At 51.6% G+C, this 280757-nt stretch overlaps 6 protein-coding genes, 3 long non-coding RNA genes and 1 pseudogene across 18 annotated transcripts; 6 read left to right on the plus strand and 4 right to left on the minus strand.

Moving 5' to 3' along the window:
* The first annotated feature begins 25037 nt into the window (after positions 1-25037).
* On the plus strand, positions 25038-44593 carry SLC45A3 (solute carrier family 45 member 3). 4 transcript variants are annotated; one of them, XM_064593927.1, is made up of 6 exons: positions 25121-25178; positions 32606-32690; positions 37751-38126; positions 38971-39753; positions 40419-40684; positions 42809-44593. In XM_064593927.1, the coding sequence occupies exons 3-6, from the start codon at positions 37955-37957 to the stop codon at positions 43244-43246; spliced, it is 1659 nt and encodes a 552-aa protein (XP_064449997.1). In that variant the 5' UTR covers positions 25121-25178; positions 32606-32690; positions 37751-37954; the 3' UTR covers positions 43247-44593. The 4 variants fall into 4 exon arrangements, with proteins under 4 accessions (XP_045732906.1, XP_064449997.1, XP_064449998.1 ...); XM_064593928.1 differs by lacking the exon at positions 25121-25178 and adding an exon at positions 31400-32467; XM_045876950.3 differs by lacking the exon at positions 32606-32690 and having other exon boundaries at positions 25038-25178.
* A 10780-nt stretch (positions 44594-55373) lies between these two features.
* LOC123845977 (uncharacterized) lies at positions 55374-59856 on the minus strand. Of its 3 annotated transcripts, XR_008506239.2 has the most exons (5): positions 59634-59856; positions 58208-58501; positions 57382-57531; positions 56446-56748; positions 55374-55973 (listed from the first exon to the last, which is right to left on the minus strand). It is a non-coding gene; the product is annotated as an uncharacterized LOC123845977 (long non-coding RNA). The 3 variants fall into 3 exon arrangements; XR_010412204.1 differs by lacking the exon at positions 55374-55973 and having other exon boundaries at positions 55992-56748; XR_006791150.3 differs by lacking the exon at positions 55374-55973 and having other exon boundaries at positions 55993-56547.
* On the plus strand, positions 59043-79485 carry ELK4 (ETS transcription factor ELK4). The gene is made up of 5 exons (XM_045876951.3): positions 59043-59268; positions 66073-66288; positions 67360-68229; positions 69467-69583; positions 71329-79485. The coding sequence occupies exons 2-5, from the start codon at positions 66082-66084 to the stop codon at positions 71428-71430; spliced, it is 1296 nt and encodes a 431-aa protein (XP_045732907.1). The 5' UTR covers positions 59043-59268; positions 66073-66081; the 3' UTR covers positions 71431-79485.
* Positions 79486-83390: 3905 nt separating this feature from the next.
* Positions 83391-114090, minus strand: MFSD4A (major facilitator superfamily domain containing 4A). Of its 3 annotated transcripts, none has more exons than XM_064593929.1 (10): positions 113807-114089; positions 103416-103614; positions 102770-103030; positions 99579-99747; positions 99029-99144; positions 97152-97325; positions 91984-92131; positions 88115-88185; positions 86751-86773; positions 83391-85614 (listed from the first exon to the last, which is right to left on the minus strand). In XM_064593929.1, the coding sequence occupies exons 1-10, from the start codon at positions 114034-114036 to the stop codon at positions 85410-85412; spliced, it is 1596 nt and encodes a 531-aa protein (XP_064449999.1). In that variant the 5' UTR covers positions 114037-114089; the 3' UTR covers positions 83391-85409. The 3 variants fall into 3 exon arrangements, with proteins under 3 accessions (XP_064449999.1, XP_064450000.1, XP_045732909.1); XM_045876953.3 differs by having other exon boundaries at positions 85416-85614; positions 86751-86871; positions 113807-114088; XM_064593930.1 differs by lacking the exon at positions 102770-103030 and having other exon boundaries at positions 113807-114090.
* LOC135364706 (uncharacterized) lies at positions 113851-122212 on the plus strand. Of its 3 annotated transcripts, XR_010412206.1 has the most exons (4): positions 113851-113977; positions 116498-116667; positions 117277-117470; positions 118086-122212. It is a non-coding gene; the product is annotated as an uncharacterized LOC135364706 (long non-coding RNA). The 3 variants fall into 3 exon arrangements; XR_010412205.1 differs by having other exon boundaries at positions 117277-122212; XR_010412207.1 differs by lacking the exon at positions 113851-113977 and adding an exon at positions 114601-114733 and having other exon boundaries at positions 117277-122212.
* Positions 117229-131287, minus strand: LOC123845979 (uncharacterized). The gene is made up of 3 exons (XR_010412208.1): positions 130598-131287; positions 122212-122269; positions 117229-117363 (listed from the first exon to the last, which is right to left on the minus strand). It is a non-coding gene; the product is annotated as an uncharacterized LOC123845979 (long non-coding RNA).
* Positions 131288-143429: 12142 nt separating this feature from the next.
* On the minus strand, positions 143430-168209 carry CDK18 (cyclin dependent kinase 18). Its single transcript, XM_045876954.3, has 16 exons — positions 168049-168209; positions 151910-152059; positions 151602-151741; positions 150888-151013; positions 150034-150090; positions 148868-148982; positions 148583-148677; positions 148299-148361; positions 147507-147630; positions 147277-147397; positions 146394-146491; positions 146059-146164; positions 145885-145927; positions 145085-145175; positions 144705-144782; positions 143430-143926 (listed from the first exon to the last, which is right to left on the minus strand). The coding sequence occupies exons 2-16, from the start codon at positions 152031-152033 to the stop codon at positions 143892-143894; spliced, it is 1416 nt and encodes a 471-aa protein (XP_045732910.1). The 5' UTR covers positions 152034-152059; positions 168049-168209; the 3' UTR covers positions 143430-143891.
* Positions 168210-223147: 54938 nt separating this feature from the next.
* On the plus strand, positions 223148-223249 carry BLACAT1 (BLACAT1 overlapping LEMD1 locus). The gene has a single exon (XM_045876105.1). It carries the CDS (start codon positions 223148-223150, stop codon positions 223247-223249), a length of 102 nt encoding a protein of 33 aa, XP_045732061.1.
* A 20868-nt stretch (positions 223250-244117) lies between these two features.
* Positions 244118-269299, plus strand: LEMD1 (LEM domain containing 1). Its single transcript, XM_045876106.1, has 5 exons — positions 244118-244199; positions 244806-244928; positions 247798-247868; positions 267873-267949; positions 269101-269299. The coding sequence occupies exons 1-5, from the start codon at positions 244118-244120 to the stop codon at positions 269297-269299; spliced, it is 552 nt and encodes a 183-aa protein (XP_045732062.1).
* LOC123845339 (cilia- and flagella-associated protein 276-like) lies at positions 262548-263104 on the plus strand (annotated as a pseudogene).
* Positions 269300-280757: the final 11458 nt, after the last annotated feature.

Genomic DNA, 280757 nt, shown 5'->3' on the forward strand with positions numbered 1-280757 from the left:
AAGAGTGTGGAATGAAGAGGTGGTAGATTCCCTAACTTCTGATTATCAGGGGAGCACTGGCCTGGGTGCATGAGGATTCCTAGTTAGCATTTTCCTCATGTTCACATCCAAGGTTATGAAGTTGTAGAGGGCAAAATTGTTTCAACAATAATATATGGAGGAAGATAATATTTATACTCAAAAAACAGATATTTGCATTCAATTTCAGATACCCATATGAAGTACACTAACCTGCAATTTAGAGCTAAATATTACTTAGATACATGGTATAAGATCCTTCGTTAGAATTGGGCTGATACTGTAGCTATTCTTTTCAACCTTTCCCCTTGTTCACATTCTTGCCTTATCATCTAAATATTGTAATTAACATACCAATTCAGCTTGGCTTTGAAATTAAATGCTTTTGCGTGCTGTTACCGCTCAGTGACTAGATAACTTTATTTCGTGCTTAAGAGTTGTTTGGCCCAGGTCAAAGTTGACTTTGGAAGAGCCAGCCACTTTTCCTCAATAATCTCTAGGTGTTTCGGGGCGCCTGGGTGGCTCAGTCGGTTAAGTGCTCAACTCTTGATAGCTGTTCAGGTCATGATCTCGGGGTCATGAGATCGAGCCCCGGGGAGGGCTCCTTGCTGGGCATGGAGCCTGCTTTTTAAGATTCTCTTTCTCCCTCTCCCTCTGCCCCTCTGCCCTTTCCCCCTTCCCCCTCCGTCCCTCACGTGCTCCCACTCTATCTCAAAAAAAAAAAAAAAAATCTCTAGGCATTTTATGATTAACATACCAAATTTCTGTTTCAGTACAATGCTGGAGAAATGTAGTCTGGTATAAGGAATTTCAAAAACCATCAGGAGGACAAGCATCAGAGGCATAAACAGACCTGGCACTCCTTCCACTCTTGTCCATGAGCATTACCACCCTGTCATTTAACACTGTAGATATACAGCACTTCGCAATATGTGAAGAGTTTCTGTCTACATAATACCTCATTGAGTTTTCCCAACAACTGAGATTGGCCAGATGTTTGTTGTCCCTCCAATGTCATGGCGCATAAACTGGTTCAGGTAGGATGTGGTTTGTCGCAGCTGGTATTAGGATACAACAAGGCTTTGAAATCAGGTCGTTAGCTCTGTGTGCTTTGAGTTGTCGCAGCTGTGGTTTCTAAAACCAGCCCCCACTATCTTGTATAAATGGACCCCTTGAGCCTCCTTCCTGATAACCTTTGGACCATTTGGCTGTTCTTTAGCATCTCAGTAACACCGATTAATGTGAGTCAGTCCAATAACTAACATAAAAGATTTAAAAGGAAAAATTTCTTTTCGATAAGATATGAAAACTTATTGTTAATTTACCTGAGAGTCCTTGTGGCCCCTAGATATGAAGCTTCAAGTTATTTAAAAGCTTTTATTTTCTGATTATGTCTTAAGATAGTGACTATTGAGGAAAGTATTCGTCATCCTGACTATATACACGGGCCTTATCCTCTGCCACTAGAGGGCAGTGTCTGTCCTCCATATACTTAAAGGAATTGCAGCTCCCCCAGCTCATTTTTATTTATTTTTATTTTTCTTATTGTTATTATTATTATTATTTAGTAAGCTCTAGGCCCAACGTGGGTCTTGAACTCACGCCCCCCGGGATCAAGACTCACATGCTCTCCTGACTGAACCAGTCAGGCATCCTCCCAACTCACTTTTAGAGACTGTCCCCTCGTGCTCTCCTCTGTATCAGGACACCCTCCCGCCTACTTGCATTAGAACAGTTCTGTGATCTGTCTGCCCACTTCACACCCTAGTGTATGAGGCAGTCGTCTGTTCTGAATTCTAAGTGGGAAATGGGATCTCTTGATTTATGCACATCGGTCTGCTTATGTTCTCTTTTCACAACTCCCGAGACGTACATGGATAATATCCCAAAATGAAAGGGTATGTTGAGATTTCAAAATGCAACTGTGAACTCTCGGCTCTATTTTGAAACAGGTGTTGTCTTTTGAAATTGCCCTCCAGCTCAAAAGCCTTGTCTCTTGCACAAGCAGTACGAACACATGTTCGCATACAACGAATACTGAAACTTGTTTTCAAGGTACCGTGGTAACTTTTGTTCCTTTATCTTGATGGCATGCTTCTCATTCCCTCCATTATCTTAATAGAATGGACAGGTACCCATTTTGACATGTTTTGGCTAGGAGAAATCAGCATTACTCATGGGTGTGCCCCTGTTTCAGTACGAGAGTCCTGGACAAATATTGTGTAACAGATACCGTACTAATTCTGGGGTCAGGGAGTGAGAGGGTGCACCCAGAGTTTCCATCCTAGTGAAGCAAGTGATTACTTAAAAATACGATAACAAAATGTTGGAAATACTAGTTTGCCTTGATTTAGCTCTAAGGTAGCACCTAGAAATGATTTGTCTAAAATTTTGGCTTTAAGGAATGGGTTGTGGAAGATTGTGTATGTATTACTACTATTGGTAATGTATTAGCTATTAGTAGATAATAATATATGTAGTGAACACACTCGCAAGCCCTTTTAGTAGAATGTGTAAGACCACTTCCTTGGCCGATGTGAACTGTAACTCATTGAACAGGTGTACTCTTTCCAACTCGGGTAGAAGCAGGAATATGTAGTCTACATGTGGTCAGTGATCTCCCAACTGCAAGAGATGAGGGTGGATGTTTAGGTAAGGCTCTGAAGACGGTAGAAAGTAATTAGAGCAAGAACAGTGATGGCCTAAACTTCTAGGATAAGATTACCGATTTGGTAACTCCAGCTGATTGGTTAGGTGGCAAGAAGTGATTCTCGTCCACATTGAACTGAGTATGTGTAGTGATAGAATCAATTAAAAGTGTGCAGAGACAGTGACAATAGAAATCCATGCATCCTCACTTCGGTTCTCTTGTAGTTCACTCGTTCAGCCCTAGTGGAGTAAAATACTAAGCCTTTTTAAAATGTGGTCTTGGACGCCTGGGTGGCTCAGTCGGTTAAGCGACTGCCTTCGGCTCAGGTCATGATCCTGGAGTCCCGGGATCGAGTCCCGCATCGGGCTCCTTGCTCAGCGAGGAGTCTGCTTCTCCCTCTGACCCTCCCCACCTCATGCTTTCTCTCTCTCTCAAATAAATAAATAAAATCTTTGAAAAAAATAAATAAATAAAAAATAAAATGTGGTCTTACTTCTAAAGTTTTTAACAATAATGACATAACACAGCTCTTTTGTAAGACTGTCTTTTTGAGTTGAGGACTCAGGTGACATTCTTTTTTGTTTGTTTAAGTTTCATTTATTATATAGCACATACTAGTGTTTTAGGTTCAGTTTTGTTTGTTTGTTTTTAAGATTTTATTTATTCATTTGACAGAGAGAGACACAGCAAGAGAGGGAACATAAGCAGGAGGAGTGGGAGAGGGAGAAGCAGGCTCCTCATTGAGCAGAGAGCCCGATGCGGGGCTCGATCCCAGGACCCCGGGATCATGACCTGAGCCAAAGGCAGACGCTTAACGACTGAGCCACCCAGGCGCCCCTCAGTTGACATTCTCTGGAGATCTCAGAACCTAACCTGGGGCTTCAGTAACCTAACTTCGTATCTAATGCATGCCATGGCTCAGTTACAAGCTCCAAGCCCCGCCTGTTTACTCTTTTTCTCCTGCCCCTGACCTCATTTACCGCTATCTCTCTTTTCCTTCTCTTGTTTTTGTGAATGAATGGTTTCTATGGGTATACTGTTTCTGGGGCAAAAATATTGTTTATACACGAACCAGGTATGCCTAGAAGTGGTTGGGGAACCTGCTACCTTATGGACGGAGAGCCACATTGCTGGCTCAAGTACAAGACCAACAGCATTTCCTGGCAAACCTGGAACAGTGCAGAGCTGAGCTTCCAAAGCTTCATTGTAGGGAAGCGCTGGTGTGAATGCAGGTATGCAGGGTAAAGAGATCAGTTGTTGTCCTAGGCCTCTCACAATGGGCCAGTCTTGGGCCATCAGCGAAGCAGGCGGTTCCTCCATTCCTCCTCTCATCTTGCTTTCCCTCATTCTCTCCCCACACCCTCAAGTGAAGCAACAAGACCAAATATTTGGTTCAAGGGCCGCTCACTCTTCTCTAGGCATCACACCACTGAGCAGTCTAGAGAAGCAGATGCCCCTCTCTGGGAGACTCAAGTGTAAGTGCAGACAGTAATCATGCCAGACAGTGGAGGGGCACCTGGCTGGCTCAGTCAGTAGAGCAGGTGACTTGATCTCGGGGTCGTGAGTTCAAGCCTCACACTGGGCAGAGAGAGTACTTTAGAAAAAAAAATTAAGATATAAATAATGCCAGACAGTAGAAATGGGAGTTGCCAGAACACTTGTTGCTTCTAGAGATCCCCTCTGAATTAGCCGCAATATATATATGTAAGATATATATATATTTAAGATTATTTATTTATGGGGCACCTGAGTGGCTCAGTCGTTAAGCATCTGCCTTCGGCTCAGGTCATGGTCCCAGGGTCCTGGGATCGAGCCCCGCATCGGGCTCCCTGCTCAGCAGGGAGCCTGCTTTTCCCTCTCCTACTCCCCCTGCTTGTGTTCCCTCTTTCTGTCTCTCTCTGTCGAATAAATTTAAAAAATCTTTTTAAAAAAAAGATTATTTATTTATTTATTTATTTATTTGACAGAGAGAGAGAGAGCACAAGTAGGCAGAGCGGCAGGCAGAGGGAGAGGGAGAAGCAGGCTCTCGCTGAGTAGGGAGCCTGATGTGGGGCTCGATCCCACGACCCCCCGGGATCATGACCCAAGCCGAAGGCAGATGCTTAACCGACTGAGCTGCCCGGGTGCCCCTAGCCGGCAATATTTATTGACAATGAAAATTATGGTGACTATATCCCAAACCAAAAATTGGGACCTGTGGTACAGTGAAGACTTTTGTCCTACTCCCCGATAGGAAACCCAGTCAAAGATACAGTTTGGATCTCAGTGGCATTTCTGGGTTATTTTTATGGTTTAAGGAACGGAAGCATGAAATATTTAAAATTGGATTCTTCCAGAAACTGGACGCGTTCGGCAGCAGAGTTGAGAAGAACATGTCATGCCCACTCTAGCATGAGCAGTCCTTTGTTGTACTGAAACCCCCTGTCATCTTTCCTCCACTTGTGACCTGCTTCAAGAAGCTTTGTGGCTGATGGTGGCTGAAGCGGAAGATCAGTTCATGGGGTTATCTCAGGCAAGTCACCTACGCACCTGCCCCCCGCGTCTCCCCCCACCTCATGCCCGATTGTCCTTGTTATAAAAGGGGGATAATGAGGGCCCGATTCTCCCGTGCACCTAAGTTAGCCTGGGAAAGCGCTCGCCGTACTAGCGACCAACCAGCCTCAAACAAAAGCAGCAATGTACCTCTAGGCAAGGTATGTGGTGGTGAAAACCTTCCTGCAGAACTGAAATCCTTTTAGCTTTGTCTCTGAAGTACAAATGAGTTATTTATTAGCAAGAACACTCTTGCACAAGGGTAAACTTTAACCAACCCACAATACAGGGCAGCTTTTGAAGGGAGGGAAGAGTGACGGCGTCTCCCGAGTCACCTGCACTCCTAAAAGTGTGTTTTTAGTAATATAAGTACACAGAGCTGATTGCAGTTGAATGTTTCTTCAGCCTCTCAGAGGAAAAAAATTTTCATCCAGCGGTTACAAACTGTATGGGGACGTCTATTTCAATGGGGGCACACTCATTTGGATGAGAAAACTGATTCGAAATAGTGGTCGGTTGCATATTTTGGGGATATGAAATCAGCATTGTTTTGTGTCTTCCGTCTTCATACCAGAGACGAAGCCACCCAGCTATCCCCTGGCGTCATTATCAGGGACAGAATCCAGGGGCCTCAACTGAACAGTTTTAGTGATACAGTGTGGCCTCTCCTATGTTCTCACGATCCTGGAGCCTCACTCTTCTGCTTTTTTGGACGGCCCCTATCAGGAGAGCCTTTTATAGACGAAGCGCATCTTGGCAACTGAACCTCAGGGATAAGCTACAGCGACGAGATGGATGCCTCCCTCCTCCCCCGCAAATTCTCTTCAGCCTTGAGGAAGAAAGACCCAATTTCAACAGAGAGTGAGGAGGTCTTTAAAAAAAGTTTGGTTTATGTAAGTTCAGTAATGGTCAGACTATAAATTCTGACATTCTGGTCAGGAGCCTGTCATCTTGTAACAATCTCTTCCATCAGATTTTAAAGAACATCCCTTCTGCTTCTTGTATAGATAAGTCCCAGAAGTCGAAAGTTCCTCTTGTCATGTTATCTTGTTCAAGCAGCTAGAACTGGTCATTTTGGCTTTAGTAAAATTTTCACTTTTCTCAACCCAATTACCATCACTGAGTTCTGTGAAAGTACATGACACATGCTTCCTCCTCATTAGGCAGTTTGGACAAGTGTCAGCACTTAAGGTCGTGAGAACTGGATTTTTGTTCCCTCTTATATGAGTGTGGTATTAAGAAAACTTAGCTGTAAACTAGGAAAGTTGACAGCCTTCTTGTCTGGAAGACAAGGAAGTCACAGCCTTCTTGTGGAGTCAGAACATGAGCTTGGTCACAGAGAGGGACACAAGGCAAGGTTCTCCACAGGAAGGCATCCAATGGTGAAGGACTAGCATGACGAACACGGAACCCTGCCTCTTGAGGCCTTTTGCTCTACTCACTTGATAGTATGTCAATCAGACTTTCGAAAGAGATTTCTTCGCCTGAGTTTTTTTTTCTGTTTTCCACATAAAATTCTTTTTTTTTTTTTTTTAAGATTTTATTTATTTATTTGACAGAGAGAGAGAGAGAAAGCACACAAGCAGGGGGAGCAGCAGAGGGAGGGAGAGAAGCAGGCTCCCTGCTGAGCAGGGAGCCCAATGCAGGGCTCAATCCCAGGACCCTGAGATCACAACTTGAGCTGAAGGTAGACACTTAACCGAATGAGCCACCCAGGTACCCCTCAACATAAAATTCTTAATTGATAATACACATCTTTATTTTCTAATCAATGTGATAGAAGAGAGTAATAATTAATAACTCCATGTAACTGTTATATGCATTGGAAAGCAAGCTATTAAGGGTTCTGCAATTTGATCTGCTTTGCTGCCCATAGGAAAGTGCTTTCATCCAGTGGTCTCGAAATGTGATCTTGGGACCAAGAGTTTCAGCATCAGCTGAGAACTTGTTCAAAGTGCAGAATCTCTGATACCATCCCAGACCTACTGAATCAGAGACCGTGGGGGTGGGGCCCAACAGAATGGGTTTCACAAGCCATTGTGATTCTGGAGCATGCTGACATTTGAGAACCACTGGTGGTTTAAATCATGCCAAAGGATCAGTGGGACCAAGTCTTTGCCCTTTTCTCCTGATTGGAAAAGGCAACTTGGTCTAGGTGATGATATTGAGACAGAGCAGTTAACTGCATCCTTTTGGGGTTTGGCCCAAGAGCACCAATGAAATTCTATAGCTGAAACCTTATTTGCCTTTCCTGGAAATAATTGTCTTCATCCTTGGATGCTTCATCTCTCTGTAAGAGTCCCCGGAGACAAAACTGATCCTTTTCCCTTCGATGGATGCCACTGTCACAGACCTTCTCTGGCACCTCTGCTTTTTATCCTGTGACTTAAGGATGCTGCCTGCTATTGGACTCCAGGCCTTGGTTTTGAGGGTTTTTTTCATTCTCTTCCTGGAAAGACAGCTGGACCCTGAAAACGTCTTCGACAAACCACAGATGTTCATGTTCAAGAACGGAGCAAAGAGAACATACATGGTAACATCTTTTAATAATGTACATCTCACCCTGGGAAACTCATTTTGGCTGTCAACTTCTACTTCTTCTGACACTGTGTTAATAATAACAGTAACTCCTGTTTCTGAGTGCGAGGAACCGTCTTGAACATTTACCAGGACTTCTCTCCTTGAATCCTCGTGACAGTCCCTTCAGATATAGGTAATACCACTCTCCCCAATTTACAGAGGAAGAAACGGAGGTCTTGACATCCTCGAACCATGTACCCCGGATCCCATAGCCCAACAACCACGACACTCTGCAACCTTTTTACTAACTAAGGTCAATGCTGATCGATTGTATTTTGGTTCCTTTCATTGGCCTCCCAGAATATCCGGCCTCTAGTAGAAGTGTCAGGGAGCAATGGATTGACGGAAAACAGTGAAAAGAGAGATACAATGGAAAACAAACAAAAGCTCTTGACAGAAATTCAGGGACCCAGGCTTGAGTTCTGGTTCTCCACAAAGCAACCAGCTGGGCCCTTGCTTGACAAGACACTTGGCCTCCCTGGTCTGTTTCTCAGACTGTTAACTATGTCAGTAAGTTCTGCTTCTCAGAGTGGGAGTGAGGATCCTAAGTGAAACTGCCTAGTAGGAGGCCGCCCTGTAGTATTTCCACCCCAGGGGATGACAAGTTGGTAACACATCAGTAGCATAAGCAAGGAGCCCCAGCCGGGGAACTATAGGGCCTTCATCCTTGTTGCCAAAGCAAGTTACATTCCTCTGTGTTTTCTCTTGAGGGTGGGATGATGGTGCAATCTGTGTGAACACGGGGATGGGAGGAAGGGTTGGGAACCACCCAGCCTCCTTGCCTCAGCATCCCTGGCGCCCTATCCTCTGAGTCTCCTCAATGCCTTGCTTCAGGCCCTAGCTGTTTGTTTATTCTTGTCCTACAAAGTAGCTGGCAAACAACAGGCTTCTTATGTACATCTTGGTATTTGTGGATGGAGCCAGACAGGGTCTGTGTTGGAATGCTCGAACATTCGGGAAGGGCACGGGCCAGGCCTGCCTCAGAACGGCATTCTCCCGGCTAGTCAGATCTCCGTGGTTAGGCGGTGGTGGGTGGTGTGTGGTGCACACCACAGGTAACCAGTCCGCCTCGTGAAACGGTTCACGTGGGAGCTCCACCTAGGAGATAGGGCTGCACTAACGCGGGCTGAGGAGGGGGTGGGTTGGGAGTAGTGTGAGCCCCCACTTAGCCCTGCCTCTCTCATGCTGCAGTAGGTCCCCATGAAGGAAGGGGCGCTGGGTGCTGGGGAAGCCTGGGACTGCCATCCACACCTAGGTGGACATCCACACCTACGGTCCCGGGATGGCTAGCGTGAGTGGAGAGTGAAGGTGAAAGGTGGAGCAGGGAGGCCAGTCCCACACAGGACCACCCTCCTCTGGGGAGTGTGCCTCTGCCTGCCTCCCTCCACCCGGCACCCCCCACCCTTGGCAAAGGCAGTCAGTACATTCTAGGGCACCCAGAGTGTGGCCGGGGTGAGGGTCCAAGAGAGAAACGGGCAGAGGACCCAGTGTGTGTGTGTTTTGGAGGATGGGAGGCTGGAAGGGGGGCTTCTCATCTCTCTGCTGCCCCCCTCTCGTCAGAGTAGCCAACAGAGGCTCGGATGCTGGATCTCCAGGTTCCCATTTCCCTCAGGCTAATTACATGCCTCTTTGTGAAAGGAAATAGTTTCTGTTGAGCTGGGAAACCCCAGGCCCAGGTCAGTACCCCTCGACTCGTGGGTATCATGGGAGGGGCAAGAAGGAAGCAGATGTCCCTCAACCGTGCCTTCCACCACGCCCCCCCCCAGGAGTGCCGGCGGGCTGCACGGAGGACTGCTTCCTCCTGCCCCCAGAGGCCTGGGTTCCAACCTGCCACTGGGCTCGGCTGTGACATGGATGCTCTCAGGAAAGCCGAGCCAAGGATGAGATTAGGTGGTGGCTGTCGGAGAGTCCCCGAGGAAGAGGGGTTGTTTATCCCCAGCCCCTCAGCTGCTGCTCAGGAGTGAGAGGGAGTGTGGCTGGCCCACCCCTGCTGTGTCCAGCTGCTGGGTACCGGCCAGCTGCTTCCAGCTTGGCTGGGGGGGGACACAGCGGGGTGGCCAGGGAGGTTGGCGGAGGTCCCAGGCTGGGCGGCAGGCTCATTCCCTCCATACCGCCCCCGGGAGGCAGGCGGTGGTGGAAGCCAGTGCCACGTGGGACCATAGGTGAGGTGGCCGAGGAGGGAGCAGCGAGGGGGGGCAGGAAACAGCTGCGCTGCTTCCCTAGAAGGGTTACTCATGAAGTCTGTTCCAGGATGTGAGGGTTCTGGGCACCTTTCCTCTTTCCAGTGCGGGAGCGAGAGAGAGGGCAGGGCCGCGGGAACGGAGGGCGGTCTCGGGCCCTACAGGGGGGAGTCTGGGGGCACCGAGCCACAGAGAATTCTCTGGCCTCTTCTCTGTGGCCTTCCTCCGACACCCCTGATTTGGGGGGGCGGGCGACCCCCAAGGCTCTAGGTGATTTCCCCCTCCCAATTCTCCCTTAACAAAATGCAAAGTCCAGGAGCTTGGGATTGGGGAAATCAGGAAGAGGCTTGAAGATTAACCAGAATGGATGGCCCTTCACTGACCACACAGCGATTTCTTCCCCAAGAAAAATGAGAAAAATCAGACCACCCATTTATTATGTCTCAACAACGCTCAGCCCTGAGCCGGAGCGGGACTGAGGCAGAGAAAAGGAACAGGGGACACGCGGAGACTGTGAGGCCCTTGAGGGCAGGAAATCTCTCGAATCTTTTTTTAAAATTGAGATCACTGTAAATTCCCATGCAGTTAAAAGAAATAATATAGAGAGATTACTTATACACTTTGCTAAATGGTAACTTCTGGCAAAACTTAGTGTAATATCACAAGCGGGATATTGACACTGATATATTCCACCAATCCCATGCAGATGGCCCCTTTGACTCACCTGCAGCATGCGTGTGTGTTTGCGTGCGTGTTTACTTTCCTACAGTCTTGTCACCTATGTACACCTGAGCTGTCGCAATCCAGATTCTGAACAACTACCACCCTACAGAGAACAGGATCCCTCATGTTGTCCTTCTGTAACCCGGCTCGCCACTGCCCATCCCAGATCCTTGGCAACCACATGCTGTGCTCCGTTTCTCAAGTTTTATTGCAAACATGTTATATGAAAGGAGTCATATGGCATGTGAGTTGTGGGGTCGGCTTACCTCTCAGCACAATTCCCTGAAGATCCACTCAAATTGTTATGTGTATCAACAGTTCATTCCTTTTTATTGCCGAGTCATAATCTGGCGTGTTAGTACCAGAGTTTGCTTAACTGTTCACCTGTTGAAGGACATCTGTGTTGCTTCCAGTTTACAATGTCTATTACAAATGAGTCTGCTGTGGACATTGGCGTCCAGGTTTGATGTGAACATCAAGTGATTTTCTATCCAGTGACAGCATCCTGTGAGCACACAGTGGATGCTCAGTCCCTGTTCCTTGGTAATGACAGAGGACAAACAGCACTTCTATCCAGGTACAGGGGAAGGAGAACACAAGAATTACCATGCATGATGGCGTGACTTCCAACAACCAACCAAAAATCAAGGCACCTCTGAAGAAAGGATGGATCAGAAGATGCACAGTCATCATTAGCATGAAGCAGCTGGTACGACAGGAGAGAAACCAAAGGTAGGGCTCAGTCTACAGGTGGAAGAGAATGAGAACAGCTGACAAAAAGCACAGAAAAGTGTGCCCCAATAAACGAGGAAGTCACAGAGATGCCCAGGCGGCTCTAAGAGCGAAGATAAGCAAGCAGGGCTTTGGAAGCAGACCTGATTCAAATCCTGCTGGCACCACATTTTAGCTGTGTGTTCTGGGCAAGGTCCTTAACCTTTCTGTAAAAGAAACATAAATATTTTTCTCATAAGAGTCATAAGGAATGAATAAAACAGTATATACAAAGTTCTTGACTCCAAGTGACCCCTGAATAAATGTTAGTTTCCTTCTTCTCTCCCGTCCCAAAGGGGAAGGAGGGGCAATAGACGTCGGAGCCGGGCTGATCAGGAAAAGACTTCAGAAATCTGGTTTAAAGGAAGCCCATAGAGGTACAAGAGTAGGAGGGAGAGTTTGAGAAGGGCTGGGGCGGGGGGGGGGGATGTGCTGGGAGTGGGCAGCTGACTGGATTGGACGCAGGCTGCCTCTCTCTGCTTCTGTGGTTCTGTGGCGGGCGCATTGCCTCAGCGCAGAGCGGGATCCGGCCAACGGGGTTCCGCTCAAGGGGTCTTCAGTTTCACTACCACTCGGCTGGTGCTGTTTTTCCCACTTATAAGGTGTGCTCTCCTTGCTATGTTAGAGGCCTGAGGTGGACAGTGGTCGTCCCACTTTGGAATAGCAATGAGATTGTGCTGGGCAGGATCCCTTCCCTGCCAAGTGCAAGGGAACCATCCACCAACCCACCCCTCCCTTCAAATTCCAGACCCCAAGCTGCCAAAGTCCTCGATGCCTCCAAAGCCTCCCAGAAGCCGCTTGCCCCTGCACGGCCCTCCTCCCAGTTGAGACTTTGATCTGACGAAGATGCTTAACCTTTTGATCCCATCATGGGACTGTCCCCAGCCCTTGGTCACTGGAAAGGGAGAAACAGAACCTCCCTTACTTGTTCCCATTCTCGTTTCTTTTGAACAAGGGTTAGCTCCCTTTGGGTCTCTCCTCTGGAAGAGAAGGAAATGGCAGAGTCTTTTTTTTTTTTTTTTTTTTAAAGATTTTATTTATTTATTTGAGACAGAGAGAATGAGAGAGACAGAGAGCACATGAGAGGGGGAAGGGTCAGAGGGAGAAGCAGGCTCCCTGCCGAGCAGGGAGCCCGATGCGGGACTCGATTCTGGGACTCCAGGATCATGACCTGAGCCGAAGGCAGTTGCTTAACCAACTGAGCCACCCAGGCGCCCGGAAATGGCAGAGTCTTGACACCCTATTCCTTGTTCTTATCTCCTCCTCCTGCCTCTGGTGCCTCCCAGGTGCAGGCTGGGAAGAGTCCCCAGACTTTGAAGCCAGGCTCTGGGGTGGCAGGGGACAATAGGACACTCTTTTCCCAAATGCCTCCTTCTCTCTGCCAGTTCTCTCTCCCATCTCCCTTTGGGTCTCAGAGGGCTGGCCTCCTCAAGTGAGGGGGTGGTGGTAGAGGAGAGAGGAGAGGGAAGGTGGAGACAGAGTTCTCCCTGGGTGTAACCCCTAACCCGTTTAGGCCCTCCGCATGCTGCTCCAGTCCTCACAGCAGACATCCTGTTTTGTTTCAAACTTCTTTTTTCACTGAATTTATTGATACTTCTCCTTGGCAACTCCATACCACCAGAGTGACCTTTAAAAACATAAATTAGATATGTCCCTCCTCTGCTTGACTCCTTGTAGTGCCTTCCTGCTGTGCAAGAATGAAATTCCTATCATCTCCTTTCTGCTCACTTTTCCCGTCCCATCTCTGCCTCCTTCTCTTGCTCTGGCTCTCTTTCAATTCCTGGCACTTGCCTGCCTTACAGGCAGGTCCTGCCTCAGGGCCTTTGCACTTGCTGTTCCATTTTTCTAGGGCTTTCCTGTTAGATCTTCCAGGGGTGAGCTCCTCCTTAATTTTCAGGATCTAGCCAAATGTCACCCCCTTGAAGGGTCCTTTCTTTCTTGACCTCCCTCCCCCACCCCTCCCCACAGGCCCTCTAACTCATCATTTTGTTTTCCTTCCTTCACAGCCATCAGACATTATTTAGCCATTAAATCTGTGTGGTTTCCCTGCTAGAATGTATACTCTAAGACCTTGCCTGTCCTCTTCACCCGTGTGTCCCCAGCATCTAGAAGGGTCTTAGCCAGTATTTTGTTGGAGGACAGATGAATCCCCCTGAGGTTGCCCTGGGGCTGGAAAAGGCCCATGGACATGGGCAGAACGCTGGTTTCCAAGGCTCGATGATCCGGTGGCGGTGCCGTCCAGCTTTGCCATATATTAACTGCGCAACCGCAGACAAGTCACTCGGCCTCTCTGCATTTCATGTTCCTCAGACGTAAAACACAAGAGCTACCATTTAGCTGCCATGAGGACGAGAGAAGCATGTGAAAGCACAAAACAGGTATGGAATAAGCACCGGTTTAAAAATAAATCCACATGGTTATCCAAAGGCAGTAAAATAGCCCCTAGGTGCTGGGGCACACTAATCTCTTCTCCGCTCCTTTAATCAACATTATCGTCCTTTTTATTTAAGGAGGGTGACTCACAAGGCGATGGCAATGGAGGGACAAACAGAAAACCACCACCCTTGGGCCAAATCCAGGCCATCTCTGGGTTTTGTGTGGCCCACGAGGGAGGAAGGGTTTTTACATGTTTATGTGGTTGGGAAAAAACATAAATAACAAGACTAGTCCGTGACACATGAAAATTGTATGAAATTCAAATTCCAGGGTCCAGAAATAAAATGATATTAGACCACAGCCACGCCCACTCCTGTGCCGGCCGGCCCTTTATAGAAGAAATGTGTGGACCCTCGGCTGATGGTCAAAAGCGAAAGGGCTTGTCTTAGAGGCTGCTTGGCAGCCCGAGGACAGCACGGCCCCGGGGGACCGCCCGTCTATCAGAGCTCTGGAAGGCCTGCTTCACCGAACCCGGCCAGAGAAACGGAGGGGGGCTGCACACCGGCTAAGCCTTTTGGGGAAGAGGCCCCCGAAGCAGCGCCCCATGAGAGCCCCTTGCCTTGTTGCAGCAGCTAACCTCCCCCTTCCCCTTAGTTTTTCCCTAGAAGTGGGGGAGGCGGGGTGGGTCAAGTGGCTTAACCTCAGGCACAACAACTGTCAAAGACAAAGGCGGGAAGCCCTCGGCACCCTTTCTCCTCAGAAGCCGGTCCACGTCCACACCGCAGGCCCCGCCGTGTAGGAGGCAGTCGGTGAGAGCCCTGGTAGGTTCTTAGAAAAAAACCAGGAGAGCTAGCTGCTTCTAGGAAGTGGCAAGTCTGCTCCTAATGACAGGCCTCTCTCTCTGGGGAGCTTATAATCACCTTGGGAGGCTCCCCCTCCGTGTGGCAGAGACGGTGGCCTTGGGTGGGGGGGGAGGTGTGTGCAAGTTATCCAGCCTGTGGAGGGAAGGGAGAAGAAGAATCAAAATGCAAATGCAAAGGCTCAGTCCTTGAACAAGCTTCCGTCCTGGGGATGGACAGGCCGAGGGCTGGCGAGGGGCCAAAGCAGAAGCCTGCTGTCCCATGGCCTCATCCTTCTGCCCGGCCCCCCTCCACCTCTCTGGGATGTCTGGAGGGCAGGGCAGAGCCACCCCGCCACTGCCCTGTGCCCTCTTTTTGTTTTTTTAAAGATTTTATTTATTTATTTGACAGAGAGACCTGAGTCGAAGGCAGACGCTTAACGACTGAGCCACCCAGGCGCCCAGCCCTGTGCCCTGTAAGGAAGAAAAGGCCCATCCTACCAAAGACTTCTCAGGGAGCAGAGATAGAGCCAGAGCATGGTCCTGCCTCCCCCGGCCCAGGTCCCAGCACCCTCCACCCCCTTAGGTGGCCTTCCTTAGAAGCAGACATGGTCAGAGGGCTAGGGGTCGGGGCCAGGCTCCAACACTGAGCTGTGTAGCCCCAGCGAGTCACCTGCTACCTCTCCAAGTTTACAGTACCCTCTTCTAATAATACCTGTCTCCCAAGGTCATTGTGAGGACCAATGACATGCTGAGCATGAAAGCCATAAAGCCAGGGAGGGAACGTTCAAGGGAATGAGCTATGATCTTTGTGCCCACCCCGTGTGATAGACAGAGTGAGCCTACAGGCCCAAAGTGGCTGAGTGACTTTGAAATAACCAAGGCACAGCATGGCCCAAGCCCAAGCAGAGGAGGAGGCCGGCTGGAGGCTAAGACACTCTATACCATCCAGGAGATGCAAGTGAGGGGAGGGAGGCGTGTCTCAGAGCTGGGAGGCCCCAGGGATGGGGATGCTAGCAACTGCTCACATCCAGGCCGCCCCCCGCGTGTGGTCTGATCTCAGCATCTCTGATGGGGCCCAGGCTTCCGGCGCCAGCCCAGGCAGTTAGCTGGAGATAACAGCCCGCTTCCGGCCCCGGCTAGAACAACAGCGCCTCTGGGCCCTGGCTCTCCTCTGCTCCTCACCTGCTCTGGGCTGAGAGGGTGGAGGAGAGGATTTCAGGTGGCACCTGAAGGTGTTGGTGAAGTTCCAGAAACCCCCATGTGACCCCCAGGGCGCTCAACACAAAGGCGGTGGGCTGGGTTCTAGTCCAGTTCTGCCACCCTGTAGCCTTCGTAAGTCACCTCTCCAGTGCTGTGTCCTCTTCCTATAAAGGCAGAACTGATACCTTTCCTGTCTGTTGCTCAGAAAGGTCAGGAGCAAATGGGAGGTGTCTGTGCAAGGGTTTTGAAAACAGTGCCATTCACGTGCAAGGGACCGGGGAATGGGGACAAGGATACAGACTGGCAGGGTGAGGGGGACAGAACCTGGCAATGGCTCTGAGAAGGGGGTGGGAGGCAGGGGATGGGGGAAAAGGGACCAGGGCAGTGATTATTTACGGCTCTGTGTCAGGCCCTAAGCGAAGCACCCCGTACTTCTCATACAGCCCTGTGGGATGGGGACTACAATCCCCATTTTGCTCAGGGCAAGCTAGGCTCAGCAAAGTTAAATCGCTTGCCCAAGTTTACCGCGAGTAAGGGCACAGTCGGCCAGCAAGTCCAAGTCCCTAACTCCAGAGTCCATGATCTTTGCCCCCACCAAGTCTCTAGAGAGCCTATTCTGGGGATGGGCATAAGATTAAAAACAGGGGTAGGAGGACAGAGTGACCTGAAGCAGAGGAGGGGAGAGACAGGAAATATTCCTCGGAGCCGGGCACAGAGCTCGGTCCATCAAAGATGCCAGGGCTACGGCCAGTCTGTACAGAGCTTTTATGCAACGTAGGGAAAGGGCGAGGCAGCCATGAACCTTGCCTCCTTGTGCCCGGGGAGTAAAGAACATGTACAACTGTACATGGCAGCCCTGGGAGGGCCTCCAAAATTAATTAGAGGAAAGAAAGACCAGGGGCGCCTGGCTGCTCAGTCAGTAGCGCATGTGACTCTTGATTTTGGAGCCTTGAGTTGAAGCGCCCCACGTTGGGTGTGGAGCCTCCTTAGAAAGAAAAGGAAAGAAGGAAAGAAGGAAGGAAGGAAGGAAGGAAGGAAGGAAGGAAGGAAGGAAGGAAGGAAGGAAGGAAGGAAGGAAGGAAGGAAGGAGAAAGAAAGAAAAAGAAAGAAAGAAGAAAGGAAGGAAAGAAAGAAAGAAAGAAAGAAGAAAAAGAAAGAAAGAAAGAAAAAGAAAGAAAGAAAGAGAAAGAAAGAAAGAAGAAAGAAAGGAAAGAAAGAAGAAAGAAAGAAAGAAAGAAAGAAAGAGAAAGAAAGAAGAAAGAAAGGAAAGAAAGAAAGAAGAAAAAGAAAGAAAGAAAGAAAGAAAAGGGGGAGGGAGGAAGGAGGGAGGGAGGGAAGGAAAGGAAAACCAAACAAAAGCTAGGATATAGATTTTGTGGCTTAGCTCTCCCTTTCCTGGCCTTGGAGCGGAGCCCAGCAGAAGGGCCCTTCCTACCAATTCCTTCTGCTTCTCTGGGGCTCCAGAGTCTGGGGACTGGTGGCCCTGCCCAGACCTAGACTCAGTCCTGTGCCTCTCTTCCCCGTAGGCCTGCGGATGGATTGTGCAAAAGTGGTACCATACCCTGAGGCAAGAGGTTAGTTCACAATCTAATTACTAATTACTCACTTGCTTATTATACTGAGCATTGCATCAGGACCGTGAGAAGGGCTTTATAACCGCTTAAATTAGTACCAGCTCCCCTCACCCCGCAGACACGCACGCAGATCCAGGTACAGTAGTAAATCCTGCCAAAAGTCACTCCAACCCAGCCTATTCCCCACAACTGCTGGCACATTCAGGTCATCCCTCGCAGAACAAGAGAAGCTGCCCTGCCCACAGGACACCCCCCTATCAGATCCCCAAGATGGGGCCTGCCACGGGTCACCTCACCCATCCCTTATCCCTTCGCTGTATTGCTCTGGATTCAGCTTGAGGGGACACTGAGGGAAGGGAGGTTAGTAATTTCACACCTTACCTCGGCTGCCTGGGAAGTCCCTCCTCTGGTCTGACTCCCACCCGTCTTGCTGCAGTTCTAGTGTTTTCCTCCTCGTGTGGCCCTCCTTGCCTCTGTGTTGGAACACTTACTGGTGGGTATGGCTGAGCCCTCCTCCTTGTAGTCCTGCCTTGCTGTCCAGAGAGTCAGCTCCACAGGGAGGATGGAACAAGACCTTCCTTGGGGCCTCTTCCCTGGCACCCTCCTGCCCCTTGCTCGACGCCTCTATTTTCCACACTCTGAAGACCGTGGAGTCACAGCCGGCACCCAAATCCCCTTTGAGCTCCTTGGCTTCCTGGTCTGGGCTCTGTCTGGGCCTGCAGCCGCTCTTGCCCTCAAACAGCATGGAGGCGCGGAGCCGAAAGAGGGGGAGCGGATCCTGGGTTCTGCCGCCGCCGCCACCGGGCAGGGAAGGAACTCGGGGCTCTGAGCACACCCTGATGACGGGCCTCGGGCTCTCACTTGCTTCTGCTCTGCCACCTTGGGCGAGTTACTTGACCTCAGTTTCCCCGTCTATAAAAGGAGGTAGGCACCTGCCCACCATAGAGGGACCTGTGAGAATCAAACCCCATGTCTGCGAACGTGCTTTGTAAGCCGTTAAGTATAGCAGGAAACAAGTAATTATTCCCTGTCACCAGCATACTGGCCTCAGAACCCCAGCTCACGACTTGCCGGCTCTTCCCGGCTTCCCGGGATTTATCCCACTGAGCTCTGCGATCATTTCTGACCTCTGGAGTTGCTGTGTAGCCTGGAGGTTCTTGCGCTTGCTGATGTGTTGCTGCATCATATTTTTGTAGCACTTTCTATTCCCCCCCCGAAGACTGCCCCGCACGAGGGCAGAGAGCGCGCCGAGCCCGTTCTTTCCCACCCCGCGCGGCGTCACGGGTGGGATTCCGCAGGTAAGACTGGATGATTCTCCCCTATTTAGGCAACAACCTCCATTCTTACCGACAAGCTTTCTGCATCAAAATTGAGACTCCCAGGGTAAGTGACTTGCTTGCAGGCGTCAAATTACTACACCCCAGCACAGAGCCCGATTTGTAATTGTTATTTAATACATGTTTGTTGAATGAGAAATGAATGACGGGATGCCTGGTGAGGAGCCTTGGAGAGCCCACGCTTTTTCCACTGGAGACACAGCCTCTCAGAGACCAGCTGGTGGGAGAGCTCAGGGCGGGCAGGATGCCCGGAGCCGGGGAGCCGGGGAGCCGGGTCGCCTCTGGCTGTCCCTCCCCATTCTCCAACCCCACCTGGTAGTTGGCCCCTCAGGCGTCTGAGCTCCTGGAGTTGAATCCCTGGCATTCACAGCAACATAATCACCTCGTTGCTCCAGGCATTTTAGAACCCAGCCCAGTTAACAAGTGTCTTTCCCAGTTAGGCCCTTACAGGGAAGTTGTCTGGTTTACTCCTGAAATCCATTCCGGGAAGGAGACAGCGTTATCTTTCTCACCTCTGCCTCACTGCCCCGAAGGGGTCCCTTCCAGCCTCTAACCCCAGTCCCGACCAGCCTGTTGGTTTCTCAAACTGAGCCCTCTCCGCTCCAGTTCTAAGGCTTCTGGACTTGAACATTCTGCTGATGCCCCTAAAATATGGGGGAGGCTAAAGGACTCAGGTCTGGTCTTTGAGAGGAGAATGGGATGGGTTTCACTGGCTCACAGAGCTGGGAAGGGCCACTGTGCTCACCCAGGCTCACCCCTTACCTGGTACCTAAAAACCCTACAATGGCCCCACCATCTTTAACCTGCTTACAGCTGCGTGGGACCCCGCTCCCTTAATGAACTCATCTGTGATCTGGCTCCCGTGACTCTCTCCTCTGCTCTAGGTTGGCCCTCTGAAGCCATTCCTTTTTGACACTGACTTGGCTGCCAAAGTCAACACCTTTGCAAGGCACCTTGGGCAGGCACCACATTTCCCCACCTCTGCTCTCTGCTCCGCTGGATCTCTCTGCTTTGGAGGCAGTTTTGGTCTCTCCCTTGGCTCCCCAAGGGGCCCAGGTGGGCGTGTGGGGCAGAGAACTCAGAAGGAAGTTTAAATCCAGAGGAAAGTTCTCTTCGTAAAAGGGTTTCTGGTTTTCAAGGTCAGAGGGTAATTTCCTGAAGGAAGTACCCTTGAAGGTGTTTGTTGTTTTAAAACCTTCCCTGCTTGGGGCGCCACTCCAATTGGGCTGTCCCCTGCGGTGTAATGGGGGGCTGCATTGGCCAGCAATTCCAAGGCTCCGGCTTCTAGCAATGACAGTCCAAGGGGAGCATGAGTGACCTCAGGAACCGGAAGCTGTTGTCATCCCCAAGCTTGAGGTTTGAGAGGGAAGATGTGGTTGTCCAGTTCTTCTTTCAGTGGGTTCAATTTCTTCCTCTTCTGTGCCCACGACGTTTTTGTTCATGGTGGAAATATGGTCCAGGTGTGTGGGTATAATCCCTCCAGTTCTTTCTTCATTTTTCCTCAGGCTCTGCTCCACTTCATTTTCGCTCAAACCTCTCCGGTAAGGAGGCCCTGGGGCTGGTGTTCCCTCTCTCGCTGTCTCTCTCTCTCTAATAAATAAATAAAATCTTTTTAAAAAAAATGGTGTTTGAGGCGCCTGGGTGGCTCAGTTGGTTAAGCGACTGCCTTCGGCTCAGGTCATGATCCTGGAGTCCCGGGATCCAGTCCCGCATCGGGCTCCTTGCTCAGTGAGGAGTCTGCTTCTCCCTCTGACCCTCTCCCCCTCATGCTCTCTCTCTCTCTCAAATTAAAAAAAAAAAAAAAAAAAAATCTTTAAAAAGGAAACACGGAGATACAGAAGTTTCCCTAGTGTGCACCCCCAGATCAAAATCGCCTTCCCAATTATAGAAAACCAGTGTTCACCTTTTGGTTACTTATCTATGTTTTTTTTAGAAGTTTTTTTATTTATTTGACAGAGACACAGCAAGAGAGGGAACACAGCAGGGGAAGAGGGAGAGGGAGAAGCAGGCTTCCCGCTGAGCAGGGAGCCCGATGCGGGGCTCGATCCCAGGACCCCGGGATCGTGATCTGAGCCGAAGGCAGATGCTTAACGACTGAGCCACCCAGGCACCCCTTATTTATGTTTTTTAAGTAAGCTCTGTGCCCATTGTGGGGCTTGAACTCATGACCCAGAGATCAAGAGTCACATGCTATACCAACTGAGCCAGCCAGGCATCCCTGGTTATTATTTTTTTTAATAATTTCTTCTGCATAGACATATACTTAAGGTTTTTGTTTGTTTGTTTGTTTGTTTGTTTTAAAGTAGGCTCCAGCCCAACATGGGGCTTGAACTCACGACCCTGAGATCAAGAGTCCTCATGCTCTACCACCCCAATATATACTTAATTTTTAAAAACTTTTACTTTGGAATAATTTTATACTTACAAAAGAGTTGCAAAGATAATACAGAGTTCCCGTATAATCTTCAACTAGTTTCCTCTGACGTTAATGTAACCACAGTACAATTATCTAAACTGAGAAATTAATACGGGTGGAGTACTATTTACTAAACTGCAGATTTTATTCAGATTCTGCCAGTTTTTCCACTAATGTCCTTTTTCTATCCCAAGATCCAATCCAAGATGCCATATTGCCATATATACCTAATTTAAAAAAAAAAATGTATATCCCGCTGTGCATGCTGTTTTGTAGTCAGCTATTTTCATTGGTAATATATCATCAGTGTTTCCCTGTCAATTAAAATTCTTCTACAGGGGGATGCCTGGCTGGCTCAGTCAGTAGAGTATGTGACTCTTAGTCTCGGGATTATGAGTTCGAGCCCCACACCAGGTGTGGAGATTCCCTAAAAATAAAATCTTTTGGGGAGTCTGGGTGATTCAGTCAGTTAAGCAACTGCCTTTGGCTCAGGTCACGATGTTAGGGTCCTGGGATCAAGCACCCCCCTCCCCATTTGGTTCCCTGCTCAGTGGGGAGCCTGCTTCTCCCTCTGCTCCTTGCTCCACTTGTGCTCTTTCTCAAATAAATAAATAAAATCTTAAAAAAAAATAGAAATAGGGGCATCTAGATGGCTCAGTTGGTTAAGCGTCTACCTTCGCCCCAGGTCATGATCCCAGGGTCCTGGAATGGAGCCCTGCATTGGGCTCCCTGCTCACTGGGGAGCCTGCTTCTCCCTCTCCCCCTGCTTGCCACCCCCCCTGCTTGTGTGCTTGCGTGTGCGTGCGCTTTCTCTGTCAAATAAATACATAAAATCTTTATTTTTTTTAAGATTTTATTTATTTGAGAGAGAGAATGAGAGACAGAGAGCATGAGAGGGAGGAGGGTCAGAGGGAGAAGCAGACTCCCCACTGAGCAGGGAGCCTGATGCGGGACTGGATCCTGGGACTCCAGGATCATGACCTGAGCAGAAGGCAGTCACTTAACCAACTGAGCCACCCAGGCGCCCCTAGATAAAATCTTTAAATAAAATAAAATAAAATAAAATAAAATAAAATAAAATAAAATAAAATAAAATAAAATAAAATAAAATAAAATCCGTCTATGTTATCACCTTTCTTAATGGTGGCATAATGTTCCACTATAGGGATTTGCCATAAATTGCTTAGCCAATGGCTTATTATTCTGCCATTTAAACTGTTTCTAGTTTTTCACCGTTATGAAGAATGATGAGATGAACACCTTGTACATACTTCTGACAACTGTATCACCGATTATTTTGCCACAAGAGAAATCCCATAGATGGAATTACTGTGTCCAGGGGACACATCTCTCCGCCTTCCTAGTCCACAGCCAGGATTTGGCCCTGCTGGTGGCCTTTACGCTTAACAGACTGCTCACCCCTCATCCCTAGGCAAGCAGGGGAAGAAGCAAAGAGGCCTTTAAGGGGCCACAGTCATTGGGGGGTGGAGATGGCAGGACGAGATGGAACATCAAGGGGAGCCAGATCCTTCGTGCCTTCTCAGCCTTCTTCTAGGCTAACCAGCCCCAGTTGTGTATCTTATCTCTGTAGAAAGGATGATGCTTGTTCTGAGCCCAGGGATAATGGGAAGGGGCTGTGGGTGGGGGCTGGAGCAGAAGCTGCTAATGCCTTTTTGCCAGCATCTTCGGTTTCTCCAATATCCAGCCAGACTATTAGCCGTTCCCCAAGGATGGCCTTGCTCCTCACGTCATCCCCCATTTCCTATAAATGGGAAGTGGCTAGGGAATAGGCTGTGTGTGTGTGTGTGTGTGTGTGTGTGTGTGTGTGTGTGGTGGGGGCAGGGAGGAAGGAAAGGGACATGGCGGTTTTCCTACAGTAGACTTAAAGGGGAACTGAGGCCTAGAGAAGGGGCCACTTATGCAAAAGGACCCAGCAATGTGAGAAGTAGTAGGGTTGTCAGGACTTTCTCTAAGACTTTGAAGTCACTGGTGAGCCCCTGCCTTGTTTCTGGAGCGCAGAGACAATGGGTAGGTGTGGAGTCGTCACTGGACTACGGGAATGCCTCAGTCTCTTTATCCGAAAATGGTACCGGAGTCTTGAGCTGTCATAAGGAAGGAGTGAGCTAAGACACGGACAGCATGTAGAAAGTGCCTGGCACCATCAGTAATAGTTAATTATTATTATCGTGACATGAGGCTACACCAGCAGAAAGAGGAGGAGGGCGCATCTTCATAGCAGAGGGCCCAACCGTGCCCTGTGCCGGCTGGGCAGGCCCTGGAGAGGGCTTCTACCTGGCTTGGTAAAGAAGGGTCACCTGCACTTACTTACTAAGGTGGCCACTGCTGGATAGGGTCCAGGATCTCATACCACACTGTCTGGTCACTGCCCTGAGCCCTCCTCCCGCTTTCCCAGGTCACAAGGCATAAGGCATGTCGGCTCCTGGCTTAAAGTCAAGGGGGCAGAGAGGGGTTGCTACTCCGCTGAGGCAGGACGGACAAGTCCCTCCTGCTCCCAGAGTTCTTTCCCCAAGCCTGGAAAATACCATCGTCCACTCTCTCCTATTCTGTAATTTTCCAGCTGACCTGAGATTCCCTCTGACTCCTGCCCTCTTTTCTGGGGCAGGGGGGACACCAGCTCAGGGACCCAGGACTCTACCCTAGTCTCCCTGCTGGCCGCAACGTGGATATGCCAAAGGCTTGGGAAAGCCACTGTGGTGCTAAGAGGGTCACCTGTTGGAGGAGTGAGTGCTGAGACAGTTTCCAAGTGAAACTTGTTTAGTGACTCAGAAAGTTCTTGACTTTGCTCTGCTCCCTTCTGCACCTTACCTCCCCCCCAACCCACGGCCACCCCACAGGGGCTCCATGCTCCTCTCCCCCTTCTCTGCTTCCCTCTCTTCTTGGCCTCCCAGTTCCCGTGCCCTTAGAGATGCCCTGGCCAACTCCTTACCGAGGCCCAGGATATGGAAGGGGCTTGCTTCCCATCACACCTGGTTGGTGACAGGGCCAGCACTGGGTCCCAGGGACCCAGTGCCCAGTCCAGGGCTACAGCCAACGAGGTCCTCCCCTTCAAAGGCATCTTCTTGTGATGCTGTGGCAGTCAAGAACCCACATAGTGGGATTTCTCTACACCCCAATAAAACCCCATGAAGGAAAAAAGACACAGCTGGGCCTCCCCCACCCCAAGGCCAGCCTGGGCCTCCAGTTCTCCGATCTCTCACCTGCATTGTTCCACTCCTGTCAAAGGCATTCTGGAAGCACGGTATCTGTTGGGACCTTGCTCAACAGCTGACAAAGGGAACATTTTACTGGCAGCGCATCACTCCCTCTTCCCCATACACATCCTTCAGGGGACAACAAATTGAAATTCGGCTTTTAGCTTCAGACAGAGGGACTGAGTTCGCTCTAAGGAAGCTCCTTCTGTTTCAGAGGGTAGCAGACGGTAGGAAGAGTGACTGGGGGAGAACGTGCTCTCTCCTTGCAAGGGCTGGTCCTGGCTGGGGGCGGTGCAGCTCAGCCCCGCGCCAGGCGGGCGGCCAGGACAGCACGTGCGGGTGATGGTCGCAGACTGGCTCCGGGGACGGGAGGTGCCCCGCGGAGCAGCTTTTACCTAAATGTTTTGGCGGCGAGCGGCGAGCGGCGAGGGGGCGGTGCACGGCCCTAGGTAATGACAGGGCAGTCGGGGAGCCACGCGGGGGCTGCCCGTCTCGGTGGCGGCTACAAAGACCGCTCCGAGACCGCCCGCTCTTTCCCCCCGGGGACCAGCCCCACCCCTCCCCAGCCCTCGCGCACCCCCCACCCCCGCCCCGCCTCGCCCCGCCCCGCCCCCTCCCGCAGCCCCAGCGCGCATGCTCTCTCCCCCCGCCGAGCAACCTGGAGATTTAAAAGCGGCCGGCTGGCGCGCATTGGGAGGAGGCGGGGTGGGGGGCGGGGGACGGGCTCGCACGCGCCGGCCCCGGGTGACAGCCGCACGCCTCGGCCAGGTAGGCGCGCGCCCCCTCTTCTCCCGGGGGAGGGGACCCCCGGCGCGGGGGAGCGAGCGGCGCCGCGCGGCCGAGCTCTGCGGGGTGGCGTGTTCTGCGCCCCGCGGGACTCTCGGGGGAGGTGGCGGGCCCCGGGCGCGCCCCCCTGTCCTGCCGCTCGGTCCCCGCGGAGCGGGGCTTTCTTCCGCGGAGGGCGGGCTGGGCTGGAGCGCCGGGTGCCCCCGCTGTCCCGCGCCGGGCGGCGGGTGGCCGGGGAGCGGGCCCTCCCGGGAGCCCGGACCGGGCAGACGGCGGGCGGACCGGCCGCTCGCTCCCGTTGCAGCTTCAGCGTCAGAGTTTTCTTTGGAAAGTTGCATTTATTTTCTTCCCTTGTCTCGGCTTCACCGGAAAGGGACGGGATGAGTCACCGCGGCGCGCACAGTCCGGGGCTGGGGAGCCGGGATGCCGCGGGGTCCCCGGGCTCGGGCCAGCTTGCTTGGGCTGGAGTGCGGGGTTACGGAGGGCGGGAGAGGTGACCGAGCGCTCGCGGACGTTAGTCTTGGGGCCGGGCTCTGGGCAGAGAGTTGAGGCTGGAGTGTGAAGGTGTGTGGGTTCCTCTGCCCCCTGCCCCGCCGCCTCGGTCATCCTTCGGGGCGCGGGGGGAGAAAAGGAGAGGCCCTTTTCTCCGCGCCTCCCGGGGCCCTCAGGTAGGGAAGGTGACAATGCAGAGATCAGCAAACAGGTGTGATGAGATGGTACCTGGGCATCCGCTATGGCTTCTCGGGGCTCTGGGCTTAGGCAGCCGCATGGCCTGCTGGAGAAGCTCCCGGGGACCTGCGGCGTTTCTCCGGAGTGAGAGCCAGTCCTTCCCATAGTCTCCTGTTCCCCTCAAGCGCAGGAACGCCCCTGTGACTTGCTTTTGCCCTTGACCTCTGAATCAGCTTCCATCTTCCTCACAGACACTCTTGACTTGCTCAGCTTTTCCTCCTCCCCCCCGGGCTACTCCTGCCACCCTGCTTCCTCCTTTCTCCAGGGGCCAGAGTTGGGGCTAGGGAGGGGTTTGGCACCGGGGGTACCTGGTGAGGACTTGCCCTTCAGCTGTTACACAGACCTGATCCCAGTGGAGCGGACACTAAGAATAGCCCAGCTGCTGTTTTGCTGCCCTGCAGCCTGCAGCCGGGCATAGCCCGTGCCCCGGGGCCCAGAGCCACCCTTATTGCGCTCCTGGAAGCCTTGCTCAGGGGTGGGGGTGAGGCCCTGGGGGGCCTCTGGCTGCCTTTCCTGATGCACCTAGCAGATCTCCTTTCAGAACGAGACAGCCTTGGTGTGGGGCTTACCTGCCCAAGGCTTGGGGAGCGGACTGGCACAATGGGGTAGGGAGGGGAGAGCCCATGAGGGACAGGCTGGAAGGGAAGCCTGGGGAAATGCACAGAGCAGCTTCTCCTAGGGAGGGAGTGCTCCGGTATTTGAGGTCACAGGCCCTTCTGTTGGATGGGTCCCATCCCCTCATTCCTCCCTTATCTCCTCCCCCCAGGCCTGTCATAGAGCCAGGACTCTGTTTTTCTAAAAGTGCTCAGAAAAATGGAGCTTGAGTCAGCAGGATGAGTCTGAAGAGAAAAATACAGCTGTGGCTGAATGTACAGCTGTGGACATACAAGCCCCAGTTGGAGTATGTGTGTGGGGTGTGTGAGGGGAAGTTTCCCTGGGTACTCATGCAGGCTGTGGTGAACTCCCCTGTCCCTCCTGGCTCTCGGGTTATCCCGGAGGGGGCGGGGGAGGAGGAACCGCTCAGTGATTCTTGGTGGCCCACCCAGGTCCTTCCAGGCCGCCAGGTGGTGGCGGGATGGTGTGGTGTCCCCCCTCTCAGCCTGGGCAGGGCTCTGGAGGAACAAGGCAGAAGGGTGGGGATGGTCTGAGGACTCGGAAGGTGAGATTAAGTACTATCATTTGGACCATTAGAGCCCGACAACACAGCATTATGGGTAAGGACCTAGATGGGCAGAAAGACAGGCTTTCTATCCTGGCTGTTCTACTCGCTGTGGAATGTTGGGCAAGTTACTGAACGTCTTCAAAGCCTCCGTATCCCTGGCTGCACAATGGAGCTGATAATAATAATGATAATACGTTACAGCTCTTTTTTAAATTAATTAATCAATTTATTTAGGTAAGCTCTACACCCAATTTGGGGCTCAAACTCAGGACCCCGAGATCAAGAGTTGCATGCTCTTCCGGGGCCAGGTGCCCCGTACCTTTTTTTGTTTCTTAAATATAAATAGCTGATTGTATGTGTAATATGTAAAATATGAAAAGTGTAGAGCTTTATTAAATCATGCATACAGAGCACTGGACTTTGTGCCTTAGGTATTAAGTGGTCAATAAACGTTAGCTAGTACTTACTGTGTCTATCACCCAGGACCGAATGGACAGCAGCCCCTAGCCTGGGACTCTCTGCTTGGGTTCTGCTCTTGTATCTTTGGGAGCAAGGTCTCCCGGACCTTGGGGAGTCTGCATGACTAGTGAATAGACTGGCCTCCAGCACCCAGGTGCCCGAATTTCAACCCCATTTCCTCTTGCACAAGTTACCTCACTTCTCTGTGCTTCACCTTCCTCCACTATAAGATGAGGATAATAGTACCCACCTCACCGTATTGTGAGGATTAAAGGAGCAGATGCAGGTGAAGCTCAAGCACAGCAGGGGTGTGTAAAAAGAGCCTGATCAATGTCAGCGGCTGTTATTTGGTGACAATGGAGGCGGTCTTTGTGGTTTATGCTTAGAAACCAGAGTTTCTGAGTCGGGGAATTAGACCATATATAACTATATGTAAACTGTGAATGACCTACTTGCTGTTGAACCTGTGGTCTAGTGCAAAGAACACACCAGGACTGGACATCCTGGTCTCTCCTCCCTCAATACTGTGTGTGACTTGTTTTTTTTTTTTTTTAGAGATTTTATTTATTTATTTGAGAGAGAGAGAATGAGAGAGAGCGAGTACATGAGAGGGGGGAGGGTCAGAGGGAGAAGCAGACTCCCTGCCGAGCAGGGAGCCTGATGCGGGACTCGATCCCAGGACTCCAGGATCATGACCTGAGCCGAAGGCAGTCGCTTAACCAACTAAGCCACCCAGGCGCCCTTGTTTTTTAATCAGTCCGGAAACCCATGCCCTGCCTGTCTCCTCAAGGTGGAAGAGAATACCAGGAGGTAATAGAGGTGAATATGTATCTTGAAAGATTAAGAGGCTTCTATGCAGAAGGGTTATTTGCTGTGATTTTTAGGGAAACTATATGAGGAGGAGGGGGCATACTGAAGTCGGGGTTCTGCTCTGTCTGCCCCCCCACCCCCACCCCTCCGCCCCAGCCCTTGGGCTGCATTGCTTTCTGATAGCCAGAAGAAAAACCCAGCCTGGCTTTCTTTGAATAGTCAGAGGCCCTGTTTGCTGGACAGCAAGGACAGAGGCTGGACCAGTTGGTACCAGGCCCAGCGTCTCGAATGCTGATGGCACTTGACCCCCAGCATCAGAGCTGCCGTGTGGAGCTTTGTCTAGTGTATTAAGTGTCCCTGCTGGGGGGGCGAGGGCTGACCGAGCCATCACGGGATGGTCCTGATATCTGGCCAGAACTTCCTGTTTAATCCCTTTTCCTACTATGAGGTCTGTGTTTCCTCCTCCATGGGAAGAAGTCCAGTTTTGCCACTGACCCTGAATGACTTGTAGGGCTTCTCGCCTCTTATATCGGAGACGGGCCTGCCTCACCTGTTGGCCGTGGTGTTTGAGTCTGTAAAATGGAGAGGATGGTATTTTCACCTTGCAAGGTTACAGTGAGGATTACATGAGATAGGCATGTTTTGCAAAGTGCCTGCACAGGCCAGGTGCTCAGTGCATGGTTGTTCCCTTCTTTGTTAATTCTGGAGACCACTCTCTCTGGGAAGCCGGGATGAGCCAGCAAGAAAGGGGTTGGAGACCAGCCTCTGGTCCCCTGGACCCTCAGTCACCAATTTCAGGCCAGACCCAATGCCCAGCCGGATAGTTGCCCTCAGGAGCAGCCAGCCAGAGACAAGTCCCTCCTTCCCGAATGCTCTTTGTTATGTCTCACCCCAACCTCTAATCTCGAGTATCCTTTGAGCTGGCACAAATAGTTTCCGAGCTGGAACCACACAGCCCATCCCTAGGGATGTGACAATCTAGTTTCCCACTCCTGGCGCTGGAAAGAGCTGAGCACCCAGTTACCTCGAGTGTGGCCCTGCCTGGATCCCTGGCAGGCTGGTCACGTTGCATCAGACCGGAATCCTGATTCAGCCTCACCTGGAAAGTCTTCTGTTGAGCACTCGCCCTTCTAGGTCCTGGACGGGGACTGTGGTCCTTGCCTTCCGGGAGCTGAGGGCTAGTGGGGCAGGGGGGTAGGGAAAGAGGCCAGAAGGACCACTGGCAGTATGCAACCCTGAGGGCTGCCTGTTGAGCGCAGCAAGATTTGGAGGAAAGAGGGGATCCTTTTTTTTTTTTTTTAAGATTGTATCTATTTATTTGACAGAGAGCACAAGGAGGGGGAGCGGCAGGCAGAAGGAGAGGGAGAAGCAGGCTCCCCAATGAGCAAGGAGCTGGATGCAAGGCTTGAGACCTGAGCCAAAGACAGACGCTTAACCGACTGAGCCACCCGGGCATCCCTGAAAGGGGGGATCCTTGACGGCTTGGGTTCTAGGGAGCCCTAGAGGAGATACGGGACTTGAGCTGGACAGGGGTCAGGGGAATGAGGAGGCATCCGGAGGAAGTAACTGGAGCATGGCAATACTTGGGAAGGAAAATCAGGTCCAGCACTGATAAATTCCCCCATCTTGGGGCCAGATCTGAGATCGAAACTCATTGGCATGATTTGGGGTCTGGTGTTCTTTCCACCATGCCTCACCGGGGAGGGGCCAGAAGGAGAGGGAGGTGTGTGTAGAAGTGCCAGGCTCCAGTGGCTGTGCTTTGTGGATATTTGCCCTTTTCTGCATAGTTCCAACCTGCTCAAGGTTCCGCAACATGGCTTCTTCCTCCAGGAAGCCCTGGGAGAGCTGGTCATGCCCTACACCTTAGGCCCGCAACTCTAGGGACTTAGGTCTTAGCACTGCCAAAGGGGGCTGCAGGCATTATCTCCACATCCCCAGCACCTTCACGGTGGGCTTGCCCGCAATCGGATCTCAGCGAGTGTTGGATGGGTGGGTGGGTGAGTGAGTGAGCGAGTTAGTTTTAGAGCTCTTTGACATTCCTTTGGGGGAGCTTAGGTTGCGTGCACTGAGGCATACTTCCTCCAAGGGTGGGCAAACTAGGACTCTTTAATAAAAGAGTCCTTTTTTGAAACCCCTTGCACCCTGCTCACTACTGAGTGACTGGGGTTTTGAGAACACATTTCCATAGGGCTGGCTCTGGCTCAGAGCCCTCTGATGATAAATAGGATTGGTCACAGACCGTAGGATATCAGGGCTGAAAGGGCCCGAGAGACCGTTGAATTCGAGACCTTAGAGGTGGGACATCGCAGAGCTAGGACCAGCATCCTGCTCCTACTCTCAGCCCGAGGTTCTGCTCGTCGGTAGGTCTGTCCAGACCCTCCATCCCCTGCCTCTTTTCTGTGTGCTTGCACCTCCTAAGGGAGGCGAGTCTGCAGGAAGGGGGCAAGGGTTGGCTGTGCAGGATGGGGAGAGCTGCCCGGCCTGGCTGACTGGCAAAGTTCAAATTCACTAGGAGGGAGGCTGTTCAGGTTTCACTTCACAGGGGCAGTAGGAACTGAGAAGGCAGCAGGGGGAGAGAACTTTCCAGCAGCCTGGAGGCTGTGCCAGTGTCCCCATTCTCCTGCCCACCCTGGACCGAGGGATTTCTTGGTACCCCTACCCCACTTTGTAGGGAACCATTTATTGTGGCCCAAGTAGAGAAAGAATTTACCAATTTCTGCCCGGAAATTGGAGTCCAGCTCTGGGAGGGAGTAGGGAAGAGGGCAGCTCTGCCCTCAGATGTCTCGGTTACTTGGCTCGGTTTCAGGGGGCCACTAACCCCTGGCACTCTGTTGTACTTCAGCAGTGTGTTGGCAGGTGGAGGATGGGGTAAGTGCACCTGGGGAGCCCTTCTCCACCTGGTTCCCCGGGGCCTCTCTATCATAGAAGGCTATGAAACTCCCCTCCCCAGTGCCATGTGGCCTTGGCAGTGAGCACTTAGTAGGCACCTGTCCAGGGAGAGCACCGTACCTGAGGCTGGGGGAGGGAGTGGGGTGGGGGGGCAGGTGGGTGTGAGATCACTTAGCTGTACGGTTGTAAAGAACCTTAGACGGTATGTAGGCTAGTTCTCATCTTACATGTGTGAGTCCATGGTAGGGGTGTGTGTGCGCGTGTGCGTGTGTAAAACGGCTTGTCCAGGCTCTACAGCAGCAAAAGCCACTGGAACTGGACTGGACTGTCCTGGTTCCCAGTTCAGAGCACTTGGCAGCATTTTTGAATGGTTGGAATTGGAGAGGGAGGTATGTCAGGTATCCAGCTCACGCCAGACACCTTCTGGACAGTTAGCGGGTGTCAGCCACTATGATTCCTGTCCCTGGGGGTGGGACCCGCCATTGTCTCAGAACCGTGGGAGGTAGATTCCACCCTCCACTGGGTGCCTCAGCCCCTGGGCAGGTCCCCGCAGTGACCTCTCCTCACCTGTTGGGGCCAGCACCTGGGGAAGCATTTACATTCCTGGCATTCCTCTTGCCTCCGGGGGCGGGGCGCCAAAGGGGCGAGAGTGCTGGTGTGGGCGGCTCGAGGGTGTGGGGAATGCTACCCGAGAAGAAAGGCCGCTAGCCGCCCCCCTCTGATCCCTGCTGCTGCTGTTTGGGATGGAGAGAGCCCTCCGCCAGGTTTCTGGGCTGGGGAGGGGCCGCCAGGAACTTGCGCAAGCTGTCTCCAGGGGGTGGATCGTATTCATTTCCGTGTCCTCGCCTGGCAAATGGGTGTACTCGTGGTACCCGCCTCATGCGGGGTCGGGAGGGCCCCTGCCCAGGTCACCTGAGTGGGGGAGTTGGCACACGCAGACCCGGATCGGGCTGCCACCACCAGGGGCTCGCTGCTGAACCCGCCAGGGTGAAGAGGCTGGCGGCCCCTGGGGTAGAAGAGAGCTCCAGGGTGAAGAGGGCACTTGGTTCGGAGGGCACTTGGTCAAGGTGACCCAGTGTGACCTTGGGTCGCCACTGTTCTCAGAAAGGAAGTCTGGGAGGTCACCGCCCGGAGTCAGATGTGTGTCACTATGGGATTGCCAGGTGACCCCTTGGGAAGGTGCTTCACCTCCACTTAGGCTGGCCAGGACCGACGGGCCAAGGTGAGGGTCAGACCAGCCCCAGAACTCCAGTCACTGGATTGCAGAGGGGTGGGGAGAAGAGAGTGGGCTCCCGGGGACTGCCCGCCCCGCCCTTTCCCCTCCCCTCCCCCCAACCTCTTCACATTTGTTTCCTTTCAGAAGCTGGGCTGGAGCTCTCAGACAGGGCAACAAAAGCAACTTTCCTCCAAGCCACTGCCACCTGTTGGGTTTTCACACATTGGGGGTGAGTGGGGGGAGGGAGCCATTGCCCCTTTCCCAGTGTCTGCGGTGTGCCCCCTCTGCCCCCCAGGGCCTGGGATTCTCTGTGCTGCCCGAAGTGACAGGGCTCAGGAGCCGGAGGGGGTGGGGGGCCTGCGGCAGCTGGAAGGGGAATTGAGTGGGAAGAGGCCGGTGCTGGCGGCCGGGAGAGAGTTTGATGGATTACTCTGCAGGCCCAGAGGTTTCTCCCTAATCCCCCTTTGTGTCCAGGCCTGCAGCCCCCTCACTCTCTCTGACAAGCTGCTAAGCAGAAGGCTTCCAGTCCGAGTGAAGAAAAGGCAGCGCAGCAGGGCGAACTCCAAATCCCTGGCCTCTGGGCCCTGGGGGAGGCAGCAGCTAGGGAGCGAGTCTGGGGTGGGGGCGGGGGTGGGGTCCTCCTCCCCTCTGTCCAGCCCTTCTTCTTTCTGACAGTTCCCTCGAGGTGGAGAGGCTGCATTCTGAGCAGAGTGTTCAGGTGTCTGGGGGAGCCCTGCAAAGCGTGGGCCTGGGGTATTTCTGCAGATCACTGCCTTTTTTACAGCGTGGCGTTGTGGGGGGAGAGCAGACCCTCACTTCTTTGGAAGTTTGAGCCCGAGAATCAAAGACTGAATGTGGGTAGGAAGGCACAAACGGGGCGCAGTCTCCTCCTGTGCGCGTCCCCCCACCCCCCCAGGTGCCCAGGTCCCCGACCCCCCCTCCGACCGGGGGCTGTAATGGGAGTGACTGCCTCACAAGGATGCTCCTTTTCAGGTCTCCTGGCTGGCCAGCACTGCCTCTTTCTGGGGCGCCCCAGGGCCCCACGAGGGCAGAGCTCATTTCGGGAGTGCAGTGTGCTAGGTTTCACCGCGTAAGGCCAAGGACATTGGTCCTCTGGGACTGAGGCAAGGGGTTGGGTCACAGGGATGCGGGGCTGGTGAGCCCCCAGCCCTCTTGCCTGCCCCCAACCTAGAGGGCCTGGGGAGAGCTCAACGTGGCATGAGATCCTAGGATCCAGGCCGGTGTGGAGGAATGGGGGTCCCCCCCCCCTTTCTGCAGCCTCGTAGCCTCCACCTGGGGGTTTCTCCTCACCCGCCCTCCCGGCAGCCTCCCGTGAGGTGTGTGTTGGGGAGATTGGCCAAGAGTGACCCCACCCCCTTTCTGCAGCTGAGTCATTATTCCTGGAGGGAACCCCCCCACCCCGTTTCCTTCTCTGCGGGAGGGGCCGCCTGGGGGCTGTGAAGGGTAGAGGAGCGTGTGAGAAAGCCGGGCCGGCTTTGTGAGTGTGGAGGGAGGACGCAGGGTCGCTGAGCTGCTGGGGTCAGGGTGGGGGCCGCGGCGTTTGATGTGCCTGGGCGGGGTGGGGGGACGCCGGCCTGCATAAAGAGCCCATAGAATTGCTGCCTGACACTGGCCCGCGGCGGGGCTGCCCCCAGCCCGGCTCCTCCGGCCTCTGTCTGTCAGCAGAGGGAATCCGCTCCCCCCAGCTCCACCTCGGGCGTGAGGGTGGCAGTCGCCCCTTTGAAAGCCCTCAAAGGCCTCTTTATGCGTCCCTCTGACCCTCCCTTCCCGTAGGGAGCTACCAGAAGTGGGCTCTCGCCTTTCCTCCCACCTCCTTCACTCGGTCTTTTGAATTTTGGAGAATGTTCAGGCCAAGTTTGTTCTCGCTGCTCAGTTTCATTGCCCCGTGCTCGCCTGTGGCCTAACCCAACGTGGGGCATCCCGGCCCGAGGGCCTGTGCTGTCCCCTCACCACCTTTGAAACTTCAGGAGTTGCCCCCTCTGGGGGTCTGGCCAGGGTTTCCCGAGTGGGGGTGGGGATGGGAGCCCCTTCGGTCTTTCCCATCTCTTCCACCGCCCACCCCCACCCCCACGCTGCTTTCAGCCATGCATTCTATGGGTAGACGTTTCCCAGGCCCCTTGCGCGAGGGTGGGCGCTGGAGGGTTGGGAGGGTTGCCCACAGGGCTCCTGCTCTCTGGGGCTGGGCTCGCTGACTGGGCCCAGTGTGCTTGGGTTCTGCTCCCCAGGGATGAGGAAAGATGGCCTGGGGCAGAGCTCCATGGAGGTTCCTGGAGGACTTGGGTTTCTTCCAGCCTTCTTGCTGTCCTGTCATTGGAGGACAGATACTTGGAACTTGAGAGGGACTTGTCCTCCCCAAGGCTGCTGTCCTTGCTGGAGGTCAGGCTATACTTCCCGCTTTCGGTACCTCCACTTCCCTACCAGGTGAGCCCCTGGAGGCCGGCTCTTCAGGTTGATCTTCTGTTTGCCAGACAGGCCAAGTGCTCTGGGAGCAGTGGGACAGGAGGATTTGAGTCAGAAGCCCCTCTGACAGCGGAGGGTACTGAGGTGACTTGAGCTCTGTTGGCTGCATCCCTGAGGAAGACAAGGGAGTGCCCCCAAATGGGTGCCGGCAGTCATCCGTCACTTAGAGGCTTTGGTGGGCAGCGTGCCCCCAGGCTGCAGGAGGGAGTGGTGGCCACGAAGGGGTGTGGGGTGTGGGAACCGCTTGCTCCCCCGCCCCTCTGGGCCTGGGCACCGGGCAGGGCGTGGGCTTCTGTGATCGCGCCCCGAGGTGCCGGCAGGTGGCCGGTTAGCACTGTGGGTGTCCTTTGTGGTGCCTTCCCCCTTGAGGACCCCAGAGTGGGGATGTCGTGGGTGAGACTGGGGCTCTGGGGAAGGCCCGGGAGTGCGGGACTTCCTTGGGCAGTTCTGGGCTGGGAAGAATCCACTCTAGGGGTGGCAAGAGGGCCCTGGACCTTGGGGCACAGTAGAAGTCAAAAGAGGGAGGACGGGTCAGCAACCTAAGAAGAGAGGGGCACCGAGCTGGGCTTGGAGCCTGCCCACCTCCTTCCCAACTCCTTTCAGTGAATTCTTCACCTGGCCCAGCCCCCAGTTACCTGGTGCAGCAGCCGGGGAGGGGGCAGGGGGACGGCGGGAGAGAGAGGCAGCTAATGGGCTATCTGGACTGAAGGAGGATGAAGGGAAATTCCTCTCTGCACCCCCTTTCGTCTTCTTGTCTTTCTCATGGGCTCAGGAGGGTGTCCTGCCTCTTCCTGGGAGCAGGGGGCTGGGCTAGGGAAGTGAAGGAGGCAGGGGGGTGATGAGTGTTCTGCGGCAGAGCTCCGATTCACTTGAAACTACAGGGTGCAACAGGAGTTTGGGACTGTGGGCAGGTTGTGGGTGAGTCTGGGTCTGACAGTGTTTGCTCAGGGAGGATCTGGTTGCTTTACCCTCAGCAGGTGAGTGTCTAGGGCCTTGCCAGACTGAGGGTGGGGAGTAGAATGGGCTGGAAGCCTTTTGACCCAGAACCCCTCCCTCCAGGCTGGAGAGGACCCCTCTCTTGGTCTGTGTGCAGGCTCCTGCCTTCCTTGTGGGGGATGCTGTGGCAGGGGAGGGGCTTGGCTCAGAGACTGCTGTGTGGCCCCCTCCCAGCCCCTTTAGGGGCCCCGTGGCTCAGTATTTTACACTCCTACCCATGCCACCCCCATAGGAGTCCATGCCCTTTCCCAAAGTGGATGGTCTGGGTCTGAGCAGAACTTGGGGGAGGAGGCTGCTGGTTGCCCAGCCTTCCTTTCTGGTCTGCCAGCTGCAAAGGCTTGGAAAGTGGTTATGGGACAAACACATCTTACCCTGGATTGGTGGCCCTCTGATTTCTCTGTGCCATATTTCAGAGAGCACCTACCACATGCTTCGTAGCACACAAGGCCCTGGGAGGCTGAGTGTTACTTGAAAAGAAGTTGAAGTGGCGGATGATGAGATGCTGAGATTGGAGGGGAGTGAAGGAGGGCTGAGGGTGCCCCAGGTGCCGGGTGGGGGAGGGGCCAGGGATGGGGGCCCTCTGGACTGTGGACCATGCCCTTGAGCAGTGCCCTTCCACGCATTTATGGGTGTGAAGGCAGTCCAGATTCCAGCCAGGAGTAGCATGAAGCTCTGTCGTCACGTCTTTGGGATGAATGACAAGTTAGGGGACTCTTGCCTTTTCTCACGAAGGCCCACCTTCTATACTCCTCTTCGTGGCTGACTTGATTTTCCCTCTTTTGTGGTCACCCCTAAACAGAGCAAACTGTGTTGGGTCCTGTTGTCAGGAAGCAAGACCTGGATGCCGATTGCCTGGGGGTGGGGGGCGCAGGGTGGGGGCTCCCCCAGTCGGATCTCTATGCACAGGAGGCAGGCCTAGCAGGGAGGGCCGCGGGGACTTCTCTGCTGAGAATGGAGCCATTTGGGGAGCAGAGAAAGGCTGCCGGGAAAGTGGTGGGGCCTCCTGCCAGCCCCGGGTCACCGGGGTCATTATGGTTGCCACCAGCTGGTGCCGTTTTGTGCCCCCTGTGAGGCAGGGACCTGGGAACAGGCCCCACCATCCCGTGACACTTGGGCAATACACGTGGGAATGTTTCTTCCCCACGAACGTTGAGCGCGGAGAGAAACTCCAGGGAGAGGTTTGCAGGCCGAGGTTCCTCCAGGCGAGCCCTCTTTAAGTGGTTTCAGTGACAGGTTAAAACCCAACCCAACAAACCACAGCCTCCCCGCCCTTCCCCCCTTGTCCTTGTCCTTGGGGGCTCGGGTTCTGGTGGCTTGGGTTCTGGTGCAACGTGGCTTGTGGCCAGGCAGCGCCGCATAGGAAGTGCTATTCCTAACAAAGGGGAATTGAACAGCCCAGCTTTGGGACGAGGAGAGAGGAAGCAAACACACCAGGCCTGGCAGAGGGTCTCCAGGGGCACCTTGATAACAGGGCCTGGGGAACTGGGAATTCAGGTGGTTTGATTTTTTTTTTTTTTTTTTTTCTTTTTCTTTTTTCCCTACCAGCAGGCAAGGGCAATGGCAAAGATATTCCAAAACAGAGAAAAACGGACATCTGTTTGGCTCTGGAGTGTGCTGAGGTTTAGAAATCATATTTACCTTATTAGTTATGTCAGCCTTAGGCTAATATTAACATGCATTTCCTGATTGGCAGTAAGGGGTGGCACGGTCGTCAGCCTGGGAGTGAACAGGATTCAGAGAACTCAGCGCGAATCCTGGAGGCCTGGTTGCCAGGATTTCACAGGCTGGGTTTGACTGTGCCTGTCCTCCCAGGATCCCAGGGATGAGCTATGTCCCCACCGAGGCAGCCCGCGACCACCGGCGTTTAGCGCGGGCTGAGCAGCCCGACCTGCACGGGAGGCTGGCAGACATGGGCTCCCAGCCGAGGCCGGGGCGGTTGGTGGCGGCGAGGAGGAGAGGCCCGGGCGTCCGGAGCGGGGCTGAGCATCGGCAGCTGTGGAGCGAGTGAGGCCCGCCATGGCGCAGAGGCTGTGGGCCGGCCGCCTGCTGCGGCATCGGAAAGCCCAGCTGCTGCTGGTCAACCTGCTGACCTTCGGCCTGGAGGTGTGCCTGGCCGCCGGCATCACGTACGTGCCGCCCTTGCTGCTGGAAGTGGGGGTCGAGGAGAAGTTCATGACCATGGTGCTGGGTGAGTCGCCACATCCTCCTTCCCTCCTGCTCCAGAGCCACGACGCCCAGGAGGCAGGGCCACAGTGCCTCTGCCCAAAGCGGGAGAGGTGGCTGCCGCCCTTCCTGAGCCCGTGGAGCCAGCGGGTGGGCACTGCTGGGCGGAGGGGGCGCGGTGGGCTGGGGCGGGGCGGGGGCGCCGCCCAACAGGAAAAGAGCACAGGGACAGTCCGTGGTCACCTCCATACCCCAGACCCCTGCACAATGCCGGGCGCATGGGAGACACTGCTCTTCACCTTTGTCCGGCCCGTTCTAATTCCTGTTACTCGTTTAATCCTTGCAACAGCCTTTGGGGTCCCCCGTCTCACAGAAGAGGTCCTGGAGGCCAGTGAGCGGTTGGGTGACTTAGCCAGGCTGGAGGGCTAGCTACGGATTACTAGGATCGGGGTCTCCCAGCCAGGGCTCTTTTTTACCCCTAGGGCCCAGAGTGGGCCCCTGACTGCAGATGTGTTCTGCAAAAGCCACAGAAGGCAAGTGGTCACCCTGGGGTGGCTCCCAGGATCACAGGCTCTGGGGTCGGACTGCCTGCTGAAACTCTGCCTCTTGCCCTCCACCCCCACCTGGGTGCCTGTGCTCAAGGCTCACTTACCAGTTGTTCGGTGCATCAGTTTGCCCATCTTAAGCTGGGGCGTTAGTGATCCTAGCTGCGAGGACTAAACTAGAGTCTGTGATGTACTCTGCACTGTTTCCAGCACGGAGGGGGGGTCCTGCATGGGATAGGATCGTGGTCATTTCCGTCCTTGTCCAGGAGCTTGGTCCCCCTTCCCCACGGCCCCTCCGGCTCATACGACGTGTCCTTCCTACAGGCATCGGTCCAGTGCTGGGCCTCGTCTCGGTCCCACTCCTAGGCTCGGCCAGTGACCACTGGCGTGGGCGCTATGGTCGCCGGAGGCCCTTCATCTGGGCCCTGTCCCTGGGCGTCCTGCTGAGCCTCTTCCTCATCCCGAGGGCCGGCTGGCTGGCGGGGCTGCTGTGCCCGGACGCCAGGCCCCTGGAGCTGGCCCTGCTGATCCTGGGGGTGGGGCTGCTGGACTTCTGCGGCCAGGTTTGCTTCACCCCGCTGGAGGCCCTGCTCTCTGACCTCTTCCGGGACCCAGACCACTGTCGCCAGGCCTTCTCCGTCTATGCCTTCATGATCAGCCTCGGGGGCTGCCTGGGCTACCTCCTGCCTGCAATCGACTGGGACGCCAGTGCCCTGGCCCCCTACCTGGGCACCCAAGAAGAGTGCCTCTTTGGCCTGCTCACCCTCATCTTCCTCACCTGTGTGGCGGCCACACTGTTCGTGGCCGAGGAGGCAGCGCTGGGTCCGGCCGAGGTGGCGGAAGGGCTGGTGGTCCCCTCAGGGCCACACTGCTGGCCGTGCCACACCCGCCTGGCTTTCCGGAACCTGGGCGCCCTCTTTCCCCGGCTGCACCAGCTCTGTTGCCGTGTGCCTCGCACCCTGCGCAGACTCTTCGTGGCCGAGCTGTGCAGCTGGATGGCGTTCATGACCTTCACGCTGTTCTACACGGACTTTGTAGGCGAGGGGCTGTACCAGGGTGTGCCCCGGGCCAAGCCGGGCACCGAGGCCCGGAGACACTATGATGAAGGTAAGGCCTCAGCAGCGGGGGGGGGGGCGCTGTGAGAGACTCCCCCTCCCCCCACCCAGGGACAGCCTGCCGTGTGTGCCGGCCTGTAGCTGTGCGTCTGGGTTCCCGATTTCCCTGTCAGGACAATGGGCCCCGTCTCCACAGAGCCTTGGGCCACGGAGAGTTTGCTCAGAGTCATTGCCCCCATTTGCCAGAAGAAAAGGCTAAGCTTAGTTGAGGAACAGGGGGGTAGGGCAGTCAGGGCCGGGTCTCGGTCTGCCTGGCCCCAACTTCAGTGTGCCTTCTGCACCCGCTGTTGACTCGCCACATTCCCGGGCCAGACCTTCAGCTCAGGCCGTCCCGAGCTCTGTCCCGGGGCCCACGGCAGAGCTGTCTTGGTGTTCCCTCACACCCTCTTAGAGAGCCGAGCACTAGGCCGGGCCCCCCAAAAAAACCCATAGAACGTCTTCTTGTGCCCTTAGCCAGAGGCTTTGGCCACGTCGTCTAAGGGCAGTGGAAGAGCCTCGGCTCGGGCTGCTGCAGCCGGACGGGGATGATGCGGGCGAGCAGCTCTGGTCCACACAGCGAGGCTTGGACGGCAGGTGCCCCCGGTCCTGAGCCCTCTCCGGGTGTATCGGGCCTCTTCCTGCTCCGGGGCTGACTTCCTCTTCTACCCCACCCCGCAGGGGTCCGGATGGGCAGCCTGGGGCTGTTCCTGCAGTGCGCCATCTCCCTGCTCTTCTCTCTGGTCATGGACCGGCTGGTGCAGCGATTCGGCACCCGGGCCGTCTATCTGGCCAGCGTGGTGGCCTTCCCTGTTGCTGCCGGCACCATGTGCCTGTCGCGCAGCGTGGCCGTGGTGACCGCGTCGGCCGCCCTCACCGGCTTCACCTTCTCGGCCCTGCAGATCCTGCCCTACACGCTAGCCTCCCTCTACCACCGCGAGAAGCAGGTACTCACACTGGCCGCTGGGTGGAGCGGGGGTGGAGGGGAGACGGAGGAGCCCCGAACGGATCGGTTGTCGGGCCAGAGACGTGCAGGAGAAGTCATTCTTTGATGCGAGAGGAAGCCCATGTAGCCCAGGGCCAGAGACGTGGGCTGCGGAAGGAGGATGTAGATTAGATTCTGGGAATGACTTCCTGGTGTCAGGACTATAAAGCACTCGAGTGGATGATTGCAGGAAATGCTAAAATCCTTCTTTGGGAATCCTGAAGAATCAGGCTAGCGGAAGCCCTCAGTCTGGGCTGGGTAGTTCTAGGCAGAGGCGGGGCGTGGGGAGGGGATGGGGGGGGTGGGGCTGGGTCCGATGACCTCTGGGGCACCTGGCTCCAGCAGCCGGTGAGTGGGGGTGGTCTGGTGTTGGCGGCAGCTCTCTTTATTCAGGGAGGGGCATTGTGACCGACCCCTGTGCTGCTTTGTTCTCCAAGATGGGGAAGGCTCCTCACTACCCCTTCTCTTTCTGGTTTATCTTCTTTTTCTGCCTAATTCTCTCTTTTCTTTTCCTGCCTCACACCTTTGCCTCCGTCCCCTTCCCCCGCCCCCACGGCGGATCTCTGAGCCTGACGCGCCTGACACCGCTCGCCTGGCCACTGTAAGTTGGGGGCCTCCTTCCTGCTTGGCCCCACACCAGCCAGCCCCTCCGGGGGCCCCGTTCTGTGGGCAGCCTCCTGACCAAAGCTGTGTAGTCGCCCTTGTGCCCTTCACTGGCCTCAGTGAGCTCAGCCCTGGGTCCAGATCTCTGCCCGGAGGGTAAGAGGTTGGGGTGTCCTGAGGGAGGAGAAGCAGGCCTGCCCTCGGAGAGCTTGCAAACAATAGGGAGGATGTGATTGCCCCTTGGAGGGCATGAGTGATGTAGCAGAGAAATAGCTAGCTAGGAGGTGGGTAATTGAATAGGTAGCTGCAGGGGTGGGGGGTGTGGAGGGAGGGGCCAGGGTTTTGGTTGGGGTAGCCTGGTCCCCGAGGCCCCTGTCGGCACACTGATAACCTTCATCAGCCTCCATTCTGGTGCCGCCCCAGCTGTGGGCTTGGGGGCTGGTGTCCAGAGGCCAGGCGTGGGCATACCCATTCGCTTCGGGGAGCATGGCCGGACAGGTCCTCCCCTCGGACTGCCGAGCGAGTCTAGCCCTAGGGGCCTCTTGAGGGGGTGGCAGGCAGGGAGGACAGAGCCTGGGAGGCCCACTGGTGGCACACTTGGCCCCGTACACGGTGTGTACTTGCCTTGCCTCCTTCTGGCTGCACCAAGAGCTGTAGGCTTCCCTTCTGAGCTCCGCCACGGGTCCCAGTTCTAGCGCAGCCAACTCGAGAGCCCTTCCACGTGGGGCACTAGTAGGCACAGGGATGGGGGGATGAATTCTGGCCCTATCCTGAAACAGGGGCTTCTGGGCAGGGGCAGGCTACCCTGATCTAAGGCATATAGTGAGTAGGAAGCAAGAAGGGCTTCAACATTAGCACAGCTAGGCTAAAGGAGTCTGGAAGATTCTTCTCGCTCCTCTCTTCCTCCAGGCTGAGTCCTGTGGGCCTTCCCTGCCCTCATTCTGGGGCCATGGACCTCACAGTAGGGGCCTGGGACCTCAGTAAGAGCAGAGCCTCTCTGCGAGGTTGAGGCGGCTCTCCCAGGGCGAAGTGGTGGTGGTGGGGGGCAGGAAGTAGGAGGGTTAAGAGAGCCTGTGTGGGGGTTTGGGCCATCAGGGGCCCCACCTTTGGATTTTGTTCCTCTGTTCTTACACATCTCTCTTCTCACCTGTCTTCATTCTGTCTTCTTCCTTTACCTTGCGGTTCTGTTCTCTTCCTGACCTGCAGTCGGAGTTTGTCTGCCACTTACTGCTTCCAGGAGAGGCTAGAGGAGACCCAGACTTCTGAATTCAGATCTGTCCCCTCCCCATCCCCTGCCCCTGTGGGGCGTCCTAACTAGACCCAGACCAAGGAGGGTCTGCTTGGTTTTCTGACCTGCTGCACAGTTGTCATGCAGGCCCGTTGCCTGGTTTCTTCCAGCCCCCGGCGTGAATGCCAGGGGCTGTTCTCAGAGCTGGGGGGTCCTATGCTTGGATTCCTACCTATCCTTGTCCCCCTCTCCCAGGTTTTCCTGCCCAAATACCGAGGAGATGCCGGGAGTAGTGCCGGCGTGGACAGCCTGACGCCCAGCTTTCCACCGGGCCCCAAGACCGGATCCCCCTTCCCCAACGGACACATGGGGGCTGGAGGTAGCAGCCTCCTCCCTTCTCCTCCTGTGCTGTGTGGGGCCCCCGCCTGCGACAGCTCCATGCGTGTGGTGGTGGGCGAGCCGCCTGAGGCCAGGGTCATTCCGGGCCGGGGCATCTGCCTGGACCTCGCCATCCTGGACAGTGCCTTCCTGCTGTCCCAGGTGGCCCCGTCCCTGTTTATGGGCTCCATTGTTCAGCTCAGCCAGTCTGTCACTGCCTACATGGTGTCGGCCGCGGGCCTTGGTTTGGTGGCCATTTATTTTGCTACACAGGTGGTATTTGATAAGAGCGACTTGGCCAAATACTCGGTGTAGAGTCCTTCTGGCCCACCGAGGGAGGGTCGCAGGCCCTCCCCCACCCCCTCTCCGGGTCAGGGGCCTCCTAGCCTTCCAGTTTCTGTTGCTGCCAAAGTGGTGTGGCTCTCTGCTGCCACCCCGTGGTGGTGAGGTGCAGAGCTGCGCAGGTCGGGGCCTGGGGCTTCTCTCTCTCTCTCCAGTCTTCAGGGCTGGCTGACTGTTGGTCCGGACAGGCTTCAGTCTGGACTTCTACAGGGAGGCCAGAAGGGTAGGGCATTTCATTAGCTCCATGCACTGGAATGCAGGACTCTGCAGGGGGATTACCCAGGCAGGGTTAACAGCTAGTGTCCTGGTCAAGACTTAGCCAGAGAAGGGGTTTGGAGAGCAAGTAACCTCAACCATCTGGTGTCTCATCTCCAAGCCCCCTTATCCTATAGATTCCCTCCATGTTGCTCTTGCATGGAAGTTTCTAGTGTGAAACTCCGCAGGATTTGAGAATATGAAAGTTATTTGTGGGTAAGAGTCCGGTGGGGAGAGAGGAAGCCCCCTGGCCGCATAGCAGCATAGCACCGCCTTTCTCCCATCCCCCCACAACTACGTTTTATCAGGACATGGCTTGTTGGCCACTGTGTTGCCATCATAGGGACACAGGCCTTTAAATATTTAACTTATTTATTTAACTAAGTAGAGGGGTATCAATTCCCAGCTCTGCCATCTCGGTGTCTAAGAGGTGAGATCCCCGGTGGGCCCCGGGAGATGGCTGGTTTATTGGGCTGAGCAGTGCCAGAATCATCTTCCCTTGGGTGATTGGTCTGGTCCCAAAACTGCCTAACCGAGGAGCTTGGAAGCTCTGCTTACCCAGCTGATACCCCAAATCCTGTTACTCAAGGCGGGGGGAGCTGGGGGTAAGTGGAGGGTGGGGCTCCAGGTCTCAGCAGCCTCCCTAGCCTCCCCTCCTCTCTTCGCCCAGCCTGCCCCCCACCCCCACTCCCCTCTGCTCTCTCTAGGGGCTGGGCTGATGAAGGAGCTGCCCACCCCCCACCTTTCCTACCTGGCTCCACAGCCCTCTCCCTGGGGCTGTTGCAGGACCAGAAAGAAGCACGGAATGTGGCTCCTTGAGCTTTTATCCGTCTCCACCCCCAGGGCATACCTGTGCTTGGGGAATCTCGCACAGAAACTCAGGAGTACCCCCTGCCTGGGCTAAGGAAGTCTTATCTCTGGGGGGTTTAAGTGCCGTTTGCAATAATGTTATGTCTTATTTATTTAGTGGAGTAAATATTTTATACTGTATGTGAGCAATCAGAATATAATGTTTATGGTGATGAAATTAAAGGCTTCTTATATGTTTCATTGGCTTGTGTTTATCTTTCCTGATGGGGAAGGCTCAGATCTCTCTCAAATTACCCTCAGCTTCCTTCTCAATAGGGACCCTGTTTGGGCAGTTTCAGTTCCCAGTGTCACCAGCAGATGGAGCCATAGACCAGTACTCGTCCAATGTTTGGCGATTGGGCTTGGATGTGCTACCCCTTGGATTAGAGAGTTTGTTTGGGAATTTGGGGGTAGGGGGGCAGGAAAAACACGGAGTGCAGGAGAGTGGGGACATTTTCCTTCTCAAAGGGCTCACAATGTGGCCAAAAAGCTGGAACAAGCACCCTCGATCAACTACAGCAATAGGAAGTAGGAAGGAACCTGGCACGTGTAGGCTAGGATTTCAACATCACTGAGCCTTGGTTCCTGTCTCCTTCACCCTTCCTGCCAGGCTTAGGTCAGATTCAGAGTGTTCCCTGCCGTGCCACCTCTCTCACCCTTCCAAACTTGGCTGGCCTTCCCATTCCGGATTCTTGTGGTCCATACAGTTAACACCATGTGCAGGACTAGCTTTTTATTTGGGGCACCTGCCTGGCTCAGTGGTTAGAGCATGTGACTCCTGATCTTGGGGTCGGGAGTTTGCGCTCCACACTGGGTGCAGAGATTACTTAAATAAATAAAAAAAAACTTTTTTTTTAAAGGACTAGCTTTATTTTTAAAATGTTCTATATTTTGGGTGCCTGGGTGGCTCAGTTGGTTAAGCGACTGCCTTCAGCTCAGGTCATGATCCTGGAGTCCCAGGATCAAGTCCCGCATCAGGCTCCCTGCTCGGCAGGGAGTCTGCTTCTCCCTCTGACCCTCCCCCCTCTCATGTACTCTCTCATTCTCTCTCTCTCAAATAAATAAATAAAATCTTAAAAAAAAAAAGTTCTATATTTTATTCTAAATAAATACAATCTTTAAAAAGGTGGGGGGTGCCTGGGTGGCTCAGTCAGTTGGGCGTCTGACTTCGGCTCAGGTCATGATCTCAGGGTCCTGGAGCTCAGCGGGGGGTCTGCTTGTCCCTCTCTTCCGACCCCCCCCCCCCCCAGTTTGTGCTCTCTCAAATAAATAAATAAAATCTTTAAAATGTTCTATATTTAACTTTTTATTATGGAAAATTTCAAACATAGATGAATAATGAGCCTGGTACAATGAACCCAATTTTAACAATTACTAACATTCTGCCATTTTATCTACTCTCCCTCCCCACTGTTAAATTGTTAAAGCATATGGCAGACACAATTTCATTTCACCTGTAAATACTTCAGCGTGTGTTTTAAGAAGTAGGACTTTTTAGCAACTTAATCACAGTACCATGAACATATCCAACAAACAGCAATTCCTTATTATCACTGATTACCCAATCCATATATAATTTTCTCCAATTGCTCAAAAAATGGCATTTCACAGTTGGTTTGTTCAAATCAAGATCCAACCAAGATAAATTGTGTCTAGCGGCCATGTCTCTGGTTTCTTTTCAACTGTAACAATTTCCCTCTTTTTATTTATTTACTTATTTATTTTTTGCCATGCATTTGTGAAGAAAGAGTCATGTTTTCCTCCAGAATTGCCCATATTCTATATCGGGTTACTGTATCCTCAGTGTTATTGAAGATGTTCCTCTTTCTCTCCTTTTTTTCCCTTTGAGCTGGTGACAAGATCCAGAGGCTTGATTAGATTCAGATTTGATTGTCCCATCATAAGGACACAGGCCTTTAAATATTTAACTCATTTAAATTTTTTTTTTTTTAAGATTTTTTATTTATTTGCGAGAGAGAGAATGAGAGACAGAGAGCATGAGAGGGAGGAGGGTCAGAGGGAGAAGCAGACTCCCCGCCGAGCAGGGAGCCTGATGCGGGACTCGATCCCGGGACTCCAGGATCATGACCTGAGCCGAAGGCAGCCGCCCAACCAACTGAGCCACCCAGGCGCCCTATTTAACTCATTTAACAATAGCTCTCTATACTCCTACATAATTTTGAAGCAGATTTCATTCTATTCATTCATACTTCATTCTTGAGTACTTCAGAATGGTTTTGTTTTTTTTTTTAAGATTTTATTTATTTATTTTAGAGAGAGAGAGTGAGAAAGAGCATAAGAGGGGAGACGGTCAGAGGGTGAAGCAGACTCCCCATTGAGCAGGGAGCCCGATGCGGGACTCGATCCCGGGACTCCAGGATCATGACCTGAGCCGAAGGCAGTCGCTTAACCAGCTGAGCCACCCAGGCGCCCTCAGAAGGTTTTTCTACAAGATAAGGACTTTCAAACAAAAAATACATAGCCACATTACTATGATCAGACCAAAAAATAATTTCTTAGTGTAATCAAACATCTAGTGTTCACATTTCCCTGTCCCATAATTTTGTATAGTTTTTGCTCAAATTGGAACCTAAATAAGTTCCAGATGTTCCAGTTGGTTGATGTGTCTCCTAGATCTCTCGTAATCCGCAGGTACCTCCGCAGTTTTCATTTTTTTTCCTTGTCATTTCTTAAAGAAACTGGGTTGTTTTCCTATAGATCATCTACATTTTGCAGATTACATTCCCAGAGTGACATGTCACATGTTACTGCCCCTGTATTTTCTGTAAATTGGTAATTAAAGTCAGAGACCAGATCAGATTTGATTTGTTTGTTTTTGTAAGAATACCTAATAGATGTGTGTACTTCCTTAGAGGGGAGCACGTAATGTCTGCTTGTCTTTCTTTTTTGATGTTAGTAGTCACTGATATCTTTACTTATACCCATTATCTCATAGGCAGTGGAAAATTATATTTCTTCAAAAAGTGCTTGACTCTTTCCTTGTATTTACCAGTTTTCAAAATAATGAATGGATTCCCTAACTTCCCTGATGATGCCGGAGAGGTCTGTTCCCTTAGTGTCATTATGTGTTAATGGATTTAGACATATTTGATGTGCTTTGGTCCTTTGCAGATGTTGTTCATGCCTGTATCACTCCTACTGTCGGCCAGTGGGAGCCTCTTCAAGTTGATTTCTTTTTTTTTTTAAAGATTTTTTTAAATTTATTTATTTGACAGAGAGAGAGAGAGAGTGAGAGAGAGAGAGCACAAGCAGGGTGAGCAGCAGGCAGAGGGAGAGGGAGAAGCAGGCTCTCCGCTGAGCAGGGAGCCGGATGCGGGGCTCGATCCCAGGACCCTGGGACCATGACCTGAGCCGAAGGCAGACGCTTAACAACTGAGCCACCCAGGCGCCCCCAAGTTGATTTCTGAGTCCTTTTGACACCATCTTATTTGGTCCTTGAGAGCTTCTTTGCTTTCGGGCATGACTAGATGTCCAGGCTTATCTTGTGTATTTCCTGCTACAGACTCGGAAGGAGCTATTTCTTCTAAGGGTCTCTGATTGCTTTTTGTGGGGTAAGGTTTTTAGAGATAAGATCTGCGACAGGGGTGCCCATTACTGGGTATGTCACTGGATTTAGGCCTTTCCAGTGGATAAAGCTGGGAAATTTTTTTAAAACGTAAACACATTGTGAGTTTATACTGATACTTCCAATTCAATTTCAAGACTGTAAACACAAACACACACACACACACACACAGAGTTTACTTCTCTAATTTCTCTCACACTGGAACAGGCCTGGCCCAGAGGCTTTTAGTGTCTGCTTGTGTGTGTGGGATGTGGGAAAAAGCAAGTAAGAACCACCAGTCAACCATCAATGTCAGCCTGTCTGCCGCCAGAACATTGAACCTGGCCCACTGGGCCGGTAGCCCTCCCCCTCGCTGGTCCAAACCGTTTCCGAGTACGCCAGAGGAGACAGGGAACGCTCGGGGAACAGGAAGCCGGGGCTCACCCAGGCTTTTCTAACACAGGCTTTTGATGTCTGGGACCAGCTACGCTAGCTCACGGGCACTGGGGCCTTGTGTTGGTAGTTCCTCAGGTTTTCAGCTACATTCCTCATGGAAACACCAATTTGCTAAGGACAGGGGAGGAGAGAAGCAGGAAGAAAGGGGACTCTGGAGAGGAGGAGGAGGCCGCCAGTAGCCTCAAAGACCTCACAACGAAGGAACATGCTAGGGAGTCCTGTCCACGTGGGGTCTCAGACAAGCGCAGTCTAGCTTGTGCCCTTAAAGACCATTGAGGGGTGCCTGGGTGGCTCGGTCGGTCCCAGGATCCAGGGATCGAGCCCCGCGGCGGGCTCCCTACTCAGTGGGGAGCCTGCTTCCCCCATCTCCCTCTGCCTGCCGCTCCCCCTGCTTAGGCTCTCCCTGTCAAATAAGTAAATAAATAATCTTTTAAGAAAAAAAAGAAGACCCCTGAATTTAGGTGAGAAGAACAAGCATCTGTGAATCAAATGTACCAATATGTATGAGGCAGGGTATGAGTGGAAAATGCAGAGCAGAAACCGGAGAGTCTAGAGGAGGGAAAAATAAGATCTCTTCTGTGGTCGAGAGAGGAAGGGTCGGACTACTCCACAGCCTGTTCTGGCCCCATCAGGCTGGACCCTGCCCATCTCCCAGAGAGAGATGGAGCCCGGGTCCTAGCTTGTGGTTTGAGCCTGGGAATCGGAGAAAGGGGGACGGGGGTGGGGTTGGGTCAGGGGTGCCCCATCCTTTGTACCTCCGCGGGTCTTCTTTCCAGCCTGGGGTGCCTGTGGTTGCTGGGCCAGGTATAGTGGGATGGGGAAGCAGGGGGAGTGGAGTGGGGAACAGCCGGTGGGCAGCTGGGGTCTCGGCTTACTTGTGCGTTTGGGGAAAAAACCCTCGGTTTCCAGGGTCCAATTTGATTTCAGCAACCTGGCCGTCTCGTCGGCACTGGCTGGAGGACCGTTTGAGGCAGGGACTTTCTGACACCCAGCACTGTCACTGGATGTCTGCCCACATTAGGAGGCATGCCCTGGTGACAGGGTCGCCTGACCCCGGTCTGCCCCTTACCGGCATTTGACCTCTCCATCATTCTGTGCCCGGTGCCCCCACTGCCCCAGAAACTTTTGAGCACTTTATGGTCCCCAGGTAATGTTCTCTCCTCCTTTTCACCAAATAGTATTTGTCCACCTTCCCATATGCCGGAGCCTATGTTAGCCCTGGGGTTGTGCTGCCGAAAGACAGGGTGGCAGCTCAGATGGGGAGGCGAGGAGGCGCACTGGGCCCTGCCCCGCCGGCTGCCAGGAGCCCAAGGTCCCGGGGGAGGCGGTAGGCTCCGGGGGCAGCAGGCCGGACCCACAGACCACCCCACAGGCTGGCCTCATCCTAGTGACTTTATTCCAGTGACATGGGGACAGCGTGGGGGGGGCAGACACTCTTACCCCTCTTTGACCAGTGACAGGACTGAGGCCAACTGGGAGGATGTGACGCGCCCAAGGGCACACGGATTCAGGGCTATGTTTGCTCTAACACTGATTACAAAAGGTGCAGGTGCGGAGTCTACAAGAAGCCTCTGCGTTATCCCCGAAGCTTTTCTGTAAATCTGATGGTATTCCAAAATAAAAAGGTTATTATTATTTTTTTTAAGGTGAAGGATTTTTGATCCGTCTTTCCCCACCTTCTGATATGCACCAACTAATCAACCATTCCTGTTTACAGACAGACCGGGAGGCAGAAGGCACCACGGTGCGTACAACGAAGGGGGGGTTCTGAAGATGTATGAAGTGTGGTCCTTGCTCTCGAGTGCTCAGATTTCCCCATGGGAAAACATGACAGGTTTGGTGAAAGTTACTTCTAACAGTGCAGGCAGTCTGACAAGTACCAACCATACGTAGGAGTGTAAAGGAGAGGAGGAGAAAGCACCACCAGGACAAAGATTATTTCCTTCTACGAAACAAGTTCAACGTGGTTTTCACCTAATGAACACTAGAAATACATGAGCATTTCAATCAATCGTACATACATTTTCTTGGTCTTCACGCATTAGTCATAAAGAAAACCACTGAGTCTCGGGGCGCCTGGGTGGCTCAGTCGTTAAGCGTCTGCCTTCGGCTCGGGTCATGATCCCGGGGTCCTGGGATCGAGCCCCGCATCGGGCTCCCTGCTCAGCGGGAAGCCTGCTTCTCCCTCTCCCACTCCCCCTGCTTGTGTTCCTGCTCTCACTGTGTCTCTCTCTGTCAAATAAATAAAATCTTTTAAAAAAAAAAAAACAAAACCACTGAGTCTCATTGATTCTGCATCCTAAATGTGCCTCACGCTGATTGCCTCCTTGTTAACCTCACTTTCACTGTCCGGGGGCCTGTCTGTGGGACTGATCTAGTAACCACACCCTCTCCCTTTCTCCGCCCGCTTGCTGCCCTGCGGGCCTGCTCACAGCCTGAGTCCTCCCCGGCGCGCTGAACTCACTGCCCCACCCTTGAGGGGTGGCAGCCCCAGGTGACTCACCCGCACGTGGCAGGGAAGCTCCTTCACAGGGCTGGGGGCTCTGTCTACCTCTTTATGCCCTTCACAGCCACCCCAGCCTCAAACCTCAAACCGGCTCCGTCATTTACTTCCACAATTAATTTTATGTGTCAGTTTGATGAGGCCATGGGATGCCCAGACGCTTGGTCAAACATTATTCTGGTTGTGTTTGTGAGGGTGTTTTGGGATGAGATTAGCATTTAAATTTGAAGACTGAGTACAGCAAATGTGGGTGGGTCCTGTCCAATCAGTTGAAGGCCTGGACAGAACATAAAAACTGACCTTCCTCTGAGCAAGATAGAATTCCTTCTTCCTGGGCGCCTGGGTGGCTCAGATGGTTAAGCGTCTGCCTTCGGCTCGGGTCGTGATCCCAGGGTCCTGGGATCTAGTCCCACATCGGGCTCCCGGCTCAGCAGGGAGCCTGCTTCTCCCTCTGACCCTCGCCCCTCTCATGCTGTTTCTCTCTTGCTCGCTCTCTAAAAAATAAATAAAATCTTAAAAAAAAAAAAAAGAATTCCTTCTTCCTGAATGCCTTCAAGTTGGGACATCAGCGTTTTCCTGCCTTTGGACCCAAACTGAAACATCGGCTTTCCCTAGGCCTTGAGCCTGCTGGCCTTCAGACTGGAGCTACACCTCGGTGCTCCTTGTTCTCAGGCCCTCAGACTTGGACTGGAACTACCTGCTGGCTCCCTCAGGTCTCCAGCTCACCAACTCCACCTGCGCATCTTGGGACTTGTCAGTCTCTACAGTTGTGGGAGCCAATTCCTTGTAACAAGCCTTTCTCTCTAGGTGCTTTCTATTGGTTGTGTGTCTCTGGAGAAACATGACTAATACAAGGAGCTTTTACTAACACCCGACAAATCAACATCTCAGAGATTCCAGAGCCGGAAATCAAACACCCCCCCACTCAGTTTATAGGTGACAACACAGAAGCCCCAGAAGGAAGGTTCTTCCCGCTGCACGTTTTACCAACCACGTTTGCTTCTTAGCCGATGCTTGGAATCCCCTTAACTGGAGACCATAATTAGAAATAAGACATAAGAGGCAAATGTCCTCTTTGGACCCAAAGAGGGAAAATAAGGGACTGACATGAATTCGTAAGAGAATATAAGTGACTTGAAATGTTTTCTGAAGAGCGGTTGTTGAAGGAGGAGGGCAGGGGTATAGAATGAAAAGACAGAGCTGAGACTGCACACATCTGGGGGCACGGATGCATGGAGCTGGCTCCATCCTTAATTTCAGTGAGCTCACAGAAAACTTCTGAAAATACGGTTTTCTAGCAGGAGCGCTTGCATCTTTTTTTTTTTTTTTAAGATTTTATTTATTTTGACAGAGAGAGAGAGAGGGACAGCGAGAGAGGGAACACAAGCAGGGGGAGCAGGAGAGGGAGAAGCAGGCTCCGCGCCGAGCAGAGAGCCCGATGTGGGGCTCGATCCCAGGACCCTGGGATCATGACCTGAGCCGAAGGCAGACGCTTAACGACTGAGCCACCCAGGCGCCCCTAGAAACCATTATTTTTTGAAGTTTGATACTGAAGGGAAGGATAGGCTGATGATGGTTGAGGGGGAAAGTTTTCTTAGGATGGGTGAGACCAAATATGTTGACTGGCAGGATGGAGAGATGAGAGTCTAAGGACCCGAGGGAGGCAAGAGGGGATGGAGCGGGAGGAGGTGAGGGGCGGCTCAAGCTTTGGGCACCCCGCACCTCCAACCTCCCATCCTCGCCTCTGAGCTGTGCTGGGTGCCCCCCTTGGCCTCCCTGATCTAGTCGCTCCATGAGCACTTACTGAGCAGCTCCTGGTGAAGGAACGGCCCTGGACGTTGGGCTGTGAGGGTGACTGAGACCTAGGCTGTCCTCTCAAGGACTCAGTCTGAACGGTGGAACAGACAGAGAAGGTGAGCATGGTGAGCCCCACAAGTAGGGTGGTGCTGGGCTGGTGATATCTGAGCTGAGACATAAAGTCAAGTCGGCCCCAAAGTCAGCGGTGGCAGATGGCATGGGGGAGGGGAACAGGAGGAGCATCCCAAACAGAATGTTTCCCTACAAATCCCCTCCTGCTTCTTCCAAGGCCTGGCCCGCTCCTGTGGTGCTGGGCTGAGAGTGGGAGGACCCTCTCCCCTTCCTCCTTCCCCCTTCCCCCCAGCACAGTCCTCGCCTCTATTTAACTAACACTCCCTCCCTCCCCCCATATCAGAGTGGGTTTTAGCCCCTGTCTTTTAGAAAACTTCTACAGAGAAGAGACTGGTCTTAGTCATCTCCGCATCTCCTTAAGTATCCAGTGTAGTGCTCAGCACGTGGTTAATGCTTAAACATTACATATATATTTTAAAAAGCATTGCTTAATTCTTTTTTTTTTTTTGAAATAAACTCTACCCCCAGGGCGCCTGGGTGGCTCAGTCATTAAGCGTCTGCCTTCGGCTCAGGTCACGATCCCAGGGTCCTAGGATCTAGCCCTGTATCGGGCTCCCTGCTCCGCGGGAAGCCTGCTTCTCCCTCTCCCACTCCCCCTGCTTGTGTTCCCTCTCTCACTGTGTCTCTCTCTGTCAAATAAATAAAATCTTAAAAAAAGAAAGAAAGAAAGAAAGAAAGAAAGAAAGAAACTCTACCCCCAATGAGATCAAGAGTCACATGCTCTACCGACTGAGCCAGCCAGGCGCTCCCCAAAATATATTTTTTGCTCTGAAATTTTCTCAGGCCTGAGGACCACTATCACTGGTAGTAAATTCTCAAGGGGGCCACTGATGGGGTTAAGGCATAGAGGTAAAAAGGGAAAGGAAAAGTAGAGAAAAATAAGGCTGAAGGGGAGGGCTGGGGGTGGGTAGGGAGAAAACAAGAAAACAAAGATCAAGTCTACACACAGTGGGGAGGGAGACAGTTCCAAGCAAAGTCTAACCAGAGTTCTCTTTGCCGTGAAACCTTGCCATTGGATTCTCGTCCAGCCTGGGAGAACCCCCTCTTCTCCCTCCACTTCAGGGCGCTCCCACTGGGAGCTGATTTCGGGACATACTCAATCAGTTACAGGCATCGCCGGGGCATTTTTGGAGTAGCGGGGAGAAGCTGAAAGAAAGAAGTGGGGGGAAAAGCCCTGTCGACCCAACCATTTCCCCATCTTACGGGGTGAGCCTAGACAGAATTTAAATGTCCTTCCCTTGAGAGTCTGAAGGAGGGAAGCTGGTGGCTGTGTCACACTTCTGAACTGGGTATGAAACTCACCAGCTCCGCGTGCTTTCGCGTGGCCAAACTAATTTTGTTTCGCAGCTGGATAAATAAAGGCAGAAAAAAGCTGGCTTTACACATTTTTGAATTAGCACCAAGTCTTCCAAACTCCGCCTCTTTCAGGAAATGTTCCTGAATGCAGTGGGAGGTGGTAATTTCCCTCCTCTCCCTCCTCACCACAACATTGCAAGGCTCAGAGAGCTGCACGTACCCCTACATTTGTCAGCCTGACTCTTCCTTCCCCAACATCTCTGGATCCTTAGCTGAATTTTTTGTCTATGTCAATAGGATCCTAAGAGATAATGGGAGAGAACTGTAAAATTGATGGAAGTCCTGGAGAGGAGTGATGGTCTCTGAGGGTGTCAGTGTCGGTCCATGACTGAAAAGTCCTAAAAAAATAAAAATAAAAAATAAAAGAACAAAGCCTTTTGGTGTGGTTCCTGAGTTCATTTTAAGTGAAAAAAAAATTCCAGCCAGTTATCATAAAATTTACAAGAGAGGAAACAAAACTTCTGGCTTAAAATTCAGAGAAATACATATCCTATAATGTAGGATATGTCAAGCCCCCCAGAATCCACCCAGAATCTTACATGTTATCCACAAGGTAGATTTTCAATCAAGTTACATCTTTTCCAAAGGGCACTTAGGAAAGAAGTGATCAGTTCTGTCCTCTTTCTCCAATACATATTCCGCAGCAATTTTCACAACCCAGAAAAAGTATGTGTATCAAAGACCAATAAAATTGTTTTAAGTTAAAAAATATTAGTGGAGGGCGCCTGGATGGTTCAGTCAGTTAAGATCTGACTCTTGATTTCGGCTCAGGTCATGATCTCAGAGTTGCAAGATTGAGAACCACGTTGGGTTCTGTGCTAAGGTGTGGAGTCTGCTTGAAGATTCTCTCTCTCCCTCTCCCGCTACCCCTCTCCCTCCATCTCTAAATAAATAAATTAATTTTAAAAAAATCTTTAAAAAATATATTAGTGGAGGAGGAAAGAAGTAGACTCAGTGTAGATTCCAGTGAAGAAAAGCATATGAAGCTATTTCTGAGGTGTGTTTGGGACAGGTCATGAAATGTGTTAGATCCATAGTATGCCCCAGGCAGGTAACTGCAATAAAGTCATGTCTTGTCATGTCCTCTCTGGGAAATACAGGGTGTTTTGTGAAGATTACAGCTAGGGCTGAAAGATGTTTCCATGAACTTTCCTCATAGTCTAGAGGCCACAAACACCTTGTTCAAAGGCTTTTTCATGGGTTTTCTCTGGACCTGGAATACCCTCTGATTATAGGTATTATTGTTGGGGATGAAACTTCTTTGCCCAGAATAATAGTCTTGGTGTAAAGATATTTCTAACCATCACGCCACTGGTTGTCTTTGGTGAATTTTAGGGTCTTGATAGGTACTGGGGTTAGCAAATACTGTCAGATTCAGTATCCAGCTAGCCTGTGTTTTATTTTCAAAGGTAACTGCTCCTTTAACATTTCAAGCCCCACAAATGTAATAACTACAGAGTCCTTCAACAAGAATTCAAAGTCTACTTTGATCAACTGTTTTTTTCTTTGCCTCTATCCACCACAGACAAGTGAAAGGTATGAATAGCTTTTATTTTTAAAGATACTGAAAGTGAGGCCCAAAAGGGGTAAGTCATAAGGGTTTTCTCAGGAGGATCAAGCTTGGAGTTGAGGGAGATTGAAAGGCGAGAACTCAGAAATCCCCAAGTTTTATTCCCTCATGTCATACATGCTGCAGTTTGCTTCACATCTATTCCTATCTGGGACCGCCGATGCTTCCTCTGACTTAAAGCTATCTCTTCTTTACTTCTAGTGCTGCAAGACATTGCCTGGAAGACAGGACGGGCAATCAGATGGTTCTATGCTTGCTCAGTCAGAGTCCATGAAATATTTCTTTAGGAAAAAGGGATATTAACTTGGGGTAATGAAGAGGCAGCGAAATAGAAGAGAGGGAAGGGGAAGTTCCTTCGAGAAATCATCATAACCAGGTGTTATTGGGAAAGGAAATGTCATTAAATTAGGGGAATAGGGGTGGCAGGGCTGGGGTAACTAAAATGGTTGAAAAACACAATGGAGGGCAGTCCAGGCAGAAAAACAGACATGAAACCACTTAAATAAAATCTGTAAATTTTATTTGAGATAACCCTGAGTAGCCAAGGCTAGGACTGGAAATCTATCTGGAAATCTATCCAGTGGGAAAGTGACCAAACAAGATAACAAAAAAGCAACATAACCACCACGGAGTTTGCAAAAACAACCATCTGTTGTGTAAGGAACCGTGGAGAGAGATTCTGTACTTACAGAATCTTGCGTGGGAAAACCAGGCACATTAATAAACTTTTTCCCCCAGTTCACCAATCTGAAATCTGACTTTTCTTCTAGTTTCTCTGCTGTCAACATGTACTGTTAAAAAAAAAAAAAGTCCATTTAAAAACAGACAGACAAGGGGCACCGGAGTGGCTTAGTTGTTGGGCATCTGCCTTCAGCTCGGGTCGTGGTCCTGGGGTCAAAGCCCCGCATCTCGGGCTCCCTGCTTGGCGTGGGGGCCTGCTTCTCCCTCTCCCACTCCCACTGCTTGTGTTCCCTCTCTCGTTGTGTCTCTCTCTGTCAAATAAATAAATAAAATCTTAAAAAAAAAAAAAGACAGACAGACTTGCTATGACTAATTTAAGAACTCCCAAAGTAGGCTCTTTTCCAAAAATACATTGCAATTGACAAGACTGTCAACTCCATCTGAAGGAATTGTGATACCACTTGCAGACCCTGAGGCTGAATCAGAGGTTCTCTGCTAGTTTGGGCAGAGCAGGTTAGTCTGTTGAAGAGTTCCACAACGCTGAACTGTTCTTGGTCTAAGGCTTAAAATGAAATGTTTCTATAAACAAATGTTTCCAAGAGTGTATCTTAAACAGCCTACCTTAATAATTCTTATTTTTTTCCTCCCCTTTCTAAAATGGAAACTGTTGCGAGGAAACATTTTATATCAGAGGCCAAAAGTGCTAGTGTTTTTCAGTTATTGCACGTTTCCTCTTAATGAAAATATGTTTACATCCTCTTGTAAAATTATTTTTAAAAAGGTAACATCTTTCGGTAGTGTTGTTTTTACAGGAATACCTCTGTGTTATAATTACTGTCTTAGGGTGGAGGAGGTTGGAAATAAAGTGAAGAGCTAATTCTCTTCCAAAAGCCTACCAGGGTTAATAGGATCACACTTTACTCGGTGAGTTCAATTAATTTTACCTTGAATTCCGCTGTGCGGGTGAGGTGGAGGCAAAAATAAATGACATCACCATTTACTGGGTGTCTACTGTGTGCCAGGAAATGCACTAAGCACATTAGTCTTTATCTCATTCGATCTTTCCAGCAATGCTGCACATTATCATCTTCATTCTACACAAGGAACAGAGGTTCAGAGAGGTTAAGCAACTCCGCAGGTCTTAGAGGTAGTAATGGCCACCTAAAGGTAACACACACTGGCCTTCTGGTTTCTTGTTAAATAGAATATGCCATCTATTTCTTTGGGGTTTTGTTCAGCACTCCAGCTTACTGACTGCGCGTCTCTTCTGCTGCTAACTTAGTCAAGTAGTCTTTAGTACCAAGTGTGATTGGTTCCTTAAGAATTCTCATTAGGGCGCCTGGGTGGCTCAGTCGGTTAAGCGACTGCCTTGGCTCAGGTCATGATCCTGGAGTCCCGGGATCGAGTCCCGCATCGGGCTCCCTGCTCGGCGGGGAGTCCGCTTCTCCCTCTGACCCTCCTCCCGCTCATGCTCTCTGTCTCTCATTCTCTCTCTCTCAAATAAATAAATAAAATCTTTAGGGCGCCTGGGTGGCTCAGTCGGTTAAGCGACTGCCTTCGGCTCAGGTCATGATCCTGGAGTCCCGGGATCGAGTCCCGCATCGGGCTCCCTGCTCGGCGGGGATTCTGCTTCTCCCTCTGACCCTCCCCCCTCTCATGTGCTCTCTCTCATTCTCTCTCTCAAATAAATAAATAAAATCTTTAATAAAAAAAAGAATTCTCATTAATGAGAACCTATGTGCTAGAAACTCTACTCGGTGACTTGCGCACCTGATCTGCTTTAATCATCACAATTCTAAGAGACTGGGTTCTCTCCGTTTCAGATGATGAACGTTTTGGGAAGTAAAGAAAGTGACTAGGGTCTCCAAGATAGTGAGGGGTAAAGCCACGACTGGATTCCAGGTCCGACTCCATTTGTCAGTCGCCGGGCCAGTGAGCCACAGCGCTGATTTAATATCCATCGGGGGTGTTCGTTGTGTCCTGGGAGCCGGTACTTCGGTGAGCAAGCTGCGGCAGCACCAACTCCTCCGTCCACTCAGCCGGGAACAATGCAGGACAAGTGGCCTAGCAGAGAGAAGCCCTCACGCTTCAGCTCAGCAACAAGAGAGGTGGTCCCCTGGACCGCCGCCCAGCGAGCGCCACCCCCTCTCCCGGACGCGGGAGATGCGGAGAGGTCCCCAGCCGTCCGAGACCCCCGCACACAGATGGCAGCTTTGGTTCTGCGGACTCGGTCGGACGCTTCAGCAAAAGCCGTTGGCAGCCACTCAGTGGTCCGGCGGAGAGCGGCGAGTGCGGAACTCCAAGGGGCACCCGCCCTGAGCGCAAGCCTGCCCCCCGAGACCCCCCGAAAGCTGGGCTTGGGCGGCCGCCGCTCACCGCCCGACACCCACAGCGGCTCCGCCAATTCCCGCCCCCGGAAGTGACGCGTGGCGGCAACGGCGTCTGGGAGGGGCCCCGACGTAGCCGGGGGGTTTGAGAGTGGCGGCGGCCGCGGAGCGACTGGCAGGCCGGGCCCCGGCGAGGAACGCCCCGAGCGCGCGCCCGGCGGCTAGCGGCCCCACGACCCGCGCCGCGGCCGCCGCCGCCGCCGCGTGCGGGGGCGGGGAGGGCGGGGCGCGAGAAGCCGCGGCGGGCGCGGCGGCGGCGGGCGATGCGGGCGGCTGCGGGCACCCGGCGGGCTCGGCTCGGCCGCCGCCGCCTTCTTCGGCTCCGCCGCGGGGGTCGCAGCGGCTGCCGCGCCGTCCTCGAGCTCCCAGCGTGAGGAGGCGGCGGGCAGAGAGAAGCATCACGCTCCAGGCGGAGACCCAGAGGGAACCCCGCGGGCGGCCTCGGTGAGCGGCGCGCCCCGTCCACCCCGCGCCTCGTTCGGGCTCTCGCGGCCGCCGCCCCCCGCCGCGGGGAGCGGGGGGAGCAGGGGCCGGGGAAGGGGGAGGAGGCGGCACAACAGGAAGTGAGCGTGGCGGCGGGGGCGGGCGCGCGCTCCCCTGGGACCCGCCCCCGGCCCGCCCTGCCCTGGCCGCGGCCCCCGCCCCGCGGCGCGCAGGTGGACGGCGGAGCGCTCGGTCCCCCGCTTCGCCCCTCAGGTCCCTGGGGCACAGGGTGGCAGTGGCTCTTTGGCTTGGAGGCGGGGGGCGAATTCTGACTCTTTGTGGTGACAGGAAGTTGGGAAATGAAAGTACAGTAATTCAGAGCTTACCGAGGCCGCGTGAGGTTGCGGCTCTTCCCCGGACTTTGATCTGCTCTGGGGCACACGGTCACCGAAGTTTCTTCCTCTCCCCGAGCTCGCTGTTCATCCGGTGTCAATTTTCATTTCTTTTTCTACTTCTGTCCCGCGAGCCCTTTCCCCCCCTTGACTTTGCGTTTAATGTACAGCTGCCGCGAGGCTGGTCGCCTCTTGGTTCCTGGGAGGATCAATTGGAAACATCTTTTGGGGGCGGAATATTAATTAACTGGCCTTGGCAGGAAATAAGGGGTATTGTTGGCTGACGGAAGTAGTCAAAAAATACACAGTTGGCTTTCTCCCAGGCTGTGGAAGTTTAGGGCATTTGAAGTTGAGGGCATTCACATGAAGACTCCGGAGTCTCTTCCTCATCACAACAGTGGATCAGGTCCTCCCTTCCCTTTTGCCGGCTCCCAGCCACCACCCCACTGCGCGGAAAACTTGGTGCTTTAATATTTAGGACTGTTAGTGGTGTTTCCATTAAAATGTTGTATGATTCCGCCCACCTTCCCCCACCTCCCCGTCAGGAACTCCCTTCTCTTTGATTTTACTTAAACGTTAAAACTGCGAATGTGAAATCCATTACATTCTTAGGGAAATGCTTTCAAGTTTTACTGCAATGTAATTATACTTTTAATATATGTATATATTTTTTAAGATTTTATTTATTTATTTGACAGAGAGAGACAGGGAGAGAGGGAATACAAGCAGGGGGAGTGGGAGAGGGAGAAGCAGGCTTCCCGCGGAGCAGGGAGCCTGATGCAGAGCTTGATCTCGGGACCCTGGGATCATGACCTGACCCGAAGGCAGGCACTTAACGACTGAGCCACCCAAGCGCCCCAACTTTTCATATGTTCTTAATATAGGGTACTGTACTGTGTTAAGAGATTCCTGGTTACTTTTTGTAAAGAATGGTGATTTTAGTTCAAAACTAGTCTTGATACATAATTGTTTTTGTTTTTTTTTAAAGATTTTATTTATTTATTTGAGAGAGAGAATGAGGCAGAGAGAGAGCATGAGAGGGGGGAGGGTCAGAGGAAGAAGCAGACTGCCCGCTGAGTAGGGAGCCCAAGGCGGGACTCAATCCTGGTGATCCAGGATCATGACCTGAGGCGAAGGCAGCCGCCCAACCCAACTGAGCCACCCAGGGGCCCCTCCTTTTGTTTTATTTAAGCAGCACGCTGAATTTGGAGACCGTTAGTATTTGGGTCTTAGCTGCAGTTTCTGAAAAATAGTTGGGCTATGGGTCACCACAGCAACTGGACTGTGTGTATTATAAACATGTTTAGGGTGGAAAAAGTTTCATTTACTAGAGAGTTCCTTTCCCTAATAGGTTATTTCAACATGCTTTCTTTCAGTTTACCTCTTGGATTGACCTATTTTTGAGGTGTTAAGGTAGAATCAGTTACGTTTTCAACATTTAACTCCTCAGTCACGTTCTTTCATTTGCAACAGTTAAGTATTTCTCTCCCTCATTATACTTCTGAAAAGCTAATTTTAGAAAACTTGAGTTTTTCCATGAAGGAAAGTAAAGGTTTTTATTGATAAGTAGCTAGAATAAAAGTATTTGTATTTTTCAACTTGTCATTTCACCTTTTTAATAACTGTCTTCTGGAAGTTTTTTTCTTTAGAGCTCTTTTATGGCTGAGGAAATAATTGAATTTCGTGTTGATAGCCACTTTTAGGAACTGAAATGAAGAGGTTCAACTTGACTGTATACCCAGAGGTTCACCAGCTTTTCAATTAGAGTATGACCTGATTCCAGAATTGAATGAATAAAATACTCCTTTATTTTATTTATTTATTTATTTTAAAGATTTTATTTATTTATTTGACAGAGAGAGACACAGCGAGAGAGGGAACACAAGCAGGGGGAGTGGGAGAGGGAGAAGCAGGCCTCCCGTGGAGCAGGGAGCTCGATGTGGGGCAGGGAGCTTGATGTGGGGCTCGATCCCAGGACCCTGGGATCATGACCTGAGCTGAAGGCAGACGCTTAACGACTGAGCCACCCAGGCGCCCCTAAAATACTCCTTTAAAGTACCCACTGAAGATGTCCATTTTATATCCATGTTAGTTTTTTGCAAAAGAACATTCTTTTCCAGGGCTTCATTCCAAAACCACGATGCCCTTTGATTCTAAACAACCTTCTATCCCAGAGGCACTGAGAAGTACTAAAAAAGCATCAGCATTTTCCCCAACAGTTGGGTTCTGCCCTGAAGTAGCAGCGGCTCACCAGCATTTGACTCAGTCCGTGCGCTCCCCTAATAACCAGGAGGGAAGGTAGAAGTTAAAAGGTGAAACCTGAACCCCTATGGGTGCACACCCACACTTTGGGGACCCTCCCCTTTGCCCAGGATGGCACTGTGTGTTCACTGTGGAGATGGTGATGCTTATTTCTGTCTTTGCATCCATACCTTAGCCATTATAAACCCGTGGGGCTCAAGCATTATCTACATGATAGGTAGTAAGACTCTAGGATTTAGTTTGGGAATTTTCCCAAAAACAAATGGAATTACAGGCACCAAATTCGTAGTCATTTTGAGATTTCAGTTCTCTGTCCTTCATCTTCTCCCCTCCCTCTCTCTGTCCCCTACCTCCCGTTTCCCCTCTTTCCCCTCCCCCTGGTATTCTCCCTCTCCCTCTCCCTCTCTCTCTCTCACACACACAGACACTCACACCCCGACCCCTATAAGCATTTTTTTTTTTTTCAAGTAGGCTCCATGCCCAGCATGGAGCCCAGTGTGGGGCTTGAACTCAGGACTCTGAGATCAAGACCTGAGCTGAGATCAAGAGTGTAGACACTTAACTGATAAGCCACCAGGAGCCCCCCTAGGCATTCTTGATATGAAGATGATGTCTGGAAGTATGGAGACAGTTCTTCAGTTAAGCTAAAATTTACTAGGGAGTAGTTTTAACAGGTGTAGACTAAAAAAAAAAAAAAAAAAATCATTTAGATGGGAAACATGTAATTAAAAGTAGCCATGAACAGACATCATTAGAAGAAAGGGTCTCTGGTAAATTGAGAAAAATGGTATTCCTCCCCCCCCCCACCCCATACTTGATGGATCATAATATAAAATCACTTTTTTTTATTTAAAAGATTTTATTTATTTATTTGACAGAGAAAGAGACAGCGAGAGAGGGAACACAAGCAGGGGGAGTGGGAGAGGGAGAAGCAGGCCTCCCACTGAGCAGGGAGCCCGACGTGGGGCTCGATCCCAGGACCCTGGGATCATGACCTGAGCCGAAGGCAGATGCTTAACGACTGAGCCACCCAGGCGCCCCTAAAATCATTCTTTTTTAAGTAAGCCCTGTGCTCAACCTGGGGCTTGAACTCAGAATCCCAAGATCAAAAGTCACATGCTCTACTGACTGAGCCAGCCAGGTAACCCCTAAAACTACTCTTTTAACTCAGCTTAGGTGAGGCTGTGGGAAAGGTTAGTGGGTAGGGTTACTTAGCATCAAAGTCGCACTTCATATTTGTTAGGCCATTATCACTTAGTATCTTATTGTAATACTTGTTATAACCTACTGGTGATGTGAATGCAGTTATCCACCTAGGGAATGGTTCTGATGAACAGAGTTTGTGACTGTGATGAGAGAAACTTGGATTCATGGGCTCAGCTTCTCCATTAACTGTGATTGGGGACATCTCCTGCTTCCTGTTCTTTTTTATTTTCCCATCTCTACTTTTGGATGACAGTATCTGTAACCAGCTTCGAAGCAACGACTAAGGATTATTGGAGGACATTTTGAGTGTCTTGGAAAAGTTCTAGAAACCCAGCTATCTTCTGCTGCAGTTTCTCATCTGCCTTTTTTGGGAGCAGACATAGTTGACCCTTAAAGGATCCCATTCTTTGTGAGTTACACGTTGTTAGAATTAGGCTTCTAAGGCCTACGGTTTTGTAATATTTGTAGTGTTAGTTTGTTTTTAGCGTCTTTATTGAGATAAAATTCATCTACTTAAGTTGTACAATATGGTGGTTTTAGTATATTCAAAGATTTGTGTAACTACCACCACAATCCTAAGTTTAGAATATTTACATCACCCCATTAGCAGTAACTCCCCATTCGTCTGTCCACCCAGCCCCTAGCAACCACTGATCCACTTTCTGTGTTGAATGCATTTGTCTATTCTGGACATTTCATATAAATGGAAATACAATATGTGGTCTTTTGTGGCTGGCATCTTTCACTTAACGTAACATTTTCAAGGTTTGTCCATGTTGTAGCATGTACTAGTACTTTAGTCCTTTTTCTGGCTAAATAATACTCCACCGTGTAGTTATACCACATTTTGCCTGTCCATTCATCAGTTGATGGACATTTGGTTGTTTCTACTTTTTGGGTATTGTTATGGAATAATGTTGCTGTAAACACTCCTGTACACGTGTCTGCGTGGACATGTATTTTCAGTTCTTTTGGGTATGTACCTAGGAGTGGAATTGCTGGGTCATATGGTAACTCTGTTTAGCATTTTGAGGAACTATCACACTGGTTTCCAAAGTGGCTATACCATTTTCCATTCCTACCAGCAATGCATGAGGGATTCACTTTCTTTACATCCTAGCCAACACTTCTTACGGTCTTTTTGATTACAGCCATCCTAATAGGTGTGAAGTGGTATCTCATGTGGTTTTGATTTTCAGTTCCCTAATAACTAATGTTGAGTACCTTTTCATGAGCTTATTGTCAGTTTGTCTATCTTCTTTGAAGATATGTCTTTGCAAATCTTTTGCCTAGTTTCTGGTTTTTTTTTAATTATAAGAATTCTTTTTTTTTTTTTTTTTTTAAGATTTTTAAGTAATCTCTACACCCATTGTGGGGCTTGAACTCACAACCCTGAGATCAAGAGTTGCATGCTCCACTGACTGAGCCAGCCAGGCGCCCCTAATTATGAGAATTTTGGGGGCACCTGCGTAGCTCAATCGGTTGAGTGTCCGACTCTTGATATCAGCTCAGGTCATTTTCTCAGGGTCCTGGGATTGAGCCCTGTATGGGGCTCCACATTCAGTGGGGAGTCTGCTTGAGGATTTTTCTTTTTTCTTTTTTTTTTAAGATTTTATTTATTTATTTGACAGAGACACTGCAAGAGAGGGAACACAAGCAGAGGGAGTGGGAGAGGGAGAAGCAGACTTCCTGCTGAGCAGGAACCCGGATTTGGGGCTAGATCCCAGGACTCTGGGATCATGACCTGAGCTGAAGGCAGACGCTTAATGACTGAGCCACCCAGGCACCCCGAGGATTTTTCTTCCTCTCCCCCGGCTTGTGTGCCTTCTCTCTTTCTCAAATAAATAAATAAATCTATTTTTTTAAAAAAGATTTTGTTTATTTGAGAGAGAGCACAAGGGGGTAGGGGGGAGCAGCAGAGTCAGAGGGAGAAGCAGGCTCCCCACCAATCAGGGAGTCCAACTTGGGGCTTGATCCCAGGATCCTGAGATCACGACCTGAGCCGAAGGTAGACACCCAACCAATTGAGCCACCCAGGCACCCTAAATAAATAAATCTTTTTTAAAAATTCCTTTAGGAACAAAGAATTCTCTGGCCCAAAATGTCAGTAGAGCCAAAATTGAGAAACTCTGGCCTGAACAGGGAGATCCTAAAACCTGAGATATTGAATGATTTTTCATTTCATGTCTTGATAATCAGATAAAGGCCACTAATCAAATAAAGGAGGATCTATAGGGGCGCCTGGCTGGCTCAGTCAGTAGAGCATGCGACTCTTGATCTCAGTGTCATAAGTTCAAGCCCCACGTTGGGCATGGAGCCTTCTTTAAAAAAAAAAAAAAAAAGGAGTAACCCTGTGGGCAGAGTGGTGACAGAACTTGTAAATTAAATCAGGGAGCATTTTCTGAATTTTCAGTGCTGCCAATTTAAATGTAAATTAATTTATGAGAACAGAAACGATTTGGAGGAGAAATGCCAATGGAGCAAAAGTAGATTTATGCCCTACATCTTCGGGCCACCGTGAGACACACACATACTCCTGGCAAATAAACCAAGTTGCTTGATTTAAATGGTGGTCTCAGAGGATAGGACAAGGAGGTTTTCAGATAAAACTCAGGAACAGCGGTGCTCTGGTGACCTACAGTCCTCAGACTGCTCCTATGACTTACGGAACTCGCTTTCTCTCCCAGCAAGGCTTTTCTTAAGCAATGTGGCTTGCTCAAGAGCAGATTGCCTGGGTTTAAATGTCAGCTCCATCATTTAGTTGCTTGGCCTCAGACAAGTGACTTAACTCTTTTCTGAATACGTTTTTTCAAATGTAAAATGAGGCTGCAACAGTATCTGTTTTGTAGGATTGTTGTGGGAGTGAAATGAAGTAATACATTTGGAGCATGGTGCCTGGCATATGGTGTCCTGTACGTGTTGGCTGTTAATATTATTATATGTCTTATCTGTACGCCTCTTTCAGCTCATTGCTATGGACAGTGCTATCACCCTGTGGCAGTTCCTCCTCCAGCTCCTACAGGAGCCTCAGAACAAGCACATGATCAGCTGGACCTCTAATGATGGGGAGTTCAAGCTCTTGCAGGCAGAAGAGGTGGCTCGTCTCTGGGGGATTCGTAAGAACAAGCCTAATATGAATTACGACAAACTCAGCCGAGCCCTCAGATACTATTATGTAAAGGTAATACACATCCACCTCAAAACAAGAGTTGTTTCTTCTGTTGAGGTTATAAGGTACTAATGTCCTTTTTTATTTGAGGTATAATTGACATAAAACATTATATTAGTTTTAGGTGTACAACATAATGAATTGATATTTGTGTACATTGCAAAATGACCACTGTCCTGGTTTATTTTCATCCAATTTATTTCATAACTTCAGCAGTTTGGAATTAGGATGAAACATGTAAATGTCCCAGCTCTATTTCTGCAGTCCCACTGCTCACGCATATGTTGTTCCTAATTGCAGTTGTCTGTAAAGAAAAAGTGAGTATAGGGTTGGAATAAGGAAAAGAAAATTTGAGATTCTTGAGGACAAAATAAAACATATATATCATAATTTAAAAGTTGTCACATATATGCTTTTATTTTTAGCTTTATTTTTTAATTTAACCCAGAGAACACAAGTTAATACTTTAAAGAATAGCTGTTAATACACAGATTTGATTTCTTAGTTAAAATTTATTTTTTGCTTAATTTCATATTATTTTGGATACATTCTTGGGCTCTGAGGTGAAATGAATGGCTCAAATGGATAGAATTAGAATGAGAGGCTGAGATCTTAATTTCTTTCACTTTTAAGTGGTTGGTCTTACCAGTTCCCCCCAAGGTGGGTGTGAGGTAAGAAAGAACTGGAACTTCGGAAAGAAGTAGAAGGCCCAGCAGAAGTAATGTTCTCTTCCTTTGTGCTTACTCAGGATGCGAATGGCTGGTACCTTTGGAATTGTTTGAGACCACAGTTCAGTGATCTTTGACTTAATACAAATAATTTGGTTGAGGGTGTTAGGCAATTGAAAACCTCTCTTTTACGTAACATGTCATTTCAGTTGTTCATAAGACATTTAAATATGCTCAGCTCATGTTCCATAGCGCTAGGACCTGGGTTTGGTATGGCTAGATAAATGAAGGTGATTTTGAGGCTCTCAAGTAAACTACTTGCCAAATAGAGACCCTTATGAAGTCAGCTTCTTCCTGAGCTGTGAGAGGTACATTTGCAAGAAAATATAAGCATGCTTATTTTATTTATCTACAGAATATCATTAAAAAAGTGAATGGTCAGAAGTTTGTGTACAAGTTTGTGTCTTACCCAGAGATTCTGAAAATGGACCCACTGACCGTGGGCAGGACTGAGGGAGACTGTGACGCTGTGAGCTGCAGTGAAGTCGGCGGCAGCTGCAGGGACCCTGAGAGTGGGGGCAGGGAGAAGCCCCCGCAGCCCGGGGCCCGGGCCTCCAGCCGCAACGACTACATACACTCCGGCTTGTATTCTTCCTTTACTCTCAACTCTTTGAACTCCTCCAGTAAGAAGCTCTTCAAACCTATAAAGATTGAGAGTCCAGCTGAGAAGCTGGCAGAGAAGAAGCCGCCTCAGGAGCCAACACCGTCTGTCATCAAATTCGTAACAACACCTTCCAAAAAGCTGCCAGTTGAACCTGTTGCCGCCGCCCTGTCAGGCGGCCCAAGCATTTCTCCATCTCCGGAAGAAGCGCTCCAGGTGTTGGAGACTTTGGCTTCCCCCAGACTGCCTTCCCTGGAAGCCCCGGCCTCTGCAGCCGGCGGCACCCCCGCCTTTGCCACGCCCCCCATCTCCGCCTCCCCTTCTGTGCAGGAGCCCCCCAGGACCCCTTCACCGCCGCTGAGTCCCAACCCCGACATTGACACCGACATCGAGTCCGTGGCCTCGCAGCCCATGGAACTTCCCGAGAACTTGTCACTGGAACCTAAAGACCAGGATTCAGCTTTGCTGGGAAAGGACAAAACAAGTAATTCCTCAAGATCCAAGAAACCCAAAGGCTTAGAGCTGGCGCCCATCCTTGTGATCACGGGCAGTGACCCGAGCCCCCTGGGAATATTGAGCCCGTCCCTCCCCACAGCTTCTCTTACACCAGCACTTTTCTCACAGGTAACCGCCTCTTGCTTTCTGGAGCCACCGATGTTTGCACTGACCCCCCCTTTTAAAACAAATCCAGAATCGACCACCGCCCGTTCTCATGCTGCTACTTAAGTCTGTCTTAAAAAGGTGGGCTGTGACCCCATGAAAGTAACCCAGTTCCGCACCTAATCGGAACTACTGCAGGCGAGGTTTGGAGGAGCGTTCTAAAAGAACTCATTGTCTCTGCAAGCCAAGAAATATTTGTCAACTTCCTCCTCAAACTCTTCTCGCTTGCTCTCTTTTTTGGGGGGGGGGGTCGTCTTATAAAACTCATTGGTATCTTATACAAAAATACCGATAACGTCAAAAGCTAGAAAACAAATCCTGAGAACCTTAAGAAAACCAACTGGTGTGATGTTGAGAAACAAGTTTGTACAGTTAACATTAGCTATTTCTTAACTTGCTCATCTCCTATAACATTTATTTATTTATTTAAGAGAGGGGGTGGAGAGGGAGAGAGAGAAAATCTTTTTTTGTTTTTAAGATTTTATTTCTTTGACAGAGAGAGACACAGCGAGAGAGGGAACACAAGCAGGGGGAGTGGGAGAGGGGGAAGCAGGCTTCCCGCAGAGCAGGGAGCCTGATGCGGGGCTCGATCCCAGGATCCTGGGATCATGACCTGAGCCGAAATCAAGAGTCCAACTCTTAACTGAGCTACCTAGGCACCTCCCCTGTAACATTTAAATAGGTGAATCCAGACCTCCCATTACTAAGGAGAACTGTGTTTGTGACTTTAGTTACCCGTTATTTCTCTGCACTTGACCAGATTGGTTTCTCTATTTGGGAAAGACCCTACAAAACACAGGTTAGAAAATATTTTGCCCTTTATCTTTCTTAGGTTGTAAAAATAATTTCTGAGCTTTTCCTCATGGTAAAATTTCAGACATACTTAGTGGAGAAGAGGACAATATTTGGGTTCAGGGTTGGGGCACCTGGGTGGCTCAGTCGGTTAAGTGTCTGCCTTCCGCTCAGGTCATGTTCCCGGGGTCCTGGGATCGAGCCCTGCGTCAGGCTCCCTGCTCGGCGGGAAGCCAGCTTCTCTCTCTCCCTCAGCGCCCCTTCGCAACCCCCCCTTGTGTGTATGCTCTGTCTCTCTCAGATAAATAAATTAAAATATTTGGGTTCACGGCTATTGGTGTATTATTATAAGGTTGAAACATAATCCTGGTGAGTCACTTAGTGACCATCTTTGTTCTGCATGTTGCAGACGCCCATCTTACTGACGCCGAGCCCCTTGCTCTCCAGCATCCACTTCTGGAGTACTCTCAGCCCTGTTGCTCCTCTGAGTCCAGCCAGACTGCAAGGTGCTAACACACTCTTCCAGGTGAGTCACCTCCAAGCCTGTCTCTTGCAGTTGGGGCCTGGCACATGAAGAAAGAGAAAGGCCGTGTCTTCACTCTTCAGTCTCCTCATTATAAAACTTCTGTTTAATAAATACGCTCTACGAGGGTTGATTGGCCAGCCGGCAAACGACTCCGACAGATACAGCCACGCTTCCTTTTCATTCTTTATTGTTACATACATTTCAGTTAGACCCGTTAGTGTTCAGTACTGTAGTAGATTTTGAACCCACCCAGTTTCTTTGTCATTTTAAATGCTAGAAATCCTCTTTTTTTTTTTTCTTGGAAAAGAAAATACACACGTGTGAAAATTTGCGGGAGAGTCTGCACATAGGTCTCCTCTTTTACCGAGGATTTTTAAAAAAGAAAACTTTTGAGAATGGTCTATCAAATACTCCCATTTCTCACTCACTTAGAATTGATACTTATCAATATTTTAAATATATGTTTAAAAAAATGGGTATTGTAGTATCCCTTAACTGAGATCATAGGAAAGTCTCACAGCGTTTTTTTTTTTTTTAAGATTTTATTTATTTATTTGAGAGAGAGAGAATGAGAGAGAGAGAGAGCACATGAGAGGGGGGAGGGTCAGAGGGAGAAGCAGGCTCCCCGCTGAGCAGGGAGCCCGATGCGGGACTCGATCCCGGGACTCCAGGATCATGACCTGAGCCGAAGGCAGTTGCTTAACCAACTGAGCCACCCAGGCGCCCGGTCTCACAGCTTTTAACCATTATTTTTCCCCAAGCATCTAGACTTTATAAGTTACAGAGTTTATTTTGGTTGATTCATTCACTTATTTAGGGGTAACTCACTGGGAGATTTCTTATATTTTACAATTTAGTTTTTCATTTGTTCTTTTGGAAATGAAATGGAAAAGAAAATGAAAAAATGAAAAAAAAATTTTTTTTTTTAAGATTTATTTATTTATTTGACAGAGAGAGACACAGCGAGAGAGGGAACACAAGCAGGGGGAGTTGGGAGAGGGAGAAGCAGGCCTCCCGTGGAGCAGGGAGCCCGATGCGGGGCTCGATCCCAGGACCCTGGGACCATGACCTGAGCCAAAGGCAGACACTTAATGACTGAGTCACCCAGGCGCCCTGACAAATCTTTCTACTTCTGCATTTTTTTTTGCAAAAAGTTCTAAGTTACCGAATGGAAAGAGTGTTGAGAATGTTTCATATTTTATTTTTACATTTTTCTTTGCCTCTCACAGATAATTGAGTTGTAGAGAGATCTGAGACCTTAAAGGCACAGTGCTCGTGCAATTTCAGCGTGGACTCTCCCTATAGAACTGGTCTTCGAATACATGATGGGGAGCTCTGTTCTAGGATGAGCACCCTGTAACTATTTGCACCAGTTATAGAGTTCATAGATGGGCATCTCTTTCTGGACCTCTTTTTGACTGTGATTTGCTTTGTAATTGGATTATATTCTATAGTGTATGAACTTTCTAAAACCTTCGTGTGAAGTTAAACATAAACCTGTATACCTTAGGCTATGAGGGAAGGTAGGCCAGAGAGTGTTAATATTTAACATGTAGGACAAGCAGTTTTTTTCTTTAAAGTTTTTCCTGTGACATCATATTCTTCCACGATAAATGGTTCCCACCTTCGTCCCGTGAGTCACTGCAGGCAGCTCTCACATTCTGCCTCAGGGACTGTAGTGGGGACAGAAAGTGAAAGTTGGGGTTGAGTAATAGGATGATAATGTGTTTTATTTTCTTTCTCAGTTTCCTTCTGTACTGAACAGTCATGGACCGTTCACTGTGTCTGGCCTGGATGGACCACCCACCACCCCTGGCCCATTTTCCCCAGATCTACAGAAAATATAACCTATGCACTTGTGGAATGAGAGAACCAAGGAATAAAGAAACAGAGTCGTTCAACATGATTACATTTGAAGTGAGCAGTTAATAGTTCTACAATGCTAATAATAGACTATTGTGATTTTTGCCATTCCCCATTGAAATGCCTTTTTAAGATTCCCTTTGAATATGACTCAAGTTGGACTGTATATGAAAATGCCTTAATTGGAGTCCAAACTCCACCTCCCTCTTCCTTCCTTCACTCCTTCCTTCCTTCCTTCCTTCCTTCCTTTCTAAATATTTTGAGCTTTGTGTTAAAGAAATTTTTGGTGGGGTTTAGCAGCTAGCTATGCTTTGCAAGAGCAGTTAAGAACAAAGTTACTCCTGCCTTATTGGGACCCTTTGGCCAGGAAAACAGTGATGCTTTGAGTGTATTATTTGGAGAAATGTGAACTGCAGTTGGCCGTATCTTCAGGACTAAGTGTGTTCTGTGGAATAACTAAAAGTGAGCTGTGTACAAGCAGTGAAGGAAAAGGAATCCTTCCTGTTCACACAAAGTAAGATTGGAGCAGTATTATCAGAGAGATTCTATTTGGCTGTAAAGGGGAACGTAGGTAGGCAACTCCACAGAAAGACATCTTCCTTACCTTTATCACATGGGTTTCTTAGCCATAAGTGTGATCTTGTTTGAACCTGTGAACAGAGCATGGAGCCTAGTCTGTTTCAACATAGGAAGATATTTTAAACTTGGGGTTTAAGATAGTGTTTGCAGCAACCAGTGAGAATAGGGGACCCCATCTCCAGCACGGAAGTGCCGTCAACTCTCTGGGTGGTATGATTATACCCCCGTGGTACACAGCCTGGTAAGTGATGGTTTTTAGGATGAAGCTGGGTTTTGGAATCTTGAGGCATCTCTGAATGAAACGTTCAACTGAATGACTTGAAACAACATGTGGGGCTGTCCCAGTTAGAAGAGACTTTTTCTTTCCTGTTCATTTTACCCTATTTTCCACTGCATATTTACCTTCTTTTAAATTTAAGGTTGTTAGGGGTTGTGATAGTTTTAAAGATGTTATTAGGAAGATGAAAAGCAAAGCGAAGCCTCCAAATCTCAGGTGAGGTAAAGATGTGCTTATTTCTTTGACAGAAAAATTTTTTTAAATTAGAGAGCCGCAGAATTTGTTTGGAAATGCTCACACACAGGGATTGGATTGTTCACATCAGTAGTGAGAAATGTAGGCCTTCATCTCTACGTTAGCACATTTATAAAACGTTACCATATGGTAATCAGTGCCAGGTGCAGACTGAGCTGTGGAGCCTCCAGACTGATACCAACATCACAGTGGACTCTTCTGAAGAACTTGGCTTTGAAAGTCTAGGATTAGATTATATGCCACCACCACAACACTGCCCATTAACCTCATCTTTTAACTCTAGAAACAGTTCTATAATTGAGTCCCATAAACTAAAGGGAAAGAGGGAGTAAGCATTGGAGGGCTCAGAATGACACTGAGACAAACCAGCGTCTTCCAGATGTAGAATACTCACTTTAAATGTTTCTGTACAGTGTAGAGAAGCTGTAGTGTGAGACGTCCATGCTAGGTTAGTAGGAGTGGAGGGACAGTATTCAGGGAGCTGTCTTTATATTTGTAGTGTTGAAGACCTGTTCGTGATTCATTTGTGGTCACCAGCTGAAAGATCTGTTCTTGGGGTGTTCTGGAGTGATGGGGAACAGACGGTGGGACTTGTCTCCCACACTGAGTCATTTACTTGGCATGCTTGTTTGAAATCAGACCTCTCAGGAGCACTTTGGAATAGTTATTAGGTTAATGAATATTTTGTACTTTAAATGTAAGTATTGATGGCTTGATTTAACTAGATATTTTAAATTTTGAAAGCACAAAAGTATTTTATCTCTTTGAAGTAAGGGAGAAAAGCCATTGGTTGTTTTCATAGACAATATCTTTGAAGATTACCTATCTCAGCACAGGGGTGCCTGGGAACCAAGGGCACCATTAAAACTCAGTCACAGCACCTTCCTAGGAACCAGTTTTCGTGAGTCCTCTGTCTGTAACCCTACCCCGGAAGCCTCCAAGAGGTGTGGGCCTCAGGAGATTGATGATCTGCTTTCTCTTTGAGATCAACTGATGTGGAGAAGTGTGTGTGTGTGTGTGTATTTCCTTTTTTAAATGAAAGTTTACAACCTTAGCTCAAGTGTATGAGGCAGACCGTTCTGTTTGTAAACTACCTCCTTCCTGGAAAAGTCTCAGCTTCATGTTTTTTGAACATCCAGAGTTCTTAGCATCAAAAGGTGACCTACCACTTAAGCTCGGTATTCACCGGGGAGCCTCTGTTTGGTGTCTGTAGCTGGTATCCATCACGAGTCATTTTGCCGGGATGATGGCTGGTGGGCCAAAGTCGCCCAAGTTAAGGGAAGGGAGCGGGTTGGATGAGTTTTTGAGGTATCTGTCATTATCTTAGCTTTTCATCTGCCCTGGCCCATATCTACTCATCTGTATGCTGGGGAATGTTTAAAACAACCAGGCTCTCAGAAGGGGAAAAAAAGCCCTTAAATCGTAGCGTTTGCTGATTCCCGTGATGCAAGCGACTCCCCCTGGGGCTCGTTTGAGGCCACTGCCTTCGAGTTGAGGGTGGGTGGGCACAGCGCTGCTCTCGTGGCCGGCCGTCGCCACGCCACTCCAGGCCTGGGTGGGCTTCCACATAATTTCCAAAGTCATTCTCTTCTTGTTCCTACGCTGGTTTGTTAAGATACAAAATTAAAATCACATGTCTAACTTCAGTAATTTTTTTTTTAATGGTTTGTCAATGCTTTTGTGATGTAATATTCCTCATGGTGTATTTTGTGTGTTCTAACAAAGGTGAAGACTTCCATTGATTTTTAAAAATACATACTTAAGGGAATAATCCAGAAATCCTCAAAAAGTCAGTGTAAGCTTCTTAGAACTAAAACATAGGTTTAATTTTTCCACATTTTGATGGCTAAAATAGGAGTATAAATTTTTTCTTCAGATTTTGACAGGAAAAAGTAAGCCCATGAGCCCATATATATATATACACACGCGCGTACATATATATGGTGAAAGGGTACTGGATTTTTTTAACTGGAAGAATTCCTTGACCTTTTACATACTGTATTAGAGATCCAAAAAGGCAGGTCTGTTGAATCTCTTTACCTGGCACAATTTCTAGTTTTCTCCATACTGTGCGTCACTCAGGCTTGGAGGGGAAAGGAAGTCAGAGGCTTGGGATGCTGCGGCCGTCAGAGCAGCCTCTGGGTAGTAACACGGCAGGCCCGTTCTAGCAGGCGTTGTGTGAGGTCTGGCCCAGTAACCTTGTCTTATCCTGATCTCAGAATATTTGTTAGGATGGTGAAGTTCTAAAGGCAGTTTTGTAGGTTTCTAGGGAACGTAAGCCCCTGGACGCACCCCCTGACACTTCAGGAAAGCGGCCTCCAGCCTTTCCGAGCACACACCTTGCTCAGTAAAAGTTTTTGAACACCAGTTTCCTCTTGCAAGATCATACATGTGTAGTTGTCAACCGCTGTGTGAAAGTCACATGTACATTATAAGACAACACAAAAATCGGAATTAAGGATGGTGTAAAAAGGAAATCTTGACTGGAAGTTCCACTATTTTCTTCTTGCCCCCAGGAGATTGTCTTGTGCACCTTCTGGCAGCACGTGCTCTCTGCCTTAAAGACCACTGACTCAGGATATTGTTTACAGTCTGATCTTGAAAACGAGAGGTGGATGCTTTTGTTGTGATCCATGCAAAAATCCTTTACATGTTTGACCTGATTATCATGTCAAATCTCTAGAAGTTCAGTTTTGTTTTTTTTTTTTAAAGATTTTATTTATTTATTAGAGAGAGACAGAGTGAGAGGCAACACAAGCAGGGGGAGTGGGAGAGGGAGAAGCAGGCTTCCCGCTGAGCAGGGAGCCCGATGCGGGGCTCGATCCCAGGACCCCGGGATCATGACCTGAGCCGAAGGCAGACGCCCAACGACTGAGCCACCCAGGCGCCCCTCTAGAAGTTCAGTTTGGAAATCTTCAGGAAAGGTTGTCTTCAACTTCCTGAAGTGTTATATTAATTCTTTTTCATACATGACCCATTACCGAGTGTTTTCTAGAGCTTCACGCATAGTATTTTTGACAGCCTGTTGTGTCTTTTCTCTCCAAATTAGGTGTGACTCTGTAATTGACTTTTATTTTACTAGTCTGCTTACAAACTTCTTTTGGCCTTATTAGTGTTATGTTTTACCAACAAATTCTGAATTATTTTAAGTTGCTTTATGCAAAACTATATAACATCCTCCATTTTCTTGCTGCATTCATGAGTTTTGATTTTTTATTTGTTGGAACATTTCAGCATCTGAAGAAATACTTTCCTTGATGGGCCAGTGCTAGTTATCACTTCCCTAACTTGTATATATTTTAGTTATCCATGCCAGAAATGTAGAATTGTGCTCAGGCGCCGCTCTTAGGCGTATAGACGAGTCTGGAGAGGAGTGTGTGTGTCTTTGTGCAGAAACCTGGGGCTCCGAGTGAATCACCAAACCAATGGGGAAGTTAAAAAGACTACTCACCGTGTTATCTGAGGGAGGGACAGAACATGTTAGTTTTAAATGGAGCTGAGGAGTTAATTGTTCCCCCCATAGGGAAGTGGAGGTCAACATTAATTTTCTTTCTTTAGCAGGTACCCTGACCGGAGAAGGGTTCTATGGAAAACATTTTTATGAATTATCTTCTTGGTTTTGGGTCAACAAATAAATGTTATTTTTAATGCAGGAATTACACAAAACAAGGTGCCCTGTTGTTCCTCTTAGGTCATCAGAATTCTGCTTACTGGAGTTTGAAGTTTTAATCTTAGAATCTAGAATTCTTGTGGGTGGTAGTGTATGAAGCAAGAAAAGAAGGCGGTTTGATTTCATTTCTCGTACTTGGTGGAACCTGTTAGCACAAAAGTCATGTTTTGACCTGTAAACAGAGCAGTCTGAAAGGTGAGTTGTTGATGTGGTTTAAATGTTCCATTTGAAGGTGCCAGTTTCTTCAGGCTTTTCCGAAAAAAAAAAAAAAAAAAAAATTGCGGTAGATTGACAGCCTGCCAGAAAATGGCAGCTGCCGGGATGCTGCCATTCATCGTGAGAGCGGGAGGCCCAGAGTGGCTTGTGTGAGAGGGGAGGCGCGTTGGCTTTCCGGCTTGCTGCAGAAAACCAAGATGTTCAAGCTGTTGTTAAGGTCGTTTTAAATGAACCCCCTAACAAAACTCAGGAGGGATACAGTCAAACACAGTAAGGCTCTTGAACTCTAGTTTTTTTAGTTATAATACACATCAGAAAGTTTTGTGAGATTTAAAATTTTATTTTTAAAGATGTAATTGGAAGACTAGAGCATTTCCTTCCAAGTCATTCTGGTGTATCGGCTGAGTACCTGTGTACGTGTGGATATGCTGATGTGCTGAGTGTGTGCGTGCGCGTGCGTGGAAATAAATCTTTCAGAGGGAACATAGAGTTTTCATCCTCTAGGATGGCTCCTAGGCTATTTTATGCGAAAATTTAAAAGAAGATTGGCCGCACTTTGCAGTTGCTACTTTTAAAAAACAAATGCCTTGCACATATATTTTTAAATCCCTAGAATTCATCGACCTTTAATTGCTTGCCACCATTTTAGAGCTAGAAGGCTGCCATGTGCTGAACAAAGCCGCGTTGACCCGCTCTCCTGCGCATGCATCGCTGCCCTTTCCTAACATTTCTACACTTCTGCTTTTGTGTAGAATCCTCATTTTGGTGGGGTCTAAATTTCTCAGAGAGGGTGTTTATACGAAGTAGTATTTCTAAAGTACAGATTTGACCGTGAATTGATGAAATGGTGGGGGAGTTCTGGCACCGTAGCCTAGTTTATCCTTCTAAACTGTACCGAAGAGCATTAGCAGAAACCTCAGAGTACCTTGGGCTGAATGTTCTTCTCAGCTTTGCCTTGTTTCCCATCTCATAAGGGCCCATTCTGACTCTTGTCCCTCCAAGGATTATGAGCTGTGCTAGGACAAGCCTGGGACCTTCAGGACAAGGGTGGGCGCGCCCTGTGGCCAAGCCAGAGTTCTAGCCAGTAGAATCATTCGAGTATGCCTAGAATAGAGTTCAGAGGTGGGAATGCCATGTACTGGTATTAAATCACTTGGCACTTTTGGGGGCGCCATTATTAGCACTGTTTTGTTATTAATAACTGGAAGCACTTAATGATTATTTTGTTTAATTTCGACCTAAGGATATTGAGGGTCAGAGAAGTAATGTTTATTTCTCGTTTATGTTTTCTGGAATTAAGACTCTTTGGAGAAGAGACAAATGGATTACCTAATGAGCCATTCTTTCAGGCTCTGTAAGGTATGCTTTTTTGGCTAGGATATTTTAAAATCATTTACAAGCTTTTAGTATTGTGCTTTGTAGAAATGTATGACTTTTTAACTGATTTGCAATTGATGGAATACACTCAGCTTTGTAAACTATCCACTTTTCTGTTTCTTTCCTGTTTACTCGTTGTTGCTTATTGTCTATTAGACAAGGGACACGGTCCCTTCTAAGACATTTCATATTTTCTGTTTTTGAGGGCAGTATTACCAAGGCCTTTATATGTACATTACATTCAGTGCTTATGTGAGAAGTAGCAATGTCTTACGACCTTCCCTGTTCACGATTAGTGAAACTAACTAATATGCATATATGTAAAGATAGAAATTAATGCAATTAAGTTTTTTGATCACTCGCGGCCTATTTATTCAGTCCGGCCATTTGATTTTCCTAATCACAGTCATATCGGTTTCTGCACTTTTGCCTTCATGTAGTTTCACTGACCTCTGTGGGTAGGGAAGATTAAATATGAAACACTCAGTCCAGTCATTCTGCTACTGGTAGCTTTGGTTTGAGGTGAATACAATTTTTGACTAAAATTAGTTTCTTAGAATTATACCCTTCATTGGCCAGATAATTAAATTGGCTTAAAAAAAAATGTATATTTTTGCATATTGACAGTAATTTTTTATGAGCCTTACTGGATCTTCAGGTGTGGCTATCACATGAAAGTTGAATGTTATTAAATAGTAAACATTTGATTTTCATCCGCCCTGTGTCTGATGCAGAAGAAAAGCATTTGTCTGTTGTGGCATTAACACTGGAGAGAAGTATTCTTTTTTACGTCCCCGTCTTAGTTCGGGATATGCGGTAATAAGAACTTGTCAGGGTGCTTCCCTCCAGCCTAGATCAATTTTCCCCCTTGTTTGTTGAAATCGATCTCTCACAATATCTAGTTTCCACCACTTCTGTGTAATGCTGGCGCGCACTTACCCGAAGGAATGAATGACGGGTAATGCGTCACTATAACTTGGCTTAAAGTCAGTGTAATTTACATTAGGGAGACCTTCAAAGTATTAAAATTGCTTTTTTCTTCTTTTTCCTAACACTGCAATTGACATGATGGTAACCACTACCATTTATTAAAATCATACTGATTGTTGGTGCAGCGGGAGAGAAGCTGCCATGGCTTCTAGCTGAGCAGTCTGGCCTAGCCTGTTGGGAGGCAAAGGGGTGGTGTTTTAAGGTCGATTAGGATTGACTGTAGCCAGAGTTTCAAACTCTGTTTGAATGTGGCAAAGAACCTTCACACAGAGCGCAGGTAGGTGAGGACGACGATGCGCTAGCACTTTGGGGGCTTTATGATATGCTGCTTTTAAAAGAGAGAAGTGTAGCTGATCCTCAGTGCATCTCCAGACATAGCAAGGGGTTGCTCTGATAACCAATCCGGTGACCGTTTTTTCTGTCACTTCAAGTTGTATGCAAAACTTTTGTTAAATTCTGTAATGGTCTTTTTAGAAAGAGGGTATGTTAAAAACAACTATTTTTATGCAGGAACTGACAGAGGAATTTGCTTTGTATAATGGCAAGCTAGCTTTAAGAAAGCACTATAGCAAATTTACTGAAGTCCAAAACTATGTGGACATGTTAATAGATCTATGTGCAACTAGATATGGACAACAATTGTATTTTTTTAAATAAATATTTTTAACAAAATGACTTTCTGAGTTGATTATTCCTCTCACATCCATTGAGCTGGTCTGTGTGGATTCTGTGTTCATCCATGCTAAATAGATAAGTGTAAGTTAAAAGTTCAGTTTCCCAGTGGTTATCATTAAAACCCGCCCTTCAACTATTTGATGCGTATCTACATTAAAATATTTAAAGCCTGAGTTGGGATATAGGTGGTGGAAAGGGGAGACTGTAAAATGATCACTAATGTAAAAAGGAATTAAGAGAACTGCACGGGCTAGAAAAATTATTCACCATTTAAAATCTTTTTTTTTTTACTTGTGAATTTCCCTTTTTTTTTTTTTTTTAAAAAGATGTTATTTATTTGAGAGAGAGAGGAGAGAGTGCCCACAAGCAGGGGAGTGGAAGACAGAGGGAGAGGGAGAAGCAGGCTTCCCGCCGAGCAGGGAGCCCGATGTGGAGCTCAGTCCCAGGATTCTGGGATCATGACCTGAGCCAAAGGCAGACGCTCAAGCGACTCAGCCACCCTGGCGCCCCATGAATTTCACTTTTTAATTTTTTTTTTTTAAAGATTTTATTTATTTGACCAGAGAGAGAGACACAGCGAGAGGGAGGGAACACAAGCAGGGGGAGTGGGAGAGGGAGAAGCAGGCTTCCTGCGGAGCAGGGAGCTCGATACGGGGATCGATCCCAGGATGCTGGAAACATGACCTGAGCCGAAGGTAGACGCTTAACGACTGAGCCACCCAGGCGCCCCTCACTTTTTAATTTTAAAAAAATTAATCAGACTCATTCTAGCCCTTGCGAGAAGCATGTTTTGCTTATTTCTGCTCTAGACATTGTCTCCTCGTGTAGTCTTTAGCATAAGAAACCGGAGACTTGAGTTTATGAAGTAAATGAAATGAGGCCCTTTCAGAACTGAGTTGATACCATATCCATGGGGGAAAGCGGGAGGCACACTTTACATCACAGAGGTCTGCCTCCTATCTCCAGGTGTGGATGACAAGATGGAGTCACAGAGGATTCTTTGGGGGGAAGCAGTGAAGGTGGGGGTAGGCTGTGTTCAGGCGGTTGGGTAGGAACCACTTCTGATGAGTGCTGGATCCTCCTAAGCCACTGTGGTCAAAATATTCCCTAAAACAGGAGTCCCATGAGGTCGAATAAGTTCGGGAAATGGGGGCACCACCTCTTGGAGATGCAAAATACATATTAGGATATGAAAAGCTCTAAGAAATCCTTCAGTAAAAAAGCTTGTTTGATCCACCATTTTCTAAGCTTTCTGTGGACACATCCTCCTGAGAAGCATAAGGTCCATTTTGCAATCACTTTGAGTTTTTTTAGATGCCCCTAATGACAAAATACTAGCCTAACATTGGGTAATTTCCCAGGGCTTGTGTTAGAAGGTAGGAGAGACTCTAACGGCTGGAAGCTTTCATACCGATCGTCACTGGAAAGCACAGCACTTACTGTGATATGCCCTGTAACTGGAGTCCATGAAGGTGACTTCCTTTGGGATAACCTTCTGAGGACGGCGTGTCATGAAAACTGAAACCGGAAAGATCATTTCTACCGGATGGAAAGCCCTGGTGTCAAGGCGGTTGCTGGAGCATCACTTTGATGTTAGGATTCCCACGCACTTTGAATACATCGTCGTCATCATTGCCAGAAACCCTGCTCTCATCGAGGCCACCGTCCACGTTGCCCAGTCCAGCAGTTGATGCTCAGCCCTCATGGGAACCCCTGGTGGCATTTGTTATTTCCTCCTCCTCCTTGAGATACTCTTCACGATGCCTTCTAGGAAACCACAGTCCCTCCTGAACTTCTCTTTTCCTGGCTTCTCTCACTTGCTCTGCTGGATCAGATTCTTTCTTCAAACCTCTAGGTGTTGAAGAACCCCAGGGCTCAACCTTCCAGCCTCTCAACGTTCTCTCTCTCGGAGGTCTTCTTCAGTCCCAGGACTTCAAGCGCTGTATGTATGTGACCACGAAATTTGTATCTTTGGGCTTGACTTTGAAGCTCTCAGCTTTGAAACTTACCAGCCTTCTTGATATCCAAGATAGCATCAAAAAATGAGCATGTCCAAAACAGAACTCTTGCGTGCCGCCCCCTTCATCTTCCAGTGGCCAATGGCCTTGTCATAGGGCCAGTAACTCAAGTCACATGCACTAGGGTCATCCTAGATTCTCGTCTTCCTCACACCCACGCCCCATCCATCAGCAAATCCTGACTTTCGAAATATGACTTGAACCCAATCACATTCACTACTTCTGGTGCTGCCAACATCGTCCAAGCCATCATCCTGTCTTACATAGTCAAGGCAGTCATGCCCTTGCTGGTGTCCCGGTCTCACTCCTATCCCACCGTTTCTCCTCCACACAACAACCAGAGCATTACTCTTTTTTTTTTAAGATTTTTTATTTGGGAGAGAATGAGCAAGAGCACAGGAGAGGGGTTAGGGTCAGAGGGAGAAGCAGGCTCCCTGCCGAGCAGGGAGCCCGATGCGGGACTCGATCCCGGGACTCCAGGATCATGACCTGAGCCGAAGGCAGTCGTTTAACCGACTGAGCCACCCAGGCGCCCCAGAGCATTACTCTTAAGAGTGTAAATGAGGGGCGCCTGGGTGGCTCAGTCGGTTAAGCGACTGCCTTCGGCTCAGGTCATGATCTCAGGGTCCTGGGATCGAGCCCCACGGGGAGCCCACTTCTCCCTCTGCCTGCCGCTCTTTAAAAAAAAAAAACTTTAAATAAATAAAGTGTAAATGAGACCATGTGCCCTGCCTGCTCGCAACTCCCAAGGAGCTCACATAACCACAGGATCCGGACTCCTGCGGCGGCTTGTAGGATCCGGCCCCCGGCTGCCACTCCCACCTATTTCCTGCCTCTGTCGCCACCTTGCCCACTGCACTTAAGCCTGGCTGGCCTGTCTACTGCTCCTCAGGGACGACATGCCCATGCTGGCCGACACCCCTGTGCTCGCCCTGTCCCCCGCCCCACAGGCTTGTTCCCCGGTACTCGGAGTCCCTGCTTCTGCAGTGTCTAGGTTCCGGCACAAAGGGCACCTCCTTAGGAAGGCCTTCCAGAGCATCTCTGGTCAGTCTGTCTTCCCACTCCCTCCCCCCCTGCTTTATCTTCCTCTGTGGCACTCCGTTATCCTTCATCCGGCGGCCTGTTCTTGCTGCCCATCTGTCTTCCACCTCAGTGTAATCCGGGAGGCAGGGGCTTCTAGCTCACGCTCTGCTCTATTTCTGCACCTAATCAGTGCCTTGAACACAGCAGGTACTCCCATCATTCCTTTTAAAACGAATAAAGGAATCCTCTGAAAGACCTCTAGGTCATTCTGTTTTCCTTTAGTGAATCTGGGGTATGTATGGATTAGATTCCCGCCTCCAAGTAGCAGAGGGGCATCTGGGAACAGGATGATCCTGCCGCACTCTGAAATGTAAAAACTCTTAAAAGAGGGAGGATCAGGTAAAAAGCCCTACTTGCTCTGTAACTGATTTTGAAGTGTGGTATAAAAACCCGTCTGCCTGCCCTTATTCTGATTACGTTTAAGAGGGAACAGTGGTTCTCAGTCTTGAGAGTTTTGTTCTAAAATATCAGCTATGTGAACCTGGAGCTTGAGAGAGACCGCTTTTTTTTTTTTTTTTAAGATTTTATTTATTTATTTGACAGAGAGAGAGATAGCGAGAGCAGGAACATAAGCAGGGGGAGTGGGAGGGAGAAGCAGGGGGAGTGGGAGGGAGAAGCAGGCTTCCCGCCGAGCAGAGAGCCCGATGCAGGGCTCGATCCCAGGACCCTGGGATCATGACCTGAGCCGAAGGCAAATGCTTAACAACTAAGCCACCCAGGCGCCCCAAGAGAGACCAATCTTTGGTCATTTGTTTCTGAGCTTCATATAAAAGAATCCGTTGTCCATAATGGATAACACGCTTATTAAATTTAAAATATTTTATTTCAGGAAAGATACACTTAGATTCGTTTCAATCTTGTTTTCTATATTCTTAAATTAATCACGACACCTTAGGTAAAGCCAATGATTCTTCTTTCTAAATTTGTATAAAAAGGAAGGTTTTTTGTTTTTGTTTTTTTAAAACCACAAGAAAAATACAACTGCTTTCTTTTTTGTCCAGGTCAGTCACTCCCTCCAGCAGTGAGATTGCACATTTAAGTCTGACAGCCATCAAATACTTGTGAGTATTTACAGATCCAGTTAAAACGACACCCCTAAGACCGTCAGCTTTCAAAAAGAATTTGGATCTGTTTGACTTACAATAAATAGGTACCAAACATATGAACAATTTCGAAGCTGCTAATGAGGAGGTTTTAAAAATAAAAATTGCTAACATTGATTACGCTGTTTCTCTGTCAGGCATATAATCGTTACTTCAAACAAAGTCACTTCATTCTTTCAGAAGTCCTTTGAGGTAGGGTACGTGCTTTTAGAAATGTCACTTAGATTAAAAAAAAAAAAAAAAAAAGAAGCCAGGCCGGAAGAGCATCCGTGATCTCTCTGCCCAGGGCCACACACGGCTAGAGGGGGAGGCCAGCGCTCCCACCAAGCTCGCGCCCGCCGGGGTCCCATCAGCACACAGGGTGCCGGCAGACGGGACCAACGCTCAGATGTGGGAGACCCCTGTCCGTGTGGGGCACACCGCTTATACCCGTTGCTGAGAATGTGGATCCACTCTCCCTGTTCATCATACCTGTACGTTCGTACCTACACAGAGAATCTGCAGGTAAACGAATGTACAGTCACGGTGATAGCCGTTTCACTACTTATGGACGCCTCAGTGCTGTTAACGCTTTCCAAGCGGCCGGCTGGGGATTCCGTCTGTGTTACTAGAGGATTCGCTCTGGGCCGGCAGTATGCCGCACCGTTTGGATCGCTCGGCAGTCCCAGCTTTTTGTTAAAGGAAACAACTTGACATGGTATAAAGAGCTCTTTTTCCTCTATAAAAGATGGAAAGTTTAAATTAGATATTTTGGAGAAATTCTTAGTGCTGTTTCTACACCTTTTGTAACCGCAGTCAATGTCAGTCAAGAAAAACGGAATCTTCATCCCATTCTCCCAGAAACTTCTGGCCAGTTAGCATTGGTTATCAGCAGTGGTATGCAGGTGGATGTTTAACAATGGGCTCTGGGGGCGGGGGCAGGGGGAGAACAAAAGCCAGGAGGATAGCCTTTGCCGGTTTCTGTGGGGTGAATGCTCCCAGGTGGCTGATCTCCAGCCACCAAACACATTATCGGGGAAAGTGCTGTTGGAAAGAGATGCTCAGGAGCGCACCTTTCCACTCTACAGATACAATACACATAAAAAACCTCAAGGAAGTGATGAGTTTTGAGTGGTTATGACCTTTGTTTTTAATGTAATTAATTGTAAGTTTCTATAATTCCATTTTGAATGATGGCTGTGTTTAACAACCAGCTCTCGAAATGAAATTTTAACCATCGGCTTTTATAAGCGAGTCTGAGCTAGCCTAGCACACCAGTGAATTAGTGTCCCAAAGGTAGCAAGATGCAACCTTTCCTTTTCATGTTTTAGACGTTAAATGAACTACCGCTGGCAACAACTGGAATTTGAGGGACTTTGGACTCTCAAAAAGTAAAAAGCACATACATCCTTTGAGCATGCCAGGGAATAACTTGGGGTTTGTTTTTGGCCAATTTAAAATATATCTACATCTAGCCATGATCATTGAACTTTACAATTTCAACTTATTCTTCCAAACTCCAACTAAACGTGATCTTCAAACCCAGGTAGGGTGTGGTCCATGCAAGAGGTGGCCAATGGAGTGAAGCGTACGGCTGTCTTCTTCCTTCCCTTCTGGGTGTCCTGGACAGCTCTAACCAAAGATCCAAACCAGGGAAGAGGAAGGGAACTTGAATATCCATCCAGTAAACTTCTAATGATTTGCCCCGGGAGGATCCAGGTTCCCAGAAGTCAATTTAATCTCATCTACCCAACCAAGGATTAGCGGAGAAGATCCGAGCCAAGGCGTGGAGAGATGGGCCTCCACTGCCTCCCCTGATTGTCTCGAACACTTGGGTCTGTGCTGGAGCCCAAGAGCCTGGCGGTCTTCGCCGGCCCCCTTCACCCAGCTTTACCTCTGGTAGCACTCTGAGCTTTCCATTCCTAGGGCTTTGTCCTGGGTAGGAACTACGAAAGAAAAAACAGGTAGCGTGTTTTAGCAGCTCTGACCTGCAGCAATTATTCCTTCTGAGAGTTTACCAGGCTTTTGTTTCTCTGCCATTTTATGGCCCCGCAGGGAGCCAAGTCGAAAGTCAGACTTACTAGTTCTGGCAAACTAGTTGCCAGTTTGTTCTGACTAGTGTCTAGGGCTTGGGGAATAGAGGTTTCTTTTTGTCTCCCAGGAATAGGGAACTCAGTAGGTGTTACTCATTGCATATTCAGCAAACATTTCTCAAACCTAAATGAAGGCTCCGTGCTGAGTGCTACACTAGGTACCTACCACTTCGGGGAGCAAGGATATAGTCAGTGCAGACTGGGGTGGGGTAGGGGGCATTGTTCTTCTGGGCCTTTAAACTGAGTGGCCGCCTGAGAAAGAGAGGACTGCAGGTACCCGTTCCTTCCATTTTTTTGGTGATTTTTTTTTTTTTTTCTTTTATGGAAAGGATGAGGGCTCCGCCTGCACACCTTCTCTTAAGAACTGGCTCCATGCACAGCTGATCCGCTTGCTAGGACTTTGAGATCTCTGGGCAGAAAGGGAGGCAGGGAGGCTCAGGGGTATGAAAATAGCTTTGGGACTCCCCCTGCCTGGGGTCTCCAGGAATGAGACTATTCTTAGGAGGCATCTCTGCCCTGAAGGAGCTTTCCTTTGCCACTTGGCCTGAAGGACCTCTTTTTGAAAAAGAAATCTGGACTAGAGTCAAAATCCTAAACTGCAAAGAGATGGCCAATTAGGCTTCTGGGCGGCGTTCCAGCCAAGGAGGCAGACTCTGCCTTTCAGGGCCCCACACGGGCTGGAAAGAGATTCTTGGCCCGTGGTCCCATGGCATGGTGGGACGCAGGAAGCCAAGTTCACAATCCATGCCCCTCTCCTAATGGAGAAACCATGAGTCAGCCTATCCCATTCCCTCCTGCCCTAAGAGTCCAGCACAGACAATCGCATGGCAAAGCAGGAAGAGGGGAAAAGGAAGCCGTAGAAAAATAAACATTTCCTTGCATTATACTTGGAACAGAATAGCATTTGTGGTGTGCTAAGATCTATAGTATCTCCCCCCGCCCCCAGCTCTGTTTTCCTCCTCTTGTGTAGACACAGATTCTTTTCTTACCTGATGAGAGTCCAGGGTGCATCCTGTGGAAAAACAGGAGCAAGATATAGAAGGTGAAAGCCAAGCAACCAAAGATCACGCCACAGACCAGGAAACTATAGCTGCCCTGAGCCTGGAATATCTGCCAAAGGGGAAAACAGACACAGGCCATCAAAACCTCACATGAAGGTGTGTGTTGCAGGAAGCAGGTTTCTCTGACCCCTGGCAGGTTTCTCGGTCGGGTTGTGGCCCATCACACCGATAGGCAGGACCCTGGGTAGGAGAGACGTCGTGGCCTCGCTTCCAGGTTATGTTTCTGGAGGAGGCAGAACTCCTCCTCTGAGACAGGGGGCTGGACCCCATGACCCCAGCAGTCCCTGCTAGCTCTTGTCTGGAACCTTCTGAAAATCTCCATATCTTCCTCAAAACACTGAGCATACTGTTTCTATACCCACAAGGCGTAACCAGAACTTTGCAAAGGATTTTATATATATTATTTTATCATGGAAAATGAAAGTATAGGCCAAGGTGGCTTATGGAACCCCCATGGACCCATCACCTGACTTTAACAATTAGCACCAACTTCCTCTGTACCCCTCCCGCCCCCCCACTCCTTCCCTGCACTAGATCACACAGAAGCAAACCCCAGATATCACGTCATTTCGATGCAGCCCTTCCCCCTCAGGGCAGGGCACCAGAAGAGGGAAGGAGGGTTGTGATTAGGGGCATGCCGGAGATTGAGAGACCTAGGTTTGAATGTCCTGTCACTTATTAGAAGTAGGACTGACTGAGGGCAAGTTGCTAATTTATCTGACTTTCAATATCCCCCTTTGTAAAAAGGGGATTGACAATATATGCCTTAGAGTCAATAAAAAGCAGATGTATTTTTTTTTCCTGGTGAACAGATGAGACATGGGTCTCTCTGAAGAGAAGTGGGACGGCTGGCCCTTGATTGGGGCAGGACTTGGGCAGGACGGCTGGGCCCCGTGGAGGGTGGCCAAAGGCTAGGAGAGGCGGGGTGGGGATGGGAGGTTGAGAAGGGGTGGGAAATGAACTCCGGACTCCGCTCAATCCCATCCCAGGCTCTGGGAGCTAACGGACATTCCCACGGGGCCCTGCTGGCCCTGTTCCCAGACAGGCCTTGTGTTTGTATTGGACTGCACCATACATCCCTTCACATCTCCAAGTCCCCACATTCAGAAGCTCAGCTTTCAAAGCTGACTCAGAAGCAGAAACAGGTAACAGACCAAGGGGGCCCTGCTCCTGGGCGGGATCCTCAGGGAAGGGAGAGTGTGGGTTCAGAAGGTGGCTGGCTGCATCTTCCCGCCTGCTCGGAGGGGTGCTCCCCAAGTGCTGGCCCCTTCCCCTAGAGTTTCCCCACATACCGAACCAACCAGCATCTGGAGGACCATCTCGCCAATTCCTGCCCCCGTCACCAGCACCGTGGTCGCACAGCCTAACCCAAAGAGAAGGATTTGGGTTAGTAGATGCAAGTTAAGGAGACAGAAGTCAGCTGGTATCACCCCAGTTATTTCTGGGAAGACTCTGGAAAAGGCTATGACGGCCTAAGAGGGCTACTTCGAATTCCTTAGATTTCTCAGGCTCTAGTCCTTAACTTTGCTTTGGGAATGTTTAGGTTCTGCTGTCACTATGTTTGCACTGTTCTAGAACCTTCAAGTACTCAGGCTTGTCTTCAGAGTGGATTCCAAGTTGCTCAGGCTGGCATTAGGAAGGATCCTTCCCAATCTGACTGCCACCTGCCTTTCCAGAAAGCTTTCCTGACCTGCTCCAGGACTGACCCGGTGCTTCACTGCCCCGCTGCCCCTCTGCTCACTCCGGCATCGCGGCACAGACCTTCCCAGTCAGCCTCGGGTCCCGGGCCCGGCGGTGTCAGCTACTGGCCGTGTGACCTTAGGCCCCTTCTCCCCCTTCTCTAGGCCTCGGTTTCCTTCTGTAAAATGGACACGAACACCTTCTCCACAGGGTTACCCCGTGGGAAGTCCAATGCAGTACAGGGAAGTGCTTAGCCTCATGCAGGTGCACAGGGAACCCTCGAAACCCCACCAGCTGTCTGCCTCACCCCTTCAACGCTGCCTTCAGGATAAAGTCCCCAGGCTTTCCTGGGGTTTGCAGGGCCCTTTATAACCCTTCCCTGCAGAGAGCTCAGACGCCTCTCACCCCTGCTCACAATCTACCCTCCATGCCCTCCAGCCGGGAGAAAGCACCCCGCTTCCTGCCCCTGCACACTTCTGCTCAAGCCAGGTTCTGACGCCTGCGTTCACTGCCTCCTGAGCGTGCCTCCCCTCTCCTCTGCATCTGCCAAGCTCTTGTTCATCTTCTAAGTTCCTTTAGACCTCCTCCAGTAATCGCCCCCAGGCTCTAAACCTGCATTAAGTTGCTCTTTGCCAGTTTCCGTTGGCCCCTCCGCCTTTCTCCAGGTCCCCCACTTCTGTCTGCAGGGCAGCCTTCTCTGCGGGGCTACACGCCCACCAGACAGGACTGGGCCTTGAATTTTAGCTCAGTGGCCAACATATGGTAGGTGCTTAGTGTTTTTTGAATAAAGCAGAGATCAGGGGCACCTGGGTGGCTCAGTAGCTAAGCGTCTGCCTTCGGCTCGGGTCATGATCCCAGGGTCCTGGGATCGAGCCCTGCATCAGGCTCGCTGCTCCGCGGGAAGCCTGCTTCTCCCTCTCCCACTCCCCCTGCTTGTGTTCCCTCTCTTGCTGTGTCTCTCTCTGTCAAATATATAAATAAAATCTTTTTTTTTTTTTTTTTTAAAGCAGAGATCATCATTGCTGACTACGGGCTTCAAGATCTTCTTTTGGACTGGCTTACATTTCTCTCTCTCTCTGCCTTTGCTGTTAACATTGTTCACAGCCCCCGCCCCACCCTTCCCTGGAATGCCTTTCCTTTTTCCTTCTGCCTTTCCAAAACTTGGGCCAGCTCCTATCCCATCAACTCCGTGAAGCTACGTGTGGATTCAACATTGGTCACCCCCTTCTCTGAATTCTAGTAGCACCCATGTCTATTCCACTCATTCATTCAAAAACCCTCCAGTACTTTCTGTGCATCAGGTACTGAGCTGAACACCGAGAGTATTCTGATGACTAGAGTTAACATACAGATTGAGCACCTGTGAGGCTAAAGTCAAGTGTTCTACATTTCCTCCAATGCACAAACAATCCTACAGGTAGGTATGCGCGTCCCCATTTTGTAGATGAGAAAACCGAGGCTCAGAAAGGGGAAGAAAAGGGAATCGTGCAAGGTCACAAAGCCCGAAAGTGTGCAGGCAGGACTGACTTTCTGGTGCCCGCAATGGAGCACGTCGTTGAGGAGAGGACACAGATAACATAGGTACAGAAGCCTTGAGGCAGGTACAAAGGGGAGGGGTACAATTTTCCAGGGGCTTCAGAGAAGCTTCCAGAAGGGGTGGAGAGGGAGGGGTGGAGTAGAGTGGGCACTCCAGGCAGAGAATAGCGGGTCATTCACCATGGCTAGCAGGCCCTGAGTGGCAGTGGGGTGAGAGGAGGTGCGAGAAAGGAAAAGAGTCCCACAGGAAGGCTGTGACCGGCTCTGTGTTTCACGCGGACCCCTCTGCAGCAGTGTGGGGGACGGCCTCCCAAGTGGCCCCACCCTGGCTGCACTTCAGAGCCCCCAGCGCCCCGGTCCCGGTCCCGTTCCATCGGACGGACGTGTGGAAACAAAGCCCAGGCCTTGGGGTTTGTTAAAAGCGCTCCAGGCGATTGTAATGTGGGAGCAGCACTGAGAACCACAGAGGGAGGCGAATGCAGAAGGGACAAGCCAAGACCTGCCAAAGCAGGGATGGAGGTGATCAGAAACTGGGAAAAGCTGGGCACCTTGAAGTATTCCAAGCAGGCACATGATGGGAAAGGCCTGAACTAAGGCAGGGATGCCGAGAGAGAGGAGGATAGATTTGAGCGATCATTTGCAGGCAGAATCAACCAATACCAATTGTTATTATTATTATTATTTTTAAAGATTTTATTTATTTATTTGATAGAGAGAGAGACACAGCGAGAGAGGGAACACAAGCAGGAGGAGCAGGAGAGGGAGAAGCAGGCTTCCCGCCAAGCAGGGAACCCGATGCGGGGCTCGATCCCGGACCCTGGCATCATGACCTGAGCCGAAGGCAGACTTTCAACAACTGAGCCACCCAGGCGCCCCACCAATTGTTACTATTATTATTGTTATTACACTCTAACATTTGGCTTAGTTCATTCATTAATTTTTTTTTTAAAGTAGGCTCTACGCCCAAGGCGGGGCTTGAACTCACCACCTGGAGGTCAGGAGTCGCATGCTGTATGGACGGAGCCAGCCAGGAGCTCCTATACTCTAATCCTGGTTGACCACTTAGAACTCTGGGATCTTCCGTGTGACATGGGACGGCAACGTTATTTCACTGCTTCACTTACTCACTTGGGGTTTGGAGATCATCCTTAGATTTCAAGGATCCAGGCCTCCCGCCCCTTGTTACTGTGGGGAGCTGAGTTGGTTTTAGCTCTAATGGCTCAGCCACCCCCGCGCCTCCTACACCTATTTCCCCAACTCCTCCCCTAAAGAAATCACTCCTCTTCAACACTGGTTTTCTGACACCCTAGGGCACTCTAGTGACTTCTAAGGGTAATGTCAAATGTTCAAAACGTAATTATTTTTAATTAACTCATTTTAAAAAAGGATCTTTGCTATAGAAAGGGAGGGAGATTAGTGGAGAGAATTTGAGGTTTCTGACATCAAAGAACCCCATCGTCAGGACCCCAAGTCAAGTGTGGAGCCGCTGTTCTATTCCTCTAGGCTTCCAAAAACATCCACAGGCGCAGCAAAGCAAGGAGGTACTATTACTGATAAGGTATCAACCCCTTTCCTAGGCCATCCTTTTCCTGTGCCACTCGGCTGGTCTTTGGACTTGGAATTTCCAGCACACCGTGTTACACCAAATGCCAGCGCTGGGTCAGGGGACGTTACCACGGGGGGGGGTGGGGGGGTGAAGAAAACAGGAAAGAGAAGCTTACTGCTTCTCAGGGGCCTGAAATCACGTGACACAGGTGGAAAGCTGAATGGGGAAAGCCACGTGGGTCAGAAGAGGCCCACCTGTGAAGCGGTTCCCGGCAGGGTCAGGAGGGGAGCGTGCATTTCTGGGGAGGGGGCAGGGCAGTGATGGAGCTGGAATATACCACAGGAAGACCCGGGGCAGGGGCGGGGGGACCCTCGTGACCCTGCGCCCCTGCACACCCACCTTTGTACTGCAGAATGTCCTCCGTGTAGGCTAGCATGCTGGGGAAGGTGCTGCTGAGGAACAGGCCCAGGCTGGCTGTCCCCACGAACAGGAAGGCGACGTTGTAGGAGAAAACGAGAAGCACCAGGAACGTCATCACCACGCCGACCTTTAACAGCAGAGATGGAGGCTATTAGCAATTGGGAAAAGCTGGGCCTCAGGCTCCTGACTTGGAAAGGTCCACGCTGACCCCGAAGCGGCGCTGTTGTGACCAGGACGCCTCCCTGTGGACTATGTGGGGACTGCACCTTCCCCAGCCTCATCTCCGCGGAGGAAGCCCCGGAACGGACGACTGCGGACGGGGGTGGGCAGGGGCCGCCCAGCCAGCCAGGCAGATGGCCTTCCGTCCACACTTAAGGAGCAAGAAGCGCTTGGCCAGGCAGTGCTGCCTGTCCCCAAGGTCTTGTCTGTGAGCGCGGGAATCCCAGCCAAGCCATCAGCTCTCTGCCCTCCACTCCTCATGAAGATGAGCTGCTTTTCTTGCCCTAAAAGCCATGAGTTGGCAGAGGAAGTCCAGGGTAGCAGGAGAGGCCTCCAGGGCTGGGCGGGGGTGTGTGTGTGTGTGTGTGTGTGTGTGTGGCGGTGGGGGGCGGGGTCCCCACCCTCTGGGGATGCAGGCAGACCTCCCAGGGAGAGGGTCCGTGGCTGGGGCAGTCTGGCACCCCCCAGCTTCAGTTCAGACTCCAACCTGTGAGCAGATGCCAACCTGTGGTTAGAGGCCCCAGGATGGGCTCAGGGGCCAGAGATCTTTCTAGTTCGGAAAGGGTCTCTGTCACATGGGCATATTTTTGTTAAATCACGCTTTTCCTAAATTCCTTAAAAATGTTTTTATGTCAGCATTGAATAATTTTTATGCAAAACGCCTCTGGGAAGAAACTCAGGCAGCTGGGGTCTGGAGGCAGAAGACCCAGGTGTAAGTACCAAGTCTGGGGCTTTGAAGTCCTTGATATCTTTGATTCGAGCCCCCGAGTCTGCAAAATGGGTTACCAAAGCTACCAAAATGGAGAAATGATAGCAACGCAGGGGCTCTTAAACTGTGACTCTTTAGACAACGATCAGTCTTAGTGTTTGTGTGTTTTGAGCTTTCCTTAATGTCTCCAGACATAAGGATCTTCCACAGAAAACCAGGGCTTTCAGGTAAAAATCTCCTGGGTGAGTACCTCTGTTTCTAAAAAAAAAAAAAAAAAAAAAAAAAGAGGTAAACTTCTAGAGCAGAGAGCTAGAAGGTGTGAAAGAAACCACATCCAGGGGTGCCTGGGTGGCTCAGTCGTTAAGCGTCTGCCTTCAGCTCAGGTCATGAACCCCCAGGGTCCTGGGATCGAGCCCCACGTCAGGCTCCTCCCTTTCCCACTCCCCCTGCTGTGTTCCCTCTCTCGCTGTGTCTCTCTCTGTCAAATAAATAAATAAAATCTTTAAAAAAAAAAAAAAAAGAAAAGAAACCACATCCAGCCCCACCCACACCCTGGCCAATTGACAGATGAATGGAGCCCGAGTGGAGGGAGGAGGGAAGGGACGGTCACCCTCCCCGGTCACCCTCCCCAGTCACCCTCCCCAGCAGATCCCAGGGACCTGCTCTAGCTGGAGGAACGAAGCCAGGGATTGCAACCCGTGAGCCCCCTACCCTTCACCTTTCTTTACCAGCCCCTCAATCTCTGCTGGGAGATCTCTCCGTCTCAGACTGAGACTCAGAGGCCTTGTCAGCAAAGAGTTGCTGCCCTAGGGAGGGGGCCACGGCAAATGGCGGCTGAAGGGGACAAACGCTCTTCCCAATAGAGAAACAAAGCGAAAGACTTCTCTCATGCAGTAAAAATGTGAAAGCAGTAGACACATTTAAGATTCCAAATATAATGTATTTCTTTGGCACAGAAAATAATAGCCCCATAGCCTCACTGCTCTTTCTTCCTCCTCTGCTTTATCTTTAAATGTCGGCGTGGCCCCAGCCCCTCCTGGCTCTTTGTCTGCATTCCCTGTTGGTCCAGCGTCATGCTTTCAAATATCTCTATGCCCAGACTCTTAAATCCATCCCTTCAGCCACGACCTGTGTCCAGAGCTCCAGAGTTGCACGTAATACTGCCCCTTTGGTAGGTGAGAGGCTAACCGACACGGTGGTCCAGAGAGAACTTGGCCTTTCCTCCCCCAGAATGACTACCCCCCCCCCCCCCCCCCCCGTCAGTGAATGGCATCCCCACCCACCCAGCAGACAGGTCCTGTAACTAAGGTAGTCCTGATTCCTTATTCCCTCCCCTCCTACATTCAAGCCAAGGGCAAGTCCTATCCACTCCATCCACAAAATGTTGTAGACTCTTGTACTTCTCCAAACCCATCCTGAGCACCCTCATCTACCTCTCCTGCCTGGACTGCAAGAGGGGCTCCTCATCATCTTCCTGCTTGACTCTTGCCCCTCCTAGATCGACTCTCCCCCCAGGACAGGGGAGTGTGCTTTTGAAATACAAAGCAGAGGGGCGCCTGGGTGGCTCAGTCGTTAAGCGTCTGCCTTCGGCTCATGTCATGATCCCAGGGTCCCGGGATTGAGCCCCGCATCGCATCGGGCTCCCTGCTCTGCGGGAAGCCTGCTTCTCCCTCCCCCACTCCCCCTGCTTGTGTTCCCTCTCTTGCTGTGTTTCTCTCTGTCAAATAAATAAATAAATAAAATCTTAAAAAAAAAAAAAAAAAGAAAAGAAATACAAAGCAGATCATGTCCATTCTCTGCTTAACACCTTCTGAAGGCCTGCCTTTCTCCCGCTTTGAATACAACCCCAAACCTGGCTTACAAGACCTTGCCGGATCTAGCCCTCATATCTGCTGCCCCAACCTGTCTTCTTTGCTCCCTGTCGCTGACCCTGCCCACTGTGCTCCCACCCAGTTAACTCCCCCCGAGCGAGGGCCTTTCAACCAGCAGTGCCCTCTGCCCGGACCACCTCCACCCCTCATGGCACTGGAATCTTCTTGAGAGTCAGCTCCCAACTGATATGCCTGGGGCGGGACCAGGGCTTTGAAGATACTGCTCTGCTCCCCTCCTGCCGCCTGGCCACCCCATTTTCAAACCAGACATTTGCAGGCAAGCCATGAAGAGTCACCCTGAAAATCTCCAGACTTGGGGGAGTTTGAAAAACACCTTGCTTCTTTTAGCCTGGGTGACAGAAGACTGAGCATGCCCAGGGCCAACTGCAACTCCACCAAGCAGCCCTCCTCCCACTCAGCCTGCTTCCCACCTGCCCCCCAACCTCATCCTGACCCTCCCCTGCCCATCTTCTTCCCTAGCTGGCTGTAAGCTCCGAGGCAGAGACTCCCCCTGCGGCTCCCCACAGGCCCTGCACGAACTGCATATTCATTCACCAGGAAGTGGTTGTGGAGACCCAGGAGAACAGAGAGCAGGGTGACTGTTAATTTAAACATGAGAGGACGGCTCGGAAGAAGTCACAGTGACTACGAGACAGTCACCTGGCAGGTGCAGCACCAGGGAACTCACTCAGGGCTGTTGAACGGTAATCCTGGTGGGGTGCCCCCCAAAGGCAGCTGAAAAGCCCTGAAAACGATCCAGATGCCAAGGCTCCTCTCCGCACACCGAGTCAGAATCTCTGGGGGAGGGGCCTGGGAATCTGTATTTTCCAAAAGCTTCGCTAATATATTTGGGAGTGTCTAGGATAGTGTTTTCCCAGACTTGCTTGATGACACGAACCCCCTGGGGTGTTGGTTAAATATACAGATTGCTAGATTCCCTGCCCTGGACATTCTGGTTCATGAAGTCTGGGCTGGGCCCGGGAATCTGAGTTTCTTTTTAAAAAGAAGCAGTCCAGGTACATTTTTTATCATCAGTGCCTAAATCATGTGGGGGCTTCAGCTGCTCTTCTCCCCCCAGACACAGAGTCCCACCCCACCGTCCTCTAAGCAGCTGACCTTAGGTCCCTCGGAGGCTGGCCACCAGCAGTGCACGTGCCCTGACTCTTCTCCACCCCAGGACTTGAGGAGTCTTGCTCCTTCCCTGGGGCACCACCTTGGCCTCCTCTTCATAGCTTCACACTCCATTCTCCACTGCTCTCCATCCCCATTCCCATCCCGGGGCCTTCCTCTCTGACAATGGGATCTGCCCGGACCCCTCCTCCCAGACTTCTTCCCTTTCTCCTCTGCCTATACACAGGCTCCTGTCAGACAGAACTCTTTCCAGCTCAGAAATATTTGCAATAGTCATACCTCCACTTCTCATCTGCCTCTCCCTCTTGAGTTTGACTTCTACCCATACTATCTCCCATCTATGGTGAACCGAAATTTCTTAGAGGTCATTGACCAGCATAAGGCCAAGTATAAAGTCCTTTCTTGGAGCTCATGGTCTCTGATCTCTGTAGCCCCAGCATTATTTCCTGACCCCCTTTCCGCTGGAAACTCAACCCAAGGAAGTACTTTTTGACAGTGGACTGGGCTACCAGGAGAGGGAGTGAGTTCCCCATCACTGCAGGTATTTAAGCAGACTGTGGACTCCCTGGAGGAGACATTAGAGAGGTGATTGAAGCCCTGGAGGGAGGATGGGCTAGATGACCTTACAGGAATCTGTAATCTAGACCCTTTGTCTTAGATGGTGACATTGACACACATGAGGTTGAAGATCTGACCCTGCTGCTTGGGCCTTCCAGGCAGGCTGGTTCCCTGAGTGCCATCCTACATTCTAGTCTGGCTACTAAGAGTCATCTGGGAGAGTTTCCAAATGCAGATTCTGAGGCTCCAGCCCCAAGATGGTGATTCTGAAGGCCAGGGGATCCCTGGCCTCCGCTGGCCGTGGGGCTCTGACCAGCTGGGCGTCAAGGTGACACAGGAGGACCAAGGCCAGCACCTGCTTCACTTGTACTCTTGGCAGGTTGTGCACTGGGATCTGTTCCTCTCACAGCAGTAACCACCTCCTACAGCCCCTTTCTTTTATGGGTACAAAATCAGAGGCCCAGAGAGGAAAAGGACGGGCTCCACCTTCTAGATTTCCATCCCTTCCTCACCAGCATCTCTCGCTTCTGCTCTCCTCCCTCTACTACATTCCCACCCTGGTGGCAGAGTCCAGTCCTGAGCAAATGTCCTGGGGCAGTGGTAGGGTCAGGAGTGAATAGTCCTCCTGCGTTTCCAAGAAGAGAAAGGAGACCACTTACCACATTGATGAAAACCATGGTGGCTGGCTTCACTTTGGAGGAGATGGGAATGGAGATGAGCCGACCCAGGGTGATGAAGCCCCAGAAGAGGCTGGGGAGGTAACCAGCCACCTTGTGCCCCACAGAGAGCGGTTTCTCCACTGCATAGCTGTACACAAAGGCTGAATACTCCCCCTGTGGAGAGACAGGCCCTGCTGAGCACACCTGCAGGGCAGCTGGACCCTCAGAAAAGGAAACCCAGGTTGGGGGCAGGGGAGCTGAGGGCCGAGGACGGACTGGTCCTGCTCCGAGAGGCTCCATAAAAGGGGGGCTTGGAGCCAGGATCACACGACACACGCAGGCCCGAGCTGAGGATAGGACCTATGGTGCCACAGATTATAGACTGCGCCTGCCCAGAGGTGCAGGCCTAGGGATGCGGTGGTGGGGTCGGGGGAGAAGGGGTGTCTCTGGGTCTCCACAGGGGCCCCGAGAGGTCTGGGCATACGGGCACTGCTCCCCATCCCTCAGCCAGAGCAGACTTCTACCACATGTCTTATTTATGAGGATTCCACAGAAGGTTTATTGTTTTTGTTTTTGTTTTTTTTTAAAGATTTTTATTTATTTATTTGACAGAGAGAGACACAGCGAGAGAGGGAACACAAGCAGGGGGAGTGGGAGAGGGAGAAGCAGGCCTCCCACAGAGCAGGGAGCCTGATGCGGGGCTCGATCCCAGGACCCTGGAATCATGACCTGAGCTGAAGGCAGAGGCTTAACGACTGAGCCACCCAGGCGCCCCAGAAGGTTTATTGTTGAAGGAAGGGTACTACAGCTGGAAAAAAGGGGTGTAAGAGTGTCTCATTTGACGGATGAGGGAGCAGCGAGAAGTGAGCTGCCCGAGGTCACACCGAGAGTTGGAAGTCAACCAGTGCCAGCACGAGTATTTTCCACTGGCTCATCTGTTTCTTAGGGCCTTCTCTTTGGAGAGTCCCTGATATGGCCATCAATTAATCAATCAGCCATTCAAAAGGATCCTGATCTAATCCTAAGAGACTTCTGGGAAAAGACACTAACTAGCGTAACAGAGCTCACTAGTAGAATACAGAGCTGGGCCGAGGTCCTGCCTGTAGTTTGTTTACAACATGGCTTGAGAAGCCTGGGTTTGGAATGTGTTCCAAGAAGCGGAGTGCCCTCGGGTTTACATGGCAGGACCTCTACCTGGAGGAATAGGGCCCTGCCCCTTCACTTATTTTTTTTTAAAGACTTATTTATTTGAGACAGAGTGTGTGTGTAAGCGGTGGGAAGGGGGAGGGCCAGAGGGAGAGGAAGAAGCAGGCTCCCCACTGAGCAGGGAGGCCAACGAAGGGCTGGAACCCAGGACCCCAGGATCGTGACCTGAGCTGAAAGCAGACGCTTCACTGACTGAGCCACCCAGGCGCCCCTGGGCTCTGCCCCTTAAAAAAAAAATGTGCGTAGCCCACCCTTGGTAACAAACCAGAGAAGCCGCGAGCCACAGAGTTAAGGAAAAGAAAGACAAGGGGGCTGGGACAGAAGACCCTAGTACCAAGGGGCTGTGAACAACACTGCCGTCTCCCCCAGGACTTTTTTTTTTTTTTTAAATGAGAGAGAGCAGGAGAGGGGGGAGGGTCAGAGGGAGAAGCAGACTCCCTGCTGAGCAGGGAGCCCAATGTGGGACTCAATCCTGGGACTCCAGGATCATAACCTGAGCCGAAGGCAGTCGCTTAACCAACTGAGCCACCCAGGCACCCTCCCCCAGGACTTTTATTTAGCGTAAATGTTTGAATCGACTGTACTAAAGGTGAGGTCTCTAGGAAACCTGATGCCTCACTCTTTCTCTTGCTACCCCCAGCTGGAGTCTCAGGGGAGGAGGGCAGGCTCACCGTCATCCCGTCGGTCATGAACAGGACCAGGGCTGCTGTGATGTGGATGGCGAAGAATGAATAAGGGGCCCCTTTGAAGTTCTTCCTCTGGCAGCAGCTGAACAGGTCCTCATGGTCTGGAGGAGACACAAGGGCAGGGGTGAGTCTCAGCTCCTGCTCCCTCCCCTCTGCAGGCCCAGGGGAAGCGGCTGGCCCGTAGAGAGCCTGGCAGAATGGGGGCCACGTCCGCCTCCCACCTTCTCCTAGCTTCCAACCACCTGTTAGGGACAGCCCCCGTCCATCTCAGTCCCGGTGGAAGCAAGACTGAGAGATCCGGTAACTTGGCCCAGGTCACAGGCTGGCTTAGGCAGAACGGAGGCTGGAGCCAGAAACCTGCCTTCCCCACGCTTTCGGCCGGCTCGCTCCAGCCCCTGCCCTGCGAGACCATCAGTGCCCACGGCTTGTTTCCAGCCACCATTGCCTGGAATCTACGATCACCCTCCAGGGGAAGGGGTCACCAGGGAAGCCTCGGTGTGGGGCCGTGGGCAGGAAAGTTCACTAGGGCCCCCACCTGGGTGTGGCTGAAACTTTGGGGGCAGGGAGGAGGCATCTTCCTTCTCAGGAGGTTGTGTCTCCAGGGCGAGCTCATCTGCAGACAGCAGCAGGGGTCTCCTCTGAGGACAGCAGGCCAGCAGCCGCTCTTTGGACAGCAGAAACAGCACGGCCATGGGCACTGGGAGCTGCGGGGCGGGCAGAGGGTCAGGAGAGCCCTGTGGCCATCAGGCTGGCCCCTTCCCGTGCCCGGCCCACTGCAGACACCTCCACACGGTCGAACGGCGTGTGTCCGCCCAGTCCCGATGGAAGGCAGCTCTTTTCCAAGGATGTCCACCTAAGGGCTGTCCCTGGCTAATGCCACCAGGTGTATTGACCCAGGCTGACTGGTTGAATTGCGGCCCAACCTTAACCACATCCGTTTTCCTAAAGACAGCGCCTTGTCACATGCAAAACTTGGACTCACGCCAGGCCTCTGGAACAGGAGAGGTGCCCGAGATAAACTCGTTTCTAAGATCCTTATCCTGAACGGTGCCCCCACACTCCTTCATGCTGCTAGATCACGTGACACTTTACGACAGTTTGCTTTTGTTGATTATCCCCATTTTCCAGATGGGGCGACTGAGGCTCAAAGTTACCGCTTAGTCATAACCTGTTACAACAGGAGGAGACCGTTGTAAGGTAGAGGGCCTGGCTGAATGGGTCTGTAAGCTACAGACCCAGAGAGCGTTGGTGCCTGGGCACAGGGCTGACGTGGGGCAGAGCTGGACTGGAGCCCGGGCGCCCTGACTCTGTCCGGGGCCGACGCCCCCTCGGGGCTTGTCTGGGTGCTGTTATACCCGGGGAGGTGCAGAGCCTGTCCTCAGGCCTCGTGGCCAAACTGGAAAGCCGAGACATGCGCTGCTTTTGACCGCAAGATGTGTGCGCCGAGCCACACGCACGCACCAGCCCTGCCCTGCTAGTTACACTAAGCCGCTTGGGTTTGAGTCCCCAGAGCAATGACAAATGTCTCCTGCCTTTGCGGTTGCCTAGAGAAGCCTCTGCCGCCTCCCTCAGGTGCCTGGCCTGCATCTAACCACCCTCGCTGCCAGGAAGCTCTTCATCAAGCCCGACCTCTGCCCTTCCTGCCACAACTTCATCCCGGTTCCTTTCGCTCAGGAAAGAGAGGAAACCCGGGGAGCTGCGGAGGCTCCCCACACGCCCCCGGGCCCCACCGGCCTGACGGGCGAGGCCGCTGTGGACGTGGGAGGCAGCAGGGCCCGTGCGGTGCTGAGGGGGGTCTCCCCGTCCCTGGGGGCAGGCTGGCACACCGGGGCATTTTCCCGGGGGTCCCCCACCCCGAAATACCGGCCTGTGCTAACACCTCCCTGCGGGCACCTCCCTCCCCACTCGAAGATGCATCCAGGTCAGACACGCCTGGGCAGCACTGCACAGCAGGCCCGAGTGGGAGGAGACGACCCCCGCGGCCCTCAGGAGTCTGGGTCTGACGGGGGAGACCAGCCCTCCCTCCAGTCCGATGGGGGAAACAGGAAACCCTCACGCGGAGGCCTGCCTCGGCAGAGTGCCTGAGTGAAGGCCAAGGCGAAACAGCTGGAAAGAGCCTGGTCACTGCAAGCGGGGCTTTCCAGGGAGGCGGGTGGTGGGAAGGACTTCTTGGAGGATGGGCTGCTGTGGCCCGGTTAGAACACACCCTGCCTTTATAAGACGCCCAGTCGGAGGAGGCAAGCTCCACCTTCGAAGTCAGAGAGCGCTGGGTGGGGTGTGTGTGTGTGTGTGTGTGTACCCACAAGCATGCACAGCCCCATTCTCTTCTGTGGTGGACTGTTTATCTTCAGAAACAAACCAGTATAAAAAGTCCGGACATCCTGCAGCAAACAAAGTGCCTCCAGTCTGCACCTCGTGGGGCAAGAGAAAACAGACCTCCGCTTAAACTGGACCTTCCGGCTTCCCGGTCCCGGCGTCTCAGCTTCGACATTGTGCGGACAGTGCTCCTGCCCCTCGCAGGTCCCCCCTTGGCAGCCACAGGCCCAAAGCTGTATTGTTTCCAAAGCAATGATCGGCAGGGGCAGCAAATGGAAAGAGCACGAGAGGGGCGTGGGGTGTTGAGAGCCCCGAGGGAAGATTCTGGTACACCGAAAGTTAGAGGAGAAGAAAGGAAAAATGAGCACTGCCTCTGGGGCAGCAGGAAGGGGGTCTGTGCGGGGAGTCAGGGTTCCAGCCTGGCCAGTGTCTTCCTAGACACTTCTCAGGCCCTTGAGCCAGGGACGGTAAACCAGCCCCCACCCCCGCTCTGCTGCTCCGTGGGACCCCTCTCAGTGCGATATACGCCGCCTTGCTTTGAAGCCCAACGGCAGCTGGGTGCCTGAACCCAGCCTGCCCGCCTCTGGAGGGGTGACGAGTCTGCCCGGAGCCGACTGAGGCCCTAAGTCATGACAAACCATCTGGTGCCTCCACCCCACAGCCAGGCAAATGGTCCCTGGGAATACTCGGTCCACACCCCCAGCCCCCAGGCTGTGCTGGTGTTCCTGACAGGGCTTCCCAAGCTGGAGAGAGGGCAGGGATGTCTCCCCACCTGTGCCTCTGGCCCCAGCCTGGGCTCCTGGAGGGACGAGGGGGCACCTGTCTTGGGTTGCAGAGCACCAGAGGTTTCCAGCCAGAGACAGAGTCAGACTGACAGGGGAGGATGAGAGCTGGGGTGCAGAGCGGCCTCAGTAACTGACCCGGTCACAGTGAGTGGTCTCTCCACTCTACTCCACGGCAGTCTTGGTGTGGGCAGGATCCCTCTGAGGTGATCTTGTCCATGCCCTGGCCTCCACGGGAGCCCACCTCACAGCAGGGCACAGGGGAATCCCACCGGCGATTAAGGGCCCCAGGGAAGAATGTCTACTTCATCTGGCTTTGGAGGAAAAGAGCTAGTTTCCTGGGGAGCCTCAGATAGCTTGAAAGTGGACCCCGATTCCATTGTGCTAAACCTGCTCACGGCTTTATCTCCCTTGAGATCACCATCATGGATTGTCACAACCGAGGACCTTCGAGTCGATCTCCTGTGACCCCCTTCGCCTTCAGTTTTCCCATTCCCTTGCCATCCCGAGGGCGCCCTTCAGGCCAGCACATTGCTCCGAATCAGAAGACTCCACACTGGGAGCTGGTATGGACTGGCAGGTGTGACTGTCCACTTGTCCCCACCCAGCCTGCCCTCGTGGCACTCACATTGATCAGGGCCATGATCCAGAAGGCATACGACACGCGGGTCCCTGTTCCCTCCTGTGGAGGCAGCCTGGAGAGCGACTGGTTGGACCACCGCCATGCCTGAGCGTGGTGCTGGCCCAGGACCCTGGACGCATGGAAGAGGTGACTGCCGGAGGTGCTGTTGGCCGTGCCATTGGCAGGCAAGCAGCCGGCCTCAGACAGGAAGGGGTCGGCAATCAGGGGGCTCAGCAGAGCGCCGAAGCCCACAAAGAAATGGAGAACCTGGGGAGCGCAGAGAAGCGGTATGGGTGTGTGTGGGGGGGGATGGCTCAGGCTTCCTACCCCATCCCCCACTTCGTGTCCCGTCTGGGGACCCCCTGCGTGGCCCTAGAGTGGGGAGCAATAGGGAAGCAGGAGAGGTGAGGAGAGAAGTTCCTCTCAACCACCTTCTTGGCCTGAGATAACTTGGGGCTTGATAAAGGGAAGGGCTGGACAGGAAGAGGGGCAAGGAGACGAGAAAACAGCAAGCCCTCCCATCCTGCCATCACGGGCACTCTCAGTTTACAAAGACACCTAGCCCCGGGGAGGGGGCTGGGAGAGGAGGCCAGGGTCTAGGCAGCCCCTGTGGCCTCCCACCCCCCAGCCCCATGCCCGCGCGTGGGCTCACCTGGAGGAAGATGGCCGAGTCCTTCTGGTAGATCCTCACCAGCTGCATGTTGGCCACGGTGTCGATGCAGCCCATGGCTAGGCCCGCCAGCGCCATGACAGAGGCCAGCACCTTCACGTCTCGACATAAGGGGATGACAGCAAACACCAGGGAGATGGCCAGGGAAGACGTGAAGAGGGCCCATAGTGACTGGGCCAGGCTGCAGTAGCAGAGGGCTGAGCTCAGTGGAGGGGCCTGTGGCCTTCAAGTACAGAGCCCTCTCCTTGTCCTCCCGGCGCTGGGCAGCCTCGGGGAAGCCTCTGGTAGAAGCGGGGAGGGGCTGCGCAAGGAGCTCTGTCATTAGCTAGGGGCTTGCCGGCGAGAGGTCTCTCGTGCCCCCGGTCTTCTCAGGTAGCGATCCCTACCTCACGGCGGGGCTGTAAGAACTCCGGAGACCGTATGAGGTGACACGCGATATGCACTAAACAGAGAGCACTGCTACTGTTCAGCCTATAAGCAATTTTAAATTGTTTACTTAGAGGGGCGCCTGGCTGGCTCAGTCGGTAGAGTCATGCGACTCTTGATCTTGGGGTTGTGAGTTCGAGCCCCACGCTGGGTGGAAAGGTGACTTAAAAAGAAAATCTTTAAAATAATGCATAAATAGTTTACTTATAAACTATTGTATACAAAGATATTTCTGTCCATCTCATGGATGTGCGAGGGGCATCTGCTTTGAGCATCTCCAGGATTCTGTGTCATCTGCGCAGAACTGTGGAGATGGGACCCGGGCTGGAACCCGAACCCCTCCCCTCACCAACTGGGCTGCAATGCACTCTCCCCACGCAGGAATGGCAAAACGGCCAGACACTTCGCAGGTGCCAACTAAGCCACCTGAAGCAAAGCCCACAGCCAACCCGCCCCCCACCCCCCACCGCCCGCCCCGGCCCTTGGGCAGAGATCTTGGCTCTGCAAGTTTCTGGAAGGGAGGCCCTGTGGTTGTCCCCAATGAGGGGTGTCTGGGAGGTGAGCTTCCTGCAGAGGAGCTCAAAACAGGCAGGCTGAGGGCCTGTTCCCCGTGAGTGAGTGAGTGAGTGAGTGAATGGAACGTCTAGGGCTCTGTCAAGGTCTTCCCAAGCCTGCCGTTCCAGGCTCTGCAGACTCTGGTCTCCTGCTCCCTCCTGGCCGCCCCCCTCTCCGGCCTGGCGGGGTCTGTGGCCCAGCACCAGCCCTTTCACACACACACACACACACACACACACACACACACACACACACTCTCTCTCTCTCTCTCTCTCTCTCCCTCTCTCTCTCTCTCTCTCTCTCCCTCTCTCTCTCTCCCTCTCTCTCTCTCTCTCTCTCTCCTCCATGGAAAAGCAGCATGGCCTAGGGATTATCAAGACGAAGACCTGGGTTTGTTTGAGTCCAGAATGTCAGCTACTTTCTTAGGCTCTCTCAGCCTTAGTTTACTTGTGGGTCCAATAGGCACAGTTGCAAAGCCTTCCGCCTTGAGCCCTACCTAATAAACAGGCTCTGAGAAAGGATGCCTTGTGTTTCCTGGAACCACTCCGAAAGGCTAATGTGGGTGAGGGACACTGGGTAGCAAGAAGGTTCTGGGGATGCCTGGCTGGCTCAGTCGGCAGAACATACGACTCTTGATCTCAGAGTTGTGAGCTGAAGCATCACACTGGGCATGGAGCCTACTCAAAAAAAAAGGTTCTGGAAGAGAGAGGTTATACAGGAAATTTATCCGATCATGAAAAGTTGTTCTGGCAGCTAGACCTGGTGAGGTGGCAAGGACGTGTGGCAAGAAGACCTGAGTTACCAGCACATTAAGGAAAAGAGGGAGGCCCCCAGGAGAGCTCGCAGTTACGTCTTGCCCCAGAAGGTCTTGCTTCCGACCCCCGTGGCTCTCTGCTTCTCCTTTTGGCCCATCTTTGATTAAATCCTTTATCAGAAGGCCTCTGCTGATAGTAATAGTTCGTTATTTTCTCTTTTCTTGCTTCCAGGCTGATCTGCTGGGGAGATCACTGATCATGACCCCTGCCTGTTCCCAACTCTGTGTGAGCAGGGAGGGGGGACTCCCTCCACCGTTGCCACTAGGAGGAGGACAGGGAGGGTGGTGTCACAGGGAGACCTGTTCAGGTCTCTCCCGGCCCCCGTTCCCCCTGGCACCCTCGCTCTGTGGGTCCACAGAACTGACAGCCTGGGTGGCCCACTGGGCTTCATTCATTTCTGCCTCCTGCAACCTGGCCTCAAGTCTCCCTTTGCTCCCTGGCATCTGGCACAGAGGGGATGCCCACATCTCCACGGGTGATGAAAATGGCAAGCTTCTCATGACCGCTTGCTCTCTCTTTCCCTTTCCTTTGCCTGCACAAGATGGACTAGGCAGCCTAGGGATAGCAAGAGGGTCCTCTCTCACCCCCTCAACTATTCTCCTCATTGAGCTGGCGCATGGAATGGGGTGACCTTTCCACCACCTCGCTCACCACTCTGCGGTAAAGCATGGATGTCCCAAGTCAAGTGCTCAGACTCTCTTGAAGAGTTAACACATTATCATTGTTGCCCTGAAAAACCTGCAGGGCCATCCTGGTGGCTCAGTTGGTTAAGTGTCTGCCTTCAGCTCAGGCCCTGATCTCAGGGTCCTGGGATCGAGAGCCCTCTTCAGGCTCAGTGAAGAGTCTGTTGTTCCCCGCTCTCCCTCTGCCCCCCCCCCGACCCTCCCCCCACCACACTCTTGCTCTCAAACAACAACAACAACAAAACAGCCCTGTAGCAAAGTCCTGAGGGAAAGGGACCTGGGAACGGCAAGTGAGAACACGTGAAGGAAAGCTGTGAGAAAGGAAAATGACAACTAACATTTGTTTACAGGCCCAAGGCGGTAGGCTTTGCAACTGTGCCTATTGGACCCACAAGTAAACTAAGGCTGAGAGAGCCTAAGAAAGTAGCTGACATTCTGGACTCAAACAAACCCAGGTCTTCGTCTTGATAATCCCTAGGCCATGCTGCTTTTCCATGGAGAGAGAGAGAGAGAGAGGGAGAGAGAGTGTGTGTGTGTGTGTGTGTGTGTGAAAGGGCTGGTGCTGGGCCACAGACCCTGCCAGGCCGGAGAGGGGGGCGGCCAGGAGGGAGCAGGAGACCAGAGTCTGCAGAGCCTGGAACGGCAGGCTTGGGAAGCAGCGGTGAACAGCTGTGGTGGCTGGAACATGAGCCCCCAGGGGTCCCTCTGCGGGTGTTCCAGCAGCTCCAAACCCTTCCTATGATAACTGCTGGCTCCGAAGCCAGCTTCCCAAGGCGTCTGCGGCAGCCTGTTCACTGCGGGCCCCGTGCCTGGCCCCCGTGCTGGGCCCTGTGCTTGGTCCGGAGCTGCTGTTCCCTCCGGGGGTGCTGGCCATTGCCGCTCAAATGAGAAAAGCGCTTGAGGAAGGCTTGCCTCGTCACCCCACACGGGACGGCAGGGAGACTTAGGGGGCTGATGCGGGAGTCGTGGGGGGTGACACAGAGTCAGAGGCAGAGACAGAGGCCAGAGATAAAGCCTTAGTTTGGGCCGGGATGCCAGTGGAGAAGCAGGAGGCTGGGGAAGGGATGGAGAAGGGGCACGGTTGCGGTGGGCTGCCCTGTCTCGGCCTCTCCTCTCCCCCCATTTGCACCTTCTCACCTGGTCATTCTGGAGAAGACACTCGATGCCCACAGGGAAGATTTTTGTTCCCAGGCTCAGGGACAGGCAGGAAGGGATGAGAAAACAGAAAGCGGAGCCTGGAGGGAAACGGGCCGGGAAGGCCCCATCCTGCACCTCCTGCCAACCCCTGGGGCATGATTTGAACCTGCTGCCTACCAGCTGGGGCTGGGGAGGGCGAAGCCCATCTTGGGCCTGCAGCTCCTGGGCACCGGGGGATGGAGACGTGTTGTGTTTCCATCCCAGCAACTGCTTGCCCTCCCGTTGCTTCAGCAGGGCTGCACTGGGCATTCCAAAACTCAGCCTGAACACATTTCTTTAGAATGGCATACTGCTGCCAAGAGAAAAGAAGTCCCAGATACATCCCAGAGCCAGACTGAAATATACTAATTGGCTTGGTCACTTAATGGTTTGGTCAACGGCCCCTTCCAGGAATGTGGGTAATTGAAAATTAGGGAATAATCATGTCAAAACAGCTTTGGCAGCACAAATGTAGTAGGATGTATAATCGGACAGGTCCTAGAGCATAAAAATGTCAAATCACTATGTTGTACACTTGAAACTGATACAGTACGTATGTCAACTATACTTCAGCTGAAAATTAAAAATTAAAAAAAAAAAAGACAAGACTGGTCCTAGACCTAATTCTGCCACTTCCCAGCGGGTGGCTCGGGGCAAGGCATTTACACACAGCCCCTCTGAGCCTTTAGGGGTGAATACCTAGCTCCTTTATGAAATGGGGATAGTAAGCTCTACCTCCTGAGGCTGCCAAGTGCAGTCGGTGTGATATTACAGTCTTTTGCTCACTCCCTGGGATCTTCCCCTGGCCACCAGCAGCCCCCCTCCCCGATGCTCACCTCCCCCCTGCCAGCCACCAGGCCCCGGGAAGTATGCTCCGCAGCCCCCGGATTCCCCAGCCAGGTCCTGCCTCTGTTCCTACTGCAGAGCCTGCTGGTCTGGGGTGACCGTGGGAGGGTGGTCCAGGAACTGCTACAGTGGCAGCGAGGACCCACCCATCATTTCATAGATCAGGAGCCGAGCCCAGACAGGGGAAGAGAGTCAGGATCCAGTTTTTGACTCCGAGTCCAGGCGAAGGCCAGCATTGTGTCATTGATCTTCCTTCCCGTGGTCCTGGGCTCAGAGGTTAATTCAAGCCAATGAGAGAGGGAGGCCCCACTCCCCGCAAGGCCTGGGGAGGTGCAGGAACAGGTGCAGGAACAGCTCAGACAGTTTAAGGAACCCTTCCTGGGGGAAGCCTGAGAAATGTCCAAGTTACTCATTGATGGCCCCATGTGGAAGGTGAAATGGGGGAGGGAGAGCCTCGTGGTGCCTGTCCCACCAGTCTGCTGTGTGACCTTGAGCGTGCTGCTGACCCTGTCGGCCCATGTACTCTGCTTTACCCAGAGGGTACACGTGATCACCTTGACTTGGCCTTGCCGGGGTGCTGGCTCTGGCCCTCCTGGTTCCATGATAAGAGGAGGGGCTGCTTGGCTCCACACCAGGGAAAGGGCTAAAGCAGTAAGATGTCAGCCAGTCCATCCTGCCCTCCACTCCCTGGGGTGGGGAAAAATGCTGCTGAGGACCAGCCCCTTGCCACCTCGATGTGAGGGACCCCAGGGTAGGCACTGACATGCTCACAGTCTTGCCTCAGGTCATCCCCACCCTGATAATCTTCTTCCTGGAGGGGCCAGGGAAGAGAAGTGCCCAGAACCCAGGAAGAGTCAGAGGCACCCCTAGCCCCTCCCCACCCCAAAAGGAGTCAGGGCACCCCCTGGGAGCTTGGGCAGGCTGCAGACTACAGCTCAGGCTGCCCAACGGGGATGGGACGACTCAGACTGAGGGGGCCAGGGGAAGGCCCCTCTCTAACCGGTCACTCCCACAGTGACACCCCAGCTTGCTCAGGGCCCTGTGTTAAGGCTGGGGAGACTCAGAGGGAGCAGCAAGAAAGCCTGTCTTTGGGGAGATCCCAACCTAAGGCAGGACTCAGGCCCTGTTAGACTCAGATTGGGGCTGCACCCTGTATGTGACCACACTCCTGGCCCGCTGGGGTGCTAGCCTTGCAGGGAGCACGTCCCCTGCCTCCCATGCTGGATATTTGCAGCTCCACCTGCCTAGAACCCCTCTCCTCCAGTTACTCGCATGCATGGTTCCCTCCTGTCACTCAGGTGGCAGCTCAAATGTCCCCTCCTCAGAGCAGCCTTCCCTGACCCACCTGGTGAAAGTAACCTCTCAACTCTGTTACTCTCCATCCCCACCCTGCTTCATGTCCTTCATTTCACTGACATCTATTCAAAGTGTGTGATTCAATGGTTTTTCATATGTTCAGAGCTGTGAACCCATCACTACAATTTGAGTTTAGGGCACTGCCCTCACCCAGAGAGAAACCCTGTACCCACCGGCAGTCACTCGCCATTCCTTCTCCATATGCTAGGAACCTACTACTCTACTCTCTATATCTATAGATTTTCCCCTTCTGGGCTTTCACAGAAATGGAACCATATAGCATGAGGTCTTTTGTGGCTGGCTCCTTCCCCTTTGCATGATGTTTTCAAGGTTCCCCCATGCTGTAGCGTGCATAAGAACCTCATTGCTTTTTCTGGCTGAATACTATTGCACTGTATAGATGTACTACATTTTATTTGTCCATCCATCCATTGATGAACATCTGGTCGGCTTCCACTTTTTGGCTATTATGAATAATGCTGCTATAAACATTCCTGTACAAGGTTTTGTGTTGACATGTTTTCGGTTCTTTGAGGCATATACCTAGGAGTGGCTTTGCTGGGTCCTATGGTAACTCCCAGGCTGAGGCGAGTTTTTAAAGCAAGAATCCCGTCTGGGGCCAGACCCCCAGTAGGCTTTCAGCCCAGGTTTGCTGTACACTGAAACACAGACAAGCTGCTTCAGGGAGAGGCAGAGTCTTTCTAGAGGGGAGACCAACCAGGGCTCAGCTCAGAGGACGAAACTGTCTTTTGTATTGTTTTCCCGGTACTTCAGGGGGCCAGCATCTTGGGGAAGCAGGTTTGACAGCAGCCTGGGAAGCCTTGCATGGAAGGAAGACTGGGTTGCATGCAATAGGCAGGAGAGAATCAGAGCCAGGTCTTGGGCAGGGCAGGACTTGCAGGAATGAGGAAAATTAGAGGTAGAGAAGGAGACAGTGAGTAGCGTAGAGGGGAAGAACTCAAGCCTTCAATTAAGAGGGTGCATGCAGGGGAGAGGCCAAGGTGAGGCTGGGAGAAGGCTGAGGAAGGTCTGAAAGCCATTTATCTACCCCGATGTCCTTGAGATAAAGGGGTCTCCCGAACTGCCCAAGGTGGTTAGACAGGTCCCCAAGAAACTGGGGGAAAAAAAACACCTAACCTTTTATCTAAATACCCGTTTCTCTTTCCTATCTGGCAAAGCACATACCAATACACCCTGCCAACCAGGTGACTTTGTGTTCTTCTCTTCTCTGAATGGCTCCCTGCTCCTGATAAGCAAGATTTTTACTTATTTATTTGACAGACAGAGAGAGAGAAAGTACAAGCAGGGGGAACGGCAGGCAGAGGGAAAGGGAGAAGCAGACTCCCCACTGAGCAAGGAGCCCGATGTGGGGCTCGATCCCAGGACCCCGGGATCAAAACCTGAGCTGAAGGCAGATGCTTAGCCGACTGAGCCACCCAGGCACCCCAAGCAAGATATTTCTAAGGGAATCCTAGTCCAGATTCTTCTGACCCTAATTGCACTCCTCTCCCCCTTGGCCTGCACATAGTGGTTTCCTTCAAGATCTCTGTCTGTGCTGGAAGCTAGGGGTGGGGGGTGGGGGTGGTAGGGGGGACTGATCCTACCCTGAGCAGAGAGCTTCTGTCCTGTTCTGTCCCACTCTAACATCCAAGGCTGTCCACGCACAGACCCTTCAATGCATGTCCCTATGGAGGAGTCCAGAAACCCTCTTCAGCCCTGGTCCTCAGCCTGGGCCAAGCAGTAGGCAGGACGTGACTTGGGCTGCCCATGCCTCTCCCTCGAGTCTGTCCACAGCAGCAGGCTCTTGACATTTGTTAAAGCAACGCTGCCACCGCCCCCTCCCCCAAGTACCAGGCTGGTGCACCAGCACTAGCAGGTAATCACTTAAGCTGAAAAGCAGGTGGGGGTGGGGGTGGGGGTATTAGCATTTGAACTTGTAGCGAGGCGCCAAGGAGTCAAGCTTTAGTGGCTGCTTTCGGGGCTACTGGGGTTGCTGTTTGTTTTGAGAAATGGAGCTGTCCGGTCCTAGCTGGGTAGTGACTCCTGTTGACACACAGGCCACCCCTGCTGACACATCCTCCATTCCCCCTGAAGTCCACCTTGCTCTTAGCCAAAGGAAAGGGTTCTTTCTGACATTTTGTTTTGAGGGCAGGAGGCCTGAAGATCCGAATTTAAATGTGAACGTGAACTGATAGGACTTATGCCCTCCATCGCACCCTACCCCCACCCTCAGATCCCAGCAGGAAGTTCCAGAGGCCCTGGGTTTCCTTCCCAGGAGTGTCAGCTCAGGAATCCCTAGCTCATATGCCCGTTCCTGGTAAGGACAGGGTGTAACTTGCACCCTACACAGTTCAAGCTGACTACTCATAAAGCAAGAGCCATTTCCCACGTAGCTGGTTCTAGAGACAAATGCCTGGGTTCAAATCCTGACTTAATAGCTGTGTGGTGTGACCTGGGGCAAGTGTCTTAACCTCTCTGTGCCTCAGCTTCCTTATGCACAAAATAGAGATAAAATAGTACTAATCGGCGGTGAAGACAAATGAGTCAATACAAGGGAGGTACTAAGAACAGTGCCGGGCATTGAGCAAGAGCTCAGTGAAGTTAGTTGTTACTGTTACCAATATCATTTTTCTTTCCTGTGAGCCCGTTTCCTGCCCCACCACCCTTTCCACTGCCTGCTCAGAGCTCCTGGTTAGGTAAGGAGCTGTGAGGGAGGTTGCAGAGCAAGTGAGGAAGACAGGGCCCAGTTGGGTGTGGATCTCTGTTGTTTTCACAAAACCTGGCACGCCAACCTGCCATCCAGAATTATCCTCATCCCGCCTTCCTGTTCTTTGCACTACACACGTTCCTAAAAAATTCCAGGTAAGGGAGCTTTTGTAAGTCAAAATACTTTTAAAAAGAAAGAAAGAAAACAGAAAAATACCATGCTAGATTTCTAATTAAACCTCGAGGCAGAATCAGGAAGGATCTTGAGCTTTTTCTTAAGATTTTCTGAATCTCCCATGCATCCATCCTATATAAAACCCACAGAAAAACCAGTGTACACCAGACTTGCTTCTTAGGAGGAAGATTCTTCCATTTACAAGAGAATTTGATAATGGGGCTAATCACTCCCTAATTGGTAATGTTTCGTCAGCTGGGTGGCTTAAAGTGGGGTCTATCTATATGATACCTGTGTTCTCTCCATCAGCTCCAGAAGCAAGGTGGATAGGAAAACCCACCCTCATGGATACGTGGAGGAGTGAGCCAAAGGGGGAGAGCAATTGGCCCAGAATGCACCCCCCCCAACACACACACCCAGATGGTTCTCTGGGATAGCCTAACTATGGTTTTGTTCCCCGGCTGTCTGCTTGCTTGAGTCCATGCTGTCCAGAAAACCACCCAGCCAGGAGCTGGAGCTAGGGAAATCTCCAGCAGCCTCCAGCTTGCAAGTCATCTATCCCCTGCTTTGGGTCTGTTTTCCCAGCTGCACTAGGACAGCGAATCCTGCTGCCTTTCCAGAGGGCTCTGCGGGGGCGGCCCTGTCCAATTTAAGCCCAGAGATTGAGGCTCTGCAATGGTATACAAAGGGGCATCTCTGGGGCCATGGCAGGCAGAGACCAAGGAGGAGTAACGGCGAATGGGAGAAGTGGAGGGGGCCCCTGGCACCAGAGATGGAGGGTCACCTTACCAGGGTGTGCATGAGACATCCCACGCCTCCCCCACACGGCCCTAATGGTCAGGTCCTGAGTGTCTCAGAGGCAGAAGGGCTTCGCCTCCAGGGGCCAATGCAGGAACCCTGACTCTGTCTGAAGCAGGACCACACAGGACCCAGCAGCCCCGTGGCCACCCGGGGAGGGGGCGGGGGAAGGAATAGCGTGTGTCAGCTGAACTGGAGCTGACGGTCTGAGTGGAGCCCGCCCCAGGGCGCTCTGTCAAGCCGCAGCCAGCTCTGGCACCTAGCACGGCCCGTGAGGTGACACTCCCACTCTCCTTCCACCTCACTTCCAATTCCGCCCCCGGCAGCTGGGGCTACTGACCGACCTGGGGCCGCGGAGCAGGAGGGAGACTCTCCCACCGCCGCCAACTCCATCACCCCTGGCCCCGGGGCGCGCGGGCGGGGCAGAGGGTAAGAGCCGGGTTTAGCCCCTCACCCGGGCGAGCGAAGGCAAATAAATAATCCCGAAGTCACCTTCAGTCTCTGGAGAGACTTTTCCGGGGAGAGCTGGGGTGGGGGAGGGAGGCAGCCCTTCAGCCAAGGCGGGGCGCGGCGGGCGGCGCCGGGAGGGGTGGTCGCCGCCTGCCTGGAGGCTGGGGCGCCGGGCAGCCTCAGCCCCGCCGGGGCAGGGACGCGGCGGCGGGAAGGGGAGGGAAGGGAAGGAAGGGGAAAGAAGGGAAAGGAAGGGAAGGGAAGGGAAAGGAAGGGAAGGGAAGGGAAAGGAAGGGAAGGGAAGGGAAGGGCCGGCGCGGCCGTGCCGAGGAGCGGCGGGGGTGGGGGCTGCGGGGCTGCGGGGCTCCGGGCGGGCCGGGCACTCACGTCCTCTTGAAGACGCCCCCGAGGGCGCTGCCCAGCAGGAGGCAGAGCTGCTGCGAGAAGAAGACCCAGGAGATCTGGGGCAGGGAGCTGTGCGTCTGGCAGCGCAGGTCCAGCAGCGTGGGCCCCAGGAAGGCGATGCACAGGCCGAAGCTGAAGAAGACGCTCCAGTAGGTGAGCGTGGGCTGCAGGTTGCGGCGGAGCAGCCCGGACACGCGGCCGTCGCAGCCCATGGCCCCGGCTGGCGGGCTGGCGGGCTGGCGGCGGCTGGCTCCGCGCGCGGGTGCCCGAGTGCCGCGCCGCGCGCGGGAGGGCCGGCCGGGCCCGGGGAGGCCGGCGGCCGGGAGGGAGGGGCGGGGCGGGGCGGCCCGGCGAGGGGCCCCGCCCTCGGGCCCGGGCAGCGGCGGGGGCGCGGCGGCGGCGCGGCGGCGGCGGGCGGGCACGGCGTCGGGGCCCGCGCCCTCCTGGGGCGGGCAGGGCGCCGGCCTCCCCCCGCTTCCCGAGCCCACGCTCACCCTCCCCGGCTGCAGGAGACCGACCGGCTGCCGCGCTCGGCTCCCACCCCCTCTCCAGCTGCCCGTCCCACCGGCGTCCTAGCACGGCCCCCCGGGGGCGGCGGGGCCTGAGCCCCCTTGCAGAGCTGGGCGAACTGAGCCCGAGACGCCCTGGATGCTCGCACAGGCTGGAGGGCGGATCTTCCAGCGCTTCGCGTAGCTCGGGGCGCTCCGGTTTCCCCCCAGATCCAAGCTGGCCTAGGGCTTTAGGTGGAGGAATCCCCGAGCACAGCCCCCTGCACTTAGGGGCTTCACAGATGGACTTCGAGGGTCTGACAGCGCCCCCTTCTTCCCCCGGAATAGAAGACGAAATCACCTACATACATTTTTTTTTCCTTGGGAGAGTATTCATGGCTTTCGTTAGAACCTCAAGAGGGTAAGCACTTTAGACAGAGAACCTTAGAAACCTCCCATCTTCACGCTAAGCTCCGCCTGAGAGCTGGTCTTCACCTGCCGCATCTCATCTGAGCGCTGGACAGGTGTAGGAAGGAGGAAGATGTAGACTCCATCTCTCTCCTTCTTCCTGGTGGGGAGGGGGGAGGGGGAGGCGGGATGGAAAGGGCAGCGATCTGGAGGAATCCCAGAAGGAATGCCGAAATAGTTCTCTAGGGGGGTAAAAAAGAGTTCTGAGGAAAATTCCTTTTTTTTTTCCCCCTGGAAAAACCCGGGTGGGGTTGCGGGGTGAGAGGTTTAGTCTCCAGACTGGTAGTTCTTGGAGGAGCCTGCGGTTGGCACAGCCTGTCCCTCCGCCCAGGTGACCATGGACCTGGTGAGTCCTGTGTGACCCAGCCTCTGAGGGAGCCAGGGCTCCTGCATTGGTCCCTGGAGGCTGAGCAGTAAGTTCCAGCGTGTCACCTCTGCTCAGGTGTTCTAGCAGGGGCAGAAGCCATGACATCATGGCCACTGGCCCTCTAGGGGACCAGAGCTGAAGGGGCTGAGGAGGTAGGAGGGTGGGTGCTCTCATGACAACTCGGCATGAGGACAGGTAACCAACTTCTCTTGCAGGTACTGGATGCATCTGCTCCATTCCCCCTAGACTCTGGGCACCTGGGAGTGGAGTCCCATGGGGTCTCTCTGGCTCAGTGGGTTGGGGGGTAATAACAATTACTTATTCAATGGTGCTAATGGTGAGTCTGCAGAGTACTTGTGATTCAGTAACAAGTTATATTCTGGAAAACAAAAACAAAAACAAATCATAACGACAAGCGTTTGATTGGATCCTCTCTGCCAATCTTACAGACTTCTAGAACCATAGAAGCTGAAAGTTGGAAAGAACAATCTCCAACTCGAGTACCCTATTCCTGCCCCATAATTGCTGATAAATGCTTGTCAGTCCTGTTCTTGACTGATACCTCTTACTGTTGGGGACCTTACCTATCATTTCCTGTGGGTTTGCTTCCAATGTGAGTCAGCTCCAGTTGTAAGGAAGGGTTTCGAGCTCAACTGAAATGCCCCTCCCTGTGGCTCCCCACAGCCACCCGCAGGACAAGGCTGATTGCTCTGGGCATGTTAGTCCTTCAAGCACATGACCTTGCCCCAGCACTTGGCTTCTTCAGCCCAAACGCCTGAAATTCTTTCATGATTTCCTTAGATGGTACTCCCTAGATAGATCACCCTACTGGTTCAGCTCCTCCAGCCACAGTGGCAGGGACCCTCGTACAGTGAGGCATCCCACAGTGTCTGGGGTGCTAGAAGCATTCTGTAGCTTGATCTGGGTGCTGGTTACACAGCTATGAGCATATGTAGAAATTCATTTACGTACAAACATATGTACGCTTAGGATTTGTGTCTTATAAGCAAGTCATGGTTTGATAAATGAGTGGAAAGTAAAAATAAGTAGACAAAAACAAAGTGAGACCCTCTACTGTGAACACAATACCCAGCCTCCTTAGAGTCAAAGCCTTCCTTCCTTTCTTGCCTGCTCTCTGGCGTGCAGGGCCCTTGTGCTGGGTCGAGCAGGCAGGGAAATAAGTGCAGCAATGAGGTTCTTTCTGTCATGGGGATGCTTTCAGAGCCTGTAGCGGGGAGCATCTCGTTTTGCCTGGGAAGGCTTCTTTACTGGACTGGGTGTGGAAGGATGAGTATGGGAAAATGTTTCGTTTATTCTCTCTTATTCTTCTTTGTCTCCTCTATTTTCCAGTATCATCACCTTCAGGAAACTTTTCTGGAAAAATCCTATCCGACCCCCAAATACCAGCAAACCCCTGATCCACTCCTTACCCCCTACAATCCTCAGTGTCAGCTGTTATATCCAGGGACGGCCAGCTTCCTCTTCCTGCCACCCTGCCTCCCCTGCAGTCTGGTTAAATGGTGAGTTCTTAAGGGCTGGGACTATATTTACCATATTATATTATATTTACCAACTCTCCCCACCCCCATCCAGGTGCCTCACAGAATATCTTGCAGATAGCGAGTCCTGGATAAATAGCTGGGCAATGAATTATTTGCACATTGCCTTTATAATTATTTTTGTTTTTTCTTTTATATATCTTATCTCCCAATGATAACAAGTTCCCCGAGGAAATAGAGGCTGTCCTCTATTTCTTCTGTGTCGAGTATCCAAATGTCTAGCCCTCGCTGGGCACCCTGTGGTCATTCTTCAGTTTTAATGACAAAACCTTGGATGGTCCTTTAGCCACTCTCAGATTTCCTTCTGTGTACATTGGTAGGAAATTATCCCTGTCCCTCACTAGCTCTGGAAAGCAGTGGGGAGACCCGCAAATAAGGAAAGACGGACTAGATTGGCAGGGAAGATCTATGGGAGTGAAGAAGGGTCCTCAGGCTCTTGCTGACTGAAATCTGTTTATTTGCCTCAAGGGTCGCCTCCTCTGGGAAGCTTCCCCTGACCTTGTTAGGGTCCCTCCTTGGGGCCCCATCCGAAATCATTGCTAATCATCTGTGTACTGCCTCTCCTCCAAGGAAGGGCCATGGGCTTGGTTCTTCACTGAGTGCCAGGACTGGCTCCTTGCTGAGGGCGGTTTGCACCCTACTGACTCCTGCTTACACCTGGAAGTGAGAGAAATCCATAAATGGCCCATCTTGGACCATCGATGGGTGGCCTACATCCTGGAAATACTTGAGGAGCAACCAAACCAGATCTAACAGCGAGTGAAGTAAGAGCCAAGTAACCTTGCCACCATCCTTTTACATATGCATCCGAGCTGCCCAAACTCCTTAGTGCACAGAATCATGGGTACACTTTCTCTCCATTCCTATTTTTTTTTTAAAGATTTTATTTATTTATTTGAGAGAGAGAGAATGAGAGAGAGCACATGAGAGGGAGGAGGGTCAGAGGGAGAAGCAGACTCCCCGCCGAGCAGGGAGCCTGATGCGGGACTCGATCCAGGGACTCCAGGATCATGACCTGAGCCGAAGGCAGTCGCTTAACCAACTGAGCCACCCAGGCGCCCCTCTTCATTCCTATTTCTGTTAGAATTGAAAACCTTCGATATTAAAACATGGACAAAAAAAAATTTGGATGATCACAGCCTAGAGGGGGTCACCTGGACTTGGGCCTGATTTCATGTTTGGCAGAATCCTCTCAGTGACCGTGGGCCTGCTTTGGGTCCCCAGGACCCTCTGGTCTCTGCTTCTCAGACTTTGAGGAAGCCAGGCAGGAACAGTAGAAGAAGTCTCCAGTTCAAGGTCATGAAGCACATCTGCAGTTCCTCTGGCCATTCTGGGGAATGAGGCCGCCGCTCCCCTACCTCTGGGTTTTATCTTCACAGCCCCCACGTCATCGCCTTCCTAGCCAGAGTGTGCAGAGTGGACTGGCAGGCTCGGTCTGAGGTCAGCATGGGGTGAGTGGCAGACAGCTTGGTGCCAAGGACTGTACCCACATGACCCGGCCACCCTACCCCACATGAATGCCAACGGCAGAGATGGGTATGTGTACAAAAAGTCTCCTTTGCCAACTATCTGGATGAACCGAGTTATCAGCCTGCGTGGGTGGGGGGTGGTTACTGCAGGTGCCAAGAGGGACGGGAGAGACAGGAGCAGGTGAGATGGCCCAGAAGCATCTTAAGAGTGAGGCCAGTGGCCACATGCATCCTGGAGAGAATACTGCATAATACCTGGCACTTAGCTGGTGCTGAATACGTGTTAGAGCTTAATAGTGCTAGTTGAAGCTAGTCTAACTGTGAGGGTTGGAAGGACCCTCTGAAATTATCCTTTCCCTCAGAAACCGAATCCCATTTACAGCACTGCCCAGGGAGCCACTCGGCCTCACCTTCAGCATGCCCGGGCTTGGAGTCAAGCTGTGAGATGCGTGCAAAACTGAGCCTTGGTTTCCTCCTCTGTAAAATGGGGAGAATCGGGGCATCTGGCTGGCCCAGTCGCTAGAGCATGAGACTCTTGATCTCGGGGTTGTGAATTCAAGCCCCACGTGGGGAATAGAGCTTACTTAAAATAAAAATAAAATGGGGAGAATAGTACCTCCCTTACTGTGAGAAAATGTAGACAGGGTGTAATACAGAAGCTGGTACACCAGGTTCTCAATAAAATTCTCCTCCTCCTCCTCCTTCTTCACAACAACAGCACAAATTGCTTTCCTGGTTTATACACTGGTACGGTGGCTAGCAAAGTATGTCCCTGGACCAGCAACATCAGGATGTCCTGGGAACTTGTTAGAAATGAAGATTCTCGGGGCGCCTCCGACTCTTGAGTTTGACTCAGGTCATGATCTAGGCTCAGGTCATGATCTCAGAGTCATGAAATCGAGCCCTGCCTCAGGCTCTGTGCTGATTTTCTCTCTCTCTCTCTCTCTCTCTTTCCCTCTCCCTCTGCCCCTCCCCCCACCCCTCACTCCTGCCCGCACTCTCTCTAAAAAGAAAGAAAGAAAGATTCTCTAGGGGTGCCTGGCTGGCTCAGTCAGTAGAGCACGTGACTCTTGATCTTGGGGTTGTAAGTTAGAGCCCTATGTTGGGTGCGAAATTACTTAAAAATAAAATTAAAAAAAAAAAAGAAAGAAAGAAACGCAGATTCTCAGTTCTGCCCCAGACCTGCTGGATCAGAAATTCTGGGGGTGCGGCTCAATAATCTTTGGTAAGCCCTCCAGGGTACTGAGCTGCAGCTACAGTTTGCAAATGACTGCTTTAGAGCCACAAAGGAAAAGTCTAATTCCCATTCTACAGAGAGCCATTCACTATTTGAAGACATTTTTCATGTTCTTCCTTGACAAGTTTCATTGTCCCCAGCAACATCCTCTCCACTTCCTTCAGCCATCCTTCATTGGCCATGTATTCCAGACCCCTTGCCATGCTTTTCTCCATTCATGTCATGCTCTGACTGTTAATGACCTTCATAAAAATGGTCCCGAGTGGTCTAAGCAGCACCGAATGCAATGGGTTCGCTGCCTCCTCTTTTCTAGAAATTTTGACAGCTTTTTATTGAGTGCCCACTCTGTGCTAAGCACATGACCTACAATAACTTTTTGTTTATATTTTTTGAAGTAAGTTCTATGCCCAACATGGGGCTCGAACTCACGACCCTGAGATCAAGAGTCACATGCTCTACCAACTAAGTCAGCCAGGCACCCCTTGTTTACTTTTTTTTTTTTAATTGGGGTTAAACTTACATAGATTAAAATGCACAAGTCTTAAGTGAACAACTTGAATTTGTATATGTGTACATACCCAGGTGACCACCACCCAGATCAAGATACAGAATATTTCCAGCACCCACCCCGGAAATGGTAGTGTGGTTGTTTAATATTATGTCTGTGAGAACATAAGTTCATAATTCTTCATTGCTATGCAGTATGCCACCGTATACATACACATAATTTATTTGCATGCAATTTTATTGCATACAAATTTATACACACACAATTTATTTAGCCCATCTGCTATTGATGGACATTCAGGTTGTTTCCAGTTTGGAGCTATTATAAATAAAGCTGGTTTGGACATTCATGTACTTGTCTTTTGGGGGACATAAGCATTCATTCTATTGAGGATATGCCCAAAAGTGAAGTTGCGAGGCCATAGGATTGGTTTAGCTTTAGGAGATGTTGCCAAACAGTTATCCAAAGGGATTGTATCAGCATACCCTCCTCCAGAGTTCCAGTTGCTCCGCATCCTTGTCACCAGTCATGTTCATTTTAACCCTCATGTTGGGAGGACACTAGTTTCTTAGGGGTTTTCATCTGCGTTTCTCTAATAACAGATACTGTTCAGTATTTTTTTAATGTACTTATTGGCCACTTGTTCAACTTCTTTTGTGAAACGCCCCTTCAAGTTTTCTATCTACTTTTTTTTTAAAGATTTATGTATTTATTTTAGAGAAAGAGTGAGAGAGCGCTCAGGTGGGGAGGGTCAAAGTGAGGGGGAGAGAGAGAATTTTTTTTAAATTTTTTATTGTTATGTTAGTCACCATACATTACATCATTAGTTTTTGATATAGTGTTCCATGATTCATTGTTTGTGGATAACACCCAGTGCTCCATGCAGAACGTGCCCTCTTTAATACCCATCACCAGGCTAACCCATCCTCCCACCCCCCCTCTAGAGGAGAGAGAGAATCTTAGGCAGGCTCCATGCCCAGCGCAGAGCCCCACGTGGGGCTCGATCCCATGGTCCTGAGATCATGATGTGAGCTGAAATCGAGAGTCGGTCACTTAACCAACTGAGCCACCCAGGCGCCCCAAGTCTTCTGCCTACTTTTAACATTGGGTTGTCTGTCCTTAGAAAAATTATGTAGGAGTTTTTGTTATATTCTAGATATGAGTCTTTTCTCAGTTACACATATTATAAATATCTTCTACTTGTCTGTGCCTACATTATCTTTAATCTTCACGATGATCCTATGACGTAGGCATTATTATCCTTTTTTTATGGATGAGGAAACTGCGGCTCAAGAAGGCAGAGTAACTTGCCCAAAGTCACACAGTTAGAAAGTATCGAAGCTGAATTTTGAGCCCACTCCAAAGTCTGGATCCTCCCCATGACACCATCTGCCTCTCACATTCAACTCCTACTTACACACCCAAGGCTGGTGACATTTTCCCCCAGGAACTGCTATTTTTTTTAAAGATTTTATTTATTTATTTGTCAGAGAGAGAGCACAAGCAGAGAGAGCAGGAGAGAGACAAACAGGCTCTCCGCTGAGCAGGGAGCCCGATGTGGGGCTCAATCCCAGGACCCTAGGATCATGACCTGAGCCAAAGGCAGACACTTAACCGACTGAGCCACCCAGGTGTCCCTCCCCCCCCCACCCCCCGCCCCCTGGAACTGCCATTGAACTAAGTCTTCCTGTCTTGTCTAGGCACAGTTGATTTATTGAAATCCTATGCAGTATAGGACTTGGTATATGTGGAATAACGGGAAGAATGTGGAATCAGGAGCAAGACAGACCAGCACTAGGTTTTGGCCCCGCACTTGACGGTCAATTCAGGGCTGAACATTGTCAGCCCAATTCTCTTCAAATGCAAAATATCACATCCTTACAGCGTTGTGGTGGGCAGAAATGAGAGCACACTGGAGCCTCTGGTAGAACACCGAGTTCGGTGCCGCCTACACTTCCTTAGTTGCCTTCCCCTACCCTGAGCCTCATGTAATTTCCGTTTGGGTTTCTCTTCCCTGCCAGCACACTTTGGATCCCAGTTCACCCATGCCGCCGAAGGGCTATTCCTCCAGCTGTCCCAGATTAATGGCCCCTCACATTCCTAATGGATGGTGGATGGTTACTAATCGTCATCCAACTCATTGAGAAAAATATTGAACACAATGCACCGTTCTCCACCCTCCTAATTAACCTTTCATTTGGAGCTCAGGTGAGCTATTCATCCTGCGGGAGCTCCCCCACCCCCCATTGCTACCTGAGGTGCCTGCCTGTGTTCCCTCCCTCTCCACTTACCACACTTCCTTGTGATCACCAGCTGGAGTGTCCTTAATGCGGATCGGCTGTCAGCGCCCTGAGGTTAGAGAGTGGGTCACACATTAATCCTTCTGTCTCAGGCACTCGGCACAGCACCTGCCTAGTTCACAGCAGACATTCAGGAAATATTAGTACATGAATTTAATGTTTCATTGCTAGAAGCTTGAACTAACGAATAAACTCTGAGGCAAGAAATAATATTCATGAAGGATTTCGTGAGGGATGTACAATTCACCTATTAGTAATTCTCAGACCAGGCTATATGTTAGAATCACCTGGAAGCTAAAGAAAGTCAGACTCTCTGATTGATGGAGTCCTGTATTGGTGTTTTGCAAAAGCTCCCCAGGGTTTTCTAATGTACAGCCAAGGTTGGAAACCACTGCTCCAGAGAATCTACGTTTTACTCCCGGAGAACTGCTCACATACCCTGGCATACCATTTAGGCCCGGCATTAAAGTGCCCTTATTGAATTCTGCTGGGGCTTTATGCCTAGTTTGAGTGACCTTACGATATGTCACTGCAGTTATGGTGGGGATGTTGTTGCCAATGGACCCCTATAGGAAGAGGCACAGGAGAGATTCCTGTTGGGCATCGGTACCAAGAAAAGCTATGATTCTCCTGAACATCCAGTTCTTTTTTATCTTGTGGATGCTGGGAATCATTTAATTAGCACTCTTTCCAAGCTGATAGAAACTGCTGGAAAGCTCATGGCCAAAGTCATGGTCCACCTTTATCACCTGTACAGAATTATATAGTATATGTATCGCATGCTGACTTGGTTCCTCTTTATTTTCTGTCCTTTTTTTTTTTTTTAAGATTTTATTTATTTATTTGGCAGAGAAAGACACAGCGAGAGAGGGAACACAAGCAGGGGGAGTGGGAGAGAGAGAAGCAGACTCCCCGCCGAGCAGGGAGCCCGATGCGGGACTCGATCCCGGGACTCCAGGATCATGACCTGAGCCGAAGGCAGTCGCTTAACCAACTGAGCCACCCAGGCGCCCTATTTTCTGTCCTTTTACTCTCCTTTACTCATCCCTCCCTTTTTTAGTTGAGATATTATCCCAATACCATAAAATTCACTCTTTTAAAGTGTATGATTCAGAGGCGCCTGGCTGGCTCAGTTATAAGAGCATGTGACTCTTGATCTTGGGGTTGTGAGTTCGAGCCCCACATTGGATGTAGAAGATTAGTTAAATAAATTAATTTTAAAAAAACAGAGTGTTGGGACACCTGGGTGGCTCAGTCGTTAAGCGTCTGCCTTCGGCTCGGGTCATGATCCCAGGGTCCTGGGATCGAGCCCTGCATCGGGCTCCCTGCTCAGCGGGAGGCCTGCTTCTCCCTCTCCCACTCCCTCTGCTTGTGTTCCCTCTCTTGCTGTGTCTGTCTCTGTCAAATAAATAAATAAAATCTTTTAAAAAAAAAACAGAGTGTATGAGTCTGCAGTTTTTAGTATATTCACAAGATTGTGTGATCATCACCACCACCTAATTCCAGAACATTTTCATCACCCCTATAAGAAACTCTATCCCCATTAGTAGTCACGTCCCCTTCCCCCTTTTCTCAGCCTTTGGCAACCACTGTCTACCTTCTTTCCTTATAGATTTCCTTATTCTGGACAATTCATAGACATGGAATCATATCATATGTGGCCTTTTAGGTCTGGCTTCCTTCATTTAGCATGTTTCCAAGGTTCCTCCATGTTGTGACACACCTCAGTACTTCACCCCTTTTTATAGGTGAACAAGAAATTTCATCCTATGGATGTACCACATTTTGCTTTTCCGTTTATCTGTCGATGGACATTTGGGTTTCCACTTTTTGGCTATCATGAATAATGCTGAATTCATGCATAAGTTTTCATGTGAACGTGCTTCAGTTCTCTCAGGCATATACCTACAGTGGATTGGCTGGGTCACATAGCAACTCTATGGTTAACTTTTTGAGAATCTTTTCTCACAGAAAATTATTTTTTATCTTGTTGTACTGTACGCCTCTCTGTAAGCCTCTACAAGTCCTTCTTTCTGGAACAAGGCGGAGTATAAATAAATAAATAAATCCCAAAACACTCCCAAGCCATCTGTTTAATAATCTGTGCTAGAATTTTGCCAGGATTCTATATTGAGCCATTTGGTCCGTTGTTTCCAGAAATACCTTCTGTGTCTTTGTGAAAATCAGAACATTCTCTCATCTCCAATGTCCTCATCGTTTATCCTGGTTGCTTTTCAGTCCTACCTGCAAGGTATTTCATGACTCGGGTGTCTAATTCCTTTGAATCTGGCCTCCAGCTCTCACGTGAAGGTGCATGAGCTCCCACCGCCTGCCTTCTTGTCTACCTTGTGATACAATTAAATGTTTATATCCAAGTACTTCCTGCACTCGGCTAGAACTAAGGTTGAACAGAGGAGCCCATGGTGAACAGCCCCACCTCATTCCTTCTCTCCCCTAGTCTCCCTCCTCAGAGGCAACCACTTCTACCTCTGTTATTCTGGGAGTGACTTCCATGTCTCTAAATAATATGCTTATGCTGCTGTTTCTGGATTTCTCCATTTTAGACATCCTCTATTGATTTAACTGGGGAGGATGGGGATTTCGTTCACATACATCATCCATACAGCGCTCTTCCCACTCTCCTCCCAACATGGTTAAGAGAGCTGTTTTTATTCAGTTCCTCTCAATAAAATGAAAATAAATCTGTTGATTATGTTTGCTGTTTCAGGTAACATATTTATATCTTTATTTCTCATCCTGTCAGCTCTTGCTAGTTTGGACGCACTATTTTGTAGGCTAAGCCTACCCTCACTCCTACATTTCCCTTGGGCTCTCCTTTCCAACTTCTGTCTTCTGAACATTTCCTTGAAATGCTCAAGGTTGCTAACATTATGTTCTAGCTTTCTAACCATAATTAGGTCTTCATGCTTTGCCTATAGGTTGGTTCTAAAAGTTCAAGTTCAATAAATCATTTACATTTGTGACAATGTAAAAATTGTTTGTGGCTGAACCAGCGATGTCTTATAATTACCTTTCCTTTTATTTGTTTTAGTTTATCCTAGAGTTTGATTGACTCTCTTCTTCTCTTGACTTGACATTATCATTTCAAGTTTGTCTTCCAACTTTTCAGCCTATTGAGTATTTGGTTTATGAGGTACCCCTTTTCCCTAAGGACCCCCCACACAGGGAACTCTCTCTTACGCTCTAATTTGGACAAGTTGCTTTTTTGGTTTGTTTATTTATTGATTTAGTAATCTTTATGCCCAACATGGGGCTTGAACTCACAACCCTGAGATCAAGAGTTGCATACTTTTCTGATGAGCCAGGCAGGTGCCCTTGAGTGAGGTGCTTTTCTGTCACATAGCTGTCCGCCTGGGACTTCTTCCTTTCACAGATGCCCTGGCCTGGTCCCACTGTTTTCCCCTTCCTTCCTCCTTCTCTCCCTCCCTCCCTCTCTTTTTCTTCTTTGTTTACACTATCATTTTCCCCACACCCCATCTTCAAGTAATTTCTTAAGAGGGGGCTTATGGTACCTGGATTTTCTGAGTCCCTCATTTCTGAAAGTGTCATGGCTCCGCCCTCACACTTGAATCGTAATTTGGGTGGATATAGACGTCGCATTAAAAATTGCTTTTTTCGGGGCGCCTGGGCTGCTCAGTAGGTTAAGCGTCTGCCTTCGGCTCAGGTCATGATTCCAGAGTCCTGGGATGAAGCCCATCCGTGTGGGCCCCCTGCTCAGCAGGAAGCCTGCTTCTCTCTCTCCCTCTGCCTGCCCTTCCCCCTGCTCATGCTCTCTCGCTCTCTCAAATAAATAGTCTTTTTAAAAAAATAAAATAAAAATTGCTTTTTTCACACAATGTCAAAGGCATTGTTCTAGCCTTAGCTAATGGGAATCCTGAGGCCAGTCTGATTCTTTTTTTTTTTCCTAAGATTTTATTTTATTTTATTCTTTTTTACATTTTTAAATTAACATATTATGTATTATTTGTTTCAGGGGCACAGGTCTATGATTCATCAGTCTTACACACTTCACAGCGCTCACCATAGCACATACCCTCTCCAGTGTCCATCACCCAGCCACCCCATCCCTCCCAACCCCCTCCACTCCACTCCACTCCTCAGTTTGTTTCCTGAGATTGAGTCTTTTATGGTTTGTTTTAAGATTTTATTTTTAAGTAATCCGTACACCCAACATGGGGCTCGAACTCAGAACCCCAAGATCAAGAGTCGCATGCTCCACCTACTCAGCCAGCCAGGTGCCCCTGATTCTTATATTTTTAGAGGTAAATTTTTCCCCTCTAGGGATATCTTAGAATCTTGTGTTTACCATTGCTATGTTAAAAGTTCACCATGACAGTGCTTATGTGTGGGTCTCTCATTCACTTGTGATTCTTGGTGTCCCCTTTGCATTTGAAAATTCTGCTCTTTGGCTTTGGGGAATTATTTTGTTTTCTTATTTGAGAATTTCTTCCATTACATTTTCTTTGTACTTTTTTTTCTGGATAGACTTTTATCATAATGATTCTCTAATTCTCTACCTTCCAACACCTTTTACTGAAATATTTATTTCTATAATCCTCTCTTTAATTTCTGGTTGCTCACACTATTTTCTTTCTTTCTTTCTTTCTTTTTTTTTAGAGAGAGAGAGAGTGTGGCGGGGAGGGGAGGAAGTGGAAGGGGCAGAAGGAGAGGGAGAGAGGGAATCTCAAGCAGACTCCACACCCAGCACAGAGCTGGATGCGGGGCTTGATCTCATGACCCTGAGATCGTGACCTGAGCCAAAATCAAGAGTCAGACACTTAACCAGCTGCACCATCCAGGCACCCCACTCACACTATTTTCTGGTTGTTTCTTTCATAGGATCCTGTCCTTGTCTGGGGATGCAACACCCCCTTAAATCACCCTGAAAATACCCGTTATGGAAAGTTTTCTTGTATCTTCTGTGTCTGAAGTTACTTCTCTTTCTTGTGGAGCATTGTCCCTGCCCCTATGTACTTACCTTTGTTTCCTTTTCACACCAGAAGCTTTTGTCAAATGTCTGACGGTCTTTGACTTTCCATATTTAAGAGTGAGGCTGGACTGGTCAGTTGGCAGATTTCATTTCCTTTGGGAAGGGAGCCTGGGTCACAAGGGGTGGGGGACTCCAAGTAACGGAGGTGGCAGCCGCTTCTTTGGGATCGTTGAACCTTCTGATTGGGGATGGATCCCTGGCTGCCCCATGTGTTGCTTAGGGATCTGCTGTCCCTACGCTATTGGCCAATCCTTCTCTTGTCAGCCACAGCACCACCTCCGGCCTCCTCTACGCGGTCCAACCCTGTGGTCTCTCTGAGGCCTGAGCCCCGCTGTGGTTCTGCTGGGATGATGTGGGGGGCCTTCCCAGCCGCCTCCCACTCTGTCCTCCCTCTTCATCGGGGACCACTCTTCTCCATTTCCACCGCTATCTACTCGCCGAAAATGTTCATCAGTGCTGGCCTCCCTCCTGTTCTCTTCCTCATTAGGAGAGTGTACTTTTCAGGCACCTGGGTGGCTCAGTGGGTTGAGCGACGGTCTTCGGCTCAGGTCATGATTCTGGAGTCCCTGGATCAAGTCCTGCATCAGGCTCCCTGCTCGGCAGGGAGTCTGCTCCTCCCTCTGACCCTCGCCCCTCTCATGTGCTCTCTCTCATTCTCTCTCTCTCAAATAAATAAATAAAATCTTTAAAAAAAAAAAAAGGAGAGTGTACTTTTCTTCATTGCTTTATTGTCAGTTTAGCGGGGGTCACAGGAGGGATGACAAACGTGTGGCCAGTAGTCTGTCTTGAAATGGATATCTTCAATTCCCTCTTTCTTTTGGTTTTGTTTTTATTTATTTTTTTTTTTAAAGTAATCTCTATGCCCAATATGGGGCTCGAACCAACGACCCTGAGATCAAGAGTCACATGCTCCACTGACTGAGCCAGCCAGGTGCCCCTTCAATTCCTTCTTAATGTGTCTGTGTTTATGTTTGTCAGAACACAGGAGAATGAACCAAATTCCGTTTCATGCTCATAAATATCTCGACAGTTTGGGAACTGGAGGTTCCTGAAATCTGAGGGGCTCTTTCCTTCTGTTTGGCTGTTTTTATCCTACTTGTCCCTTCAAGACAGATGGGGCTTCCCCACCCACCCTGTCACCCCGTCACCCCATCGCCCCATCACAGACCTCCACACACTCACTTCCGAATGCCCACTCATGTCTCTGTCCAGAACGTGTTGGAGCTGCAGCTCCAGCTCCATCCACCCTCTTTGTTGGGCGGTTCTGACCCATGGTTTAGTCCCGGGTGGGTTTCTCCTGCTCAATGGCAGAGCCTCCTGGACCACCCTTCCTGTCCCCCTGCCCACAGCAGGTCCAGCCTTCTTGCCCTCCAAGTTCACACCTGCTTTCATCCCTCATTTACATCCAAAGAGGGACATTTAAAAAAAAAAGATTTTATTTATTTATTTGACAGAGAAAAACACAGTGAGAGAGGGAACACAAGCAGGGGGAGTGGGAGAGGGAGAAGCAGGCTTCCCGCCGAGCAGGGAGCCTGATGTGGGGCTCGATCCCAGGACCCTGGGATCATGACCTGAGCCAAAGGCAGATGCCCAATGACTGAGCCACCCAGGTGCCCCCAAAGGGGGACATTTTAAAGCAATTGGTGTCCCCTCTGCAGAGGGCTATTTGGCATCAGCCATCAACACTTATGACTGTACCTGACCCCTGACCTGCGATCCCTTCATCATCATGGTCATCATCATTGCACTTCTAGGAGGTTATCCCGGGATAGAGGTGTTCTTATGCAAAATGACGCGTGTCCAAAGTTATTTATTGCAGCACTGTTCATGTAGGCAGAAGATTGCGGGCCACCCGAATGACTAAGAAGAGGCAGAAATTAGATACATCCATCCATATCATGGAATATTATATAGTCATAAAAAATGAGAAAACTCTTTATATATTGATAGGAAATAGTATCAAAATATATTTAGTAAAAGCTGGGGGATGCAGAGTGAGCGCCTAACACTTGTGTAACATTTGTGTAACGGGGGAGAAGGTAAGATGTGCTTATCCTGTCTGCGCATAAAGTCCCTGGAAGTTTACAACATTCACTGACTCCAAGGAGGGGAGCCAGCTGCGGGGGGGATGGGGTGAAAGGGACATTTTCACTATATGTGCTCTTGGACCTTTTGAATTATGGAGCACGTGGATGTGTTGTCTATTAAAAATAAATAAAATTTAAAACTCCCCCTTTGTATAATCTCAATTTAGTTTTTTTAAAAGCGCACATAGGGGGGCGCCTGGGTGGCTCAGTTGGTTAAGCGACTGCCTTCGGCTCAGGTCGTGATCCTGGAGTCCCAGGATCGAGTCCCGCATCGGGCTCCCTGCTCGGCAGGGAGTCTGCTTCTCCCTCTGACCCTCCTCCCTCTCATGCTCTCTGTCTCTCATTCTCTCTCTCGCAAATAAATAAAATCTTAAAAAAAAAAAAATTAAAAAAAAAGAAACCAAAAAAATTAAAAGTAAAAAGCACACATATTATACTAAATTATTATAAAATGGGGTGCCTGGGTCGCTCAGTCGGTTAGGCATCTGCCTTCGGCTCAGGTCATGATCCCAGGGTCCTGGGATCGAGCCCCACATCAGGCTCCCTGCTCAGTGGGGAGTCTGCTTCTACCCCTGCTTGTGCTCTCTGTCAAATAATAAATAAATAATCTTTAAAAAATAAATTATTATAAAACAACTTGTATGTTAATCTATATTCTCTGAATTCAGAAGATGTTCTAATATAACATAATCTTTTAATATGAACTATGCATTTTGCTATAATTAATATGCCTGTATGTTACATATTATATTTATCATACATATCTTCTTTTTAAAGTTCTCTTTATAAAAAAGAATCTGCAGGGAAAACATCAAAATGTTAACAGTGGTTATTTCTGGGTAGTTGGCATCTGAGTGATTTTAATTTTCTTCTTTCTCCTTTTGCTATTTCTCCCCCAGTTTTTTATGATAAAGATGTACAGCTTCCAATAATCAGGACAAAGTCATGTATGTTCCTCCACCGCACTGTTTGCAGGATAAAGCTCAGTCCCTTTCTATAGGCCTGTCAAGGCCCCTGCCTGCATTTTCATCCTCCTCTATTGCTCCCCACCCCCCCAGGATCTGTGACTCATGAGCAAGTCCCCTTGGCTGTTCTCCCCTGTCCTTCAGTAACGTGACCCAGCCTATCCAGCTCAAATGTCCCCCCTCCCAGATAGAATGGGGGGCGCCCTCCTCTGTGCCCCGTAACCCACTGTCTCCCTCTGCACTGCATTCGTCACGTGTGTGGCCTTTGTCTTACGAGTCACTGTGCTTCAGTTATAGCCCAGCCCCTGACTCACCCGAGGGCCAGGAAGTTCAGGGCGTCACAGCTACTCCCTCGTGGCTCCTTCCGCCTTCTGCACCATGGAGGTGCTAAGAGAGGTACTGTTGGCTGCAGTCCCCCCTTCACTTTGGTGTCTCCTTTCTGTGTATCAGAGTTTCTGGGGTGTGAACTCGGTGTTCTGCCCGATCTGGCTGCAGTCCGAGCTCCCCTCCTCGTGAGCCGCATTCTCAGATAGGGCCGCAGCTTCCACGCCAACGGTGGGTCCTGGACCAAGCCGCGGTGGTCCCATGTGAGGAGAGAGGGCTCTCCCAGGATGACGGGTCTGCAGGAGGCGGGGGAGGCCCTTTTCTCATGTCCTTGGAGAAAGTGCGGCTGGGAGAGGAGGTGACATTTGGGGCAGAGACTTGCCCACTCCAGGAACCTTCCAGTCTTCCTGCCCGCCCCTTCCTGGACGGACACTGGCCAGAGGGGAGGAGATGGGAGCAGGAGGAGTGACCGGAGCAGGGCCCCACTGCCCATCTCCTTGCCTGGAGGACTTGAGTCTTCTTGCCATTTTGCAGATTCATGCAGAAGAAACCTGCTGCCGGAGAATCCCGCTCGTTCCCAGTTTCCCAGAATGCACAGACCCAGTGATTCACCAACAGTCCCCCGCGCCCCGCATCTCTCACACCAAGCTCCGCCCCCAGTTCACAGGGGAGCTGAACTTAAAGGAAATGGCAGAGGGTGGAGGTCAAGTTCCTTTCCTCTCCATTTATGCCCTGGCTTAAGGGATACTCTTACAGACTCGCCCCTCATCCAGCCACTGTCGCTCTCATCCTTATTCCCAAGGAGATTGCCCGAGAGGATGAGTCCCAGCCTGAGAGCCTGGACACTGGCATCCTTTGCAGCCCAACTCTCTGACAACAGCACCAGGGCTAAGGCTGGATGTGGCAGGCACGCGGCCCTGGGCAGACGTGGGCAGTTACCTATGAAGCCCAGTGTTCAAAATCCTTCCATTAATAAGCACTACTGGCTAATGTTTACCTAGACCTTAGTATGTGCCCGATGTGTTCTGAGTGCTTTCCCTGTGTTAAGGAAATGGGTACATTGACGACATCTCTGTTTTGCACACAAGGAAACTGAGACATGGCGAGGCAAAGCAGGTGGCCCAGGTCGCTTGGCTAGTGGATGGTCTAGCCAGGATTTGAACTCTCCAGCTCCAGAGCCTGTGGCCCTAACCACAAGGCTAAACTGCCAGGGGAGAGGCCCTCCTCCAGGCTGACTGTGCTTCTTATTTGCAGCTTCTTGTGAAGTGCACATATTCCCGGGGAAGGCCTGGGTATGCCTAGTTCACCTCCTGGCTATGAATTGGCTTAGCAGATCCTTCCCCAGGAAGGAGCTGGCTACGGGCCTGAGGATGGCCCCTGGGTTCCTTGCGGGGTAGGTGGGGAATGGAGCCTCTAAAGAGGGTGTGAGGGTCAAGGAAGAGAGGAGAGGGTCCTTGGAGTTGCCTGAGGGTGGTGGGGAGGAGAGGGGGAACAGTGAGGCCCCCCAGCTCAGCGGGGACAACAGCAGGGAAACAAGATGAGGAACAGTAAGGGTAGAATGGGGAAGGGCTCAAGCTGACCCTCAGAGCCCATGCTTTTGGTATGACCTCCTGAAGTGGAGTGAAGGGGCTTGAGAATGGACGGACCGGGGAGTGGACAGACGGACAGGGGGGTGGAGTGGTGGCAATGGCCCTCCAGGCCTGACAGGGGCTTCAGAGTCCTGTGGGCCACAGCCTGAGCCCTGACCCTCCCAGGATGCCCCAGGCCACTCCCTCAGAGTCCAGAGTCACAGTTCTGAATTCCAAACTCCCACACCCAACCCAGCTCTTGGCTCCCCAATGGAATGAAGTGGGTCTGTGCCTGCTGGATCCTGGATGCTGCCAGGAGCCTTCTGTTGGCATCGCCTAAGAACCTAGAGTAAGCTTCTTCCACCACACACCTGCTGCTGCCCATTCAGTGCCCACAGCATGCTCCCTGGGTCGTCACAGCAACGTGGGGAGGTGGTCTAGATGAACCTCATCTGGCCTGTGAGGACTTGAGCTCAGGGAGGTTATGCCTCGCCCAGGATTCAAACCCAGATCTGCACACACCGAGTGTGCCACTCCTTCCGCTCACCCACAGCTGCACCCGGGGCTTCCAGCCCGTGCTGTGGCTGCGGGGCCTTCCTGGGGTCCCCGTGCCTCAGGAGTTCCTTGCCTTCCAGACACTCTAAGCACAACTTCCCAAACCTCTATTTGCTTCAGAATTGCCTGGGGAGTGTGTTTTAGATGCAGATCCCTAGAGTTTACCCCCCAGAGCTTCTGACTATGGAGATCTGCGTTGGGGCTCAGGACTCTGAATTCTTAGCAAAGCCCAAATAATTCTTTTTTTTTTTTTTAAGATTTTATTTATTTATTTGTCAGAGAGAGAGAGAGAGAGAAAGCTCACAAGCAGGGGGAGCAGCGGACAGAGAGAGAAGCAGGCTTCCTGCTGAGCAGCGAGCCGGTTGTGGGGCTCCATTCCAGGACCATGGCATCCCAGGATCATGACCTGAGCGGAAGGCAGCAGCTTAATGGACTGAGCCACCCAGGTGTCCCAAAACCCCAAATAATTCTAAAGCAGGAAGTTCCTGCTTGCACCCAGCTCTGAGAAACCTGTACCCCTTGCCATCCAGGATCTCCGAGGGGTCTGTGCCAAGCTTTTACCCATGGCAGGGGTCCACAAACACTGTGGGGATGAACGAAGACCCCTTTATCCCTGAGTCTGTCACGCGGGTTCCTCTTGTGGGTAATGGGAGACTTTTCTAGGCTGCAGATTGGTTGTCTTCTTAGGTTCCAGGCTGCCTCTCCCGGGTTTCACTGCTCAGGCAAGAGACGTGTGAGGTGAGAGGGCACCCCTTGAGGTCTTGGCAGGGGCCTGGGGCTGCACCCACGTTTCCAGACCAGGTTGGGGCTCCCTTTGGCTAAAGTCATAGAATGGAGCCCAGACCCCAAGGCAATGTTTCTCAACCTGTGGCCCAACCACTTCAGAATCACTTGTGTTATTTGGCAAAAATGCAGATTCCTGCCACCCAACCCTGCTTTATTGAATGAGAATGGGGGATGGTGGGATGGGGGTAGTGTGGGGACAGGGTCCAGAACTCTGCATTCTTAGCTAGCACCCCAGCCAATTCTTTTTTTTTTTCCTTAAGATTTTATTTATTCATTTGAGACACAGAGATACAGAGAGAGAGAGAGAGCGTGAGCCGGGAGAGAGGCAGAGGGAGAGGGAGGAGCAGGCTCCTCGCTGAGCCAGGAGCCCGATGCGGGGCTCGATCCCAGAACCCTGGGATCATGACCGGAGCCGAAGGCAGACGCTTAACCATCTGAGCCACCCAGGCGCCCCTCCCCAGCCAATTCTTAGTCATGTGAATGAGAAATCCTGCTATAGAACATGGACTTCGCAGTATCACAGACATGGGTTCAAATCTCAGCTCTGCCAAGAAATAGCTCTGTGTGTGTTGGGGGGGGGGTTGGAACTAATTCCTTAACCTTTGCGAGACTCCATTTCCTCATCTATAAGAAGTGGGTTACTATGCCTGCCATTGGTCTCTTTTTTTAAAAAAGATTTTATGTATTTATTTGATAGAGCGAGGGAGCACAAGCAGGGAGAGTGGCCGGCAGAGGGAGAGGGAGAAGCAGACTCCCCGCCGAGCCGGGAGCCCGATGCGGGGCTCGATCCCGGGACCCTGGGACCATGACCTGAGCCGAAGGCAGACGCCTAACGGCTGAGCCACCCAGGCGCCCCTGACCATTGGTCTTGCTGTGAGGATTGGCTCAAACCGTGAGGGGACCTGGATACACAGCTGCGGGCCGCAGGTCCCCTCTGTAGCACACCCAGCTCCGCGGTAGAGAGAGGGACGCATTCACAAATGCCTTCCCTGGGAGTGGACACCCAGCATCACTCATCCAAACCCTGAGCTGCTTTAATAATTTCTGACCTTGCATTTCCTGTGGGGCGACCTCAGTGAGGCTTTTCAAAGTTGTCTAGATGGGTTCCCATCCTCAGGTGTGGGAACTCCAAGTTGGAGCCAGGTGATGTAAACAAAATAACCATTCAGTTTGGCTCCGCCTCTGTGCAAGCCTCCGTGTCCACCTCTACCCCACCCCCCCGCCCCGTTTCCCCTCCACTTGACATTCCCAAAACCCTCGCTCTGTGGGACAAAGCCCTCTTGGCAAACGGCAGGTGGGCCAGGAGCAGGGAGTCGTCTAGTCTTCCTTGCCTCGGCTCCCCCAGTCTGGCTGATCCAAAGAAATGCCAAGGCTTTTGAGAAGCTTCAGTCATTCCTAATGGGTCAGTTCCCTCCGGAAATATTCCCCAGCTCTGCTGAAAGCCTGCCAGGCGACTTGGTGACGTCCAGCTCTCGGCCCACACAATGGGCACGGGCCGAACAATGTGGAGTAGGGAAAACATCCCGCCTGTCCTTAGGCTCACATCCTCCTGGGACCCCACCCACGCCCACCCCAGGGCTCCCAGAGCTAGTGGGAGGGCCGGGGGAGGAGAAGGAGGGGTGCAGAGAGGGGGCCCAGAGCAGCTGTCGACGAGGGAAGGTGAGGAGTGGCTGCATTCTGAACCAGCTGGGCGAGTCAGATTAGAGGTCAAATCTGCTTATTCTGGCTCTCTTGCCAATGTTAGGAGCCAAGGGCTCAACAGCTCCAAGCTGGAATGAATTAAAATCCTGGCTGGCAAACAAAGCAGTTCAGAGGGCAGTGAGGCAGGTGGGCGTACCTGGTGAGAGGCCTTGCTCTGTCATTTAACTAACCATGTTAGTTAGTTTAACACCATGCAAGGTGTTAAACCTCTAGGGCCTCAGTTTCCACATCCACGGAATGGGGTCATCGTGCCTGCCCTGTCTACCTCACAGGATGTTGTCAGAGCAAAATGGGCTTCTGGGCATGAAAGTGCCACCATCGTTGCCAAGGGATTACTTGGTCACCAACTGGTGTCATGCCCTTAACAAAGCAGCTGGAGTGGGGTGGCACACCTGGGGGAGATCACACTGAAGACCACCCGGGGAGTTGAGGATCTGAACCCTGGAAAGAGACCTGACAGACGCTGGGAACCGAGTACTGAATACAGGCTGTGAGGGACGGTTGGGTGGCTCAGTCGTTAAGCATCTGCCTTCGGCTCAGGTCATGATCCCAGGGTCCTGGGATGGAGCCCCGCATCGGGCTCCCTGCTCTGAGGAGAGCCTGCTTCTCCCTCTTCCTCTGCCCCTCCCCTCTCGTGCATGCTTTCTTTCTCTCAAATGAATAAAATCTTAAAAAAAAAAAAAAAAGATTACAGGCTGTTAGACTTTCTAGATAGTTGGGCTTGGGGGTAGGACTGTTTGGAGGTGGGGGGTGTTGGAGGGCTTACCTAGAGGTCACATTTCCATACTAAGCTCCGTTTTTACTCAGGTTGTGTGTATTTGGGCGACCTTTTGGGCGACGGAGCTTATGAGGGGCTGAAACCCCCTAAGTCCTGGCATCAGCATGGGTATAGCCCAACCTGGCGCCTTCCAGAACTGAGCACATGGAAAGTGTTCAAGGAGTTGATTAAGGAAGGCTTCCTGGAAGAGGAGAGTTTGAGGCAAGCTTGAAAGGAGGGGAGAGGGAAATGACTCTTACAAAACACTAAAGTGAAAATCTGGAGCAGGGAGGATGCTCCAGGGCATTTGGGGCTTCCCTTCATGATAGGGACTGGGGCACTGAGTCCCAGCAAGGGGAAGGCACCTGCCCAAGGCCCAGTGAGTCTGACTGAGCTGGAGCTACTGAGGAGGTGGAAGAAGTCCAGACAGAGGGAACAGGGACAGATGCACTCTGGGGGTGCAAAGGCTTGAGGGAGGAAGCACCTCAGGGCAAGGTGGGTCCTTGGCCCTGCAGCAATGAGAGTGCAGAGCATGCCGTGGATGGTCAGATACAAGCCAGAGAAGGAGGGTCAGAGCTAGGGTACAAAGGGATACAAAGGGCTTGGGAACCTTGCCCTTGGGAGGGTCAGAGCTGGGGTACAAAGGGCTTGGGAACCTTGCCCTTGGGAGGGTCAGAGCTGGGGTACAAAGGGCTTGGGAACCTTGAGGGGGAGATGACAGTAGGACAGTCGATGGCTTGTTGGAGGCCCTCTGCACCCAGGGCCACGTTCCTCTGAGCATCCTGGGGGCGGGGGCGGAGGGAGTAGGTTCTGGAAACACCTAGAAACAAGACTGGCTTTACCTTGTGACTGTAAATGGGCACTTAAGCCTAAAGAAGTCTGAGCTCAAGGCAGGGGTAGCATGGGGTGGGGGGGCTCCCTGCTGCCAGAAAGGGAAGGAGGAACTGGGGAAGAGGGGATTCCAGCAGTTTCCTGATATATCAGGTGTTTCCTTTTTTTGTTAATTCATTTTTATTCACCACCACAAGCTGAACTGAGGGGTGCAGGTGCAGCTCTATGAGGCTTGCAAAACTCACAGGTACTGCAGAGGCTGAGGAAGGGGAGGGCAGGGAGGCTGACAGGGGCAAGGCCTCTGGGCTTATCACAGGGGCATATATGAGGTGCGGATAACCAAGCCCACTTCGAAGCCATTATTGTAATTTATGCAATCGCCTTATCTTTCCCTGACCAGATGGGAGTTCCTTGAGGAGAGAGCACTTTATTATTTCCAAATCTTTAGTGTTTCACAGACTTGCTTGGGCCAAGGAGATTTTTAATAACTGTCTGTTAAAAGTATTTTTTAGGGGCGCCTGGGTGGCTCAGTCGTTAAGCGTCTGCCTTCAGCTCAGGTCATGATACCCAGGGTCCTGGGATCGAGCCCCGCATCGGGCTCCCTGCTCCGCAAGGAAGCCTGCTTCTCCCTCTCCCACTCCTCCTGCTTGTGTTCCCTCTCTCGCTGTCTCTCTCTCTGTCAAATAAATAAATAAAATCTTAAAAAAAGAAAAAGTATTTTTTAAATTTAGGTAGTTTGTTAAGCTTACAGCACTTTGCGTAACACAGAGATGTGTTAGGATAAGGGACATGGGAGTTCTCAAACTCTGATGGCAGTTTGGGAGGACGGGTGTTCCCCACGGACAGAAGGGGTTTTATTCATTCCTGTGCGCCCCACACAACCCTTCCTCCCTCTAGTGAGAAACCTCTGACCTCTGGTCACAGCAGTCTCAGTGAAAACAGAGGGACGAGGATGCCTGTCGCCATTCTGGGAGACAGATAGCAAGGCTAATGCTTATGCAACACTTATGTGGAGCTTTCTATGTGGCCACTACATTCTGAGTGCTTTCCATGTGTTAACTCATTCATCTCCACATCAATCCTACGATCAGCCTATTTTACAGATGGGGAAACTGAGGCCCGCAGCAGCCACGTGATGTGGTCCCACAACCAGAAGTGATGGAGCAGGATCCAAGTGGAGGCAGCCAGGCTGTTGACCTCCACACCGCCCTGCTCCACTGCTCGTCCACCCCAGCCTTCCCCATTGCCTCGTAGGGTGGAGCTGGGCAGTCAACTCCATTACCAAGTTGAACTCTTGGCCAGAGGTGCACAATCACAGGTAGCTGAGGATAACCTCTCAAGGCAGGTGCCCACGGCAGGAAACGGTACTGGCCCCGAACCCCTGGGCCCGTCCCCTCTTTCCAAGGCAATGCTCCCACTCATCAGCTCCAGCTCCTGGAATCCCAGGTTTGTTCATTACCCACACCCCAGAGTCACTCCCTGGTCTTGAAAGGCCAAGGTAGTCTTGAGGTAGAGTGAGTGACGTCACTGGGAGGGTGGCCCAGCCTCCTGGAATCCAGGGGGGAAGGGGGTTTGTGGGCCACGGTAGGATGGATGCACTGCACACACACAGCCCCCTCTCTGATAGGAGGGATTCCAAGCACCGTGGGCCACGTTTTCCTCAGCTACTCTGAGCAATGCTTCTCACCTGTGGGCCATCCCTTGCTGCCCCGCCCGGCAAAGTGGAGCCCCATAGAATCCAGTCAGACCAGGTACAGATCCGGCTGACCCCAAGATGGCACCTTCCTCTGTAAGCTTCTCAGACTTAGCAGAGAGACAGGGCATGTGCCTGGGACTCCCAGTGGGTGCCGCCCCGGCGTCTGCCCCAGTGTTTCTAGAGACAGAGCACTCACTACTTCCCGAGGCAGCTGACCCGTTTTGAGTGACACCTTGACGCAATGCTTTTATTGTAGACTCTCTTCCATGATGACTTCCCCAGCTACATTTAAATCTCCATGGAGACAAAACGCTGGTTGAGGTCATCTTCTAAAAGTCTTGCAAAATCTTTTAGGTACAATGTGCTTAATACATTCTTACTAATGACTGAGATCTTATCAAGGGTCAAGAAAGCAAGAAAAGAAAAAGTGCCCAGTTTTAATGCCAGGACTGGGATCCCCGGGGGAAGGAGGGAGCTGGAATTCCTCCTCTCGGAGAAGGGGCTGTGTGTGTGCAGTGCATCCATCCTACCGTTTAACGAGCACTCGGTGCCCAACCCCTTGCATGAATCCCCGCAATCCTGAGAAAAAGGGTGTTGCTGCTCTCTCTGTTTTACAGAGAAGGCAACTGAGACACAGAGAGGTTAAGGAACATGCCCAAGGTGACCCAGCTTGCAAGCAGCAGAGGTGGGATTTGAATCCAGGTCCATGTGTTTTAGAGCCCGAGGAGGAGGCGAGACTCCTCCTCGAGAACCCAGGGCCCAGCGGACTCCTCCTCCAGGGAAAAGGTGGATGGCATAAAAAGGTTTTGTCGTCTCTGAAATGTAAAAGAAAAAAGAAAAGACCTCGGTAAATTTTAAAAGGACTAAAAGACAACTCCCCTTCCCCCAAGTAACTGAGATCTCATGAGAGGAAGCCAAGACCACATCCTAACTGACTCTGAGACTCTGAGCTCCCCCAAGTAGGCTCTAAGTCAGGGTCAAGTTTGTATCCCGGGTACTGGAAACAGCCTGGCACAGAGGCAGGAGCCCTCAGATGAATAAGGAATGAGGGAGGGAGGAGTCAGGAAGATGAGGCTGGAAGCTCCAAGCAGGGAGGAGCGCCGACTGCAGCCGGAGGGCAGAGCCACGCATGTGCCACGCTCCGGCTGAACCCTGCCTGCCCACGCAGCCGCGGCCACGGCGCCCCATGCCTGTGTTGGCCTCACCAGAAAACCCATGAGGGCGACAGACAGGATGACACTTGGCACCCAGAGGACTTCTCAGGGGTTGGAGGCTCAGGGAGGCTGCAGAATCTTGTTCCTGAGGGAGGAGGCCAGGGCTGATGGCCGCTCCCCAGGTATAAGTCCCCCCCCCCCCCCCCGCCGCCACCACCACCAGGAAGAGGAAGGGGGGCAGGGGCAGGAAGAGGGGGTGGTAGAGGGAAAAGGGCAGAGAGAGGTCCGAAGAAGGGAGGGAGGGAGAGGAGAAAGGGCTGATGGGGAGGTGTCCGAGGAGGGCGGGACCCTCCCTGGAGCCCAGCTCCGAGCACCAGAAAGCACCAGAAAGCACCAGAAAGCACGCCAGAGCACAGGAGCAGGACTCGCTGGGGTCCTAAGCTGCCCTTTCAGCTGGTGGATGGTGGGAGGTCCACGGGGTCCGGAGGAGGAGCTGGGGGATGCAGGGGGTGCATGGTGGAGTCGGGGGGACAGTGACTGTCGGCTAACCCTCTGGTGCCGCTGGTCACCCCTGCTTGTAGGTGGCCGGAGGGCCAGGGTGCTGCTCCCAGTGCCCAGGATCCCAGAAGTATATCCTCCGTGCGGACGAGTGAGGGGAAGCCTCCGTGCTAGCCGCCCACATCTACCTGGGAGGCAGGTGGTGTAGCACAGAGCGTGGTGCTGCGCCGGTGGGCACACCTGGGTTCAAATTCTGACCAGCCCGCTTACTCTCAGCGTGGCCAGGCTCACCCCAAAGCCTCAGCCGCTTCACCTGGGAAATGTGATGGCAGCCCCCACCTCACAGCACCCGTGGGAAAGAGGCTCCTCCCTCCTCCTTTTGCTCTGGGCTCCCTCCTTGGGCCTGTAGGGTGGGGGTGTCCTTCCCCTCCCCCTCTCACAGCACCCTCCTCAAGGGGCCTCCCTGAGCCTCGGAAAACAGAGATCCGTGACTTCCCATTTCACAATGAAACCCAGAGCTTCACTCCTCATGCCCCACAAGATGCCACATGAGTGGTTCACAACCCTGGCTACACATTAGGGTCATCTGGGGACCTTTTTCAAAACTGCGGGTGCCTGGCCCCACCACCACCAGATCTGAGCGTATGGATCTGAGCTGGAGCGGGGCATCCTTGCTTCCTCCGTGTTCCCCGGCGACCTCACCAGCCCGCTGGGCCTCGGTGCCCCAGCCTGCCTCCTCCTTGCTCACACACACACACACACACACACACGCCCTTCAGGGCCTTTGCTGGAATGCTCTGTCCTTGGGGGTCCACATGGCTCCCCCTCACAAGTCACTGCTCCCCCCTGATCTTATCAGAGAGCCTCCACCCCAGGCCATCACATCTCCCCTGACCCTGCTTGATTTTGCTTTATCACACTGCTGACCCCTTGATGTGCCTTGTGGTTATTTGGGTGACCGTCTCTCTAAGCTCTATGACAGCAGGGACATTGCTGGTTTATTCACTGCCCCATCCTCAGGGCCCAACACAGTGCCTGGCACACAATGGGTGCTTGACCAAAATCTGGGTAAAGAAAGGCCCTCTCTGCCTGTAGGCCTGAGCTCCTGGAAGGTGAAGGCGGACACATGCATCTGGGTGTCCTGGCGCCCAGCACAGGACCAACCAGTCTGTCCAATGCATGGTGCTGATGATTTGCTCTGGAGACCGAAGGTGGTGGAATGCTGTGGAGCGTCGCGACGGGAAGGAGGGGTCTGAGCAGATGGAGGTGGAAAGATGGGCCGCAGGGGCTGAGTTGCTTCAAGGAAGAAAAGAAGGAGGTCTGGCCTACCACTTGGCCGGCCCAGGCGGCCCGGTAGGGCGAAGGCAGTGGTGGCCTGTGGGACGTCAGCCCTGACCACCGGACCATACAGTAGGGGCAGGACAACGGGAACCCACAGGAAGGCAAGGGTGGGGCAGGGGAGAGCCAGCCCCAGGCCCCCCCCCCCCCCCCCCCGCAGCCATCACTGATTAGGATCTTTTGTCAGGCAGCTGCGGGCTCTTGCAAACCACAAATGCCTCCCCCCCCCCCCCCCCCCCCCGCGGCCAAGGCCAAGTGGGTGTGGTGAAGGGAAAGGCCAGCGGGGACCAAGGCTGCTGGACAGGTAGGGTCAGGAGGTATCATTTGGGGCCTGGCATTCTCACAGTGCTCTTGGGAAAGCAAACCTGGACATGGAACTGGAAAGCAGAGCAGGATGTGGAGAGCTTTGGGAGAGACAAAGGAGGCTGTGTGCCCCCAAGATAAGAGGCGGTCTGGGCAACAGAAGGTGGATTCAAAGTTTGTAGAAATTGCTGCTGGATTGGATTAGTGACATGTGCACCCTCCTTCTGTGCCCTGGCCTTGGCCATCCCCCATGTCAACCCTCTCTTAAACCGCCTCTCCTGCCCTCCCAAGAGGTCAGGGAGCCGTTGGGTTGGGGGAATGAGAGGGGCAGCCCCAGCAGCCGGCTCCTAGACCCCTCCCCGGGGCTCCCTCTGTGCTCTCCTGGCTGGCCCCACCTCTCAGGCCCCGTCCCTGGGCAAAGGCCGCCTCAGCTCCTCCCCACAAGGCCCAGAGCTGACTTCCGGCTCTGGAGGCAGAAACATCCGGAATATGGCAGGAAGGGTGCAGGGCACCCCTCCCATGCCCAGGGTGGGTTCAGAGATGCACACGAACCAAACTCTCTGTCCGCTTTATATATATACATATACAAGCAGGCCCCACCCACACTCATGAGGCCTGGAGAAGGGCCTTCCATCCTCCCTCTTTGGCAACGATCCGTCAAAATCAGCTTTTCTGTACAACATGAATTAAATATATTATCTGTCTTTGCGCTCAGTCACGGGACATTCACAGTACAGTGTGGGGAGGAGGGGAGGGACTCGTGGGGAGGCCAAGACCCTCCAGGACTGCTCCTCAGGCTGAGGGGTTGGGCTGGGCAGGGGGCTTGCGTAGAGAAGCCGGGCCTGGCCTCCCCTTGGCCTTGCCATTGGAGATTCAGCCAAGTGTCGAGACCTTGGGGATACAACAGGCGTGCTCGGAAGGGGTGGTGAGGGGGAGCCTTCTTCGGGGCTGCAGGCCCTCTGACTCCCAGCCCCCTAGGGCGGGGATCAAAGCCTGTGTGTCCTATCCCACCTTCCTCCACCTTAGACTGAGGCATTTACACCCTGCCCTCTGGGAGCCCGGGGGCATGGGGAGGCTGGTGCCAGGATAGGGTGGAGCATGGACCGGGTCCTAGGGGCCGGGAAGGAGGGAATAGGGGAGGCTCTGAGAGCCCCAAGGAGCTGAGGCTGGCCTGGCACCAGCATCAAGGTGACCCTGCCCATCTGGGTGTCGTCCCCCGGACCTCGGCCCAGGGCTGGCTTATCAGGACCCAGGCATGATAAGCAGGAGCCACTTTCGGGGAAGGGTGGACAGGTAGGAGCTTGGGTTAGAGCTCCAAGGGCAGTGAGTGCTCTACCACCTGCCAATTTAAGGCAATCCTGTTCAGAATGGCGAGATGGGCAGGAGCCAGCTGAGGTGGCAGAGTGCAGCTGGTGGGACCAGCCACCTCTGGACTCAGCTGGGCATCCAGCAGCAGATGGGGCCTCTGGCCAGGAGAAGGAAATGGGGACAGGGTGAGGATGTGGAGAAGTAGGGCTGGGCTCCTCTTCTCTGCTGCTCTAGGGACACCTGCCCTGCGGGTGGGGGGTGGGCTTTGGCACACACATGGGCATCCAGGATTCCAGGCTCCTAGACAAGGTGGCCCGAGCTTCCTGCTCTCAGAGGGGAAGCAAGTGAGTGACGTGTGGGCAGGCAGCCCCTGGCGGGGAGGTATGGGGGTACCCACGTTCGGGGCACAGTGCTCAGCCTGGCGCCTGGATTCTCCCGTCTGTGTGGGTCCCACGCTGGTGCCCAAGCACCTCAGGGTGAGAAAGGGTCTGCGGACCCCCAATCCCCACCTCATCTCCCCCCAGGAAAGGAGCTCAAGCCCAGCTCCAGGGCTGATGACAGAGGGGTTGGTGTCGAGGTGAAGGCCACAGGGGAGGCTTGTGGGAAGCAGGAAGAGGAAACAGCCGTGGCCAGCAGGGCTGCCAAGAGGTCTTCTGGGCCAGCCATTAGCCCTTGTTCCTCAGTCCTCCCAGGGCCACACAGGCCCCATCCTGCCCGCCGTTGTGCCCTTGTGCTCGCTGTGACCTCTCGTCCCTGGGGGTCCGGGGGCCGCAGCAGGGTGGGCGTGGCTCAGAAGATGCTTTGCCGCCGGCTCTTCCCTCGGCCTGGAGAACAGAGGGGAAGGGATGGGGCTGCAGAGAGGAAGCTGGACAGCAGGGTGTCCCGGGGACCAGGAGCAAAGGGCATCTTCCAGGGCTATTCTGCTCCCGGAAGCCAGTCGGTCCTGGGTTCAAATCCCAACTCGGTTACTTACCAGCTGTGTGAGATTGTGACCTAGCTCCCCTGTGCCTCAGATCCATTGATTACGAAATGGGGAGCCTGGATAGTACCTATTTCAGGGCACCTGGCTGGCTCCGTCAGGAGAGCCTGTGATGCTTGATCTTGGGGTCATGAGTCTGAGCCCCACACTGGGTGTAGAGGTTACTTAAAATACACACACACACACACACACACAAAAGGTACCAACTTCAAGGGGTGTTTTAGGATTATACGAAATAACACACTTGTCACATCTGAGGCCTTCAGCTGTTCTAGAGACAAGGTATGGTTCCCCCGGAATGGAGGCGGGAGAATTCAGGGTTTGCAAACAGAATGTAGCCCAGAGAGCGTGCCCCTTCCTCAGGGCTCTGTCAGATGCAGCGTTGTGTCTGGGCTGGGGGCTGACAAGGGACACACTGGAGGGAGGAAGCCTGGGCAGGAGATAGGGAATCCAGTTCCTTCCCTGCTCCCCATGGCCCCCCCACCCCCACCCCCGCCCCCAAAGGAGGCCAATGTCGGGGAGGGGGGCATGCTTATTCCTCACTCTGTTCTTCAAGAGGGAGGAGCAGCCTGCCCTGGTCTCCCCTAATTAGGGGAGGGGATGGGGGAGGCACGAGCCCCTACCTGGCTGCTGGAAGGCCAGGCCCCGGTAGCCCGGGTCCTTCTGGAGCTGGATCTCCTTCAGGGAGAAGATGGACGCCGCTGCGGGGAGAGAGGAGAAAGGTAGGGAGAGAGCCGAGCCCACAGGGGCCCCCACGCCCACAGAGCGCCCGCTGGCTGGGGAACCCCTATCATTCAGGGCTGGCCCAGGAGCCCCTAGCTGGGCCTTGCAGGCGGCTTCCCAGATCCCCCAGTTTTGCCCCTGAGTCACGGACGGGACGGCGAGGAGGGGAGGCCCAGGCTGCTGGGCCTCTTTGTCCCAGCTCCTCCCCCCACAGCGGCCGGCCCCTGTCTTCGGTTCCGGGGTGACCCCGGCCCCTCCCCCGGCCTCCCCGGACACTCACTATCTTCAAGCTGGTGCACGCGCTCGCCCAGAGACCGGAAGTAGGCGTGGCTCAGGGCTGCCTCTGCGGCCATACGACTCTTGGATTCGTACTGAAAGGCACAGGGTGGGCTATGGGGCCGTGGCTGGGGGCCTCTGGGGACCCCTGTGCGCGGTGCGCCCCCTACACTGAGTTAGACGGCCAGAATGAGAGGGGCCCGAGTCTAACCCAGGAGCCTGCAGGGGCCGCTGCCAGCCCCCACCTCCAAGCCAGCCCGAGGCCGACGGCGGGCTCGGCTCCCAGGTCTCCAGCCACCGAGAGCAAGCCCAAACTGGGACTTCCAGAGAGTGACCTCCTCTTGGGATGGAAACACAGAGGCTGAAGCCACCACGCTCATAACATTAACAACAGTAACATGTCACACCAGCGACTCCCCTGTGCGCTTCCTTCAAGACAGGCACCATACTAAGTGTGTTCCATAATCTCCCTTTGTCCTCGTGACCAGCTTATAAAATGCGAATTATTAATTCCTCTTTGCCGTGGAGGAAACGGAAGCCCAGGAAGGTTCTATAACTTGGCCAAGGCTACACAGCTAGTACGTGGGCTTGAGCTGGGGTTTGAGCTCAGAGTGCGCCCACTCCCACCGCAGATGGAAACCCGCGCTCCTCCTGGGCCTGGGGCTGGGGCGCCGGGGACGAATATGGGGGCGAGCGTGAGCTGTGAGCGCAGAGGTGGGGGGCGGGCCCAGGTGGGGTCTCGGGGCTTCAGCGCTGTTCGCTCTCCGGCTGCCTGTCCCTGGGCCCGGCTGGGGGCACACTCACCAGGAGGAGGCTGGTCAGGAGGTGGATGCCGTCCGTGTCCAACCTGCAGGACGGAGGAGCTGACACAGGCCCGGCCTGGGTGGGGGGGCCGGGGGCCGGGGGCGTGCGCGGCCACCTCCAGGAGGGACGGCGGGGACCGCGAGCAGGAGAGGAGGTGTGGGGCGGCAGGGCTACCTGGGAGCGTGGCTGATGAGCGGCTGGGGCTGGTACGGCGGGAAATTGTAGGCTCTGAACTCCGACAGGGCGGTCACGCCGGGCCACGTCTCTTCCGTAGGGGTCCCTGGGGAGATGAGAGGGCGCGGGAAGGGCAGAGTGAGGGGCCAGGGCCACGGGGCGACTGGGAAGGATGCAGTGAAGGGGGCGGGGGCAGAGAATGGCGGAGGCCACAGGGGTCGCCGCCCCGTTGAGAGCGAGTGGGAGCCCCTCTTCCCAGTCCCTTTATGCGCCTGGGCTGGACGGGGTTCTGGCGCCCCCTGGAGGCGAGCGGGAGGGGGCGGCCGGAGACTGACCCAGGAGTCGGAAGATGAGGTGCAGCTCCTCCTTGACCGTGGAGCCCGGGAAGAGGGGCCTCCCCGTGGCCATCTCGTAGTGGATGCAGCCCACGCCCCTGTGGGGAGCAATGCGCAGGGGCGGCGTCAGGCTGGGCCTCCTCGCACCCGCCCTTCCTAGGGCTGCTCCACCAGGGCACCTGTGATGCCCTGCCCCTGATGGCTACAAGAGTCCTGGCCCTGGGGTGGGCGGCCCAGGACAGGGGAGGCTAGCACAGCCCAGTCCGCCACGGGGGCCTCTCTCTGGGGCTCCTCTGGGCTCTAGGGCACTTTTGCCTCTGCCCTCACTCCGTAGAGTTTGGGTCTGCGCCCATGTGCCCGTTCCGCAAGCAGTGCTGTCTCAAACTCTGTCCCCACGGGAAGAGGGGAGTCCATAAATCCATTCTCTTGGGGACCCCCTAGCACAGAACACAGTGGTCATTCATCAGAAACCTGGGTTTCTGCTTAAAAATTGGACTGATTTTTTTCGTTCTACACCAAATCATATGCATGGTAATTTTAACACAAAAGTAATAAATCCTTTCCAAAGTTTTCAGTAGAAATGATGCTTGGGGAAGATTCATCACATTCACTGTGGCAGCCCTCCTGTCCCCTCTGGTAACCTCCTCGGGATCCCTGGGGGGAATATTTCAGAAGCAGAGCCTTGGAGGGTCTACTTAGAGCCAGGGGGACTCTAACGTAGTCCAGACTTCATTCTTTCCCATCCGGTTACTGCAGGAGGATGTCACCTGGCTTCTAGTTAGGCAGGAGGTTAGGCAGTTCTTTGCGGAGGGTCTTGAGGCAGCAAAAGGGAAGGTGGAGGTGTGGAAACCCCCCTCACCCTGGTCCCACGGCGCTCACTCACCACATGTCAATGGGGGTGGAGTACTCTGTGGACCCCAACAGCACATCAGGAGGTCTGTACCACAGGGTCACCACCTCATTGGAGTAGGTCTTCGTGGGCACTGACTTGGCCCGGGCCAGGCCTGGGGACAGACACATCACTGAGCCTCCCAACTCCCTCTCCCACAGCACCCACCTCCTGGGGAGACCGTGCCAGACCCGTCCCCTGGCCCCGGTGGCTCCGGCCCTCACCAAAGTCAGCCAGCTTCAGCTCCCCCCTCTCACTAATGAGCAGGTTCTGTGGTTTCAGGTCCCGGTGCAGGATTTTGCGGCGGTGGCAGTAGGCAAGGCCCCGGAGCAGCTGAAACATGAAAATCTGAGGGAGGAGGGGACAAGAAAGGTGAGCAGGGGAGGGGGAGAGTGTGTCCCACCCGGGAGACCCTATGTTTCTGCCCCATGGCTGGGAGGGGCGGTGAGGTCGCTGGGGAGCTACCCGTTCTCCACCCATGCTGCGCCCCATCCTGGGCTCCATCCATCCCAGGGAATCCCATCCACAGGGGAGGGCACCAGGTGTGCGGAAGAGGAAGCAGGGTGCTGGAGGCCAGAGCGTTCTCCGGTCCGGGAGCTGAGGGGGGCCATGCAGGGCCAGGAAGCCCACCAGGGTGGGGAGCTATGCACTTGGTTCTTTCACAGTGACCAGAAGGGGTCGTTCATCCCTTCAAGCTTCTTCAGAAGCCTCCTTTCATCCATGTACCCATTTGACAGATGGGCAAACTGATGCTCAGAGTTGGAGAGGGGATTTTATATCATCAGCTAGATGGTGGCAGAGGGTGTGTGCCTGCATTGGTGGGGTAGGGCGCATAGCACAGTTCCTGGTATTCCCTGAATGGCAGTGACCTTGCACGCCCTCATGCCTTTGAAGGTCTGAGCAACCTCAGCAGCTGGGATCCTGGTGGTGAGTGTGGGTTCCCATGCTGGGCTGGAGAACAGATGGGGGCCGAGATGGGGGCCCTGAGGGTAGGCGGCCCTTACGGACGCCCTCACCTTGACATTGTGCATGCTCATGAGATTTCCACAGTGGTCCAGATACTGCTTCAGGTCACTATCCTGGAACACAGAGCCTGGCTCAGCCCCGACCTGTCTTGACCCATGGCTGGAAGCCCCGCCCCAGGCAGGGCCCAAGGTCTGAGCTGCCTTTAAACTCCCTGGGCCCACTCCTGCATGGAATCATCTGAGAACCTGATTCTAGAACAAGGCCTGGGCTGCCCCCCACCCTGCCCCCACCCCCACCACAGAGGGGAGAAGCTGCTAGCCCCAGCCCAACTCACCAGGTACTCAAACACCAGGGTGAGAGACCGCTCCGTATGGATGAGGTCATGCAGGGTCACAATATTGGCGTGCTTTAGGTTCTTCAGGAGAGACACTGTAGGGGGCGACAGGCCCACCTGGGTCCCTGGGGCCCCACACACCCCTCGTACCCTCTCTTCCTGGGATCAGCCCTAGGAGCCCCCACTCCAGCAATGATCCTCTGCCCCTAGGCTCCCTCTGGGGCTCAGGTCAATGAAGCCCTCCTCCCGGGAGCCCCAGGGGCTCAGGACCCTAGGGTGCTGTACCCTCTCGGATGGCAGTGCAAGGCGCCCCCTCCTCATGCTCCAGCCGGATCTCCTTCAGGGCCACGAGGTTCTCCGTCAGCTTGCTGCGCCCTTTGAAGACTGTGGCATAGGTGCCCTGGGGACAAGAACCGCGGCAGCACCAGCCACACTCAGGGCCCATGGCCCTCTGTCCAGCACCCTCCTCTCTGTGCTTCTGCTTGCGCTGTGCCCTTCCCCCTTCTTCTCCTTTCACTGAGATTCTGTATATGCTCCAAGACCCATCTCTCTCTGACTCTGTCCCTCACTCCTCCCTGTGCACAATGGACTGTCCTCCCCCTGAGCCCCCAGCAGGTGAGGCGCGCTTCTATTGTAACACAGTTTTGTTCTTCCTTATGTTGATGTTTACAGGTAGGCCCCCTCTTTGGGTTCCTGGAGGGAGACGGCCGTGTCTCTCTCCTGTCTGTAAACCTTTGGCTGCCCCAGGGCCCTGACACAAAGCTTGGCACAGTGGTAACAGAAATAGCTAACCGCCCACAGCGCTTACTCTCTAAGCCTGTACGCGAGCTTCTTAGAGTAACCTAGTCCATCCCCATGACAGCCCTGGGGGCACAGCCATTACACCTCCATTTGACAGAGCAAGAAACTACGGCACAGAGAGGTCCCATCATTTGCCCAAGGCCACACAGCTAGTAAATGGTAGAGACGGGATTTGAATCCAGAGAAACACTTGCGGGAAAAGCAGACAGACAGACAAACTGGATTATGCCCAGGGGCGCCTGGGTGGCTCAGTCGGTTAAGCGTCTGCCTTCGGCTCAGGTCATGATCCCAGGGTCCTGGGATTGAGCCCCGCATCGGGCTCCCTGCTCGGTGGGAAGCCTGCTTCTCCCTCTCCCACTCCCCCCTGCTTGTGTTCCCTCTCTCGCTGTGTCTCTCTCTGTCAAATAAATAAATAAAATCTTAAAACAAACAAACAAACAAAAAACTGGATTATGCCCAGAGCCCACCGGGCCCCACTCCATCCTCATGCCCTCCTCCAGGACCTGGGCCTCCCTCAACACCTGCAAAAGGCTGGGCCAGATTGGACGGCCAAGACAGTATGCCTCTGGGGCAGGGGCGATGGGAAGGCAGGACAGGGTGGGCAGGGGAGACCCTGTCCCTGCTCCTCACTGTCCCACCCAGCCTCTTACCTCCCCCAGTTTGTCCAGTTTCACGTATGTTTCCAGTTTCCCAAAGCCGATATCTGACTGAGAGGGAAAGACATAGGCTCCTGTGAGCCTGAAGGCCCCACAGCCCCACATACGTGACACCCCCCCAGCCAGCCTCCAGGAGGGAAGGGAATGAGACCCCCATCAGGGAGAGGGAACAAGAGAGCCTAGCAGGGATGAGGGCAGCCACAAGTCCTGCCTCTTGGCCTCTCCCCTCTATCCCCAGGATAAAGGAAGGAACCCTAGGAGGTGTGAGTTTCTTCCTCTGCGGGCAGTGGAGGGGGCAGAGCCAGGGCTGGGGCACCTGGGATTGCCACACACCTTCAACACCTGTCTGTCTCCGCCTTGCTCAGACTACTAGCTCCTCGCGGGCAGAAACTGTGTCTTGTTCTCAACTGTACCTCAACTGTCCAGTTCAGAACCAGCCTCCTGGCAGTCTCTCTCATCAGCATACTTCCTCTAGTTCAGTGGTACCCGACCCTTAACAATATAAATCCCTGGGCCCCACCACCAGAGTCTGATTCTGTAGGTATCTGGAGTGGGGGCCAGAGTCCACGTTTTGCAAAATGCTCCCAAGGAAATATGATAAGCAGCCACGACTGGAAAGCACATGCCAGCTGGTCTATGGGGGCTCAGCTCCAGCCCTGGTGGGACTCACCTAGGGGAGTGGACGTTGACCAAGGACTACAAGCTTGCGAATTGGCTGAAGCCAGCAGGTGGCGCCAGAGGCCCACAGACTGCTGCAGGCGTCCGCCCGACAGGCAAACCCGAACTGATGTGTCCAGGCTGGGGGAGGAGGGTCTCCCCTGGTGACCTCTGACCCTCTTGGAACTCACCAGGGATGCTCGGCGGGACATGCGGCTGAGCGGCTTGGGCAGGTCTGGACTCTCCAGGTGTAGCTTCTGCAGGAATTCCTGGGGCAGGCGGATGTCCATGGGCAGAGACAGCCTCTTACTGATGTCCTGCAGTGGCCGGGATGAGACGGGGACACCCGCGTTTGGTCCAGGTTACCTCGTGCTGTGGGACCCTCACTTTTCACCCAGGGCCTGACTTTCCCTGTAGAGCAACCCCAGCAGGGCCAAACCACAGGCTGTGACCCCAGGCTCACAGCAGCTTCAAAGATGTGCTCAGAGACATATGTGAACACGCAGGGGTTGCTGTGTGACCTCAGGAGGTCCCTTTCCCTCTCTGGGCTGCCGTATAACCATCTATAGAATGAGATTCCAATGGATGGAAGCCTATTTTTCTGATACGTGGGCCCATGCAGACGAGTCACAAGAACAGTAGTCAAATTGTCTGGCTTCGTTATGTGCCAGGACTGTTCTAGGCACTTGGTATATATTAACTTGTTTAATCTTCACGATGACCATTTTAACACAAGGAGACTGGTATACAGAGGTTGAGACACTTGCTCAAGGTCACAGAGCTGATCAACAGCAGAGCTGGGATTTGAACCCATGGAGTCTGGCTCCCCGGCTGCCACCCTCCTTGGGCACACACTGTCGGGCGGGCCCTGCCGCGCCCACAGGGGAGAGCCCAGAGCCCCTCACCTCCATGGAGAAGCGCCGCAGGTTCTGCCGCCGGTACTGCAAGCCGGGGGACGGCTGCCCAGGGTCGTCCCCGCTGTCTGTCGGGGAGAAGGGGCTGGACTCTGGCTGGGGGTCTCTGCCGAGAGGCCCAAGCTGCAGGTCTGAGGGGGAGAGGCGTCAGCTGCCCACCCTGTCCCTCTGCCCCGGGGGGAGGGGCAGGAGTGTGCCGCCCCACCTCTGTCCTCCCCCAGCAGTGTGGGCCAAGTCAGGGAGGGCCAGGAGGGGCTGTGGGGGGCACCAGGGCGGGGGGGGGCAGCCGGACCCCTCACCCTCATCGCGCCTGTTGTGGAGCTGGCTGAACTGCTCTGTGAACTCGGCCAAGGACTCCTCGATGGTCTCGGTGCGTGGCACGGACAGGGAGAGGCGGCGCTTAAAGTTCTTCATCTTGTTCATGGTCAGCGGGGACCAGGCAGTGGGGCCTGAGACGGGAGAGGGGAGCAGCGCGGGTGAGAACCAGGCACCAGGCCCGGCTGACAGCAGATGCGAATTCTGGGTCTTGTCTCCGTCTGCCCATCGAGCTCTGGGGCCCCGCATTCGGGCGCCAGGGTTGCATCTTCTTCACCAAGGTTCCAGTACCTAGCCCTCTTCCTCCCTGTGAATCCCGCTCCCCCGGCCCCCCAGAACCCCCCCGTCCCGGCCTGGCTACTATGTACTAATCAGTATAGCGAAGTGCTGCTCCTAAGAGCAGTATGGCGTACCGGCAGGGGCCTGGGGGCCTCACCAGGCCCGACGGTAACCTTTGGGCTCCTGGAGGGCTAGAGAATTCTCAAGAGGCCTGGAGTGGCAGGGAGGGGACCAGAACTCGAGCCAATAGTTCTTCACCGGCTTGTGTGTAAGAGCTTGAGTATGTCAACAGCCAGTAAGCCTCACTGACGGACGCCCAGAAGCTGAACATCAGCTCAGCCTGCGGCCCCGTGACAGAGTCTGGTCCAAACCCCACTTCATCCTCATACTGACACCTGGAGGTCCCCCTCTGGCTTGTCCTAGGTCCCTGGGACCCAGAAAAGGAGAAGGTCAAGGGAGGCGATGTGTGTCTCTGAGCTGTGCCTCTCCAGCTGAAATGTAGGAGGTTAGGAGCAGCTGAAGGTCTCAGGGGACACACAGAAGCTTGCCGGAAAAAGAGAGCCCCAGGGACAGGAGGCTGAGCCCCTCTCACGCCAGAGCCCTGAGGGGGCAGGGTGTTCATGCCGCAGAGAACATAGTGGGGGAGAAGGGTGGGCTGCTCTGTTCACCTCAAGGCCCCTTCCCGAGCCAGAAAGGGTTCCCTCCCTGGGGCTCCCCAGCCCTTGTGCCCTCTGAGGGGGTACCCTGCTGGCCACGCAGTTAGACTGCTTCTTTCTGCAGACCCTTCCTTCTGTATCTTGCCCTGAACCACCCCCCCACCCGCCACTCCCCTCCATGATTTCATAAGTTCCCAGGTGTGGCTGCCCCTCATCCTGCTCTGCCCACACCTCCCTGGTGGAGCAGGGACCAGGAGGCCTCCCAAGTGCCCCACCGATGCCTGCCAAGAAGGCATCCAGGGCCGGTCCTGTGATGGGACGGGGCCACCCTGCACCCTCTCCCAGCTTTTACCCAAGCACCCAGCACTGCCCATTCCCAATCACTAGCCAGTTCCCTGTTGCCAAAGACCCCTCCTGAATCCCCCTGGTTTAAGGGATTCTGGGTCATAACATGTTTGCTTTGCTTCCTGGTCATCCTTCTGTCCTCAGCCAGCCTGGAGAGGGTCCCTTCCCTGGGCCAGCAGGCTCCTGAGCCCAGAGCTGGGGGGGGGGGGGAGCAGTGAAGGGGATGGGATGGGGGTGGGGGGGCGGCCAGGGCCTCTTTTCTCCGGCTGGCGCCAGCTGAGCCCATCTCTGTCCGCTGGGCCCTAGAGTCTCACTTGGTTCATTCAGCTCGACAGGTGAGGACCGAGTAGCTACTATGTGCTGGGGTCACGGTGGGGAGTGAAGTGTGGTCCCTATTCTCCAGGAACTCAGCGGCTGCTGATGCCTCCTCTGAGGAGAAGGTATCAGAAGCTGTTCTTCCAGCTTCCTTGGCAAAGCCGGCACCTCGGACTTTCCGGATTCCCCGTCCCTAAGCTCATTCCTGCCCTCCAACCTCCGCCGCTCCTCCCTGGCCCCCAGTTCTCTGGGGCCACCGTCTATAGGACGCATGGGTGGACATGAAGCTCCCAGCGGGCAGCCACCCCGCTTTACCCTGGAGTGTGCAGCCAGCCAGGGGCCAGAGCCTGTCCCATAACGGAAGCTTCGTGACAGTGGCATCATATGGTTTCCAGGGACAGGAGGACCTAGATGTGTCCTACCTGTCGCCTCACATTTCCCAGCAGGATAGGAGACTGGAGATGTCCCCATTGGACAGGTCAGTTGTTTACAAAGTTGGCTGAACATCAGTAGCACCAGGGAGTATTTTTAAAAATTTCAGATTCCTGGGTCTCACTCTCAGAGTCTGGAACTGAGAATGGTGACTGGGAAAATGAATTTTTTTAAAAAAGCATCCCCAGGGGTACCTGGATGGCTCAGTTGGTTAAGCGTCTGCCTTCGGCTCAGGTCATGATCCCAGGGTCCTGGGATCGAGTCCTGCGTCAGGCTTCCCGCTAAGCAAGGAGCCTGCTTCTCCCTCTGCCTGCCGCTCCCCCTGCTTATGCCCCCCACCCTCTCTGACAAATAAATAAAATCTTAAAAAAAAAAAAAAAAAAAGCATCCCCAGTGATCTGGACATGGAGCCACGGTGAGAAGCATCTGAGGTCTAGGTAAGGGATGGTAATCCACCCAGGATTCCAGATTGCCCTACTGTGCTGAGACAGGGAATCCTCTGAGCTGGGGAGGTGCAGGAAGGCAGAAGACAGAAGGCAGGCCGAGCGGAGCAGCAGAACCGCCCCCATACGCCCCCCAACTACCATACAGGGGAAGAAATGTCTGCCCTGCTGCAGACTGATGCCCCAGGCTAGGTCATGGTTAGCCTAGGGCTGTAGCGGGGAGCCAGGCACTTGGCTCCTTCAGGTCTGAGCTCTGCCAAGAGGGACTAGTCACGCCCCCTTCTAAAAACAGGGCTCCCCCATAAAGCCGTTCAGCAGTCTGGGATTTATGGGATGGCATGTTGGGTTTGTGTTCAGGAATCCACCAGTAGCTGCCATAAATCTTACGCCCTTGCTCTTGCCTGTGGGGGAAGGGGGCTTGTTAGAAGCCTTCTAGGAGGGAGGCCCCCGATTTCTGCAAAACAAAAGAGAACCAGCCCTGAGTGGCACCTGCTCGTGCTGTCCCCTCAGTTCAGTTAGGAGCAAGGAGCCACCAGCTTGGGTCTGGGGTGGGATGGAGGGTGGGCTGGGGAGCTAGAAGGAAGGTGAAGCTGAGGGTGGCTTCTCAAGCAGGAACACAGGGCCAGGCGATGCCGAGGGATGGGGACCGGCTGTCCTCCACCCACTTGAGAGAGACCCAGAGGAAGTGGTTGTCACTGAGCAGGAGGGACGGAGGTCAGATGTAAGGATGGACTTACTGGTGGCGACAGCGAGGCAGGCGGCAGGGGTGGTGACCGCAGCAGAGTGTGGACGCCTCGCTCTGCTGGGGACAATCGGGGCATTGAACCCGGCAGGGTCTTGGGTGTGACAGGGCAGACTGAGTAGTGAATGCTCCTTGTTGTTCCCTCGCTCAAGACATAAGATGCCTCTGTCACTTTTCCCTTGAGAGAATCAGCTCTTCAGATTTGGGGGGCCAAGGGGGAAGGGGGACAGGAAAAAGGCCTGTCACCTTGTTGCTGTCTGCCCCTCACCCCCATCCGGGGACAGAAGGGCTCAGTGTGACCCAGCCCGAGGCCAGCCCAAGGCCGTGCACAGTGTGGCCTTTGTCCCCGGGGCCAGGGAGCCATCTGGGGCTGTCCTCGTGCAACTGGTGCCAGGGCAAGAGGGAGCTGGGCACCCAGGGATGCTGGGCTGGGGGCTGTTGGAGAAGAGTCCCCCTCAGGAACTGTGGGCGCAGACCCCCCACAAGCAGACCCCTCAACCAGGCCTCCCGCCCCTCCTGCCTGCCTGCCAGGTGAGCCTAAAGTTCTCAGCCTACCTCCTGTCATTTCCTCCCAGGCACACACCAACCAGCCCAGAACTTCCTGCTGGTGCCCAAACAGCAAGTGGTACAGGAGGAGGGAGGAGCCAGGCCGGGAGGAAGCGGACACTTGCCCAGAGGCTGCCATGTGCCCAGTGAGAAAGGGCTGAACTTCGGGAACGGTAGCAGGAGAAGCACTTACAGATCCACCGTTCCATCCCCTTGCTGGCCCGTTGAGGACACCGAGGCTCCAGGATGAGACCCGACTTGCTCGAAATCATGCAGCAATTTCCTGCTTCTTACTAAGTGCACAAACCCTGTGACCACATTGCTCCCTGCTTCTCCTAAAGGGAGCCCCTCCCTGGGACCCAGGCTGTAAGAGCTGTTTCCTGTTTGAGGTCTCCTCCACCCCCACCCCGAATTAAAAGCCAAATTCACATTCTGGTGGCACTTCAGTTATATAATCTCTCTTAGCTTTGGCTCTAGTCTTTTGCTTGCCAAGTATTTATTAACAGCTACACATGCCAGGCACTGTTGTAGACCCTGAGAATCCACTTATGAAAGAAACAGACATAATTTCTGCCCTCATGGCACTTATATTTTAATGGTGGGGAGCAGCACAAACAAGAAAATAAATACATAAAATGCACAGGATGTTAGCTGGTGACAGGTGCAACAGAGCAAAAGAAAGTAGCAGAGAAGGATGGGGGCTGAGGGGGATGGGGTGTTGCAATTTTAAACAGGGTAGTCAGGAAGGTCTCTGTGGGAAAGTGACATCTCAGGAAGAATTCCAAGAAGGTGTAAGCAAAGGAGCTAGTCATGCGGAATCTAGGGGAAGCAGATCAGTGCAGGAATAGGCGATGCAAAGGTCCTGAGGCAGAAGTGAGTTTGGTATGCTCTAGGAACAGCAGTGTGGCTGCAGAGGAGGCCACAGGGGAACACAGAGCAGAGTGTCAGCCCCAACAGGGAACAGGAGGGTTTCAGCAGCTGAGTGATGTGATCCCATTTAGATTTCAACAGGCTCCCTCTGGCTACTGTGTTGAGAACAGACTGTGTGGGCAAGGAAGGAAGCAGGGAGCCTCATCAGGAGGCTACTGTAGAGATCCAGGTGACATATGGTGGTGGTGGCCGAGACCAGTGTGGGAGCAGCGGGAGTGGTTGGCTTCTGGATAGATTTTGCGGGTGGAGCCCAAGGGATTTGCAGAGGGGGTGTCAGAGAGGAGTCAAGCAAGACTCTGAAGGGCTCTGGCTGGAGCAACTGGGAGGATGGAGTGGCCACCGCTGGACACGAGGATTGCTGGAGCGGAGGTTCGGGAGAGAAGACCAGAAACTGGGTTTGGGGCAAGTGTTTCCTGTCCAGCGGACGCCTGAGTGCGGACGCCGGGTGAGCTAACACGACGCGGCACCAGCAAAAGGAGGCCGCCAGGGGATGTTAGCTCTTCCCTCCTCTTCCCCCAAGCTCCTGTTCAGATGCAAAGATGTGCCGGAAAAGAGCCCCAGATAAAGCTCACGAGACACGAGACACGTCCCTCACAGACTCCTGACAGCCTACGAAGTGCTCTGAGACCCCCGACGGAAAAGGGGCAGGAAGCAGGGCCGTGGGCATCTACCTGCAGGCCTGAGGCACCTGACTGAGCGGGAAAGACCAGGCGGGCAGGGTCCCCCCGACTTAGATGACACAGCTCTCCAGGGCCACGCAGGGCAGAGGACCCCGGCCTCCTGGCTGACCGCTCTCAGCCCCGGTCCTCGGAGGGGAGAAAGCTCCCCACGGCAGACCGGCCGGGCCCCCAGGCCCAGTGTCCAGGGAGGGCAGACACAGCCTGCTGCCCCCAGGACAGCCCCTGCCAGGCCCCAGACCTGCCACCTGCCCCGGGCCTGGGCCACCTGCCGGGCCCTGACTGGGAGACTACGGGGGCAGAGAAGGAGGTTGGCAGAGCATCCAGGGAAGCTGGGGAGCAGTGTCCACCCCACGGAAGTGAGGGTGGTGTGGAGGGCGGAGGGCGGCTTCCTCCCTGAACCTCCAGGGAGTCAGGCTAGGAGATTCCTCTCAGCAAACCCCTCTGAGAAGCCCTTTCCCTCCTCCCTGAATGAAGCCCCAGTTCACAGCCGGCACCCAAGGTCCTTCGATCCAGCCCCCTGCCTCCAATGACTTTGGTCTCCCCGCTCCCCACAACCCAAGCTCAGCTCCAGCAGCTGTACCCTGGCCCGCAGTTCAGGCCAGTCCAGGCCTGGGGTCTGGCGAGGCTTTCCCGACCCCCCAGGGCCACCGGGCGGCCCTCGGATGGGCACCGTCCGAGAAAGTGCATCCTTTCCCAGGGCCCCGGCGGGGACTTTTCAAGCGCCCCTCTCACCAGGGGCACTCTGCCTGGTGCTGGTGACGGACAGCCGACAGGCACACAGGGAGCACCTACTAGGCTCCAGGAACAAGTCAGGGGCTTCTCCAAGTCCCTCTTCTGCTTTCGTCCTGTTTTCTTTTCTTTTAGATCTCAGTCTCTGAGGGCCCAGGGGCAGGGCTTGCAGGCTCCAACTCGCAACTGCCCACTCTCTGAAGCCCAGAGGTTCTGAGCCTCGGTCTCGAAGGCTGATCACTGGCCAGGACACCCTCGGCCGCCCTCTCCCTGCCCCCCACCTCGGTCACTCTGCCACTTTGGGCGGGTTTCAAAAGAACAAGCAGCCACGGCTGACCAAGTTTGCGGACGTCATGAGCTGGGACTTCAGAGACACTCCCTCCTCCCAGCGAGATCTGTGCCTCAGGGACCCCTGTAGATAGCATCTCTTCCTCCATCCTCCAGCTGAGCCGGCCCTGCACAGCGTGGGGCTTCGGTTTCCCTGGCTTGCGACAAACCTCAGGGGCAGTCGGTCAGCAGTGGCCCAGAGCCCTCATCGCTGACCTCGCTCTGGCCGAGCTCTGGCCTGGAGGAGAGGCTGGGAGCCTGGGGCCTTCCAGGTGGCCAGAATCGAGGAGCACAGAGAGGCCTGCAGCTGGCCTGCCAGTGAGGAGATGCTTCCCACAGCCTCTGTTGGGAATGCAGGAAGCGGGCGGTGAAGGCCCTCCAGGAGCATGCAGGGCTAACCTGCAGGAAGCGTGGTCAGGAGGTGAAATGTCTGGGGCTCAGAGCCGCCCCTGCTCTTTGGGCAGATGTACCATTTATCCCTGCAGGGTCCTACCTGATGGAAGTGTCCTACAGTGAGGGCCACATGCTGGCCAGGCCGGCTCTCCAAAATTCTCTGCTGCTTGGAGTATGGAAGAAATCCCAGCTTTGCCACTTAACAGCATCATGACCTGGGAAAACGCCCCATGCCTCGGTTTCACTGTCTGCTAAATGGGGAGAATATCTAATCCCCGATCCAACTGCTAAGAGGCTACTGGATTTAACTTTCTTGGTTGCTTTCTGATGATGTCACTCCCCTCTTCAAAATCCTTCAACATAACACTGCCCTCAGACAGAAGTCCAAACTCCAGAGCCCAGCAGACTAGGCCTCTTGTGTTTTGATCTGTCTCCTTCTTGAGTCTCGGCTCTCACCGCTCCCTGGAGGGTCCAGTTTTATGGGGTGCATTTGGTGTTCCCAGAGTAAACCGCAGTCATGCCCCACAGCTTTGCACGTGCCGTTCATTCGGCCCAGGATGCCCTTCCTCATTGTTCCCTTGGTAAGAAGACTTCCAAACTCAAGTGTCACTTCCTCTGAGAGCCACACATGACCCCACCTCCTCCCTTTAGGTAAATTGGGATGCTTCCTCCTTGTCGCTTCCAGACCAGCCTGAGTACACTTGTCACTAGACTGTGATGTCCTGCAGGACGACAGCAGGGTCTCAGTGAGCTGTTCGCCCAGCACCTCATGCAGCGTCGGGAGCCTACGGGGTGCTCGGGCAGTGTTCGGGGAATGAACGGGGCCACCAGGCCACTGCGCCCCAAAGGCTTGTTTACAACTCTTTCCTCTACATACATCTGAGGCCCACTGAGGACAAAGACCGTTAGTCCCCGTGAGCCTCCGGCTGCTCTATATGTGTGCAGTATAGGCTGGTTCTCTTCCTCCTTTCAGTCCGGCCAAGGCTGTTTCTAGGTTTATCTCATGAGGCCAGCTCCATACTGAGAAGGTGGGCCTTGAGTACACCCGGGGTGGGCCCGGCCCTCTTTCTGGGCACCCAGAGCAAGGCCCGCGGTCCAGTGAACCAGCCCTAGACTCCAGACATCCTTGGTGCTTCTGACTCTCAGTGGGAACTCGGACATCGGCGGGACTGGTGGGCCAGGGACTAGGGAAAGCCAGTCGAGTGCTCCCATCTTCAAGGCTGCAGAAAGGCATAACCTCTTCCAAGAGGCCTTCTGCGATGACCGTCACTTCTCCCCTGGCCTGAAAGCCCACTGGCCTGAAAGCCCACTGGCCCCAGCCTATGGCATCCTGGACATCCCTGAGCAGGGTGTCTGGCTCCCTGGACTGCACCTGTTCATTTGTCTGCTTCCCTGGTTTGCCTGTGAGCATGTTAAGAGCAAGGACTGGGTCTGACTCATCATTACACCCCCAGGGCCTGGCACTGAGCGAACCCTCAAATGATCAGCTGTGAGTTCTGAATTCTAGGGGCTATTTGGAGACAAGAGAGAAGCCAGGAGACAGTCAGTTGCCCACTGGACTCGAAGCCTCAGCTGTAACCTAACCCGCCTTCTCTGGCCGGCTCTTGGCTCAGATGGCAGTCGCGGGGTGGGGAGAAAGGGAACCACTGAGGCACAGGGGTAAGCTGCCTGCCAGAGAGTGACTCCCTCAGCGAGGGCTGTGGAGGTCTCTGCTTGAGCAGATGACCCACAGTGAGGGATAGACTGGGGATGGGGAAAGTCTTAATGCTAGGTTCCCACCAAACACCACTGAGTTGGGGCCCACGGGGCTTGTCGGGAAGGGGTTTGACAGGGCCCTGGGGCCTTCCTCATGTGTTCCCATCCCTCTGGGGCAGATTCCCAGGCTCTCACAGGTCAGGTGCACTACCCTGGTCACACCTTGGCCTTGACCCCTACAGATGACCCTTCCTGACCCCCTGACTGCCCACTTCTAGCCCCATATCAGCCCTGCTGATACTGTTGCCCTCCTTGGCTTCCTAAGGCTCAAGGAACAGAGGCCCATACGTCATCTTCTGCTTCTTCTTTCTGACCCTTTTTGAGACCCAGCTAAGTCTGGTCTGCAGTCTTTGGAGAGGCTCTGGATTTGCAAGTGCTAAGATGGAAAAAGGCGCCCTTTGGCCAGCTCTGGTCCTGGCTGTGCAGAACATTCCAGACCAGAGGCTACAGCAAGGAGCAGTAAAGGCAAGACCCATCCCCACATCACCCTGCCTCCAGACAAGGCCCGCCTCCCCTCCCAGGCTGAGGAGACCCTTTCCCTGCTCCTTTTAGCAGGCTCCATTAAAGACCCCTGAGGAAGGTCCCTCAGCCACCTTGCCCAGCATTTTCAAAATCCCAAAGTCTGAAACCTTTTCTGAGGTCTTCCTTCAGTCCCAAAGGAAACAGCTCACACCTTTCTCCTCTCCATTTGCTTAAGTGCAGAAGCTGGTGCCCACCATCTTCCACACAAGGAAATGGAGGAGAAATAAGGAGGATCAAGTTTGCCCACCCTCTAGCTCTCCCTCATCCATGCAAGAGGCCCAGCTTTCTTGGTGGTCTGTCACAGGATCTTTGTTAACATCAAGTACTGGCATCCCTGGGGACCTCTCAGTCTCGGGAGCAGGGAGGGCAGGAGGGAAGGCTTTCCCAGCATCTCTAGACTGTATTCCTATTTATACTCCACTCCACTCCCAGCAGCCCCCTGCCTGGCCCCTCCAGTCTGGCCCACATTCCAACAGGACCCCCGTCAATATTTTCCAACCTTTAGGGCAAGCAGGCCTCCTCACGCTCAGCATGGCTTCCCTCCCACCAGGCTGGGTCCAGGTACCCACCTTGGCCCGGACCACCTCCTGCTCCTCCTGCCTCCAAGGCCCCCTATGAGAAACTTCTGAACACCTCACCGTTGTTCAGCTGTTCTCTAAATGCCCCCCTTCAGTGTCACTTGCTGCCCTGAGCTCAGTCAGGCTCCTCGGGGGAGGTACTGGTTTCTCCTAGTCACTCACTCATTCCACAGGTACCTGCTGGGGGGAGGGGGGGGCACTGTCCTAGGCTCCACGCCCTGTCTCCCTTCCCTTGGCCTCCAGGCTCTCCTCCTGCTTCCCTCTCCCTCCCCCATCTGCCAGACTCACTTCCTCTACCTGTCGCTCAAATCTGGCACTCCCGAGTTCCCTCTCCGGCCCTCTGTTCTTCCCCTCTGAGCGCTCTTCCTGGTGACCTCATGCACTCCCGTGGTGGGGACCGCCAGCCACGTGCTGATGACTCCCATACCCAGAGCTCTGGCCCCAGCAAGCCCCAGAGTGGCAATGAGCAGGTCCGACTGACTACCTGCTCTGCTGTCTACATGTCCCCGGTCGGCGGGGGGGGAGGTTGACAAACTAGAACAAACCTCACCGGGCCGGAGGGAGCAAATAGTTGGAGAGGTGTTTTTAAGTGAGAAGGGCAGATGTGTGCAACTCGCAAAGCTCCACGTGGCTAGATATTCACGTGCCACAGACGCACCCTTATAAACAGGGACACTCTACCTATGATCCAGAAAGATACGAGATCAATTGCTAACAGAAGTTGTCTGGGTGGTGGAACTGGGAGTGACTCTAATACCTTCTTTTTGCTTACTTGCATCCTCCGATACTTCCATAATGGCCACTCACTGCTTATGTTAAAAGAAGTAACACTTCTTTTTAAATGAAAAGAAAGTATTTTTAGATTGAGATTCCAAAACTCTTTAGTGCAAGCCTGGGGAGAACTATAATTATCTCGAACAGAGACTGGCAAACTTGTTCTGTAAAAGGCCAGATAGTCAATATTTTCGGCTTTGGGGGTCATATGGTCTCTGCCGCAATCACACGATTCCCCCCCCACCCCTTGTAGAAAGTGCCCGAAGACAAGATGGACACAAGTGAGTGGGGCTGTCTTCCAATTAACTTTTACTCATGGACACAAAAATCTGAATTTTATACCGTTTTCAATGTCACAGAATATTATCTTCTTCTGTACTGACCATTCTTGGCTCGCGTGCCGTACTGGAACGGGCGGGAGGTGGTTGAGCCCTCACTCGCGGAGGCTTGCCCCTGAGCGTCCAGTGTCTGTACGGCATTTGAATCCAGCACCCACTCCTTTGGGAGGTTCTTTTTCTCCTCTTATCTGACAGTGGGGAGGCCTTCCAGGGCTTCCTCAGTCATCCGAGCTGTGGCAGGGACTGGCTTCGCAGGCCTCGGCTGGGGGAAGCCCTTGTCTGTGCTCCAGAGTTTAAAGAACGGAGGGCAGGGTCCCTCCCGGAATCTCAAAGCACAGTTCACCTTAGCAGCAGGATTGTTAAAAGTTGGAACCACAAACCCGTCATCTTGGATGGAGCTTTAGAAATCCCTTGGTCTGTGCCCTCATTTTTCAGGCGAAGAAGGCAAGACTCAGAAAGGGGAATGACCTGCCCAAGGCCACTCAGGTTGAAGGGGCAGAGCTGGGACCAGAACTGAGGGCCTGTGACTGCGACTTCAATGCTCTCTTTGCTCCTTTGGGGACTGCAAGGAGCTGCCCAGAGATAGCACCCCCGCCACGGGGTGATGTCACCAGGGCAATCGGCAGCCCACTCAAGGACCACCTTACCTCGAGAAGAAGCAACGTGAGCTGTGGCTCAGCCCAGAGCATGGCACCGGGCCCAGCCACAGTGGGGGGTACCGCCAGCTGGGCTCCGGGCCAGTAACAGGGAGGGGCTCTGGGACCCCTCGTCTGGCCTCATCCCATGTCCTGCTTGCAGAGGTGGTCTGGAGACCCAGCATTGCTGACTTTATGAGTGGTACCCTCGGGCACAGGACCTACCTCCTACCTGCTTCCAGGCACTGAATCCTTTGCTGGATGCCAGGGCCGGAGGAGAGAAGCAGCCCTGGTTCCTGAAGGGACCCCCCCCACCCTCTGCCCCACAAAGGAAAGGAAGGGTAGGCTTCTTTAGGGAAGCAAGGGTGTAAAGACAGAAATCATTCTGGAATTTTGTCAGAACTTATCACAATAACAATAAAATGCAGAAGGTCCTTGGCATGAGGGAGAGTAGAAACGTTTTAAGAATAGTTCCCTTACCCCTTTTGAGGCCTAAGCCGTGGTTTCTACAGGGACCAAGCAGAAGCCAGGCTACTGAGAACTGCCGCGTGCAGCCCAGTGACTCGGGGGGCTACTGCCCGTCGCTAATGACACGAGGTGAGGCAAGAAGCTGGGAGCGCGGTGGCCACTGCCTTAATTGACATCCCCACGGCATGTGTGACACTCCCACTCTCCCCATTGTCTCACTGACGAAGCTGAGGCTTGGGTGGGCAAGGTCCTGCGCCAGAGGCCCCTCACTCAGCCGCAGGGGCAGGACTGGAGCCAAACCCCAAGTTGGTAAACCGCCCCCCATGCTGGACAGAAGGCGGGCGCTCGCATGTAAAGAATGAATGAATGCACCAGGCGGACATTATAGAGTCGCCTCGTCTGTCCCCACCCCGCCAATTCCAGGGAAGACTTGATTTAATGTCAGTGGGTGGGGTGGGAGCACAGGGTGAGACCCTGGTCCACCGTTCCAAGAAAGAGGGTCTCACCACCGTCCCTCTAAAAGTTCTGGCCAATGTCTCCTTTTTTTTTTTTTTTTTTTTAAGATTTTATTTATTTATTTGACAGAGAGAGATAGTGAGAGCAGGAACACAAGCAGGGGGAGTGGGAGAGGGAGAAGCAGGCTTCCCGCGGAGCAGGGAGCCCGATGCGGGGCTCGATCCCAGGACCCTGGGATCATGACCTGAGCCGAAGGCAGACGCTTAACGACTGAGCCACCCAGGTGCCCCGTGGCCAATGTCTCCTTACCCAAGGTGCCCTGTCTCACCAGGGACACTCATGCCTGCAAGGAGCTTTAAGACCCTTTCTGGTTGCAAGCCAAACCCCATACTTGCCTCCCCATCCCTCCTCCCCTGCAGATGAAACTGTGAAGATTTCAGAAGCAGATGGGCTCTCCTTCAGACAGCAGTCCTGGCTGAGATGCGCCTACAGCTTTCCCTCTTCTTGAGCCACCAACACCACTGGCCAGCTCCCGCCGGGCCCGGCCGCCAGCTCTATGGTGATCCTGGGCCCCAGGCCCTCGGCCCGAACTGCCATTAGCCCTGGCCTTAGAGTTGGGTTCTAGGGGTATGTATGCAGCTGTGGGGACCAGGACAAGGCAAGCCTAACGCTGGGGAGCTCCCACCCCTTGGAGATGGCAAAGCGCCCACTCAGCAGCTGAAGCCAGTGGGGCAAAGGCAAAGGGTCCAGGGTCGGGGAGAGGAGAGGTGAGGGCAGGACACGGGGCTACAAAAGAGAAATGTGACTTGTTCCCAACGAACGAGGTGAAGCTAATCAGTGAGTTTGGACCCAGGCCAGCCACTCCCTCACAGACAACAGGGCAGAAGAGGGACTGCAATTAGTTAAGTAGTAAGCAAGGGTCTTCTTACCCCGGGCAAGGAGGCCTGGCCGGAGGCCCCTTGGAGCCAGAGGCTGCAGGTTTTCCAGCTTCCAGTGCCCACCTCGCTCATGCTAGAAACTAGAGGGCAGAGTCCCCACAGCACAGATTCCTGGTCCCCTCCTGGCAGGTTTCCATCCACCCCTTCCTCCCTGAGCTGGAAGAGCAGGAAAGATGCTCAGGGCCCAGCCTGCTGGGGTTAGGAAAGCCGGCCTTTTTCTCTACCCCAGAGCCAGGTATGGTGTCATAACTGGGAAAGTTCCTTCCCAAATAACCATGCACGATTCAGCTAATCATTGGGCATCTGCTACATGCCAGGCACTATGTGTTATTTCATTTAGTTCCTCTAACAACCCGCCCTACGATGACTCCCATTTCACAGATCAGGGAACTGAGGCTCGGAGAAGCTCAGGAGTCTGCTGGGGAGAGGAGGGTCAGCTAGTAAGTTCTGGACCTGGATTCAACAAGACCCTGGTTCGCCTTCCCTTTAGGTCTCAAACTCAGGGAAGGAAAGGAATCGGGAGGGATGGATAGAGATGCTGGATGAAAATCCCAAACAGGGTGACCCCAGAAAGAAGAGGCATGGTTGGGGTAGAAGCTGGGAAGACCAAGCCAGACTCTGCCCTATAGCATGGGGCATGTTGGCAGATGACAGAGTCTGGGTCTACAGAGAAAACAAGTGCAGCCCAAAAGGCAGCATCATGTCCCCTGGGACCCAGGGGGTGGCTTCCCAGGCAGGCGGCTGGATCCCATGAGATCTCAGACCAAGAACCTACTTGTTCCTCGGATCTGGTGTCTCCTCTCCTGCGACCCACGGAAAAGCCTGGCTCTGCCTGGCACAGAACAAGCCGGAGCCTCCTTACCCAGAGCACCACACCTATCCTTCCTTCTCCTGAGGACTGATGTCGAACCAGAGAACTCCAGAGCGGGCCAGGATCTCCCCTGATGGGGCAGGGACTGTGAGCAGGGAGCTCAGGGTCGGATGGAAGTGGGCTGGATCCCACTTACATGAGACTTGGGGAAAGCTGGTCTCTCAGAGCCTCTGTTTCCTTGCCTATAAAATGGGACGGCAATGCCTACTTTATGAAGCTGTGGGACACACTGCTGGGCACCCAGCAGATATTCTATAACTGGTAACCACCCAGGCATTCAGAATTCAGATGTAACTTACTGAGTCCACTCTGGCTCTGGAAACCCCCATACATATGGGAAGAATGACGGCTCCCTTCTCCTGGAGGGGCATGGGTGGCCAGTGGGGAGAGTCCTAGGAACCCAACGGGACGGTGAGTTTGCAGGGGTTGGGGGAGGTCAGCCTCACAGGCTCATCAGCTGCACAGGAGGTGGCTGGGGCAGAGTAATCTGAGCCAGTAGCTTTGCTCTGGCAAGGTGCCCCTCTCTCCAGACCACCTTCAAGATGCAGACCCAAACCCAGAAGCCACTATTGCCTGGGACCAAGCCTGCCTCCACTCAGCCCTAAGCCATGTGTCCCAGCCCCCTCCCAAGGCTAGACTAAAGGTAGGGGATCTCTGCGGGCAGGGGAGCCTGTCAGCCAGTCCTCCCAGCATCCTCGAGGATTCTGGTCCCCCAGCCCAGTGTGCCCATGTGCTGTGTGCCCATGCCCAGTGGAAAATGCCACCTGCATCTCACAGGGTCCTGGGCGGGGGGTGGGGCAAGCTGAACATGCTGCATCTCTCCCAGGGTCCTGGCCAGGGTGGGCAAGCTGGCGCTGGCAGTGAGTCACAGTGCCCAGGCTGCCACTGAGGAACTGCAGAGGGATGGGCTGGGGGTGGGGATGAGATTCTGGGGCGCTGACCTTCACCCCTCACACAGCCCTAACTTTCCTACCCCTGCTGTCAGGAAAGGGTTCAGAGAGCATTAAAGAGGCCACTGGTGCCTAGGAGGGTGCTGACCCCACAGCACAGAAAACCGGTCACTGTCTCAACAGCCCGACGCCCACAGGGTCTGCAGACAACTCCGGCCGCCAACAGGGAGAGAAGAGAGGCCTCCAGCCCGGACCGATTTCAGATTTCAGATTCCTGATTCTGTCCCCCCCCCCCCCCCCCATACAGCAGAATCCTCAAGCCACACAGCGCAACAGGCCACCCGCCGTCCTTCCCCACCGCTCTATTAACCCCTGGCCTCCCGCTGCTGCGGGGTGGGGGCCGCGGCCCCTGCGGTCTCCTGGGGGGGTCAGAGGAGAGGCCGCAATCCCAGAGGCCCCAGTCCGCCTCCACCGCCCCCACGCTGGAACCTGCAGGGCTTCGCGTGTCCTTCCACCTTCACCCCAGGGCTCTGGTCTCCCACCTTCCAGCCTGTCCCTCTGGAAAGTTCACCGGAGCCCAGAAAGCCCTTCAAGGCGCGATCTGGCCGCACACTCGCGCGGGTTCTCCCGTCACCGGAGACTCCCGACCCTTGCCCTTCCCAGAAGGAAGGGCGACTGGAAAGCGCCTGGTCTGAACCTGGGTGGAAAACTCTGCTTCCTCGGGTTCAGACCGGAGCCCGGGGGCCGGAGGGAGTCCCGGCGGAGACTCCCCGGGGTGGGGGGGATCTGCGAAGGCAAACCGGCGCACCTGGAGCTGGGGAGGGGCCTGCTCGGGGCCTCACCCACCCCAGCACCCGAGCCCGCACGCCTCGTGATCTCCGAGCTCCCCGCGGCGCTCCGGCATTTCCCTCCAACCTCCCGCCCCAGGGCAAAAGCAGACCGGCGCCTTTAAGAGCCGCTCCGCTTACCTTTGCTCGGTTTACCCGGCGCCGCGGTGCCCCCTCCTCCGACCGCCCCCTTCCTCCCCCGGCGCGCCGCCCGCCCAGCCCTCCGGACACTGCGCGTCGCCCGCGGGACTCACCGCGCGTGGCCTGGGGGCCGCGGCGCGCCGGCTCCCGCCCGCGACAGCCGGGGTGCCGCGGGCCTGGGCGCCGTGCCCTGCGCCCTGCTGGGGTCCCTGCCCGGGCTCGGGGCTGCTTCCCCTGCTCCGGAAAGGTGAGCGGCTCCCCAGAGAAGCTGCAACCTGAGCTGGAGGAGGAGGAGGAGGAGGAGGAGGAGGAGGAGGAGGAGGAGGAGGAGGAGGAGGAGGAGGAGGAGGGAGAAGGGGAGGGGAAGGGAGAAGGGGAGGGGAAGGGAGGGTGGAGGAAGGTGGGGAGGAGGAGGGAGGGGGAGGAGGAGGAGGAGGAAGGGAAAAACCCGGCCCCCGCCAGAGTTTTTCACGTGTACAAGTTGACTCCTCCCCAGTCCCTCCCGCCCTGCCCACAGCCGCTGCCAATCCCCAGGGCTTCCTCTGCCCAGGTGCCCACCCCTTTCTCCCACTCTGGGAACCAGGGTCCAAGTGCCTCTTCCGGTTTTGTTCCTAGGCCTGGCCTCTGCCAGCCCTCTGGGGCTGGCCCAGAGAGCCTTAACTAGGCGATGAGCCCCTCTGGATCCGAGCACCCCAGGACTGGGGCCAGACCACCAGGGTTGATTTGCTGACAGTGCCTTTCTCTAAAGGTAGCTTTCCCACCTTCTGAGTCTGATCCTGGATCCCAGCACCGGGCACCCCAGGAGCTAATGCCCACAGGCCCGTCCTGTTGGCCATATTTGCCTTTAGTGCTCTTGCAACAGTAGCCCTAGGGTTCTCCCTCTGCCCTGTCTGGTGGGACTTGTCACTTACCTTTTGGGACCAAGCTCCCACCTGGTTGACCCCACCTCTCTGGGGCTTCAATGAAGCTTCACCACTAGCCATCACCCCCACTTCCTACCCTGAAGGGTAATTCAGTTTGTCCTTTTGGAATTAAATCCCACAGGCCAACTGAGAATCATCCAAGAAACCTTACAGAATAGCTAGCGCTGGTCCAGCTTTCATTTTACAGAAGGGGAAACTGAGGCCCAGGAAGGCGATCGGACTAGCCCAACGTCCCACAAAGAGTTAGTGGCAAACCACGATTAGGACCCAGGCTAATGGCCACGCCGTCTAACTTAAGAGATCCGAGAAGACTGGGAAGCAGTGAAGGGCACTGTGGCCCCACCTGGGCCCCGCCCAGCCCTGCTTCCTCCTGAAGGCTGTGAGGAGAGGGGGTGGTATCTCAGATCGTATGGGCACTAAACCAAAGAGGTCTGTGTCCTCTGCCTTGCCGGTGGGCATGACCTCTGCAGTCTGGGGGTCCTCATGGTGTGTGGGAGAGTGTGTCTTGAGAAGGGTGGTCCACAGTGTGGATGTGTTTCCTTTCTGGAAGCCATGGGCCTGAGGTCCATCTCTCAGGACCACCATCTGCCCTCCACCACCAGCCCGCATCCAGCCTACAACATAGGATCACTTCAGACTCCAGGAGGGCTGGAGATGCAGAAAGAAGGAAGACCCCAGGTGCTTGCAGGTGAGTAACTTGTGGGTAGGTCAGCAGGGGCACCCTACAAAGGGCCTCCCAACTCTGCTACCTCTGTTTTCTCTGCCAGGGCATGCAGATTTCCTGGGCACATGCCCTCTAGAAAAAGAAATCTGCCTAGTGCTGAAGAAGTGCAAAGAGTGGGTGGATCCAAAGCCTCCAGACTTTGGGGATAGTAGGCTGCCGGGCTCCATAATTCACGTGTATGATAATAACACAGGAGGCAGAGAGGCCGGGCAGAGGCAGGAAGGGACAGGGAGGGTAGGGGAGAGGGTTATGGCTAAGAAACTGTGGGTACTAGAGGATTCGAGAGAACGGGGCCAAAGGGTAGAGTTTCAAGGAACCAGGGGAATGGATGAGGTCAAGAGGTTTCAACAAAAGTTTTCTGAGCATGTCTTATATGCCCAACAACAGCCAGGATGCTGGGCACAAAGGATAGACCGAGCACAGTCCCTCGGGAGCTCATGGTCTAATGGGACAGGGAACAAGAGTTGGGATGTTGTAGGACCCAGCTTAGACCTGGGGCTGCCTTCTGCTGCTTGTACTGAGGGTCTCGGGATGAGAGGACAGTGGAGGGCAGGAAGGGGTTTCTGTCTTCCCAGGAAGCGTAGGTAACACCTGTGCAGAATTCAGGGATGAGAGGCCAGAGCTTAGAGAGGCTGGGACCAGAGGTGACACACAGAGGGAGGCAGGGGTTGGGTTCTGAAGACCCTTCTAACATTTGCTCTATCTGGAAACTACAGGGCAGTGTGGAACATTTCAGGGGAAAGAGAAATCACCAGGTCTGTGGTGTAGGATGATCCCCCAGCCAAGAGGAGGACTGAGGGTGGGGCACATCTGGAGACGGGAACCCCAGTTTGCAGGTTGCTCCCAGCGAAGGATGATGCAGGCTTAGGCTGGAGCAGTGGCAGCAGGGAAAGGGGAGGGGACTGACTCGAGAGAGAGTTTGGAGCCAGGATCACGGAACCTTGTGTCTGTTTGAATCTGGAAGATAAGGGAGCAACCTCTGGAGTGATAGACCAAGGTGGAAGCTTCTTAGGGACGCTTTGATTCATAGAACCTCCTTTTATTTGTTGTGTGACCTTGGGCAAATGACTTAACCTTTCAGAGCCCAGTTTTGCAATCTGTAAATACAAAGATACTAAAATTCATCTTGTGTGGTTGTTGTATATATTAAAGATAATGTATGCGAAAGCATAGGCTTAACTCATAATAGGAATTCAATAAATAGTAGATGTAATTACCGTTGTTTGTCCTTGCCACAAGCATTTGTTGAGGATCTGATACGTGCCACCAATTGTCCTTGATCTTTGGGACTTAAGTCTCAGTCCCTATTCTCATGTAGCTCCCCATCCAGTAGGGAAGAGATATGCAGAGGAACAGTCATAAAGCAAAGCAATAGGGACTGGGGCAGGGGAGGAAACTGTGCCCAAAGACTCAGGGACAATTCACAGAGGAGAGGTGACAGCTTAAGCAATGTAGGGCCAGCTGTCTCCTCAGAGATTGTCATATCATGCCCCCCAACCCCCCACTCCCTGACACGGGATTGAGTTTCACAATCTGAAATGTTCAGTTTTGAAGGCATTTGTCATGTTCCTTGGGGTTGGGAGAAGGGGATGGACTGCAGATGGGTGTCTATATGGAACCCAGGGAATGGTTTGCAGAACCTCGGCAGCCCCAGGGAAGGGCATGAGCAGATGGGCAGTTAGAAGAAGGGAACGAGGGAAGAGCGAACATGGCCATGTGGGCAGAGCTTGCTAGCTGGATGGGGAGCCTACGTGTGTGTGCTCTTTGGGCCATCCTAATTTTTCTGCTCCCTGTCTGTGCCCTTCTAAAAATTCCCTGCAAAACCATTTGGTGTCCCTCGCTGTGCTTCCCATGCCGATTTTCTTTCCACATATCTCTCAAGGAGCCCAGCTTAGTAGAAGCAGCCCTACCTGGTCCTCCACTAAGGAAGGACTCCTGCCCTCCTGCCCCACCGAGCAAGACCTTGGGCTTTACAGCCACATAGTCTGTGACCTCTCTGATTTTCCAGTCTGAAACGTGGAGATAGCAATAGTCCCTTTCTCTTGGGGCTGTTGTGAGGTTCCAATGTGATGTAAACTTGGCGCCCAATCAATGCTTGTTTCTCTTCTCTGCTCTATAACAGCCTCCTTGCAGAGGGTCCGACAAGAGACTCTCAGCTAGGGATGTCCCCTGGCACACCGGCTTCCAGGGCCCCTCCCCTATAGGCCCTGCAGACCCCTTCCCCTCTGCTAGCTTAAATAGTCACCAGGGCAGTGCTGGCAGGATGACAACGGGGGCCCAGCCGCAGCCCAGACCACTCCCCCGCTCCAATCCTTGCTGCCAATGACATGCCACTGCCCTGCAGATAGGACAGGCGTCCGCGGGTGCCCAAGGGCTGAGTGGGGAAGCTGGAAACAGCTCTCCCTCACAGACTGTGTGGGCAGTGCATTCAAATAGCTTCTGAAAAACCAAAGTTCAAGCCCGCCCCACTTTCCCCGAGGCGGCACAGCATCCAGACAGGGAGAGTTCAGCCAACAGAGAATCTCCTTTCTGCACGTTGCTGCAGGCTCTCCTCCCTTCTGGCCCTGTCCACACACAGGCAGCACAGTCTTCAAAAGCACTGCGGGGACGCTTGGGACTCCCAGAGATCTGACTCTGCCCCTAAGGTGCAAGAGTCCATTTCATTGATCTGGGCCTCCGTTTTCCTCCTCTGAAAAATGGGAATGATGTGAGAGGCATCTCCGGAGGGTTCAATGAGAGGGTGAATGTGAAGGTACTTTGTAAACTCTAAAAAGATCTGCATGCATATGAGATCATTAGTGTTTGGCCAAAGAGACCTTCTTAGGGTTCTTAGGAGACAAGTGAAGACCAGAGAAATGAGAAACGAAGTAAGAACACAGGGATGCTCTCCCCAAGAACCTCAGGAGCGAGATTGGCGGCAGGGACCTTAGCCCATGGACCAAACCCCAGTGGCCTAGCTCCTTCCAAGCATGCTAATCAGTCAGGACAGCGGGACGTGGCTGGACCCAGCCAATTCTTCCTCCTCCTTTGAATAAATCCAGGCCATTGTTTCCCAGTGACTTCTGGAGAGTGGGGACAATTAGGAGACAAATGTCATTTACCTGGTTCCAGTGTGATTCCACGACAGAGCCCAAAAGTTGCCACTTTGTCACTGCGCCGAGCATCACGTCCTCCCCTCGCTGCTTGTGCTAAACGTACAGGTATACATGTCCTTGTGCATGTGTGAGTACACACACACACACACGCGTGCGCACGCTGTGTACAACCACTCCAGACTTCAGATGGAGCAAAATCTACATCCCCAGAGGGTTCCAGGAGAGGGTGGGCACATAAACAGAGTAAGCCAATCACAGCCTTGCTGACCCTAGCAACCATCAAACCAGTTAGAGCCCCACCCCTGAGTCCAGCAGCGCCTCCCAAACACACCACAGACACACACAGGCACAACCTGCATTGCCATGGTGACGAAACCATCCCACAAGGCAGGGAAAATGGGAAAGTGGCCCTTAGCAACATGACCGGACCAGCCACTGGGGTGAGCATGCCGGCAACAACTGGCTAGCATTAAGTCGCTCTGGGGAGAGGGTCCCCATGCAGGGAGGGGAAGAAAAGAGAGTTGGTTCATCTGGGCTTCCTAAGTCCATTTGTTAGCCCTGGGCCTCACTTTGCTCACCTTAGATGGGGTCGAAGACATGCTCAGCATGTGTATTACAGAATGGGCTTGTATTATAATAAAGAAATTCCTTTCAATTGCTAAATAAGGATAGGAACTATAGGTTATCTTTTCAGAAAAGCTTAAGAATTTTGAAACTTCTGGGTAAAAGAAAGCTGGCTGATCCCCAGAAAGACCCTAAAATCCAGCTCATGAGCTCATTGTAGAGGTGGACCTCAATTCAGTTTGAAAACATTTCCTTGGTATCTACCACATGCCAGGTGCCGATGTGGCTTCAGCTGTGGCCAGGTGGACTGTGAGGGGCCTGCAGAACATGTTGGTGGAAACGTCTGGAAATGTTGGGGAGGTCTGTTGGATAGGTCTGGAACAGGTGCTTATAGGGGTGGCAGATTGCCTTGAGGAGATTTTGCTCAGGGCCAGGGAAGAGGGCTGAAGCTCAGACTGTGCGGGCCTCCCTGGCAAACTGGCTTCTGGCTTCCATACCTCATCATCCTCCCTTTGGTCAGCTACCAGAGAGATCTTAATCCAAAATGAAAATTTGACAAAGGGCTCCTCTGCCCAGCTCCTCCTTCTCATGACTCCCCAACAGTGGGCCTTGGGTCCCCTCCTTCAGAATCTGAAGAAAGCTGAGGGATTCCCTTCCTAGAATCAAAAATACACGTGCCTGGCATTTTCCATTCATTTTTGGGAGCTATGGGCCTCTTGAAGCTCATTCATGGACTTGCTCCAAGAGGCATGGCATAGGAAGCCCCATGTGGCTCGCTTCTGCCTCCCTCATCAGCTCACTTTGTAGCCCCCCGCCGCCCCCATCATTGGTACGTGCCGGGCCACATGAACTCTGTGCACTCGCCTTGCACGCACCTCCGCACTTCACTGCTTCATGCCTTTGAGCATGTCCTTCCCACCAACTGGAGAGAATTCTTCCTTTCACCTGTTACCTTGTAAACTCCTGTTCGTTCTTCAAAACCCTGTTCAGGAGTCAATACCTCATAGTCTTTGATGCTGGCCGGACAGGCTTGATCACTCCTTAGTGTGAAGAACTCCTCTCACTGCGTGTCTCCCAGTACATGGGGGATCCATGTCTTTCTTCTTTACTGGGCTTTCCCAAGACTAGACGCCACATCTTTAGTCTTTATATCCCTAGTACCTAGCATATAATAGGTCTGGAGAACCCAAATGGCAGGACAGAATTGGCAAGAGGAAACGGCTGACAAAGGAGAAGAATGTGCACACCTGGAGTTAGGACAGGAGCCAGGAGGAGAGAGGGTATCAAGGAGGAACGAGGTATCAGGAGGAGCCTGGAGGTCAAGGTGGTTAAGGACTGAGAGGCATCATTGAATTTGGCAACGAGGAATCCATTGGTGGGGTAACCAATTATCCCAGTTTGCCTGGGAGTCTCCCAGTGCTGGAACTGGAAGCCCCAGGCAAACGGAGGTGGTGGGTCAGCCTGGATCACTGACCCTAATGAGGGCAGTTCTGGAAGCGGGATTGGGGCAGAAGCCCACATGCGGCAGGCTGGGGGGCGACTGGGAGAACTGGTGACTGCTGAGCCCGTGGGCTGGGCCGGGGCAGGGGTGGGGGGCCGCGGGAGCCTGTGGATGGCACCAGCCTCCCAGCCCATCTGTCCCGATCCCACTGCCCCGCAGAGAAAGCAAACAAGGCTGGCGACAGGAGCATGGTGTACACCTTGACGACATCTTCCCGAAGGGCCCCCACCACTGCCACCCAACTGACCCTCCCCACCACCCCAGTGCCCACAGCACCAGCGGCCTTCTGTCCCGTGTCTGTAATAATTTGTCCGGTAAGCGCAATGGATCCAGCTACTGGTGGACTCTTCTCCTGAGCTGTTATTTAAAATCTTTAGTTTGTGTTTCTTGTTCAACTAATTAGATTCTGAACTTCTTAAAGGCAGGGGTCATGCCCTCCCTCCCTGCGTCCCTTGCTTCCTTCTTTCCTTCCTTCAGTAAACACTAAGTAAGCACTGTTTATCCGGTGGTCAAGGTGACAGGCACAGTTCCTACCCTCAGGTATCTCCATGTGGGTTCAGGCCTCCTACACGTGGAGAACTTCATACCCCTGAGCAGCTGGGTGGGGGGGAGTCCACGCAGGGCTTCAGGGGGCTGTGAACACCCATAACATCGTATGCAATAGAGACATTTGAACAGATCCCGGTGCCATTGAATGGTATGTCCGGGTTGGTATAACACGTTAGGAGAGACCAGAACTCCGTCTCTCCCAGTTAGACAGATTAAAGAGAGAGAAAAAGAAGAAGGACATTGCTCTTGATTGCATGGGAAAGCAGTAGCCCCCACAGCAATGATCACAGAGCCTGCCTCTGTCAGCTGGCGGGGCACCGTCTCATTAGCCAGGGTGCCGAGTCGCCGCCGCACGGCCTGCTGGGAGCTGCCTCCTTGCCAAGTGCCTGCTCCATAATTAAACACAAAATCCCTGGCTCTTCAAGGGGCGGCCTGCCCCTCCTGTGGGGGGGAGGGGGGGCGGGGGGGGGGGGGCTGGGGAAGGGTGAGGCCTTGATCTGACCCTGCTGGTGGAAGGGGAACGGAGGGCTGTGAGTTGTGAGTGGGGGTCCCCAGGACCCTCCCCTGAGCTGGGGAAGCAATTTGTGAAGTTCTCAGGGAAAGGAAGTGAAAGAGCTTGGAATGAGAGGAGGGACTGGGTCTTCTCCCCACCCGGACCCCCAGGACCCACGGAGGGCAAATGCGCCACACTGGCTTCTACAGAGACTTCTGAGCTGGGCACGAGGAAGTGAGGTCCTAGAAAGAGAGGTGTTGGAAAGTCTTCGCTCCAGGTTTGTCTGAGAACATCTAAGCACCCACACACCCTCCACATACACACACAGAGACATGCACACCATATAGCCCCCCACATACACACACCCACCACACCCACCACACACACATACACACACACACACACTCCATTGGTTTGTAACCAGAAGGGGGCTGACAGGGATGGATTCTGGGAGAAGAGGTTGGACAAGATGGCCCCCAGGGACTTTTGTAGCCAAAACCGGAGGAGGGAGTGGGCTGGTTGGCAGGTGCCCAGACCACCTCTGGAAATACAACAAGACGTGTGTAGGAGAAACCATTTGACAAGCCCTTTTAGGGTACAGGTGAGCTCTCCTCATGGTCAAGTCTGCTCTAGTGACAAGATGGTGGGGTTGGCAGACCGCAGTGTTTTTGCTCTGCTCAGTGGGGAGCGCACACTGACTGGGAAAGCCAGAGGTCTTCTGTGCCCACCCCCACCAAGCGCTTGTCCTCTCTGCTAAATCCACTTTGAATAAATACTGAAAAGGTATCCTGGGCACCCGTAAGTCTCTAGCCAAACATGATCTCCAGCTGAAGGGCAGAGACGGCGCACCCTACCAAGTGTGGCTGTCGGGGGGAGGGGTGCAGTGTGAGGATGGAGCTAAGGGAGAAAGGAGGTGGGAGAGAAGGCAGCTGGCTGGAGTCTGGGGATGGGGTGCCTACACCCCTCCAGAGTTAGCCGGTCCCCTCTGGAGTGGTTTGGGCCTCAAGGACTCGAGGCTCCAAGCTCCAAGCTCTAAGCTCCGGCTCCAGCAGCTGGATCCTGATGGAGGACAGAGCCACAGAGCAAATTATTCTACACAGGCCAGAAGGCAAGTTCACGGCGAGCAGAGACTGGGAGACGCAGAGGCCAGAGCCTCTGAAACCAGGGCACGGATAGAAGACGTGTGTGCTGTTTGGCATGCATTTGCAAGGCCTTAATTGTTAAAACAGAGCAGCTGGGTGGATAGCCAGTGCCCAGCTGCAGCCCAGAGAACTAACTCTGCCCACAGTCAGAAAAGTGCCCAGAAACCGCTCTGGCCCCTGCCCCCCCTCCCCGGTGGTTATCCTGACTCTGATTGACCCCAGGTCAACACTGCCACCCCCAGTCTGGGGAAAGGGGGAGAGGCCAGGACAGCCTTACAGTGGGGACTCACACGCTGGCCTCTGAGGCTAGCATGGCCCTGAGAAAGGCCTGGGTAGGATGTGCCTGTGGCCCGCTGGGATCAGCAGAGAGCCCTGGGCCACCACACCGCACCGTGTGAACCCAGCCCTAGAGTCACAGCTCATTTCCTGGGGGCTCCTCCCAGACCCACTTCCCCTTTTCCTGCTGCCTGGGGATGGGTGGGGGCCCCAGAGCCGCCAGGTGTGGCCCAAGGGATGAGAGTGGGGCCTGGCAGACGGGAGGGATCAGGAGGGATCAGGAACCAGAAGGAATCTGGACGGGCCCAGGGTTGGGGGTACAACTGGAGGAGTGAGGAAGGATTTACTCACAACCCTCTGTCTCTGGGCTGGGCCTGTGACCGGAGTGGTGTGATTAGCAGGGCCTCCCAGGAACACGCCCTGTGTGAGTGGTTGTGAGTGATGGAGCAGATACGGGGCCTGCTCTGGACAGACACACCTGAATGATCAGCTGGCGTTGGGGGGGCCCTCTACCTGAATGAACAGGTATGTCCCATCAGAATACATCTGACTACGTCAGGTACTACCAGGTGAAAATACACCTGAGCGGCCAGGCAGAGGTGATAAGTCAAGCCGAGTGAACAGGTATGACCAGGTACAATATCTGGAACCACCAGGCTGCCCCAAATCAGACCGGAGTGCCAAATGACCTGGCAAGAAAGACCCATTCCAGGGCACCGGCTGCTCCAGGTGACAGCCCCGCTTGCAGCCTGGTATCTAGCAGTGCCTGGCAGAGGCGGGGGTGGGGGGGAAGGAAAGGAATTGTGAACAGTCTGGAACCCCCAGGCCTACTGTCCGCCCCGGGGAGCTGGCCCACCGTCCCTCTGGGGTGTTAATACTGCCCAGCACTTCTTTCCCAGGATCCCAGCCATTTGTGAACCCACGACTTCGCTCTTAGTTAAACGGCTGGTGACTGAAGCTGATCCAATATTTACTCCTGGAGAGAGGGCAAAGGGGCAGGCGTTACCCCAGGCAGCCTGAGGCTGCAGTTGGCTGGGTTCTGGGGGAGGGGAGGGGAGAGGAAGGGAGAAGTTGCTCTGTGTTCCCAGGGACTAGAGTGTTTCTCAGACCTTAGGTATCTCCTAACCCAACCACCTACCTCCTCTTGCTGCCACGGGCTGGGAGGGACTCGAAGGAGACTTTGTCCCGAAGTCAAGGAGATGAGGGGCCTAAGCCAGGAGTTGCCAGAACTCCAAGCCCCTCCCTGAGAACAAGAAGGCACCCAGGTCCTGCCCTGGTACCCAGTTGGAGGCTTCCAGGGCAGGAGGCCTTCCTGCAGGAAGGGGACAGCTCACTTCCCCTGGAAGGGGATGGGGACAAGGAAAGGAGGTGCCCTGGACTGAGACCCCACTGAGGAAGGAAAGCAGGCAGGCACGCACAAGCATCAGGACCAGCAGCCACCACCCCCAAGAGGAGTCGGACCCGCCAGGACTCTGTAGGAATCCCGAAACTTGGTCATTTACCTACATTTACGTTCTGATTGTCCCTGGCATGATTAGCAATAAACCAATGCACCCTGCCACCAGGTTATTTAGGGGAAAAGTCGTTGAGGGGATCTCCCTGGCCAGCCAGGCCCAGAGGAGAAGCCCTAGGGATAGAGGGAATTGGAGCTGTTTCCTGGAAGGAGAGGGAACAGGTGGAGAGTGGGGCTTTCAGAAGAGAGAGGAAACGGAGGGAGTGTGTGTGTGGGGGGAAACCGTCAATGTGTTTATTTTCCTGGGGGTCTATTATGTGTCAGTTAATTCTCATGATAACATGAACTAGATATTGTTATCCCATTTGACAGATGAGACTGAGGCTGTAAGCGGCTAAGTGACTTTCCTAGTCACATACTGCAAGGCAGAGCTGACTACAAATCCAGGTCTGAGTTGGGGCCCGTGTACCGTCAGCAATGCCCTGATGCTCCTGCTTGGCTCCGGGCCCCCTGCAGACTCCAGCAGCCCGGCGTGGGGCAGGCCACACTGGGGCAGGGAGTCTCTGCCCCCACCTCAGGGCGCCCACACTCGAACTCCGTGATCCCAGCAGCCCCTTGATGCTGCGGGTCAGGGGCAGCACCACTCAAGAAAAGACACAGGCTCTGACCTCGGAAGAATCTGGATGAAGTTACCACTCACTAGCATGTGTGAGCTTAGGCAAGTGGCTTAACTTCTCTAAATTGTCTCATCCATAAAGAGAACCTAATCGTGCTTACTCCATAGGGTCGTTGGAGGATCAAATGAGAGAATGTATATAAAATGTCTAGCACACAGTAGGTACTTAATACATGATAGTTCTTGGCATGGTTGGCTTCACAGACACGCATTCATGCAGTGCCCAGGGGGTCCCACACACAGAAGGCCCCACACCTGGTTTAATGCTTTATTGTTGCCTTCTTCTTCTTCTTTTAAAAGATTTTATTTGACAAGAGCAAAAGAGCACAAGCAGGGAGAGCAGAAGGCAGAGGGAGAGGGAGAAGCAGGTTCCCCACTGATCAGAGAGCCAGACATAAGGCTTGATCCCAGGACCCCAAGATCATGACCTGAGCTGAAGGCAGACGCTTAACCGACTGAGCCACTCAGGCTCCCCATGTTGTTGCCTTGAAATTCTTCATGCTTTTTGAACAAGGGACCCTGCATTTTCGTTTTGCTTTGGTAAATTATCTAGCCAATCCTGCTTATCGGTTTGGGTTCAGTTCCCTGAATCCAGAAGGGACTGACTTTGCCCCAAATTGGAGTAAGCTACTGCAGCATCATTTCATGATTTTCCATGCCTGCAAAGTTTCTTGGCCTCTCCTCTCCCCATCTTGCTGTGGCTCACAAGAAATCAGAGAGCCAGACAGAACCACTCTCTCCTTCCACTTCTAGCACCTCCGTGGTGGAGGGAGAAGGTCACACTCTTGCTTGTTCTGACAAGAGGGCCTTTTGGGGGAGAACCTAGAGCCCTGGCTTCTGGCGAGCAAGGGTGCTCTCCCTGATGCCACCAGCCCCATGAGGTATCAAATACCCCACCAGCTTGGGAGCCTCCACCTCCCCCAACTCACTTCCTCCGTGGGGCTTGGCAAGGTCGTGGCCCCCTCGGCACCCACCGGGGGGAGGGCTGCAGGCAGGGGCAGAGACAGAGCTCTGAGCGATAAGGTCAGGAAATAATGGCCAGGGTAGGCACTCCAGACACTGACGTCCCAGGACTGGAACCAGAGGCGGAGCCCGAGCCGGACCCAGCCCTCCCTCCCTCGGATGCCAACTGCTCTGAGGCATCTGACCTCCACAGCGTCTGCCCCTTAGCTGTTTTTAGACTCCTGCTCCCAGGGGCCCAGTGTTTGCTAAATTGGCAGTCAGGGCCCACCTACTGACCCCTGAGAAGCATTGCTGCGGGGGAGATGGAAACTGATTGGCTGGGAGGCTGTCTCCCCTTATTTGCTCTCAAAAAAAGACTTATCCCATCTCTAGACCTAGGAGCCTTTTGCAAGGACGCCAGGTCGGGGAGGATGAGGGAGAAGACAGTGGAAGAAAAGTCTGGGATAGAGCTGCAGGACTGGGGGAGAGGAAGCATAAGCCCACCCAAAGACCATGAGATACCAGAGCCAGGAGGGACCTTTGAGAAACAGATCAGAGAGGGAAGGTAAGTCACCCAAAGTCACAGCGCCAGGATTGGAACCGGGGTCACTGATGCCCAGCCCAGGGGTCTTTGTACCTCATCATTTGACTTCAGGATCAGAGACAAAGTGGGGTAGCAGGGGAAGTGAGGGGTGGAGACATTGTCTTCCCCCCACCCCATCCTTCTCCGCGCGCACACACACACACCCCACGGTTCTAGTCTAGCTCTAATTCCTCCTGGAGACTGGTGGGGACCCAAGTCAGGTAAAAAGAGATCAGGGTCTGGAGGGATGTGCCCTCTGACCCTCCTATGTGCATGGCCTCTGAAATCTGAGGCTCCTGAGCTGGTAGGCCATGCTATGCTTCTGCTGGGACCCTTCTCCCAGGGGCTGATCTGACATGGCTGCTACCTTTCTGAGTCCCCAGGCTGAGACTGTGGGGCATCTTCATGGGAAGTAAGGGACCTGGGGGGTTCCCATTCGGTGTGGGATCTTAAAGTTAATGACATTAATTGCTCATTTTTAAGCATTTTCTATGTGCCAAGCACAATCCTAAGAGCTTTTAACATTATCAATTCATCCAATACTTACATAGCCCTATGGATATAGATACTATCATTGTTCCTACTTTATAGTTGAAGCTGAAACAGAGAAGTTAAGTAACTTGCCCAAGATCACACAGCTAGTAAACACCAGAGCTGGGATTTGAACCTGGGCAGCTTGGGAGTGGGTAACCCGTGCTCCCCCAGCCCTCTCCAAATGAGTGCTGCCCTTTGGGTTCCTAGGTCCGTGTTGCCGGCAATATAAAACCTGCTTGATCCCATCCAGTGAGTTTTTAGTTAGAAAAAGCTACCTATACTTTCTACCTAACATATACATGTACCTTCTGATTCAGCTCCCCTCCCCTCCCAAACCTGGGTGCCAGGCACTTGCCCAACAAGTAGGCAAATCTAAAGTTCGGGGGGCCTACCTCTCTCTCCTCAGCCCCTTTCCTGCCCCTCAGAAGGCTCCTTAATGGCCTATGCTGCCACCTCCTGGCCACAAAGTGTTAAGACTGGCCTTCTGGGTGTTTCTCAGGATTCTTCTCTTTTCCTCTACTTTCCCTCCAGGGATGTCATCCTCTCCCAGGGCTATGTGACCATCTATATGCTGCTGACTCTCAGATATATATATATAATTATTCCAGGTTTTGTTTTCCGATCTTTATTGAGATGTAGTTGACATATAACATTGTGTAAACTCATGGCGTACACATGACGATGTGATATCCGTATATATTGCAAAATGATGACCACAATAAGGTCAGCTAACACATCCATGGCCTCGCATAGTTAGGTTTTGAATGGGGAGAGTGAGAACATTTAAGATCTATTCGCAGCCCAAGTCTTCATCTCTTCTGAGAACCACGTCTGTGTGTCCCCATGCAAATGGCTCTAACACCCCAGCAGCCCGTGATTCCCTCAAGTTCAGAGCCGAGACCAGATGCCCGCTGTGCTGGCTCCTAACTCGGCTCTCAGGTCTCAGCACCGCACTGCTTCTCCAATGACAAAACATGAGACACGGACACAGGGAGAGCCCCGGAGAAGGACAAGGTAAGGATCACATGCCAGCTGGTGCCAGAGTCAGGATTTAGACCCCAGTCAGAGGGCAGCAATAGCGGGGCGCTTTCTGGAGCATACCACATCGCTGCTGGGGGTTTGGAGAAGGGAAATGCCTTCTAAAACGCACAGGTAAGGGAGTATCATGTAAGCTGGAGGGCTGGCCAACCCTCAGAGCTTTTACATCTTTAAATGGTTGAACACATTCAAAAGAAGGATATTTCATGACACCCCAAATTAAATGAAATTCAAATCTCAATGTCTGGAGATAAAGTTTTATTGAAACGCAGTCGTGCTCATTCACTCATGCATTCTCTATGACTGCTTCCTGCTACAGTGGAGGCTTAAATTCTAGCACAGACCCAATGGCCACAAAGCTTCAAATAGTTACTATTTGGCCCTTTGTAGAAAAGTTTGGGGATCCCGACCTTAGAGAAAAAGGGCCTTGAGCCCCAGGATCTGCCCCCATGTTGGAGGGGAAGCAGCCTGGCCGCTGGGTGGGGGCTGGGGTGGGGGTGGCAGATGGGGTCCGGGGTAAAGGATGGGGGCGTGTTCAGGCTGCAGACCGCAGGGGAGGGGTGGATAGGACCAAGGAGCTGAAGGAGGAGGTGGGCTCTTGGGAGGCCTTTGCCAGAACGAGCTGCCCTGATTCTCCCATGACAAAACTCCCCGATGATGAACCTGCATCTTGCCAGCTCCTAGTTAGCTCCCTAGGGGAATCCTAAAGGGACCTGGACCCCTCCACACAGTCTCCGGTCTGGAAATCCCGGCTCCACCATTATGAACTGCGGGGCTTACGCAATTCCATAACCTCTAAACCCTAGGATTTTGTAAGACGGGGATGATAACAAAGACCTTGGAGGAACTGTGGAGGATTCTTTAAGGTGACAAATCTCACAGCACAGCTCCCCGATCACGGTCGCATCCTGCAGTCCCTAGACCTTGCTGCTGTTAGGGTAGGTGGTTACCAAAGTGGGTGCACCTCCCAATGGCGCCCACTAGAGGGCGGGAGGGCCCTGCTGGCTGCCAGGCAGGTGTCAGATGGAGTCGGTCTGCAGCGTCCCTCCGTGGGGAGAGGTGCTGCCCCCGCTGTTTACAAGCCTGGCCTTTGATCAGCTCCTGCTCTCCCCACAGCCTGCTGAGGGCCAGACTGGCGCAGAGCTTCCTAATGGGGGCAAGTCAGGCTTCCTTCTTGCTCTTTCTCGGGCAGGCTGGGCTGAGACCAGACTGCTGGGTAAACACTCCTTCTCCCACCTCATGTCATCCTCTAGTGCCCCTGGATGCAGGCAGAGCAGATGGGATAATGTCATCCCAGTGAGGGAACTGAAGCTCAGAGAATGGAGTGACTTGCCCAAGCTCTTCCAGCTTGTTAGCGGGGTGGCTGGGATTGTAGCTCATAGTATGTCTTCCGATGCCAGGTGGGGCTCTCTCCTGGTCGGCGGGCTGTCCTTAATGGCCACACTCTCCCAGAGGCTCCACCTGCTGCAGCTTCTCTCCTTGTCCTGCTCCTGCTGGTCAAACCCCAGGCCACTCTTCCGTGGGGCTCGGGAACGTTTCAGGCGCTTCCACACACGTGAGCTCATTTCAGCTGAGACCAGGCTCTCCCCGGGGGTTTGAGGTAGCACCTATTCTGTGCGGGGGCTATGGATGCAGTTGGGAAGATGAGGACAGGCTGACACATACGCATGCAGACAGGAGGCTCAGCAGCAGACTGCGACAGAGAGGTTGCTGGGCTCAAGTGGTCAGGGAAGGCTGTCGGGAGGATGGCCTTCGGGAAGCTGCAGGAAGGAGAGTGAAGAGGCAGAAAGGCTCATGGTCTTTCAGGGTCTGCAGTGAACCAGATGGGGCCTAGAGCAGACTGCAGAGTGGAGGGCAAAATGGGAGCCCGTGAAGTTAGAGGAGGCTGCTTGGCGAAGAGCCTTGAATGCCAGGCTAAGGGGGGTGGATTTGGTCGTGTGGGCAATGGGGAGAACAGAGAAGGTTCTGGAGAAGCAATGGTGTTTCAGGAAGACTGAGACGAAAGTGATGAGGAGAGGGTGCACATTGGGAAGGAAGCAGAGGAGGGTGTTTCTATGGTGCAGGCTTAAGGTGACTATGGACACAGTGGAGAAGGCACGGGGTCCAGACGAACTGCCAGGGTGTGTCAAGCCTAAGAGGATATGGGAGGGAGAAGGAGAAGGACCAGCCCAAATTAGGACTAACCGGACAGTCAGGCGGTGTATATGAGTGAAGGGTCAATGGGAGGGAAAAGATGATTAATTCTTTTTATATGAGGATGAATTTGAGGACATCACGTAGAAATGCTCTGTGAATACCTCAGGATTCAGTAGCCCCCCTTGTCTGCAGTTTCAGTTACCCATGGTCCGGGAGCAGACGACCCTCCTCCTGAGTATCGTCAGCAGGTCAGTAGCTGCTCACGTGAAGTCCCAAAGCCTGTGTCATTCCCGCGCTTTGGCTCATCACGTAGGCAGTTTATCATCTTACACCATCCTAGGAAGGGTGAGTACAGTACAGGAAGAGATCTTGAGAGACCCCATTCGCATAACTTTTATTACCGTCTACTGTTACAATTGTCCTATTTTGTTCTTATTGTTGTTGATCTCCTACCGTGCCTAATTTATAAGTTAAACTTGATCACAGGTATGTACATACGGGAAAAAACACAGCATACTTAGGGGTCGGTACTCTCTGTGGTTTCAGGCATCCAGTGAGGGTCCGGGGATATATCCCCCATGGATACTGGAAGAGAGGGCTCGAGACATAGGTAGGAGGGAATCAGCCACATGGACCTGATCTCTGGAGCTGAGAGGGAGTATGGATGCCAGATGGGCAGTGTGGGGGGAGGCTGAGGCCCGGCAGGGAGAGGGGCGAGAAGGGGAGGGCCCCGAGGCAGGGTGTGTGTATGGGTCTCCCCAACAGTCAGCCCCCTTCCTCATTCCAGCAGCTCCGGAGTGGAGCACAGAGAGCCCCTCTAGCAACCACGAGTGGTCCAGGGGAATATTTGTCCTAAGTCAGGCCAATCAGAGAAGGACAGCACTTTGATGGACAGTGGAACAAAGAAGCTCTTTCCATCAGTACATGAACAAAGAGCCATGTCAGACCAAGAGAACTTGACCCTCATCTGGGACCCCCAGGGGAGCCAGCCTTAGGCTGAGGAAGACAGCGGGAGATGGAAAGAAACTTGGCCCTTTGTGACGTTCTGGAGTTGTCCCATCGATCCTTGCCTGAACCATTGGTGAATGAATAAATGTCCGCTGTGGTATAAGCCAGTAAGATTGAGTTTTCTGTTTCCTGCAAATGCAAGGTCCCTAATTCACACAGAAGAAGGAGGAGAACCTAAAGAATGCCACTTTTTGGTAATCAAGGGAGAAGATTTCAAAATGGAGGGAGAGGGGGCGCCTGGGTGGCTCAGTCGTTAAGTGTCTGCCTTCGGCTCGGGGCATGATCCCATGGTCCTGGGATCAAGCCCCGCATCAGGCTCCCTGCTCGGCGGGAAGCCTGCTTCTCCCTCCTCCACGCCCCCTGCTTGTGTCCCCTCTCTTGCTCTCTCTCTCTCTGTCAAATAAATAAATAAAAATATTTTTTAAAAAATGGAGGGAGAATGAATAGTATCAAATGCTGAGGGTGTCAGGTCAGAGATGTTTTTCCATCCAAAAATTGTGTGACAGAAGAGGAAACAGTGGGCCAGAGAGATTCCTGTAGTCAAACTCACACCCAGGACTCAGGACTCACACTCAAGTTCATTACCTCAAGGGGCAAAGGTGGGGGGGGGGGAGCTGAGTCTCGGAGAGCTATTCCTGGGGTTATTCCTCATCCACGGTTTTGATATAGCCCCCACCCCATCCCCACTCGACTCCTTTCCGGAAAGTTCTGAAGGCTTAATGGCCATCTCCCTGCCCTCTTGCCAAACCTCCACTCAGCTAACTTGTACCTCAGGCAAGAAAACATCTCATGCTTTCAAAACTCTTTAGACAAAGAGAGACCACATTGCTCCTTACTCAACCGCCCCAGCACTGGGCAGTTCTTCCTACTGTCTGATTCCTTTCAGTTGAGAGTGACCTGGCCGCCCTCCCACTGACAGGCGCCTGCTGCTGGGCGTGTAGGGCATCCGGAGGTGACACACTGGGCGAGGGGAGAAGGGACAGACGGAGGAGGAGAAGGAGGAGTGGCTGCACCCCAGGCGGGCTCCCTGCCCCAAACTCGGCCCCTGGGCTGGGCTGGGCTGGGCTGCGCCGTGGCAGGGCCGGGCTCTTCCTGAGCGGCTTACCGTTGTGGTCTAAGTGACTGAAGCTGCAGAGAATGCTATTGTAGCAAGCGGCTCACCGAAATGCACCCAACCCTGGCATGTCCCAACACACAGACGGGGAACTAAGCAGAATAAGCTCCCAGCTCTAGGCCGCTCTATTGTCCGGCTTGTTGCTAAAACACCCTGCCGAGTTTTCTGCCAAGTGCCCTGCCTCCCTCTGGAACAGCACTGTGTGGCCCTCTGGGCTCCCCCTCTCCTAATGGTGGGAGAGGGTCCCGACGACGGGGAGGTGAGGGCAGAGGTGTAGGGCCCAGAGCTCAGGTCGTGCAGCCACAGCGGTACAGAAGAGACTCGTGCAAGCGACTGTGCAGCCCAAGGTCGCATGGCGAGTGTGCAGATGGGTAGGAGAGCCTCTAGGTCTCCAGATCCCCAGCGAGAGGTGCCCGCCGTGCACCTCGGGTCCCCTCCAAGCACGGCCTGCTAGACTCTGCTCTTCCCCATCTCCCAGCACAGACCAGGGGGCTACCCTCTAGGAGCCCTGTGGCCACTCCCCCGGGCACCCTGGCGCGGGGTCTTCCTCAGTTTGGCGCTGGTTCAGTTATCGGGGGTGGGGTCCCGTAAAGGGAGATACCGTTCGCAGCTGCCAGGGGAAACCAGAGTGGAAAAGTCCCATCCCACCGTCAGAGGGCAGGCAGGAAGTGGGGGAAGGTCCGCGGTGTCCCCATCCGCAGGAGGCAGGGAGGGGCCCTGGGAACTGCAGGGCCCTGGAAGGGGCTTTCCAACAAGCTGGTGGCTCTGGGGCGCTCTGGAAGACTGAACAGGGGACGGCGGTTGGCTGGGGGAGAGGGCAGGGGGGTGGGAGGAAGTAGGGCCTGGCAGACAGCAGTGGGACTGTGGGACATCGCCACCTGGGTGTCCTAAAGGCTCTTCAGGGGTAACATGTCCCTGCCTGAGCTCTGGCGCTCCCCACCTTTCTCCTGGGTTCTATTTCCTGCCTGGAGGAGCACCAGCCCCCAGCACCCAGCCAGAAATCAGGAGATCCTCCTCCCCACCTCCTCTTTCTGACTCTTCACTTCCTGCCAGGCACCACATCGTGCCAAGTTTACCTTCTCAGCCTATCTCAAACCCAGCGCTCCTCTCCCACCAACCCGTTTCCCTCTCCTCACCTCCTACTGGCTCTCTCTGTCTCACCCCAAACCCATCCTCCACGTGGCCTCCAGGCTCATCCCCCAAAGGGCCGTGCTGAGCAGCCCTCTGTCCCATTTAAATCTGCAGGGTCTCCCCATCCCCTGTGGGATCATCTTGGGCCCCTTAGCATGACCACAAGGCGCCTAGGGTTTGACTCGGGCTGGCCAAGGCTGGGCAGTGTGATCAGAGGCACGGATGCTGGAGCCTGACTTCCTGGGTTCATATCCTGCCGGCTGTGTGACCAAGGGCAAGTTACTGAACCTCTCTGTGCCACCGTCTCCTCATCTACGAAATCAGAATTTTAAGAATACCTGCTTCATAGACTTGTGAGAACTAAATGAGTTTTTCTGACAACTGGGATTGTTGCCATCTCCTCCTCCAGCTCCCTCTCCTGCCCCTTCCTGCCTCACTCATTTGCTTCAGCCGCTTAGCTTTTCTTGTAATTCCCCGCGCCGCCCACCACTCCCCGCCACACACACCCTGCAAATTGTGTTATTTCTCATCTCTATGTCTGTGCCCCTCCAAGAGGTGACTTCCTCTTACCCTCCTCAGTACCCCCACCCCAGTGCTTGTTGCCCATTGGCTTGTGACTGCCTGTCCGTGTCTCCTGCTAGACTGGGAGTCCCTTGAGGTCAGGCCTGGGTCCCTGGTGCCTAGAACTGTGCATGGTACACCGTGTGCCCTTGATAAATACGTGTTGAGTGAATGAATGAATGAAATGATTTCCCTGAGAGTATGGGACATGGGTCTTCACTGCAGTGAAGGGGCTCATAGGAAGATTTTGCTGGTGTCACCATGGCCTCAGGGATCCGTGTTAATATTTGTGTCCCTCCACCAGGCTCATGTCCGGTTCACTGCAATGGACATCAAGAACACAATGACGAGCCAATCCAAGGGCAGGGACTGCAACCTTTTGGGGTCTATGGATGCACTGCTGGAGGAACCAACAGAGGGAGGAGGCAAAGAGGAAGGAAAATGGGACCTGGGGTGGCAAGAAGTCTGCTGTCCCCTGATTCTTGTGACACTGGGGATCTGCCTCTGGTGTGACCTAAAGAATTTCCCCGGCTGGAGTCAGACCAACACTATGGTCCGGCAATTCTGCCATGCCTCCACTCCGAACCCCATAAGATGGGGAGAATAATACCTACTCTACCTTCCTAGAGTGATTATAAGGCTCAGATTCATTCACTCAGCCATCATCCACCCACCCACCCATCCATTCAATAACTTCACTGTGTATCTTCCATACGAAGCAAGGGTGCTGGGAGCAGGGGCTATGACCCTGCTCCCAGGGAACTTGGAGAATTACAAGATAGACAGGCAATGAAACAGTGAAGTTCAAGTGTGGTGAATTATGACCAAGAAAGTGTAGAGTATAATGGCAGTGAAGGAAATCCTTGCTGGGGTCCCAGGACTGCCCTCTGCTCATGCAGTGGTACTGGCTGCCAAAGACATGGTGTCTTGTGGTCTCTCATGGTCACAGAGTCCATGACCCTGCCCCCTCCCTGCCCTCCTACACCAAGGACCATGTTGCTGCCCTTCAGTTCAGGAACAGTCTTTGACCATTAAGGGCTTAATATTGGGAGGCTCAGAGTCCCCTTTATTTATTTATTTAAGTGATCTCTACACCCAACGTGGGGCTTGAACTCAGGACCCTGAGGTCAAGAGTTGCATGCTTTTCCTCTGACTGAGCCAGCCAGGTGCCCCCCACCCTTGTGTTTAAAGCCAAGTTTAAGGTCGTTCACAGTATCCAGTAGTCCCTCCCTACTCCTCCAGGCAGCTAAGCTGGCCTGCCCCTGCGTGTCTCTCTCCTGTACTCATCTGGAAGCAATCTAACATTCTCTAAAAGTTACACTCTAGGGGCGCCTGGGTGGCTCAGTCGGTTAAGCGCCCGACTCTTGATTTCAGTTCAGGTCATGACCTCAGGGTCGGGGGATCGAGTCCCGCATCGGGCTCCGTGCTGGGCGTGGAGCCTGCTTAAGATTCTCTCTCTCCTTCTCTCTCTGCCCCTCCCCTCTCTAAAACCTAAATAAATACATAAATGAAAGTTCCACTCTGGAGGTGGATGGCGTGGGTGTGAATCCCTCCTCACTCCCTGTACTAGCGGATGACCTTGGACAGGTTACCTAACCTCTCTGAGCCTCAGCTTCTGTACTTGTAATAGCCATGCTATGGCGTTATTGTGAGATTTCCTGACTTAATATAGGCATGCTTGAAACAGTAATTGCGCAAACAGTGCTTGCATGCAGTAAGCGCTCATACAATGTTTTAGGAGCACCGTCCTTGCTCTTACCACGACATGTTCTGTGTTGCCTGTCTGCTCCTCCCGAGGTCCTTGAGGGCAGGGACCCTCCGACTTCCTCCCTCATCCTGGTCTCCTCGGGACCTGGCACAGTGCCTGGCTCAGAGCAGACAGGCCAAGAGTGCCGACTGACTAAATGGTCAGTAGGAGCACTGGGATGGGCTGGGGCGGAGAGCCTCTCTGTTGGGGGAGGGGTCCGAAGGAAGATGCCGGGGTCACTGGAGGCAACGTCAGGGCACGCCTGGTCCGGGTGCCATGCTTCTTCTTTCCCTGCTCTCAGCTCCCCAGGGCGCTGTGGCCATCTGCTGGGGCGGGAAGGGCAGGTGCCCAGGGAGGTAGAGTCCAGAGCCAGCCTAGAGGATTTAGTCTTCAGCCACTAAGCTCCTGGACCAGGGACAGCTAGAGGGAGAGTCCACATGGCCCTGCCGAATGTGATGGGGCAGCTGGTCAGGCACCCCTGGAACCGCCGGGGCGGGAAGAAGGAGGGGGTAGTCCCGGTGGCTGCCAAGGTGGCGAGAGGAGGAGGCTGTCCCGTGCTGCACAGGACTTGGAATGTCAGTGTCAGCAGACTCCCGGCCCCGTGCCCTTGCCACACTGGGGGGGCCTGCCCAGCACCTCCCAGGGCTCACACTCTGGTCACCCGTGGGCTTCCCACCCATCATGCAGCCTCGCAGGAGACACGGCGTGGCGCCTCGCATGTTAGGCCCCGAAGCTTGGCAGAGCCCTGGGTGGCCGGGGCAGGGGACTCTGAGGTCTCACTCCGTCAAGGGGGATGCTGAGTCACCGATAATCGGAAGCACATTCTTACGGGGATTGTCCTCTAAGTTGATCAAGAACTGGTCTTACTGTTAATGGACAAGGAAAGGTCTGAAATATTGGATTACGGGTGTGGAGGGCTCCCCCTGCTCTCTCAGTCTGCTCAGAGTTGGGCTCCTCTTTCCCCTCTCAGCCCTCCACCCCTGTGCAGGGGTCCCGCCCAGCAATGAGCCGCTGAGAATGTTGGCCAAGCCCTTGCAGGTAGGAACATCCTGCTAAAGTGACAGTGTCTGCTTCATGGGCCCAGAGGACACCCGCGGGGAGGAGGGGGAGGCACCCACTGGCTCTCAGCTCGCAGGAGGTGGTCCCTGCTGCTCAGAGCCTTCCCTCCCCAACAACCAGTGATTCCCTTGTTAGATTCCTGCCGGCTCCCACACTGACCCTTGCATCACCACACACACGCACACACACACACACACACGCACGCACACACACCCCTTTCCATCTTCACCATTTCATGGACACACATACCCACACCACTCTGTTCCCTTCTCGGGCTGAGATAATGCCAAACAGACGTGCCTGTGAGATTTGTGATGCGTTCCCAGGGGCACACGAGGGGTGGCTGCGGACGAGCTCGGGGGAAGAGCTGTAGCTCTGTTTGAAGTTGTGTGATTGGCATCAAGCCTTCGCCTGCAGCTCTTTCCCATTCGTTCAGTTATTCACGTGTATTTCTACTGATCGAACACCTTCTATGTGCCAGGCACAATCCCAGGTTCTGAGGACGTTACTTTGGGTTCCTTCAGAAGGGGGCCTTGAGGAAAGAAAGGGCTTTAAAAAAACTAAAAAGCTTTTTTTTTTTTTTAAAGATTTTATTTATTTATTTGAGAGAGAGAGAGAATGAGAGACAGAGAGCATGAGAGGGAGGAGGGTCAGAGAGAGAAGCAGACTCCCTGCCGAGCAGGGAGCCCGATGCGGGACTCGATGCGGGACTCGATGCGGGACTCAATCCTGGGACTCCAGGATCATGACCTGAGCCGAAGGCAGTCGCTTAACCACCTGAGCCACCCAGGCGCCCCAAAACTAAAAAGCTTTATCGAGATATCATTCATTTACTATACAATTCACTCATTTGCAGTGTGTACTTTGGCGATTCTTAGTATATTTACGGAGTTGTGCAACCATCGGCACGCTCAATTTTAGAACATTTTCATCACCCCCTAAAGGAACCCCGCACCCCTTAGCAGTCTTTTCCTGCTGTGCTCTCTCCCTGCCCCCCGCCCCCCTGGCAGCCGCGAATGTGCTTTGTCTAGAGAAACGCTTCTTCTGGACATCCACTATAAATGGAATCATACACCATGTGGCCTTTCGTGACTGGCTTCTTTCCCTGAGCACAGTGTTTGCAGATCCACCCACGCTGCAGCACATGCCAGTATTTCCTTCGTGTTTCTGGCTGAATAGTATTCCACTGTATGGATCTGCCACACTTTGCTTCTCCATTCATCAATTAGTGGTCACTGAGGTTGTTTCATGTTCTATTATAGATTATGCTGCTACGAACCTGTGTGGACATATGGTTTCAATTCTTTTGGGGTCTATACCTAGGAATGGGATTACTGTGTCATATGGTGACTCCATGTTTGACATTTTGAGAAACTGCCAAACTGTTTTCTAAAGCAGCTGGGCCATTTTACATCCCCACTAGCAAGGCATGAGTGTTCCAACTCTAGATAAGATTTTAACTGTAGGATTCTATTTGGGAAGTGATCCCAGGAAACACCAGTAGGAGCATAGGGGAGGGAGAAAGAGAAGGGAAGGCAGCCAATAAGGGATTATTATCAAGCAAATTACCACTGAGAATAATTGAAGCTTAAGGCCACTGCCGAACTCTGGGAGTCCGTGAAGAACTTGTACTTCGAGCCATCCGACCAGAGGAGAAGGGGGCAGGGGGATGTATAAACCAGTTCCCAGAGTCTTCTGTGTGTGTCTGCATCTGTGTGTTAATTTCCTGTTAGTTCCCTTTTGCTTGATGCAGATGCAAGCTAAGCAGGCACAGAAGGAGAAAGCCATCATGCAAAGAAATGCAGATGCTCGCAGCTGGAGTCAAATCTGCTGTGCACTGACTGTGGTAGGGCAAAGGAGGTGAGCTGGGGCACCAGCAGCACCTGCTACCCTGGGAGAACCAAAGTTCCTGCCTGCATGGAGCTTACAGTCTAATGAGAGAGAGATAAACGAAGATCCGTAGTATGTAGCCAGGTTGCATCTGGGTAAGGAGGTGGAGGGGGATGAGGGAGGCTGTGTTAGCTCAGGAGGTCAGGGCAGGCATCTCTTGGAGGAGATGACATTTCAGCTGAGACCCAGATGAAGTGAGAGACAGGCCGTCTGAAGGCCAGTTGAATGGGGAATGGAGAATAGCACTGGAATCAGGGCTGTGGAAACAGCAAGTGCTAAGACCCGGAGTGGCAACAACCTTGGTAGTAAGCTGGAGGAACTTCGAGAAGTCCAGGGTAGCTTTGGAAGAGTGAATGAGGCAGAGAGAAGGAAAGAACAGAGATAAAGCCAGAAGTTGCTAACACGCTGTTGCTGGGCATCCAGACCCAGTCCCCAGACATCCATTCATTCTACTTATTGGTTCGGGCACCGGTCTGGGCGCTGGGTGTGCCCCAGTGAACGCGTGTGATGGAGCCCTGCCCTCACAGAGCATCCATTCTAATAGGGGATGAGTAAACAGTATAAGTATGTACTATAGGCTATTAATATGTAACTCATATTAGAAAATGATCAATGCTTTAGACTAGAGAAAAATGAAGTAGACACAGGGAGTCCAAGAGTGTGAGGAGGTGCTTAGAAATTCCAAGTAGAGGGGTGAGGATGGCTTCTAGAAGGGGCTGACAACACTCAGCACCTCTCAGCGTGGCTGGCTCCCAAAGCCCCCTCCACACCCCCAGGACATGTATCCAGGGACCCCTGCAGCCCGGGAGGGAGGGCATGACTGGATCTCCAGAGGAGAGAAAGAAGAGCAGGGACCCCAGAGTGGAGGGCTGGGGTTGTGTGCATCGGCTGGTCCAGACCCATAACCTGGGAAGAGGAGGAAGAACCAGGGTGGGGGTGGGGGGGGATGAGTCTGCCAAGCCACAGGGGAATATTGATGAGTTTTCTGGCAAGAAGTGACGGAGCTGATAGGGATGGTGTAATGAAGACGGATGATCCCAGGCCAGCTCTGCTCATCTTCCTGCTGGAGGAGGGAAAGTCATGACGGGGTGTGTGGTATGGGGGGGGGCTTGTCAAATGCCTGGGTGCCCTCTGCTCTGGTACCCCCATCCTCTCTCTTTCTCCCCTGCCTCCCTCTCCCTGCTGCTATTGTAGGATCACAGAGGAAAAGGAGTGGAAATCCCCCCCGCCATTGTATCTGTCTTTCTTCCTAATTGTGGTAAAATACGCATAACATAAAATTTACCATTAGTGGCATTTAGTATATTCACAAGATTGTGCACCATTGCCACTTTTTAGTTCCAGAAATTTCATCACTCCAGAAGGAAGCTCCATACTCATTAACAGTTGTCCCCCCCTTGTCCCCCCAGCCCCTAGCAACCATTAATCTGCTTTCCGTGTCTATAGATTTTCCTATTCTGAACATTTCATATAAATGGAATCATACAATATGTGGTTTTTTATGTCTGACTTCTTTCACTCAACAATGGTTTCCAGGTTCATCCGTGTTATAGCACGTATTTGTACCTCGTTCCATTTTCTGGCTGAATAATATTCCACTGTGTGGTTATACCACATCTTGTTTATCCATCCATCCATTGATGGACACTTGGGTGGTTTAGGCACTGGATTTTGAGACAGAAGTCCTAGCGTTATGTCCCACACCACCTCCACCTCTGTGGCCTTCGGGAGCCATGCAATGTCTTTGAACTTTGACTATTTCACCTGCACAATGAAACCATAATGTTTTAAGTCTCTAGTGCCCTTTGAGAGCATCAGAGAAATTGGAAACTGCCTCTCCCCTCTCTCTTCCTGTACTCTCTTCCCATTTGCTATTGAATTTGGGATAAACATTCAATAAAAAGATTCATATGCCAAAGCCAGGTGGACTGATGTGTCGTGTTGTGTTCTCTGTCATTTATACCATTTCGCTGATCTTAATATGCGTTATTTTTCAAATTTTAGTATCTTTTAAAGCGTACCACTGGTGGTTGCATAGTAATTGGCAAAGCTCTTCATTTTCTTGGTGGTTTGTAAAATAATTGTGCTTTTATTGTCTGATCCGAGGTTTTTGTAACATGTTAGGCTTAGTTCAGTGACTATCACTATGAACCATAGGAGAAATAAAAACTGATTCCCTAATAAAACATTTTTCATGGTGGGATGGTGTGAGCTAACCCGTGTCCTGGTATGTGAACTCCCAGCTAAATGAGTCGGCTGAGATGGAAACACTGATTGACTTGAACTGACACAATGTCAACATCATCGTAAAGCCATGCGGGTGCACCTTGCTGGCACACACAGTTCTAAAATGCATGGCCCCAGGGGCGCCTGGGTGGCTCAGTCAGTTAAGCATCTGCCTTCAGTTCAGGTCATGATCCCAGGGTCCTGGGATCGAGCCCCGCGTGGGGCTCCCTGCTCAGTGGGGGGCCTGCTTCTCCCTCTCCCTCTGCCTGCAGCTCTCCCTGCTTGTGCTCTCTCTCTCTCTCTGTCAAATAAATAAAATAAAATAAGATAAATAAAATAAATAAAATTAAATAAAATTAAAAAGTGCACGGCCCCAGCGCTAGGGGGCAGAACTGCTGAGAAAGGAGAGGCTGTGCGAGTGAGCGGCAAGGTTATTACTACTCTCTCATTCTCCCCAAGAACCACCTCCCTGCCCTGCCCACTCCAACCCTCTCCAGCACAGGAGAAGCCACATACAAATACTGAATATGTTTGCCTTCATTAAAACAGGCCAGAGAGTGTAATTATGTCCCGCGGAGCAGAGGGCTCCATCTGGAGGGAGGAGGTGGGGGTGGACGAAAGCCAGATAACCTGGCAGGATTCATGAGTGTGGCTAATTGAGCACCTCCACGATGGAGCCTATCTTGGCTGCCTGGGGAGGAAAACTGTCCTCCTGACTGTCCTCACCCTGCCTGGACCTCGCCTCCCTCCCGGAGCTTCCTCCGACTCAGCCAGCCCTTTGCTAGACTCTCACAGCACATGGCATCTGTCAGGACCTGAGCACTAATTTCTCCCGTGGTATCTTCTTTCTCCTGCTGGACTGTGAACTCTTTGAGGGTGGGGCATTTTGTGAATTCTTCTTTTTTTTTTTTTTAGGATTTTATTAGTGTTTTTTTAAGTCATCTCTACACCCAACGTGGGGCTCAAACTCACAACCGGAAGATCAAGAGTCACATGCCGCACTGACTGAGCCAGCCAGGCGCCCCGAGGGTGGGGCATTTTGTAAGCTTCCTATGGTTTTCCCACAGGTCCAGGTATGCAGTAGGAATACAGACAGGAATCCCCAATCAGAGCACCGTTTCTCAAAATGTCCACCCAGACCGCCTGCATGCACCAGCAGCTGCTGGAGCTGGTTATAAATGACATTTCCAGCTATCCACCCAGGAGACTGTATTTCAGGTGGACTCGGGTATAACAAGCTCCCCAGGTAATTCTATGCTCGGTATTTTTAAACTTATTTATTTATTTATTTGAGAGAGAGCACGCGCGAGTGAGAGAGCCAGTGCAAGTCGGGGGGAAGGCAGAGGGAAAGGGAGAGAGAATCTCAAGCAGACTCCTTGCTGAGCATAGAGCCCGATGTGGGGCTCAACCTCCCGACCCTGAGATCATGACCTGAGCTGAAATCATGAGGCGGATGCTTAACTGACTGAACCACCCAGGTGCCCCCTTGCTCAGTATTTTTAGAAAACCACCGATGTGATGCTAAGGATTAAGCATCCAGTCTCTGCCCTCCTTGTTGAAAGCCTACTGTGTGTCTTGATCTTGCCCATGTAGGAGACTGATGCTCAGTCCAGGGTCAGGGAAATAGCCAAAGAAGAGACTAGCATCACTGTCCCTGCTCCCACCAAGAGAGGGAGGGACATTGTGGGTGAGGGGGCGAGATGGGGCAGTGAACCGGGGATGGGGAGAGACAGGACAGAGGGACTGAGTAGGCGAGCAGGAGGTACACTTGGACGTGGCAGTCGCGGGACCCCTGCTGGTCCCGTGTCCTCCACTGCCCTGTCCACCCAACCACCTGCCAGGCGAGCAGGGAGCGCAGCCGTCTAGACATCTCTCTGTTTTGATCATCAAGAGGGCCTGCCAGGCCACCCAGAATGGGCTGTTGAGGTTTCACAGGACTAATGTCAGAGGAACAAGACCCAGGGCCTTCGGATGCACTGGCCGAGTCCACAAAGCTAGTGGCTCTGGACAGATTGATGACGGCGGAGAGCCCTGTCCTTGGCCCTCCAGTGTGCCTCCCACGGCCGCCCTTGTCTGAGGGGAACAAGCTCAGTGTGGAACAGCAGCTTCCCTGGGTCCCCCAATTCTGCTTTCCTGCCCTGACATCTCCCATATCTGCTTAATCAGGCTTGACCTTAGTTACAAAGTGGAACGAAGAATTTCAGCAATGTGTAATCCAGCTCCTTTGTTGTACAGACGAGAAAAGGCACAGTCCCTCCTGCCATTCCTCTGTTGCTTCATTTTGTTCCGAAGTGGTCGTATTTTCAGCAATCAGATCGGCTGCGTTTCCCCCAGGGCAATCAGTGAGCTCCCAGCCCCAGCTTGCCAGATTTATGGCTCTCCGCCATCCTGCGGGGTCCTGCGGGGTCTGGGAGGCTCAGGAGTTATGGGCGACCAGAGACAAGGCGTCCAGTGCACTCGGCCCAGCTTGTCAGTCACCTCCTGGGGCTGGTTGCATGGGGAAAAAAATACCAGAGCCAATATGCTGACCACATTTTTACACTCCTCATTCAAATCCAAAAATTTCCCCATGAGATTTGCTGGAAACTATTTGGAGAGAAAAGGCAGAGATGACTTTCTAACTGGGCAGGAAAAGGCAGAGATGACTTTCTAACCACACGGGGAGGGTGCAGCGTGTCCAAGCACTTTGGGGTTCCTTCTCAGAAGGCATTGTGCTGGTGCGCGGTGGCGGCAGGAGGTGGATGGGTGGGGCTCTCATTGCCCTGAAATCTCCAGGAATGCCTCCAAACCAAGGCTAATAGTTATGCAACCAGCTTCAAGGCAATTCTCCCACCCTCCTCCTCCCACCCAAACCACCACCTTTTGCCTCTCTAATGCAGAAGTCCTGGGGTCAGCCCTCTGCCCAAGGGAAATAAGTAGCAGCCTACGTAGGATATTTGAGGCAGTTTTGTAATAGTGGGGAGAGATGTTGTGTAGCTAGCTTTGTTTCCAAGTAAGGAAAAAATACGTCATTTCGGGCGCCTGGGTGGCTCAGTCAGTTGAGCGACTGCCTTCGGCTCAGGTCATGATCCTGGAGTCCCGGGATCCAGTCCCGCATCGGGCTCCCTGCTCAGCAGGGAGTCTGCTTCTCCCTCTGACCCTCCTCCCTCTCATGCTCTCTGTCTCTCATTCTCTCTCTCGCAAATAAATAAATAAAATCTTTAAAAAAAATACGTCATTTCTTCAGATAAAGGACGTTCTAATACTAAAGGAGAGAGAAAGAAAGGGAGGGAGGGAGAGGGAGTGAGAAAGAGGACAGAATGCCAGATCGAAGGACAATCCTTTAAATTGACTTAATTTGGCCTTTATTAAAAAGTCACTAGATTGTCTTTATGTTTGCTTTTCACTGCAGTGCAAGGAGCCCTGGGCCTAGAGTCAGAGATCTGGGATTTAATTTGGGGTCTGCCACTTGGCAGGGTGTGACTTTGTGTGAATTAACTAACAGACTCAAACATCGATAGACTTGCCTTCAGTTTCTCCATTGTAAACCAGGAATGAAACACTTATCTGGGGCGGTGGGGGTGGGGGTGGGGGACAGGGAAGGGAAGGGAATGAAACATTTATTAAGCATCGATGAAAAGGCAGGCAATGTGACAGAGGATGTTTGTTTAATTCTCAGGACAACCTAATGAGGCTGGTGTTATCATGACCACTTTTCCAGAGGAGGAAACTGAGACTCAGAGGTTAAGTCATTTGCCACATCTCCCTGCATGCAAAGGCCACACTCTTTCCAGAAGGGCAGACAGGAAGAAGAAAAAGGAAGGAATAAAAGGTGGGCTGAGGAGTTTCTGGTCTGGACCTCAGTTTTCTCTGTGAAATAGAAAACAAGATCATCTACGGAGATGAGGAGGCAGGGAAATGTCAAGAGTGGTGTAGGGTCAGAAAAGCTTCTGTGGCTAAGAAAGTGGGGGCTTATCCATCCTCAGAGGCAGTGTTGCTACGAGGTTGGTCAGGAGCTGGTTATCCCTGTGACGTGCTGTGCAGGGGGTCAGTCCCTGTCCGATTCACGGAGAAGGAACAGATTTTGTTTGTCGCTCATCGTCGAATCCCCAGGCCCTAGTACAGTGCCCGGCACATAGTAATAAGCTCATTTATTTAGTAAACATAATGGAGCACCTACGATGTACTGGTTCTGTTGTAGGTGTTGGGGATTTGGTAGTGGCAAAGGCAGGTCAGGGGCGCCTGGCTGGCTCAGTCAGTACAGCTCGCGACTGCCGATCTCCGGGTCATGAATTCAAGCCCCACGCTGGGAGCAGAGCTTACATAAAAAAGTTAAATAAATAAAAATGAAATTAAAAGAAAGAGAGACAGATTAAACCCTTGTCCTTATGGCATTTGCAGTCTGATAGGAGTCCGACAATAAACACAGGAACTAACAAATAGTAATAAAGTTATGAATTTAAAAAATAGAATAATAGGATAGACAGTGCCTGTCACAGGGGCGGCATTTTCTCAGGAGGTGACATTTGAGATATGACTGGAATGAGAGAAGACGTTGTTCTTGCCAAGATGGGGGAAGGGTGTTCCGGACAAAAGGAACAGCAAATGCAAAGCCCTGAGGCAGGAACAAGCTTGGAATGTTCCAGGGAGACAGAAAGAAGGGTGGTGCAGTTGGAGAGGAGGCGAGAGTGGGAGAGAGTGGTAGGAAATGAGAGAAGAGGGGTCAGATCCTATAAAACCTCATAAGCCAAGTTAAGAAGCTTGGATTTTATGCTAATTCCAGTAAGAAGTCTTTGGAAGGTTTTAAGCAGTGGGGGGGATGTGATCTGATTTATGTTCTAAAACAATCGCTCTGGCTTTTCGATGGAAAGTAGACTGTGGTGGGAGGGGGGTAGCGAGTGGAACAGGAGGCTGGTGCAGCCGTCCAGGAGGGAGGGGAGTTTACTAGACTCACATAGGAGCAGGGGAGACAGGAGAAGGACTTGGATTTGGGCAGTGGGTCTTGCTGGTAGGTTAGAAATAGGGGGTGAGGAAAAGAGAGGAAGCAAGGATGTTCATTCTCCAGGCTTTTGGACTGAGCTGATGGTGCTGTTAACTGATGGGGGAAGGTAGAGGAGGAACAGTCTGGGGGCAAGGGGTAGAGAAATCAAGAATTCCATTGTGGACATGTTAAGTTTGAGATACCTAGTTGACATCTATTATGGGTTGACTTATGTGCCCCCCCAAAAGATAACATTGAAATCTTAATCCCAGTACCTATGAAAGTGATCTTATTTGGAAATAGGATCTTTACAGATGTAATCAAGTTAAGATGAAGTCATTAGGGTGACCCTAATAATATGACTAGTGTCCTTAAAAGAAGAGGAAAGGGGTGCCTGGCTTCCTCAGTCAGTGAAGCACGTGACTCTTGATCTCAGGGTTGTGAGTTTGAGCCCCACGTTGGGTGTAGAGATTACTTAAAAAAAATGAAATCTTAAAAAAAATGAAAGAAAAGAAGAGGAAAACTTGGAACTCACACACAGAGCACACGGTGTGAAGACATAGAGGGAGGATGGCCGGGTGAGGATGGGAGGCAGAGATTGGAGTGGTGCTGCCACAAGCCAAGGAACGTCTGGGAGTCCCAGAAGCTGGAAGAGGCAAGCAAAAAGGATCCTCTCCTAGAACCCTCAAAGGAGTGTGGCCCTGCTGGCACCTTGATTTGGGATTTCTGGCCTCCACAACTGTGAGACCATAAATTCCTATTATTTTAAGCCACCCAGTTTGTGGTCCTTTGTTACAGCCGTCCTAGGGGACAAATACAGCATCCAAGTGGAGAGGTCAAGTTTGGATATGAAGGCCTAGAGCTCAGGGGAGAGGTTGGTCTTTAAAGCCGCAGGACTGGATGAGATTACCCAGAGAGAGAGAATTTTGAGAGAAGAGAGCCCTTGTATTTCAAGGGAAGAGTGTTTCAAGGAGGAAAGAGTAGTTGACTGTGTCAGAGACGGGTGATAAGTAAGTCAGACTGACTTTGGCCCTTGGATTTGGTAAGAGAGAAGCTGTTAAAAAAAAAAGAGGGATGTTGCTGATGATCTTGGCAGGAGATGTCAGCAGGTAGTGGAGAGAGAAGTCAAAGTGGAGTGAGTTGAGGAGAGACTGTAGGTAAGGAAGTATAGAGTAATGACAGAGAACTGTTTTGAGGCTCACTATGTAACAGCAAAGAAATGAAGCCTTACCTGGAAAAAGATGTGGGGGTCAAGGGAAGGTTTTTTAAAGGTGAGCAATATTAAGTCATATTTTTTATGTTAGTGGGTATGATCTAAGGAGAGACCAATGACTCAGGAAAAAGGGGATAATTGCAAGGAGGAAAGTCATGGAAGAAGTAAGAACAGATGCGGTCCAGTGCACAAATGGGGGGAGACTGACCCCAGAGAAGAACAGAGATTCTTTATCTGCAGGGAGGGCAGAGACTATGAGTAGAGATCATGCAGATGGGTTGCTGGGAGGATGAAATAGCTCTCATTCCTTTGCATTTCTTTGTATTTATTTTATCAGTGCAGCAGGAGGGAGGGGTGGTGCTGGAGGGTTGAAAAGAGAAGGAGAGAGGAGGCATGAAATAGTCCTTTGAGAGGCAGGGGAGGTGAATACACCATGGGAGTGTAGAAGGTTTGCAAGGTAGAGCTCAGTGCTCTCGTGAGATTCAAAGTCGCAAGTTTAGAGTGAGACCAGTCGACAAGCACTGTTGTGTGATTTTCCTCCGTAATGTTCACTTGCTTGGATACAGGTGAAGGGTACATGGCTAGCTGGGTTTAACCAGAATTAGGGTTTTGCCAGAAAAGTACAACAGAAGCAAGAAGGAGAGGCAACGTAGATGAGGGTGTTTGTAAGATAGAGATCACGGCAGTAATGTGACCATGAAGCTGGGTAAGGGATCAAAGTGTCACATGCAGGGCATGGGGACAATAAAAACTTGTTCAGGGTATCAGGTCTCTATGGGATCAAAGAATAGTTGGAATGGAGGTCTCAGTGAAAGTTAATGGGAACAAGAGGAGGCATTAGGGGCTGGGATGCCTAAAAGTGGGATTATTGGAGGTAAACATATTGGTGAGGGCTAGACTTAGGGTATGACCACGGAAGAGGGTAGAGAAGACAGCAAAAAGGTAGCATATGGGGGGATCTAACCCCATTCATACCAAACACGCTGATGTTTTTGCAGGAGAAGGAGGAGAAGTAGTTGGGAACACCTCTCTAGAACCTGAGCTATGTGGGGCACCAGAGAAAAGAACAACCTTCCCTGTTTTCTTTATTCTTCGCCCTTGCCTGTAGGCAAGGCCGTTGGGAGGCAGTATCTTCAGGGGACAGCCAGGCGTCAGTAGAGCAAGACAGTGAAGGGAATGCTCAGGGAAGGGTTCAAGGTTGGAGGGCCATCGGCCAGTGGCAGACTGAGTTCCAGAGGCTCCAGTGGCAAGGTTTGGGAATTGGAGACAGGCGGGAGATGGGATGCAGTCAGCAGCTACACAGAGTGGCTAGGGGATTTCAGTCTATGGGATTACGGGCGATGGGGGAGGCTAGGATTTGTGATAGGAGACACGATGGGGCATGTCCTGACATTGTCAGTAAAGGAGTGGGTGGTCAGGTAATGCTACATACCATCTGGGGTATTTAGCGTGGCACATAAGATGACTCAACTGAAGAAAAGGATGCATGACATTAATCCATGTATCCCTGAGGGGTCAAGTGCTGTGCCAGGCACAGGGCATATTCACTGATTAAAACTGCAAATAGTTGGGACGCCCAGGCGGCTCCCTGTGTTGAGCGTCTGACTCGATTTTGCCTCAGGTCATGATCTCAGGGTCCTGGGATCAAGCCCCGTGTTGGGCTCCACGCTCAGTGATGAGTCAGCTTGAGATTCTCTCTCTCCCTCTGCCCCTCCCCTCTGTTTGCCCTCTCACCCTCTCTCTCTCTCAAATTAATAAATAAATCTTAAAAAAAAAACAAACCCTGCATATAGTTGATGCCCTGGTGACTGGAATAGGGCAGGCCATAACCTAGTGCGCTATGTACAATAGGTACCCAGAATCCTGGGGGTGTTGAAAATCTCTAAGTACCTTTGATGGCTTAATATCTAAATAGCTTGCACCTTGTCCCTTCTGATGAAAATCATTCCTGTGTTTAAGACTGAACAGGGACTGGACTGTGGTTGTGTTCTGCCTTAATTAGGAAGAGGTGGACAGGAGGCAAAGGTGGGGACCAGGAAAGTGACCTGTTTAAATCCTCCGTGCCCTACCTCAGATGCTCAGTGCAGGCCCTTCTCTGGAAACTCATAGCAGAAAAAGGAAGAGCCACGTCCTTCCTTTAGGTGGAAAGATGGCCATTCCAGCCCTGGGCCTTTGACCTTACTTCCTTTTCTCCCTGACCTGCTGCTCCTCCAGAAGAAATGATTTCCACTTACTTTGACTCCTATTTTTCTAGCGTTTCTGATTCTGTTTGCCCTCCCATTGTTTCATTGAGGCTAGGGCCACTTTTTCTTTCCCTCTCCAGAATCTCCCATGACATGCTTCCTTCCTGTCCCAATCCCTCCCCCAATACTACTAGATGTGGGAGTCCAAAACTTTTCTAAAGAGGCCTCTAAAGTTCCCACTGATGTTACGCCCCAGTGTCTAAGTTGACCTGGCCTGGTCTCTATGCAGCTGAGAAAGTGTCTCTTTGTGTTGGCTGATGAATGGCTGCCCTGTCCTGCCCCAGGACCTCAATACCTGGAGGGTAACAGGAGAAAGCCCACTCCTCTCCTTAGGCTCTGCACCTGCTGCTCTCAGCTTTCCTTGGGGGCCATGGGGTACCTGGGCAGGTAGCTTGCTGGCTAAGCCGTGGAAGATCAATACTAATGGGGCAGGTCCAGGATCCCTTCCTGCCCTCGCCTCTCTGGACAGCATGGTGCCTGCTGAGGGGCTGCCCATACCCCTCAGCTTTTCCTTCTGCATTACCCCTGCTCCATCCTCTTCCATCTCCTGTTACTTCCTGGGAGTTGAGTCTCATAACAGAACAATGAGCCTGCTGGGATGCTGTTTCCCTCCATGATTAAAGGTTTGAACTGTAGAATTTCTGGGCTGGAAAATATCTCACCTGGTTAGACAGCTTCGCCTTCGCCTGTATACAGGGCAGCGTGCAACTCCTCAGGCCAGAGTCACAGGCGCATCCTGGGGTTTCAAATGGCAAAACTCAGTTCAGTTCAACAAATGTGTATAGAGCGTTGTTTTTATTGTTGTTGTTATGTTGCTGTGCATGTTATCTCATTAAAATATTTTATTACTCACTTTGATTACTCAGATACTACATGCACATGGTACATCACAACTACTAGAAGGTAAATCATGGAAAGTGAGTTTCTCTATATACTTCTGTGCCACATCCACTTGGATCCTCTTTCCAGAAGTAATTGCTGTTACCAATGTCTTGGGTATTTTTCCAGAGATATTCCACACATACATAATTTCACTTAATCTTCATAGCAGCCTTCTGGGGGCGAGTATTGTGATTCCTGTTTGGAAGACAGGGACCATGGCTCAGAAAGGCTAAGTAAAGTGCATGCACAGTGTGTTAGTAACAGTGGCGATTCCAATCGAGGCATGTGTAAGTCCAAAACGGATACAGTTTCTGCTATAAGTCGCTCCCAATCTGCTGTGTCAGCATCCCCCCCGCCCCCCCAGCAGTCACTCACTCAGCAGGGTTGGCTCCAGAGCCTGGGTGTGCAGGGCCCTGTCCTAGGTGCTGAAGGCTCTTGTAGAGGCAGGGGATCACTGAGCCCCTACCCTCATGGGGCTCACCAAAGAGCTGGGGAGACTGGCAAATCCTGAAGTCTGGTAGAGAGAAGACAGGGAGTCATACATGCTGCTTGGCCACAGCATTTTTAAGTGGCACTAGGCAGGCCACTCCCTTTTTTTGACTCTCAGTTTCCTCATCTGTCTGATGGAGATCACTCACAGGGCTGTTGTGAGAATCTAGGGATTACAAATGCAGAACTGCTTGGAAAGCATCCAATCCCAGCACATGAGAAGGAGTCTAGGCCAGTACTGTGGACAGCCTCCCCATGTGAGGGCCAAGGGTCACTGAATCACTGAATGACAGAGGAAACGGTGGTCCAAGCCTCTGGGAAGTGATACATTGAAGTAAGGTTGCCCTTCTATGTTCTTTGTTTTAGGGTTGTCTTTAGAAGGCACGGAGTTGGTCTGGTTGCAAAAGACAGGGACTAGAAGTAAAATGGGGGTAGGGTATGGGGTTGACCTAGAATAAGATGGAGCCTCTTCTAGAACATTCGGCTGCAGGACATGGGCAAGTCTGCCCTGGGTTATACCTGTAAATGCTACTCTGGGCAGCTCTCCTAGTTCTTCCCAGGCTCATCTCCCTCTCTGCAAGGTGGCCAACGCTTGCCTTCTAATGAGCCAGTTACCAGCAGCTCAAGGGCCTTTCTACGATCTGGCTGCAACATCTGTCACCCCATCGATCGCCAGGGTTGATTCGGCTGATCTGGCTGGCTAGGCGGGTGTCCCCTTCCTCCCTCACCACTCCATGTGCATCCCTCCTGAAGCTGCTCGCTCGGTCGAAGAGGACCACCTTCCCCGATAGAGGAGGACCATTCTTCTGTCAAAGGTATACGAGTAGCTGCGCTCCCCTGCTAGAACCTCCAAACAAGCTCTCAAGGGCCTTTCTAAAAATTTCCTTCTGCCCGGAACTCTTCCCTTGTCCCTCCCCATCCCATCTTCACCTAGCTATCTCTTTTTCATCTTTTAAGGCTGGACTTAGATCTCATTTCCTCAGAGAAGCCTTTCTGGATTCTCCAGAGTAGATTATGAGCCCCTGCTATTCTCTCCGCCCCCAAGCCTCTGATTAGCTCATGTCACACCAGTCGGTGCCCATCTTGTCCACCAGACTGTCTGCTCCAGGGGGGTGGGCACGAAGCCCACCTGCTCAGCACAGAGCCTGGCACTTAAGGCATGCTAAATTATTTGTTGAATGAATGGCTGAAGTTAGTCACTCCTGCCTCTGGGTTCAACCTTGCCTGTATATTGATAAAGCACCTCTTGTACAGTTGTTATTTTATTTTTACATGACTGTGTCATCTGAATCTTTTCCCTTTGTATTCCTGGTGCCTAGCCCTTGTCACGGCACAGGGGTGGTCCTGTGTATGGCTGGATGAACGAATGAATGAATGAATGAATTCTTGGCAGGGAGCTGCTTTGAACTAGAGAGCTTTTCCTTTGCAGGGAGTTCATGAACTATATTCCCGGGTGGGCCACGGAAAGGCTCAGGAAGTGGGGAACAAGATTGGGCTGGAGCTGGTGGGACTGGAGAGAGGAGAAAGCAAACAGCCGGAGTGCCATCTCCTCTTTGTCATTGCTGCCATGTGGAGGGCAGGAGATGACCCCAAAGGAGGGGACTTGATTCCGGGAGGGATCCTCTCTGAGAGCTCTCAAAACCCTCTGTGACTGAGGTGGGCTTGGCTCAGGCAGACCGACCCCAGCTGCCCCCCGTCATTCTCCTTGGAGAAGGGGTGAACAGAGGCGGGGGGAGGGTGGGACTCTGAGATTTCCATCCTCTGGGCTTCTCTTTCTCAGTCTCTTCGTCCCCAAGGCACCAGCCAGGATCGGGAGGGGAGAGGGGTCAGGCCGAGCCGGGCAGCGGGGGAGGGGCGGTGCGGCAGCCGGCTGGTGTCCTCTGGTGTCTGGAGCCAAGGCCCCGAGCTCTCGGCCCCCGCGAAGCGAGGCGAGCCGGAGCTGTGCGGTGAATGCAAAGAGCCGGGCGAGCTCCCAGCCCGGCGCCGCCGACGGCGTCCTCAGCCACAGCCCAATGAGAAGAGAGCAGATAATTTATTCTCTAATCCCGGTTCGGGTGCCCGGCGCTGGCGAGTGGCGGGGACTTGGGGGGGTGGGTCTCTCGTCCCCTCGCCCCCTCCCGCCGCCGCCCCCTCCCCGCCCCTGCGGGCTCCCGGCGCGCACACACACATTTCCTGACAATTAGCGAGCACACCTTGGCCGCGCGGCCTCCGGCGGCGCCGCAGCTTTTGTCTCCCGCCCCGCGGGGCTGCGAGGCGCGGGCGCCCGGGCGCGAAGTTGCCGCCCCGACGCGCTGCCCGGGAATGCCGGCCGCCGCTGCCGTCGGGCGGGCGCGGAGGGCGGGGTGGGTCGGGCACGCCGGCCCGGGGCCGGGGGGCGGCAAAAGAGAGGAGAAGAGAGAGAAAAGTAAGGCAGCGCTGGCCCCTCTTCCTTTGTTATAACCCTGAGTGTGTGCGGCCGTGAGCGCGCGCGGGAGTGCCTGTGTGTGCACATACGTGTGCATGCCTGCGTGTGCGCGCGCGTGTGCAAACGCGTGCCTGTGTGTGCGGGTCGGGACCGGCCGGGGGCGGCGGGACCCGAGGACGTGAGGCGGCGGGCTCTGTCGCGCTCCTCCCGGGACTCGGGCGTGCGGGCAGGTAGCCGTCCCGCCCCCGCCCGCTTCTCAGAGGACTGAGCGCGGAGTTTGTTCACCGACGGGCCCGGTGCGGCGGGGGGGTTGCGGCGCGGCGGCCTGGGCCGGGCCTGCGGGCGTGGGGGAAGGGGAGTCGCCCGCCCAAGGTCTGCCCCGACCGCAGGGGGCGCTCGAGGGGGGCTCCGGGGCCCGCAGCGCGGCGCGGACGCGGCTACGCGGCCCGCTTCCACCCGGGTAGGAGCTCGCTAGGGGCCACTGCGAGCCCCGGGAGGGCGCAAGGCTGTGGAGGTGGCTCGCGGGGCTCTGGAAGGAGCGGGGGGCGGCGAGACGAAGTCTGTCTAAATGCCAGTTCCCTGAAGTTCAGCTCATCGGTTGTCATTTCATACCTTAATGCATATTTATGCTGCGCCGAAATAGGCTTCATAATTAACTCCCGGAGTCATCCGCAGAGGTTAAAGGGACCCCGAAGATTTGTGCATTGATTGGGTACCACGGCGGTGTGTGTGTGTGCGCGCGCGTGTGTGCGTGCGCCCCGTGCGAACCCATTGAGAAGAATAATTATTTTTTCCACTGGAAGCTACAGCAGAGAATCAGACAAGGAGGCAAGAGAGAGAGAGGTTGGAGAGGGAGAGAGAGAGAAAGAGACAAAGGAAGTGAGTGCGAGAGGAGACGGCTTAGCATCCGAACTGTGAGTACTGAGCGAAACCAAATAGGCAGAAAGTGCTGCGAGTCGGGGACCCCTCGGCCGGGTTGGGGCCGGGAGCAGCTGAGGAGGACTCGCCTCTTCGCCGGGGGGTTTTGGCTGGACGCAGAGCGGTCCTTGAGGCAGGCGCGGACTCCGGGCTGCGGGTTCAGGCACTCACCTGAAAGCCAGCGCCGACCGGCCGCGGGTTGGGCTGCGTCAACCGCAGCCCGGGGTCCGCCACAGGGAAGCCCCCCACCCCGCCCCCATTGCCTTTGTTCCTTTTAAAGGTTTTTTTTGCATCTGGTAGGATTCGGGGGGGAGTAGGAGAGGGAGCTAGAGAGAAACCCGCTTTGGGTGCCCCCCCCCTTTCCCTTACCCCCTGGTGGGGGGCGGGTTGGGGAAGGGGCTATAAATGAGGCAGGGATCAGGACTTTGTGACACCTGTGCATTTGTTAGCACTAAGAAGGGAAAAGCAGAGGTGTCCGGGGACAGGGGTCTTCAGGAAACCCCAGCTTGGGAGACCGAGAGAAGCCATTTCTAGGAGCAAAACCACCAACTCTTGGCCCGGGGTCCTCCGCCCACCTCCCTCCTCGGCCCTAGGGCCCTCGCGCCCCGAAGAGGGGCTGGCGCTGGAGGCCCGCCAGGGAGCTGGAGCCCTGGCCTGGGTGGGGGCGGGGGGGGGGGGGAAGGCCGCTCTGGAGAGGGAAGCTGCTCCCTTTCCTGAGAAAGGGTCCATGACAGGGTGCCCCTAGGGAACGGGGCTGGCTACCAGCCCCTGGCTCTACCAGACCTGTCAGGAGAGGGCGCCTGGGTGCCCAAGGGAGAGCCCGCCCTTCCTGACCGACATTCCACAGCCTCCCTTTGAAAGCATAGTATCCTGCCCTCCTCCCCTCAACCCTCGTTAACAAATTCCTCTTCAGGTCTGATTTTACTCTCTCCTGGTGATTTTTCAATGTACCTCATCTGCCAGTCAACAACTTGGCCCGCCTTCAAGCCTTAAGAAGGGCTAACTTTAGAGGGAAATTCAGCTCTTTTGAGGCTGGGATGGGAGCCCTGGGATCACAGAGCTCTGAATTGGTTGTCCTCTAAGAGGCCCCCTTGGGGGTAGTTTTGGACGCCTTAAAACCCTGCTTGCATCCTCCAGGAGGTCAAAGCTGAGGCTTGGGACTGGGAACAGCTTCTATCTGTCACTCAATTCCAGCTCCCCATCACCCCACTGATGCCCATCCCAATCAGGAGAAAGAGGAAGATCTCTCTTACACACCATGCACGTGTGCACACGCACAGAGGAAGAAGTGTGTATCCAGCTGGGGCCCCTCCTAAAGGCATTAAGAGGAAGGAGGAACCCTCAAATAGGGAGAAGCAAGTTCAGTGTAACCCCCAGGAAGTGGTGTGAAGACTCTAGGTGGTGGGGAAGACAGGGATCAGGATGGTAGGCCAGCTCTGATTGCAATCATATGCATATGGGCCTGTCTTCCCACTGGACTGCCTGGCTGTGCCTTATTGAGTGCTGTCTCCCGGTGCCTAGCACAGTACCTGTCCCATTGTATGTGCTCAGTGCACCTTTGCTAAGTGAGTGGCTGCCCCCGCGGACCCTCTCCCTACCCTTGATTTCTGCCTGCCTCCTCCTCTGAGAGGTACTCCTATAGGGCTTGGGAGAGCCCAGCTGTGTGATTCTTTAGACTGGGCTGCCATTGCCTGCCCTGTGTGGGTTTGGGGGGGCAGGAGGGGAGGAAAGGAGTGGAGGAAGAATCAGGCCTGGGCAGAACATCAGAATATTTTGGTATTCATGAATTGCTCAGGTTGAAACGCATTGAGTTTGCCAATGATCGGTTACTGTATTTTTCTTTAACAGCGTAACTGCTCTGAGGGGCTGAACTGTGGCCCGGGTCCTGTGATGGGGGAGGCTGGATTCTGGTGATATAAGCACTTCCCTGGGTTCTTCTCCCTCCCACAGCCCAGTCCTGGAGCTTAGTAGAAATGCAGGGGCAGGAAGTATCAAGGCTGGAGAGACAACCCCCCTCACTCTCATCTCCCCAGCTTCTGTCTTTGCACTTCCCTTCTCCTTGGTCTCTCTCTGCCTCGATTACCTGAGACATCCCCAGGTCTCCCTTCTCTTCCCTTCCCTAAGAGCCCCGGGACCCTCCCAGGCTGGGAGCTCCCTGTTGGTCTGTGAGGGCTCAGAGCTGAGCCCTCCTGAGACAACAAGAGAAAGCCCTTGGAAAAAAGAGAATTCATGCCTGACCTCTCTGTGCTTTCTTGCTCAGTGGAGCCAGTGACTGAGAGGGAACCTGAGCTGGTCAAGCTCTGGAGTAGAGATGGAGCCAGGAGCAGTGGGAGTTCGAGCCATGGGGAAGGCTACCGAAGGGTCCAGAAATAGGGCGCTCATCCTGTTTCAGCTACAAGCACACCGCTAGTCTGGTTCAGGTCTGGAGGACCACGTATGGGAGACTGGCAGATCCATCTGGAACTAGTCTTCTCCTGGGTCAGTTCTGGGCCAGGGACTGCACCCGCTGATCCATCCTAATTGCAACTCCAAATCTAGACATCTGTTTGGGGCAGAAGCAGCAGAACCAAATCCCTGAGGCTCCTCTGAAGTTTCAGACGTGCCTCCCTTCTCATGGAGTGGAGCCAGATGCGTTCCTCATCCTCACCCACAACCTGCTGCAGCACAGGGACGCTCCTCCCAGAGAATGGAGGCATGAGGGAGCTCCAGACACACCAAACCTGGAACATGGGAGAACCTAGATCTTTTGCCCTTGTTCCAGGTTCATCAGCCATTCGTTCATTCATTCAGCAAATGCATACCTCTATCATTCAGCCAACATCCTTAGAATAATATGATATACTTCCAGCTTAATCTCCTCCAGGTTAGTGTGGGGTGGTGAGAGCCTCCTCCTATTCAGAATCTTCTAGCAGCCTGGTTTCCTTCCTTCCCCCCGGCCCCCCGTGGGCAAAGACGCAGGGTTGCTGGGCTCCAGGCTGCCCCAAAAGGTACATAAGTATGAAAAGCTCTGACAGGAGAAGTCAACTCTAACAGAGACTCATTAAATCCAACGACCTTGGATTTGATCTATCTAGCCTCCTTCCAGGTGCAAGGATCCCTTCTACACTAGTAGACCATTTATTGGGCGCCTACTGTGTGCCTGGCCGTGGGTCTGAGACGTGGTTGTGCACCCTGTGTTTGACTTCCTCTGGAGTCAGGGAGTGCACTGGCTCTTTCTGGAGCAGCTCTAGGTCTTCTTCAGTCCTTTCTGGAGCTGAGCCTAGTCTGTGCCCCTCGCCCCCTCCATCTTTGGGTTCCTCTCCCCCTCCATCTGTGGCTTTCTCTCCGATGGAGGGCAGGGCGAATGGCTCGCTAGCCTCATCCTCATTCCTCTTCTTGCAAAGGAGGGCTCCCCCATTTGGCTTACCCTCAGCTTGAGCCATCTCCAACCATCTCCAACCCCGGTGACCAGACTGAGGCTGAGGTTCAGGGTGACTGTGTGCCCTTGGAGGGACTGGTGGGACCAGAGGCTCCTAAAAAAGGGAGTTGCTGCCGCCTGTTCCCCAGGGGAAGAGGCTTCAGTGTCCAGGCTAGCCCTCCATTCTCCAGTCGGTGTGGGCACAGAGGGACTACCACTGGAGAGGGAGGGCATACAGCAGGGGCCGTGGAGTATCTGCCCTCCTCCTCCTGGCAGGCAGACCCTGAGGGGAATGGCAGGAGGTCAGGGTTTGGGTAACCCTAGGAGCAACACTGCCCACCCACCTCTGTAAGCCTCCGTTTTCTCATCTACTAAATGGGAATAAGAATAATAGGGTTTGAGTTCCTGAATGGTTGTTTTTTTTTTTTTTAAGATTTTATTTTATTTATTTGAGAGAGAGAGAGAGAGAGACAGCGAGAGAGGGAATACAAGCGGGGGTGGGGGGTGGGAGAGGGAGAAGCAGGCTCCCCGCGGGGCAGGGAGCCCGATGCGGGGCTCGATCCCAGGACCCTGGGACCATGACCTGAGCCAAAGGCAGACGCTTAATGACTGAGCTACCCAGGGACCCCCGAGTTCCTGAATGGTTATAAACAGGGGCCCAGCACAGGCATGACACACAGCTTTCACTCAAATATTAGTCCCCGTCCCTTTCTCCCCTTCACTTTCTCCTCTATAATTTCTTCTTAACGTGTCCATCTGCTGTCACCTCCTTGCCCCTTTCAAGCTTTCTTCCAGCGTTTTCTGTTCTGTCTGGGCCAGTTCCTGCCCCTCCCTCTGTTTTGTCCCCCACCTCCGTTCACTGCCTCCTGGTTGCCCCGCCCCTCCCCCACCTCCTTTCCCTGGTCGGTGGCAGGGCCCAGGCTGTGCTGACAACGAGACAGGGCGGGAAGGTGGCTGTCTTGGCTTCTCATTAGAGGCCCGAGAATGTGTGGAGTCATGACGGACAATGAGAGCCAGCAGCAGGAAGAATGGGGCCTCTGTCGGAGCAAGAGAACTTTCCCCAACCCTCAGCTCAGCTGAAGGGGAGTACCTGAGGGCCAGGAAGGGGTGGGGGCCACAGGTGGTAGGCATGGGGGAGGGGAGGGGTGGGGGCCACAGGCGGTAGGCATAGGGGAGGGGAGGGGAGGAGGCCACAGGCTGCAGGCATGGGGGAGCTGGCAGAGCCCCCTGGAGCCGGCCACCATGGGGACGAATTCTTCGCATCTGTTGGCATTTCTGGGGAGAGCTCAGAGCTCAAAGGTGACTGTCTCTCTCCCTAAGGACAGGGCCAGGGAGGCCATAGAGAGAATGTGCCAGGGGGCTGCCTGGGCCCCAACTCTCAGCCCCAGCAATGCTGCAGACAGTTTGGGGGTGACCGCAGAGGAGACAGGAATAGTGGGGATGGCCCCAGCTTGAGGAGGGTGAGTCCTTAGGGTCCTCACCAAGTGGTGACCTTGCATTAGAAAGCAGAGTCTCGGGATTGGAGGAAGCAGAGGAGGCCAGGGTAGCTGGTCTGCTTCCCCTTTCTCCACATCCCAACGAGGTCTGGATGGGCCATTGCCTGAGACCTGACAGATGTTCTTCTCGCCCCCCCAACCCTCCTCCCCCGTTTCTGGCCCCAGAAACACCTTGAAGAGACACGGCCCTTTCGGGAGCTTACTTGGGGCTTGTCGGGTGGGCTGGGGCAGGCAGGGCTGAGGCTTTCATGTGCCCGGGGACAGGAATCTGTGGGATCGACCAGGTGAGAGTGGATGGAGGGGCCAGATGTAGCTGGTGTGTGGATCTTCAAACTAGAAGGGCAAGTGCAGGAGCAGCGGAGGTGGAGGGACACAGGGTGGGGGCATGAAGGAGGGGAGGAACGGGTGCGCAGAGATGGGGAGGGGCAGCCAGGCAGGAGAGGGGGCCTCCAGGGAGCCGCCTCAGGTCTCCTGCCAAAAATTGAACCATAAAAAAGCTGGAGGGGAGCAGCAGGGGAAGGAAGGAGAGAAAGGAGATGGGGAGAAGGGGGAGGAACAGCCCCTCCACACCAATAGCCCGGCAGGGGGACGTGAGTAATACACGGCTGGTTCAGAGGGAGTGAGATCAAAAGCGAATAGATACAAGAGGTTTGTGCTTCACCGACCAGACAGCCAGAGGCTCAATGAGACCTTTGTTACCCAGGCCCAAGTCAGGGTTGAAGGAATACCTGACCTCCCCCGCCTGCCCAGCCCACCGCCACCCCCACTCCACTGGCCACCGGCCTGGGGGAGGGGCGGGCCAGGCCTTCTCAATGAGTCAAGTTGAGTTGGGCACCGCTCAGACCAGGCTAGTGGGTGGGAAGAGGGAGGAGGCCTGCCCTCGCTGGGCGTGGAGCTTCTGGGGGTAGGTGGGAGAGTGAGTAGCTGCCTGGAAGGCAGGAAGTGGCTCTGCGGGAATTCTGAGGGAGACTTCCAGGGCAAGGGGGCCCACCAGGTGAGCTGTCCCTGGGACCCCAGCCCCTGGCTCCAGTGTCCCTTGGGAGGGGACTGAGGGCATTCTGCTTGGAGCCCATGGGTTTTGGGATATGGGGACCCATGGGAGAAAGAGGCAAGGGAGAACCAGAGGTTTCTGGGTTTGGGGCAAATGCTAGAAGTTCAGGTGGGAAGTTGGAGGATGTCCAGCAGTTTGGCCTGCAGGTTGGAAAAGACACGCGTGTGTGTGTGTGTGTGTGTGTGTGTGTGTTGCATGTTGTGTGCATGCCCTGTGGTTGCTGGAGTGGGAAGCCCAGGTAAAGGAGGTCAATCCAGCCAGGGTCCTAAAGAAAACCAGTGCCCCCTGAGGTGAGGGTTGTAGCTGAGCCCTGATAGACACGGCCTGATCTGGGCCTACGGCCTCTTACTTTCCTGTCGGGATCTGAAGCCCCTGAGGCTTCCCTAAACCTGAGGTTCCCCGAACTCCTGTCTTCCGAGGCTGATGCTTGCCCACAAATGACCCATCACTGCAGAGGGGAGGAGGAGACAGTGCTTGTGTTTAGAACACATCTTTTCCAGGGTTCTGAGACCTTGGTTCCCCTCCACTCAGCAATTCCCCAAGTCCCTGGGTCCCCAATGCCTGTGCCAACCACCATATCCTGCCAAAGAGAGAGAGAGGGCAGCAAGCATCCCCTCTCACAGCATCACCCAGGGATGGGTCTGAAGCTAGCTGCCCTCAGCTGCCGAGGATTTCAAGCTCAGGCCCTTTCCTGCCTCCACCTGGGGCTGAAAACAAGGTCCTGCTTTCCTCTAAACCACATGAGAACGGGTATAGTTGGTGGATACCCTGACTAGTCTAGGATGTGTGGGCCAGGCCCCAACCTTGGGGGTACTCAAGAAGCTTGTTCACTCTTCTAAAGAACAGAACCTCTGGTTCTCCCTTAGCTTCCATTCCCAGCGCCACCACCGCCCCCCCGAATCCCATACTCAGGCCCTCATCTCAGCCTTCCTTTACCCAGACCCTCCTTTGCCCTCTCTGCTTCCCGTGGCTGGACTAGGAAGGGTTAAGTTTTGTAAGGAGAGCCTCTAATATGGAGCTGGCCCTGGGCCTTGGCAGCAGTACCATTGAAAAATCCGGCCTTACTCTCTAGAGGAGGGGGTAGTTAAGGACCCTGAGCAGGGGGCTGGAGGCTAATTAAGGGAATTAGAGGAGGTCCTTTATGGCCAGGAAGCCACCCCTCCTCATACCCTGGAGTGAGGCCCATTGTGTGGGGACTTTGTGGGACCAGAACTGGAAACTCATTACTGGGAAGGCTTTAATGCTGGAGCCAGGGCAGGTGGTGGGGGATGGTGAGAGAATGTAACCTGGGGGCCCAGTACCTCGGGGGGGGGGGGGGGGGGCTGGTGGTGGTGGTGTGGCAGGGTGGGTGGGAAGGGTTGGTGGGAAGGGGACTCCCCAGGTACCCCCAGCTCCCCGCATCCTTTTGAGATTCCCACCGCTGGACCCCCTCAGCTCTGCTGTGGCCTATGGCTTTTCATTCCTATGTGATTGCTGTTTCTAATTCATGTAGGGCTAAAAGCCATGGGCTACAGTGAGGGGCGTGCTCCTTCTCCTGACATCTGCACCTCCCTCCCCACAGGACCAGGCTGGGAGCCAGCTGCAAAGGGGGTACCAGGAGGGGTTTCCACTTGGGGATGGGGCATGCAGGGGATCTGGTAACGGAGGGTCTGGGGCCAGGCTGTGTGACCTTGGCCAAGTCACTTCCCCTCTCTGGGCCTGGTCCCTCACTCTGAAATGAAGAGGCTGGACTGGTGATTCCAGAGGGAGATTCCCTCTGAGGATGGAGACACATTCAGGGGGTGCCAAGGTCTGTAAGTCGGTTCCTTCCCCCCGTCCCTTGCCAAGTTACTGAGGACTGGCTCATGCTCAGAGGTTTGGGGGCCTGAGTCAGGGGCATGGGGCCACACAGCACTAGGGCCTTCCCTCAGTGCCCCCCAGGACAGTCCGTGCTTCTGGACCTCACTTCTCTGTGGTCAGCTTGAAAGCCATAGCCTTCTCTGTGTAAGAGAGACCTTGGGACTTCTCAGTGGCTGAAATGGGAGAGCTCAGGCCGGCCACTTAGGGAGAGGAGGTTCCACAGAGGGAAACTAGGAAGGCAGCCTCTCGCCATGGGCTGCAGGGTGGGGTCGGCGGTTCCTAGCTCCTGGTCAGCTACCTGGCCTAGCACTGGCCTCCCTCTCCCCGGGTCTGTGAAAGGTACCCGTTCTCCCTATTCCCCGCTGCCTGCCACTCATCTTGCCTGACTCCCCATGCCCGTTCCCACTCTCCCCTTCCTGCCCTACCCCTCAAGTCCATGCAAATCTGCCTAACTACATCCCAGGCAGTCTGGCTGGAGCAGCAGAGGAAGCACCCTCCCCTCCCCTCCCCTTCCAGCCCCTAGTCTGTCTAAGACAGACCACGGCAGAATCAGAGAGTATTATATTTGGTATTGAGAATCAGAGGCAAGTTACTTATAATGTCTCAGAGCCCTTAATCTCCCTGACCAACATTTATCTAGTGTCTGCTAGGTACCAGGCAAGATTCTATCCATCTTACCCGGACTCACTTAATCCTGGAAACAACCCTAAGAAAAAGGTACTATTACTATCCCTTTTTACTTTGGGAAATCTGAGGCACAAGGGAGCTAAGAAACTGGCCCAAGTTCAGATGGCTAGTAAGAGGCGGAGCTGGGATTTGAATCTGGGCTCTTAAACCGCATCATGCTGGATGCAGGGAAAGCCAACAAGCCAGCCCTTGGGGAAGCACTCTGGAAGCTGGAAATTGCTGGATGCACGTCCACGAACCGCACCCATGGCCCCACTCTAACCACCTTTTGTCCATCCTAGGTTTTCCTTTTCCAGCAAGAGCACAGGGGGAAGAAAAAAATCAAAACAATCGAAGAAGCAAAGAGAAAGCCCAAGCCAGCTGCATTTTTGCTGGGGCTACTCCAAGCCACTTCCCCCCTTGCCCCAGCTTGGGTGGTGCAAGGAACGGGGATGAGAATTGCCAGGCTTGGTCACTCTCCATTTGGGTTCTCTTGCCCAGAGATAAGAGGTGGCTAGAACATTCCCCCACCTCCCTCCCTGTCCAGCCGCCCCCAGCTCAGAATGAGCCTCTCTTGTATTCCTTCCTCTGCTCAGAGGACATCCAGATTTACTCCCCTGCACTCCCCGATCTAATTGGCAAGTCAGGCTGGAGCAGCACCCCCTTCCTGCCTCCGCGGCTGGGTCCCTAGCAGGAATCCCAATGCACAATTTGCCGGGAAGTCCCCCGCAACCCCGGGCTGGGCCTGGACGAAGGGAACAGACGACCAGGCCAGCTTTTGCCTCTCTAAAGCTCCAGCAAGGCAAGGCTCTGAGCAGGGGTTTGCTGGGTAAATGTTGGTTGAATGAATTGTGAGCCCGGAGAACAGGGACACAGAGCGAGGTGGCTTCGCTGGGCCTGGGCCTAGGGCACCTCTGGGGTTACAAGGTTGCAGTTTCTCTCTGTTCTTTGTCTCTTGGCCACTGCCAGTGTTCCAGTCCTGGAGGAGATATGTAATTATATATTTCACATAATTGTTCAACTGAAGTGAATAGGCAAGCTGGCCTCATGCCCTTTCTCCCTGGAGGATTCACGGATCAGAGGGCTGCGTCTATCCTGGTCCCTGCCTGCAGACAGCTGAAACCTAAAAACGGTCCTGAACCTCAGTCTTTGTCACAGTCCTCAGAGATACCCAGCGTACAACCTCCCTTGAGAGAGCCGGCCCATGTTGAACAACACAGAGATTCAAGTGAATCTCTCTGGTTGTGTGTATCCCATTATTTAGCGCAAGTGGAGTTTGCTGAAACTCTGCTCCTTGCAAATGCAAAGACTATTCAAAAAAAAAAAAAAAAATCTCTGCCCCATTGTTAGAAGGGGATGGCACTAAGGTTTGACCTCTGGGAGCCCTTCTGGCCCCGACAGTCAGGACCACTGTGTTCCCAGCTCTTGCTGCATGTCAGGCTGACGATGCTAGGTTATGCTTAGGATGACCATTAAGGTGGGCCGGCCTCTGCCAAGCGGTGGGCCTCCTGGAAGGCCCTGGAGGTCAGGGCTTCAAGATACTTCAAGACTGTTCCTGGTCTGACCCTTCCAGTTCCTGGGGCCCCTGAGTCCCTCAGAACCACTGCTAAATGCCTGTTTGTCCTTGTAGTCTTGAGAGGTAGGAGGAGCCTCCCCTCTTTCTCTGTAGGTGGGCAAGCAAGAAATGAGTGGGGGCTGGCCTGGAAGCATCAGAGGCCGAGAGGACCTTGGCTCCAGAGTCCAAGGAGCTCAGTAAGCCAGAGGCTGGAAGTCAGTCTCCAGCAGTCCAAGAAGGAGTTAATCTCCAAGGAGAATGAGGGCTACTCCCAGACTGGAGTCCTGTGCCCAGCCCTGCGGCTGCCAACTCTGGGAAGAAGTCCTGGGATCTGTAGTTTGTGTCACCACCCACCCTGGCCTGCCTGTTTATCAACACAGTCCTGGGGACTACAGTTCCCAGAAACCTGCAGAGGCCAGGCTTTGGGGAAGGGGTGGGGTGTGAGGCTCGGTGGCAGCAGGAGGGAGAGGGAGGAGGTGGGGAGAGAAAACCCAATTCACCCCCTTCCTTTTTAATTCTTTCTCCTGGTGTGTCTGCTCCACCGCCCGAGCTAATCCCCCAAATCCGGTCAACCAAGCCGCAGCTGCTTCCCTTCGCAGTGATGAATGGCTCGGGGAGGGAAGGTGAATTCATATTTTAATTACTGAGGCGCGGGGCTAAGGGGAGCTGGGGAGGGGGCTGAGGGCTCAGCATTGTTCTGGAGGAGTGAGGCGCTCCTCCTCACTGGGTCACTTCTCTTTTGCCCTTTACCTGGGGTGGGGGTGGGGCAGAGTGAGGCTAGGGGGGGCGCCTCGTTGGAAGCTACTCTGCTTCAGCTTTGGGAGGTGAGGGGATGGGGGTGGGAAGGAAAATACCCCCTTTTTTGTTTGTCAGAGGATTCCAGGCAAGTCCCAACACTTGTAAATATCTCCCCCCCCTTCCAGCCCCCCACTGCCATCCACTTTGATGGAGAACACCGCCAAAATTGGAGGCACCCAGGAGTTCCTGGTCTGCCAGTGTGGAGCCCTGGCTGTCCGCTCTCTTAGTTTCTAGCCCGCTCTGAGACCCAATTCCTCTTGATCCCTCCATGTGTTCAAGCGGTCTCTGACCCACTGCCCCATTTTGGCTGGAGGTGCCAGGGCTGGGGGGCCCTGGGAGGGTATCTGGTATAGAGAGGAGAAGCGGGGTTGAGGGCCAGGGGAAGGGGTCAACAGAGAGGCCGGGAACCCCCTGGTGTTTGGGCGATGATGAGCCGTGGGTTGGCAGCTCTTCTGCTTGGGCTCCCACAAAGCTGGCCAAGGGGAGGATCTTTCTCACCCCCGTACCCCAGATCATCTCTGCCCTGAGCTGGGGAAAGGCCAGAGGAGGACGGGGAAGAAATCTGGGCCACCAGCTTGCAGTCAGATGCAGCTAACTGTGAGCCAGCAGGGCTCTGTCCAGTGTCCACCTTCCTTTCCTTCCTGTTCTGAGTTTATGGGGCCCATCTTTCTATCCCTTAGCCCCTCCTGGGCTGGAGGCATGAAAGCTGAGGTCCGAGGGGAAGCTGCAGGGTGGGAGGGGAAGTTTCCATCATGAACACAGATAAGTGGGAGCTGCCTCCAGCCACTGGTCCACTTGTTTCGTGCAAACTCTGGACGCCGTCATTTCAAACTCCTTTCTCCTCAAGTAGACCTAGCAAGAGGAGGTTCACCAGGACCTGACTTCAGGGAGCCCTCCAGTTGGTGCTGGAACACTCTGCAAAGCATGAAGGGATGAAGGCAGAGGGGGCAACGCAGAGATGCAGACACACAGCTCTGGCAGACGGATGCTGAAGGATGCGTGGGACCCAGGGCAGGAGGGACACTGAAATGGGAAGGGCTTCTCTGCTCCACAGCTCTCCACTTCAGGGGCCGTTCCAGGGACCTGCATCATGCCCAGGGCCCACACTGCTTCCAGATCTTGGTAGGGAAGGGGCGGGGGGGCAACAAAAACACTTTATATCAGCGACCTGAGCACAATAAGCAGACTCTCATTACACACTCTGCCCGAGGAGCAAGGACCCAGAATCTCTGTGAGACAGTCCGCTCCTAGGACAGCTCTCAGGAGCCAGGTTGTAGCTTCTAGCCTAGCTCTTGATCCGTTTATTAATTAATTTATTTATTTTAAAGATTGTATTTATTTATTTGTCAGAGAGGGAAAGCACAAGCAAGGGGAGTGGCAGGCAGAGGGAGAAGCAGGCCCCTCACTGAGCAGGGAGCCCAATGTGGGACTCGATCCCAGGACCCTGGGATCATGACCTGAACCAAAGGCAGACGCTTAACCGACTGAGCCACCCAGGCATCCCTAACTCTTGAGCAGTTTGATTCAACCCTCCTGAAACTCTGATGTGTAGGTCCTGGTGCCTCCAACCTCTGCCCCCAAACTTTCCACAGTGAGCAAAACCCAGATTTTCTCATCTTTCCCAAAGGGCCTCAGGGAGGAACAGTCACAGGGGGTAAGTTTTGCTGTTTTTGTAGAACAAGCAGACATTGGAGGGGAAGTAGGGTGGAGAGGGAAGAGGATCTATGCACCTGGGGGACCAGAGACCCCAAGCTGCACCTAGACCCAGGCTTGGGGTGGGAGGGTCATGGTCAGAGCTCCTTGCCTGGCTTGTTTTAATTATAACTTCCTTCCCCAGATCAGCTTTGTTGTGCCTACCGATTTCTCCCCACGTCTTTCTCCTGTAATCTTGGAAATGCTTTGTTGATAGTACCCTTGATAGACATCCCCCTAGCCAGGAAAGTGTAGGTGTTACAATTACTAATTACAAGGAAATCTACCTGTTCTCCCTCCCTCCTTCCTGAGCAGATGAGGATCCCCAGTGCCCTGCCAGCCCCTTAGGTTTGGAGGCCATTAAACCTTGATTCACATCTTGGTACACTGAAATGAGGAAATGAAAGCCCAGGGAGGGACAGCCACTTGCCAGGGTGACACAGCATGCCAGCGTCAGAGCCAAGAATAGAACCCAGGCCATTGAAGCCCCAGTTTAGATCCCTATCTCTCTAGGTTTGTCACAGGAGGGATCTAGAAATATAGTAGTTGTGTCTCGGCTCTGTCTATATATATCCTGGAGATTGCTCTCTGCTCTCTATATATACTCCAGGAGAGTGGGTGTGTGGAGGATGCTGGAAAGTGGGTGATTAAATAACCAGTCTACCTACCCATGCTGACTCAAGCTGGGCCTCCTGCCCACCCAGCTGGCCGCTGGAAATGCAACACACCTATTAATTAGTCACTAGCTACATTAGCAGGACCCTTGGAGGGGATGGGAGGGGAGGATCCTGACCGGACCTGGCTCCACTGTAGACCCTGTGTTTGATGAGGGCCTGCCTGCTGGGCCCTCTGCTCTGCCTGGAGAAACATGACGTTTGTCCAAAGGAGCAAGGTTGGCCAGACCTGTGGAACTGTCCAGAGAGCCAGCACCTGGGGCTGGCCAGGTTCCTCAAACACAGTGGAACACTTGCAGGTGTGGTTAGCGTTTGGGGCCTTGGGGCCTGGGCCATCTGATGCAATCTCTCGGCCCGAGAGTCTGGGCCACGGTTAGGCCTCATGCTTCCTTATTCCAGACTTCAGCATCACCATGCACCTCCCTCCTTCCTCTCAGCATTTGGGCTGCATCCCCCGTCTTCTTTCTAGAGGGAGAAGTGATTCAAAGCAGGCCTCTGATGTGGGCCTGACCTCCATGCAAGGTGCTCCCTTTGGGCCCAGCTGCTCTGCTGGAGCAGGCTTGATTATATGTGTGCCCCCTCCAGGGCAGGCCAGGGCGGAGAAGTGAGCCGGAGGGACCTGCAGACTGAGTGCCGATCCCCTGAAACCCCCTCCCACCCTCAGCCAGAGCGCCCCAGCTACCACAGGCGGCCCTGCCTTCAGGGCTGAGTGCTGTGTGAGCCAGGGGGGGGATAACATGCCCAGCTGGGGCAAATCCAGCCTCAGCTTCTATCTCAGACTGACTTTTGTGCCAGGGAAGAAACTCTGTCTTTACCTTTACCTCCCAACCTCTTTGCCCAGCATAGGTGCTCAATAAAATAGCCTGTTGGTTGAAAGAACTCTGCTGTCTGTTCTCTGCATGAGGAGGACCGGGGTTTATGTTGCTCTGAGCAAAGTCCATTCTGTTTTCTGTAGATTTCCTTAAGGGTATCAGATAAACTGGGCCTGCTAGGGAAGGGCCCCCTCCCTCCACTCCCCGCCCATGACTCAGTTCCAGGTGTCAAGGTCAAGGCTGTGTTGGACGCAGGCCCATAAAGTCCCGCCTTGGGATCACTGGACTGTGTGACCTAAAGGGGCGAGTGGAAACCCCCACCCCTAACCCACGTCAGGTGGCACAGAGCTTACTTTGAGCCGCTTGCTTCCTGTCGCCCAAGCACAGGTGTGCGGCAGTGAGGTGAGGCAGAGGGGGCAGGAGGGGGACAGAGGTAGCAGGGGCTGTGGCTTTCTCTTCCCTGCCCTGGACTCACCCAGGCTCCAACTGGAGGAATGACATCAGCTCCCCAGAGATCAGGACACTCGGCTTTCACAGAGGCTGTTGTCCGGTGCCGCCACCCCCCCTTCCCCGGGCCTGTGAGAGGTTTGGCAGGGCTTTGCCACTCAGGGAGTGCCAGTGACTGGCCAGCCCCGGAGGGCTCTGGGAACGTTAACCCCAGCTTGCTTCTCTCTCCTGCCTTCCTCCTGCCCCTCTTCCTCCCCTGCCTCTCCCTGCAGATCTTCTCTGGTGAGGATCCCCCCAGCCTGGCCTAGGGCATGCCCCAGTTCACTTTCGCCTGCTTCTGTGGCCTCCACGGCTTCTGCAAGATGAAGAGGAAGAAGGAGGAAGTTCACAGAGAGCGGGAAACGGCAGTGTGAGCAGGACCCGGGTCCCGTCTCCGGCCTCCTCCGGCAGGTGCCAGACCTGAGGGCACCCACTTCTGGCAGGACCTGCCCGGCCCTCCAGAGACCGAGAAGCCCTGGGGCGGCCCCAGGAGTGAAAGTGCTTTCGGCTGAGGGCTCCAGGCACCCCCCCAGGGCAACTCCTCCACGGGGGGCAGCGGGGGGGCCATGCTCCGCCTTGGGCTAGGAGCACTGCTCCCGGATGCAAAACTGGCTGTTCTGCCCGAGGACCTCCCAGCAGCCCGGACCCTGGGCGAGGCCTCGGGCAGCCGGGGCAGGGCGCAGGTGTAAGACGAGCCCCCTCCAAACCCAGGATGGAGTCGCTCCTGGGATCCCAGTACCTGAGGCAGGAGCCTCTACAGAGCAGCGTCCCCGAGTCAGGACTGCTTCCCTATCCCCTCCTAGCATTCTCCTGGGCCAGGTGCAGCCAGGCCCAAGGTGGGCAGCCTGCTCGTGAGTCGGACGGCAGAGTCGGGACAGTGAGTCGCAGGCCATGTCCTGGTGGCAGGAAGCCGGCTGCGTGGCCCCTGCGCACCAGAAAGCAGCTTTCCCTCCAGCTGTGGCCTCGCGGACCCTCTCACTCCCACCATGCCTCCTCCCAGCAGCTCAGATGTGGGAGCCTGTTCCCCAGGCCTTGACTCCCCTTCTCAGGAATTGTCTTCCAGGGCCGGACTGTGGGACCCCTTTCCTGGACTAGACCGTGTCTCCCCTTTATTCTCCCGTCCCCCTGCCTCACCCACCTGCCTCTTCTTTCTCTTCTCAGAAGCCATAGAAAGGGAAAGGCTTGCATGTTGTGCCTTTAGGGGAATCTGGGCAGAGGGCGCCCTCAAGGACTTGCCTTGACTTTTCCCCTAATCTCTCTGCCCCCCTCAATCTTCCAGGGTCAGTCTCTTCCCCTCCCCCAGCCTATTTCCGGCCAGTAGGAAGCAAACAAAAACCTATCTCCTTCCTTCCTCCCTCCTCCCATTTGCTATAACTTACTTTCTGTCACTGTGCCTGAACCTCTTAGGTGCTAAAGGGCCATGCGGACAGCAAGGCCGGCAGCAGAGACACTTCGGGCCGATTCTGTAGCTTTAGCAAACCTGCCCTCTACTTCGCTACAGAACAGGTCAGCCCAGGAACAAAGTCAGATCCCCTGTAGCATCCAGGGACAGAATAACCTTTCTGACAGTTAACAGGTGGCCTGGGTAGAGGACATCAGGGCCCTAAGACAGAAGGAGGGGCTGTGTGCCCTTTTCCTTGGAATGCGCCTCTCTGGGCAGTCCGGGAGGGCAGAAGACCTCCTTTGCTCATTCACCGAGAACCTGGGAGAAGCAAAGGCACTTTCTATCCTGGCAACCTTCGCCTGTCCAGCTCATGCCCCATGCTCAGGGAGATTTCCTGAGCTTTTGGCAGATTTGGTGGGATCCGGGTCATCTTTGTGAAGCCGGAGCACAGCTTATGATTTCTTTCCTCACACCCCTTCCCTGGCCCTGACCACCCAGCCCCAACCTTATACAATCTGTTAGTTCCTTTTATATCCAAAGAATTATAAACAGAAGTCCTTCCCTTAAGGAAACAGCAATAAAGGCCAGTGGGGTCACAAGGGACAGAAGAAAAACTCCCCAGTTCTTTGGCCTCTTGGACAGTAGAGGCCTTGGATGAGGCACAGAGATGGGCAGAAAGGCTTTCAAGGGTACCTTGATCCCGCCACAGAAGAGCCCGCCTGGAGGGCATGTGTGTCCCTAGCGGTCACCTGCGAGGCTGCAGCCCCAGAGAAGTCACTCTTGTGGTGGAGGATGAAATTGTATCCCCGGAGCCATAGAGGTGTTGGGTGTTAGGTCCTGACCACAGAGGCTCACCCAGAGAAAAGGTCAGGAGGAGTGGTGAAGGAGAGTTTTGCCCCTGCGCACCTCTCTGGCCTTGGCAGGAATTTCAGCTGCAGGGGTTTGGCAGTGAGCCCGTTCAGAGAGCTTCTTGCCCCGGGGAGAACTCCTTTGGCTCCAAAGGGATACTGGATATCTGGAGCCCCTGCTATGGGAACATGGGAGAGGTCCCAAGGTCAAGGCATCTCTGAGTGGAGACCCAGTTATGCCTGCAGACAGCGGCCCTTGACCCCAAGCCAGTGGCCCCTTCTTCATCAGGGTGAAAGCTGGGGCCCATGCTGAAATGTGGGAGTAGGAGGACAGCAACAACTTTGAGCCAGACACACCCCACATTCTGCCGTCCCTCGGCTTCCGTCTCAGGGAAATGGCAACTTTGCTCTTCTCAGCGTCTCGAGAACCAGTCTGGAGGCCTGTGCCCTGCTCTCTGCCCCTGGGTGAGCCCAGGCAAGAGGTTTAATCCAAAAAGGCAGAAGCAGCCCCAGTGTCCCCAGACCATGCCCCCCAGGCCTCTGACTTGTAGTCCAGGCTTCTCTTCCTTCTGTTGCTTTTGGGGGGGCAAGGTCTGGCCACCTTGTTTCCTGCCCTTCGTGAGGCTCCTTCACAGCGGACAGGTGGGACAATGTTGCCCTCCCTGTTTCTAATTCTCTCCACTCCATGGTTCTCTCCCAGACTTCACCTCAAGGAGGGGGCCAGGAGCTCCTGGATGGAGGCAGGGGGCAAGAGAGGAGTTGATTCTGGGAGGGGGCGGGCCTCTCATTCTGGCTGTGTGGCACTGAGTCCTTGTAGGAGGGTGGGAGGCCTTGGCCTACCTGGGCCTCAGTTCTCCCCTCTTGTGCTGTGGGCCACCGAATGGGGGGTAAAGAAATATGAGGGGTGCTTGAGGTTCTTGTGCCTCTAATGTTGTCTGGGGGTCTGGCCCTCAGGGGTTCTTGTCTCAGGGCATTTTAATTAGAATGTCATTTCCTTCTCCATTCCCAGGGAAGGGCCTTCTGGATGTCACACAGGAGTCCATAGAAATATATAGGAAGATTGTTATTTTTGAAAAAAATAAAAAAAGCAATCATTTACCTGAAATATGCATGAGGTAGCACAGCGGGACGCAAAGGGCATTGAGCTGGGAACCGGATCTCCTGGGTTCTAGCCCTGCTTAGACACTGATGACAGTGTGACTTGAGGCTCGCTATCCTGTCTAACTTCTGGGACTCAGTCTCTTTCCACTAATGTCCTCGAAAGAGCCCCCTCCAGAGGCCAGGGCCCTGTGGCCCTGGGACGTTGAGCCTCAGTGGGGCTCGGGGCTGCCGTGGAAGTGCAGAGCTTGCAGGTGCTCCGTGCATGCCACACGTGTGTAGGCAGGGCGACAGCAGCGATACGGGAGATCCGAGAACTGCTGGGGGCGGTGAGAGGGAAGCCGAGGCTCCCAGAGCTTCCGCTGGAATCCTGCCCCAGCGCTCCTTGTAGTCCTGCCTCTCCTGCCTCCAACAGCCAGGCCTGTCGATGCCACCCCAAGTGCCCCCTCGCGCACATTCCTCCCCCCCACACACACCAGCCCTTGCAGGTGAGATGGGATCTCAGCGGCAGCTGCCTGACCCACCCCACCTCGTTGCCTTGCCTTCTGGAAGGGGAAGGATCCTCAGGCTGCCATCTGCCCTGTCTCCTGAATGAATGTGCAGTTGGCCCAGTGGTCTGGGATGTGCGTGTGGGGGGGTGGGCTGACGGCTGGATGGAGAGCGGCAGCCCCCAGGTTCCCAGCGCCCGCCGTGGCTGCCTCCTGACCTCAGCAACTTGCCTCCTCTCTCCCAGACTCTGTAAAAGGTGGTGACAAGACCCATTTCCTCCCTCCCTCACAGGAAGGCATGGGTCTCAAGGGCACTTTGTATCAGAGGCACCTAGATGTGGCTTGTGCTTTTGGAGACAAGTACTTGGTTTACAACTATGAAGATGAGCTTCCACCGGAGAAGGAAATCTCACCGCTGCACTGGCGGGCTCCTCGTAGGCTGGTCCAGAAAGCCTGGTGTTCACCCTGAAGGTAGCTGCTGTGCGCCCCAGGTGATGGGGCTGACAACAGCATCAGAACCAAGAGCCAGAATCTGTTCCCAAAGAATGAATGCTCCATCCCTCTGGCACAAAAACAAGAGCATGAGCAGCTGTCATCACCTTCACCCTGTTCCCAATGCAAACAGCACCCTCAGCCTCTGTGGCTAAACAATCTAGGATCGGGATGGCTGGCTGGTCCGAGTGAATCCTCTATCCCCCACTATCCGCCACACCACACCCCCCAGTCAGCGCCTACTGGGTCGGGCTGTTGTGGCCAGTCCAGCCTGGGCTCCCTTCTGTACAGTCCTGTGGGATCAGAGCCACAGATCACGAAGAGGAAACAGAAACCCTGGCTATCCACAGGGGAGCCAGGAGGTCAGGACCATCCAGCAGGAAGGTGAGGTTGGGGAGCTACCCAGGGCACCCCTAGAGGAACTTGTGATACTGAGGAAGGATATCCAAAAGCCAGAAACCCCCAAAACTGGGCAGCCCCGGCTCTCACACAGCAACTCCAGGCTCTGAAGTTCAAGAGTTTCTTCGTGGGTACTGGTCTGTCTCCCTGCCCTTCTTGGGCAGCCTTCCCCCCTCCCTCAGCTCATTCCTCTGTTCCATCCAAGAGGCAAAGGCGGGAGGAAGGCTGCAGGGGGAGATGGCAGGACCCAGCCAGATCCTCAGGACGCTCCCCAGCCTTCGTTGCCATGGCAACACTGCTATTTTTATCCCGTTGTTCATGATGCTCAAAGCTCTGACTTTCTCTGTTCCAGAGAGGCCAGGCAGGCTTCTGCCCTCATCCTTCAATGCAGCACCTTCTCCCAGAGGCCTGAGAAGGAAAAAGAGTAATGGAAGAAAGGGGGAACCCACTGGGTCTTGCCTCAACTAGAGGAACTGCTTGGCGGTGGGTCGCCTCTGCACTGTGAGCCTTGGGTTTTCTAGCTGGCTTAGGCACTCCGCTTCATATTTTCAAGGAGATCAAAACTCCCCATGGTCTCCCTGAGAGGCCACTCCAGAGAAAAAAAGAAGAGCTGCCACTCTAGATGAGTTTTCTCCACAGGGCTATGACACTGCTGGTGATTGGGGGGTGGGTAGCTGCTGCTCTTGGGAAAGCCAGACCTCATCCTGAAGAATGTCCTATTGGTATGAGCCAGCCCCCGGCCCCTTGAAAGGGGGTGGAGAGCAAAGTTTGATTAAATAGCAATCGGATACACTTAACATCCCTGGGAAATCTAAACCAGTATTTCCCTTTCCTCTGCCCCTCCACCAAAGAACCAGAGCAATTGGGCTTCGTGTCTTCGTCTAGGCTTTATGCCCAAAGCAAGTTAGCATACATCCTCCAGGCTGAGTTCCTCTCCTTCCTACCCCCGCCCACCCCCATACAGCCATGTTTCTCTCCAGGGGCTTGAGGTCTTAAATTTTGACAATGCCCTTGAAGTCAGGGTTTAATGAAAGGATTTCTTAGAGCTGATCATACTCTGTCCCTTTTCCTTGGCCCAGCCTCTGGTCCTCTCCCTATGTCCCCACCTCCACCCCAGTTGTACCCTGAGAGTCAATGATGCTAATGTTCCCCACCTATATGCTCTCATGGTCAGTGAGATTTGAACCCAGCAGCTGGGGTGGTTGGGTTGGGGGGAGCATTTCAGGCACATCCTCAAGACCATGACCCTGCAGATAGGTCCAGGTCTTAACCCAGCAAAGTGGCAATCATACTGTGCTGGCCTCCTACAGTGAGGTTCTACCTCAGCTGAACCGACTCGGGGATGGCTAAGTTTTCTAGGGTGGCTGGGAAGCATTTACTAAGCCTCTAATTGGTTTCATCTTGGCTCAAGTTGCATGGCTTCCTGAATCTATGCACCTGGAGTAAGCACTTTTCTGGTTGCCTCTGAAAAGCATGCCGGCAAATGCTGCTCTGTTAATTGCTGTAATAAACAGACTTTATTATATCCCTTTGCAGTCAATGAATTATGTTGTCAGGGTAGATGGGGCATCCGTGTTTATTTCGCACTGGGATACGCTCCAGCAGCAGAAGCTAAATATTTATTTCTACCAACTCTGCTGGGGAGAGAAAGGGGAATGGACACCAGGAGGAAGTCAGGAGTGTGGACATAAAGTGAGGTGATAGGGCTTAGAAGGAAGCTCTGGGAGACACACTGAGCCCCTAGAGCTGTGAGCTTCACTTGTGCTACCCATAATACACTGAGCGAAGGCAGGCCTCCTACCTCCTGGAGCCCCAGAGAAATAGTGGGATCAAGCTGGCTGGAGGAGGTGGGCTGGAAGCAGGGAAGTTTGTTTAGGATTATAATACGATCGCATAGACTGAAAAGTGCTTTTATTTTTTACAGAAAGAATAAAGACCTTTAAGTCAGGCTTCTCAGGACTACTGACAGAACAAATGGGAATTTTCAGATTTACAAGGAGAGCAAGATGCTACAAGACAGCATAATATTAAGAATAAGAATTATTATATGGTAAAAAAAAGAATTATTATATGGTATGTGAATTACATATCAATAAAAGTTTTTTTTGAAAGAATTCTTTGGGATGCCTGCCGGCTCAATCAGTAGAACATGACTCGATCTCGGGGTTGTGAGTTTGAGCCTCACATTGCGTGTAGAGATTACTTAAACATAAAATCTTTTTAAAAAAAACATTTTTTTTTTGGACAGCGAGAGAGACAGTGAGAGGGAACACAAGCAGGGCAAGTGGGAGAGGGAGAAGCAGGCTTCTCGAGGAGCAGGGAGCCCAGTGCAGGGATCAATCCCAGGACCCTGGGACCATGACCTGAGCCAAAGGCAGATGCTTAAAGACTGAGCCACCCGGGCGCCCCTTAAATCTAAAATCTTAAAAAAAAAAAAAAAAAAAAAAAGAATTATTATACCATGACTCCACTTTGATCGGTGGGACAGAAATTCCAAATTATCACTGAAACAGGGGTACCTGAGCAGAGCTCGGGGGGCTAGAGCCATGAGTTCTAACCCTAAAGCCAGCGATCTGTAGGCATGGAGTGGTTTGGGGCAGGATGACGCTAATCTATCGTTTAGAACAGTGGAGTTACTGCTCCTGAAAGGGAGGTGGCCACCCCTTCTCTTGCTTCAGCTGCCATGCGGCCTAGCACAGAGGCACTCAGTAAGTGTTTGTTTTGTCTTAAAGATCTATTTATCCATTTATTTAGAGAGAGAGAGAGAGCATGAGCAGGGCTAGGGGCAGAGGCAGAGGCAGAGAGAATCCCAAGCAGACTCCCCGCTGATCAGGGAGCCCCACACGGGCCAATCCCTCGACCCTAAGATCATGACCTGAGCCGAAATCAAGAGTCGGACGCTTAACCGGCTGAACCATGCAGGTGCCCCTCAATTAAGTGCTTTTAAATAGTCTGGGGCAGGTAAGAGCCTCACACTTTCAGTCTTCAGGAGTCAGCAGGGACTCGTGCCTCTTGTCCTTCTGCTGCGGGCACAGGTCCTTACCTCCTTGTGTGGGGAAAGTGTGCACTGTATTGCTGTCAATTCAAGCCTTTCGATCAAGATCGAGTTCTGACTCTGTGCAAAGTCCTGTGGGAGAAGCTGCCGGAGAAACAGGGAAATCAGACATTGCTCTGCCCCTTGCGGACCTCACAATTTAATAAAAAGCAACATGCCAAGGCTTGAAGGATGCAAGATGCCTTAGGGAGCATATAGAGCGAAGTGCTTTAAAGCCACAGGGGTCTGAGAGAGCAGAACTGTTTGGAAAGTGGGGAGAGATCAGGGAAGGCTTCACAGAGGAGGTGAATTTCAGCTGAGCCTTGAAGGATGAAGAGGAAAGAACATTCAAAGCACAGATCCTTGGGACCCTCTCTCCTTGCCAATCTACAGACACCTGCCCGTGGTCATATGCACAGCCAGAGCCAGCCTTGCAATGACCTTGCCAGCAGGTGCTGTCCATAGCCCCTTCCTTTGCAGGTGGGCCCTGTTGTTCCCCAGTTCCTCTCCTCTCCCAAAGAGTCTGATACCCGAAGTTTCATTAGTGCTTCCTCTCTTTAGCTTTAGGCTTTGATCCCCTCGGATTTGTAATCCAGGAGGAAGGCAAACACTGGTCAGTTGTCAGGCATTTGCCCTACTGCATCAGTTACTACATCAGATGCCCTCCTGAGGCAGGTTTCATTAGGATGGGGGGTGGGGCGTGCTGGCATCAACGGGTATCTAGCTGGGGATGACGTGGCGGGGAAAAGGGGACAAAGAAAAGTGTAGCTGGGAGGTCTGACAAGGAACTATCTCTACCTCATAGCTCTGCCCAGCCACGCTATGCACGGCTGTGCTCCTTCATTCTCCAGACCTCCTCCCTCCTCTTCCCTTCCCCTTCTTTTTCTCTCCAACTACCTTTTCCTCTACCCTCCCTCCAGAGAGACAGTCAGAAAACCTCAAAGACATCTTATGATGTCCCATCAATTCCCAGCATACTGCATGGGTCCAGAAGATTGAGGACAGAGGCATGGGCTGGCAGTCCCAAAGCTCCTGTGTTTTTGTCCTGGCTCTGCTCCAGCTAAGATGCTTGTTGATGGTCAGATAGACACCTGTCTTTGTCTGGACCTGGGCTTTCCTATTTGTAGAATGAGCGGATCTCTGCCTTCATCTCCCTTCCTCTGAATTGGCTATGGGGGAAAGAGCACAAGACTTGTGTTCTGATCTCAGTTCTCTTCACTAGCTGTGGCAGTCTGGAGAACTCACTCAACCTCCCCAAACCTCTGTTTTGCAATAATGCCCACCCCACCCCCAAGTTTTTGCGAGCATCAAATAAGATAGCGTGTGCTGAAATGCTTACTTAGCTAGCTCAGGGAGTAAATACGAGTTAACCGAAAGGGTCATTTGAAAGAAAAGTTGTAGATGGCAAAAGATTTTGGGTATCTCACATCTTCCACTGCCTCTAGCACAGTGTTGGGGGCACAGGACAGAAAGTCAGTAAACAGGTCAAACTGAACTGAAGACGCATATGGAGAGTTATTAAGTGAGCTCACAGGTATCCTAGATGACTTCTTTCTCCGGTAACAGACAAGAAATGGTGCATAGATATGCTGGCCCCTAAATGCAGTGCCGTGTGGCGTGGAGAAAGCGAGCTGGGGGATCTTCTAACTTCTGATTCTCCCCTCCCCTCCCCCCTCCGCCCCGCCCCCCCCCCCGCCCCCACCACGAGCCGAGCGTTCTCGGACCAGTCACTTCCCCCAGCTGCATGTTGGGGCGCGTCCTGCAGGCGGCGCCCTCCCATTATCTCAGCCTCGGCTGGGGCAGGGAGCGAGGGGGAGAGAAGTGTGGAGGAAAAACAGCCCCACGCGTCGCTCACATATTTACATCTGAACTGTCAAAATAGTTATTTTTAAGTCGAGTTCCGTCTGCTGCGGGCTGGGAAGCGGGCGGGGCGGGGGCGGGGGCGCCCCGCGGCGGCGCGAGGGGACGGGCGGCGGGGCCGAGCGCGCGTGCGCACGGCGGCGGCGGCGGCGGCGGCGGCGGCGGGGGCGCGTGGCTGCCGGCCCCGGGTGGGGGGGGCGTGGCTGCCGGCCCCGGGTGGGGAGGGGGTGTTCTGGCCGCGGCGCGCGCGAGCGGGGAGCCTGCGCCCCCGGCGGCCGCCCCTTCGCTGGCGGCTACGCTGTCCCCGGCTCGAGGGGGAACGCGCGGCCCATCCCAGCCAAGATGGAGCTCTGTGCACTTCTGTCCGCTGGAAAGGAGCGGCCACGACTGTGGTTCTCCCTGATCGCCCTCAGTCTGCAAGTTCTTCTCCTTAGCCCATCTCCGTAGCTCTTAGCTACACCGTGGGCCCATTCCAGATCCAGGTCCGATTTTGAGGGCCAGCCCCCCACCCACACACAGCCATCCCCACCATCAGCCCTTCCCGGGAGGGAAGGAGTTGAAGGATTTTTCAGGAGCTGGTCAGCGTTGGGGGGTGCCTGAAGATAAGGACCCTCGGGTGTGCAGGCAGTGGTGAGAATGACTTAGCCCTAGATGCCCGGAGTGGCAAGCATTAATTTTTCTCGGCAAAGTGAGGGGCCTGTGGGTTTGACACTCGTGACGCTTCTTGCTGGCTCTCTTGCTTGCTCTCTCAGGGGCAGTGGGATTTGAGACAGACGCTGGCTGGCCCTGCTGCCATCAATATGTGTCCCAGCCCTGTCCAGTGTCTGCTCTGTAATGAGTAGTGTTTGGGAATGTCACCTCTGTTAATGGGGAAGCGGCACCTGTGCACAGCCGGAACCACCTCTCTGTCTTCATTAGGCAGTCCGCAGCCTGGCTGCCGGGGGCCCTCGCTGGGTGACAGATGATGGGGATGAGGAGTGAGAGTAGCAACCTCCTGCTGTCCAGGATTCATTCCCAGACAATGACTCTGAATGCCCGTCCCTGCCCTCCGCTCCCCCCAATAGACAGCTGGGGGAAAAAATGCCCTTCTAGGGCAAAATGCAAGGACTGATGAAAATCAGGTGAAGGAGACTTGGAGGTGTCATTTCCAGAAACAGACACCTGCCTAGCCTCCATGGTCTCCTGTCTAGACTGCATTTTGGGGCATCCTCCTCCCTACCCCAGCTCTCTTCACAGGCCATCTTTTATGTCCCTTCTAATTTGTGCACCATGCAAAAGTCACAGGACTGAAATTCTAATGCTAGGCTTCCCTCTAGCGGGACCTGCATATTGCCTCCCAGCCAAATCCTGCTCCTTTTGAATCTCAGCCATCATAACCACCCGAGACAGGGGACATTGAAGCCCCAACATGGCATGAGACACAGACATGGCTTCAGAGGACCCCTGCTATGATGATAAAAACATCACCATGGAGACCATATTCCTCTGATTCAGATTAATGTTCCCACCCTCCCCCAGAGGCTGTGGCATCTCCTTTATCTCCTCCACTGCCCAAGCGAATTAAGCTGGACCCAGAAGCATCCTTCCATACTCTCTATGTGACTGGAAGTGGAGGTGGGTTAGTACCAACTTTGGAGGGTTAGGGGTAACAGTGGTGATATTTGGAATTTCCTGAGGCAACTGTCTGATCCAGAAGCTGCATAGATAGGTAGGAGTAGCTTCACTTTGCCAGGCCCTCATTTTGAAAAGCTGTGAGGGGGCTCCCTGGGGGTCTGAGCTCCTCCCAGTACCCCTCTTCTCTGTCTCAGTAAAGGGCACCCTTGTCCACCTAGATATTTGAGCCAGAAATCATCCTTTCATTCAAGCTGGAGAGTCATTCTTGACACCCCCCACTCTCCACCCTACATTCGATTCATCACCAAATCCTGTTGGCTCTCCCTCCTAAACCTCCCCCAAATATACTTACCTGTAGTGGCGCCTGGGTGGCTCAGTCATTGAGCGTCTGCCTTCGGCTCAGGTCATGATCCCAGGGTCCTGGGATCGAGCCCCGCATCGGGCTCCCTGCTCTGCGGGAGGCCTGCTTCTCCCTCTCCCACTCCCCCCTGCTTGTGTTCCCTCTCTCGCTGTGTCTCTCTCTGTCAAATAAATGAATAAAATCTTTAAAATATATATACATATACATATATATATACATATACATATATATATATATATATATATATATATATATATATATACACTTACCTGTACCTCCACCACTACCACCTGGGTCCGGGCCATCACCTCTTCTTGCCTTGCCTCTCTGGTCTTATCTCTCCCATGCTCTTGCTGATGTTGTTGTAGCCACCTGGCTTTCTTGTTCCGGGCACACGAGCATGACCCTCCCTGACCACTGAATCTGAATTAGCCCCCTGCCCCCCAAGTCCTTCTCTGTCACATCAGACTCATTGTCACACTCTGAAATGTTCACTTCATTTGCTTATTTGTCTGTTTTCCCCTCCTAGGACATGAGCTCTAGGAGGGCAGGAACCCCATTACTTTATTTACCCTTAAATTCACAGCACTAAGAACAGTGTCAGGCACGTGGTAGAACTCAGGAATTATTCGTTGAATGAATGAATGGTTGGTTGGTTGGTTGGTTTGCTGCAACCTAATGATACCCCTGTGTCCAGTTGTGTCCTCTTCTCTCAGAAGCATCTAGAGGCATCCTTCTCAGACTCAAATGCCTTCATGTAACTCCCTTGTTCAAAGCTCTTTGCTGACACGAAAAATGTTCACAACTGTTGAAGCAGAGTGAAGGGTATGTGTGAGTTTCATTAAACTTTCACTTTACTTGCTTATAATTTCCTTCTGCTTGAAACTTTTTTTTTATTCATTTGACAGGAAGAGAGTGAGCACAAGCAGGGGGAGTGGCAGGTAGAAGAAGAAGCAGGGTCCCCACTGAGCAGGGAGCCCAATGTGGTGCTCAATCCCAGGACCCTGAGATATGACCTGAGCTGAAGGCAGATGCCCAACCAACTGAGCCACCCAGGTGCCCCTGCTTGAAACTGTTTAAAATTAATTGGGTTAAAAAAATTATGGAAGGGCGCCTGGCGGGCTCAGTCAGTGGACCATGCGACTCCTGATCTCGGGATTGTGAGTTTGGGTGTAGAGATTACTTAAACATTAAAAATAAAATCTTAGGGGTGCCTGGGTGGCTCAGATGGTTAAGCATCTACCTTCGGCTCAGGTCATGATCCCAGGGTCCTGGGATCGAGCCCCGTGCATCGGGCTCCTGACTCAGCGGGGGGCCTGCTTCTCCCCCTCCCTCTGCCTCTCTCCCTGCTCATGTTCTCTCTCTCTCTCTGTATCTCTGTGTCTCGAATGAATAAATAAAAAAAACTTAAAAATATTTAAAAAATTATGGAAATACAAAATGGCTCCCACTGTCCTCAGGATAGAGCTGAGAGCTCCTTGTGTTTCCCAGCACCCCTCCCTCCCATGCCCCACCACTGCCCGTTCAGCCTCGCCCCTTAGCTGTCACCCCATTGCTCTACACACTCAGAGGTTCCCCAAGAAACATCCACACTTCTTAGTACCAGGAACAGATAGAATTCTCTGGAACAGTTTTATTTTTATTTTATGAGTATGGAATGGACTAGAGTTTTGTGTGCCTGCTGGAAAGCTGGGTCAAATTGGAACTCCTCCGGCAAGTACAGTAACTGTGTATATGGGCCATTAGGGTTTCCTTCTCTCTTAGCCTCGTTCTTGGCTCCGTTTTATGTTCCTACTTGTTCTTTCTTCTTTTGCTTCCACCTTGATTATCTTTCTGTGGCTGTCCTAAACTCTTTCAGAAGTCTCCTTTAAGCCATGAGAATTGATCTCTCCTGGGTTTTCAGGACAGGACTGGATCTCCCACCATGCCCTGTCCACCTGGTTTGTCTAGTCTTTTCTCAAATGTGGCGGCTCCTTAGTGAGTGTTCTGAGTGCTCCTCTTGCCGAATGAACACTCTCCCCTGACTGAGCTGGAAGCCCATCCCCTCCCCCCCCCCCGCCCCCGCCCCCGCCCCGGTGCAGGCCCTCTCTTAAAGTTTCCTTGGAAGAAAAGCAGATCCCTGACTGTTCTTTATAGAAGGACAAGCTGCTTTCAGTTTCCCTGGCTTCAGGAGGAAAGGTGGGGTTGAGGTTGAGAGATGCCCCTGTCATACCTGTGTCCCCTCCCCATGGACAGCCCTGGGATATGTCCCTAATGCATGGCATAATAATGAGGTTTTACTTACAACTCACACTTTTGAGCGCTTATCCACGGGCACTTATTGGAAATAGTGTTTTAGAGGCGCCTGGGTGGCTCAGTCATTAAGTGTCTGCCTTCGGCTCAGGTCATGATCCCAGGGTCCCGAGATCGAGCCCCACTTCAGCCCTGCTCGGCGGAGGGCCTGCTTCTCCCTCTCCCGCTCCCCCTGCTTGTGTTCTCTCTCTCTCGCTGTGTCTCTCTCTGTCAAATAAATTAATAAAATCTTTTAAAAAAGTGTTTTAAGCACTTGAGATGCATTAATTCGGTCCTCAGTAATTCCATGAAGAATGTACTATTATTATTATATTTCCACTGTAGAGATGTGAAAGCCAGGGCCCAGGGACACAGAGCTTATAGTAAGTGGCAGGTCCAGGATACAAATGGAGGCAATCTGACCTGAGAGCTTGTGCTCCTGACCACTCTGCATTTGCCTCCCAAGGTCCTCTGGTGGCTTCTGAGCTCGTGGTTGGGACTCTAGCAGGCCAAAGCCTCATTGCGTTCCCTCCACTACCATTCATGACCATTTCATGGGGAGACTAGGGCCAAGAACCCACGGCATCTCCCTGCTGGTGTCCCTTCCCCCAGGTGTCCCCAAATGCATCTTGCCCTGCACTCTCAGGCTAGTCTTCCTGATAGCCTTGCTCTCATCACTGAACACCCTCTGTCAGTGGCCTCAAGGGGCGACCCATCATTGTCATCAGAGGGCCCCAGAATGGGAGGAACCTGGAGGCACAATGGTCCTGGGGCCCTACACCTTAATAGGAAATCCTAGGGCTCTCTGGTTCAACCGCATCCATCCGCTTCTCTAAGCAAATCCTACTCCATTCCTTTGTTCATAATGTGTCCCTGCCTAGAATGCCCATCCTCCTGCTTCCTGCCTATCCAGATCTTGCCAAAGCGTTAGCTCACACTCTGAATTCCACCTCCTCCAGGAAGCTTTCCCTGAACACTTGCGACTCCCAACCTGTGCTGATTTTTTTTCTCTGCTTCTGAACTTCTGTGGCACTCATGGGTACCACTGTGTTGGTATTCGATTATGAACTTTGATTTACCTTTACCCGTGTGTGTTTTTGATTTCTCCATTTAGAACATAATCCCTTTGAGGACAAAAACCACATTTTAGATATCTATCATCCATGGATTATCCAAAATTTCTTGCAGGTTTATGCAGAATAAATCTCCATATGCAGGACTTATAGGACACCAGGAAGGAGGCCCTCAGGATCATAATTTGTCAGTATCTAAGGTTTGGTTTGTCTTCATAACACGACTAGAAGTCATTTTGGTTTTAAGAAGCAGTGCAGAAAACGGTCTAGATTAGTAGCTTCCTAACTTTGTGTAGTAGTGACATTCTCCCTTTAAAGGCAGGCTTCAGGGGCGCCTGGGTGGCTCTGTCAGTTAAGCATCCTATTCTTGATTTCGGCTCAGGTCATGATCCCAGGGTCATGAGATGGAGCCCCAAGTCGAGGCTCCGCTCTGGGCATGGAGCCTGCTTAAAGATTCTCTCTCTCCCTCCCCCTCTGCCACTTGCCCCCACCCCCACTCATGCTCTCTCTCAATAAATAAATAAATAAATAAATAAATAAATAAATAAATAAAACAGAGGCAGTCTTCATAGGAGCTCAATATGGAAAGCAGACAGGGGTGAGGTTTCTCTGGTTGCCCTTGAGTGGGGCTGCTCTGTGCCTCTACCCCTCCATGGTAGCTCAGAGGAAATCTTGGGGCCGAAGTATTATAGCTTAAAAATCATGAGGGAGCATCACATCTTACTTCACATAAGAGGAATTTACAAATTTGAGTTACTGAAAGAAAAAACTGTATGTACTCATTTTATTAAAAGCATATTTTAGGGGCACCTGGGCGGCTCAGTTGGTTGAGCGCCTGCCTTTGGCTCAGGTCATTATCTCAGGGTCCTGGGATCAAGTCCCCCTTGGGGCTCCCTGCTCGGCAGGGAGTCTGCTTCTCCTTCTGTCCTTCCCCCCTCTCATGCTCTCTCTCTCAAATAAATAAATAAAATCTTTTTAAAAAAGCATATTTGCTGGTATGCTTAAAAAACAACAATTAAGTGACTTTCTCCCCTTTGTTTCATACAAATTTGTTTTTGTTTTTTTCTCCATAAACCTTGTTCACGCCTTATTCTCTTGAGAAGGTGCTGCTGGAGAGCCCTGACTGCATTTGATTTGAACGATCTGTTTACTCCTCCATTGTCCCCATTAAACAGGCAGCTCCTTGACAGCAGAGACTCGCTGTGTTTGTCTTATCTTCAGGCTTAGCCAGGTGCTCAGTGCATAGTAGGTGCTCAGTGCCTGGACTCCCAAGGGATTTGAGTCTCTAGTTATAGGTGCCTCTCAGTGAGCTAGACCCAGCTCATGGCCCCCACGGATGATTCACCCTGAATTTTATTTTATTATTATTATTTTTTAAGATTTTATTTATTTATTTGAGAGACAGAGAATGAGAGACAGAGAGCACGAGAGGGAAGAGGGAGAAGCAGACCCCCGCTGAGCAGGGAGCCCGATGTGGGACTCGATCCCGGGACTCCAGGATCATGACCTGAGCCGAAGGCAGTCGCTTAACCAACTGAGCCACCCAGGCACCCTCACCCTGGATTTTAAATATGAAGTGGTTTTCTCCTGCTGCTCAGCCTGAGTCTGAGCAGCTACCCTGCCCTCCCCTTCCCCTGCTCCTCCCCTCCCCTGCCCAGCTGTTACAGGCTCAGAGAGTATTAGTTAATTTTAATATTAACCTAAGAAAGATTAATTAGGAAGGCAAATTTGCTCTAAAAGATGTAATTAATTCCAAAGCCAAATAGAAGAGAGTTTTGGATTATGTGCATTGCTGCTGCCTTCAAGTAGTGTGGATAATCAAGGGCTGACGAGACGAGAACAGGATCATTTCGGTGTCAGTGACGTGTAGACCACACTCCATATGGTTCCTTCTGTAACTGCGCTCATGGCTGAGACAAAAGATTTAGAGGGAGCTCATGCCCGCGCCACTGAAGTCAGGAGGAAACATCCAATCAGACATCCTGTCCTGGCTCTTCCAGCTCCTAAATCATTCACGAATCATGTATCTTCCTCTCCAGTCTTCCCTCCCGTTGGCCTGGTCCAAGTCTGAATCAACTCCTTTCTGGACTGTTGTAACAACTCCCCCAAGTAGCCTCCAGACTCTGCACCACCAACTCAGTCTCTGCTCAGAACCAAACCTAAATTGTATCAAATGCATGAACACAGAACCCCCCCAGCCAGTGTCAAACAGAAATTTAATCTTGTGGCGTCCCACTTCCAAACTTCCAAATGTGCCCAAAGGTGAAGGGTTAACCCTTCCACATGGCCCACAGGCTCCTTCACAAATTAGCCCCAACTTGTCCCCCAGCTCATTTCCCTCATTTCTCTTCTATCACTATGCTCCTAGAATGGCTGTCCTCAATCCCCTTGTTATAGGGCAAACTACTGCTCATTCTGGAAGTCTCAGCCTGAATGAATCTTTCAACACTTAGGGGCTTCCGAATCTGGGCTCTGGTAGCCCTCTGTTAACAGCTTACCTGATTTCCCCATCATTATTTGTTCTCTTTTTCTTAAAGGAGACAGTGAACACCTTAGAAGGAGGACTGTATCTTTGTATTCTCCTCTACCACTCTCTAATTTAGGCCAAGCCTGATGTCTGTCCCATAGGAGATGATCAATAAATATTCGTTGAAAGGGATGGAGTCAGTTAATGACTCCAGTGATGACGCCAACTGAATTTGCCCATTTGAAACCCAAACTTCCTCTTTTCCCCCTAGTCAATAGTAAATGAAGTTTGAAATATCTGGGAAGATGCCTCAGTTCTCCACTTCCTTTTGCCCGCCTCGCTGAGGCTCAGAGGCAGGTGCCTTCAGGAGGAAAGTCTAGGATAATGGCAAGTGATGCAGACTTCAGCCTGACAGCTGCTGATCTTTGCTTTAGTTGATTTCCCCCTTTGCAAACGGTTATTGGCAATTGAAACTGCAAATCTACTATCTGCTCCCCTATGTAAATTGCATTTACATTTAAATTGTGCATTCTTCCAAAGGATGGGGTTGGTAAATAACAGCAGATTAAACTTGAGGAGAGGAAATTGTGCCCCACGTCAAACCTGAGACCAAAGTGACATCTGGCTTTTACTATTTCCGTTATTTCAGTTTAATAACAGCATGTGGCATTAAGGGAAAAGAAATTGGATCTACATTTTAATGAAAAGAGGAAGCTCTCAGGGTTTAGATACCTTATCATGTTGAATACCTTCTCGATTGGCAGTTAAAACTTGCTTCCCTCAAGAAATGGAATAAAATATCTTTGCAGCCATGGAGAGAATCATAAACAAAAAACAAGCAAATGCCCAGGATTTCACAGATAAAACTGAGGAAAGGGGGTGCTGCAAACATCAAAACCAAGTATTTCTGGATCCTGCAGAGTATAGGAATTCTTAAACAGAATAATGCTGAGAACAGAATCATGGATAGGCCAGTGGGCTCTTCGGGAGAATAATTTCAGACAGAATGGTTTGCACATAATAGAAGGCTCAACCCAATCAGATCATCTGATTGAATCCTTTGTCAACCTAGCTTCCTTTAAACCGCAGAGGTCTAAGAAATTATTCTAGAAATGCCTGTTTCATCCTAATAGTCTGTTTAAATGCAAGCAGTTCCACCTGCTGGCTGCTTTTTTGTTGAAAGCAATTCTGGGAAATGTAAACAAAATGCTTATGCATCCTAATAACCCAAGCCTATCATTTATTTGCTTTGATTGAAACAAATGTGTCAATTTTCCAAGTCTTTGTTTGGTGAATCCAATGTTTGGATGTTGGCAAACGTTTGCATTACATGTTTGTTTGGAAACTGATGCTCTATTCAGAAACTCTGGAGCTATAGCCCTCGAAACTACAGCCTGGAATCAGTCAATGAGTCTCCCTGACGATACACACAAAGATGCTTAATCTTTTCCCAGAATCCTGATAATGTTGAAATGGTCAAGTCCCATGGGCAAGTGTAAATGGGATGGGGCCTCCTGAGGAAGAAACTAGATGTGGAGACTTTGAGGATATGGCTCACGAATAATTAGAATAATGGGAAACATTTATATCGTGCTTACTAGGTGCCAAGCATTTTATGTGTATTATAAACTCATTGCGACCCAGTAACAGTCCTGTAAGGTAGGTACCATTGTCATCCCCATTACAGATGAGCAAAAGGAGACACAGCGAGGTTAGTAACTTACCTTCCCGATGTCACCCAGCTGGGAAGAGACAGAGCTGCAATTTGACTCCAGGCAGGCTGGCTCACTGTCCCCTTAACCCTTTCAAGTGACTCCCTCCTATCCCTGGCACTTAATTAAGGCAGTGTGTTCTCCCATATTTACATTTCGTCTTGCATAATTGTTTCTAAAGTCTCAGCAGTCTTTTTTAAAAGACTCAAGCTAATAGTCTGAAGAATGTTCTTATTCTTCAATGAGCAATTCCTTGACAAGTTAATATAGCTGTCTTCTCCTTTCTTACTCTGCCTAGAGCCCGTGGCCAAATTACCCATCTACTACTATGGATCTTTTGAGGATGGCCGAGATGCTTGAATTTGTTTAATTTTTCCTTTATCTTCCCAGTTTCCTGGCACTGTTTGGTTGGGTAGCAGCACTTTCCCCCCACTTCCTGTGCATAATGATAACTTCTCTGCATCTCTTGACCTTTTATCATGGCAGGCTGCCTATAAAGTCAACCAGTGTCTCCTTCTGTCTGAACGTAGGTTAAATTAATCATCTGGCTTTCACATCAGTCTGTTGCTATGGGGTTTACTGATGTCACACTGTCAGTATTGTGATTACCATAATATCTAACAGGCAAAAAGGGACTGGTTGCTACTAGAAACCCTTGGGTGAAACTCCCCCAGCTTTAGTACCCAACCCAACTGCATAGCCTTTAGACAACCATGTAAAGGGGTAAGTGGATTAATCATCCAGTTGGATTCCATTTGAATACTTTTCTTCCATATGTGTGTTCCCTCTAGGCAGTTGTCTAGTGTCACTTGAAATTGATGAGGGTTCTTTTGGAGGTTATTTTGGAGAGGGCGTTGAAACAACAGACAGCTGTTCTCAGGAAGAAATGTCGCAGGATGGGCCTAAGCTAGCTTCTAAGGGTAATAACAGTAATGTATTGTCCTCTTCCTTTCTATATTAGGTCGTTTCCTAGGGGCCAAACATGTTAATTCAGCTTCCCCAACACGTAGAGAAGAAGGAAACTTCCATTTACTAAGCCTCTACTCTGTGCCAGAATGTGACTCTGGTCCAAGTGTAGCTTTAAGGAGGAGAACTGTAAAGCGAGGCGTTCTCCAACAACCCTGTTATACATGACAACTCACAGCTTCTTCCAGCTTGTATACAATGTTCTTCCTAATTGGACATTGATTGATCACCAATAAAGGCAAAGTCATGACTTAAAATTGGTCCAGATCCTCTGATGCTGAGTGATCTTCTTGCAGTTGTTTTCACTGCAATATTAAAAAGCCTGGAAATAGCAGTGAGGTACAATAAATAAACTTCTACATTACAAATCTCTGTTGAAAGGTGTAACAAATGTGTCTTTTTCAGGATTTTGTTAAGTAGGTGGAGGGGTCCTTTTAGGGGGATAAAGAGATCAAGGGCATAAATGTGATTGAACTTGAGGCTGGTGTAGGACAGGAAAGCCAATCAAGACTTGTGTAAGCCTATATAAGTCAATTTATGTGCCAGAGAATGAATAGCTGACTTTTTTTTTTTTCAAATGCCAATTCAGCAATTACAAAGTCTGCTGGCGGTTAATTAAAAACTACCATCTCGTTATGTTCCAAGTTAAATTACAAGTGTGAAAACTACTAGTGTTTGCAATAACTGAACACTCTGGACTCTCATCAAAAGGAGGGCAGGGATAAATAACTTTTATTTAACTCACTAGAAAATCTCTCTCAGCTCTTTCATATTTAATTAACTTCTTATTTTTTCAGTGCCTGAGTCTTACTCAGAGTTCCTAAGCAGTCATAGAAATATTTGTTCACGTGTTCATTTGGTGCAGAAGACTTTTCTCACATGAGTTAAGTAGAAAAGTTAGAAATAATTCAACCCCAGAGACATTGGGGAAAGTGACACCCACCCAAAGCCTTGCATTGAGGCAACCTAAACCCAAGAGAGATTTATTGCAGAGAATGCTGATTTGGGGGGTTATTGCCCGTGTACCTTCAAAACTGGAGAGATTGGGTTGTAAAGCACTTCTGTGGACTTTCGGGAAATTTTTAGTTCTTATTTGTAAGGCTGCTTTAAAGAACTTAATGTTTTCCTCTTTCATAGATTCCACTGTCTGAAAGAGACCAAACTCCTATTACGCCATGGTGGATGTGAAGTGTCTGAGTGACTATGAATTACAGCATGAACTTAGTAAGCTTGGATTTTCACCTGGACCAATACTACGTACGTATGAGGCAAATATTAGAGACTCGTCATTTATTACTTATAAACTACCTCCCAAGATTTAAAATTATTTACAGTGGAAGGAACATATGCAATAAAAAACATTAAAATGGAAATAGAAAAAATTTCTTAAAGCACAGAAAACCATAAAGGGGGAAGAAGTGATAAATACACCCAGATGTTACACACAGGTTACTAAGTATGGGGCCTGAGAGAAAGGATTGGTTTTTTCCAACAAGGAAAACCCATTTACTCTTGGTTGTATCACCCTGTTGGTTTTTTTCGTTTCTAGGATGTGCACTATGTTAACTGTTTATGTACTTATTGTTCATATTCCCCATAGATGGGAAGTACAACTTTGTCAGTCTTACTTTTGGATATATCCAATGCCTGCCTCCCTGGCTAATCCATGGAGGCCTCAACTTCATTGTTTGTGGAAGGATAGGAGCGCGTTGAATAGCTGTGGGGTGGACCTGATTGTAAAGGCCGTAATTAACCAACAGTGTAAGGTACACGAATAAGGATCCCGTGGTGAAATACCGAGCGTGCAGTGAGATCGCCTACACAAACGGGATAACTTAATCTGTTCTCCACATTCTTCTTCAGCTTCCACCAGAAAAGTGTATGAAAAAAAGTTGGTGCAACTGTTGGTCTCACCTCCCTGTACATCACCTGTGATGAATGGACCTGAGGAGCTGGACGGAGCTCAGGATGATGACGACAGTGAAGGTACCATTAGAAGCTGTACTGCTAGATAGCAACTGTGTGCTTATTCTTACCTTGTCTGGGATGATCTGTGTAGCTTGAAATGCTATGCAGGGTGACCTATGAAATGTCCAGATGGCCTGTTTGCACGCAGAGCCTGGAGAATAGGCCCCCGGGCTACAAGAGGAATCCGTTATTCCATGTCCATGTTCATGCCAGTGACCCCACTGGATGGAAAGTGGTGGTGGGGGGGGGGGGGGGACCTGGTCAATTTTCATGTCCTCTTATTAACCAGAGCCAAATCTGTGTTTGATTTCTAAAACCGGGAGTTCCTGCAGGTAGTTTCCACATCTCCTTTGAGGTCCCAACCTCTGTTTTGCCTCAATCAATAAATGGGACAATTATTTTCTTCAGATTAAATGATTTCAAATCCGTTCAGAAAGATGAACCAAACGGTACCTTCCGGAACTCTTATGCCTACCGCCCTCCTGACTTCATGGGAGCTGACCACAGCTGGTCTCTTGCGGGCCCCAGGGTAGGTGCAGAGCTGTGGGGATCCGGGGGCTTCTGTTCCAGTGGCCCCTGCCCCCACGGGCACCATTCTCCTGTAGGAGGTGGGCTTGAAGATTCCTATAATCCATTCCAAGGCTGTTTCATTCAATAAATATTTATTAGGAGTCCTCCATGAGCCACAGAAAAATAACAGGAACTACCATGCCTTGAAGGCCTCCAGTGCATGTCTGCCCTTAAGTGCAATATCTCGTTTAACCCTCACAAACTTTTTTTTTTTAAAGATTTTATTTATTTATTTGAGAGACAGAGAATGAGAGAGAACACATGAGAGGGCATAGGGTCAGAGGGCAAAGCAGACTCCCTGCTGAGCAGGGAGCCCGATGCAGGACTCGATCCAGGGACTCCAGGATCATGACCTGAGCCGAAGGCAGTCGCTTAACCAACTGAGCCACCCAGGCGCCCTAACCCTCACAAACTTTTAGCTGAAGTTCTGAGAAGCTGAGTGGCCCAACATCGAACACCTAGGAAGCGCCCCCAGAATGTGCCATGAAGAGCAAGGTCCGTCGTCTCTGTCACCATTACATGTCCAGCTCCTGGAACAGTACCAGACATGGAGCAGGAATGCAGGATGTGTTTGTTGAAAGAGGGTGACAGAACTGAGATTTGAACCTAGGTCTGGTTCTCATAACTGTGCTCTTTCCACCATATGCCTTACACTGTTCTCACAATTTCTATTGTGAGGATGAACACATTACCTTTTTGACCATGTTTGACCTACCAAAAAATGGCAATTTCATACAGCTCAAGTGAATAGTTTAACAAGTAAGATAAGTGTCTGGGGCCTTCTGAAAAATCCCCTGGTGATGCCTGGTATCGAGGTGGTGCAGTTCTGAGAGCTTTCCCTAAGTCCCGTGTGGCCGGCCTCATTTGAAAGAGCAGCAGGACTGGGATATGGACCCCACCGGCCCCTGAGCATACCCCAGACCCTTTCTGGATGGGGGATATGTTCAGAGTCCTGCCCCAGACCTGGGACTGCGTGTGTTTCCTGCCCTAGACAGGAGCTGAAGGGACTAGAGTAGCCCTCTAATGAAATGAAGGGCCAGGTTGGAAGATTCCAGAGAGGAAGCCTTGTGTCCTTACTGCTCACAGCTGCCCAGGACTGCGGGTCAAAGCTGCACAGCCAAGCTGTGGTGGTCCTAGGCCAAGCTCTCTTGCTTCCCAGCGTGCAGCCCTCCGCAGAGGGGCATGTATGCCCAGGCCGCGAGAATGGGTCCTTCAGTTTGTAAGCTTTGCCTTTGCCTTACAGACTGTATCCACCTGACGCCAGCCAACTTCAGGCAGTCAGGTCAGAGGAGAAAGCTCTGGGTCAGTCCCTCCCTTGTCATGCAATGCTACGGTGTCAGTGGACGGTGCTTAGGTCAAGTAGGCAATGACTGCTGTCTCCGGGTCAGGTCTGAATCAGAAGTTTGAGTCTGCTCATTGGAGGAGCCTCAGAGACCCCGGTGTCATCAGAATGAAGGGGTTGCCACGGGACTGATAAGGTCCTGGGGAGATTCAGCCTTGGGCGCTTCACAGAAACACCTCGTCCTGGGGTGGGGACACGGTGGGGAGCGTGTGACAGGGGCCCAGTGCAGACCTAAGGTGAAGCGGTAGGTTATCCAGACAATGGGTAGGTTTGATTTTTTTCTCATTTTCACTCATTGTTTTGGCACCGAGTGGACATAGCTTTAATGGTCGAACCTCTTTTCCAGCTTCCCAAATATTCTGGAGTTGGAGGGCTCCTTTAAAATCCCCTCCAACAGCTCTTCTGAGTGTGTAACAGCCCCTGATTGCTCCGAGTTTATCAAAATGCTTCTCCACCAGCTGAAGCCAAGGGTTGACGAACAACCACCTTTCCTGCTCCCAGCAGTTTCCCGATGTTAAAGCCTTTTAGCACAGGTCTGGCCTTCCCTCCTCTAGGGGCTTCTTCGGACACAGGAGAAAATCCTCCCGCCCGATCTAGACATTCAAGGATGCGTGAGGCTTGCAGCTGGTTCAAAGGGGCACTGACTAGACTGAAACCAGCCGCCCAGAGGAGCGGCCAGCTTGAGCTCAGCAATGTATACAGTGTATAGAATGTATACAGACATGACGGCCTTCCTGTTATGACGGCCTTCCTGTTAGGAGCCCTCCCGTGTCCCCCGGGGACAGGCTCAGCGCTTTGCACAACGGCCACTGCAGAAATGCCCTTTGCCCTCAGAAGGGCAAAGTGAATTTTCTTCCCCTCATGAAATTCTCCTGCCCTACAATTGGGAGAATTCACCCCGATGACTGGTGTTTATTTCCCTTTCTAGCTCGTATGTTCTCATGGCCTATTTTCCTTTTGTTTTCCATGATCCAGAGCTTAATGCCACTATCATTTTGAAAGGAAATATCATTCTCTCATCAGAAAAAAACAAGGGACCCAAAAAAGTATGTACAATTCTAATGCATGAATACTTTTACCCATAATATATTAAATATAGGAAATAGCACTCCCAAAGGTATTAAGAAAGGAAATAGCAAGTGACTCCATTCTGGTCTAGTGGTAAAATCCTAGTTTACAGCAGCTCGTTGTAATGCAGGTTTCTGTTTTGTGAAACTATTTCCATGTTCTGGCTCAAGACCCAGAGTCACCGTCCTCCTGCCCCTCCCTGAGATTGCGGCTACCCTGCTTTGCCCTCCGGCTGCCATTCCCCTCCCCTTTCCTGGGGCTCCAGGGTCCACATTGGCAGGGAGCCCTGAGCACGGTTCCAGACTCACCATGAGCGTGAGCGGAGAAGCAATGTGAGTTCCTGCTTCCTTGTCTTTCCCAGACATTGAGCTCTGGCTTCCACCCTCACTGCCGTGTTGAAGCTCATGGCCAAGTGTGTGAGGGTCAGAGGTTTTACAGTGAGGCCTCGCTGGCTTAGAGTCCCTGTCCTTCCCTGGGCTTTGTTCTGGGGCTTTGGGAAAGTCACTTAACAGATGTCAACTCCTTGTGCAGCTTCATGGCAATACCTACCTCACAGGGTGGGTGCGAAGGGAAAGCTCTAGAAGGAGGCATGTAATTAGTTCACATCATGAACTCTAAGACGCCAACCCCAAGGACTTTTTCCCAGTCTTCTGACCACTGTCCCTCCGTATTTAGAGACGCCTCTCTCTTTCCATTTTGACAACACTGTGCTGGCTCGGTTCCTGATTCTGCCCCTCGGACAGTTTCCATTCTTTTTTTTTAAAGATTTTATTTATTTTTTAGAGAGCGAGCGAGAGAGAAACAGCATGAGAGGGGAGAGGGTCAGAGGGAGAAGCAGGCTCCCCGCTGAGCCGGGAGCCCGATGCGGGACTCGATCCCAGGACCCCGGGATCATGACCTGAGCCGAAGGCAGACGCTTAACCATCTGAGCCACCCAGGCGCCCCGACAGTTTCCATTCTGACCCTGTCTTCTGGCCCCTCAATGAGATCTGTCTCTAGCCCCCCTCTCCTCCTGCTCTACATCATTTCCATTGGCCGCCTCCTTCCCTTTACCTCATGTCATCTTTCCACACAGAAGCCTCCACACGGGCTCCTTCCCCCTAGGCAGAGGCCTCCACATCCAGCCCCCTCCCAGAGAGCTCTTTACTTTTCCTTGTCTTTTCTTCCTTCCTCCCCTCCTTCCTGCATTCATGCAGCAAATGTTACTTATAATCATGAACATTTCATAGATTGCAGAAGTGTATTTATCTTTCTCTCTGTGGTGAGCTCTACCTCCCAGCTCCTCCCACTGAGGACATCCAGGACCAAGCTCATTTTTGCTCACCCCAAACCTGCATTTGTGGCCTCTGTTCACCTTGATGGTTTCACCACCTTCCCGCTGTCCAGGCTCAAGGCCTCAGAGTTATCTTGGAATACCCATTGCCCCTCACATATAAACAGTTGCCAGTGGATTTGAATTATGATTTTTAAAAATCCATCCCTCCTTTCTGCTATCCTAACTTGCACCCATATTATTATTATTATTATTATTTAAGTAGGCTCCCCGTTGGGCATGGAGCCCAATGCAGGCTTGAACTCAGGACCCTGAGATCAAGACCTGAGCGGAGATCCAGTCTGACACTTAACCGACTGAGCCACCCAGACGCCCCCATATTACTTTTTATTTTTATCGGAACAATTGTAATATCCTCCTAACTGACCTCCGCCTCTAACCTTTCCTGATTCCAGTTCAGATGTACAAGCAGAGCTTGAGCCATGACACTCACTTCGCCTGGAAACAAGGCGCAAACTTACCACGCACCACGAAGAGACTCCAGTATCTCCCTCATCACCCTATAGACTCTTCCCTGGTTTCCCACCTCTCTCACTTCCTTCCCATGTGCCTTTGCCTCAGCCGTTCCTTATGTCTGGCATGCTTTTCATCCTCCGCACCCCCATCCCCTGCCCATTTTCTTCTGGTTCAAATCCTGTGATTGTTTAAGGACCCGACTCCAAAGCCATGCCTGTGCATCCCCTTAAAATTGCCCTCCCTCCCCTGCAGTAGCTGTTACAGGCTCTCACACAGAGTAGGAGCCCAGAGCTCACCTCATCCCATCTGCCAAACCGCTCTAGCAACAAACAGGTTAGTTTGCCAATATGGTCTAGTGTTTATTTATTTATTTTTATTTTTTTAAAAGATTTTATTTATTTGACAGAGAGAGACACAACGAGAGAGGGAACACAAGCAGGGGAAGTGGGAGAGGGAGAAGCAGGCTCCTGCTGAGCGGAGAGCCCAATGCGGGACTCGATCCCAGGACCCCGGGACCATGACCTGAGCTGAAGGCAGACGCCTAATGGCTGAGCCACGCAGGCGCCCCAATATGTTCTAGTATTTAAACTCCTCGCTGAGTTTCAGCAAGTGAAAAGGAAACCCCGAGTACACATTCCTATAGTGGATGTAGCTTTGGCTTCCCATTTGAACAGAATTCAAATCTGATGAAGTAATTCTGATAGCTTATCAAACTTTCTAAAAGGATGTTTTAAATCTTCCAAATGGCTCATCAGAGGAATCCTTTCCATTCAAAAAACCTCCTGTGGGCAGAGCACCCCTTTGTCTAGATCCTGCACAGACACGGAGGGGGGAACAAAGCAACCTGAGTATTTGCAGTGCAGGCGGGCGGGACCAGCACCCTTCAGGTCTTTGCTTTCCATAAACCTGAAATAAAACCACATCAATATTTTGAATTGGCAATAGAATTCAACCGAAAGTTTGTGAGGGCCCGAAATGTTTGGATCTGAAGGATTTATATAAGCCGTTCTGATTCTCAGAAGGGCCTCAAGACATCTGTTCAACATTAAATTCTGAAGGAAATGTAAATAAGCATTTAAATTTCCATGTAAAAGGTGGTAAAAAGTGTGTTTATGGAGTCACTTGTCTAACACCATAGACTTTAATTACTTAAGAGCAGTGTTGTGTACCTAACTGCCCTCAGAGTAGCTGGAGAGGCAGAATTTGCATTTTTTTGAAACACCAAGGAACACCTATTCCCCTCTCATCCTAGCAGGGTTTCCAGTGGAATACAAACTACTTTGAGATTTTCATTAAGTCCATTTCCAGACACTTTGTAATCCTGCATGTGTGTGTGTTTTATCAGATCACGAATGCAGCCCACTGCTTTGGAGATTAAGATCACTCAGGAAGTCAGGCCAATATATATTTTTTAATTGGGGATTTTTTCATCAGATGGACTCGGGGCACAGCGGGTGCCTCCTGTGATGGAGAAGGCAGGAAAGCCAATGTGTGTAATGCAGGCTCTAAGTCCCTTCTACCAAAGAGGGGGAGATGGGATTTGGGGTGTTGGGGAAGCAGAATGATCTGCAATGTCAGGCTGCATAAAGTGGCCTCTGAGTAAGGTGACCATGTCATTTACACCCCCGGCAGGATGCTTTTGAGAATGAAAGGGGACACTTCTAGAAGAAACGCTGGAATAACAGGAATCAAACAGGACTGTCCTGGCAAACCAGGGCATCTGGGCACCCTGGGCTTAAGAGTGGTTCCAGGGGTGGAGATGTTTGCACGTGCACTCCCGTCTCTGGATGGCTGCTTGTCCAATCCCCAGAGGGCTGCTGGGCCTGGGAGCTGGGTGCTCCGGAGCGCCCCTGGCCCCTTCGGTGTCTCCTTGTTCACTCCCAGACACGCATGTTCGTTCCTGCCAGAATCCTGGTTCTCCTGTTCTCCCTGTTCTCCCAGCCCGGAAAACTCTTCTCATCTTGCCACCTATGTGACACATTCCTCCAGGAGCTTCTAAAAATGTGTTCTGTGGGTCTGGGTCTAGCAATCTGCCCTTTCAATCCGCCCCAACTCCCACCCTCTGCCTAAGAGCTTTGGCTTCAGGTTGTAAAACTCCGAGCGTGAAAACCGATGTCTTTGAATCCTCTGCATTGAATCCAGTGCCAGCCATATGGGGAGAGGAAGGAGGGAGTTACTCAGTCTTTGTTGGCTGAACCCAAGGGAACCTTTGTTATATATTGATGTTGATGATCTCCCTTTCTCTGACTTCCTATTCTGTACTATCTCTTTTGTCTCTTAGACATACCTTAACGTATTCTCCTGAGGGACAATGCTTAGGGCACAGTGAATTGATGACCACCCAGGGAATGGTTGCAACAGACCTTCCACCCCTGGGTCTCAGCCTGTGAGTTCACAACTATTTATACTGGGCATTGTGCTAGACCTTTTTGAGGAAGAAAATAGATGCAAAAGGAGCCATGGTTCCTGCCCTGGAGAAACTTTAAAATGAGCTCTGGAAACAAAGAATATGTGTATCAAAAATCTGGACTCCAGAGCCAGACTGCCTGGGTTCAAATCCCAGCTCTGAAACTGACTTGGACAAGACACCTGACCTCCCAGTCTTAATTTCCTCATCTATAAATCAGGACAATAATGGTCTCAACTTCATAGAGCGTTGCGAGGATTAAGTTAACATATGTAAAACAGAGTAGCGATGCTACATCATAAGAGCCATATAAGTACAATAATAACTACTATTATCATCAGTATTATCATGAAAAAAGCACGATATTTAATTATCTACACAACAAAGCAAACTGCTTAATGGAAAATAGTATGATGGCAACTGAATCTCAGTATTGAACTCCTAAGTGCTGCAGAGAAGGATTTATCAGAGTGCCCACAGGTATATTTATCTATTATATAATTATATAACAGGTATATTTATCTTTTTTTACAAGATTTTATTTATTTATTTGAGAAAGCGAGAGAGAGAGCACAAGCAGGAGGTGAGGCAGGGAGAGAAGAAGAAGCAGGCAGGCTTCCGGCTGAGCAGGGGGCCCGATGCAGGGCTCCATTCCAGGACCTTGAGATCATGTCCTGAGCTGAAGGCAGATGCTTAACCATCTGAGCCACCCAGGCACCCAATATACAGATATAATTAAAGATTGTTCTCTGTGAGTGCTGTGTGTTGAATGAGGCAGACCAACCTTTAAAAAAAAAAGTCCTATGTGCCCTCCTTGTATCTAAGGACTCCTTCTTCTTAATCTTATGCTAAATCCTTCCCCTGCCTTTAGAAACATTGAAAAAATAATTTATTTTGAAATAACTTCAAACTTAGGGACAGTGGCAAGATTAGCATAAGGAACTCCTAGATTGCTTCCACCCAGGTTATCCAGTAGTTGGCTTTTACTGCATTTGCTCTGTGTGCATATGTGCCCTGCCATTGTGTCTTTGAACCGTTTGAGGGCCAGCTGTAGATGGGAAGTCTCTCAGCTCCCCTGCACGTCTTCTGCCTACCACCAAAGGACACTTTCCTCCATAACCACCATGTGACACTCCAAAGAAGGACATTCACATTGATTCAGTGCTACCATCTAATATTTAGACCCCATACAAACTTCACCAATTGTCCCCAAAATGTCTTTCTGCTTTCTGGTCCACGACCAATCCAGGAATGCACTTTGCCTCTCGGTCTGGAGGAACGGTACCTCAATCTTTCCCTGTCATTCACACCCTTGACTATTTTAAAAAGTAAGGCCTTTCATTTCTGTTGGGTGATTTTTTCTGTCTGATTTTTCCTTTTGACTATTCATAGAGGCCTTGCATTCTGGGCAGAAATTCCTCAGACGGGGTGCTATGCTCTTCTCAGAGTGTCACAACAGGGAACAATGTCATCCTGTCCCACTGCTGGTGATGGTAACCTAAACCACCTGGGAAAGTTGGCATCTGTCAGATGTCTCCATAAAGCCATCATTTTCCCCTTTGTAACTGAACTGTCTTTTGTGGGGAATTATTCTGAAATGATACCAACATAGTGTTCCTCATCAAACCTCATCTGTTAGCCCCAGTACCCATGGAGGACTGCCTGATTCCACCTCCATTATGATGATGGCCCATTAAGATTTTTTATTCCTAGGGGCGCCTTGCTGGCTCAGTTGGTAGAGCGTGTGACTCTTGATCTCGGGGTTGCGAGTTCAAGCCCCACGCTGGGCAGAGAGATTACTTGAAAAAATTAAAAATAAGGACAAAAAGATTTTCTATTTCTATTCTTCCTTCTATATTTATTAGTTGACATTCTACCGTAAGGAAGAGCTCCCCGTATTCATTAATCCATATATATTAGCATGGACTTGTTGATTCCTTTTGATTCAGTAGGTTGTATTCATTGATATCATTTTAATGCTTAAATTGTTTCAGATTTGGCCAGTGGGAGCCCCTTCAAAACAGATACTGTGTCCTTTTAATATGTCTTCATTATTCCTTGAGGATTTTCTTAATTTCCAGCACAAGATGTTTCAGCCCCTTCTTGTGCTTTTCCTGCTCTGGGAGCCTTGGTTCCTTTTATTGGAGGGTGGTATTTGGAAACCAAAATCTAGGCCTTTAGGGAGCTCACTGCTACTGGGGAGTTGTTGCTTCCAGGCCCTCTCAGTGCATAGAGATAAAAAATAAATGTCTGCAAATGTACACATACACCTAAACGTCTGTAACTATTTTTATCTCTCTACATATAAAGTTAAAAGCCACGAGTCCACGTTGACCTCCAGTTCCAATCCACCATTTCAGTGTCCCTTCTAACCTTTCCCCTTCCTACGACTGTGAGAAAACTGGCTTCCATTATCCTCAATATATTTTTGCTCAATTTAAAAATTTTACTCAGTGTAACCAATCTCCCATCGTAACAGCCACCACCCCTTCTGCATAACCCCCATCACCCCCTTCCTCCACCACTGGACTTGCCAACCCCTCCACGTGACCGTCCCCTCACCGTCTCTCTTCCTTGGCACACTAATGCCTTCATGCTGTCCTCTCCCCTACTGTTCCCATTCTTCAGCCACGAGGCACCCCAGTGCCCCCCTCCATATACACAGCCCCCTGCACTCCATCTCTTTGGCCTCTGGACATGCTGACCCTCCGCGTCCATGTTCCCTCTTCCCACACTGACTCCCAGGGGAGGAAAAGGAAGGGAAGGAAAGCTTCATTTCTCTTTTTTGCTTCCAATTTTGAGGTCTGTTTCCATATCTTTGTGCCAAAACTTTAATAGGATTTTTACTCTCCTATTATTGCTGATAAGTTACCTTGTAGGCCTATAATTAGCATGTGCATTGACTACCCCAAATGCTGCCATCAGGAGGCCCAATGTGCCAAGGGAGTAAGTATTTTTTTTTTTAAGATTTTATTATTTATTTATTTGAGAGAGAGCACATGAGAGGGGTTAGGGTCAGAGGGAGAAGCAGACTCCCTGCCGAGCAGGGAGCCCGATGCGGGACTCCATCCCGGGACTCCAGGATCATGACCTGAGCCGAAGGCAGTCGCTTAACGAACTGAGCCACCCAGGCGCCCGGGAATAAGTATTAAAGGACTATTTAAGTGTGCAGTTTGAGTTGAGTTGCATGAAAAGGTTTTAGGAGACCGACGTTAAACATCACTATAACAGTTTCTTAATCAATTGAAAAACATCCTTATTCCCAGTAGTAGTTGTATATTCCAATTGGGTCAAAGTGAAGAGTAAATTACATATTCTATAACTACTTAATAAGCCCTCTGTTCTTACCTGTAACATGTGCTAATGGGAGCTAAATGCTGTCTTTACAAGGAATGTAATTCAACATTCTCCCTGTAAAAATACTAACCTCCTGGTAGATATGCTTAAATATGCTTAACGATCAATATGACTTTATCTTATTGATTATATGCTGATTCTTTCTATGTAATAGAACCCAGTTTTTGAAATACAGGAACAGCAGGAAGAGATAGTGAAACCAAACTCTGATTACAGTGATAACATGTTAATAAAGGTAAAGTTATTTTCATAAAACTGAATTATGAGTAGTGGTGTTCTCTTTCTACCGGAAAATATGAATTTATTTAGAAAATTCAGCTTCTCCTTTTCACCTCTGATTATAACCCTGACTTTAGCTAATTTATCCGTTGCATTATGGGTCTATGGCTGTATGTATCAGTTTAGGGAGAGGAGTTTCCCCGTTGTACCTCCCATACGAGAACCCCAGATTACTTTAATCTCTTGGGACTTGTTAAGGTTTTGCAAGAACCAGGCCCTGTTCATCACTATTCATGAGTTTAGGAGTGATTTATTGTAATTATTGATCATGGAATTTCCTATTTGAAAGTCTTCTTGAAGGAGGCTGTGTGGTGAGGAATGATGAGGAAAATGGCCGAGAGGGATTATGACTCACCCAAGACCACACAGAGAGGTAGCAGAAAAATCGGAAATGGACTTCCAGCCTCCTAATTTCCATCCTATTGCCATTTCCATTAGATCAGGCTGCCATAAGGGAAGGAAGGACAACCAGGCACCTGAGTAGTGAAACAGCTCCCCCCAGTGTCTCTTTCCGTGATACCGCAGAAGGACTTCTGGACATCTGTTCACCCATGGAAGCAAAAGGCTTCTTTTCTGATGATTGCTTTGTAATGAGAATCCATATGAGGCACTCTTTGGTGGCCCTTCCATTCACATGTAGAAGCCCTGGTACAGAAATCAGCACAGTTTAAATGGGCTGACAGATATGCAGATGGATAGCTGGAATTTGCCCAAGGGAATAGAAAAAAATTCAAACCTGAAAATATTTTTTGATGGTTTATGATAATAGATCTTATGCATCTAAAAAAGGTATAAAGAATTCTATAATGAGCAGTTAGATTCCCATCCCAGAGATTAAAAAAATAAATCAATTCTGTTGAAGACCAATGTAGCCCTCCCTGATCATATTCCTCTTCCCTGCTTTCCCCCAAGGTAACCACTATCCTGAATTTACTACTTTTCATTCTTTATTTTTTAATTTTTTTAATTTTTTATTTTTTTAAGATTTTATTTATTTATTTGAGAGAGAGAGACTGAGAGAGAGAGCACATGAGAGGGGGGAGGGTCAGAGGGAGAAGCAGACTCCCTGCCAAGCAGGGAGCCCGATGCGGGACTCGATCCCGGGACTCCAGGATCATGACCTGAGCCGAAGGCAGTCGCTTAACCAACTGAGCCACCCAGGCGCCCACTACTTTTCATTCTTTTCCTTTCTTTATAGTATCCACAACTTTAGTTTCTCCTGATTTTAGATTTTATTTAAATGACATCATCATGGGGCGCCTGGGTGGCTCAGTTGATCAGACATCCCACTCCTGATTTAGGCTCAGGTCATGATCTCAGGGTCATGAGATCGAGCCCCGCGTCAGGCTCCACACTGGGCGTGGAACCTGCTTGGGATTCTCTCTCTCTCTCCCTCTGCCCCGCGCCACCGCCCCTCACTTTCTCTAGCTCTCTCAGTAAATAAATAAATAAATAAATAAATAACATCATCATGTAAGTATTCTTCTATAACTTCCCATTATCATTCAGCATTATGCCATGGGCTTCTTCCAATATCTGTAGTCCTGGTTCATTCATTTGCACTGCTGTATAGTTATTGTAAAAATATATTGATCCAGGGGCGCCTTGGTGGCTCACTTGGTTAAGCGACTGCCTTCAGCTCAGGTCATGATCCCAGAGTCCTGGGATCAAGTCCCACATCAGGCTCCCCCTGCTCTGTGGGGAGCGTGCTTCTCCCTCTGCCTCTGCCTGCCACTCCCCCTGCTTGTGCTCTCTCTCTCTCTCTGTCAAATAAATAAATAAAATCTTTAAAAATATATATATATATTGATCCATTCCTTATTTATTGGACATTTGGATTGTTTCCAAGTTTTTCTATTATAAGCAATGCTGCTACAAACATTGTGATGTGTGAACCATTGTATACATGGGCAAGAATTTTTTTCTGATTGAATGAATACACCTAGGAGTGGAATTGTTAGATAGCCAAGGACACAGACCTCTTCAACTTTAGAGATCATGTTAAATCACCCTACAAAGTGACTGCACCATCTTACATTCCTACTAGCAATATATGGAGAGCTCTGTCATTCTCAATCTTCTTCAAAATTTAGTATCGCCACACTTAATGTTTATCAAAGTAATGGGTATAAGATTGTATTTCATTACAATAATAATTTGCTTATTATTGCTTATAAGGTTGAGCATCTTCTTACATGTTTTTGGTCATTTGTGTTTTCTCATCTATGAAGTGCCAGTTCATGTCTTTTGCTCATTTTTCTATTAGGTTATCTTTTTCTTGTTAATTTACAGGATCTCTTTATATATTTTGGATACTAATCCTTTGTCAGTCATAAGTGTAGCACATATCTTCTAGTAGTCTGGGCTTATCTATTTTTTGTTTACAGGAGTTTTGGGTTCACTGCAAATTTGAGAGGAAGGTGCAGAGATTTCTTATCTACTCCCTGCCCCCACACATGCATAGCCTCCTCCATTACCATCCCCCACCTGGGCCTTGTCTTTCACTCTTTCCTCAGTGCCTTTAAAAAAAAGTAATGAAAAAAATAATTTCAAGCTTACAGAAAGTTTCTAACAAATAATTCTTCTGTGGCCTTCACCCAGATTTACCAATTTTTAACATTTTGCCATATTTGTTTTATAATTTTATCTATTCTTTTCTTGGACTAAATTGTAAACATCATGATCATTTTACTCCCTCCCCAAAACTTCAGTATGTATTTCCTTAGACTGAAGACATAAGGATATTCACACTACAGTGACAAAAATCAGAAATTCTTCTTTTTTTAAAAGATTTTATTTATTTATTCAAAAGAGAGAGCATGAGCGAAAGAGCACAAGCAGGGGGAGTGGCAGAGGGAGCAGCAGAGAGAGAGAGAGAGAGAGAGAAGCAGACTCCCTACTGAGCAGGGAGCCCAGGACTCTGGGATCATGACCTGAGCCGAAGGCAGATGCTTAACCGACTAAGCCACCAGGCACCCCAGAAATTTTTCGACTAGGATTAAATTCACATAAAATTTACTATTTTATTTTATTTTTTAAGATGTTATTTATTTGACAGAGAGAGACACAGCGAGAGAGGGAACACAAGCAGGAGGAGTGGGAGAGGGAGAAGCAGGCTCCCGCTGAGTGGAGAGCCCAATGCGGGGCTTGATCCCAGGACCCCAGGATCATGACCTGAGCCGAAGGCAGACGCTTAACGACTGAGCCACCTGGGCACCCCTAAAATTTACTAAAGTGCACAAATCACTGGCATTTGGGGCATTCATAATGCTGTGACACCATCACCTCTATCTAGTTTCAAAACATTTTCATTACCTCAAAATAAAACTCAGTACTCATTAAGCAGATCCTCCCCAACCCCTTCTTGGCAACTACTAATCTGCTTTCTGTTTCAATGGATTTACTTCTTCTAGCTATTTCATATAAGCGGAATATTCAGTATGTGCTATTTTGTGACTGGCTCCTTTCACCCAGCTGATGGTTTGTAAGGTTCATCCACATTATAGCATGTATTTGCATCAGGGCTTGAGTGAATAGTGTTCCATTATATGAATAGACCACAGTTTGTTTATTCATTCATCTGTTGATGGACATTTAGCTTGTTTATACCTCTTGCATATTGGGAAAAGTGATACTGTAAAAATTCAAGGACAAGTATTTGAATACCTGTTTACAATTCTTTCAGATATACACCTAGGAGTGGAATTATTGGGTCATGTGGTATTTCTGTATTCAACATTTTTAGTAATAGCCAAACCATTTTCCACAATAGCTGCAGCATGTTACATTCACACTAATGTCTGAGGGATCCAGTATCACCATATCCTTGACAACACTTGTCCTTCTATGCCAACTTGTTTTTAGTAGCCATCCTGGAAGATGTGAAATGGTATCTCAGTGTGTTTTGATTTGCATTTTGATGACTAATGACTAATGATGTTGAGCATTCTTTTCATGTGCTATTGGCCATTCATGTATCTTCTTTGGCGAAATGTCTAGTCCAGCCCTTTGTCCATTTTTTAACTAGGTTGCTTGTCTTTTTATTGTTGAGTTGTAAGAGTTCTATATATTCTGAAAGCCAGAGTGTTACCAGATGAAAGATATGCAAATATTTTTTCTCATTCTGTGGGTTGCCTTTTTACTTTCTTGGTGATGTCTCTTGATGCACAAAGGTCTTCAGAAGTTTGATTATGATTTGTATTTGGCATAGATTTCTTTGCATCTGTCCTGTTTGGAATTCAGTCAGCTTCCTGAATCTGTACATTTATGTCTTTGGCCAAATTTGGGACATTTTCAGCCATTATTTTTTCAAATATCTTTTTCAGCCTGACCTCATTCTCTTCTCCTTTAGGGACTCTGATGACAGAAATGTTAGATCTTCTATTGTAATCCCCCAAGACTCTGTTTATCTGTTTTTTGTGCTTTTTTTTTTTTTCTCTTGTTTTCTCTCTGGGTTTTGTTGTGGGTGATTTGTACAGTTCTATCTTCATGTAGATTGATTCTTTCCTCTGTGTTCCCCATTCCTCTGTCAAGCCCATTTAGTGAGTTTTTAATTTTGGTGATTGCATTTTTTTCCACTTCTAAATTTACACGGGGCTCTTCTGTATATATTCTACTTCTCTGCAAGGAGTTGATTTTTTTTTTCATTTGTTACAAACCTTTCATATTGCTCCTGGAAGCATTTTATGATGGCTGCTTTAAAATCCTGGTCAGATAATTCCAACATTTGTGTCATCTCCATTTGTTGATGTTTATGAGACTCTGGATTTCAGTTAAATCTTTTGTTTTAGCAGGCCTCCTCAGACTCCACACTGGTGGGGATAGAGGGGTGTCAGCTCTTTGCTGTCAGGTAGGGATAGAAGTCCGGGTCCCCCACTGGGCCTCCACAGCCACCCTGGTGTTCATGTGGGGTGCCTTGTTGCTAGGCTGCTGGGGGGGCTCCCACGTGGCCTCCATTGACTCCACCCCTGTGGGAAGAGGGAGGGTTTGACACCTGGGGCTGGTGGTCCAGGCTTCCCCCTTGCACCTTGGGTGGTGGGGACGGGGGTAGGCTCTGTGGCTGGGGTAGGACAGTGACTGTCAAAAAGTCTTCTGTCTTACTTGGCTGCCCCTTTCTCCTTTCCTGTCCTTTGGTTTTTCTGGGGACTTTTTCCATTTGCACCCATTACCGTTTTCAGGTTGCCAGTTTCTCCAGCACTGCCTCTGGGGGTATGGGAGGTAAGAGGAAGACCCAGGGCACTCACCACGCGTCAGTCCTTGGGTGCCAAGGTCCCTAGTCCCTCTGCTTCTCTCCACCTTTCGGTGTCTTCTTACCTTTGCTTTATATATAATGTCCAAGTTTTGGAGCGATACTCAGCAGAAGAAACTGAGAGAAGCATATCTATCCCATCTTGTTCCCAATCTCATTTTTGAAGTCTGTTCTTTTTCTTCTGCTCTGCATTGTTAGCTTTTGTCCTATATCAGATTTCCGTACCTACATGGGTGTTTCAAAATGTACCCAGAATTTGTTTTTATCAGGTATGGTGACAGACACGAGACACTACCACTGAGAGAATTCATGGCAGGCAGGGCCACGTGGGGAAGTATCAGGATCAAGTGGGGGGGTGGCAGTGAGGGGAAGATATGGGCACCGACTTTATTGTGGTTTTTGCAGGAGGAAATTGGTCAGGCAAGGTATGCATTTTAGGATTGGCTAGTTTGAGCAATTTCAGTGGACTCCGGGCTACAAGACTGGTTCCTAGTTGGCCAGGAATGGGGCCAAATTAGAGCAGGGGAAAATATTGGCTTGGGATATGAGAGACAAAGGCGGTAGCTGGGGATATGGGTTTGGGGTTGGTTGACTTGCCTATGAAAGGCTTGCTCATGTGCATTCTCTCTAGGATTAGCAAGACTCGAGATGTCAAAGCATCATAAACCACGGAAAACAAAAGCTGTGATTAATTCAACGGGGTCTCTATTCTGATCAGCTTGTCCAGCATGTGCCGACAGCAGAATGTTTTAATGACCTTAGCAAGCCCACATCCTCCTTGTTGTTTTATTTTTTTTTTAAGATTTTATTTATTTATTTGAGAGAGAGAGAATGAGAGACAGAGAGCACGAGAGGGAAGAGGGCAGAGGGAGAAGCAGACCCCCTGCCGAGCAGGGAGCCCGATGCAGGACTCGATCCCGGGACTCCAGGACCATGACCTGAGCCGAAGGCAGTCGCTTAACCAACTGAGCCACCCAGGCACCCCTCCTTGTTGTTTTAAAATAGTGTCTCTATTTTACTTATCCTTTTGTCCTTCCATATAAATTTTAGAATGAGCGTATTAAGTTCCATGGAAAATTCATATTGAAATTTTGATTGAAATGTTATTGACTTTATGAGTTAATTTGGAAAGAGCTAAAGCTTTACTCTGTTGAGTCTTCCTGCTCATGTTCTTTACATTAATTTAAATTTTCTTTAACGTCCTTCAGTAAGATTTTATAATTTTCTCAGTGTAGGTCATGCTCATCTTTTGTTAGCTTTAGTAGGTAGCTGTGCTAGGTTTTTAAATTTTGTTGCTATTGGGGATAGTATCTTTTAAAAATTATGTTTAAATGGTTTGTTGTTAGTATATAGAAACAAAATTGACTTTTGCATACTGATCTTATAACAATGACCCTCTGCAATTATAATAATTTTTCTGTAGATTTTTTTAGTCCAGTTTGTATACCTTTCATTTTTTTGGTCTTGTTTTGTTTTACTGGACTGACTAAGACCCCCTTTATTGTAGTATTAAGTAAGAGTGATAATAAGAATTCTTTCCTTAGTCCCATCCCTCACACCAGCGGCTCACTCCACATTTTACCATGCCTTTCACCCGAGACCCCTTCCAGCACCCTACGTTGGATAATGATGTTACCTTCCTGGGAAAACTCCGGGCTTCCAAGAAACTGCCATATAAGAACCCAGTTCACCTTGCTCAGCAACAGCAACCCTGGAGTCGGCTCAGCTCAACTCCCACAATCACCTCCATGAGGCAGGATGTTTATTTTTTTGATCCTGAGATACCAAAGGATGACCTGGATTTCCGCTTAGCAGCCTTGTACAACCACCACTCAGGGACATTCAAGAACAAAAGTGAGATACTCAGGAGACCACCCAGGATACCCATGGAATCATCAAGACCCAATTCCCTGGAGAACTTTTACCCCCTCCTCCGCCACCTTCCATCACTTCCCGAGCTAACATCAGACACTGGATCAACCCTAAGAAGGAGTCTATCCACAGTATCCAGGGATCCATAGTGTCCCCTCACACTGCAGCCACCAATGGAGGCTACTCCCGAAAGAATGATGGTGGCTTCTCTACCTAATGTTGACAGGTCCCTGGACTAAATTAATCATAATGGAACATCCTGCTGCCCACCTCCATTAAATAGAATTGTGCTGGATGAAAAAAAAAAAAAAAGAATTCTTTCCTTGGGGGCGCCTGGGTGGCTCAGTTAAGTGTCTGCCTTCGGCTCAGGTCATGATCCTGGAGTTCCAGGATCGAGCCCCACGGCTGGCTCCCTGCTCCCTGCCCTGGGGAGTCTGCTTCTCCCTTGCCCCCTGCTCCTACTCTCTCCGTCTCTCTCACTCTCTCAAATAAAGAAAGAAAGAAAGAAAGAAAGAAAGAAAGAAAGAAAGAAAGAAAGAAAGAAAGAAAGAAAGAAAGAAAGAAAGAAAGAAAGAATTCTTTCCTTGGTTCTGATTCTAAAGGAAATGCATTTAGCATTTTGCCTTTGAGTATGGTTTTTGGTGTAGGTATTGGAAGACACTTTTTGTCAAGTTAAAGAAGTTCCCGTTCTATTCCTGGTTTGCTAGAAGATTCCCTTAAAAAAAAAGAAACAAGAATGGTGATGATCATAAGGTTTTCAATCTTTCTTTTGTTAATGTGGTACAGATTACTTTAGAAGGCATTTAATAAATTCAAAATCATGACTTAGGTTAACAGAGCACAATGTTGAAAATGAGAGCTTTATTAAATCAAGGCTGAGGTAAAAACAATGAAGAGTCTGAAATTACTGTAGGATCTTTTATTAACGGAATCATTTTTAGTCAATAAAGGGATTTGAGGTTAATTCAATTTTAAAGAGCTCTAAATCAAAAGGTTTTTTCCTGCCTGGGAGCAGGTTCACAATTACCAGTTTGCTAAGCCATTGGTAAAAATGTCTGCTTCTATAATATAAGCTGTTTTTGAAAAACTGCGTCCACGAAGCAGAGTGACTGGAAAGTGTAACGCATTGCAGTTAGGAGAGGATTTCGTCCACACCGCCAAGAACAGCACTGCCTCCTGACTCTTCAGAGGCCAGCAGTAAGAAGTCCTGGGAGAGGGGCACCTGGGGGGCTCAGTCGGTTGAGCAGCTGCCTTTGGCTCAGGTCGTGGTCCCGGGGTCCCGGGATGGAGTCCTGCATCGGGCTCCCTGTTCAGCGGGGAGTCTTCTTGTCCCTCTCCCTGTGTCTGCTTCTCTCTCTGCTTGTGCTCTCTCTGTCTCTAACAATGAATAAATAAAATTTAAAAAAAGAAGAAGAGAAGTCCTGGGAGAGTAAGAGAAAGGAACGGGGAGGAAACTGGCACAGCCCACGACACGCCTCTCTGATTGCCTGTAACTGCAGGGGTCAGGCTATGACAACTCTGGCTAGGTTTGGGTCTACCTTGTCAAATATACATCTCGTGGAAATGCAAACACACTCGTATTTCCTCATGCCCCAAAATGAATGGCTTTAGTCAAAGGAAATTGATCGTTGTCAAAAACCAAATACGTTTTTTGATGAGTAAGGATTGAATGGGAAAACAAAATGATTCTTGTTCGTCTGGTTCTGGATATTAGCCCAGAGTTTTGTACTTCCCTATAATACAGGAGAACATAATATCTCATACACGCTCCACTTTCGGATGCCACAGATATACTAAGTGGCCCAGAATTAGCACAAAATTAGCCTACCTAGAAAAATCTTCTTGAAAAACAAAACAAAACAATTCATCGAAAATATTTAAGAAGAGATCAGATGGTTACAAGTGTCACTGACACGGGAAATGAATTAATGATTTGATCATTTATCAATTAGTGAAAACAGTTTTTAGAAACATGTTTTTGCTCCATTTTTTATGATGAGTTTCCCCGGTAGAAATATTATAAAACAAGAACAACAGGGCACTGGAGACAGAATACGGGGGTTTCAGTCATGGTTGTGCCTTTTCCTAATTGTGTAACCCGGGCAAAAAGTTTCACTCCCATAAACCTCTCTTTTCTCATCTATAAAATGGTCACTACAGAGTTGTGAGAAAGATTACGTGGCTCGGGGCATGTTGAATGCCCAAGACAACAGATGCTCAGAACACAGTATTTCTAATTCTCTTCTAGTAAAGCCTCATTATCCACCCTCTGCAGGACAGCAGGGTGGTCGTCAGCAGGGGCTCTGAGACTACACCACCTGAGTTGACTCCTGGCTCCACCATCTCACCAGCTGTGTGACCAAGGGCACTTGACTTAAACTCTCCACGCCTCAGTTTTGTCATCTGTGAAATGGGCACCATAAAAGCACTTTCCTCATAGGGTGGTATTGAGAATTAAGTGGGTTTATTTATGTAAGATGCTTAGAGTGGTGCTTGGCACACAGGAAATAACTAAGTGTCAGCTAGGATTATATTAAGACACTCATTGTTTATTGCATTGCCATATCTCAGAATTATTATTATATTTGTAACTACAGCTGTGATCAATGATATGTGGATGGGTGTCATTTTCTGACTTGAATGCCAGGGGCGGTAGTGAAGAGGGTGGGGAAGCAGAGGCGGCCCCACATCCCCTTCATGGTCAGCTGTGAATGCTTTGGAAATAGCCAGCTTTTTTTTTTTTTTGCAGATTCTAGCTCTGGGCATAGGGAGAAAGGAGCATTACACTCCCCCATGGGTGCGATTTCACCCTCACTAAGCCATTGCTTTAATGAACACCAATATTTTTTCGTTCCATTGTAAATGGTGTTCATAGTGAAACCGTATTTTAACAACATTAAAAGAATTTTTTTAAATGAAAAATGAATGAACTCTAAACATGCCACCTGACACAAAAACTGTTTCATTGTTTCTCTTTCCCTCTAGTTGTTGTTTATGTGCATGTGCTGGATGAGTTTAGCCAGTTGCCATCACTGTGTGTGTACTCTGTTTACTGTGATCAATAATCCTTTCCCCTGACTTTATAATTATTATTATTATTGATGGCTGCACAGTCAGGTTGATAGGCCGTAATTGCTCCGTTTTTGAAAATCACAATGTCCACCTTTTACATGCTGTAGGAGAACTCGACATGTGAATGATAGTAAAGGACAGCAATGATAAAAGGAAAGGCAATCAAAGACCTAACCCTGCTGTGGCAGGGGAGAAGAGAAGGGAGGGAGTATTGGATGGCCTAAGAGCTGTGAAATCCTGTAATTTGATTTTGCAAAAAGACTTCCATACCCAGTGTTTTATTTAACAGACCTATTTTTACATGTAAGAGAATTAAAAAGAAGTTGCATGTGATGGGTACGTGGAGGTTCATTATACTGTTGTCTACTTCTGTGTCTGCTTGAAGCTTTCTGTAATTAAAAAGGTTGGGAAAAAAAGGATGTGCCTATAAACGATTTTCCTACACCCTTGGAAATAGTTTGACGTGTCTCTCGGTGAGCAAACACTAGCCCACGTGGCTCCTTGGTGAGAATTTTCAAAGTCCCTTTTCCTCAAGGGTCCCCCTCTTCCAGGAAATCATAGAGGTATGTACGTGTGCTCTGTCTGCAGTGAGCTGCTTCCTTGGGTGCGGCACCCTGTGCTAGGCACGGGTTCCCACCATCGGCAGAGGCCTGGCTTGGGTACCACTAAACCACTGTTAAGAACAACTTCTTTAAGAAGCTGAGGTAGGGAGTGGAGGCGAGGGTGGAGGCCGTAGCTGCTTGGGCATCCGTGGCCAGTACCGGGAAAGGGGTGACCAGCCGTAAATGATGGTACACCGGGCCCTGCCCTCCCCAGCCCACCTTGGGCTGAGACCATCGGTCCTGCAGACACAACACGCCTGGCCTGGACATTGCAGACATTTGAGGATGAGGAGGCCTGCATCATAACCATGAGTGGACAGTCAAGGAAAACCAGGCCCGTGAGGAAAAACAGCAATGCGCAATGAATAATAATTACCAGAATCATAATCATTATTGCTAACGTTCATTGAAGGCTGACTATGTGCCAGAAGGTGTTTTCATGATTTTGTGTATGTTATTTTTTTTCTTTTTCTTTTTTTTTCTTTTTAGACTTTATTTATTTATTTCAGAGAGAGAGAGAGAGAGAGCACGCAAACATGAGCAGGGGGACGGGTAGAGGGAGAAGCAAGCTTCCCACTGAGCAAGGAGCTCAATGCGGGGCTCGATCCCAGGACCCCGGGATCATGACCTGAGCTGAAGTCCTGACTTCTATCCCTCTTACAGGACAACAGTTTCATTTTCTGAAATTACTTTCCAGTTTTGGTCCATGGCCAACTTGCTTTTTTATTTTATTTTTTTTTATTTATTTAATTTTTAAAAAGATTTATTTATTTTTTGAGAGAGGGAGCATGCATATGGGAGCGTGCAAGTCGGGGGGTGGTTGCTGAGGCAGAGGGAGAGAGGATCTCAAGCAAATTCCCCACTGAGCACGGAGCCCCACGCAGAGCTCAATCTCATGACCCTGAGACCATGACCTGAGCCAAAACCAAGAGTCGGTCGCTTAACTGACTGAGCCACCCAGGCACCCCCCCAACTTGTTTTTTTGTTATTCTTTATATACAAATGACACCTGCTCATAGAGAAAGCTCCAAGCAATAAAGTACAAAAGCAAAATAAAGAGTTGATATTTAAGACCAGAATGCTACTTGCATCATGTGACCCTATTTACCAGTGTGTCTATTGTTAATGTGTGAGTCACTAAAGTAAAATATTACTCCATGGCACTTGAATGTTTTTGCTAATTATTGAGTAAAGGCAAATAAAGTTCATGTTACAAGGTGGCTAAATACCTGACATACCAAAAACATTTATCAGTACTCAGATTATATGGCTTTTTCTAGAATAAAAAAATAAAGTCCTTTGTACAAGACATTGGAAACAATAAATTCTTCTTGATATTTTCTTTCTGTTCATTAGAGACCCGAGACTACCATCACTAAACCAAAAGCCCTAGATATCTACTGCCTGGCTTATAAGACTTCTGAGGGAATAAGGTAATGCTTTGCTTAGTGTATGAGAGGATATTGTTGTCTTATATAACTCCTGGGGAAAAATTTGTTATTCAGATTTCTGTGAAAGGTTTGAGGCTGAAAAGAATCTGTTGAGAAAGAAGAAAGGTTCATAGTATCTCATCATTTTTTAAAAAGTTTTCATTTATTTGTCAGAGAGGGGGGGAGAGAGAGAGAGAACATAAGCAGGGGGAGCGGCAGGCAGAGGGAGAAGCAGGCTCCCCGCTGAGCAAGGACCCCCCCCCATGCAGGGCTCGATCCCAGGACCCCGAGATCATGACCTGAGCTGAAGGCAGACACTTAACCGACTGAGCCACCCAGGCATCCCATATCTCATCATTTCAAAGCTGAAAGGACTTTGTATACTGTCTAGTTCACCACTTATATTTGGAGATAAAGAAACAGGTCAGAGAGGCAGAGGAGGATGCCAAAAGTCACAGTGAACTGAGACCAGAAGTCACGTGTCTTGATTTGTAGTCTTTGGAGACGTTTATTCCTATTTGTGTCTTGGAAAATAGGGAGAAAGGGGGGAGAAAAGGAGCAGGTAGCTGAAATAAGAGCTTAGGACAGGCCATATTATTTGTTGTTCAGAAAGTAAAGTCTTCTGGAAAGTTCCAGAACTTCTGAATAAAGTGAGGCAGATTTCCAGGATTAGACAAGTGGGTACATAAAACTCTAAGAGATTTCAGAACGTACCATCTTGTCCTTTTAAACCAACATTAGCAGATTTCAAAAGCGCTTCCCATCCCACCCCTGAGGGGTAGTCCTTATTCACACCTGTGAAGAGAGACAGGAGAGAGCATGGGAACTGGCGTCCCCCATCTACCTGTACCCATTTCCAGTGGGGATTGGAGGATCTGCGGGTCCCTGCGGCAGGCCTTGGGCCAGCATTGAAAGATGTTATGCAAGCAGGTGGTAATACTAATGCTTTGGGGGATTTTAGGGATCTCACATCCCTGTGATACCTTGTTGATCTCACTTGTTGAAATCAGCATAGGTTTTAAACAAGTAGAGGGCTGCTCACTAAATTTTAGCCCCACCACGGTTGCTCCCGTGGGGCTCAAGGGCCACATACTTTAAGGGGGTGCTCAAGTCATAGCTGTCCACAACCCTAAGAGCCACTAATGTTTTCACAGGTTACCTTCAAGAGCATCAGACACCCGATTCAAAGGATGGAGTAGCACCCGAGAGACAGACTACTGGCCCGTGAACAGGAGTTTTGAGTGCGGGAACCTAGAAATTCTTCCAGTGGGCTTGAAGCTTGCTATGTTTGGCATCTTTATCATTGTGATCTTTGTCTACGTAACAGTGGAAAGGAAGCCGTTCTTTGGCTAAGTGCTTTAGGAAGTAATGAGAGAGCCCCTGAGTGCTACTCTAAGCCCTCCAGGTGCAGGAAAGAACAGAAAGACTGTTCCGAAGGGGGATGCCCAGCCCCATAGCCACGTCGCTATCCACTATGCTGCTCTCACAAATCCGTACCCAGCTCATAATTTCAAAGCCGATGGGGCCTTACGTGCTGTCTAGTTCACCACTCAAGTTTCAAGATAAGGAAATAGGCCAGGGAGGTAGAGGGCAATGAACAAAAGTCACAATGACCTGAAACCAGCATCCACGGTGGCAGGAACGAGGGAGAGAACGAGGCACTCTTGTCGAAGAGCTTGAGGATAGGGAATTCCCTGAGTCATGCTGGCCATCATTAAAAACGCTGCCACATTTGAGTATACTTCTGAAAAGAAAACCATGCCTGGTGTTTTTTCTTTTGAACTACGGTACTAAGCCCATAGGTCCCACTTGATTCACTCTTCCAATGGTATAGTAACTATGCGAAAGGCCACAACACAACAGGTAAATAACAAAAAAGGCATGTGTCTGGTTCGGCAAACACAGAGCCATATCCAGCATCACCAGTCGTGAAAGGAAAGCAATTTAGAACAAGACAGCATTTTTGCCAGTGAAACTAGCAAGGTTTGAAGAAATTAATGCCCGATGAGGGAATGTTGGCATTGTGGCCTCCGGGAGCAGGCAGAGCTGGGGAGGCGCCTGGCTCCCCTACTTATTGGTTCTGTGACCTTGGGTGAGTTCCTTGTTCTCTGTGCTTCAGTTTCAACTTCTAAAAGTAGGGATAGAATAGACCTCTTAGGGGATGAAGAATTTGAAGAAATAATCCATACAAAGTACTTAGTGTGGTCCACTCCTGATGGGTAGTAAGCCTTCAAGAAATGCTCAAGCAGGGGCGCCTGGGTGGCTCAGTCGTTGGGCGTCTGCCTTCGGCTCGGGTCATGATCCCAGGGTCCTGGGATCGAGCCCCACGTCGGGCTCCCTGCTCGGCCGAAAGCCTGCTTCTCCCTCTCCCACTCCCCTGCTTGTGTTCCCTCTCTTGCTGTGTCTCTCTCTGTCAAATAAATAAATAAAATCTTTAAAAAAAAAAGAAAAAAAAAAAAAAGAAATGCTCAAGCAATGTTACACTTCGGCACAATATTTCTCCTTCCTGGAGGGACTAATTCTAGATACGGAGAAGTCTTCCCGTCCCTCTCTTTTTAAAGTTTTTACTTAAATTCCAGTTAGTTAACATACAGTGTAATATTAGTTTCAGGTGTACAATATAGTGATTCAACACTTCCATACAAGACCCTCTGCTCATCACAACAAGTGCATTCCTTAATCCTCATCACCTGCTCAACCCATCCCCCCACCCACCTCCCCTCTGGTAACCAGCAGTTTGTTCTCTATAGTTAAGAAGGAGAAGTCTTTTTTTTTTTAAGTAAACTCTACATGCAACATGGGGCCCGAACTCACGACCCCGAACTCACGAGTCACTCGCTCTATTGACTGAGCCAGCCAGGTGCCCCAAGAGGAGTCTTAAGTATCAATTAGTTGACTGTAGCAATTTTTATGATAACCAAAATGTAGAACCATCCCAAATATCCAACAATAGGGGAAAAGTTTGATAAATGGACGTATAGCCTCTTGATAGATTATACAACAATTAAAAATACTAGCAATGAATTTATCATAACAGAAAATGCTTATTTATAAAAATTTAATAACAGTTTTATTGAGAGATAATTTACAAGTCATCCAATTCACCTAAAGTGTACAATTTTATGATCTTTAGTATATTCATAGAGTTGTACAGTCATCACCACTATCAACTTTAGAATAGTTTCATCACCCCTAATATGCTGCTTTTTTTTTTTTAAGAAAACTTTACACCCATCGTGGGGCTCAAACTCATGACCCCAAGATCGAGAGTTGCACATCTACTGACTGAGCCGGCCAGCTTCCCCACCCCTAATTTACTTTAATGTTTTTTTTATTTTTTATTTTTTTAACTTACTTTTTTTTTAATGGTACACAAAAGACACGGATTTGTTATTACTGTGTTATCCCAACTGTACACACAACACCAGAAGAAAATACACAAAAATGTTATCAGTACTTCAATGATGGGATTCTCTAATTTTCTTTTCCTATTCCTACTTTTCCACATTTTTAAAGATTTCGTAAGCAGGGTGTATTAATTTGCTAATGAGAGAGAATAAATTTTAATATTTAAAAATGGTAATACTGTATTACAGTTCAACTGTAAGGAACATAACACTCTGGTAAGGGGACTTAGATAAGAATTTATTTTTAATCTCATAAGAAATTTGGAGCTTAAGACATACAACATTGGTAAAAATAACCAAACATATGATTCTGATTCAACTAAATCAACTGTAGAAAAAATTATGATCAAAAAAATCTGAAACTGACTAGCTATTCAGTGACATTAAGAGAGGTTGGGGACCACCTGGCTGGCTCAGACTCTCAGGATCGTGAGTTCGAGCCCCCAACTGGGTGTAGAGATTACTTAAAAAGAGAGAGACAGATGTTAGATCTTATTGAGCAGCAGCAGCTATTCTGTGACCATGAGGTAAAAAGCATATGAGAAAGGCTGAGAGAATCACAAAGACATTGGCCTGCTATCTTTTTTTTTTTTAAAAGATTTTATTTATTTGACAGAGAGAGACACAGCTAGAGAGGGAACACAAGCAGGGGGAGTGGGAGAGGGAGAGGGAGAAGCAGGCTTCCCGCAGAGCAGGGAGCCCGATGCGGGGCTCAATCCCAGGACCCTGGGATCATGACCTGAGCCGAAGGCAGACGCTTAAGGACTGAGCCACCCAGGCGCCCCTGGCCTGCTATCTTTGAACTGCTGAAATTAGTTCTGCAGCTTAGGCCAGTGCATTAGCATTTAAGGCAGAACACAAGGGCTAACCACATCCATATCCGTAAGAACAGTAAGGGAAGGGGGCGCCTTGGTTGAGCGTCTGCCTTCAGCTCGGGTCACAATCCCAGAGTCCTGGGATCAAGCCCCACATCGGGCTCCCTGGCTCATTAGAGAGCCTGCTTCTCCCTCTCCCTCTGCTGCTCCCCCTGCTTGTGCTTTCTCTCCCTCCCTCCCCCCCTTTCTCTCTGTCAAAATAAATAAATAAAATCTTTAAAAAAAAGAACAGTAAGGGAGGCTGGGAGAGTGAGCATTTGAGCTTTAGCAGCCTCTGTATGAGGCAGACAGGGCAGAAGAGGATTGGGTATAAGAATAGGAGGAAGCAACCTACAGTGATGGTCACATGTTCTTAAAAAAGGACACTTCTGTTCTTAATATAATTAAGCATTAAAAAACCCAAATGTCTCCTAGAAAGGCTGCTTCAGTGCTTTCCACTTTTGCCAATAAATTTTTGTAAATTAGAATCCTGGAATCAGTTAAAGAGACTGCACAAAGCACCTGGTTATTGCCTTACCACTCAGGGCGTGAGTCCCCGACCAGCGGCGTTAGCATCTCAGGACCTACCCTCACCTACTAAGCTGGAACCTGCATTTTCACAGGATCCCAGGATTCCCACACATATTAAGGTTTAAAAAGTACTGCTGTGGTCCATCACCATCAGCTGCTTATGTAGGAAGGGTCCTAGCTCAAGCCTCAGCCAGGCTGACCCTAAGAGTTAGGCCAGAGGACCAGGGGGGTAGGTCCATCCGGAATCTATGCACTCTGGGGACTGGTTCCGTCTTTGGGAAAAAATTTGTCTAAAAGGAAGAGACTCGGGCATACAGAACGGGAGAGAAGACATCCATCGGGAGAGCAGCCGTGGGGCACCTCCATGGGCCGCCCAGGGAGAAAAGGAGTGGCCACGGTTGCCCAGGGCAAATAGGGTGGGGAATGAAAGGAAATCGTTAAAACCCCCCAAAATGCACTTGCCCTGTTTTCTGAATATTGATGATGTGACCAAGTATTTCTTGACCCTCTCTTCAAGACTCACCTTCCCCTGGTCATGTGGGGAAAGTGCGTATGGGGAGTGGGACTGACTGTCCTCCCAAGACAGCATCCTCCATAGGAAACTGGCCGCCACCAAGCTGACCTCAGCAGAGGGCTGGAGCAGAAGGCCGCTTCCACCACTGCCCGGTGCCCAAATTCTTCACAGCACTACAACTTGAGCTATATAACAGGCTTTTCTGAAATTTCAGACATAACGAGGAAGCTAAAATGTGGGCAGGAGAGACCTGAGCCTACATGGGTGCTCTTCCCAACAGGGTCATCTACCTGCCCCCCACCCCACCTCCAGCTCCACATGGATCCAGCAGAAGCCACGACACTGAGATTTTCTTACCTTGGGCCACATCAAATTCCCAGGCAGGGCTCCCTCTCCCCCTAGTCTCAGTAGTAGAAAGGGAATCTGTATAGAGATTTATTCTCCTCTTGTCAAGAGCAAACTCCCAGCCATCAGGATGTTGTATTTTTCCAGTCCTAACTACTCGTCTGCCTTCCCCTACAAATCCTGGAGCTGCTTGGGCTGGGGACTGTATCTTAATCATCTCTGGATCTCTTCTCCAAGTGCCGGCTTCACTCTATGCAGAACGAGCCCACTTCCTTTTTAAGCCTTTTCCAACCCAAATAGACATGTGAAACCACAAAACCAATACCCCAGATTTGGCCTCCTTTTCATCCCTGTGAGAAGTTCCTAAAATGAGCAAGCCGCTGCTGCCGAAAGGCATTCCTGATCAACCTCATTATGCAGTGTTTACCCCTGTAACAGGCTGTCATTCCCAGAGCAGCAGAGCGCTCATTCCTGTAAATGTCACTACTTACCTCCAGGGAAGACCTGCCGCCCAGACAGGGGGCTCTATCTCCCCTGATTGCCAAACAGTTCAGCGCTGGAGTGCTGGCTGGCAAAGCCGAATTCAGCTAATTGCATGTCACAGAGGGGCGCTGGGTTTCATGGGCTTGTGTTCTGCACAGAGGGCGAGGAGGCCCATCCTATCACATGTGTGCTGTTAAAATCTCTACCCAGCCAACATCCAGGCTGGCAGATGGAAGAAATTCTTAAAAGTTCTATTTCTGATTTGCAACATTCAAAGAAACACTGTGCTACCACCTCTTAAAAATAATTGGTTAGGTACCAAGTTATTTTCATTGCCATAGTCATAAATAAAGAAGTGCTAGACCACATTATTCATATCTATAGTAGCTGATGATAATTCTTCATGCAAGGAAAAAAGATTATTGACATTAGGGAGGTTGCCTTTTCTTGCCTTTTTTTCCCCCCCTCTTTCCTTCTCTCCCCAAGCCCCACCCCCACCCCAGCCAAGAAAAGTCTTGTTGATTAGAGTAATGTGAAGGGGCTGATGTTTGGAGTAAAATTAAACTTCACTCTTTCCTGAAGCAAGAAATTATCTCAAGATTAAAATGAGAAAGTGCCTAACCACCTTAACATGTGCTCTGGGAGGAAGACTCCCCGTAGAAACCTGTGTGGCAGAAAATGAGACAGAAGCCAGTTAGTTTGTGTGAAGCCCCCTCATTTTTAACAAGCTTGCTCAAGAAGGAATGAACCTGTTAAGAGGGTACGGAATGTCAGTGCCGCCGTCAGCCAGGGCTCCCATGCCCACCTGGGTAGGCAGCCTGCCCCTGCATCCTTCTGGTGCGTTCTGGCAAAGCAGGTGAGTGCAGAGGAGGGGGGCAGATTGGCCAGGTGCCACGGAGGTGCAGCAGGGAGCCGGGAGGACATATGCATGCTCATCAGCATGGTTACCACGAGCTCCCTCTCAGCCTTAGAAGACCACATTCGCTGTTAAATAATTGCTCCTGCGAATGTTCTCTTGTGTGTTGGGGTGGGGGTGGAGGGATGTAACCTCTTGAATCAATCTCCAGAGAGCCAGAAGAAGGTTATTCTAGAAACACTCAGACATGAATGAGGGTGGCTCTCCTCATTTCCTGGCAATAAGAATGGTGTGACAGCTACAATTTCCTAGAGAGCCATTGTTAAAATCCTCTTTGGAGTTCAAGGATTCACTAAAAGTATGTGGAGGGGACAGGATGAGTTTGCCTTTTTTTTTTTTTTTTTGGTTGCAACTATGTTTTGGCCTTTAGGAGGGGAATAGGTTATTAACGTCCATCACCGTCCTCATTAGAGGGCACCTCCTTCCCGTTTCACGAGACCGATGTTGGGCAACCCTTCCAAGGGGCCAACCAGGAGGAGGGCAGGTTCACAACCCATATGAACAAGGATCACTCTGCTGCTGTGAAGAACACATCTTTCCTACTTGCCCTACTGGGGAGTCGAAATCTGGTCTAAGAAGAACAACGTGGGGTGCCTGGGTGGCTCAGTGGGTTAAGCATCTGCCTTCAGCCCACATAGGGCTCCCTGCTTAGCAGGGAGCCTGCTTCTCCCTCTCCTTCTGCTGCTCCCCCTGCTTGTGCGCTCTCTCTTTCTTTCTCTCTCGCTCTCAAATAAATAAAATCTTGAAGAAGTAGTAGAAGAAGGAGGAGGAGGAGGAGGAGAAGAAGAGAAGGAAGAAGAAGAGTGACGTGGAGGAAAAGTGCTCTGAGCAGGGACTGAGAGGATCCAGTTTCCAAACCCATCTGGGCCCCGCGCTGCTTGTAGGAATGTAGGGCTTTTCTGGGGCCTCAGTTTCATCCGTAAACTGAGCCCCAGAATTCTGAGTCAGAAACTAGGCCATGAAGAGTCTTGAAGACATTGTGCTAAGTGAAGTGAGCCTGTCACAAAAGGACACGTGCCGTAGGACTTCCCTTCTATGAGGTGCCTAGAAGAGCCCAATTCCTAGAGACAGAAAGTAGAATGCTGGTTGCCAAGGGGGCGTGGAGAGTTGAACAGGCACAGAGTTTCCGTTTTGGAGGATGAAAGGCATTCTGGAGTTGGACGGGGGTGATGGTTGCACAGTAGTGTGAGTGTGCTTCGTCACAGAACTGTATGCTGAAAAATGGTTAAAATGGTAAATTTTGTGTATATTTTACTGCAATTAAAAAAAAAAAGAAAAAAGAAACCAAGCAATTATCCACAGCATTGGCCCACAGTATCAGGGGTCTCAAACTCACACACCCACAAGGGCCACGCAAGGTGCGCAAAGGGAAGTGTGAGCCCCGTGACTTGCAGGGTGTACATTATGCCAGAGGGGGCAGTGGCTCCCCAGCCCAACCAAGATGTGCCATGCGGAGTGATGTGGGTAGATTTTTCTAGAAAAGCAAAAATTCTGGGTATTTAGGTGAAATCTCTGAATTCTTCAAATTGGCAACTCATTCAAAATTTGTAAAAAAACAAAACAAAACTGTGGGCCAAACAAAATACATCTACAGTTTATATTCTACTTCCAGACCTCCAGTGTTCTCCCTCTATGGAAATGCAACTTTGGGGCACCTGCTGTCCTTTTCTTCTTTCTTTGCCAGCATCCCACCCCAGACAAACTGTATCTGGATAAGCCCTTGACTTTCCACATTGTGCCCATGGGAACCCAACCAGAATGTGCCAGAACAGGAAGGGCCCACTCAGGTACTGTAACTGGTGGATACGCAGGCATCAACCTCGGGGTGGTTCTAGCAGAGCCCATCTGAGATCTGAGGTACCCACCTGCATTTTCTAGCCCCAAAGTCACTTTCACCCCCCAAATTCCACTAACGCTTACCATTATTTTGTTTGGTATTAATGGAGATCTAGTGAAATAGCCCTTAACAGCCCCATCTCACTTGATGCCTTCCATCTCTTGATTTTTGTTTCGAAAGCAATCCACTTCCCCACCATATCTGGTGTCTGTTCCTGTAACCGTATTCAGAGGTCAGACAATATCCTGCATCCCTCTTGATTTTTGACAAGTGTGGAAAGTGAAAGTACATCCCAGTATGTGAGACCCCAGGGTCAAGGGATTTTCCTTTATCAGAGTAGTAGCGGCCATGCGGATTCCAGAGGTCTCCTGTATTTCACTTATAACCACAGTACTGCAACTTGCCAAGGGAACATAGACAGCTTTCTGCATTTGCTAGCAGCTTTATTTAAAGGTGGGACGTTGCTTGCAAAAGTAGGCCATTTGGAGAGGTGTAGAGAACACATCACTAATCATCTGCCAGTCTACTTCTTGCTTATACCAAATCTGGTAGCAAAAAGGAGAAAATTGGGCATTTCCTTAGGCTAGGCTTTCGACAATTAATTCTCAGTGACAGCACATAAGTCTCCTGCTTGTGAGAAGCCATCAAAATATTCTTTTTGATGTGATATGCTCTCCCAAAGTGGGGAAGCAGTATTGCTTAGATGAATAGATCTGCATTCTCAGCAAACCCGGCTGCCAATGGAAGTTTGGGGCCCCGTATTCAAAGAGTCTTTCTGCCTGTCCTCTCTTGAGCTCCAGTGTGGCCCTAAGCCCAGTGATACCTCACTTAGCTGGCAATTTTTTCCAGATAACTAGAGTTTGCCTCTTTGAAAGCAGTGGCAATTTTCCTCCTGCGAATCATTCTGCTGATACTTACAGAGAGCCTATTATGTGCCAAGCCCTGTGCCAGGAACTGAGATATAATGACACGGAAGCTCACGATCAGGTGGGGAAAGCAAAGACACAGACAGAGGATTACACCTTGTCCAAGTATGTCAGTGGATGCTGTTTTGGTGCTCTGCCCAGATTTCCTCCCTGGCCTACTGTGTGCGTTGGCTGCTAAAAGCTCATGGAGGACCCCTCTTTCCGAGAGTTGTCCTCAGCTGCTTAGGGCTGCTTCTCTTGCTCAGTTTATACCCACCCTGGGCAGCCCACAGCCAAAGACGAACTGATACGGAAAAATGAAAGGGCAGCCCCTTGGCAGCAAGGTGGGGAGAGAACACTCTGCCATTTTATTTAGGATCCAGAGGACCCTGCCTGCCCACCCATCTACCGTGAATCAGGCCAGGGCTACAGTTTGCCTGGCACCAAAGCTCTACGTGGCTCTTTCCCTTTATCCCGCTTCAGAGCCTTACAGGTCTTTCTGAAGAACACTTCTTTTTTATTTTTGGGGGGGGAGGGGCAGAGGGAGAGGTAGAGAGAGAATCTTTTTTTTTTAAAGATTTTATTTATTTGACAGAGAGAGACACTGCGAGAGAGGGAACACAAACAGAGAGAGTGGGAGAGGGAGAAGCAGGCTTCCCGCAGAGCAGGGAGCCCGATGCGGGGCTCGATCCCAGGACTCCGGGATCATGACCTGAGCTGAAGGCAGACGCTTAACGACTGAGCCACCCAGGCTCCCCGAGAGAGAGAATCTTTTTTTTTAAAGATTTTATTTATTTATTTATTTGAGAGAGAGAGAGAAAGCGAGTGGTGGGGAGAGGAGCAAAGGGAGAGGGACAGGCAGACTCGGCACTGAGCCTGGAACCCAACACGGGGCTCAATCCCACAGCCCTGAGATCACGACCTGAGCTGAAGCCAAGAGTCGGCCGCTCAACCAACTGAGCCACCCAGGCACCCCCTGAGGCACACTTCTTAACAAGTCACACACCCCAAGTGTCTATCTCAGGCTCTGTGCCTGGGGAACCCCGGCTGTGACAGTGTTATGGGGATAATATTTGGTGGAAATCTTCCTGAAATGTTATACCCTTCTTTGCCCTCTTAAGCGAAGAATCTTAATAAATATAATTCTGCATATTTGGAATGACTTTCCCTTCTGTTTCCTCCTCAGTCAAACAAGGGCCTCCCTGCCAACTCTCATGTGCTTTTGACTTCATAACCATGAGCATCACTTTGGGGATGGGTGGAAAGAGAGATAGACGTGGGCTCTAATTCTGACCCGGCACCTGCCAGCCGGGGGGCCGGGAAGCAGCACGGCTGGGCTCCAGTCCCCCCTCTGCCGAGTGGGGAACTGGGAGTCATGCCGGGTTGCTGTGAGGGTTCACTGAAACCGTCTATACCAGAGCCCACATGGTGCGGCATCTAGCAATAAGTCGTAGCTGTTATTATTAGTTATATTTTACTGCCATATTAAAAGAGGGGTGCCCACAGAGACCTATAAGACAGCTTGCCCTACACTAAAAGCCCCAGACTGCTGTGCTTTCTGAGCTGTTGGTTCTGTTTGTTTTTTTCCCTCTGCTTTCAGACCTCCCACTATTTCCAGCAGTTCTTCCCTGCATTTGCATCTTCTGGCTGTGCTCTTCTGGAGGTTGGAATGTTGTGGAAGGTCATCGAGAAGACGTGACTGCCAGCTGATGCATGAGCTGGACCCGGGTACTCAGAGGCTCCTCACCCTCTCCCCTGTCCTCAGAGTGTGGGTTCCCCTTGCCTTTTCCGCTCCCAGAGGCTCCTCCAAGGATGTAGCCCTGAGATGGTGAAGCGGTGTCGAGAACACCTGGACAGGATGCTTGCCTGAACCCAGTTAAGGCTTCTCTCTCTATAAATTTCAGATGTAGGGGGCGGCTGCGGGGATCCATTCATCTTGCTGTTGCCTAAGACAAGCCTCCTGTGTAAGTTCCCTTTGCTTGTTAAAATTGTCACCTACCAACTTGGAGTGACCTGCCTCTTCCTTGGTCTCTCCCTGCCCTCTGAGTATGGGGTGGGAGTGGGGAGGTGGGGTGGGGAAGGCTGGGAAGGTGGGGGGCTGCAGTTTCAGATTTCACCAGAGTAGCTCCCGGGGAGGTTACAAACCAACATGGAGAAACCCTCTCACTGGACTTATAATTGATGGGGATTTTACTATTATTATTATTATTATTAAATCTCTTAGCCTAGTCGGACTCATCACCTGGTAAGGGGCAGATGTGTAGCTTTCAGCTAGATTGTGAATGCAGAGCACCAGGGCTGTGTCTGGATCCCCGATAAGTCTCCAGTGCCTAGCCGGTGCTGACAGAGTAAGGATCCAGTAAATGTTAGTGGGAACACAATTCTAATAAGGACTAGAAAGAAAATGTAGGTCAAGAGGCTCAAAACGAGGGCCTGAAACTCTGTCGCAGAAGTCAAGCCCATGTTTTTGTCCTGGGTAGCTGAGGTTTCTGGGTAAATGATTTTGAGATTAAACTAGGTGTTCATATGCATGTGGATCCTAAAAGGGAAAAGGGGAGGGTGAATCTTATCTTTCAATTAATGTTAATATGAGGGCTAAAATTCAGAATGTTCACACTCTGCTTTTCTTTTTCACAATCCCTGAGATGGGCAGAGCGTCTTCACAGTGTGGGGTTTGCAAACAATAGAGAAACCCCAGGGAAAATCACATGGGCTTCTGACTCCTCCAGTTCCTGATCGCCTCCCCGTCATTCTCCTTGGATGTCTTTCTCCTGTGTTTCCCAAAATGACATCGATCCTCCCAGCCTGTTTGGGGGCCAAGCCATCCCTTGCTCTTGAAGCGTCGGAGAGAAGCCAGAGGAGAGAGGTAGGCTGCTTAATCAGCTGTCTTTCCTGTCCAGGTCACCTGGTAGGTGTGGGAGGAGAGCTGGTTTTCCTCGCATCGAATTCCACAAACTGCTGCCGGGGTGCATTTTGTTCACGCAACTACGGAACTGGCTAAGCAACCGCCTGACCCTGG

The sequence above is a fragment of the Mirounga angustirostris genome, unplaced genomic scaffold (assembly GCF_029215605.1).
Source record: "Mirounga angustirostris isolate CCGP_5_RB_7025 unplaced genomic scaffold, mMirAng1.0.hap1 SCAF_6, whole genome shotgun sequence".
Lineage (NCBI taxonomy): Eukaryota > Metazoa > Chordata > Mammalia > Carnivora > Phocidae > Mirounga > Mirounga angustirostris.

What these genes read in the sequence shown, in the direction of transcription:
- ELK4 (XM_045876951.3), top strand. Translation starts at nt 66,082, where the DNA reads ATGGACAGTGCTATCACCCTGTGGCAGTTCCTCCTCCAGCTCCTACAG. An exon ending in TCAGATACTATTATGTAAAG is followed by an intron (nt 66,289 to 67,359) that starts GTAATACACATC and finishes ATTTATCTACAG; the next exon opens with AATATCATTAAAAAAGTGAA. An exon ending in GTGCTAACACACTCTTCCAG is followed by an intron (nt 69,584 to 71,328) that starts GTGAGTCACCTC and finishes TTTCTTTCTCAG; the next exon opens with TTTCCTTCTGTACTGAACAG.
- BLACAT1 (XM_045876105.1), top strand. Translation starts at nt 223,148, where the DNA reads ATGCCCCAGTTCACTTTCGCCTGCTTCTGTGGCCTCCACGGCTTCTGC.
- CDK18 (XM_045876954.3), bottom strand. Translation starts at nt 152,033, where the DNA reads ATGAACAAGATGAAGAACTTTAAGCGCCGCCTCTCCCTGTCCGTGCCA. An exon ending in TGCGGCGCTTCTCCATGGAG is followed by an intron (nt 151,014 to 151,601) that starts GTGAGGGGCTCT and finishes CGGCCACTGCAG; the next exon opens with GACATCAGTAAGAGGCTGTC. An exon ending in CGTGCACCAGCTTGAAGATA is followed by an intron (nt 144,783 to 145,084) that starts GTGAGTGTCCGG and finishes CTCTCCCCGCAG; the next exon opens with CGGCGTCCATCTTCTCCCTG.
- MFSD4A (XM_064593929.1), bottom strand. Translation starts at nt 114,036, where the DNA reads ATGGGCTGCGACGGCCGCGTGTCCGGGCTGCTCCGCCGCAACCTGCAG. An exon ending in ACTCGGCCATCTTCCTCCAG is followed by an intron (nt 103,031 to 103,415) that starts GTGAGCCCACGC and finishes TGCGCTCCCCAG; the next exon opens with GTTCTCCATTTCTTTGTGGG. An exon ending in TCATGACCGACGGGATGACG is followed by an intron (nt 97,326 to 99,028) that starts GTGAGCCTGCCC and finishes GTCTCTCCACAG; the next exon opens with GGGGAGTATTCAGCCTTTGT.
- LEMD1 (XM_045876106.1), top strand. Translation starts at nt 244,118, where the DNA reads ATGGTGGATGTGAAGTGTCTGAGTGACTATGAATTACAGCATGAACTT. An exon ending in GGATGATGACGACAGTGAAG is followed by an intron (nt 244,929 to 247,797) that starts GTACCATTAGAA and finishes TCCATGATCCAG; the next exon opens with AGCTTAATGCCACTATCATT. An exon ending in AAAACAAGGGACCCAAAAAA is followed by an intron (nt 247,869 to 267,872) that starts GTATGTACAATT and finishes TCTGTTCATTAG; the next exon opens with AGACCCGAGACTACCATCAC.
- SLC45A3 (XM_045876950.3), top strand. Translation starts at nt 37,955, where the DNA reads ATGGCGCAGAGGCTGTGGGCCGGCCGCCTGCTGCGGCATCGGAAAGCC. An exon ending in GTTCATGACCATGGTGCTGG is followed by an intron (nt 38,127 to 38,970) that starts GTGAGTCGCCAC and finishes TCCTTCCTACAG; the next exon opens with GCATCGGTCCAGTGCTGGGC. An exon ending in CCGGAGACACTATGATGAAG is followed by an intron (nt 39,754 to 40,418) that starts GTAAGGCCTCAG and finishes CCCACCCCGCAG; the next exon opens with GGGTCCGGATGGGCAGCCTG.